The following is a 288,358-nucleotide window of genomic DNA, read 5'->3' as shown; positions in this document are numbered from 1 at the left end:
CACACTTTTTCTTTATACTGCCCTTTTTCCTTCTTGCCTAATATTTTGCCCTTTGTCTATAGTTTTTCATTTATGATAATTATTTTAATTCTGAAGCTGGCTTGGGGGTAGGCAATCTTATTGAATATAAATCAAGCTCCTGACCACTTGAGGTCATTAGAGACTCCATGGTAAGAAAATGTTTTTTGAACAAGAAAGCTGTATTCTCCCTGCCTACAAAAGGCCTGCTATTGGAATTTCACACAGTATCTTTTTCCCTTAAAGCCATTCCTGGAAGAATTCTGGGAAATAAAAGCTAATGATGAAAGCAAAAAGATCCTCAACACCTCCTTGTCCCTAAGGATTAGGCTGGATAATATAAGATGATGCACCACACATAGAAAAAATACTGTTATTTTTCAGTTAAGAAGAACAAGGAACAGTTGGATCCCCTTAAGACAAAACATGAAAATTCAGCTATAAGAGCATGGAAAAAAGGTTCAGCTGAGAGAAAGAGAGGTTTGTGTTTCTATTGCTTCTGAAACACCAAGTGCTCCGAGTTGTTCATCCACAGGATGGATAGGATGAATGCCTCTCCAAGGCAGAGCACCGTTCACTGTTGCTCCCCCACTTTAGTGTAATAATTTGTGCTTATTTCTTTCTGAATGGAACCACCCACTAACAAGCTAATCATTTTGTTTTAATGGGAACCATCAGCCAGAGGTGCTCATCCTACCATAAAATATCTTTATTGATTCCTCATCCTTATAGGAACTGAAACTTCTGAAGAGAGCTTATAAGAGAAGTTGCCAGTTCAGATATTCCCCTTCATAACAACTACTCTTGTAAAATTCACTTGTTTCAGAAATGAGACTAGTAGTAAAAGTAGTAATCATACAGGTTTAGCATGATAGCCATACTATGGAGACTTAGGTCAGCAATATTAGTTTTTTTTCCTTCTCAGTGAGTTATCAACTCTCAAGTCCATAGCGTCTTTTTAAATAGACCCACAGCTTTTTTGGAAAGTCTGACAGGGCCCAGCCTGCCATTCCGCTAGACAAGATCTGTGCACACAGTTGTAGGAAGGCGCAATAGAAAACAACACTGGGCCACTCAAGGAGCTAAACTTCCTGTCAGTTGTTTGGCATTAATTTGTCTGACTAAATGAAAGGTATCTGGGCTATTCTCTCGAACAGAAGCAGAATATGTTACAAAGAGGGTTGAATCCTTGATGTTTTTTGTGCAACTATAAGAATTATTTTAGCCCTTCTTGTTCTACATAGTGAACCTCATTCCAGCATAGTCCCAGCATTCTTTAAAACATAATGGAACTTCACCAGTTCTTCTGTAAATGAGCAAATGAGCCCATATTGCTTTCTAACAAACTCCATTCTTACTCTTAATGTCTGTTTTCTGGTTTTATAATTGTGCGCAATTTGTGTTTGTTGTTCTGCTGATCACGAGTGCAATCAGAACAAACAAGGAATCTATTCCCTGGCATTCTTCTGTACCAAATCTCTCTTACTTCAAATGGGAGTTGCAAACTCCTCTTCTTTTATACAATTTCCCCTCACACCCCTACAGCCATCTGCAGCTTTACTTATAGATAGCTTCCATCCATCCACAGGTAGTGAGGCATTTTAATTATGAAAGCACCTAGTCTGAACTAATTTAAATCATTTATGAGAAAATTTTTAAAAAATCTGTCTCAAACCCTTTACCAAATGCAGAATTAAACCTGGAGTTTACAACTGACTAAATAAAAAGTTCTACCAACATGCTGTGAAAGGCCATTCGCAGACATCCTGAGAGACCTCAGCACAACAGTGTCAGACAGGTTCAGCATGAGCAATGGTTCTGCAAATCCACTGGGTTTAATTGGGGAGCACAAGTTTTCCCAGTGCTGCACTGTCACTGAAGTGCTGTTAGCAGTAGGCAGTGCAGCATGCGATCAGGAAGATGTATACCAAATTGCACAGCTCCTTCCTGCATCTTTTATATTTCCATTTTCCCTTCCACTGCAAACTTCTTTGTTCTGTATTCACTCCCCCCCTTTACTTGCATCTAAACCTGCTCCTTGCCCCAGCCACTGATCTGCTGGAAATCTCTTTTCCAGTAACAGTGGCACTTGTTCCCCATAGCTCATTCAGTATCTGAGATCTTGGAAAATGAAGCTTCTTAAGAAAACATGAGACAATGTCATTGTGCTGAAAGGACACTAATGATTGGTAGGGGACAGACTACTCCCTATAATGAAAGGGAAAGTGGAACAGGCTTCAGTGTTTGCTGCTCTTTGGGGAGGTGTTGTTGTTTTCCTTCTTTAAATAAATTGTGAAAAGAAGACAGGTGAACTCTTACTGCAACTCCCTCTGTTGACAATAAAGCATCTGATGGAATCACTGCACATCTGTGAGAGAGGTGATACGGATTAATCAACATACATCATCATCTATACAGAAAGCATTAAAACTTCCCTTGGATTGCTCTGCAAGAACATCCTCTTGACATTATTTTCATATTCATACCTCAGCCTTTTTATTTGTTCCTTATCTTTTGGAGAGAGGAAGGTTAAAAAAAAAAAAAACAAATCTCAGTGAAGAATATTTACTTTGGAAACTACTTGTCCTAAGCTTGCACACTGTATATATAAGGATAGATAGGACCATATTAATTTTCTCCATCGGTTTTCATTCATGTGACATGAGGGAGAACTGGCTGGCAATGTTTTGATGTTATTTTTCCCTCAATGGAAAATGAAAAATTGATATTTTTCAGAGAAAAAGGGGTTGATTTAAGCAAACTCTCCGGTTAGAGTTTTGTAATTATTAGAAACACCCTATTTTTAACATAAAGTAGAAGATCCTCAAAGGTGTCATTTCACATTAGCTTTGATGATATAAAAATGCAAAAATGAGATACTTTACAATTTGAAGTGACTGAAATTAACAAAACAGTACTTTTCAATCTCCATTTGAGGAAGAAAAAAATCAGCAAAGACCAATTTTTGATTTGTAAGTTTAAAGATTTATAATTTTTGGCTGTTAGAATACACCTAAAAAATCTTATTAATTCTCTTGAGATAAACATTACTTCCTTTGAAGTTTCAACCCAAACATCATTTGATTAAATTAAAGCATGCACCAGGAGATATCACTGCTGATGTCTTCAGGTCTCTGGACAGATTTTATTTCAAATTTTGGGTTGAACGGCACCTTCCACTGATTTCTGAAATAATCCTGCGAGTTTCTCAGAGGGCTTACTCAAAAGAACAGCAGCCACAGCAAGGTCACAGACCCCTGTCAGTGACCTTCCATGTGCCACATGAGCATCTTGTACCAAATTGGATTAATTTAGGCGATCTTTCTCTAAAACACTGTTTTGTCAGAAAAAACTGCTAAACTAAAAGCCTCTCTTTTACCATGTTTTTTAAAAAAAGTCTTCCGATTCAAATGCAAATTTATCCAGAGCCAGTTTATAACTTATTTAGTTTTGTGCCAGTGTTATCCTCTAGTCAGGACAACTGTCCTCTGTTGTTTTTCCCTTGCTTTTGTAGTTCCTTCCTCCTGATGAGTCTTCTGCACCTTAAAACTGGTTTTCAGTCTAGCTGGCTCACCAAGTAGGCTTATTTGTCAGTTTATCCCCTGAAATGTTCCTAATTCGGAAGGCGGTTCAAACACCAATTCAAGACTTTCCAAATAAATCTACTCATAAACCTTTGTAAGTAAAAATCTGTCATACACCTAACTAAATTGAAAGGAAGGGAAGATTCATGTCCAGTTACTTGCTTTACTCGATTTCTCTTTACTGGTTCATCTCCATGGTTGCCTACAGCTTGGCAAAGACAGAATTTGTTGCAGCCAGCTCCCACTGCATTTGGAAAGGTTTGCTAACTGACCTTTTCATTCCTGCCTGAGGACACAGAACAAAGCCTCTGGGGAGACGGAGCCTTCAAGACGGAGACCGGTCGTGCATCATCAATACAACTAGCACCAGGAAATATTTGATAACAAGGGTATGTGGGTGAGAAGAATGCTCAAGTCTGAATAGCAAAGATTAGAGCAACTAAAAGAACTGGAAAAGATATTTAGGCCTGTTGCAGAACGCAGGCCAACCTCTAACAACAGGGTTCAGAGAGAAACTTAACTTCTGCAGTCATACCATTACTGCAAGGGCTGCAGGTACCAAAGCAGCTGGTACTACCAATGAGGGAGTAAATGGTAAACTGATTTAATTCTTACGTACCTTCCTCAGCTGACTAATTCTCACATGTACTTCTCTGTTTAAATCAATGGGATGATTAGGAATGACTCACTTGAGGCAGGACTGCAGGAGTTTATTAATATCACATAACAGAAAAGAAGAAATCAAAAGGGCACTAGGGAATCTTAGAGGCCACCAGAAGCAGGCTGCTCCACCTTAGGGGCTTGTTTCCATTATACTGATAAATTACGTCTATATTGTTTGTCAGCTACAGGATAAAACAGGGTGTCTTTATTAGCAACAATGTGCTCTAATTAGAATTTTACAAGAAATTACTTGCTTAAGAGTGTGCTCAACACTATTAAGAATATGCATCACTTTTTGTGTTATAGAATGGAAGGGAATGTTTTTAGTAATAACAGCTTATTTTGACTAAATCCATCTCTGTACCCTGACAGGGTAATGTTGCTTTAGTACCATGCCTGTCAGTTATCTTAGAATGATAATTCTGTCTCCCAGCAGAGGAATGAAGCTCTAATAAAAGATATTTATGGAACAATGTGATTTTGCTTAATGATGCCCATGCTGGACAGACTCAACTTACTCTTACTGTAACTAAGCAAAATACCACCCAAAACAATTACAGCTAATTTTTTCAATCTATTGGCAATTAGACTTAAAACATTAACAAGTAACAAAAAGTTGGTTTCGTGACGTATTAGTTATTCTCCAAATAAAAGACCACGCAATCGTGATTCTTTTCTTCTTTGTGTTTGTATAAACTTGGAGCACTTAGGGCAAAGTCACCAGAGTTAAAGCAGTGTAAGCAAAGAGACATCCTTGTTCTGAAAGGCCTGTGCTGCAACTGCTTGGACTATGCAGCCCTATTATCTTACACTATTCCAGTCATATCTTTTGGTCTTTAATGCTCAAAAAGTCACTGCTTTACAATACCAAGAAAGTGACATTTAAAAAGAGTGGTCAGGGAAAATAAAGTAAAAACAACAGACAAGATTCAGCAAAGAAACTATCACTCTTTCACAAACGAGCAGGTGGAGAAATCAATACAGAATTACAGAAACAGACAAAAGAACCACCAAATGAGCAAACAAAGAACATACGGTCCAGAGACACCACTGCACCATCTGCCTCTATTTGCAATGGAAATGACAGAGCTGGAAATAAATCTATCCTTTGAGCAGTGACTGGCCAGCTCCTTATCCCATACGGAATACTACTCTTTGAAATGATTCCTTCTAGGAAGAACCATCCTCGTTTACCTAAAGATAAAGCTTATGTTCTAACTTTTGGCTGCTCTCATCTAAAGCATCTCTACTTTGCTTCCAGATAAACCAGATGTCTCATAAAACAGATCCGGCAGCCCCAAGCCAGGAATACCTTGCTGTGCTCTGAACATGATGTCAGCTGAGTTTTTGTGCATTTTTGTGGTATCACAGGACATTTATGTGCTTGCACAACTGCTCAAGTCATAAAACAGCAGAGCTGCTACTGATTTGGTGACACAGGCTGGTCAAAGGAGGAAGAAACAACTTGTGTGCATCCCTCAGCATCACCCAGCATTAATTCTGCCTCTTCAGGAGCACATGGGACAAAACACGCTGCACAGGCTGACATAAAGCTAATCTTTAGCTCTAGACAACTGGTTTGCCTGGTATTTTCCAAGCATTCAGGTATGAGTTCTAAAAACAATAGCAGGGAAGATACTCAATGGCACAAACACCAGTGAGGTGCCTGACTGCCCTGTCTCTTTATCAGTTGTGTTTGTGAGCTCTCCTGAAGATCCTACAAAGGGAGCTTATTGAATTAACTCCTCAGTGTTTTTTTTTTTTTTTTTAAGAGAACAAAGGAGTTTTTAATGTCCCAGGATTGGGGCATCATGCTAAATCCTATGCTAGAGGCTGCTACCCAGATTCAAACCTAATTTTGAGTTGGTTACTCTGCTGATGAAGAGAAGAGAACTGACGTTCCAATTGTGCTTGGCAGAAATGGCGACAGGTTTCATCCTCTTTCTCTCAGACAGGAAATGCTCTAGCAGGAGATATAATTATGCCATGATCTTCAGAGTCATCACCGCTGAACCAGCTGACATTGGCTGTATCACAACAGAGAGCAACAAGCATGTGTGACAGTTTGATGAAGGTCTTAAGAGTTGTTCATTCCCCTAAACTGCTGGGATTTTATAAGTTTGCTTCACCCACTTTAAACCACTCTTAGTAAGTGCAAGAGAATTTGGGGCAAACCTTCAACTGGTTAAGGCAGCTGTTTGTTTTGCCAGCATCATTTTAAGCAGGCTATAATCCAGTTTAACTACAAGTATACAGTGTTAAGGCAGATGGAGAAATCCCCAAGTGGCTATTACTGACTTTTCATCTCAGTAGCAACCACAGGCTCCAAGGGAGACAGAGACGTTTTTGTGGTAGTCACTGTCCTGAACTTTTCATGATTTAAGAAAAAAGGAAGATGGAAGGGGAAATAGAGGTACAGAGAAAGACCGTGATCATGGTCACATTGTGCATCAGGATAAGAGTTTAAGATTCCTTATTTCTAGTTGCTTCCTTATTCCTGGAAACATGATTCCAAAAATCTGCTGTGCTCTGTCTGAGAGCAACACACTATAAGGAAACATTCACTATAGGATGCATCAAGCTAATCTATCCTGTGCTAAGCCCCATTGATACTTCTGTCTACTCCTTGGGATATCAGTTTTCACTGAAGATCTGGTTCATTGGATATTTGACTGATATGGTTAGTCAATATTCTTCAGCTAAGACAGATTGAGTCATATCAAAAGAATCATTTGTTTGGTAAATTAATATTTTTCTGATGAGTTATTTAACTCTTTCTTCCCCTGTGCTAGTGATTTGTGCTAACATTGCTTACATATTTGCAGGTAAATGTTTCATGAAATTGTTCATGTATCAGCAAATAGTCTTTACTTCATATCAGTTCTTTAACTCTTTATGAATAAAGCATGCCTTCAAAGTGCAACGATCAATAAGTATAACATGTAGATGCATGACATTATACCTTTCAGCTTTATCATCAAGAATCCCATTTTGTGATACCTGGGGAAACTACTGGCGTCACAAACAATAGATCATTAGTCATATTTTAATTTCTCTCGAAGCCCTCTCTCTTACTAAGGTGTGGGTTTATAGCACATCAGGAATTTCACCAGCAAGAATAACTGACAGTTCAAGACTTCTTCCAAATACCAGACTTAGCACACAGACTACAAGCGGTGCAAACTCTTCTAACACTGAGGTGAGGACACTAGAAATATGTTAGACTGCAGAGCACAAGTGAAGAGGACCCAGACTTAGCTGCTGGTAGACAGAGTAGGGTATAAAGATAAGGTATTGCTCCCGTTACTGCTAGTAGAACTGCCTACTGAGAGCTCTGGGCAACAGGAGATTGGGGGTGGGAGAAGAAGGGAGGAGCTAGAAGAAAAGGTGTCATGGCTCTCTAAGAAGGTGGCCACTGCAGGTCATTGCTGTTGCATTGCATTTTGAGCATGTGAGAGAACATGCCAGAGAGCTCAGACAGTTTATAATTCCCCCCAAATGCCAGCGCAGTGAGAGTTACGCGAGTGCGTAGCAATTGTTTCATTCTCCAGAAAATGACAACCACGCATTATATCTGGTTGGCTGACAGTCAACAGCTAGAGGTACCAGATCCACCAAGTGTCAGTTGAAAAAAAAAAAAAAAAAAATCAGTTTCATCAGCAGTAGCCTGTTTGCAAGTTAAATGAAAGTTTATATTTATCTATGAAATAGTAAGAACAACAACAGGAAAAGTGTATGGAACCAGCTACAATTTTGAGGATGAAGTGAACGCTGTCCCCCAGGATGGAAGCCACTTTAAGAGGTAGATTATCTCTGTAAATTTCTCCATAGGAAAGGCTAGAGTTTATAGCCAAGCATGCTTCCATAGTCTCCTTTTGTGAAATATAAATACTCATCAAAAGCTTTGAAAAGAGAACAGCTTTTATTAACAGCTAATCAATCCAGGACTATTGTTTATCTCTAAAAATGACCAATCCATTGGTGCAGGGTCAGCTTTTATTCGAGGGATACACAATACATAATCCATCAATGCAGATGTGCAGGCATGCAAAGTTTTCTATCTGACACTGTTACCTTCTTTTATTCTTTTTTTTCTTTATTCTTTTCTTCCCTCCCTCAATCTTCTTGTCTCAACCTGATGAAAGGTTGTAATGCATTCTAAAATCCCACAGGCATCTTGTGCCACAGACATCCTTGCATCTTGTTGAGACAAAAGAAAACTTGATATAGTCCCTGGCAAAAAAGGATTGCAGCCTGTCTCAAGTAGATCTATGACCTGGTACAATCAGTATGCAATGGCACCGCAACAGCTTGAAGAGCAAGAAGGGAGTGCACACACATGCACAAATGTAGCCCAGAAATCTGTTTATGTGCACTTGTAAGCAGCACTGCTAAAGCAGTACTGTCAAAATTGATATTTAGAATTCCTATTGGGCTGTTTCCTTGCCTCCCTTTCCTCCAGCAACCAAGATTCTGCAAATCTTACCCAGGGATGTGAAAAAGAGTAGCAGTGGTTCTATTGGTACCTTCCTTATTCTAAAAAGCATATGAAAACTAAGCTCTGTGATGCAACAGGAGCATTCATGGACTGAAAGAAGAGACCAAGCAGCTATTATAATACTGAGTTTAACTAATCCCAGAGATTCCTGTGAGAAACCCACTGGGAGCTGACATTTGTTGAAACAATATTAATCCATTTTCAATCACACAGTAATCAGCCAAGAGACTTGTACTATTGGCAAGGGACAGTCAGTCCACCTGTCTTCTGAAACAGCAGTTGATTCAGAGAATAGGAGTTTTTAATTTTTTCAGGGGACATATTTGTTTGGATATAGTCCAAGGCACTTTCTTTGAAGAGAGAAACAGGATCGGTTTGATATTCAGATAAGTGTCTGCCATTAAGAGAAAAGCATGCACTTCCTGTATATTGAGTTCACTGTTATTGATAGTGGCTTTGAAGGGCCTCCATAGCAAGGTAGTTTGGATTTTAGTTCTGCCCAGATAATGCAGTTCATGTGCATTTTGTGTTGTAACCTGACCACACAAATCATAGGCTTTGAGGAAGCATAGAGTTGGAAGAAGCGGTGTTAGTTCTTAAAAAAAAAAGTTGTTACAGGTATAACCTAGAAAGCTTGCTGCATAAATATCCATCAGTGTCAGTGGGACAACTGTGATATTCTGAAGTGTCTCAAATCCCTAAACACAGGAAGTTCCAACCCTTTAAGGAGCATTTAATTTTCTCTTCCCTTCACAGTAGAATTAAATACTCTGTTTAAGAACAGATTATTACTTTCCCAGTTTCTTCAGATTCAATCTTCATTATAATGTGATTAATACATTACCCTTGTCTTCTCGCAATCAACTTTACCAATACTTCCTGTTGAGTGATCAGTGCCTGTCTTTCTTAAGCCTTCAACACTTTGCTGTTAGTTACACTGCTTAGCACATCAGGTCACCTACTGATACAATCAGACTTCATGCATATTTGTCCCTAGTGGACTCCAATTTTCCTTGGGAAAGAAGACATTGTAATTGAGAAATTCTTCAAAATACTTCATGAACCTCATACTGTAAAAGCAAGGAGGACAAAGTGCTCCAGGCTGATTTTAGCTCGTAATTAAATCACTTGGCAAATGTGGACTGATGCCACCAGATACATAAGGTGTGCATAAAGTAAGGTTTAATGAACAAAAGAAGTGAAGGAGGAAGGTGTTTCTATTAAGATTTTGAAAGTTTACAAGTCAAAATTATGGGGACATGTCTAAATGTTTCTGAACTCTGGTTTGGTTTGAATATTAAATAATAATAGCTTAATGAGATGACTGTGGTATGTGCAAGAGACAAGAAATGAATTCTCTAAAGACTCTCAGCCAGCTATTATTTTTCTTATTATTTTTGCTTCTTGACCCCTTGCTTTAATTCTTCTGTTTTCAATGCAATTAAGTACTGCTTTTGTCTTCCTATATCTCTGTTCTACTTTCAGAACAATTTTATTTTCCCTTTTTCTAAAACATCATTTCATTTCTAATAACTGTTTTCTGTTCCATTTCATTTCCATTACCTTTTTTAAGAATAGGAAAAAGATTAACTTTTTTTGACTCTTATGTATGAGGAGATAAGGTTGACCATGCAGAGACAGCTCATATGTATTTCACTCATGGGAATATGTTATTGGACATCTGTTTCACTGTGTTGTCATCTAATGAGCTAGTTTATTTTCTTCATGCTCAGATATTTGTGTGTTCTTTTTACACAAGGGATTCAGAATTCTGTATTTAAAATAATTAAGCAAAAGCCTGGGCCAAATTCAGCCATGGGAGAATAAGATGCAGCTCCTTCAGGATCAATTTTCAGGGAAGCTTTCAGGGTAAAGAAGAATTTAGTCACATTAAGAATGAAGTTATTGAAACAAGCTGAAATTCAGTTCATTGTGGGCTAAAGACTGGGCAATCCTTGTCAAGAGGCAGTTTGAATCCCACAGACCAAAACTTGTCCTCCGATAACTATGTGAAGCTTGGAAATATTGTCAGTGTGTGTGTGTGTGTGTGTGTGTGTGTGTGTGTGTGTGTGTGGCCCAACTGGTTTGCCATAATTGATTCATTATTCTATCTTTTTTTGCAGTCCCTTACAGTTTTCTTTTTCTTATATGTATTTTAAACAACATGTCTCTATATAGTTTGTGTTGAAGTATGAGACTGTCAGAGAATACAAAAAGTCAGCTTTTTGTTCAGGTACACAATGTGACAAAACAGTCCCTGTGACCAATGCGAGCACTGTTTCTACCCTCTGATTCTAAAACTGCTGGTATCCTATTTAAGAAATAGATGTGCCTTCTATTCTATAGTTGGCAGAGTTAATAGGAAAGCTGTCTTGTGAAGTTGCTACACCCGTCAGAGTAGGAGTTACTAGGAAATGCTAGTAAAGTGGTTAGATTTCTGGCCCTGCCACCCCTATCTTCAGGAAATGCAGCTGCATAGTTACCCAGCAGGGCTAGACATCCTGCAAGGTGAGGGCTGGCACAATGTTCAACCTACTGCTTCCCCCAGAACAGCTCCCCTCACATTTACTCCTTACTGTTGAATCATGATTTGCTTCTTAAGCTGCTCCTGGGGCAACCTGCTACTCCATATGTGGGTCCTTCAGCAAAGCCCCCTTCCACAAAACAATGCGGTTTGCTGGAAGAACACAACAGTACTGCACAAACTGGCTCTGAATAAATCAGCTTAGGGCAGGGAAGTATCATGTCTGCATTAGCACAGCGTTACACCTAGGCCCAATAACTGCACTACAAGATGTCTCAGTATTGTCAAGAGTAGTACGTTAATGCAGCTATGCTGCTTTTGAGATCCAAAATAATACTCACATCCCTCTGAGCAACACAGTGCTGAGCCAGGTAGAACTACAGCAATACAGAAGAATTCTGACTTTCACTTGTGCTTTCTAGAGAGATAATAATAGCTCAAGTATGCAATTAAGCAGATTAGCCATTGTTTTGGACCAGAACTACACCAGAAATACTGAAGAGATTTTGAGTCTGCATGCTAATTAGAGTCATTCTCTACACTTTCATATGTTTTCTTGGTCACCAGGAAGCTGTAGTCACTCTGCTTTGAGTATCACTTTTCAGTACTTATAATGTACACACTGCCCACTACTTATGCTTGAAGTTACAAGCTTTTACAGGAGTGAGTACTCTCTGCCTCCATTTACTACCCTTTTCAGACCAGGAAAACCCAACCATAAATTGACCTCTTCTTAGTTAAAGAAATTTTTCTGCTTTATAGTTACCACAGACAGCAACATTTAATCACCTGCTTAAATTTATTCATATTTGTTGAGGCACACTGCACCTCCATCATGCTGTAACAGATGTGATCCAGGAAGTCATTTGCTGTAAATAGGGGTAAGTGTCCTTGGCATTTGTAAACTGATCATTATCATCAGGTACTTTTAGTGAAACCGCAGGACAAACTGCTCATTACAACTGCAATTCATATCAAGCTTAATTTCCAACATCATGTAAATGGAATGTATCACGTTGGGCCATAGAACAAGACATTCACCTGCCTGGTTTCAAGGTTCATCTTCATTAGAACTTGTTTTCCAAGATTAGCTACAATAAATCAGCTCTACCAGAAAGACTTCAATAGCAGTTTTCCAGTCTTTGTTTCAACTACCTGTAATTAATGCTTCATCATTGTCCTTGAGGGAGAACATCTGTTTTCACAGATCACGCTAATGTTCAGTAAGATATAACTGCTTTTACTATTTCCAAAAACACATTTGGCAGATCCTAAACATATTTTATTAGATTCCTTTCAGAATACAAAGGTTTTCCTAGCCTCCTTCCCCCTCCCTTTGCAGATCCCATGCAACAATTTTTTTCATTAACTGACAAGGAATTATCATCCTACTTCCACTGCCTAGAAACATCAGAGCTGCAGCACAATATTATCATTATTGTATTCTCATTATTCTCAATTACACCAAGCTACAGCCAAAAATAATGCATGATATCACCATTAACATCATTGCCTATTATTACTGAGGAAAGTAAAGCGCAAAGATAATTAAGAAAGGGATACTAAGACTTGCAACAAGTATACTTTTCTCAATGTAAGAGTCTGTTCTTAAAGTCAGGCATTTCCTTATAGATACAATATTGAAAGAATCCAACCAGAAGAAAGGGTAGTCAACTTTGCGCTCCGTTTGCTTACCTGTTTCCTTTCTAAATAGCACCTCCCTCCAGCATTTGGTCTTTTACACTGGGGAGCGGTGCCTCACAGGATGCCAGGACTGTGTTTCTCCATGGAGAGCGCCAACAATTCCAGTTTGCAGAGCTGATGATTTCGCTGAAAGTGATAGAGATTTCACTGATGAGCTTCAGCAGAGACCAAAACTAACCTAGCTGAGCATACAGGGAAACAGCCAAACAGTTCTCCCATAAACCATAATTTCCAGCTGAGAGATAATAACAAACAGCCAGAGACAGCAGCTTCCCAAATCACTCAAGTTAAATCATCATGAGCATGTTTTTATCTGCCTGGAGTTCAGACTATGTAAATGACAAAACACAACTTCAGTGACATTGGTGCTAAGGTCATTGTGAAACATTCACTGCAGAACAGGCAGTAATACTTGAAGATGTGAAGTCTTTCCACTCCAGAAGAGTTTGGTTTTTGCATTGACACGGATTAGGAGCATGGTGGTTATCAGCCTAGCTTAGCTCTAGAGATAGAACCCATAGTCAAACACACGTAAACATGATTGTTTTTCCTGATTAGACTTGAATCTTCTTTCTTTCTTTTTGTCTTGCTTTTCTCCCCTTACTATAAAATTCTGATGCTTTCCCTGATCCCTATCGTTTCACCAGAAAGCATGAAAGACATCTGAAATCACAAGACACACCATGATCTAACAGGGTGACCCATGCAATAACAAGGAAAAAAAAAACCACCCGCCCCGACTCATTTCCCACTTCTGTGCTGGACTACAGCAGCTGTGATACTCCAAAGTTATAGCACCTGGCTAAGCACTCACATACCAGAGGGTGGAGCACAAATGGCAGGTCAGACTAATTTAGCTCCTTCAGTAACAGCCATCTGGGTTTCATTGGCTCACTTCACCTTCCTGCTTGCCCCACATGGCAGGTAGGAGAAGGCCGAACAATAGGAATGTAACAGATGCACTGGAAGCAACGTCCTGAATCAAGTCCAACCCTATGCTGTTGTTGCAAAAGCATCATAAAAACGTCATGCATTAACACAGCTTACTTTCTAGCTTACCACTACTTAGGTTGCTTGTCCGCACTGAAATTATAAGGCTGTTTTAGATCCTGACTCCTCAGATGGTTAAAAACTGATTATGTCTTACTAACAGGGACACTGAGAACCAGTGAATGGATGTACATGTGCCATACTGATAGCTACTATGCTACAAGCCTGTTAAAACAATAGAAGAGAGGAAATTATCAACCAATAGCCCACATTTCTGGGAGGTATTTTTCATTCATTCCCCATCATCCCACTCGACTAGTTACTGTTACTTTCAGGTAATGTCACAGCACTAACATCTTCAGAAAACCCCAGTCTAAAAAAGTTATAGGAACATATGATACTTGAGATATGTTTCATTCTCATATATAACAAGAAAAGAGCATATGCTCAAGGCATTGTTAGTTAGGATATTCTGGGCTAAGCCAACACATATCCATTGTCGAGATTAAAACTATATTTTAACTGTGCAAAGTGAAAGCAACTGACAAGAGGAGAAGATAATTGTAATGATCAGAGACTGCAAAGGTGACAGTCTTAGAATCGAATAATCATATCACCAGTGAAACCATTCTAAAGGAGGTATAGCTCATGGTAGTTTGATAAATAGCATCTCATTAACTGAAATCCAAAGAGCCAAAGGTTAGCGAGAGTTAGAGCCCAGCCAGATTTGTAACAAGGTTTTCAAATTAAGCCCTTCAGTTGGAATCCCAGACAAAGCAGAAGCAGAGTTCTACAGCTCCTGTACATTTGTTACCCTAATCAGGTATCAGTCATCATTTTCTCTCCAGTTAAAAAAAAATAAAAATAAAAAATCCCCTTTTTCCCCTTTATAGGCATACAATTGTGTGGCATTTTCAGGTAAAATCTTTAATTGTTAGCATGTGGCAAGCATAACAATGGGATGATTTGCACATCTGATGTTTCTTAAACAGGGAACAAGTCTTGCAATCCAATTAGCTGCCTTTGATGGTAACCTTAATTTCTAACCTTGAGTAAAGCTCTTTCAAATAAGTCACTTTGCTCAGAGCTCTAACTGTGCCTAGTATTTATTTGTCACTGTCAAAAATGCCAGCAACCAGCACAGTTTAATTCTGAAAATTAAAGAGTATTATAGATGTAACTAATAATTGTGGAACTGTTCACAATCCATTCCAAACTTCTGTTCTGCATTAGTCACTGTAGACTTCGTACAGACAAGTATAATTGATCAATCACACAACAGGGATTTTTGTTCAGGAAGAATTTGTTCGTAAACATGCCTGAATTCAAACACCAAAGTAAGAACGGAAGCAAGCTAAGAAAGTTTTGAATTGTCCAAAAAAAAGGGAGCAGAAAAGTACAACGTGGACCGCCCCCCCAAAAAAAAAACAAAAAAAAACCCAAACAAAAACAAAAAAACAGCAGTCCACCTCTAGCAGCGAGCCAATAGCTAGATTATAGAGTTCATGTGCTGGAGTTTCAAGCTGCTTTGTCCAAGCCGTTTTGCAGGAAGTTACAACATGTCACCAGAGAAGTATAAAGGAAGGAAGGGAGATATCGGGCTAATTGTTCTAACAAGGAAGTTAGGCTGGCTGTTGTTTTAGAAATATGGAAACCAATCTCTGTTGCAATCAGATCTGACTCCTCTCTTAGGTACACCAACCTACAGGCCAGCTCTTCTGAAGTCAGGAAGGTAGCAGAAGTAAGAAGCTATACAAAGCACTGATACTGGAATCTGCAGTGTTTCCTACTGTTTTTTTTCCCCCTCAGAAAATGGTTCCAAGTAGGAATGATCACGTATAACATTCATGCATCAAAAACAGTCTGTCACAACCATGCATAACTCCTGGAGCATATTATAGTGCTCGAATGCAGTATACCCCCCACCCATACCTTAACTTTGACCTGAAGCTCTGAACTCAGATCAGAAATTACATAGTATTTTGATTCAAACAAAGCTGTAAGAGCATCTGAATTTTGTTATCATCACACAGGATAGTCTTCAGCCCTCTATCAAACCAGATTTTTTTTTAACATTAGACTTAATGATGGTTAGAGAATAGATCAATTTTTTAATCAAATATTTACACAGAGCTACTCCACAGACAAACACACCAAATTAATATCTGATATAGAATCAGGTCCTAACAATATGAATAAAAGAGTAGGCAGCACAATTAAGAGTAAAAATACAATGGTTATAACACGTAAGAACTGGTTTATTGGTACATAGTTTTCCTGTATTAGCACTATAATTCACCACTTTAACTAGCTAGCAAACCTCTCTCAAAAGCAGCCAGTCACCATCAACTTTTTCATTCTAAGAAGTACCTCATAGTACACTATTTCACTTCTGTAAGACAAAGTCAGGAGAGCACTCAAGAAAAATTAGAGCTCAACAAAAATAAATTATCTCCCCCTATAACTTCAGGCTCCTAATAGTCCTGGGAAACAGGCCTGCTACCACCTCGTTTTGTATGGCTAAGGACACCTGCTTACCAAGTGCTAATTGAAGATAATTAGCCATCAATTATGAGAAGATACATTTTCAACTGTTCCACTTCAAAATCCTCAGTAGTTGTAGCTTGTCCAATTACCCTATTCTAAACAGCAAAGAAGTTGACCTTCTGTTTGAAGTTAACTCCTGCCTTACTGATTTATTAGATTCATGACAAAGTATTTGCTATGTGCACTTATAGACTTGTCTACATAGAATTTTTTATAAACTCTTCCTGGTTAATACTTTAGAAGTGGAATAAATGTATTTTTGATGCAAAACACTTATTCTAAAACATGTTTGCTAAAATATTTTGTTAAATCATAACTAGTTGTTCTAATTAAAAATGCCTTCTTATTAAGGACTAATTCCTCTTCATAGGCAAGCCTTTTTATTCTTTTTAACCATTAAAAAAGAATTCTTAAAGGATTGTATGATTTGATAAGGCATCTTATTTTTTTTCTCGAATTTTTAGCAATGTTCTGGTCATCTACAGTTCACTTGTTTGCATTTGATTAAAACTGAAGTGGAAGCTGACTGCTGCTATGATCTATCTATGTCCAAGATCACTTTCTTCTTGTCCAAAGCATTTTGGCCTTTTCTTAGGGGAAAATAAAACCAAATAAAGTAGGAAGTTAATTTTTCTGAAGCCACCCAAGTTTTTAATTTTCAGTCTCCACAAATAAAAGACATCCAGTTCTGGAATAGATGAAAAATAGCTCAATTATTATGAAGTTAAATTAACTGTAAGTGAATAATGTTGATACCAGGGGTACCTGATTTGCAATAATTTACTCACTGAAGAACTATAAGCCAGTCAATTTGCATTAGAATGGTTAAGTGCTTTAATTCAATTACGGAATTACTATTGGGTGTTTAAAGACCTAGAACAAATAACAAATAAGTCTGAGTTCATTTTATTTATCTACTAGCTACTAACTACATGACTTAGTGAGATTGTCAATTTAATTAAATTTGTCCCTTATGGGAATTTATTTAGTGTTGGTAAATGCAACAAATATGCACATGAAGTCACTGTGGAGCAACCTTGCCTTTCTAGGAATGTTTTGAGATTGGGAAAGGAGACCTTCTACAAGTATTAAGACACAAATCTTTCATGAAATCAGGTTGTAAAACCAAGAAGAAATAGCCCCATACTCTCAGCTTGGGCTGTTATAAACAAATTCATACAAAATTGAATAAAACATAGAACAAAATAAAAAATGGAACATAAATCTGTGGCTGGCTTCTCATTCAACGTGAGATCCCAAATGAGGAACTGATGTCTTGTTCACATGCAAGGATTTATATCAAAGTGAAAAGTCTTCAGGTAACTGCTTTGTGCTATCTATTGTGAACCTGCCTTAGCCAAATAAGCATTTAGCACTATTTGATTACTCTGTGTGTGTGGGGGGGTGGCACAAAAAGATTTCCTTATAGTTAGACACCTAGCATTGTGAGGAAGCCTCTCATGCTCCTTTGGGCTCCTCCCAGGCCCTAGGCATTACTTTACTGTGCTCCTTCTAGAGGAAAATACAGTTTGGAAGTTACTATATTCTTCATTCAGAAGGCCAAATGGTAAATATCCCATTATTTCTTCTTATTGTCCTGTGATTTGTCCCCGGTAGCACTACAAGGGGATTATTAATGAAAACCTCAGTTCTGCAAAGCATTTAAGTACATTATTATATCTGGCTAATGAATAACTTACATTAAATTTATATGCGTACTAGGAGCACCCTTAAAAATCCTCCAGCACCACTAAGTTATCTTTCAAATCTTGGAATCTTTCAAACAAATTACAGTTCCTCCTTTTGGCACACTGAAGACCACCTGGCAATGGTTAGGATGCTAGAATGTTTTGATCACTAATTACAACTCTGCCTTAATCACATTTAGTGGACCATTGGCTTCTCCCTCATCCCATCTCTTTAACTGACTCTGTCATTACATCCCTTCCTTACAAATTTTTTGGGCAGCTGCCTTTCTGTAAAAGCTCTGTCCAGCACAAGCTACAATGGACCCAAGCCTTCTAGGCATGCTGCAGACCAAATAATAAACAAGAAGAAATATTAATAACAGCAATCATACAGCATGAATCCACTGCACAAGGGTAAAGCATAGGATGGTGTACTTGTCCATTCAAACCTGGCAATAACAGTATTTTCCATTAAAAGATATTGGCAATTTAAATATTTCTGGTCATTTGCTCTTATTGTACTGAACGCATTTCCCATTTCTCACAGGCTCTTCCAAGAAAATGATTTAACATGCAGTGCAGATCTTCCATGTAAAAGGACCAGCATTTTTAATTATAGCCATTTCAGAGGATCTAATAGCAGTAAGGTTCCCATAAATGTTCAGAATCTAACAAGCTTCGCAGCACTTTGTAAAGCGTAGCCATCATTCAGCAGAAATGTTAGAATGCCCTTTATTCCCTTCCTCCATTTCCCAGCAAGCATCCCAGGAGGATCATGAGTTTTAAATTTGCTCAAGCATGAAGGGATTGTGTGCCCCTTGAGCCTTTGTATTATGATAATGCATAGATAAAGGTAAGTTTTATTAATTGGAGCTCTATCCACAGGGGTTATTGCAGCGAAGGAGGTAGGGGAAAGGGAACTGATTGGAAAAAGCAGTGACCCTGCTGAGTAGTGATTCCAGGATCCAAAGTTCAATCCTGATAAACTCCCCCTTGAACCTGCCCTCTTTACCTGAGCACTGATTTAACATGAACTGTTCCAGGCAGCACTAATTTTTAACAACTCACTCCAATTTATTGTCTTAAAAAAATCAATACTCCAAACTCTCCTTTGTACTTATCTTAAAAATTGCTCTCAGGCAAGACTGGAATTCATTACTGTAGCCTTTGCATAAAAGTACTTTGAGTTCACGCTCTGTGCCTTCCTAACAGCTCTCTCTGCCTTGCTAACACCAGGAGCATAGATGTGATAGATTTTTCAGCGTTTTCCTCATTGCTGTAAAATTACACTATATTTCACTGCTTCTTATTTGCTTCCTTTATATCTGCAACTCCTACGATTATTGCCTTCTTCTTTATCTTCCTCCATTTTAATAGTTGAGGGATGTACAAGGATGTTTTGATGGTCCCAGATCTCTTCTTCCAGTCTTGCTACAAGAGCAAGCATGTCTCATCCATGACTAGACTGCTGCAGAGACTTTCCCCATCCCTACCTCCTCAAAGGTTTTGAGTGGGTAGAGAGGTGAACATCTGCACTTTGGGAGATAAATGCCTACATCACAAATGACCTCTTGGCTTTCCTTGTCAGCTATCAGGTTTTTGAAGGAAAGAAGAAAAAAAAAAGTGATGGCAGGCTATCCTCCTGCTTCATTGCTTATTTGCTCAGGAAGCCAGCAAACATATGCTTTGAAGACAATTTGTAAGCTCTGGTTTAACAGAGGGAACCCCTCAGGACAGAGTCCTGTCCAAAGACAATAAATACTAGAAAGAGCCGCATCAGGTATTTTTAGAGAGTGAAGGAGAAGAGAAGGCAAGAATTGGCCTAGGCTGGGGAAATACAAAGAAGTCTTCACACACACCATGGGTTAGGAACTCAATACAAGCACAAAGAATTCAGAGATGTAATTGTAGACTCCCACCCTCCCTCCACTGATCACCAGGAGAATTTTTTTTTCTTCTCTCTTGTCACTGAAAACAGAAATACCACAAAATTTGGGGCAAGTTAAAGTTACTTGTTAAGTAGCAGGAAAATTTTTCAGTTTAAGGAAAAATAAGCAGGTTTTGAAATTTTTAATAACCTTGTTTGGTGTTACATTTAGATATCAGAGCAACAATAAAATTCCTTCAAAACCAAGAGTATTTTTCTCCAGCTCCATTTTGTTATGAAAAACTGAAAATCTGGCATTCAGACAAATCTGAAGTGAAGTTTGTTTCCAATTTCAGCCACCAAAATTTAAAAAGTTATTTGCACAGGCCCACTGCTGTACGAAGGCAAACATGACATTAAATATACTACAAAAATCTCTTTATACCTTCTTTGAGATTAATTCAATGCCATAACAAAGATCAGGGTCTGAACCAACAAAAAAGGGACACTTCGAACAACTGCAGCTTTTTGGGTTGCTGCTTCTATCTCCAGTGCTCAAACAGAGCCTTTTCATGGTTAAAAATGAAAACACCTAAGAGGCTTTTACCCCCTCTTTCTGCTGGAGACTTATTCCCTTTTGAGCTAAAGGGCACCGTGCACAAGCAGAGAATAGCTAAAATAAACCTCTTTGGATCTGATGGCTGTCAGTTGTAGTTTTTAAGATGTGATTTGACAGGGATAGGGAAAAGCATACAGTGACTTCAGAAAATTCAAGCAAAATTAGAGAAGGCATGAAATGGGCCTCTGTCCCCCATCCTACTGCATGGTTGACCCACATGTTCTGGGTATCCCCAAAGCTGGCTCTGAGCAAAGAATGATCTGAGCAACCAACAATTTTTGTGCAGCAAGCAACACAGAAAAGAGAGTTGGCTCGTCTTCAGAGCTCCGTGTTTTGCAAGAGTTGAGCAAAGTTGGTCCCTTCTCTTCATTAGGGTCTTCGGGCACTATTTGCCTTGGAAACAGACTTTATGTTCTACAGCATATGAAGGCTAGTAAATAAATCTGACAGCACCAAAGTAGACCTTAACTCAGGCATGTCTGTCTCATTGCACTAGTATTTCTGACAAAGATATCATTTCTGCATATCATGCTCACACATATATAGTCTGAATAGTATCTAAGCATCCCAGTCTTTTGTATAGTCTCTTGCCCCACATCCCTGAGCAATCATGCCCCTCTCACAGGCAGGAGGAGGCTGTGACCCAGAGGGACTAAGAATCAACCCGCTAAAGACTGCCTGACTCAAAAATTACAATCTTCAAAATGCTACTCAGAGACATCCTGATCTCTGTAAGGACCTCACTTGATTTTGAAGCACCAGGTGCTTAAACATCTTCTCTGAGTCTACCATCAATAACCCAGCCATATGAGCTGGACCTCCACAGAAAGGCAGAAAACTAAAGCCATGCTTTTCAAGACATCATTGCAACCTTTAACCTTCTCTGGGAAGTGCCATAGAATCACATTAAGAAGGGACAAGACCTTCCTCATCTGACAGACCACTGCAGGAGGAGCTACCCTGAGTAACTGTTTTACCTTCCTGTTCACTTCCCAGCTGCCACATTGATGCAACCCAATGTAGTCACAAAGTCTCAGTATTTAACCCTATGACCCCATCTAGCAAACATTCCAGCGATCCAGTTGGAATGTGAGTGTTCAGAAGCTGTCACTGAGTCTCCCCACACCTGCCACATATTAGAAAAAGAAAAATTCATAAAAAATGGCTTGCAGAGTTGCTGTCTCCTCAGGCAGCCAGTCCTGCCAGCCCTCCTAGCTACCTTGTTCCTCTGACAGAGAGCAATAAACAAAATTCTATTTCCTAATCTGACAAGTAAGGGCAAATTGACTTAGAGAGTTTAATTACTTAAAAAAAAAAATACTAATGCCATTGGTTGCCATGGCAATACATTCTCATTAGATGGAACAGCATTGGCAGTATTGGAGAAACAGTCTGTCTTTGTAAGGGCTAGTCTTATAATAAAATTCAATTATTAGCTATAAATGCTTCTTGCTGTTTAGAACCACAAATACTATGGCTGATACAATAGTCAAGGACTACTTTTGAGGTACTGCTACAGAAATCTGTGTGCAAATGATCCAATGTGCTGCTGCAATGATTGTGGGAAAGGATCAGGCCCAAACACTCCTATTTGAATAGCATATGACAACAACAAAGCGTGAGTTCAGAGAACTGAGAACAGTTCTCCATTGCAACAAGTGTGCAAAGCTTGATTACTCAGAGAAATAACCATACCATCTTGGTCTTAGTCTTCTCTAAACACTTGCTTAAAACAATTCAAACAAATAAAATAGTGGCTGTAAATGCTTTATTGAGGGAAGTAGTAAATAAAACCAACCAGTCACTAACTGTGCAGTTTGGAGCTTAACCAGATATTGCCAAAGGTGAAGGTGAGGTCCAATCTTTTGCTCTTTTGATTGTGGAATCTTCACTTGCTTCTCCCAAGTTTTTCTCTGATCACTTCTGGCTCTTCCCATTTCTTCTCTCTTTTTCTCTAAGCACTAGAGCTTAGGCAGTCCTGGCTCTTCTTGCCAAAGACCATTCTCACCAGCAAAGCTCAATATAATGCAAACCTGACAAATTTAAAAAATATGCCCTGCAAGAAACACCTTGGGAATGACTGAAGAAGCAACAGACTGTCAGAATATAGCCACGCTCATGTGCTTTGTTTAAATACAATATAAATATTTCATTTAATTAATGCAGATCTTTACAGTGGAAAAATCCTAGGGCTCTCCCTCCACCACCTCAGCTCTGCCCTTCAACAAAACATTGGCAGATATACATGAAGCATAAATTAATTTATTACCTCTTTCTTCAGAGTGACACTGAGAGCAGAGGATGTACAACTGGTGTATTTCTATTGGCTTAAAGTAGGTCTTGATTTACACCCTTTAATGTCTGCCTGCTCCAGAAACATTTGTTATAAGGAAACAGAAGAACATTTCAGGGGTAATATTCTCTGCATTTCTTTGGTTAGTTTTAAATTAATATCAAAGACATCCAAAGCCACAACTTTAAGAATCTCTTCTCAAAATAAGGTGCACAAATAGCATGCCAGGAAAATATTGAAGACTCTGAAGTTACAGACAAATTCTTACTTAATAATTGGGTTCTCTGTCTCTCACGCATCTTGTACATCAAGTGATTATTAGAAATTTAGATTTTGGCAAGGCACTACATGACAGTCATTAGTTGAATTAATTTAAAATTAAATAATCCAATTTTTCTCCTCAAGAAAATTTCACAATGAATTGTGCCTTTGGCAAGACTTCTACCTCGCAAGCATTTTATAAGGCAGATTTATTCTAGAATTTACTGGATATCAGAAGGACTGCAAAGAAAATGCCATCAGACTTTCAAGTACCCCAAAAAGAAACACTCAAACAAAAATCCAAGAATTCTTTCAGGCAGACCCTCACACTTTAATGTTTATAAAAGTAATAATTAAAATTAGAAAACAAAAACAACAACAATCAGAGCTACAAAAAACAGAACAAAGCTGCTTTTCCAGTAATGCTATACTCTGCAAAACAATTTCAAGAAAAAGGAAATATTTATGTTAAGTGAAATCAAATTTATTTTAAATCTCAATTATGTATTTTTTCATGACAAAGGAAAGCACAACATCTTCTGTCTTGTAAATTCTTGACAAAGTAGAAAGCTGCAACTAATCCAAGATTAATATCGCAACCCACTATTTCTCCTTCAACTAACAGTACTCAAAGTGTTATTTTACTGTTAAAAATTCATCTGGTAATGCTGAGTCCTTGTTCCGACCAAACAATACATTGGGATTCAGCACAGCTGAATATTATCCTTTGCCCTTGTCTCTGGATATTTGTATCCTAATTACCGAATGAAAGAACATACATATAATGAATATATGTTATAAGTTCCCCGCCCATCCCCCAGCCTCCAGAAGCACACAGCACAGCATTTTAAGTGGATTTTTTTTTTAGCTTTTACATTTTTATTCCCAAGTTTAAAGCAGCTTTACAACTATATACATTTTCCCCACTTTACAGTTGACACCTACTGGGGAAAAACTAGCATGACAATGGTTACAGAGTAGTTCTCAGCCTGACCTCACGCTAGATCCACTAAGTTGAACTCCAGTCTAGTGGCATAAACAAAAGACTGGTGAATGGACGTGAAATTACAGCACAGTGTGCAGGTGCCATAAAATGCATCAGCTATACCAGTGTAATGCATACTTAGCTTCCATAAGCTGCTGTATTTCATGAAAAAAGAACTGCTGCCACAGAAGCAATAAATCATACTACCTCCAAAGCAGCCAATTTATAACAGTGGGGAAAGAGGCTCTGAATATTTCTATTTTATTACAATTCTGTTATAATGAGCTGCATAATGGAAGATTGAGGCATCAAATTCACTTTGGGCTCCTTTCTCCTGAGGCTGATTAGCAAGAAATAAATCAAATCTCATCAGCTGGATGCACCAGTCCAAACAGACCATGGTGCAGTAGAGTGGGATCTAGGTGAATAACTGCTTGCCATATGTGAATCTGAACAGTATCACCCCCCCACAACTCCTGGCAAGCCTTTCTCCAACACCTATTTCACAGTATTTAGATACTCTTTAAGTATTTGTGTGGGGTTTGATCGTTTACATGCATCACTTTCGTCTCTCACAGGGAAGAGAGAGAAGAGTGATCACGTGAGCTCTCTCCGCAGAAACACTGTATTGCCATCGTATTCTTTCCGCACCTCTCTTGTGACAGTCTTGTTACTCACCTGAGCTAACCAGCAAGCGGAAAAGTGCTGGATCACAGTGACATAAGGAGCAAGTCTGACATTTATTTCCTAGAAATCAATATGCATGGTGTTAAGGACCTAGCCAGAATGGCATAATACCATGTAGTGCAACGAAGGAGAAGGAATATTTAAAGGAAAATATATGTGGGTCACAGCTGGGTATCAAAGCAGGGCCACCCAGCGGTCGGACAAGTCCCCTGTCCAAAGGAGCCCACTAGAGAAAATTTACAAGCGCAGTTCAAATGCAACGTAATAAGCAGTGAAACTGAGATGGTGGGTTTGAACAAAGACCTGGCAGTGCCCTATTTCTTCTCAGCTTCAAGCTGTGGAAATAATTGGAGGAATGTAATGGTATACTGTTAGAGTATAAAATTTGTACTGTTTATACAGACCTGTGGAATTATAGAGGGGTTTCTGGAAGAGAGAGATACTTGGTTTAAGGGCAAGTAGCTGGCCTGTGTTCTGGGAGGGAGGGGGAAGAGGCGGAAACCTTTAATTGTATTGATTTTGTTTGTGGAGATCATCAGGACTCTTCTAATGGGGAAAAAAATTGCTTCAAGCTAGGAACTGGGGTTTGGAAGTTTGAGTCTTGCTTTTCTTCTGTCAATACGTTTCTGAAAAAGCTCTAGGAGAGCATGTCTGCAGGTAAGGATTTTGCAGCTTTGCTTTTGCAAACCAGGAAGCAGACAAAATAAACATTTCCAAGTCTTCATAGTTTACATTTATCAGGGGCTGGCCTGTGGATCCTAATGGTAGGGAGATGTGCTAGGTATACAATTCTGCCCTACATTAATGGCTTTGAAAGGTTCTCTGCTATCAAATTAAAAAACAAATCATCGCAGTATATACAACAGCCAAACACAAGAGATTTCCTGTAGAAGGCATTATTCTGTGTTTTTTTTTTTTTTTTTTTTTGTCATCTAGTGTTCAGAAGAAACCTCTCTGGATTTCGCATTTTATGGAGACTAGAAAAGAGCTTGTCATACTGGCACACTGTTGAAAACCGAAATGGATATTGGATTGTTCCTTTAATTCAAAGGATGAGCAGATAGTCATGCAATATTTATTACTGAAGGGCAGAGAAAGCAATCGATAATGTTTTCCCATGTTGGCCATTTTTCTCATTACTTTATTGGACAAGTCCAGGACTCCAAATGTGTGAAGCATGGATGAAATTCACCCCTGCACACAAGGCCAGGTGTTAAGACCCATCTTCCTCTAATGTCCTGCTTTGAAGGTCTGAACTTTGGCACTAATTCGTATGCACAGGAGTGAGTTTCATCCAACAGATATTGCTTACCCCTAAGCAAAAGAGTACAGGATTCTCAACTTCACTGCAAAGGCTACTTTTATAGGAAAAGATAACACTGTTCAACAGCTAGTGTTAAAAAAACAAAACTAAACAAAAAAGAATCCAAACCATGACTTGTGAGTTAGGGAAAAAAATCAGTCCTTCTTAGATACACGAACCTGCTTGCCTTCTTTTTTCATTCTTTTCCCACTTCCCTTCTTCCTCAAATCCCAACAGATTTATTCTTGGTGCAAACAAAACTCAACAGCTTCAGCCAAATACTGCAGATTAAAATAGGGGGAAGGAGGATCTAGGAAAGGGGAAGAAAACATGTAAACAGAGGGCACAAGACATAAATATGGTGATTCTTCACCTTCAATTAATAATGCATGGAATCCTTAAAGAACTAGAATTAATTTGTATGAGTTTCATAGCATGCACTGTGCTTTTCAAAAGAAATCAAACAAACAAGTTGTGTCAGAATTTGAATTTACTAATGAGAATGCCATGCCAGCACCAGTTCATTATTTGAGAATGCACAGAGCTTCCAAATAGCTACAGGAAAGGAGAACTATGTCCAAGCTGCGTGCAGTTAAAAACAAACAAAAACCTTGCCTCCTCCCCCCACCAAGGACTGTACCAAACCAAACCTGTGGGTTTCAGAGTTTAGCAAAACCTCTAGGTTTCCTTTGCTCATGAAAAGTAACATTTGCTGAAGCATCATAACCTTGCTTGATGCAGCTGCTTTGAGGATAGTAACAATATAGGTATTTTTTTTGAAGTGTCAATTTAATTAATTTCACAGTTCTTGTCATACTTTCTCTTTTTGCCAGCAACCCTGCCTCGTACTTAGGCAAAACACACACAGAACTTCTAGAATGGAAGCACTTTTGTTTTTTTCTACCTGTAAAAAGAAGCAAGCAAACAAACCCTCATTTCAAATGCTTAGTGCACCAAAAAAAAAAAAAGCTGATATAGAGGAAAAACTAGTTTCTGCACTCCAGTACAGCTAGCTGTGCTGCTTATACCACAGTCCCCCTCTCTCTCACTTCCATGATTCTGATGCATTTCAATCTTTGTCTTTAAGATGGAAGAGAAATAGATCACAAACAAAGCCCAAACAAGTTCATCTACCTCTTAGTATCCTGTATAGTATTCCATGTAGAGGGGCTCCTTACTTTGAAAACCATAAGAAAGACGAGAGACAGACATTATTCCTATCTCTGTGTAAGGACAAAGCGGGGCAGAGAAAAGGTAAGCATGTGCAACCCTAGGAGATCCAAGGGCAGTACAGTTGAAGGTTAAAGCCAGGGAAAGCAGCCTCCCAGTGCAAGTTGGGAACCCTACCCTGGCTCAGGCCCCACTGAGAATCACAAATGATAGATGATATATTAGAGACCTGGCATGAGCAATCACATAGCACCGAATTCTTCAGTCAGTTATAGGACTACATTTACACTAATTGCAAAACAAAACCAACCAAATAATCCCCTAATGCAATATTTCTTCAGCTGATATTATTCCACTTACCACTTCAGTTAACTTCAGCTAAAAGTAGCATTAAGACATTATTAAAGGGATTTATGAGCAGTAACAACACAGACTTCCTTTTCCCCCATGTTCTGAAATGAGAACACTTGCTAGTCCACTCTTCCAAATATCTTTATATACCAGTGGGAAAATATATGAATAAATATGCACATAGCCACTTTAAAAGACCATGACTTTACATACTTTTTAAACACAAAAAGCAGTATGTCTCATTGTAGCTAGAAATCAGAAAGAACACACACACATATGCATCATAAACAACAATTCTTTGCATAACTATATGGGAGAAGCTGTCAGAAATAACATGGAATCGGAAAAGAAAAGACTAATCAAAAACCTCAGGGGTCTTTTGCAATCCCATCACAGGACAAGTTCCTCTTGTTATGAGAAAAGAAAAAATGAAGCACTGAAGTCTTAAATCTTAAAGCAATGGTATTATTCTATTAATTAAACCAATAAGAAAAAGTTATTTTGATGAGTGGCTATTCTACTCAGTTCAGTGTGGAGAAACACTATACTTTGATGTTGGAATAAGGAGACTAGATTGTCATGCAAGAGATGGAGGCCATTTAGTTTCTTCCTGTACTCATACCTGCACAGCTAAGGCAACAGAATTCTTGCTTGCATGAACTATCCTACAGAAATAACTATTCCAGGTAAGGCCACAGACTTACCAATGGATTAATCCATGGAAACCTGAGCTTTCCAGGTGAAGAACAGAAGCATAATGTGATGCAAGCACTCTAAGTGATGCATTTTGCCTCTGTGGGAACATTTTACTTCTGGACAAACTAAAGGCATCCTCTCAATTTTCAGGCGCCAGCTAAACACAATCTATTCATTTAGGCACAGCGGTCACAACGTGATGTGCTTGAGGTTTATGCCCTCAAGTTCACTTCTGACAGCTTATCTGTCTCCTGTGTTGGAGCATAAGAACTGCTAAAAACGAGAAGAAGGTAGTCACATCTTGCCCTTTGCTCAGATAAAAGGCAAAAAAGAATGTACTTCAAGTCTCTTTGGTTCATTCCTTGCTTATCTCCCACAGAAGGATAGGCACCCAAAATTAAAGATGCACATTCTCATGCAGTCCTTGCCTACCAGCAGCTTTGATTATAGCTTGCTGGTACATACAAATGCAGTGAAATTTCACTTGTCATTAACATTCTTCTTCTTAATGTCAGGTAAAGATGCACATCCCAGCTGAAATATTAATTGTATATATTTTTCCTCAAATTTGCTATCTTTGGATGTATGCCATCATGTATAAGATTCTGACTCTGATGTAAAGGGACCTACTCCAACAGGAGTCAAAGGCCATAATCACTGAAGGTCACCAATAATACTTACATTGCCAATACAGACTGTTCCGCTGAACTTTAAAATTAAAGTCACAGAAAGGCACTGGGCAGCACAGCATGAACCAAAAACACTGTAGGTCTGGTGTAAAATGTTTGTTCAAAGTGCAGGTAGTAACTTATTCACGCGTCAAACCTTTCAGTCATTGAAGTTTCAAGTTCAAATATAAAGCCTCTATCTACACAAATAGAAACCCATTTTCCAGAAATATTGCCAAGATCATTCTGTTCAAGAAAAAAGATCTCTACATACCTGTAACAACAAATTAAGTGAAAAGTCTAATTACTTTTTCCTCCTAGATAAAAGCTGATTCAAAGATACAAAAACATTTTTAGATGTGCGCCATTTTTGTTGGACATTCCAGTCTGATATTTTTGCATAGTACTGAAAGATTTAAGTGATTTTTTTACCCTTTTTTTCCCCAAAGCATTTCATTTTTCCATTAGCTTCAGACATTTAGCTTATCCTCGATTTTTTTTTAAATTAAGAGCTCATAAGTTTTTCAATTTAGAAAAGCTTTAATCCAGATCTATTTTTACTGACTTACTAAAGATTTAGACTAGCTGTTATAAATTCAAATCAGAACAACATTAAAAAAAATTTCAACATCCATCCACACTTGCAACAACATAGCTACCTATATCCACTCCTTCTCAAACTCTTTGTAAACAAGTCTCCATTTAAAGTTAGAGTGAGAGACTAAAATGCATCTCACTTGAGACATCTCAATTATTTAATCAAAATCATCTTTGGACATTCTAATCCTGGCTTAGGTTTAGTTTTCAGTCTCTGAGGAAGGAAGCGATTACTAATGCAAGCAAATCAATATTTTGTGGCAATGTGGCACATGAAGTGTATCTATAAACAGGAAGGTATTAAAAAACAAGGAGCTCCCCAAGCTCAGCGTCTGCAATTAGAGTTGATTATGAAATTCTGTCATCATCATAAACTCACCAATAGAGGTTGCTGAGTCAGTACAGAGTCCTCAGGAACAAAGGGCTAATGATGCTGTCCCCTTCCTGCAGGCCTCCAAGAATAAGGCTTGCTGCTCAAACGGCAAAGGCTCAGAATTAATTTCATGTGGGCCCACACATCCATTCTGGGATTTAACTTTTGTCTTTGGGTGGTGGAAGGTGTTAGCTAATGAGATCTGCCTCAGGGTTAGACGTGGGAGCACGGGAGGGGTAGCACAGCTTGTTAATGCAACAGGGATAAGTAAGCAAGGAATCCAAACTGTGCTCCTCTCTCTCCACTGTGCAAACGTGGCAGCACCTCTCCGAAGACTTTGCTACTTCCTCGGCACCGAGAACTGACTTCATTTGGTGGAGAAGAATTACCATTCAGGCTATTAAAAAAATTGCAACAGCAATATCAGTGATTGTCAGCTAGCTTCACAAGGGAAGAACTTTTTATTCCTTCTTGCTATTATTGCAACATATAACTAAGGCTATGAGAGATGCTAGTGGTGCAGGTAGTTAAAACTGGGCACACTTGAAGGATACAGGGTCAAAACCTCTTCTCTGTAAAGAAAGCCTTTTGGAGCCAGAACATCTGGATTTATTTCTTTACAGTTCATTGCTCTAACGTGGCTTGAGGGATAAATCAATACATTTTAAAACATTTTCTGGCATTATTTTTCAATCACATGGATTAGCACAAACTAGTTTGGTACCTCTAGACTATAGCTCTAGAAATTTACAGCTCTGCACAGCACTTCCACAGCCTGGGCTCAAAAAGGGCCTTGTCACCACATTCCTCAGTTTGCAAAGCAGGCTGGGGGATAAAGCCCGCTTCGCTGAAACTTTCTCTCTTTGGCTTTCCTGTAATTAGATGCAATGCCAAACAGTAAGAAAGAGAAGTGGAGTAGAAAAAAAAATAAGAAAGCAACTGTATTGAAGGAAAACACCGAGAAGCGGCATTTACAACATGCAAAAAGAAAAGATTATACTCTGCAAATCAGCCGCCTGAACTTCCCATTAGCTGTTTATCCAGGGCTGCCCCACTTCTAAACACAGCCATAAATTACCTCTTCCCACGCCGGAGTTCGGGACCAAAGTGCGACCTCCCAGGGCGCCATGCGGCAGCTCGCCAGGTCCTCTCAGCTGCGCGGCCTGCTGACAGATCTCCCTAAGAGGTCTCTCCGCCACGTTCGGGTCTCCGACCTTGGCAGCAGGGATCTGGCCCCGCTTCCTCATGCGGCGCTTTGGGGTGTGAGGAAGGGGCCAGCAGACTCAGCCGCTCCGGCTCTGCCGCCGGCCCCCCAGAGGCAGCAGGCCTCACGGCCCCCGAGTCACCGCTTCCGAACAAAAACGCTGCTAATCGTTGCGCCTTGAACACATCGTCGGAAAAACTGCAGCCTGCAAACTTGTTACAACTGGAATTATCTTTAGCACAGTAAGCTGAAGTCGTTAGTTATTTATTCTCTGGCAGCGTAGGTGGATAATTAGTGCATAATTTGAGGTTTTCTAGGCATGACAGCCTGCTCCGATAGCTGCCCCTAGTCCTGATTAAATCCCTGCCTCCGATCGCACAGCGGAGCCTCCTGCGAGAAAATTCCAGGAGCTGCCGATGCCAGGTTGCCGTCTCTCAGCTTGAAACCATCACGAATATTTTTTTTTTAAGCAAGATTTTTTTTCTTCCCCCTGAAGCTTTGACTAAACATTGCTTTGCATCTAAAGCACCTGTGAGAACATGGAGGCTACTGCAGGGGAATGAAACGGATGCTACACGGAAGGCATAACGCGGCGTTATGAACCGAGACGTGCGCAGGCTTCGGAAAAGCAAATAAATACACACGCGTGTTAGGAAAGGAAAAGTGAATTGTATTAAGACCCCTCTGTCCCACGCACCATGGAGAAGATGCAGGCGACGCTGTAATGCCTCAAACCTGTGTGCCCAAATTTTCTGCCTCCTCCACCCTAGCAGCCTGCGCCTCGCAGGAAAGCATCTCCGACTGTTTGAAAGCAGCTTCCCGGCCTTGCTGTGCCGGCTCGGTATCCCAGGGGAGGAAAAGGCTGCAGGAGCTTTCCCCAGCGCCCCGGGGGGCAGCGGGGGGAGCCGGGGGTCCCTGCTGTGCGGCTTCACCTCACACGGCTGCTGCCGCTGTGGTGCCTCACAACGCCGCCACATCCCTGAACAACGGGCTCGGAAACGCTGTCCCTCTGGAGGGGGGAGCCCCCACTTCCAGCCCTCCAGGACACTCTCCTGTCCCTTAACGCGGAGGCCTGAGGGCAGCCTGGAGTCAGCCCTCCCCCCGGCCACCCTCCTTCTAGAAGCTTCCGTGGCGGCGCCTCACCGAGGGCCACCGCCGTCGCCTCCAGCTGCCCCTTGCTGGAGGCCGCGTTTTGGGGCGCCCGCTGTGCCCCCGAGCGGGGTTGAGCCCTGGGCGCCCCCCCTGGAGGCACAGCCCTGTTTCTTGGTCCCTCCAGAGCCCCAGCCAAGCGGGCAGCAGCGGCCGCCGCGCTGGTGAGTGGTATCGATTCTGCAGGTGGCGGCTGCCGGTTGCTGCCTGCGGCGCCCAGATACAGTTGCACGTCGTCGGCGAGACGGGCGGATTTTGTGCGCCGTGCTTGGAAAGGTCACGGCTCTCTGAAGTCCGCCAGCGTCGCTGTCGTCTCCTTCATCCCTTGGTTCGCTAAATGTCAAGTCAGCTGAATGGCCTCCGGCAACAAATTAAAACCAGTGGGATAAAATGGACCATCATCTCCAACTCACAAGGTGGGGATTCTGTATGGATATTTATGTAAGAAGGATTTTCTGCCCCCACAAAATACCTGAATCCTAACCAATTCATGCACAGCTCCCCGTTTGGCCGCGCACGTGGGTCTCGGAGCCAGGCAAGGCCCTGCGCCCGGCGCAACCAGCGCTCCAAGGGGAGCAACACAGGAGGGAGCCCCGGACCCCGTCTCACATCCTGAATGGGAGAGAAAGGGAGCACTCGGCTGCCGCTTGTGTTGCTAGGCTCCTTCGGGGATCTGTTGTGTTTTTCTAAATTCAAGATCCGCTCACGCTGTCTTTTTTGGGGCACGTCTGGGAGTCGCAGTGGAAAGTAGCTTGGTTATTAATCTGAAAGCTGCTAGGGCCCCCGCACAGGCCTGTCCTGCGCCCACGCCACCCGAGCGCCTCAGCTGGCGGGCACCCTCACAGCACGCGTGATGCCCGACAGCCGCTCTGCGCCTCCTTCCGCAAGGCCCAGCTTGCTCGCGCCCAGACTGACGAACCCACCTTGGGTCCCACCACGCGGGCAGCGGGACTCGGGCAATCACGTTACCTATAAATCCCTTTGTGGATATAGAACTGATAAACTGGCTTCCGGAGCCCAATCCAACACCTTAATTCCCTAACGTTAAATAGATGTCCCCCCCAGCTCCCATCACAAAATACCACCTCTCAGCATCTTGATAAGACACTTCTTTCTCACCTAGGACTGATCCCTTATTGCATTTCGGGGGTTAGCTTGCAGAGGACAGGTTCATTTGCTAATACATGAATCATTATTGCTTTGAGCCTCTGAGCTAGCATTTTTATGAGCACGTTTCAAAATGTATTTGATTGCTGTTAGAAATCATTTTGGTTCACACTCGACAACCGGGCCAACCTAAGCCAATATGCTCTGCCTGGCACTGTGAAAGGATGTTGTGAGAATTTAATTACTAACTGCAAGTTACTGTGCATATGGTGAATTTTAAATACACTATTCTTTTTTTTTTTTTTGATTTTTTTGCCTCCAAGATAAAAACCAGCCAGTTAACTCCAGCTTATTAAGATTTCTATCTAGCAGTTCTGATAAAATTGTTTCAAATTGTATATCCTACAGAGAACAGCACACTGCATCTACCGATCCATGAGCTGCTTGCAGACCATAAATGCCATCCAAGCCAAAGAAAGTCCTCTTTGCCCTTCTGTAAGTCTAGGTTACTCATTTGAGATTAGAGTTACTTCATGGCCTTCAAGTAAGAAAGGGTCTGGAAAAAACATTTGTTTTTGTGATAAGGTACAACTAAACATCACTAGAATGGAAGTTCTTAGTTCTGGCTGTAAGATTCTCATCTTGGGGAAGGGAGGAGGGATGATGGAGGTATAGAATATAAAAAAGTATAAGAAATAGTTTAAAATCCACTCACCCTTTACTCCTCTTCTCCTTTTCCCCTATTATAATGGTGCTGTTGCTCCTTTATGATTTGGCTCCTTTATACTCTTGTGGCTCCATGGCATACATCACACCGACATGCACACAGGATAAATCAGAACCTCAAACAGGAATCAGATTTCATTAGCATGTTAATAGGAGGAGGTTTTTTTCAGAGGGTCTCTTAATTAATAATACATATGCTACAACATAAAGCCTATGGAAAATTCAGCCCCTGTATGCCTCTAGTTCTATAGTGTGCTCATGTCCAGTTTTCTTTCCTATGTCCTTCCAATATCATTGAATAAAATATCTGGGGTCCTGAGTCTAGGTGTATATTCCCTTGAGCTTTTCGCCTCTGGAATACAGTATGCCTCACACTTCCCACCATCCCCCAGACCACTTTCACTAAAAGTGTTAGCAAGAACAGCTAGCAAGACTAGGAAAGCTAGCAAGACTTTTCTGTGATGCACTCTGGGTTGCCCTTGGTTAGGAATCCTGCACCGTACGTTTTGTTACAACTTGACTGCCAGACTCACAAAGAGGCAGGATACTAGTTCAGCCTAAGTTCAGCAAGCAGTAGAAAAGGGAGAGTGCAGAGAGAAAGGAGAGGGAGAAATTGAGAGGGAAAAAAAAGACATTCTTTAGACTGTAAAATAACACACTACAACAAATTTTCTCCACATTCAGTAGCATGGATTGCTTTAGATACATCTTACCTGTAAGTGCTGAATGCTTACAGGGACACGGAAAAAAAAGGATCATTAAGTAGGTCTGGAAACCTCCTTCCTTCTGGTGGATTTTTTTTTCTTTTGTTTAAATTCCAGTGCTAATCTGCTTTCCTGTGAGATTTTTTTTTTTTTATCTCAAGCAATTCAGTTCAGAGGGCTGGATATAAAGAGTGTGATTTGAATTTATTGCAGAAGAGAAATTGCTGTGGACGCTGAAAAGCAAGACTGGAAATCTGGAGTAATGATGCCAGAAATAGAATCATAAAACCTGATTTAGAACCAGCAATCAAAGAAGCATCTGCTGACTTCCACCTCATGATAAAACCGAAGCTGCTCCTGAAAAACCCACTCTCCCTAGATGGTACTTCTCTTGGAGGAGGATTTGAAGGGATTTGATAATGTGCTGCTCAAGGAAAACAGAAGCACTGACATAGAATTGAACTGAAATACACTCTGTAAACATGGACTAGCCTTTCTGGAGGCCAGCAAGTCATGATTATGTTTAAGTGTAGGTGTGAGGAGACACGTTCTCACCTGCTATGACTCACTGTTGATTTCAATTGCATTTAATTTCCCCATGATTTAAACTTATCTGCTCAGCTCTAAATACAACAACTCCACTCACTGAACATCACGATCCACTTTTACCTGAGTGCATGAATATAGGATGAAGCATGTCTTGTCACTCAAGAAACAAGATGTTCAAACCCCTGTTTTGTCACAGACTTCCTCCAGTGATCCACTTCAGCCAGGCCCTTCTGCCTCAGCAGCTTTAGTCCATGAACTCAAATTTTGGGGTGAAAAGTGGGAGGAAAGAGGAAAAAGAAAAGAGCTTTCTGTGGGTGGGGCCCTCTTTTCCCCTCTGGAGAGGGCCATGTGTGATAACTGCTTGTGCTCCTCAATTAAGAGTTTAAAAAGAGCTAGGATAAATCCTGTCCTTATCCTGCTTCCACCTCAGTTCATCCTCTTTGTGAGGGGGAAGACACCTTACAAAGATATTGCAAGGACAGATTCATTAGTGTTTATGAAGTATGCAGAGATATAACAATGAGAGTCATATCAGTGCTTAGAAATATTTGCAGATTATGTGATACACTTCTCATAATACTACTTTTTTGCTTCTCTCTTTGAGCACTTTATAATGAAAATTAGAATCTAAAGAAACTTGAGAGTACATTTCAAAACAGAATTGTGATCACCAGCTACTTTCTATGCTTGCCCCTTCAGTAATTCTTTGATTCTCATGGTTACAAAAACAAAAACTCCCAAACCTATGTTTTTCCTTTTTCTCAGAGCTGTGAGTTGTCAAGTTTACTTGATGCCTGCTGGTCCTTGTGTGCCCAACAAGCACATGTTCAACCTCCAAATAAGCATGAAGTCCTCAGACCTGGCACAAATTAACTAATTAGGAGCTTTGTTTTCCTAAGCAACAAGCATTTTTCTACTTGTTTGGGGTGAATCCTCTGCTGGTGTAAGAAAGAACAATTCTGTGAGACATGATGAAGCTGTGAATATTTACCTCAGACTAAATTTATGGCTGGTGTAAACATGCCATATTTATCAATGCATTTTGAAAGGAAAAGAAAAAAACAAGACCATTATTTTGCCTTCTGCTCAGGAGAAGAAGTTAAGAAAGGGCTTCATAAGCCTTGGAATTGTAAGGATTTAAATAGGTTTAATAGTTACACAGAGTCCCCTTCTACTAAACCCAGAGAATGCTGTTATCAAGAACAGCATTATGTCACTCTGCCCTAATGAATAGAAAAAAGGGTCTCTCTAACTGTTTCAGACTTAAGAAAGGAACTTTGGCTCCAGGATCAAAGCACAAACCTGGTTCCTAAGAGATTAAAATTGTTCTGACTTTTTTATGCTAAAGCTGTACACAGCGTAAATCCCTCAGTACCCCTCATGAGCTCCACTGAAGCTTTGAACTTCATTTCTGATCAGGAAAAGAAGGCAGTGAAATGCAGTATCCTGGATGTCAGTATTATGGTAGCTTGCGACTGTAAGTGAGGGGAAACACTCTACTGACATGGACATCCTCGGATGTATTCCGAGTGCTTAAAAAAACCTCCAACAGGATCATTCCAAAGGCACCTTTCCAAGGAACGAGAAATAATATTTTCAAAACACCTCTGCCACTTAGGAGCCTATACTCTGCTCTCAAAAGTGACTCAAGATGATCTATATCACATAAAAAGATGAAAACTGGATCCAAAGTCAGTTAGGCTGAGATTTGAAAAAGTTGCACCTCAGCAGGTCTGGTTGATTCCACTGGCTTACACTTTGCACCACTGATGCAGACCATACTTCAAAACTTTCTGCCCTTTTGGTCCTACACCTCCTCTTGCAGCATGAGAGTGTCCAGCCAGGGCAGCATCTCATTTTCCCAGAGCCATCCTGAACAGGCCAAACAATCTTCCTAATTTTTAAGTGCAAATCCATCATCCTTCCTACGAAAATAGTAGTTTTTCAGAGTTTAAATAAATTACTTTGCTGTTTAATTTCCTCCTTCTTGCTGATAGGTGGCACCATTTTCTGCACAGAATGCCAACACTTGAAGTACATTGAGAATTTCAGCAACTTTTGGCAAATGCTTCACTGCTAACACACCTCAGCACCAACCATATGTGTTCTGGAGCTCTGTCAATAGATTAGAGAGAATTCACTGTAATAAAGTGCAAAAGCAGAAAAACCTTTCCTGAATTCTGATTCAAATCTCTTTATTACAGCTCAGTTATTCATGCAAAAAAAAACAGGACCTGATCATGCAGGGAACTGCTGTATACCAATTCATCCTTTCTAGATTGGACAGTTCAGCTCAGTCACACCCTATTCTCTTATTCAGGACTTCACAGGAAACTTGCTAAAACTAAAAATATTCCAAAACCAAATCCCTGGTTTGGGTTGTAAAGACTTGTGAGAATCACCTCACAAGTAAAAGATTTTACACTGACCAAACTCAGCAGAACTGGAACTATAAGGTGAACAACAACCCCCTCTTCCCCTCCCGCCCTGCAATCTCATGTTTAATTCCCATTTTCCCTGTTCAAGGAAATACCAGCCTGCTTTGCCCTGCCCTCATCATCCCATTTCCAGAATTCCAAGTTACAACACTAAAACACAATCTTTTCCTCAAGGACTTCCTCAGCCAAGAGGGCCCACCTGAGGGGTCATGCTAAAGCCTCCTTTGTCAGCAAGATAAGAGCCACTGTGAAGTTCTGCTCAGCTTTTCTACAACAAATAGACTTTTAAAATGTGTACACATGGTCTAATGAATGTTACGTCACTTCAGTGATCTCACCTTTGCATCTTAGTTCTATAAATGGCAAAATAATTTTTGTAAATTAGAAAAGCTCCTTTTTCCAATGCAGACTTTTTTCCAAAATAGAGGTCATCTACATTATTAACCCCCCCTCCAAACAGACAAACAAACAAACATATTACAGTTACAGTAAGGAAATGAAATGATAGAAAAAGGTGGGAATAAGCTGAAGGGAAAGTTAGAGAATATAGTTAAGCAATAAAGGTGGGCTACTGACAACAAGAACATAGCTCAGAAAAATGTTAGCACTGTGTTTGCATGAAAGCAGCCAAGTTTGGTTTGCTGGTGCTTAGGATCATGCTTCTTGTTTTTTGGATACTGAAATAAGCTTTTGGATTTGTTCACAGGTTATGAATGTTTCATGAGTTTTAGCATAAAGGGTTTGCTTTCACCTCAGCATTTAGAGGGGATATTACTTCAGTCATTATTTTCTTGCTTTCTGTGTTCCAGATAACCAGTCAGGATGCAAAAGCAGTTCCAGCTATATTAGATGCAGCTATATATAACATGAACATACTAGGACGTATTCTGAATGTTTGAAAAAAATTCCAGCAGAATCATTCCAAATGCACCTTTCCATAGAACATGGAATAACAAATGGCATTTCCAAAGAACAAATGTATTTATCTAGCTATATGTAACAGGTGCTTAATTGCATTACATGAGCAACAGATAGATGAAACAGACAAACACAAAAAAGGCCAAGCAATGTATATGCTGAAAAATCATTATCCAAACTACTCAGTGCTCAGTTATAGGCACATATACATGATTCACTGTTGATTCATGAATGATTTATTGATCAAGAAAGAAAAGGAGTGTCTACATTCACAGTATACATTCTTCACAGTGAGTAATTTGAGACTTTGATAACTGCTGTAATACAAATATTGTCAGATGCAGAACTGCATACAGAATATTGACATGAATCTAATTTTGCTTGATATTATTTACAGACCATTCATTCTAAGCAGCACAATGGAACCTTTTAAAGGTGACATTTTTCCTTCGAAGAAATGCTGAATTGATTATAATAGGAAATTAAATCCACAGAATAGTCTGGCTAGCAACAGAGCAGTCTTTCCCACAGAGTCCTCAGTGCGAGCTTATGAAAAATATCTCCTCCCCAAAAAGGCTGGTCTCAGAGACATAGGAGCTAAGTAGGTTTGCCCAGTCTGAGCAAGGCTGTTCCTTCTGAGACTGCCCGTAATATCGCCCACCTGAAGACTATAGCCAGCTGTACTTCCTCTGGATAAATCAGGGAATCACTTAACAGCTGCTCTTTGACTTGTGCAGGCAGATGTCCTTGTAGAAATCAGAAGAGGGAAAGCTTGTGCACTCAGGTCTTACCCAGTTAGTTAGACTGAAGCAGAGGCATGCATTTGAGTCAGGAACATGGAAACATTTCCCCAACCCAAGCACAAATATAACCCACGGCTGGGCCCTGGCAGCAGCAGCGGGAGGAGCAGGGCAGGGAATTCTTTCTCTCATTTCTAGCAGAATGGAAGAAGGTATCAGAGCTGCTCTGTGTGCTTCAGTCTGCTCATCACAAATTGCAGACTTTGGGCATAGAGTAGAAGCAGTCTGTCTGAGATCCAAAATCAATGTTAAAACAAGTAATGCATGTCTTCTAGTGCTGAGGAGTTCAAGAATCTGATCAGTTGTTACTGTGCTATCACCCAATCCAGTATATGACACAGAGTATCTGCTTGCACTTTTACAAACTTGTTTGCTAGTGATACAAAATAAGTGTGACACCCAACCAATTCTTAAATATATTTAGGAGGGGATGGCAGAGATCAAACTAAGAATGGTGTGAAAAAAATTAGTTGGCAGCAATTATTCAGTTTTTCACCATACAAGAACAACAGGACAGCCTATGGAATGAATTGGCAGTAGATTTAAAAGTAGAGATACTGTCTTACACAGCAATTGTGGTATTTATTACGACAGGATGTTTTGACATCCAGAAATGTAAGTGGATACATACAGGCTAGGCCCACAGTAGTTATTAAATCTAGTGGTTGGTGCACAGACTCTGGCCTGGGAAGTCCTTACCTGCTGGAAATTAGGGGGAGGTACGTGATGAAAAGATCATTCTACATTTTCCCTGTTTCCTATTCCATTCTTCTAAACATTAATTACTGACTGTTGTCAGAGACAAGGTGCTGGGCTACACAGACTTCTGTCAAAAGTATGACAGTATGGCAGGGAGTTCATAAGCACTTCATATCCTCTTTCTATTCCCTTTGGGCAGATGAAAATGACTTCTGAAGCAGGAAAAAAATCAAGTCAATAGCGCTATTATTGAAACAGACCAGCTCTCTAGATGGCAGAAATTACTAAAGTTCCTGCAACTTTCATTGGCTTCAGCAGAACAATGTCATTTTATATCATCTGCAAATCTGGCCTCTATCTTGCTATAGGTCAGGTCACAGGATGTGGGATCAAGCCTTTTCTTTGTGCTAAACTATGCAATTCAGGAAGTATAAGCTGTTCTGTTTCTTTGGTTTGGGGAGTGTTCTTTAGACTAGTAAAACATCAATGACAGATCAATTGTACTCTTACACATTTCAATTACTAAAATATAGCTCCAGTGCAAGACTCCTACAAAGGGAACATTTTCATCATGAGCTTCCTGTCCTATTCTGTGGTTCAACAGCATATTTTTCCCCTGGGTTCAATGATTCCAGGAATGTTGATTGCAAGGTCAGAAATTTTTTATGGGGATTTTTAAAATCTGTGTTTGAATGCTTCTTGTGGAGCACTTGTCCCAAGGGACCATGCAAGATCTTAGCTTGTATTGCTGTGTGGACTGGCACCTGCAAGCATTATGTAAGTATGCCTTTGTACTAGGGTTGCAAGACAAGTCTTCTCTGAGGTCTAACAGTTACAATGCAATCGTAGTCTGTACTGCTGTCAGCCTAGCTTTGGATGTGCACTTTCCAGGGCCAAGTCTCTAGTGAGTGTGTGGTGATGCATCACCTTGACGTGCTCAGAGCTTGTCCCCTTTAGAACAGCTTGGAATCTGGTGTGAAGTGTGCAGTGCTCATCTCAAAAATGGGCTGACTACCTTTCAGAATTCATTACATGCAATTTATATTTTAAAATATATACATAGAATGTGATTTTAAATATACAGTTTGCTTTTCTAGTTTTTCTTTTGTGTGCCAACTTTGAATTTAATATAAGGTGTCCAAATGTACAATAATAAAAAATACAGCTCATGTCAGCAGTAAAATGCATAGTAATTTATTAACTTTTCAAGTGTAAATACAAACTGATTTAATGATGTGACACATAATGAAAAATGATTTGCAGTCACAACTTGCCTTGCAGTTGCTGTGTTAATTTTTTTAAATCAAACTTATTACAAAGAGTCTAAAAATCAGGTGATACTTTTTGTTGGCCAATAGAAAACGGTAACCCTATGAAAAGCAGTAAGTGCTTCTACAAGTCTGAAGAAAACTCTAGATACAGAAATTCTCTTCTTCAAAACTGGGTTGGCATATATTGCTTCAATGGGATATTTATAAGTAAATATTCCCGGGCAAACGTATTGTTTTGACTTAGGGCAACCCACAAGCGCAATACCTATAGTTCTGTATTATTAACACTTTTGTAATGTAAGTCAATATATTTTGTGAAACCGTTCTAAAATCCATTACAATGTGCTAAGTAGGTCATTGTTAATCTCTTTTCTAATGCCACTGATGGCTGGCACATTGCAGAGACAGCTAAAATCTTCACACAGCATAAGCATTCCAGTCCTTTGTAAGGACAAGATATTTTCAACAGTTACCAGAGTAAAATCGGGTGACTATTAAGATAGAACCTGAAGCTAATCCATTACATTTTCTAGAATATTTCTAGGTGACGTAAATATTAATGTGCTTTATGCCAAATTCACTGTTATTAGCTATATAGTTACAGTGTCCACTCCTCGAGTTCCCTTACTTCACTAGGTAGGTAGACTCCATTTCTAGGAGGATGCACACACCGCATTAGTATTTCATGAATCTCCTTGTTACCACACAAGAAGCTATAAATGCATGATGCACATACTTCATTAGATCATGGTGCCAATTAATATATTTTCCATGCATCCAGTAATTACAGCTCTCACCTTATGTCCACTAATGTCACTGGGAAAAAAAAAATGGTGTCAGCAAACTAAGATTTAGAGGTACACGTTATGATAGTCTCTCAAATTTGTATTCCTAATGAAGCAATACAAGAATGCATAAAATTCATGATTCCTTCCAGAGAGAACGTAATATTAAGTCTACTTTGGTGGCATACAGATGTGCAGACATGTGAAGACCTGAGCCTTCCTTGCTTTCTATCCAGATTGTTAGCTAGTTTTTCTAAATTGCAATACCACCTTTTATCTGTACCACTACCTCAGGATTGGCTTTTATTAGCAGTAAGTAGCAGTTAGTCAAAATAGCAGCAATCAAAAATGGAACATCGTCGTTGCTAGAAACATTTTTGGTTGAGGGAATTCTGATACTTTTTCTTTCTCGCAAAACCATTCACAAAAACCCAAAGATATTTGTGTCCTAACTGAATAATAATATGTTAAACTCCCTCTGGACTCCAGCTTCTATTGAAATTCTTCTTACAACCCAATTCATTGGGACCAGAAACAGGCCATAATGTGCTTTAGTATGGCTGTTAATGAACCATTTCAAATGAATACTGGATACTGAAGGAATTACATGCTGTGTAATTGATCTAAAGAACAGATTAGGACTGGTGCTATTTCATTAAACCTTATTAGTTGTGGCTTAAGTACTTAAAATTTCAGCTGCCCTGTGTCAGATAGATTATGCCCTTTGTCACATGGCAAGTGAAGTTTTCATCTACTAGAACACAGTTTCTATAAAGGAGCAGGCTGATAAGAAGAATACAGATGTAAACAGTTTGCAAAGGGTTGCAAAGGACTGATTTTCAGACATGCCAAGCCCCAAATCATTCACTGAAATGAGATAGTTCAGCACTTTCAGAGTATGTAGGAAGAACTGCTTTTGTCTTTGTCTTGGGTCAGTCCTGTGGAGCTGCAGGTCTTCAGCTTTTTGGATGTGGGACAGTCCTGAAGAGTTTTCATGCCACATGGATGGGCACAATACAGATCGTTATGGAATTCCAGTGGAACTCATAGGGTCCTTCATCTACATGTTTATTAGCTCTTCCCTCTCTTAGTTGCTTTCCATTGGAGGCAAGCGTGCCTCAGGAACCAGTGAGCCAATATAGCTAGAGGAGAATTTTGGCTCAGGAGCAAATGGTTTTAATCAAGCCAAAAATAAATGCAGCTTGGAAAATAGTTTCTAGCCCTCAGAGGAGATAGGTCTTTTACCCACAGCACTCAAACTAATTTTAAAGGGATCTTGATATGATTACAAAGGTATTATCAGACATGTTTGTCTATGACAGCAGCTTGATGTTCCTTCTAGCCTTCTGCTCTTCTGTCCTAGGATCTAGCATTTAACTCTGAAATCTCTTAAATCAAACAAAATGGCAATTGAAAATTCTGTTCTCAGCTGAATTTCCTCTACAAGGCATATTACATTACATTACTTTTCAGAGTATCTGGACTGCAGTACTGTTGGAAACAAGAATGAAAATGTGAAACACTATTAAGCAGGACTTTAGATTATACTAAGGGGTGAAATACTGACAAGAGACCAGCAGACTTTGGTTAAAATAGATCATACTCAAGGCTTTTTAAATTATTATTCCTTTTATGAGAGAATATTTAAGATCCTCTCACATGCAGAGCCATCATGTTAATAACCATAGCCAATGCAGTGGTTCAGACAGATAAAGATTAAAGTAAAAAGAATCCTACAGATGTATTTCCCAAATGCAAGAAATTGTTTCAATAACTCTTAGAAAAATGACAAGCACAGAAAATACCAACCCCACCTTTAAGAGATATTCTGAATTCTTTTATATTATTCTGTAACTCTTAGATCCTTTTAACTATCACAGATATTTACTTTCCCTCTTATGCTGAAAGTCTTGTTCTTACAAGCCTTCTGCAGAGGTCAGCCACGGTACTCGAAATCTGCCAGAACTGACCCTCAGTTAGACTGCGTGGACACATTTGAATTCTTTGCCCTGGACATTGAAAACATGCAGTAATGAAATTCCAAGGGCAACCAATTCACATTCATTATGGTGGTGTCATAGTGAAGGGCTGTCCTTTCCTGCTTGAAATCTTTGCCAGTAAAAGCTCCTCACCTTCAAAGCTCCTAAATGGCAAATGCAACATTCTTTATAGGATACTAAATTGTAAACCTGGTATTCCTCCAAATATTCAGCCCTTCCTTTTTATTTGCCCAAGATCTGAAAGGCTTGCTGCCCCATTGCTAACCCAGGATCAAGTGTAGATTGACAATTTGAAACTAGGGAGGAAAAAAAACCCAAAACACATGTGGCGTATTAGCTTCTGATAAATACAGTAACTTTATACTCTAATGGTTAGGCATATTGTAGTTATATTGATATATAATTACTTTCAACTTCCAGCCATCTTCATACAAAATAGCTATCACTTATTAATTGGGAAGACTACAGAGAGTGTGAATGATTTGTGGCTTTACTCCCCAATAACTCACCAGGTAAATACTGACTTTCCCTTCTTTTGCCTTCCCCACCTCCCTCAGCCAAATATTTCAAGGAGGAAGAACTCCAACAGAGTAAACAAAAAAACACAGTTTTCATATAATCTCTCCCTTTTAAACTGTATCCGGAGAGAAGATGAAAGTCACTTACAAATAGAAATCCTGTACAAAGCACTCAACACCTGCTCCATAGATGGTAACTATCCTTTTAAATTGTCTAATAGATTAACATAATGAGGTTAAATGCAGGGCAACTGTTCCCAATCTATATTTAGACTGAAGCTTCGTACCTCTGTTTTAGACCTGCAGGAAGGCTTGAGTACAAAGCTTGTCCAAGATTTTTTACTGAATTGCTTGATTTAATAAAGATGTTACCTCTTCCTGCAAGTCTGGCTATGCTGCTGAAGAGATCATGTACAACCAACTGAAACACAGAGCTTTAAGTACCAATTTTTATATTTGGAATCTCACCCATAATTATTCTCTTGTATATATCCAGGCATAACCTCATCCATTTGACATAAAAAAGATCAGATATTAGCCACGAAAAAAATCCAGGAGAACTGGCTTTGTGTTACATCTTGCACATTCTGTTTCAAGAATAAAATTGGGGCAAAAATATAGTGATATGCTCTCTGGATAACAACCAAGAGTTGACAAGAACTGATGGAGCTTGCATGTTAAAAGTAAATACTTTATTAGATATCATGCCCTGGATAAAATTAACTTTGTTTCCATTTTACTTTGTTCAGCATGCCTTGACATAGAAATGGCAAAAGCTCTTCAAAAACCAGATCATCTAGATTCGTTGTACTATAGTGTCTGCAATTACCTATTTTCCTGGGTCAGTAAAACAAAACAAAACCTTTGATTTAAATTATTATGAAAATATTGAGCAGTGAAGTTAACAGGTACTGTCTCTGTCTCTCCTTCAGTATGACTGAATCTTCTGCAAAGAAAAGCCATTTGCCATGAACCCATATCCAAAGCCTGCTGACATTGACAGCGGTCATCAACTTCGATAGCCTTTGGATAAGGCCTTGTCATTGTTTCAGCTACCTGCTCATAGACACTGCATGAACCACTGGATACATTATTAAATTCAGGTTCACAAACATGCTCTCGCCAGATAATCTACAGTAAAACATTTAGATTTCAGAATAACAGTACATATATCTGCTGTCTAGTTCTCTCTTGGTCTTATTTGTCTTCTTATCACTGGGTTTTTGTTTCTTTCAAATACTGAAATGACTTTGTTGGTTTGTTTAGAAAGTGCTCGCAAAGCATATTTGCTCACATTTGACATTTTCACAGGATGGGTAACAAAATGGAAGCTTCAAGTTAAGTTTCTAAATTCCACAGATGGCAACTAAATAAGTGGCCTTATTTTCAGAAGTGATGAGTATTCAGCATCTCCCACTGGTTTCTAGGCAGTTGCTGGTAAATGCAACAGTGCATCTGCATGTACAACACTGCAGGATAGGAGCCTTGCATTTATGCACTCAGGGCTTGTGTGCCAAACAAGTCCTCTAGAAATCATCTACTAGGACATCTACTGCCTCGAAAGAGTTAAATATGCAAGTGCTGTGTTGTGATGCCTTTACAGCCAAGAAATGTAAAATGTGGCAATATAATGGAGCATGTGGCAATTTTACCTATTCAACATTTACCTGTTTCCTAACTAGAAGAGGTCTCTAAAATGCTGCTTTTTAGCAACCTGAAGGTTGAGAACCACCTGTAAACATTTGCAGAACAGTCTCTTTCTAGAAATAGAGACTCCTAGACAATGGCCCTTGAAATTTATCTTATATTTTCCAGTGTTATTTACAGGTCTTCTTGTTTAGTACAATGAACCAGACATGCTGAAAAGGTAGGATTTTTCCAGTTCCCTTGTATACGAAGTACAATAAAAAAGGCACATGATTATTCACCATAGGAGTTGTGCACCAGTCAATAACTTAAAGCTAAAAAGCTAACCATCAGAGAACTCTCTTTATGAGGCAGTATTGGGATCTCTCCTTTCAACTCATCACAGAACCATCTGCCTATTAATTCCTCTAGGAAGCTCTAGGAGAGCTTAAAGAACCCACTTCTCTGTTGTGTTCTGACCATCCCAAGATTTCCAAATCAACAGAAAACTCTTTTTAAGCTTCCCAGGTCATCCTCAGGAGCAACGAAGAGTCAAATAGGGCATGTATGTGTTTGCTTTTTTTTTTTTTTCCCCCTCTCTTTAAATGCCCAGCTATGGAGGACTGTTGAGAGCCAAGTCCTGTTCAAATTAATTTGCTTTTAGGACAAATGCCTTGCAAGGTGTGGCACACTGAGCAATGGACAACAGCAGGAGAGGCAGCTTGTCACCCCCAGCAGTCAATGTCGGCCATGTTTTATCCAGTTTCTAATCATCCATTTTTGCCCCGAGCACCTTTGTACGACTAATCTGAGCCCAAAATTTGCATCCTTTGACATTTCCACTTCTAGACAACGGCCGGTGTCTCTGCTGATGATTGGACCATTCTGAAAGAAAGAAAAGAAGAATTAGAAGAAGGAACAGAAAAAACAGAAAGACTAGAAGAAAAAAGTATTAGATGTATAATTCTTTGGAAAACACTAAAAAGCAATTGAAAGCTCTAGATTTAAAAATTCCTAGGAAGATGCTAGAAAAATCCCAAAGCAGCTCTAGAACCAAGAATTCTCAGACAGCACTAAAAATTTACATGTATGTTCTTGAAAATTACTAGAGAAATCTAGAAAAGTCATAAAAACACAAATTCTGAAAAAGCATCAGACATTTCCTAGAATGCACTGGAAACTTCCAAGAAAAGGTCCAGGGACAACTTCCTAGAAAGACCTGGAAGATCCCATGGACAGTGATGCAATAGTCATAGAAAGAGTATAGATTCATGACTTCCTAGAAATCATCAGGCAAATTCCTAGATGAAAGAAATCCTAAAACGAACCAACAAATTCCTAGAAAGCAAATCAGAAAGTCCTTGAAAGCATACGGAGAATTCAAGGAAACTGTGTGGGAAATTTCATAGAAAGCGTAAGGGGGGTGAGATCTAGAAATAGTGTCAGAAAATTCCTAAAAAGCATGAGGTGGAGAGAAGGATTCCTAGAAAGTATATTGCAAGGGGTGGGGGGTGTAGTCCAAAAAAGCATAAGGCTGGATTCCTGGAAAGCCTATTGGAAAATTCCTAGAAAGCATGGGGGGGGGGGGGGGTCTTCCTAGAAAGCAAAAAAGGTGTGTGTAGGAGGACATCCTGGAAAGCCTATTGGAAAATTTCTAGAAAGCCTAAGGGGATTCCTAGAGAGCAGAAGGGGAGGATTCCTAGAAAGCATATGGGCTGGGCAGGAGGGCTGTTCTCAGGAAGCTAAAGAGAAAATTCCTAGAAAACATAAGTGAGGGGATTTCTGGAAAGCATATTGGAAAATTCCTAGAAAGCACATCAGAAAATTTCTAGAAAACATAAGGGGGGATTCCTAGAACAGTCCTCTGGAGGTCTACAGATCATTTGTCTTTTTCTTTCTTTTTTTTAAATAGCCTCTAGAACAGTATTTGTCTTAGACTTATCTCTGCATGGTTCCAAAGAGCTCTTCTGTACCTGCGTGAAATCCCAGAACCTCTGTGCTGGCCTCAGGACGTCTTCGCACTTCTTCAGAGTGGGTGTCCTGCCCTTCCCATCATCCACGAGGCATTTCGAGTCTGGCAGAAAGGCTGTGGAGCCCAGGGGCCCCAGCTGCAGGACGCCTTCAGAGCTGTAGCGGACCAGCTGGGGACAAGAACAGAGGGAAGACTTTAACTGCAGCCCAGGGACCCTGGCAACAAGCTGGAGCATCAACCATGGCGTGCTCTGGTGCACCTCAGGCAGAGGTGAGAAATGCCAGCACAGAGAGGGGAGATCACCACCACCAGCCAGGCCTACAGAATAGTTTGCAAACACCTGAAACAGAGCCAACCTGCAGCTCCCCTTCCCTGACCACTTCAGCCCCAAACACCAGGTTGAGTCCTCCATCCGTTCCAGCACACACTGCTCATGGTGGTCTGGAAAGAGGTCTGGAAACTTGCTTTATCCTCCTGGGGTGTCTTCTAGGACACAACATTCCCTTCTTTCACACATGTGCTCCCCACCATTCCCTACCCAATATCTCCTAGCAAAAGGGCAATCAAGAAAATGAAGTAATCAATATGTAAATCATATCCACTCAGTGGGAATTGATTTAACAAGGACACAATGTCAATTTGCTATGCAGTTTGTTCTTTAGAGCACTATCAGAGGCTATTGAGAGCAACAACTCTAATGCATTTTTGTAAATAAATGTTACTGAAAAAATCTAACAGTGCAGCCAGTATCCAAAAATAAAAGAGGAAAAAAAAAGAAATCATGAGGGACATAATAGCAAATTTGCTAACATATGCTTCAGGCCTACATAATAAAAAAATCACACTCTGATACTTGAGTTTTGTAGAAGGCTTAACTATTCTGAAATTTAGTGATGTGGTAAATGCTACTGGCTGCAATTAGAGGTTTCAGGTAAGTGCATGTATTATTTTTGGACTTTCAATTTTTTCTTAAATAAGGAAAAAAGTGTAAACAGTGTTAGCATTATAACATATACAACACAATTATTCACATTAATTTTTTCCAGGAGTTTAATTTTTTTTTAACCTTTCTTCTGTTTTAAGTGATGATTTCATTTGCCTCAAGTCATTCACAGCAAAAGGGCCCTCAACAAAAAAAATTCTGTATCTAGAAGGAGAGGTGAAAAATTGGTCTCTTGGAACCTCACTGTGCCAGAATGCATTTTATTACGTTAAGATTGGACCAAGGGAAATTCTGTATCAACAAAGAAAATACCTGCAGATGACTCTTGTCCATCAGGACTAATTGTCAAGAACTTGTTCACAGCAGCCCTTTTCTATAGGCAGAGAGTGGCTGCCCGTTTTCCTTCTCACGGCTGCTATGTTTTGGGTCAGATGAAAGGGACATTGCCCCTTCCCCGAGCACTACGGACTTGCTAGGACAGCAAAACCTCCCGAGCGTGGGAGGGGACACCGCCAGCGTGGAGCCTGTGGCACAGGACAGGCAACGCCTGGGAAAGCACGCAGCAGACATAAAGCCACCTCTCAGAGGCACCGGCAAAACGAAGCTTTTCCTAGGGATGCACAGGGAACCTTGGCAAGTTCATTGCAATCTGAGAAGCTGCCAAATGACCGCTGGAGGATAGCAGGCCTGACAAACACAGTCTTGAAGAAGCAAGGTTTTCAAACCTTTCACTCTCTCTTTTAGATCTGACTTTTCTCTACTACAAAGTTTTGTTTCAATCTGTATTCTAATAAAACCTCACTGCAAGGTTCTAAGCCCTTCGGGGGGGGTGGGGGTGGTTTAGGATGCTCATTTAGAGGGAACGGTACTAGCAGGTAGCCACCCTGAGGCCCTGTCAACTCACACTCTATCACCTTGCATTGAGATAACTGTGACAGCAATTGAATCTTCATTTATAAATTGCAAGAATAAATAAATAACCCCCTTAATTACTGTTACTTTCTGCATAGTTGCAAAATAGCCTACTGAGGGAGATTTCAAAGCACACAAAAGAGAAAAGGTATGATGTTTATTCAACAGCAGGCCAAACGGAGGCTCAGTGGCTGGCCTTCCTTGACATGGCTCCTTTCTTAGGCTGTGCTCTGAAAGCCAAATACCAATTTCCATTCTCCAGCTCACATGGCACATGAGAAATACGGCCAGAAATAGAACACATCTCTTTACGCTCCTGCTCTCTTTTCTAACCTCTGGAGTTTTCCATAAATGTTCAGAATGACTCTGTTTAGTGTGGGTGTACTACAACAGAATGATCCTTCAATAAATCTAAGGTATCTACTTGTCGTTTCTCTTGTGTTTAAATCCAGAGTCATTCACCAGCACAATATTTTGTCCTTCTTCTACTAGAAGTAGTCACATGCAGCAACTAGATGCCAAAAGACTGCAAAATGGAGGCTGCCACATGGCTTGTATGTTATGAGACAGGATCCTGAAGGCGAAGACTTCAGCCACTGAAAAAAATGCAGTTATCACCCAGGAAATTCACTGCCTATCTGGTCGTATTGCCGTTATATGACTGAAATTACTTAACAAAAAAGGGAAGGAAGATCAGAAATGCCTGCTATTTATCGGTTGCTACTGACCAGCGCATGAGATATCATTAAGAGTCAATCAAAAAATCTTGAATTAGAGTCTAGCTTTCTACAGCCATCCTTTCTGACTTCAGAAGAATCATGCTGTGAATAATCACATCTTTCTGGTGGTAAAAAGAGCACGGTCTATTCGTTCCAGACCAGATGCCCTTTGGCAGAGCATGTGTTCGTTTTCCCGCCTGCCACTTCTATTCAGAGCAACCACGCAAAGCATGGAGTTAGGACAGAGCCTACATCAGCAACAGCAGAGGAATAACCACATCGGGATTCTTCTTGGGATGAACAATGACACCAGCCAAAGCACTCTCTGTATGCACGAAATCGTGACACTTTTTTTGCCTTTCACTGTAGCAGTATTGGGGAAGTACATAAAAGAAGCTGAAACAGGCAAAGCAATTCAAAATATGAACAGATCATCAGCTCAGACAAGTGAAGTTACCCTTCTCCCACACAAGGGTAAGAGCCTTCCTCTTTTTAAGAAAAACCTGCCTGTGCATTTCGCACTTCTAATACCCAATGAATACACAGCAGAGTTTGAAGGAACTGAAGGCATAGCTGAAAATTGCACTCACAGGGAAATGTGTTAGTCTTGCTGTCTTCTTTGCCCTTCCCCAGGTCCTAAAATACCACATGGCTACCTGGTGGACATTGCCTTGTCTAGATAATCAGAACCACTATTTACAGTGGACTGCCTGCTCTGTAGTATTGGATCAATTTTCTCTGTGGTTTAAAATGACCAAAATTTGCTTTACATAGATAAGCTTTATACAGATATATTTTTTAGATATGAAAATGGTCTAAAATATTCCTTGTCTCTAGAATCTCAATAGCCTGGAGTTGTATATGCTCTGTATCACAGAAACCATGTACTTGGGGAAGATATGTTATAAAGAAGCCTATCAAAGTGGAAACTACTGTTTCTGTTTAGGCCTTAGAAAAAGAAGGTATGCTACCTCTATTAAAGTATCTCTAATATTGAAAGTGGTAGTTGTGTGACAGCTCAACAGAGTCAGAGATATCTCAGTACAGGAAACTGGTATCTGTACAATGATGAGACAAATGGAATAGCATGGGCTTAATTTTCCCGAATCTGTATTTTCTGCCAAGAGTTCCAGCAGTCATAGAAATATAGGCTCATACTAAAAAAAATTTTTAATTTAGGTTAATTCAAAAAAAAATCTCAATTCAAACCACATTAAGTAGTAAAGTTTTAGTGCCTGCTTCTGCAAAATCAGACCTGAAATTAAGGTTCAGGAAACTACTATATGATTAATAACGTCTCCCTCCAAGACTTCATCACTTCCTAGAGACAACATAAACTATGCAAATAAAACACACGTTAAAATAATTTTCTTATTACTGTAGACTGAAAAACAGGAATTTGGGATAAAGAAACAATGAAATATTGAAAATTATAGCCACTGTATTCAAACTCCAGCTTGGATGCCATTGCAATACTGAAAAAGAAATAATAACCTCTGCATTTGCAGCAGTCGTGAGCATGATACATCATGCCAAATCCATTCCTAGTGCCAGTCAGCCAAAGTCAAACAGCAAAGTCCCCTTTATAAAGGGATTTTCTATCCCATCCATAAAAAAACCCAGAGAAGCCTGTGCAGGTATTGATGGGCTGACAACCTGACATATCTACCTACTTTCATTGCAAACTCCAGAACACAGACACAGTTTTATCCCTTACATGAGGCTGGACCTTAGTTCAATTTTTCATGTTTACCTGAGAAGAGCTAAAAGAGCCACATAAATGACATTGAAGCTAAGTGCTGTATTAAATACTCTAAGATCTAATCCTGATACTATCTGTTGTACTTACAATAACACAGAATATTTTCCCCTTCAACAGTCTGAAGTCTGAGCAGAATGGGAGAGATATCAGAGGTTATTTATCAAAGTGACTGTAGCTGATTCAAAAACAGTAAGCAGTGCTACCGTGGAAGGTGAACCTCCAGGAACATTACCCTAGTAAGTAAAAGCCAGCTTTTATTTCAAGAATTTGACTTCAGAGAATCTATTCCTGCTGATTTCCAGTCAAGTAAAAAAAGCACAAAATAACAACAGGTAACTTTTTGTAAGAAACAGTCTCACGGATGGGTCCCATCCTAAATTTAATCCCTAAATTTAATACTAAATTTAACCCTCCTCTCTCTCCCCTCTCCTGCAACCAGAAGGAAATCTTCAATGATCTGTCAGCCCTGCATGTTAAGGTGAGCTGTAAGCTCACACGGTAATTGAAGCAGAGCCATACAGGAGTCTGAAGTATTTAATGTCTCCAGAATACTTGTCATCACAGAGAAACAGATACCAAATATCCAGCTTTGCTACAGAATCTCATCCACCCCGTTGCCTGCAAGTTAAAAAACTGCCTTTTCATCCGTCCAGCTCAAAGCTATCAGATGTGCTATCCAGTGGGCAACTCCGGAACGCCAGAGCTCTGTCAAGTACAGTGTTAAATATCTGCCCGCGAGCAGCAGTTTAAGTGCGGCCTTTCATCTCCTTTTATTCCGCCTGTTTGTGTAGCTGCGAGCTCCAGGAATCCGAGTGCCGAGAGCTCCCTTCTCCCGCTTGATCTAGATGCTGCGGGAGTCCTTGCTCGCGCGGCGGCAGAGCCTCCCCTTTCTCGCGGCGTCAAAGGGAGGAGAGGAGGGCAGAGAGGGAGGCTGCTCGCCGCGGCCTTCCCATCCCAGGCTGCCATTTTATTGAGTTCTCTTCTTCTATCGCATACAGTTAATCAGCTCCACATCACAGCAGTCAAGACAGTGAGTATCTGCCACTGAGGCTGTATGATCAGTCCGAGATGGTTCAAAACTGTGGGCCCTGCAACCAGTGTAAGAGGCTTCCAGGCCAACACCTTCCACTTCTGGGGTGGGTTTTTTTTGGAAGCTGTTCTACAATAATAGGTTGTCCAGTGATGTAAAACCAATGGGCACTACAGGTGACTGCACAGGATGGCCCACATGCAGAGGCAAGGCACTTCAAGACTCCTAATATATTCGTTTCTGAATGTTCCTCTAGCCCTAGACTATGTTTCCCATTGCTGTCACCACAATATCTGCAGATCTTTTTAACTGAAAGGGATCAGACTAACTTCGGAGCTAGTGAACATATATAAAAACAGCAGTACTTCTCTGTAAAGTGAGTTTTGAAATAAACGTCATTAAACTTAATTTAAAAGATGCAGAAACTTGTTTGGATAATCCTAACTGCTGACTTACACTGATTTAACTTGAGTCAAATGCCTTTTTACCTAAAGCAAAATTGATACATGCTCAAGTGAAATGCTTTCAAGAGGGTCCATAAAAGAGGTTGTTCCGGTTTGAATACATGAATTTAAAAACTGATTTCAAATGAAGAGATGTGATTTATGGAGGTAAAAACCTGATCTTGAGACTACACATAGGGAAAGGCATTTTGTTCATGGAGTAGTAATGGTGGAATAGTTTTGTTATTCACTAGCAATGCAGGATAACAACACTCAGATGTGGAACATGCAGTGGAAATAGAAGGGTAAGAAGTAGAAGAAAAGAACATCATCTCGCAGAATGAAGAGTAATCTTCTGCCTAACTCAGCTTTCTTTAAACACATGACTGACTTCTGTCAGTTGCAGTGGAACCACGTGCATACTAAAATCACTGGTTATTTGCTTGTCAGAATTAAAGAGTATGAAAAGCAAACAGACTGTAGCTGATCTGGTGAGAGGTTTTCACACCAGGAGGATGCATCAAGCACCAGTGATAACCTGGTGATAACTGGTGAAAATTAGTGCTTTGTTTACATGAGATGGTTTATATTCAATAGGCACATACAACTAACTCAATTCTCAACTCAGCAGGGGTATTTTATGCCCTATCCTTGAGATGGAAAATGTCAGAAACTGAAAGCTAAACATAACAGACAGCTATGCTCACCCAGGCTGATTATAAGAGGGGCTTTAAAAATGTTTATTTAATATATTAAAATGCTTGCTGTCAACACCTTTCATGCTATCTGCTTGAATATCCTTGATTAGGGTTTGTGCAGCTGTGGTTCTCATACTGAATTAATTTTGTAAATTGTGGTGAGATGATAGAAGTTTTCCAGCTGTGTAATCATTAATTAACTTGGCTGCATTTGAGTGGCTCCAACCCACGCTTGTCTGTGAAACACTCAACCTAGATAAAACATCACCTCTGCCTTCTGCTTGGCGTTTCTTACAGAGTGAAAACTTTTTCCTTTTTTAAAAAAGAAAAGGCAAAGTGCTGCAGGATGATTTGGTAGATTAACTTCTTGCCTTTCCCATACTTTTATAATTCTCACACAGAGGGGATGCTTTGGATTTTAAGGATTTGGGAAGAGTGACTTTCTCTTCCTATGCATTTATACAATGCCTGGTACAACAGAGCCTCAGCTTGCAGCTGTAATATAAAGTCTAAAAACAGCATTTCAGGCTCTTTCTCTGATTGTGATCAGAAAGGACACTGGAGACCTGTAGCATAAGCGAGTAGGAAGAGATTTAGTTGGTCACTACCCAACTTCAACATCTTGGGCAGTGAATACTTTGCGTACTGTTATTTGCACCTGATAAGAGCTGCCCAGCAGCTACTCTAGGGCCCAGAATTCAAAAGACATTGTCTACCGGACAACATATTTGCATTGTAAAAAAGGAAAATGACCTTCTCCTTAAATTTCTCCTGAAGCGAGCTGAAAGCTGGCTTGAAAGGTATGGAAGAAAATGCTTAGAGCTGATTGTTATCTGAGATGTGAGCTACTTTAGGTCCCAAAATCTTAAGAGTTAGTTAGTTAGTTGGGCAAATCCTACCTGCTTTCAAATAAATTCACAGTAACTTTTATGCCCTCCTCTACTTTCTTCTTCTGAAAGTCAAAGCATATTCTACAGAACAAGAGTCAGGGAGGCAAACAAGTAGGTTAAGAACTTAAACTGCAAAATAAATTACAGTCAGAACCATTTACTTCATTATTCCTCTCAATGCTAGCACAAAGGTAGAGATTAGATGTTGCAAAGGACTTTCTCTAAGGACCTAAATTTGCCATCTGGTCAGAATTAAAATGGAACAAGCGCCTGAACTCTCTGTGTGCCTTGACATCTCTAACTAACTAGAGTCTTCTTGGAAAACTCATTTGCATCTAATTAAGTAGCACTATTTTGTTATCTTACTCAAAGGCTATTCCTTCTGTCTTTTCTATGAAAGTGTCAGTCAAGAGTTCCCATAATATCCTGCTAAAGGTGGATATACTGCCTACCCACTTTGCTCTAATTAGGTATGACTCTTCATCAGCTTGCCATTAAGCACGATAGGCAATATTTATATTTTGCAAATCTTGTTATGCCTCCATGGTAATGTATCAGTCAGGACTCCAAATCAATATACATATGGCTGAACTTCAGATAATGGTTAAGTCCATGATAAGGTCAGAATTTATTTATGCATGATTGAGTGTTCATTAATGCAGTTCTGATTTAGACGGTACTTCAAAAGAAACAAAATGCCACAATTTGCTTGCCTGCTTCTCCAGGAAGAAAAAGCTACTGTCACTAAATTACTGAAAAAATATGAGTGCCATTTTTGTGACTTCAGTGGCTTTGGATCAGGCCTGACATCAATCTCACTGAGATCAGCATAGATATTTCACGGCTCTACTTTCACAAAAGGAACTACTGAAAGGCTCCCTGTACAAGATATGTACTGCTTGGTAACTATGATTTTAAATACGCCAACTTCCCCAAATTAAAGCTGGCCTGCTATGAAGTTGCACAACTCAAAGATGCTTTTAAAATAATGAAGTAATGTGGTAGAAAAGGCTCTCTGATGTCACTAATTTTTGTTTAAGACACGTTTGTAATTTAAACGAACTGAGAGAATTTTTTGAAGGTAAATTGAAGTGAGACATTTGAATGATGTTAAATGTGCTTATCCAGGAGTTCATATCAATCAAACTAAATTGGCAATATATGAATTTCTTTTAAATCTTGTACAAGTTTAGCTTGCACTAAAGCAAACAAAAGCAGTATGAACAAATTTGTCTCCAGCAGTTTCAGTGTAAGTAGGTTGGATTTAAGCATGTTCATGCTGACCTAGTACTAGTTCTGTGTTTCGATAAGACCTGGCTGTCTCTGCTGTCATTCCATGTCTGCTACCAGAGAAAAAAAGATCTCTGGTTATTTAAGAGCCAGACTAACAGTGATATACCGCAAAATTCAACTCAAATATACCAAATTACTTTTTGGGGGTTTTTTTTGAATAAGGTAAAAGTTTCCTATTAATTAAGCGATTTTAACCACTGACCTGAGAGGACATTCCATGGCACGGGTAAAGGATTGCTTTGTCATCCTCTTCAGCTCCCTGGTCCAGACAGTAGCCGCTCGCTTTGCTGTTACGGACCTATCACCAGATAAGAAAGAAAACAATTGTATTAGAAATTAATCTGTAAAATGCAAGTCCAGTCTAGCTGAAGCTTAACTGCACTACAACTACTGAAACAAATAGTGTGCAAAGATGTTCAGCACTTCCCTGAGAAACACATTTTTATTCTCCAGCTATGACAGGCTGTTAAAACTTCCCATGGACTTCAGTAGTGAATTTGCTTCGTGAAAAGACAGTTGCATTATTTGAACACCTTGCTGTCTTTACAGAATTATTAACTTTGGTCAGAGATTTATTTTCAGCAATTACCCAAGGACCAAACCCCCAGGTTGGTCTAAAAAAACAGGCCAAATTTTGCTCCAAATTACCCTTGCATAAATATAGATAATGACCCAATATGTTGAGAATGTGACTTCACCAAATAGCACAGGGGCTACGCAAGAGTGGTGTTGGCTTTGGCACACTTTTATTTGCTCCTGTTATGTATATAAAAACAAAAAGCACATATAACAGAGTTTTATTTGAACTGAAAATACAATATATAGTCATGTACAGAAGTGATGTGAAGCACATTACTGTGAAAGGACATAGCAATGATAAGCAACGCTGTAGGGCTTTCAAAATATTTAAAGATTGGGTTCAGAGAACCAACCCAATCAAAAGTTCATATCCCTCCCGAGATGAGGGGAATTTACAAGTCTATAAAACCAGGCTGCAGCTCTTGTGAATTTTCAGGCCTTTCTTTCTCTTCAGGCTAAAAGTATTACACACGTTATTTAGACAGAAAAAATTTACAGGTGTTTTAAACAAGAAGTTATTTAGATAGACATTTTGAAACCATCAGCAGGTCAGTTTTGGTTTAGACTATCTACAAATAGTCTGGCCACCCCCATAATATAGAAATAGCTGCTGCACAAAGTATCAGAAAGTCAGTAAATAGTTCTAACCTTTATATAGTAAGAGTATGAGCATAACAGGCAATCTGATGGGATATGAATGTTCACCAACAGTTAAATTTCAGGAGGTTTATTTTATGACTCAGGTACTATAAAGGCTAAAGAAGATGAAGACGACTTTATGACATGGCTTTAAAAAATGTGAATTGAGTCACTAAGAAATATATTTTTACTACTGTTTCAATCTGTTTTACGTCTACTCGATATATTTATTTTCCTTAAACTCACTAAAATCCAGACCTCTTTTCCTCCAGGAAAATAACCAGAAGGGAAGATATTTAGTAACAAGTTTAATGTCATTTGAGATGAAGCCTCTAGTACTTTCGTTATGGGCATGTAAGACTGAAATGGAACCATGCCAGTTTATACTAGCTAAATAGCTTGTGTGGCTCCATTTTACTATAAATTTTAATGAATTAGATGCTTACATCACTGAAGTTCCTGTTTGACTCAAGAACCTTCTGTGTGACCACTCAAAGAACCTTCTTAATAGAGGCCAGCTTACTAACTGTCTGGTATAATTGACACAACATGGGCTCTACTGCCAATGTTCTTCTCAGTTAACAGCCTTCTCAGAGCTGACAGTTACTAATAGCTCATGTTGAATTTACTAAATGTCTTTCCTCGGTTACTGCCAGGGATAGTTATGTTGGGATGCAAAGTGATATTATACAATAAAACTTGCACTTTGTATCAATATCTAAGTGCCTAACTTATTTTTATATGAACTCAATCAAATGGAACAGAAAAGAAGAACGTCCATTTACTTGTCTTGCAGGAAAATTTATTGCATTTGGACTTAATTGTAGTTCAAGTAGACAAATAAAACAGCATCTTAAAAATATTATGAAACAGGAGCGCTCTCAGAGCTTTACTCCAACTCACAGTCCTAGCTATAGCAGTCCAGCATTACAGGCACATGATATAGTGTTAGTAAAAAGAATCCTATGAAGAATCCTATTTGGGAAAAAGATAACATCAAATTTATGTTCTCAAGGATGCTCTATTTTTACATGAAAACCAAGGAGGTTGCATTTCATTGTTTGTGAGAGTGATTTAGTCCAATATACTCCAATGGGAGGGACAATGCTTCTCAAAACCACACTTTCCAGAGCTGATTAAAAGTAGGAAAGAACATTTCTGTCGCTACTACTGTGCTGACTTTAAATTGCTCTGTATGTCCTGATACCCACCCACTAAGATGAAAGGACTGCTCTACTGCAGTCGTGATGTATTTTCAAAGACATACAGTACCTCTCCATAAGTGACTGTATTATTATAAACCCTCATTTCAGGATAGACGTTTTCCAAGTACCACTTAAAACTCCGGCACTGCAGTCGCTGTCGTAGAGCTATTCTTTCAGAAACGTCTCCAAAGTCAACTCCGGGGTTCTACAAAGCAAAAATAGAATAGAGAAATCTCACAGCATTGACTTTACAGTTGTTTTCTTTACTGAAACCAAACTGGAGTATACCAAACTATATTTCCCTCTCTGTTTCTTTTGTAAGTAGCAGCTCATCAAACAGCTGCTGCTGAGAGCAGACAATAAATATTAATGAAAGTCAGTAGAAAAAGAAGGATAACAAACAAGCAAAAAACAAGTATAAAACAAAATAAAAAGAAAACAATAAGAATATTATTACTTACAGCAATTCTGAATGTTTGCAATCAAACTTGAACTCCTTTGCTTTCAGATTCATTAGGAATTTAGGCTCTAATTCTTATCTAAGATATGGCAGCTTGATTGTGGTTAACTCTAGTAACATCCTTACGTATCCACTGATGCAAATGAGATCAGAATAGAGCTTCTGAACTTCAAAGCAGAGCTGTCCAAAAGTTCATTAAGCTCCGTTAAGCATTTGCATAGGCCAGCATTCAGTTTTCACTGGAACTGGAGCTCATTTACAGACTTGAGCCATAAAATGTAGCGAAACTCAAAACCTTCTTTACAGTTCTCCTTCAGGATTTCATTCATGTTGGAATACAAATTCCATGCAAAACACAGACTGGCATAGTCAACTCAATATGATAAAAACAAACTCTTTCAAAAAGGCCAGGTCCTGAGTTAGTGTCTGTTGATTTAAATCAGTCTAAATCATCATTGCTCAACAGACAATAAGAGCTACCTCAACACTGTATGAATCAAATGGACTGAAACAGGGAAGTTTTGCATGAATCTAGCTCAAGTACCTTGTATATCTCCTCCAGAAAAATTGCTGTATGTTTTACAAATGCTGTCCAATGCAGGGTTACATGACAGCAGGAAATCTTAGCTCAGGGTTTATGAGACTCCCCAACGGACGCATAGCTTTCAGGAGAGAATACAATTGTAATACTGAACAGGTTCTTCTGTTTGCCACGCTGGGAGTTTGCGGTGCTCACTGCTGCTTGCTGATGCACACTTTGTCACGAGCTCTCTATGCAGCATCCATTCAAATGAATGTTAATTTACGTTCTACTTCAGGCTACATGGAAGGAGAGCAATTCTCAGAGGCACTCAGTACAATAAATCATTCAATATAAGGTTCCTTTCTCACTAAAATTGTCAAGGAAGATATCATAAGCAAGGGCATACCAAACATTTGGTTAACTAAAATAAGGCTATGTTGACCTGCTGATGAAGGTTATGGGGTTTATGGGAATATGCTTTTTCAGTTATGTCCAAAGATCATCCATTCATCAGGATACATTCTATGTATCCTGATCCTGATCCTTAATAACCTGGAAGGGAGCCAAATGTGGAAAACATGGTATGAGTTATGAAAGGTTAATTTGGATGAGTTCTGGTATGCCAGAACACACGTATTTTATTTGCCTCCCTTCTTCCCTACTCTATAACGAGGCAACACAATGCCTTGTCTGCAGTGCCATTTCCACAGAACACAAGACCAGCAAATTAGGCAGCTGTGAAAAATGCTGGGCTCACTGCTGTATTAACTGCAGTCATCCTGTGAGGTTTACAGCACGATGGTACGGGAATGAGGCGCTCACAGGGTTTAGCAGGAGGACAAGAAAAGCAGAACTTTCTTTTTAATTATGCAGTAAGGCTTCTAGTCCTCTTGCAGAAGGTTCTTATGGTTTATAACAGGAGAGTACTTTTGAGTCCTCACATTGAATACTACAGAGGAATAAGTCTGTGAACACTAACACGCTAACTCTCTTTTCTTGAGAGATAATGGGGTTATTTTTATGATGTACAGTTTATCAATCAATTTATTTTATAGAAAGTATATTTTAATGTTCAGTACTTCTGCTGATTTTATGTCTTTTAACGTAGATGTGCCTTTTTTTTTTTTAAGCGCTATATAGCTGTATTGCTCAGTGCAGAAAACTACATCAATAAGTAATTTTGAAGAGATTAAAGAAAATCATGCCTTGGTGTAAATGCTTATTTAAATGTCCTTTCTATTCTCAGAATTCATTTGCAGAAACCATCAAGTAAACAATTTTACCAAGGTTACTTCTTTTTCATCTTCCTATTGGAAACTAACCGTTGTTTCAAATGGGTGTGGACAGGGCCAAATGCCCCTAAAAGTTTAGATGCAGGCTAGCTTGTCTGCCTCCTAGTATTACTGAAATCTCACGTGCAAAAGGAGTTACACACTAGTGCCTTGTTAAGCCAAAAGCATTCTCTACAATTACCCCTTCGTACCAAAAGAAGTGACTAGAATACACCTTAGTAGAGACCTAATTCTCAACATTGCACAAAATGTCCGACTCTGAATAGTAGTAAGTAAAACGAGGACATGTGCGGACATCAGACATATTTAGACACCCCATGGAGAAAAACCAAACACTGCTCCTCCAGATATTGGCATTTTGGAAAATACAATTGGAATGAATGAAAAGGAGTTTTGATGTATTATCTAGGTACCAAAGTTCAAGCTGATATTTAGGAAATAGAGTAAACCCAGTGAAGTCTTCGCCGAGACTCCCATGACTTTATGGACTCTAAGTCATAACTGTGAACATCCACAAAGACACAGCGGGGTTGACATTTTTTCCTACTCAGATAGGACTATTCCTGTTTCCATTTACTTCAAGCAGCTTTGGACAGAAACCTCATATAAGGATTAACTAACCCTTCACTACTTAAAGAACTGAGTATGATTCCCCTCAGCTGCTCTCCCTGTGCCCCTTCACATGAATAATTTGAATGTGAATACCACTAAAAGACACAACAGCAGTTCAGCTTCCACCTGACTGGGATGTAACCTATATCTCTTCCCCTGAAGAATTATGCTCAACAGAGCTATATCATGTGATAGACTTATCAAATAAGGTAATAAATTAAACCTACAGTTGATCTAATATTTATATTACATTGATTCCTAGAGGCCCCCATGTACCACCTACAATTTGTAGTCACAGGAAGAAACGGAATGTGCCCACATCGCAGCTCTCAGCCTGGAGACAATAAAGCTAGTTAATGTGCAATTCTTTTATTGCGTACTTTGTTTTTATGCTGGTAAGGTCTACTGAGTGTCATGATGAATGATGATGTTTATTTATGGACATTTCTGTAGTCCTCACCACTGTAGCATATGAACACCTCAAAGTTTAATGGCTTCCTAAATTAACGATTTCTTCTGAGGAAGAGCATAAACCTGAAACATCGTGCTCTAGTTAAATTATAAATCTGTGCTACCCTCCTGAGCATGCAACTAAACTTACACTGAGGAAGCATGTTTATATGATAGATCTCTCTGTATTGAATATTCACCACCATGAAAGCACTCTTCTTCGTAATCTTAGCCCACCTTATACAAATTTACTAATATCCTCCACCTTGAAGAGCTAACTAGGAACAGCTATCTGCACGTTTCTGCCTCTGCTTAGGAGATAATGTAGCCCACACTTACTGCCATCGGGATGTTCCAGGCCATGTAAACATGCGACTTGAAGTCATCCATCCAGACCTCTGCAGCCCGCAGAGCGTTGCGCTTTGCATAGTAATCAATGTCGTTGTTGTAGGGTTTCTTTGTGCGTTCGATATGCGCCACGCGAGAACAGGGCAACACCTCCATGCTTCCTCCACACTGCCACACCTGGGAGATTTTGAGGAAAAATAAGGAAATTAATTTTTTTTTCTTTTTGAGGTGATATGACTGCTTCTGTCCAGATGCTGTAGGTAGAGTGTTTCCAAGGTTGGCTGAAGTACTGCAGGACGATTCAGCCCGATTGCCCGATTTAGCTGCTCAGAGGGTGAAACCCCTCTCCCTCTGCCCTGACTGCCAGCACAGCCGAGACAGCGGTGCTGGCTGTGGCAGGCACATAAGCTCGCGTGCCGTTACTATCCTTGTCCTTCCCCGTAGCGTCACTGTTCTTGGAATCATTAGGCAGAAGACAAGTTACAAGACGGTGATCCATAGGGACTAATATAATTTGGCGTTTGTTACCGAAGCTTCAATAAAATCAAACTAGCTGTGTTTGCTACTGTATACGTGGGGATTACTGTCAGACCTCCGCATCAGCTAACAACCTTTCACTAGGGTAAGTATGACTGTTTGTCAAAAAAATCTGATGATATGTGTCTACTGTACATAAGCATCTCAGGTGACCTATTCCACACCAGAGCCTTTTATGTAGGGATTTGAACATTACCTTTGGGAAAGAGAAGGAACAAATTACCCACACGTGCAATACCAACAGAAAAAAGCATGGAAAACGCATTTACTTTCTCATTATAGGAACTTAGGCTTTGAGCGAGAGTCAAGTATTTTTTTCTTTTTCTAATCTGGCCCCTACAGGCTCCGCTGGCTGAGTGCAGCAATTCTCCCTTCCCAAACAGGCTTTGCCCTGAGTTCTTCCACGAGACGCCAGCACCAGCTTTGCCTGGTCAGAGCAGAGCTTCCCTCGGATGTCCTCCCTGAGACTTGGACACTAGTCTCGGCACAGTAATCTGCAAATCTGGCCATTAAGCAAAACGCGTTCATTTAGCAATGGTGGTTGCTGCTGCACTCAGCAGTTCGCGCCCAGCAAACCCGTTTCCTACCCAGCGCTCACAGGCTTCATGACGTGCACAGAAACGTGGCAGTCGCCTCTCAGCTTTGAAGAGGAGTGTGCAAGGTCTAGGCCCCCCCACGCTCTCCTTCCACAGCTAACGACCGCGGGACCTACCTGCCCGGTAACGAAGAAAGGAGCAGACTCCTTTGGCGCACCTGTTCAGTACACCTACAGCTGAAGTCGGGTTATGCAACCGCTTCTCCCTCTATCCCTGACTTGGCAAGGATGGAAAAAAGCGGCCGAGTCTGGACTGTACCACCCAGCCTTTCCAGACACCGCACTACCCAAACTGTGCCATTTTTTCTTAATCATTAGCTGCCTGGACTGCACGGTGGGAACCAGAGCAGCTGTCTCCCTGGATCAGTGAGAGCTGGAGTCACGCGGGGTCAGGGAAGCTGAAGTGTCTCAGTTCCCTCAGGTCTGCACCTGGTATTATAATCTAGCTGAAATAAATAAAAGATATTAAAATATAAGCGATAATCCATTGCTTTCCAAGGTTGCCTTTTCCTGGGAATAAGGGCTCATTTCCAAGCAAGGTGTACCCACAGCAATACCAGGGCAGTACTCTGCATAACCTTTGCTGGGACTAAGATAAATTGCTTGGGAAGTGGCAGATAAAATCCTATTTCCCAGTTTCTTTGGTTGTTTTTTTTAATACTTTGTTAGATAATATTTATTTGTTGCCTTCTAAACAGTTCTGTAGTAAATCACTGGCCACAGGAATTTGCATTTGATATATGAAATGCACTGAAAACCACACTGCTCATAAATTTGGACTGACGTATGCCGAGGGTTTCCAGTGCAAAGGGGAAGTGCTATGAAAAAGAAAGGAATTAATTAATTTTCATGCTCAGAAGGGGAAATGAACAGTACACTTTGGTATACTGCTATTTGCCCAACCTGTCCTGGGAGTCAGCTATTTAATGCACAGCACATTATTCTTTCTCTCGATATGGTTAATGACCTTGTAATTTTTATTTATATATTTTGGTACCAAGGGCAAATACATTATCCGAGCAACAGATTTATTTCCTTCAAATGCCAGTGCTTATGCAAGCCTGAAAAGGAAAAGATACTAAACTGCAACATTAAAGGAAACAGTTTAGCTCATCTATAAATTCAACACAAATAGTTATTTATCAGTGATAAACTCTCCCCAGATTAAATCCACAGGGAACTCAGACACCCAGCTGTGAAGAAAACAGGACAAAAAAGGCAGCGGCAGCAGCCGCCTCAGGGCAGATAATGCGGATCTTTGGGGCTCAGCAGTCAGCGCGGATTCGCCCCACCTGCAAGTCCAGACTGCTGCACGCTGACGTCCAGCCACTTCTTTCCCCTGCTCCCACCCTCATCTTGCTCTTCAAGATGACAAAATCTGCTGAAGAGAGGGAAGAAACCTGCTCTGGGCAAGGAAACAGCCAGAAAATAGTCAAGGAAGCTCTGCTTCCTCTGAAGATGCCCGTTCACCCCAGGTGACACACGGCTGGGGGGAAATGGCTTTCCCTGGGACGCAAACGGGAGACGTTTCCCGGGGCGAGGTGGGATTTCTACTCCCAGGGGACCTGACGTACAGCGGCACGGGGCGAGGTGGCAGGCAGATGCCCCCGCAGAGCCTGGCGAACACCGCTGCACTACCCCTCCTTGCATCCCAAGTACGTGCCTCCTGGATCGCCAGTCGTCCCTCAGGCCAAGCAAGGCCTCTCCTGTTTCGCTCCATAAAAATCAGCGGCTGTTCAATGGAGCGTGGACACGATGCTGGCTCCCCACCTTGTCTCAGCGCGCTGCTACGCACAGACTGAAGCCTCCTCCTCTCCAGCCCAATGAATACTTAATCTTACACAAAAATCGAACGGTTTCAGTAGTGACAACCAAGGATGTGCACCCAAAACCGGCCAAGAACCCAGCAGTTCACAGTAATCACACGAGACTCAGGTCTTGTATCTGAATCAGGCAGCAGCGGTGTTTACCAGCACCTTTTCCTGCACAGCACAGAAAGACACATGTGATTCAGAAAACCACTGTCTCTCTGCCCTTAACTACAGGAAGCCTCTAAAATATGAGGAAGGTTTTACTGCACAAAACAGATGAGAAAGAGGTGAGTCAGTGGCTGCCCCCAAAACTGGCGTATTCTCCTCCTCTTTTCATCCCCATTATGTATTTAATAACCCATTTTTAACTGTATTGAATAACCCATTTCTTTCCATATCTAATTATGAAATTATGTAAGAAAAATAACTGCAATGCATTTATATAGCAATTTATCAAGCAGAATTCTTTAAGTGCCTTACTATGGGAAGCAAAGCTACGGACAATTCAAACCCACATCTTCTGAGTGGTTTTGAATTCTGAGAATTCACACCCACTAATTCTCAGAGCAATGCTCAGCTTAAAGACAAATAGGATCTCATTTTCACAGCTGCCAAGAAGTCTTAGTCTGATGCCCCTGACACCTGACGCAGACCTGAGTTTTCCTTATTGAGTTTATTGATGGGAAAAACCAAACCATGCATCATCTTTGAGACCACTGAGCCTATCCCTCCTATTTTTAATGGAGATTAACACAGTTTCAATGAGGTACAAAAAATACGAACAGGAAAGAGCTTTTATCAATTGAGTTCATGGATGCTGATGTTCTTTTAAAAGTCTGGCCCTCAAATCACCATTCTTGAAACAAAATCATCTATGGAAAGACAGTGATGCATGAGAGCTCCAGACTTCCTACCAGACTGGTGGTGAGAGGGCCATGTAAAGCAGCAAAGGGGATTTATATCTACTGTGAGCATAAAATGATGCTCAAGTCCCTCCAAACTGACATGTTTCAGGTAATCTGTGGAGACCGGCTTCTGTACCTATGGCTCATCATCTGAGACAACACCACATTTCCAACATGATTTATTCCTCTCGCACTGAGGGACCAACAGCAAATGTGTGCATTGCGTTTCAAGGCCCATTTACCAAGAAGTGGGAGTCACACGGTCTTGCCGAGCCGCCCTTGGCCCGGCTGCACACCGACGAGCGGGCTCAGCCTTCTGCACCCCGGGGAGAAGCATGTCCCCAACCTCAAACTCTCGGCAGCATCACAGCGTGCGCCCCACCAACCTGCGTCGTAGGGCAACGCCTGGGGCAATGGCACAGGTGGCATCGAGGGTAGGTAGATACAGGCTCAAAACGCCCCGGGCAGGGCTCAGAAGTAGCTCTGGTGGACAAGCGGCAGCAGCAGCAGAGAAACAAGGAGGTTTCTGCTTCGTGTGCTCCTCCACTCAGCACAGCTGCCATGGCCCAGGGACTCTGCTTCGCCTCCATGAGTGTCCCACTGTGCAACGTTTTAAGATGTGATCAAGTAATTCCAAGAAACACTCAATTTATTTGCTAATTGTAGTTAATTTCTAATTTCAGTATTGCTCTTTAGGCTGCTATAAACAAAACTGATAGCAATATAAATGTAACCATAGCTGTGTTACCTTAGCATTTTTACTGCTAATTATCTCAATCAACTTTTCTATAAACAGACATATTAAGTATTAAGAACAAGTACCCACATCAGGGATAAATTACACACTGACTGATAATGTTTGTGATTTGTGCTACAATGATTTACCGGTGCTAATTGTTAGCTATTCCTGTACACCTGAGGTACGGCTGTCCTACGATAAAAAGTATTTACTGTATATCACACAACAGTCAATCAGACAGCATAGTCTATTCGTCAAAGCAAAACTGAGGCAAGATGATGTCTTGTTTACCGTGACCTATGCCATGCATCACTGAAGTTCTCTGAATTTGAAGATAGGGTACATGATTTAAGAGCTAATAAATCTCTATGCTTTAAATATTGCAAAGCAAAAAAAAAAAAACCTCCTGAGGAAGTACATTTTTCCATAATTATATGTTGTTGAATGATGCTTTCAATCTTTCTCTGAAGTAATGGTTACAAGAAAGAGTTGACAAAACCTATCATTTCTGAGGAATTTTTTAGAATACTGGTTTCCCCCAAAATCCAAAAAAACTCTTAAAACAACTGCCAGACAATTCTTCTTTCAAAAAAGTATTTTGGATGAAATTATCAATATCCCAAAAAGGAAATACAGTTTCAGAAAGAACCCTTTTGACCAAAACCCAGACATTTTGGGAATGAGGAAAGTAAAATGCCAAAGTCCATCAAAACCCTTGGTTGGCTCTTTTGGTCACAAAACAATTTCTCATCCAAAAACGTCAAATGAGAGCACTGGTCACTGTTGAAGCGGGATGAAGAGCTGGTTGGACTGCTGGGCTAATCAATTCTGAAGTCATGGCAATATATAGTGAGAACATTGCTGACGTGGTCTCCAGCTCGGCAGGCAGACCTATTTCCAATAGTGTCATGCCCTGCTGTGCGAATGTCGGAGCTCAAGAACATCATGGGATTTAATACTCAGGTGAGCCATTTGCAACAGGGTAGTTGCACTGTTCAAGGCTCTCGCACCGATTACAGGAGGGCTCTCTACGCTCCAGGGATTTAGTCCTCTGTAAATTGAAAAGCACCCCATGTTACATTCAGCCCTTCTGGTCTTTAACAGAAAAAGCTAGTGAGTGAAATGATTCATGTTACTTCCAAAAATGGCAATGAAATTGCAAAATTTTGTGGCCTTATGATGCTTTTTAGCATACAGCTTTAGAAGTGTTATATATGACATTATTTTGTACCGCTGAGCCTAATGTACAGAGTTATTTAATTTGGCACACATGATCTCAGTAAAAGCAAAATCAGTGAGTATAAATGAAAATTGCATTGGTATGAATGCACAACTGAGGAGAAGGTTAACTCTCTTAACTTACAAAACTTAGACTGGAAAGAAAGATCACGGTCTTTAAGAACTTCATACCCGGCTATGAATTTGCAGTTTAAATACTTTGCTGCTCAGTGAGAAAGAAAAATAAATGCTTCAGACTCTCATGTAGCTGTTTTTTTTCCATCAAATATAGCCTCCTTCCAAGCAGCTGGAGAGCAGAGGTATCCAGAACACTTACTGGTAGAAAGAGGACCTAACTGCATGGGGGATTTGCTTTCAAATAATTGCCCTTTTAAGAATTTCACAGCATCCTTTAATGGATGCACCAGTTCTGTCCATCAGTCAAAATAATCAAAGACTGCAGATGCAACATAAAGTGACAACCAAGCAATTTTCACACATTGGTCTCCATCTCCTTTAAAACTAATTGAGTAAAAATTAGCTCATTTTTCCAAAAGAGACCTGGGGTTAGACCAGTCTGGGGGGTAATAGTTAGGATTAGACCTGATTCATCTTTGGTCTCCTTCTGCAGTCCAAAGTGCCCTTCATCTTTTGCTCCTATTTTCCTTTTCTCGTTCCCCTCTTAGTTTTATCTAAAATTTAGAGAAATTGCTTTTGTAACACAGTTAAAGTCAGAAGGGAATTCGCAGAAACTGGTAATACCACCAAGAACATTAAGCTATGAGATCTCCTTGCTCTGTGCTGTTGGAGGAGTGTCAGGCGGTTGCAGAGCCCTCTCCGCCTTCGCCTTTTAACCCTTTGGTTCCATTCTGTCATCTTCCTTTTCCCACCAACTGACACGTAAATACCGACTGATTCATTGTCCCTCTGCCCTCCTGACATTTCCCTTGGTTAGTCACTGTGGTTATAAGACAGCTTTGTATTTTTCCTTGTTCAATAAAACCACAATATAATGTGGAAAATTAAGGAATTACTGAAATTTGCAATAATCGGAGACTTCAAGCCCATTTTTCATAGTTAGCATGCTCTCTGGAGATGGTGCTACGAGGAACTGCACAATTTGTAATTGTGTCCTAGCAGCTCTGGGTTTTATCCATTTCCAAGAACTCATGGCTCTTTCAGCGGTCCTTTGCTGAAAGGAAAAATGACTCTCTACATCTTCTCGCAGTAAGCAAGCGGGGAAAATCAGCTTCACAACATGTGGTAACAGGATCCCCTCTTTTCTAACTCGCCCAGCTGAGTGTAGTACTCTGCATTTCTGCAACGGTTTCTGCCAGAGGCAGCCCTGCACAAAGGTGAATGTTCGGCGCATCTTAAAACTATGTCCTTAAGCTAGAACTAGACTCTGATGTTTTATAAAGCAGTTCTGAACTCCACCTGAGCAGCTCTACATAGAAGTAGCCCTTCAGGTTTCAGACTTTTTTTTCTACACAGCACATGAAGCCAACAGATGGGATGGAAGGAGTTGTCCAGCTCCAATATCCCTGTTTTATGATATCCAAGCACAGGAATTCTTAGAAGTCCGCAATATCAAATTTTCTCCAGTTTTCAAAGCAAAGACTACCAAAGACCTAGTGTTTCCTACCTGAGGTGCTTTGAATCCAGTCTGTCAAAACTATTTCAAAAGAAATTCAGGAAGACAACAGAAAAACAAGGTCCCCAGATTGGTCACCAAGAGGAGCCTATCACAACGAAAAACTAAACAGAAGCAGCCTGGAAACAATTGGAGGAGGTTGAAAATCAAGTTGGTGTTTTTGTTAGAAGGCAACTTTTCATATTTATGTAGTTACTTAGGCTGTAGAAATGACTTAATCTCTTTGTTTGTTCAAGACCATTTAGGTGATCGGGAAAATGTGAGCTAGTTTTTTAATCTGGCTTCATTAGTATATGCCAGCAGCAGATGTCTTCTAGACTTCCCACACACGTCTATGGCTGGACCAGAAATTATTTTCCTATCATGAAAAAATTTTCAAGTATTCCAGAAATTTTTCTGACCTAAATTGTCAAGAATAATGCAAATCTTAAATGTTTTCATCAGTTGATACACAGGTCCCTTGCCATCAGCCCCTCTGCCCCAACTAGCCCTACCCCAAAATGTTTTGCTTAAATCGAACCATCAATGATTTTGAGTATTTTTTTTTGTCTGTGTTAATAGTTTTCTTAATATAAACACATTTTAAACTGAAAGATCAGTTTGAACGGAAAACCCAAACTTTTGTTACAAAAATAGCAAAACACAATGTTTTTACAATATTAAAAAAATGCATTTATAGTGACTTGGAAATTTTGTCAAAACACAGCCTGTTCCACAAAAGTATTTTGTTTTAATTTATTAGCTGGAAAAGCCTCAAGAACCTGCCCATCAAATCTTGAGGAGGCCAGCAGGCTCACACCCCTTCTCAGAGTGCAGATGGCATGGACAGAGAGACACCTTAAATCACTGCGACAGACCATCCAGATGAGGACATCTGACAGAGTCATTAAATAGTGGTTCCTCAAGGTGAGAAAAGCCTACGTACTTTTTGGCAAAAGCTGCAATACCCGAAGGGCAGGAAGACACACAGCCCAGGTAGTAAATTCGCAACCACATGTACCCCTGGGCCCTGCTCATCTCCTTTGACAACACTGGGTAAAACACAATATCCATGTGTACAGCAAAGCTACAGGAAAATGCCTACTTTGGCAAAGGCAAACAGAAAGATAACTTCTAACATTAAAAACAGGCATAGGGAGATGACACAGTTTCTGCCTCTCTCTAGTCAGCCATGGACCAACAAGGTCAAAGTCAGAAGGGATTCCTCAGAATAAGCTGGAAGCACGACAGTAAGAGTTTTTTTCTACCTGAAGCACAGGCGCTCTCCAGTGCAACTCCAGTCCTTAATGGATGTGGTAACTCTTCTAATGCCCACACTCGAAACAGAAAAATTAGCATGAATATAGCACACTTAGGACTGCTGCATCTCTCATATTGAAATATCAGTTTTCAGCAAACTATGGAAACCGTCAAAGTGATTTATACCCTGATATTTTCCTTTTTCTAATGGAGTTTAACGGATATTTGGATATCTGAATGATATAGGCTGACTACAGAGTCGCCTATTTAAGCTGCTGTGCTAGATAAAGTGCCCCCTCTCTCCCTGTTTTTTTACTTCAAATACGAAGCCGTTTGAAACTAGGGAGCTGCCATAATCAAACACATCAAATGGACAAATTAATCACATGGTCTCGTTTTGTTCATGGACTACATTTTTATGATCATCTTTAAAGGCAGCCATAATTACGGTTTAAAAAAGTCCCAACTCTCGGCTCTCAAAATAGGCCATGCTATTTAATGGTGTACTTACAAGGCAAAATCTTTCCACACTGGGACAAAACTTACATCAGAGAGACTTTCAGCTGCCAAAGAAAGGGCAGGAAAAAAGAAGAAATCACAACTGAAGATCCAAAGATCATATGTTTTGTCAAAAATGACCGGACAAACTTCTCACCAACGCTTGCAAATTAAAGGACCCAAACCGGCCCTTGCTCAACTGGTCACGGCACCGTCTCCACTACAACCGCTCCCTTCACTGTTTCAGCGCCTGCTAGCAGCAGTGCAGGTGAACTGCTAACAGCAGCCACAGAGGGAGCGTGACCAGGCTCCTGCGCGAGAGCCTTTGCGCCGCCAGGACAGCCTGCCTCGGCAAATACCGAGCCGAGAGCAGCGTGGCCGCCCCGCGCAGCTGAGAACCTGCAGCGGCGTTGCAGGCTGCCGCCTGGGCAGGGGCCTTCCCCGTGGAGCTCTCCTCGCCCTGGCAACTTCTACAGCACGAGCTTAACTCGAACAGAGACGCGCAGGCACAGAGGACAGAGCAGACCCTGTCACATGAATCGCTAGTACGTCTTTGGCGCTAGTATTTATTTTTACTTCAGTTGCCCAAATGCTGAATAACTGGAAGCTGGCTGCTTCTTCTGAAACTCTTCTGAGAGGTTTCAAGGGCATGTTGTTAGATCCTCTTGCAGAGTCATCTAACGTGAGGCTTCGTGGTGGATTCAAAAATGAAACTTTTTCTTTGTACGAAAGTCAAAAATTCAGTTCATAGGTACTCGACTAGCCTTTAAAACTTGTTAGAATTGATTGGGACTTGACCTCTTAGTTTTGTTCCCTCAGGCTTTTTGAATATTTACAGATGAGTTGCTTTCTGAGGAAAAGGGCAATGGGACTGCCATGTTCTTGCAATGAGGCACTCAAGCGACGCACGGTTTTTTTGAAACTTCTACAGTGGCTCTTCAGCAGCAAATTTAGAGGTTGTCCTTCACATATTCCTTAAGGGTTACACAGAACCTCAAACCAGCTGAGATCTCAGATGTGACAACAGCGAGAGGAAAAAACCCTTCTGTTAACCCTCTTACAGAAGAAAATAGATAAGAGTGAAGAAATTGAAACACGTTCTGAGAAACTTGCACTCAGCAGTTGCTATCTTGCTGTAGCGATAAACTTTATGAGTAAAGAAATAAATCAGATAAACTAACAGACTGGCTGCTATGGGAGGGAAAAGATAGGATTTAAAGCGATATTAAAAATGCCCCATATACTTAAAAATGCTAATCCAATCTCCATAAACCCATATTTTGTATAATTTTACAAAGGATATTATGCTTTTGACACAAGCATGTCTAGGGAAGAAAGCGAGGAATGAGAATTCCCGGCTGTGAAGAAACTGCAGCCTCTCTGCACCAGCGTGGGGCCGGGGACAGACACTGCAAAATCTTTACAGAAGCCACACCAGCCTGACACTGCACAGCCAGGCGCGTATGAAGGGCCACAGCGGGGAATTTTCCAATTTTCCCCGGACCCCTGATGCCGATGGCTCCAGCTGTGGCAGCGCGTCCCCAAGGGACGCGGGCTCTCCTCTCCGCGGAGGGCTCCGACCTCCACCAGTGCTTCGGGAGCTCGGCATGGGAGACGGCAACCTAATGGGGAACATGGAGCGGGCGACCTCGCGGCCCGCCATGAGGAAACGCCGGCACGCTCCGCGCTGCCGACCTGAGGCGTGCGTATGCATGGTTTAGCTACCCTCAATCTCCGTAATGCAACTGCTTGGAAATGACAGTAGGGCGTGAGGGGAGAGGAGGAATTGAGGGATGGGAACAGGCTGTCCAAGGGCAAGTTTTTAATTTTCAAAGACTTGTTTTCCTTAGCAAATGAATGAATGTTGGCAGCCTCCAAATGCTCCAGGAGGAGTTAACAGCTCCCATCATGTAAATGACAGGCATAGAAAAGAGATCGCTTTGAGACATGCCCTTAAACTTCACAGACTACAGTTAATAACTCCGCTTCCTCCCCATTCTCCTGAAGTCTGAAAGAGGCTGCAGATGTCCCTTCCTGGTCTAGTACTAGATATGCTGTTTTTTGCAGGCCCTAAACATTTTTCCTTGCATAATGTAAATGCAATTTGGTATCTCTAATTTAGTTAGGTAATTGTCCTCACCAGATGCTATTCGTAACATATGCTTTAAGAACACATTTGATGAGAATAATTTTCTGTCTTTTCACAAATTTACTCAACTTTTTCCCAGATCAATAGAACCACTGTCAGTCATTTCTGCACATCTGTCACTGCAGACACTGTTTGTACTGTAACTGTTAAAATTCAACAAATAGGCCTTAGAAAAATGCAATCCACAAGGGACACATGAAATGGCATTAAAGATCAGCCAGACATCCTTGTTCTTCACTTCTCATTCATGTGATTGCTTTATGTTGTTTCTTCTCACTTATCCCAAAAGACCACAGAGAAAAATCTCCCTCTAAATTCAGATCTCAGTAAGGGATAAAGCCATCCATACAATAAGCTTACACCAGAAAATCTGCAGCTGAGCTCCTGCAGCATTTCAGTCCTCAAGAAATACCTGTTCCACCAGCCTCTGCACTTTACTAATCTGCAGCCAAACCCCCAAGAAATGCTGACTAGTCAAGTCAGAAACTTTTTATGAAACACAAGAACAGACTGCCACAATCCAGAGCTCACTTGGGCGCTGCTCAGAGGGAACTCCAGGATGGATCGGCTGAGCACAGCAGCAGCCCAAGCCGGGCTGAAGCACACGGCCAGCTGCCCCAGGAGCAGGTTGACCTTGATCACCCCTACTAGGGGCGCCTTGCTTGACATGTGTGGGCACTCACACATTATGTCCATGATGACTAAAACTCTTGCAGAGTATAAAACTAACTCACAGAGATCAGAAGAGGGGCACTTTCTAAAAAACATTGCTCATAAAATCACTGCACTGACCACATTTGTCATCACTTTCTACATTGCCACTAATATACGTCAAGATCAGCACAGTCCTCAATCAGTCAGCTACTCCATCACTGCCTGAAAAAAACACCAGAGGAATTCAATCTATTAACCATGCTGATATTTGTAATACAGCTTTCTAAACCTTTGATTTCCTATTGGAAAGCCCTATCTAAAAATAGTGACTGACACTTAATCATTGTATGTCCTTGAGCCATTAGTAGTTTCGTTACACTGAGGTTTACAAGACTCCGTATTGAGAAAACCAGACCTTCGGTTAATGCAGCAGGGCACAGCTGACATAGGTCAATCTGATCCATGCCCTAGCCGAGGCTTCTACTGTACGTACACTGCGAGTGAGAGCTCCTTCAAAAATCAATCTTCCTTCATGAAGCTCATCTCTCCAGTGGGAAAAGAAATGGTGAGTGAGAAGGACCAAGCTTGGTTAAATCCCATCACATAACTAGATTAAACACATCTCTGAGACAGAGCTCAAGCCATAGATGTCATACTTAGATTTGGGTTGTATTGAGGAAATATTTTGTATGCACCTAGTTCAGGTTCAGGTTTGGGCTTTGTATCTGTGGTCAAATGGGGACTGGCTCCAGCCTTTGGGTTTTTGAGGGCAAGAGTTGCATTACATTTCAAACCCCTTCCCATTTTAATTCAGTATTTCAGGTGAGCAGGGACTGTTTCTTCTGACTGAACTAGAGCAGAAATCAGACCTCCAACTCAGAACCAAATTAAAGGCCTATATCAAATCCAGGTCCTAGTATTAAAACACCCACATTTGAAATTTCTGATGTTGGTGTATTTGTAACATCAGATTTCAAATTTAAACATTTTGAACTCAGGGAGAAAGGAAGAGAAGAATTTATACTACAAGGTTGGAGTCAGTCACATCAGTGCATGAGGCAGCTCAATTCCATCTCAACAGTCCCATTTCAATTAGCTTTCTTCAAAATGGCAAATGAGGTGGGTTTCCACACTGTTTTGGGTGCCTATCCTACTATGTCCAGGCGGTAAACCACTTCTGTCCTTGCAGAAAGGGCAGACAACAACAGTGTGATTCAAAGGGTGCCTTTTCCGACTGGCAGGCAAACACATTAGCCTAGAACTAGCCAGAACCTCTAACAGCAGCTCTCTTCCATCGTCACCCCGGCTGAAAGGAACAGACGAAGTTGTTGTTGTTCACCTTTTATTCTACAGTGAGTTCTCAGCTTTCTTGTGTAATACCATTAGTTCACACCTTCATCCTCGCTAAAGGAATAACACTTACTGCATATTCAACCTCCACTAAGAAGTCTGAGAAATGATAAAATGCTTCCTGGCGTTTTAGCTGAGACCCCAGGGAGGAAAAAAAAAAGAGTGGAATTTATTGATGCTTCCATTACAATAAAGTCATTCTTGAATAAAAAAAATATTGAAACAGACTGTCTAATGAAGTGATCACAAAGGGTCCTTTCAAAGGACTCTAAGTGGAGTCGTCATTTGTTTTCTCCTTCCACAACAGTCCCTTAAATGATCTTTGCATATTGTCTGCACTAAATCCTGCAGGGTTACTACTTTATTTTAAAGAAAAAAGCTTTTAGGCTGCTAGGGATTCATTCAGTGAGACCTATTATGCTTATTGTGACTCCACTGCAGAGCCAAGGGATTTACTATATGCTCATTAGATCCTGCTTTGTTCCAAAACAATCTTTTACAATGCAAATTTTAGCATGCTGATCTACTTAGAATAATACATTCAAACAAAGGCTATTAAAGTAAAAGCCTCCTCTAATGCAGAAACACTACAAACTCCGATTAATTACTAATATTTTAGACCATGAAAACATCTGCGGTCTCAGCTTGAATTCAGCTTTGAACGTGGCTACGAGAAGTCACAGTGATTCAGTGTTACTAAAGGGCACAAAATAATACTGCCAGAAAGTCACAGAGCTCAGCAGTCCTGGAGAAGGTGTCATATCTAAGGCACTTTTGCAGCTGGCCCCTCAGTGGATGGCGGACCTACGGGTGGATTTGTTCAGGTGCAGGCGCCTGACACATCCAACCAGCAGATGAGCGTAGCCAGCAGAGATGCTTGTTTAGGATGGCTGACGGAGCTCCAGGAGATCTGAGGTGCAAGATCCCCGCAGCTCTGCTACATCACCTTCGGCAGTGCAGTGTCAGCGAGGAAAACAGAAAGAAAAAAGTAGCTGGAAGAAAAATGGCCGAATGGGGCAAAAGCAACTCGCCGAGTTCTGACGCTGGATTTTCAGCGTTCGGGGAGCTGGCCCAGCTCCCATCTCTTGGGAGCATACTCTTTAAATTGAAGTTTGGCAGCTGTGACCTGCAGATGTACTGATGGTGTGGGGGACACTCTTGTTTTTCAAAGCATTTAATCCTTCCTCATTCCTCCTCTATGACCTTCCCAAAGGAGCACTTGTAGGAACTATGAATATTATCATCCAGGAGACATATCTGATTGCTCATTCTTAATAGTTCTATAAATCTCACTAAGTCTTAGTACTTTAAGTGTGCAACACAGATAATACAGCTGTAACGAACAGTGCGAACCCATCTCTTTTAAGTATAGAAAACAGCCAGCCTGGTCACACTACATTAGAGCATTCGCTCTTGTACTCTTACAGCAGAACTCAAGCTGGAGGTATAATGTACTCCACAAACTGCTCTCTGGGAGTTAAACTGTCAGAGGTGAGCAATGAAAAAAAGAGTTAGCTAGCAGAAGTCACAGCAAATCATTACTGCAGTTCCAGACATCCTTTCCCACCTACCCATCCCAAATCAGCTCAGCAAACTAAACATGTAATTCATATTAAAAAAAAAAAAAAAGTCACCTGCTTATATCAGGCAAGATCATCTGGCTGGAAGAGACAAGTGCTTCCCAAATTAATAAATGATTATTGCATTCAAATGAAGTCCTGTTTCACACAGATAAGTGCCAGATCCTTAATAGATGTAAGAGGCAGATGTAAGCAAGCTTGACTTCCACTGGGTACGCTTATTTACTTAGCTGACAAACTCATGCTTATGAGCATCTTCCTGGGGAAGACACAAACCTCCCAGCACTTTGGGAAGTCTCCTGAAGAGGCACAAATGACTGGAACAAGCTACCTGGTAAGGAGAAAATGAGAACTGACCCAGCCTGACTCTGGCACTAAATCACGTCTTTGAAGGCTGAAAACCATGCTACTAATTTACACCAACCTTTTGCCCAGGCACAGCTACCCTTGGCAGCCACCTGTGCAGCAGGTAGAATTTGAAGAAAAATGCCAAAAAGCCAGGTTTCACCACACTTCTTGACCTCACCGGTCTGACTAAAGGACAATGCACATCTGGAACAACTGCTGGACACCTTGGAGGAAAGGGACAAAGGCAGCGAAAATGAACTTCGACAGCAGACACTGCTGTTATGCCCTGCTCATTCACTCCGCTTAAATGCTCCACTGCTGCTATTAATGGACAGATAACAACATTATTCACAGGCTGTGAAGTGCCTGACTAACTAAGCTATTTCATGTGAACAGAGAGCTTAACATGTCACCTAATGAGCTTGTAAGGGGATGAGATTTGGGTAAAATGCAAAAGAAGAACAAAGCCATTTGTGCTTTTGCTAGGCAATTCCCTAGAGACTCTCCAAATCCTACGACTGCAAAGTAGGCTGGCACATTTGTAGCTTTATTTGTTGCATCTCCAGGGAAATTTGAACTTAGGTGTATCACCAGACAGAGGTTTGTAGTGGCTCTTCTCATTTCAGTTCTTCAGGACCAGCTACATTCCCAGTTACTGAGATTTAGACTAAGGCTTGCTTTAGTTCACAAACTCTTTTGTATGGAAGCTTTTTTGTTTAGTCTTGCTTTTTTTGGTTCTGTTGTATAATGTCACCAACAGGAATGTATTGATGGTGACATATAAAGGAGTTTGTTAGGCATGTTTTTATTCCCTAAACTAAATAGGACACATTCCATTTAGCAAAAGAATGTGGAAACACACATGCACATTTGGCAGTATTTTTCCCAGGAGCTAAAAATGTCCTCAAAATTGAACACTGTAAATATTAGCTTCAGCTTATCGGGAAGATAGTGTCCTATGTTATTAAAGTGCTGAGCAAATAAGAGATGTTCTTTGTTTGCAAGAGATTTCTAAAAGTTAAATACATATATATAGATACAGATATAATTTCAAATTGAACCAAAAATGTGCTTGGCATTTCAAGGTATTTGGCAACTCAAAACACAGAAAGAAATTTCACTTCAGGTCAAGCAAAATATTTGGTTTCAACAAAATTGGAAAATATGATATTTTTGTGGAGAATGTGTCATTTTTTAAGAAAAGTTTCATGGATTCTCCTTCTCTCAACAGATGACTTCACATACAGAATACTCTTTTTATATTATTTTTCAGAAAGTTATTTGGAAAATTACTGTCCCATTATGGAATAAAAGATTATTACTTGATTACAAAGAAAACACTGATATTTACCCTTTGCCATTTTTATAACTTCTTTAATTAAGTCATTAACCATAATTCTCAAGCCTTATGCTGGGAACCTTCACACCAAACTTCTGCTCTGAGCAGATTTTTAAAAACCCTTCAAGTCAGAGATAGTCGTGAAAACAACTGAGGTATGAGAAAGCCCATGCTTTGAACCAAGTCCATGTTCTCCACCTTGGACTTACCACTTCTTGCTAAACCTAAGAGATGGGTAATCTACAGCTGAAAGCATTTCACCCAAACTCGCCTCCTGGGTCAGACTGCCCCTGTGGTGGACCACATGGCGACATCTAGCACCCAGGGCATCGGCAGAAGCTCCGTCCCTGCCCTCGGACACAACTGCACAGTAGAGCTCAGCACAGGTTAGAAATGTTGCGCATCACCCACCACTCCTTGCTCTTACGCAGGGACTTTCATCCCAACACCCAAAACTGATTTACAGACATCCACTGCGGGCAGGGAGAACGGCATCCCAATTTCGTAAGTTAGGAACTGGAAGTTAATTGTGCCACCTCTTGATGACTCCGCTCTTATGAAACTCAATTGCCTCCGTGAGCTTTGTAGCCTGGAAAGGGCTGGAAGAGCTGGAACATCTCTGCACTTTGCCTGAACTCCCCACAGGCAGTCGGGGGAGGACTTCAGAGCATGAACATCCCTCAGTCCCATTCCTATTCACCCTTCCCTGGCCCTGCAAAGAGTTTGTCCCTGTGCGTTCTACGTAGCGCTAGGCATTAAAAAGGATTATTTCGAAAGCAGCACAAACGGGCACTCACGAGCACGGCACTGCTTGACTTTGGTATCTAACAGAGCAAGCCAGAGCCAGCTTTCTATAACACAGTCAAATACAGGCACCAGCACAAAACTGAATGCAAAAGGATGTCAGATACGACCAGAAAAATATTGTGTTAGAATAAATACAGTTTACTTAATGACCTATGGCAGTTTATGTTCCTGGATAGCTGCTATAGTTTTATTCCAACTTCAACTACAGCCTGAGACAAAACAAAAAAAACAAGAACAAAAACCCACACCTCTGTTACTCCAGTAATTTTTGATTTCTGGAGAACAGTAGAAGTCATTAAATACTACTTTGCTTCATTAAAGCCTGAATTTCCAAGAACTGAAAGAGTCAGTGCCAAAGGATTAAGTCTTTCATCGCATGGCTGATGTGTTTTATCCCTGCTGGGTCAAAAAATGCTCATTTATAGAGCTCCGGGTTTTATCTGACTATTTATTTGTGGAGCCTTTGTTGTAAACATTTTGGGCTGCCAAAGAAATAATCAAGAGTTTTTCCTATTCTTCTTTTTCAACCTAGAGACAATTCTCTCTTAAAAAACCTTTTCTGATAAAGTAGAATGGATGGTAAAAAGCAATTACTGGGGTTGCACTGCTTTGCCTATCATCTGTACACGAATCTGAAAAACATATAGCTCTACATCATTTTTATGAAGGCACTTTTCTGGACTTTCAGTTCATTTAATTTTGCCCTGGAGCATCTTTGCTGTGAGTAACACGGATTACAATCCACTTGTCTGTCCTGTTGCCTCTAAATAATCTCTTTCCATCTTTTGTTAGAGCCAGGCTGTCACAGGCAGGTAATACCTCTACAGAGATGAAGTAAGACAAAAGCAATAACCGCAGTCCAGGCCCTCTGGGATCTCTCCGCTAGCTCTAACAGCAGTGTCCACTGTATCAAAACCCTGCCTTGTTGCCCTGCGTCAGTGTTTACATGCTCTGCTGCTGTTACCGCTTGCATTTTCCGAGGAACTCCAGCCCTATCAGCCGCTTTGCCAGGCGGCGGCAACAACTCCTTCCTTCTCCCGTGCTGCCCGTCGCTGCCGCCTTCGGCTGACTGCTTTGGGTCACAGCCCCCGCGCCAGGACCGGGCGATGCCGAGCGATGGCGTCACCGCAGGACGGATGCTGCGCTTCAAGGGCGATTCGAGCCCCCGTCACACTGCAGCGCAACGGGCTTTGCGGCAGCACGTGCCCCGCTGCCGAGCCCCCGCGGCAGGTTACGGGGCTCGTTCAGGCCGGGAAGGGGGAAGAGCTTCCCTGGGGCTGTTGTGTCAGCCCTGGCTCTTTCCTTCTGCCTCCTGCACTCCCCGTCCCCGGAGATCATCGCTGCCTGCACTCGCCCAGCTGAGCTGCTCACACAAACGCTCTATAATCTGGGCAGCTCGAAATGATGCAGTCTGCTTTAAACACTTTTAATAATAGCGGTTGCAACCCTGCATCATTTTGACAGATGTGGGAATACTAAGTATGCAGCTGGGATCCAAGGGAATGGTATTCTCTGTTTTGGGATGAAGGCAAAGAGGAGGTGATATTTTTCTACCTGGCTTTGCTGGAACAAAATGTCTGGCTGTAATTTATGTTGCCACGGACCTGTTAAAGGCTGGATTTCAATTTTACAATGCAGATTACTGTGGCTTTTAATGTGACAGCAGTTTTGGAAGCTTCAACCACAGCCAGGTGCTACACATGTACATATTAAAATACCAGAAGCACTTTTGAGGTTCTCTGAAAAGATGGATATTGGCAGAAGGAAATATAATCTCCCATATGCCATAGAACAAAATTGAATATAGAGAAATAAAATGTCTTATTCAAAGTCCCATCAGAACCTATAGCAGAGCCAGAAGTGAACTCAGGGTTTCTAATTTTCAGGCCAGTGTCTTAGCCAAATGATTATCCCAATGCAACCCATGTTTGGTCACTTGATGGGCTTTTAGTGAAAGCTTCTGCCCACTATAGGCAGAGAGTTTTTGCTCATCAGCAGATCTCTGCAGGGTTTCTGGACAGGAAGAATTAGTTCTGCTCACCATTTCAAAATTCGTGTTCAATCCATTTTTTCCTCATCGTTACAACTTCAAAAGGAAAATTCTGCTTGGGGGTCTGATAGGAATCAGGAGCTGAGAAACTCTGGCAGCTCCAGGTGAACCAGGACAGGGACAAGACCGGTGCTCCCGAGGATCCACTGGCCCTTCCCAGCTCCCGGGGAGCCCCTGCATGGGGGCCTCCCCGGAGCTGCGCACGGGCAGGCTGCTCAGGACCGAGCAAGTCATCTAGCAGGAGCCCAGGCAAACTCAGAGAAGCCAAATCAGACAAACAGTCTGTGTGGGATAGGATGAACGTAATGAATCGTTGCCTTCCGATTAAGAACTTATTCCCTCTTATTCCCGCCCCTGCCTCCCCAGTGTAGTTTAACTGGGATCCTCCTTCCTGATTAGAGTCAGTGATTACTGATGGCCCCTAGAAAACACACCAATACATTCACATGTTGACAGATTAGTACAAATTATGGGAGTATAAAAACACTGTTCCTAAAAATCTCTAAACACTGTCTCTAAAGGTATGCAATGATTCCTGTCAAATGACAGAGTTCTCCGTGTGAAGCCCTTGGGCAGGGTTCGGAGGCACCATCTACATCCTTGAGAGAATACGTCATATATAAATTCATGTCCACCTGCATTCATGCTCTTAGACGTGCGACACGACTAATGGAGCCTCTGAAGACGGTAGCCAGCCATCACTAGACAACTCTGCAGGTAAACCTTCCCCACACCTGCACCTGTGAAAGTGTTTAAATTTCAGGTGGAAGGAAGTTTCCCCAAGTGGAACCAAGCAAATGTGTTCCTCTTCTGTGACAAATTAACAAGATTTCACTAATGTTCCCTCTAATAGCAGAAGTGTCTTTTTAAATCTAAAAACTATGCCACACAGTGAAACTTAAGCCGCCCAATTTTTTGTCTGAGAGAAGTCCAAGTGACAATTTGATAGCAGTCTCTAAGTAGCTATATGGAAAGAAATTCCTGATCCTAGATCTTTAATGTAGCGGAAAAAGACATAATGAAATCTAATGATTGGTAACTAATGCTCAGTGAATTCAAATTTCAAAATAAGTTGCTTTTTTAAGCAATAAAGATAATTAACCATTGAACAGCTTAGTGGCTTACTGTGGCAAGCCCTCTATTACTTTTTGTAGTGAGGCCAGGCATTCTCTAAAAGCTACCAAAAAACCCAAATAGAAATTATGGGAATATCTGCATAAACTGCTGGGTGAGGATCTTGGTCCTCCATTAGCCAGGTTAATTGAAGAGGCCTGCTAGAAGTGGGAGGATTTAACCTCACATATTAAATTTACAAAGTATTGTGGAGCAATAAAATACCATGCCTCAGAAGAAAGTGTGACAATCAGCAAATTCTATTTTTCTAATTTTTTTAAGAAAGGTTAATCAGAAAAGCTTCCTGGACCGGGTCCTAATCCAACACAATGACCCTTTGACGCAGAATTAGAATTTCCCCAAAGAATTTTTTTTTCCTTTGACTTCTCAAGCTGTTATTATTATTATAACTACAGGGCAGAAAACATGGATGGAGATGAACACCTGCCTCACAAGGGGAAAAATACTGTACATGAATGCATCGTGCATCCCTCTCCAGTAATCCAAGACACAATAGAGCAACATCTTCCTCTGCTTGTAATCACCAAGGACATGCAGTAAACCAAAGTTATCCAGCAGAACAAACTTAATGCACTTGAGAGCAGTATAGTCATGGGTTTGTATTAATAAACTCAAGAGTAGGCAAGAAGCAACAGCTACTCCTAAACAGACATCATGGTCAGAACAGAGCACACTTTGTGACAACACCTAGGGAGGAAATGTTCTGCAAACATCTTTCTTCCTCAAACAGAAACCGGAAACTTTATTTTAAGCTAACCCATGAGGACACTCACCATATGATGCTAAGGAGAGAAAAAAACCACCTCACTGATACTGGGAAAAGGCCAGCTGAAGCAAAATGTTCTCAAGTCTACTTCCTCTAAGAAGCAGAGCAAAGCCACCACTCAGTCCCTCTGAGCGTACTCGGAGATACACTAGAGGTCTCTGGGGGTGGTCCCCAGGTCTCCCCATACACGTGCCTCATGCACGCTGCTGACCTCCATGTGCAGTTTCCAGTGCAGCTGGAGGGCAACCTCCCGGGCATACGGGGCCCTCAGGACCCCGGCGGATCACCAGAGCCCTGCTATAACGGCTCCCAGGCATGCCCAGGCTGAGAGGCAGCCCTAGGGAGATTCCTTATACCCCTGGGCAGATTGTCCCCATTTGAACCTTACTTCCAAACTATTTGCAATTTTTCAAAGTTAGATCCTGTTTTGCCTTTGCCTGCTGAGATAAAGAGAACTCTGCTACTGGAAATCTTCTCCTTTTGTATACATTTGGAGATCATTAGCAAGTGACTTCTTCACTGGTGATGCAGAACAACGTAACTGAGGGCAAAAATGCAATTTGTAATTGCCTTTAGTTCCAAATGCAGCCAAGCACTTGACTGCTTGCTTAACTATGAAGCTGTGTGTAATGCCACTGATGATAGCAGGACCACTCACATGGCTAAAGTTAAGTGCCTATATAAGTGCCTTGTAGGTTTTTGGCTTGTTAACAATTCACTGCCACTACCCTGACCAGGTTAGACTATCACTCTTTCTAACTTGCAGTGGATCTCCAGTGTTAACACGAGTTAAAACCCCTTTTATCTTGAAGTCAAACAAGTAAGTGCGCTTCTGAACACACCCATGAAATGATCTACTGAAGAACCTGCTATCTTTCCTACTTAAGCTATTTTTATAACAGAACTGTACACCACAGTTATCTCATTAGCAGTTGTCACCTCAGGCAGTACATACAATGTGGGTGGGTTCTCTTTTTTTCTGATTACTTAGGGAAGTCTTGCTGTCTCGAATTCTCTATGAATCTCATGAATTGCCACTGAAATCTTTATAGCTACAGTAGTCTAGAAGGTAATGCTCTAAACCAATTTAATACCCAATAAAACAATTTAATACCTAATAAACTTTATGAAGAAAGAGGCACATTTGCAAGCAGTGCCTCTTGTTAATGAAATCAGGCCAAAGACGATCTGTTGGTTGGAGGATAAAAGCTTCATGTCTGTGAGTAGGATGCGCCTTGGGCAGGTGCTGACACCTGGAGTGGACAACTGCAGTCTCACAAAAACAGCTAGAGGTTGCCCAGCTGGCACAGCTGTAGCGACGTGTCCATCAATAAAGAATTACTAATCCTTTTCATAAAAGACTTAACTCACAGAAGAATCCCAATATAGATAAGAAAAGTAAGTTGAAATACTTTGAACTAAAGTGAAGAGGCAAACAGAGTTCCTATAATTGTCTGACTTTGGCTTGGTTTGGACGGATTTCCAAAGACACAGATTGCTCTTCCTCAGAACAGTGAGGATGGAAAAAGTGTGAAACAACCTTTCACCTTTTGATTCTGCTGAAGCTTGAAAATGCAGCTGTATGAAAATGGAAGTGTGTTTTGCAAGAATTTTTTGGAGCACTTAGATGTTAATTTCTGAACTTCTGGAAAAAAAACTTTTTTTGGATTTCATTTAATCAAAAATATTGTAACCCACCCCTAAGATGAAAGCAGCATTCTTGAAAAAAAATAACTTCAGCTTGGAGAACATATAGTCTCATTGTTCACTCCTCAGAGCACCTTGTAACAGTTCTAATCAACTAATTATAATATCCTTTAGCTAGAAAGGTATGGTAGAAAAAACAGTACATGTGGATGACAAGAGGATGAGTCACAATAGTAGCAATGACTTACGAAGGTTATTTCTCATATCCGAAAGCTCAGTAACTCACAAGTACGCCATAAGTGAATTATAGGAGTCTTTTGCGCAGGTAAAAATTTCCATTCTGCACCTAGTTTGATACACTGTAACAATTTGTCTCTCTTCACAAAATCATAGGAAATGTTTCCAAGCAAACTTCAAGAGCCACAAAGGGTAAAAGACTTCCTTGCCTGAGAAAATGTCCTTGCTTCCGTCATCAATGCTCCTCCACATTTAAAGCTGCCCAAGTGCCTAATGCTCCCCTTCTGATGCTTTGTGGGAAGCGTGCCCTACAATGCATTGCTGGCATAGTCAGCAGTGTCCCCCCTTTTCTTCTTTTTCTCTGATACATTTCACACAACAAAAGACTAAACAGCACTTTCAGCTTGACTGTCGTAAATTTACAATAAAGTCATTGACTTGAGTGAAGTTAGTCTGAAACTATACAAGCCTAACCCAGCAGCAGTTGGCCACAAGAACACTTTTGTGTTTTAAAAACAGTGCTCCTCTTCTCTCACCTTTCTGTCTCTTGCTATTTATTGAACAAAGTGGGACCGAATATCTGAATTACACCCGGAGAGCTCTGCTGATTTCCATGGAGTTGGTGGATCTATTTGTTATCAGAACTGGACCCACTAAACCTCAGTGTTTTCAGCATATGCAAAAATGAGCATATTGCTAATAAAACTAATAGTATATTTCTGCAGTTTCTGTTAAGGACCTCTTAGAATAATTTAGACTATCTCCTCAGCTTTGTAGTGAGATGCTTCACATTTCAAAAATTATCTTAAATAAAATTAACTTCAAAATGAAATTTTACACTACTTTTTTCATACAGAGAAGTTAAATTGCAGGGGATGATCCTGTACTGTCAGGAAACAGTACGGCTAAGTCCATCTCTTGGTTTCTCAACTTAACGGATACCTTCAGGTGCTGGAGTAAAAATCCTCATTGGTATGATGACTGGTTAGAAGGAGGTGCCTCCGCGTGACCTCATTCTGGGTTGAAACAGGCTTCAACTATAATCTCTGACCAATTTCACAAGGAAAAAACAAACACCTGTTTATATTTGTATGAGATATGTGAAGTTAACAGAGTGGAGGATACCAGGCCTGGGTCTCCACTCCAGCTTCAGACAGCATAGCTGCAAGGAGCCAAATGCATTTTCCATAACCTGTGAGATACTCGGTCTCCACCGAGTATCAGAAGTCTGCTCTGTTTTATACTATGGTAACATAGCTTCCACAGGTTTCTCCTTCTGTCCACACTCTACTCTGTCACCTCTCTCTCCAGCTGCAAAAAGAAGATGGAGCAAAAGACACAGGAACTGTGGCACAGTCTTGCTACCCATGAAAACTGCATGTGCTAAGGATAATCTTCTTCATTCTATTCATTGTAGGGCTATTGCGCATATTGTCATGAACGTGCAGCATGCAAAATCACGCTCACTATGACTGTGGTATGACAAAGTTGGGCAAGTAAATCATATACCTATGGCCCTATGACCGAAATGGGAAATTCTGTCTCAGCACAAAAGACCTGTCTGCCTGCCCGGTTCTTCCAGCAGCATGGGGACTGTGGGTGCTTCTTCAGGCTGAGAGTCAACAAATTGAAACATCCTTAAACACATACTCAGTTTTAAGCATTTTCCCCAATTTGGTTTCTTTGACATGAGCAGAAACTTAAAAACTGTGCTTAAGAACTTTGTCTGCGCTTAACTTGGATGCTGTTGTATCTTTGAGTGATGGGTATCTCTAATCATCTTCTACTTAATCAAAACAGAACTCAGCATAACTATGATTAAACAATTTCAAATGAAGACTAAAAGTCTTCATCCCTTGTTTTGGTGAATTCTGATTTCTCTATGTAGATAACATGGTTAATTAGTATTGAAAGCTGGCATTTAATCAATAAAGTACATTCTGAATCTGACCAGAAAAAAAAAAAAAACCCAAAAAGAAGAATCAAAGCAACAATATATGATAAATGTAATGTTATGAACAATTTTCTCCAAAGTATTGAGCTTAGCAAAAGTAGGCTAACTTAGCAAAAACTATACCAATCAACAAAATGAAAAAACACATTGTTTCACTTCTTTGATATTTCACAATTTTTACAAGTTGCTACACAAGAAACACTTTTTGAAAGAATTTACAGTTATTTTGTATTCAGAAGAAATTCACTTTCTCAGCAAGAATAATGACATTAAACTGCTGCCAAAATATACAAAGGAGAGCTGGTGTCAGATATTCATGCCTCACACTGTGTCAAAAGCACTGCAAACATTAATATCAAACCGTGACTACTTCTAATAGGAACTATGAGAAAAGTCAAAATAGAATGCATTTTCTAAAGCAAGAAGCTGAAAAAATGCATCTCAGGATGATAAAGAGACTGTGGAAAATTCAGGTACTGATTTCATGGGTATTAACTATGCATAATATACACACGTAAGGCGACAGCATAACCTTGTGGGTAGGGCATTTTTATTAAGTCTGAGAAGGAGACCTAGGTTGAATTCCTGCTTCTGCCAAGAGTCTTTGAGTGGCTGAACAAGTTACTCCACACCACGCTTGTACTTACATGTAAAAGGTAGATAATAATACTGCCCTCTGTTACAAACACATTAACCAGAAGAGGAAGAAGATATACAGAAATTAAACACCTTGCTTTTTTTGTTTTTAAAACAGCAGCACAATTGTTTTAAAATACCCACAATTTACTTCCAGACAGGTAGGCAGAAGCTGTGTTGACTCAGACTAAGGTCTTCCAGACATCACTGATTTTTGGGTGCCTCAGTTTGCAGATCGCCAATTTGGGACACCTTAAAAAGGGAGGGATCAATGAATACATCTCTTTTTAGCCACCTGCAATCACTTCCCAGTTGAGAACGGCAGGTAGCTGATGGCCAGGTGTGGGTCGACAACTTTTTGCTACTGCACATTTCACCATGCTATGCAGCATGTTGTACTGTAACCACTGCCTTTTGTTGGATGGATCGTCACAAGCATAAGGGTACATGTCATCAAATATAATTCTGCCCTAACTGAAGTGCCATTCTATGAAAGAGTTACTACTCCCAGCAATTTCAACAAAACACATTATTAGGGCAAACCAGTATTTTATGTCAGTGATGGATGACATCTACGCCAAGGATGAAGTAGATTGTATTTTTTTAAGCTTCCAGTCACCAAGGACTGCAATTTATACTTTTTTTATAAGAGCAAACATTACAGCTTCTATGGCTATCACCATTTTCAGCCATCCTCAGTCACAGAACAGGCCATACCTGCACCAAGGTAGGAATGGGGCCATTCTAAAAAATCAGTTCTTCCTTGAACTTCCCCCCTAGGTAATGTGGTTCTACAGCACTGTTTTCTCAGTGTTTCCTTACATCAAAATGAAAGGTGGCATCAAGTTTTGTGAGAGCAGGATTTGAGTCTAAAATAGGTACGAAGGAGGAGATTCACCAAAGGTCAGAGGAGCAATCATTTAGTTATTAGCTTCTCTTGCCTCTTTGCAACCCCGGAGAGAACTAAGTCATTTGGCTCTCCAGCTGCCAGGTGGTCCCCTGAGGAACATCAGCACCTGGGGTAGGCTAGAGCACTCACAGCTTGCTCCAAGGTATATTATACTGCTCCATCTGTTGGTATGAGAAAGATGTACCTACAATCATAGACGCACTCGAAGTGCTCGGCTGTCCCATTAGTGAGGTGATGAGTAGCACTGGCAGATTTTCAGGTAACTATTGCACTCAGATGGAAAAGAAACAAAATACATTTTCATCAGCTGAAACACAGAAACTGAATCTATAAGCATAAAGCATCTGCTTCCTGAAAGTGAAAGGGGGGGGGGAAGAGAAACACCAGGGCTTTAAAATGATAAAAGCCCTTCTAAGAACAATATACTGTAGTTGCTGAAAATGTCTGCAGCATCATTTGTCAGTTAGTTATGAAACTTTAAAGCGAGGATCAGAGGGTACTGAAGATGGAGTACTTACATGACATTGCTCTATTTCTCTTTTTCTGAAAGCCTTACAGTGCGTTTATCACAAGGAAACTTCAGTGTGGCAATCATATTTCTGCGAAACAAATTTTCAGCACTGACAGGTGGTGGTTAGAGAGCCTGTTGAGTGGAATTAGTTGCAGGGAGAACAGCACTGGACGTGGCACCATATGTTACTGCTTCATGCTGAGAACGAAAAACACCTCCAGGAAGCCACTGTGGCAGGGACATCACCTGCTTACCTTCTCCTTTGGCCACCACGTTCTGTGCTTCCATCACGCCGCACCATGGTACTAGTGTTCCTACAAGCTGTTCTTCAAAACTCAAACGAATATGAAATACGTTCAGAAAAACAAGGTCTGGTATTTCTACTTACATTCTTTAAAAACAACCCTAGGCTGTAAAATTTCATAGACAATGTCCTTTTCATTTTCCTTAGCTGGATTATATAAATTAAGTTCCAGCTGTGCTACAAAATTATGCAGTAGTGATGATGTAGCTATGATGTTTTAGGGATTTAAAACTAGAAGAAAGGTCTCCAAGCTCAAAAATGTCCTATTTTTTCTATCTATGTATGTCAACTAAAAGATACTCTCTTGCTGTGGCTTCAGCTATCGAGGAGGTGACTCCTTATCTGTTTTACTACTACTATTTCCTTCTTCCATAATAGCGCTTAGGAAATCCAGTCATGGACCCTCATGCTTTTGTACCAGGCACTTACAAACACAGAACAAAGAGCCTGGCAGGTACCTTCTCTTTTCAACCAGTTGCACATCTCCGTGTAACTTTGCACTGCAAACGCAGACTTAAGAAATGCAGATGAAAAGGCAGTCTTCTGGCTCTGTTGAGTGCAGAATGAAGATAACACATAGCAATTTAAAAGAGAAATTGTGGCTAAAAAAGTTAGGAACAAAACAAAAATTTTACTGTTCTGTTCTAACTTGTAGATTGCTTCAAAAGAGAAGAGCGGCAAACTCCACTGCTGTAGCAATGCGGGTGAAGTACTTTGGTGCCTCAGAAACCAGCCTCATCTTTTTAAGAAAACAGAGCAAGATAATGCTGCTTAGAGATAAGTGCCACAAAATGACAAGAGTTTTGCCTGACAGAAATCCTCAGCCTACCTTTACTAAAAGATAAAGTTATATTAAAAAGAAAGGTTCCAGCTGTTGTGCAGTGAAAATCTTCAGAAGACAGTTCTGGCCGACTGGGCAGCATCCTCCTTATTGTTCTGCAGTTTCAGCTGTGTAAGATGTGAACCTCAAATATTAATAACCACATTTCTCCGGCATGCTTCTGTAAGTTGATGGGATACCTTTGGTGAATCTGTTCCTTAAAATGACTGTGACCTTCCTGATTTCAGATGAGCTCTTCAAGAAAGTCAGCACCACTGAGTTAGAGGATGGGTGGAACAACCTACCCAACATAATAAGGTCCATGGTATTTGGACAGGGCTCTTCTTCTTCCAGTAATTCACAGGGAACAAACAGGAGGCAGTGTTTGGTGACTAGATTCATCTTCTGCTTGAGAAACACAAGCTGGAACTGCTCTGCTTCTCCGAAGGTGTATGGCTGATTCATACCATCCCTCCTGGTAGTACCACATCATGCGAGGGCATCTTTGCACTGTAAACGCACCAAAGGAAAACCAGCACCTGCCTCAAAGTACTCCCTGTCCTCGCAGATGAATGAAGCAAAAGAAGTGAATCAGAGGGAGGAACTTCCCTGAAAGCTTAATTTTCATTTAAGGAAAGAAACAGCAGTGGGGCTGGTGTTCCTGTTTAATACTGCTTCTTAATTTGGAGAAGAGATTTGGTATTTACTCCTCCCTCCCAAGCAGGATCCCTTTCTTTTCTTTTACCCCTTCCTAGTTGCTGTACCCTTCATTTTCAATGGAAGACCATGTTGGCTTGAACACTTCCCTGCTGTTTTCTCACAAGCTGCTTTGTGGTGCCTTTGTGCAGAATAATGCTACATTTTTCAAATGTGTTGCTTCCTATTTCTTTTTAGGCATTCATTTTGTGAGCTAAGACAGGATGCCTCACAGCATGCATGCATTCATCTCCAGGCAGCAAAGCCCTTAAGCACGTGCTTAATTTTAACCAGGCACTCAATTCCCGTTGACATCAAGGGGACGTAAACGAGTGCTTCACACTAAGAAGGTACTCCAGAGCCTTGCCGAATTGGGACCTGAATTTTGATTGAAGTCTTTGATGGCAGGAGCTTCAAATTACATTTTCTGTTGTTTTTATAATCTCATTTATCTTCCTAAAGATGGTAATACCTGCTTGCTTTTTCATCCCAGGTAATCATACACCATCTAAGTTATCATCTCTAAGGACTGAATTCAACCTACACAGTAAGTTGCACTGATGGCAAAGCCCCAAAGATTCAGCAAACACTTGCATCTGCTAGAGTTTCTGGCTGACATCAAGGGTATACGGCTCAGTGTTTTCCAAAGCTTCTCTGAGGTACTGAAAGAACGAACAATGTACGCACAAAGCACTGTGTTGTCTTCTACTGTTTCGGAACTCACTGGAAATCTGGATAGGAAGTTTTAATATAAAGCTTTTCTTATAACTTATTTTCTATTGTAATTTCCAGTCCAGATTCTGTATGTGAATATCAGCATATCAATATAATCAAAAGGGAAAGCAGGCTGTAGGTGTTGTGACAAACCATTTAAATTTTAGGAGCATGTTTCACTGTCACTCATTTTAGAATACAGTTTGCCTATATGTACTGAGATAATTATATACACATATATATAATTTTAGGGTATATTTCTATACAAGCAACTCTCAGCATCCTTCCACAGAGCTTGATTTGAGGGGAAATCCCACAATACTGCTTCCCAGATTATTCCAATTTAACAAACACCTCACCAAAAGCAATAACACAAATATGCAATCAAATCTGAGGTGTGCTGCAGTACTGCAAACTCCCTGCAGGGAGGACACGGCAGAACTGCGGCCAAAGTTGTACTAGGGAAATTTTCAAGACAAAATCCAATGGGACTTAGACTTCTAGGTCACCGAGCATCATCTGGAAAATCTCACCCTCTGCATTGCTCTTTCTTTAAATCAGGTGCCTCTCTAGTATGACAGAGAAACAGATGTTATGACTGTGCATGTGCTTGGGAGGAGGTATAAGACAGAAAAGCAGAGGGACTAAACTGCAGGCCAGGATGGCATCTAACACATTAATAAAATTACTTTATTGTTTCTACTCCACTTGCTTTCTTGGGCTAGTGATCAAGCCAGACGGCTTTACATTATCAGAGAACCTGGCCTTTACTTTTTTCCTGAATTGTCTCTACTGGCTACACGTCAAAGTAAGTCTTGGGCTTTCTGTAGGGCAGAGATCCAAGACTGAAGGTTCTTCTTTTTTTTTTTTCTTTTTTTCTTTTTTAAAAAGCTCCTTTGGAAGGGTTTAGTGGTATTTATCATCTACTGCATGCAAGTGGGCACGACTTACAAGGGAAGCTTTGTTCGGCAGGCTTTGGTGTCAGGCAGGCATGCTGACTTATTTGAGTACCTCTTTTTTGTGTGAGGGACTTGTTATTGTTTGTTGTCAAGATGCCTCTGGGTATTAGCCCCCACTTCTTATAAAGAGATTATTTTTCTATTATTTCTCATGCTGTTCCCCTCCAACACATTCAGCCATAGTAATACTTGAGGATGTTCCAAAAAGCAGAGGGATAATGCAGGGACACTGAAAATTTCATGTTGTGGCTTTGTATTCTCTTTCATGGAGTCACTTTCCTTAGAAATGGCTTCTCACTCTCCACATACCAACTCCTCTTTCCTTGTCCTCTCTGAAGTCCTTATCAATATCTACTTTAATATAAGCTTTTTTACTGCCATGGCTTTGGTTGGGTCTGCATGGTCCCATACCACTCTAGCTGCAAGTTGCTATCCTGCGCTTCGGGGACCAAAAGCTCCTTGGTGCATGGATTATCCAAGGAGCTCCCTGTCCTCTGTTCTGGGTGATGGGCACCCGTGCATGGCAGGAAGGTGCAGTGCTGTTAGGGTGGCAGCTCTAAGCAGTCAAGCACCAGGACCTGGACATCTTGAATGTTTAATACTGCCTTCTAGCTCAGGGCCGTTAGGATGAGGGTCAGTTTGTTTCATTTTCTCTCTCCTATCCTAACGCCTAGAGACATATTTAAAAACAAAACAACTGAAAAGGGTAAAAAACAAACAAACCCTAGCGTATGTGAAATAAAGCTGGCTCAGCAAGCCTGGTCCTTTTGGCCAAGTTGATCCTTGAAAACAGACAGCGTCTTGGCATCTTGATGAAAATCATCACAATTTTATTTCTGTTTGCTTCACAACAGGTCATTTTCTCCTTTCTTAAGCACAGACCTGGCGACTGACCAATTTTTAGCACTGTGGGGACAAGTAGCTCAGCCCTGATTCCTGCACTGGGTCACACAACCCTTGACAAAATCCAGCATGTATGTGGTCTTTAAGAAAAGGAAAGAGTGGTCACACGGAACAGCAGGTTTAATCTGAAAATAAAAACTGTAGGTCAACAACATGGAAGATGCTAATCAGGCCACTCTCAGGGCAAGAGTACAAGGAAGAGTAGGCAGACTGAGGGAAAAAAACAACCAAAAACCACCTCCCCCCCAAACAAAAGCCATTGTAAGGCCCTATTTCTCACCTCACAGTGGCACAGGGTACAGGTTAGATGATTTTGTCCCCTGAGCAGGCGAAGGAGCGAGATGCACACACATGAAGCATGAGCTCCAAAGGCACGAGGCATTTCCAAGCTGTCGGAAAACCCAGCACCAAATTCAAGCTGTTCTGATTCACTAGTACATGAATACAGAAATAGCTAGTCTGGCACCTTTCAGCTTTCTTCAGAATTACAGTTCTAAAAGGACCATGTCTGGAAAAACATCAACAGCTTTCAACTTGCTAAGGCAGAAACATTTGACACAACTGTTTTTAACACATCTGAAGACTAAATAAAAATGCAAGCAGAACATGAATCTGGACCAAGTACAGCTTCTTGGTTTATACCTTCGGCTGGTGTGTATTGGCATCTCATTACTGATTTCAAGGAAACCATCCCGATCTCTCAGCTGAAAATCAGCCACAACCCCTTTATCATTGGCCATAACTGAGTTTTAGGACATCATATCTCAGCAGTAGAAAGACAAGGTGTCAGCAGGTTTACATTGGGCAGATAAATAAAAGTCTAATGGGAGAGATGTGTAATAACTTACACTATGGGATAGTTGAGGTGCATGAGAAAGAAACATCAGATTGCTTCACAAAAGCACACAGTAGTGCTGTTCAAAAAACATGGAGTTAGCTTGAGATACTGCACTAAATCTTGTGAGGAATGTACTGATAACTCAGTACTTAGTTTTGTGTCACCACTGTAAATCAGAGGTCATTTTTCAAAATTCTGAATGTTATTCTTTCTTGGTCCATCTTCAGCTGAGGGTTCTCAGCTCTAACAGCAAGAATAAAATTTATAGTCCAGAACTTTGTGCTGACTATCATGCTAGATGGAAGCTTGTCTCCAGAGGCTAGGCTAACATATTTCTTACTCTCACCACATGCTTGAAGGTTTTTAATGAAGACTGAGGTTGCCAAAAAGCAGAACCAGAAGAAATAACCCAGGAGATGGGAAAGAAACAGAAAAGAATCAAATTTTCAAGGAAATCATCTTGCAAAACCTTGAAGGGAGTATGCAACACATGGACCTACAAGCATCTACATGTGGATCATGCCCACACCTTACCACTATGGCTTCACATTTTGGAGACACAAATGAAAACAGGGACCAGGATGGTCATATGGGAAGTCCAGAAAGCCTGGGCTCGCTGATAATCCCAGCTCCATCCCCATTGCCTTGCAGATGACCTTTGGCAGGGGACATTCCCATCCCCCTTTCCCTCCAATCTTTTGCCTCTCTCGTCAACCTGACAAAATGATCATTGGAGCACAGAATTCTCTTACCTGCACCAAATACAATGGGGGAACGAGCTGGGTCAGAATCTCTCAGTGCTCCTTTAGCACTGATAATCTGACCTGTTAATGCATCTGTTTTGCAATGGCTTTTAGAAGTATGCAACCTTTGTAATGTAAACTCTTCATTCAGAAAAACACCTCTCCCATTCTGTTCTACCAGACTGATGCTCTAGAGCCGTCAGATCTCCTTATGATGTCTGGTACAACAACTTATTGATGGACAAAGTCACTGAGCCTAACTCACTTCCATCAGCCCAGTGCACAGCCCTAACACAACAGAAGATCCGCTTAAGGGTTTTAGTGGTGCAGGACACCTAATCTAACACTCACTTTTCTTTTTGACCCTGATAATTTAGGGTTTGTTAATGCAGGGATGAACACGATTAAACAATTAAAAGGTATCAAAGTAAATGTATGCAATTTAAATAAACATAGGAGACATCTGTGAAAGCTCCAATTCAGGTGTACAGTGGCCTTACATTGAAGATCACAGTTTAGCGATCTAAGGCCACTTTGCACACGCATGCTTGCTTTGCACTTCGAACTGATTCATTTTTTCTGAGTTACATCATCAGACATTAGTTTCTTTAACGGCCTCTTCTGAAGGGATTTGCTAAATTCTAGAAGCACTTTGAAATTTGTCACAGACATGTAACTGATAGAAATGATTTGCTCCTTAGTGTTGACATGAGTAAATAGTTTGCTGCTACCTCTTTGAAACACTGAAGCGAAACACACTGTGAACAGTAAAATGCATTTACGCTGGTTGGAAAAAGCAATCTAAAAAGAGTAGTTAAATACAACCAGGCAAAAGACAAAAAGGAAAAACCTGTCACCAAGTAGGTATAAGGACACTTAAAACAAATGTGTATAAAACTCCTTCGCACTCTGCCAAGCTACTGCATCTCATCCAGTATGTGTGGAAGGAGCTCTGCAAACGTGACTGCAACAGAGCCGGTGGCTGCTACAGGTCCAGGCTTTAGCCCGGCACCCGGCCAGGCCAGCCTGGAGTTAGCGTCCAGGACACCTGCTTACAAGAGCTATACGCAATGTGTTAATGAAAATATAACCTGTAGGCTAAAACACCATTACATTTCTGAATTAGATCTCCTTATTGAAACCAATGTCATAGATTTAATAAGCTCATCACATGTATAGCTGTCTTCTCCCATTTGCACATGACAAAGAAGTGCAAGACACTCATGATTACCAGATCCGTTCACGTATCTGAAGTATTCTAATTAATTTTTTCACTAGGTGAAAAAGAGCACATACTTAGAAAAATCAGCTAATGGCTTCACAGGTATCTCACACGATGAGACAATGGATTGCGCCCAACATTTATATTCTGCACTAATACTGCAGTTCTGAACAGCCTTTTCACACTTGCACACAGCCTTACTAACCCCTCTAAACTGGCTGAATTAAGGTAACAAAGGCTGCCACTGTGTGGTCAGTTTTGCTTCACTATTCAGGTAAACACGGGGTTTTTTCCTCCCTTTATTCCCTCGCTTCAAATGGAAAACTGAAAAGCAAATTGCTTCATCTTGTTCCAGGGCTGATCTGGATGCAAGAGCAAATCAAGGCCTCATGCATACGGTAGAACAAAATAAACAAACAGTGCTAAACAGTACCTTGTGCCAAATGCTGTCCGTCCTTACATCGCTGCAACCTTGCTGCCATCAGTTGAAACAGACTTTAAGGAAATGAGATGCATTTTGCTGCTGCCAGGGAGCAAAGGGAGCTGGGAGCCAAGAGGCAGGCAGGGACCCTGCTGCTGCTTCCTCCACTTTCAGCCTCGAGATGCCCGCTGCATCCTGTGGGCACTATTTTGGAAATGTTTGGGGACCGATTATTAATACTATGCAGTTCTTTTTCTGGTCATTTATGCTGGGTTACATACCCTTTCACTTCAGCCTTGAACTCCATTCATCCTGTGTATGCTATGGCTCCGGGTTGGCTTGCTTTGCAAGGCAGAGAAATCCTTCCAGTAAAAGCCTGACCTTCCTGTCTGTCCTACCAGCTGGGAGTGAAACCCTGGCGACATGGAGCCAGCCGATGCATAAAACACATACTGAAGGCTGCTGACCGGTTTATTATTTTGATTTATATAAAGCTTTGTTATAGGCCCTCCTGTCTCACACAACAGTTTGCCTACGGTGCCAGTGCGTTTCCTGCAAGACGAGCGTATGCCACGCTACCTTCGAGCGTTGCTCCCGAACAACCTGCCTACCCGAGCCAGGGCATGCCAGAAGCATGGAGGGAGAAGGAGAAACTCACTTCTTTTCTAGCGATTCCTGAAGTGCCCTTCCCAGTAGAGAAAACGCAAAGAAAGAATCAATGATTCAAATCTGTCCCATTTCAGAAGAAAACAAATGCATATATTAAATTACACTGACAATGTTTTCTTCCTTCCAGTCAAATCAATTCACATGGTATTAAAATATCCAATTAAAATGTGGCCATTAAATTGTTTCTCACTGGTATCTCTCAGTAGAGAGGAAAAGAAAACTTCTTACCAACCTAAAAAAGAAGATGGACATGTGCTGTCACTCAGGCCTGGATAGCAAGAAAATTTCAGTTGCAAGAAGAGGTTATTAAGATACTTTTTTCTGATGTTGAGTTACTGACACTGGATTATCAAATACAAGTCAGTTATTTGAAGTGTGAGGAAGGGAAGGGATATAGCAGAAATACAGAGATAGCACATGACAAGGCTATCAAGAGTGGCTGTCCAAAGCTACTGCTCCTGTGAGCCAAGTGCAATGTAAGCCAAGACACTTAAGATGAATCCAATCAGGTAGCAGGAAAAATTCATCTGTAATCACTCAGCAGTGCTCTTTGTCCTTACGTTTCCCATTACACAACAATTCCAGATTTTATGTTACATTCTGGTACCATGGAATTTAGTTTTAAAAAAAGGAGCTTTTGTGCAAAATCATTCTGCAAGAATAGTACTGATGGTCTGAGCTCTTGCCAGAATAAGATCCTCTCCCTGCACCTGTAGTGAAAATAGCAGCACCTGCCACAGTTCATTGTTAACATGAACAATTTGCTTCTACAGTGGCAAGAAATAGGGTCAAATACATTTAAAACAACAACAACAAAGGCCAAAAACATGGAGAGAGGGGCTGTACCGAGATCTCTCTGCGAGCTGGGGTGCGAATCAGCTGGAGCAACCTGAGGGCAGAACTGGGTCGCAGATAGCTACTGCGCCTCACATCTGCATCTGGTCTTGATCCAGACTAACTCTCATGGTGAGAATAATTGCAATGGTCTGCCACAGAGGGGGCAGTTCAGATTTGCCCACCTGGGTTTCTTCATGTAATTTATCTTCTGGTCCAAGTCCCAAGGCCAACAGCCCCAGTGCAATAAACAAATGTTAATGTGGCTCATTCTTGCCAGTTAACTAATAGTTCTTCTCAGAAACCATTTAGTAAATTATTTGGATGATGAATAGTGCTTTGAAAGGGTTTTGCAGTTGCTAATAACACCATTCTGTCTTCCTGCTCCACAGCTGGTTTTATTAATAGAATCTTTTCAGAGATGAGGGCTGGTCTACAAGAACATTCATTAAAATAACATCCTGCAAAAATAATACATGCAAGTTCTCCTGAATCACCAACCCCTCAGAAGTACAGCTCTGTTTTTAGGAAGATGTTGGTTGAAACTAAAGGAGATGGAGTGCCTTCAGGAACATGAGTCTGGTACTCTTTTATGAGAGTGTGGATTTTCCAACTTTCCATAAAACACTGGAGTTTCTAACAAGGAAAAATTCACCTGCTTTATTTCTTGTTGAACTTTATCAAGTCTAACGGGCTCTACCAATTCATTTTCACTTAATTGGCTCTAAGATGTTACCTTGTTATTAGTTCAGCTGCAGGCATTCACACTGCCTTGGAAAGGTAAATTGGCCCTAAAACCAGGGAATTACTCCTTTAATTATGTTGGATTGATCAGAAAGGCTACACAGATCACCTGCATTAACTACAATCCCTACATGTACCCGCCTAGAGTCAGGGAGCGACAACTTATCACAGAGGCCTTGTCCTGTAGCACCCACTAGCGTGAGACCAAGTTATGAGATGCTCCAGCAAGCCCATCACTCGAACAGGCACAGACTGCAACCATGATTAGTTGAAATTTGTTATTGTAATGAACTGAACCTTCTCAACATAACAGATGCCAGGAGAGAGGGATGTTATATGGATTTCCAATACCAGCCAAACGGCCTGAAGCTTGGAGCCAAAATTCTGTCACTCTGCTGCTCCGCTGAGTGTCTTGTTTATGGACTTTCATTACTTACCCGGCTTTGTAAACCACTCATTCCAGAAGTCCCACTGGTATATGCAACTTATCATCACTTGCCATCAGCTGTTGTATATTATGCACATTAGTAAGGTTCCCCGTGGAAACATAGCATAATAGAAGCAGTTTGTTTTATTTTCCCCAGTAAGAGCAGTATGTGTGTGTGTGGGGGGGAAAATCAAAAAAAAAGCAGTATTTCTGCTGAAATATGCTTCTGAATATGTAAAAATTAATAACAAGGTACTGGATGTTTCCATGCCAAGTGACAGAGCAGGGCAATGAAAACCTGGGCTAATGCTGGTGCTGGGCTAGCTTAATACATGTTCTGGGAGAGATTCTCAAAACTTGCCTAAGTGCTCTCTCAAGGCTCTCTTGTTTTCAGTGGCATCTGGGCTTCAAAGTTACTCAGGTGATCTTGAAGATTTCCCTCTTCAACACCCCGTCTAGGCCACTGGATAGCTCTCACAGAGAGCTGAAACACTTGTCCCGGTGTACATAGAAGACACTGTCATTTGGACGGTGCCAAACTGTATTTAACAAAGTTTCCTGCTGCTTTATTCATTTTCAATTCCATTGAAAAACAGTCCTTAGTTAGAATACAGATACTCCTGCCTGCAAAAACCCATAAAACAATCCTGCTTATATGCAAAACATCTGTACTCTGTGTTCTGTTAAGGCTATAAATCTGTATTATGCACCTCCGTACACCAGTATTTATCTTTGCTGTTTAGTGCACCTCTGCACACTGGAGAATTCATTAGGAAAATGACATAGTCATGCAGTGTGGCTATAAATTAGCATTCTGCCTGGAGAAATGCTGTTGATTTTGCATGGCACTCCTGGCTTGGCATGCTTGCCAGTTAGTTTAACCATAATACTATACTGTACATCAAAGAGCCTCTTAAGACTTTCTTGAGTTTGCAGCCCAAGGCTGCCTTTTTGGCAGTGTGTTAAAATGTCACAGAGCACTGGTGAGAAAAAAAGCCCCCAGGCCAATTGGTTAGGTGGCACAGATTTAACGAAGCATAAAAGCTGTAAGGGTAAATTTTGTACTCTCCCATGTTTAACGCTTAAGTATAACAACAATGCGGAGCGAACTCTTTAGCGGACATATTAGGTCTTATGCTTAACTGAGTGCTTTTTCCCTTTCCAGTTCTTTGAGTGATGATTTTGGCTTGTTACATCCAACCAGCCCACAATCTCAGAGAGTGCTCCCTACAAAAAGGCAAACAAAATGGAGTAAACAAGTCGATGCTATCAAGTAGCAGACTTAAAGGAAAGGGAAAAGGCTGCTGCAAACACATTCCAGCAGGACTACCGCCATTCAGACTGTCTTATCCATTTTCACAATAGTTTGAAAAATGCAGATTCCTTGAAGAAAGGAAGGAAGGGAGGTGAGCAAATACACAGGCCCTGGCTCGGGCAGAATGAGAACACGCGGGATGTCATGGGTGTCCTGGTACGTGAACGGGGGACGAGCACTTCTGCTGGGGAGAATCTTCAGGACCTGGAATGAGGGATGAGACTCAGAGGGAGCCAGGAAAATGTTACAGCAGGAGAGGGAAGACAGTAAAATACAACTTGCAATCCTTGACACCCGGATCCGTGAGCTGCAGAGAGCCTTGGCAGTTACAAGTCTGCTTTTGACAGGGATGCCACGTCTTTCGCCGCTCAGCTATAAAAGCCCAAAACTGTGAGTTGGCTATAACTTACCAGCAATCAGTTATTGCAGGAGAGTCAATCGATCACGTATCATGCTTAGCCATATAGTCTGCTTCATATTTCCACTAGGGAGCCCAATGGGCATGATTAATTGTCACAGGGGGTAAAATTTCAGTATGGCTGGTGGGGAACTTGCTTTGTAATACTGTGAATCTCATTAGTGTTAATGGAAATTTAACAGCCAAATCCCCCGTGGATTACTTAGAAAAAATTACCCCTTAAGGTTAAAGGGGATTTCATTAATAGTGTTCCAGGATGCTCTGATTTAGAAGTACTGAAAGCCTCCAGTGTCACGCAGAAATATGCGTCCTACTGGTTTTTGTATATCCCTTGTTATTACATCCATCGCATTGCCCTTCTCAAATGTAATTTCAAAACGCAGTTCAGCCTATTGAAATGTAAGGCACATTAAGGGTAAATTTTCCAAAAGTTATTCATGGAGATTTATCTACTAAATTCCTATTAATATTAATGGGAATTGCCCAGCTATGTTGCCAGACGCTACTCTGAAAATGTATCCCCAACAGCGATTTATCAGGCTCCGTGATTCCTGATGCCCACATATAGCAGAATGCGTACTACATGCAGGTCTGAAATGTGGGCTGGAACTGTAGATACTCTGTTGTCATCATTAAAGACGTTTAACACTTCATCTTCCACTAGTGTTAGATGTAGACAGAGACTAACAAGTGAGCTTCTGGAGCGTTTGGCACTAAACCATAATGCATGAATATCACCAGAGTTTAGTTACAGGATATGTAGAAAAATATTAAATTGTCACTGGAAAGTGCCTTATTGGCTATGCCAATTTATTGCCAAATTCCCCTAAAAGTGCAAGGCTCACATTTTCTGGAAACCAAGATCCATTAAGATAGACATCCAAAATGAAGAACCATCTTTGAAATTTTAATCCTGGTACACAGAGAGTATCATACCACACTGCAGGGTTTGAGTTCCCTGAATCTGGAATTCCCCAGTGCCAGAGAGCAAAAAGGAGGACATGCAGGAGAGGCTGACACAGCTACTACAGAAATTTTTTCCCTCTTGCCTAGCCCATGGAAGGATGCTCTGACTGATCTGTTGCCTGCCTCGTTGACAAAGGGGAGGCTGGGTGCTAACAGTAGAAAAAGTGAATACACACGAAACAAAAGGAGAGTTGTAAATATTAGATAGTGGGTTTCAGACTCATGACACCAATCATTTAGAATAAATTATTTGGCTATTTTCCAATAAACATAATTCAAGATTTAAGCAGCATTTTCACAAATTTGTGCATTGCTGATAATTATCTTGTAAACAAGATTTCTGGCCATGTATTGTTAACCTGTGACTATGACAAATTATTAGTTGGTTTGAGACTGGCCAAAGTCATACAGAAGTATATCTACTCCTTGATCAGCTGGACGAAGCTTTTCACACAGGAAAATGAGAACTATTGAACCTCAGTAGTGTCATGGTGTGTGGATGGACTCAGGCATTTAACCACGAGCAACACCATTCGTTCAGAGCACACCTATCCTGAAAGCCCTGCAGGCAGGGGAATCATTCTATCCATATCTATTCATTAAGCGTTCAGGTGCATTACAATGAACACCCACAGGGACAGGTCACCAAGAGGCTCTTCTGTAGCATTTGACTGATGCAAATCAATAACAACTCATAAGTGATATTAACAAAGGAAAAAAAAGCCTAAGATACTCTGATACTTCATTTCAAAGTTAGACAAAAGACTGACTGGATCAAGGAACATAAGAGGACACAGCTGATGTCAGCCACAGCTTGATGCTACCACAAAGCCAGGGTCTTACAAAACCCCCCGACTGGTTTGGGAATACTGATGCACATAAGCTTAGACAGCCACATTAATCAACCAATCTATCAAATAATGCTGTCAACAATAATATTAAGCAGTGTAAGCATTAAGACCATTCCTAAAGAATTTGGCTCTAACGAATACAAAGATGGACCCATCCAGCACGTCTTTGACAACACCCATGATACATGGATATATATATGGGCACTGTAAGAATTTTAAATATTGTTTTCTGTTTCACCTTTGCACGCCACAATTGTTTTTAGAGTAGAACTGTGTCCACACTAGGCAGTCTGAATGCTGCACAGTGTGGTGCCTCAACGTTTATTTTAATCAGGTTGGCAACGTGGGATTATTCGCTTGAGATCATTTCTGGCAACTTTGTCCAGTACTTAGGGGATGGATGGATGGATGAAAAGAAAGAAGGCAGGGTTGAAAACAAGTGACCACACAGAGCAAAAGAGGCCAAAGAAGCAGAAGATGCAATCAGACAAGAGAAAACAGAGAGAGGAAAAAGGGATACAGCAAACCTGGACAAAGGTGTTTTTCTTGAGACACTGGGAATTTCACAGATTTCTCCAGATGCATCCGAGTCTGTTCCTCCTTTGACCCATTAATCTGGTTTTAACTGCATCCATCTCTGGATTCACTTCCTGAGGTCACTGCTGCTTCCTTCAAATGCTTCTCCCAAATGCCTAGGATCCCTAGCAGTCTTCACCCTATCATTTTTCCATAGTCAGAGATGAAGTCAGAAGAAACCTCTGTGATTAACCAAGGCTGATTTTCATATGTAAGAGAAGCCTGTTACACGTTTTCTCTGAATTAATTTCTGCTTAGACTAAAGCATTTCCTTTACAATATCATCTCATGTCATAGGTGGGTACCCTAGTTAATTGTTCTTGCTATTAAAAAGGCATTTTCTTCACCCAGGGCTACCGGCTTTCTCCTTCTCATCTAGTCAAAGCTTCTCTTAAGCAACAAACTCCTTAAGCCTCTAACGCTTCCCTTACTTTGAACATCCATCGTGAAAGACATTTATGAGCTTTCCTGGGAGTTGCTTAGGTACTTAAGAGGTCTGATGTCCACAGAAGCACTGAGCTCGTAAGTCACTGGGCACAGCTAGATATGTGCGGCACATTAAGGCCTGGTGGAGCTGAGCCAGGAAAGGTGGAGGGTAGGAGAGTGAAGAAAGAATTCAAGCATATTGGCAAGAGCAGGAAATGGAAGGTGGGGAGAAGGTCTGAGACTCAGCGGGTGGGGGGTGGGAAGGAGTGGAAGAAAAGCTGAAACAGACTGGGGAATTTATCATCCGAATTTTCAAGCTTCCCCTGTGAAACTCAGAAGGAAGATTCAGCCCTCTGGTTTTCTCTCACATACTCTTCTCCCCTGACCTCAAAAAACACTTCCTCTGCTGCCTGCTGCACAAACAGAAAGTAAAAGGAGATGTCCACACCCCACAGACTGCCCTACAAAGATGCAAAGGGTGCTGCCAAACTACCACACAGACCTTCCAGACTTGAAAACTGGGCAACAAAATCTTGCATTCACCTCTCCCTGCATTTTGCTTTTGTGGGTCTCAACCTGGGGCCTAAAGCGCAATCAGTGTGGTAACATTTGCACCTTATCTACTGCTGGTTTGGTTCTGTACACTGGATCACTGTACTTTAGATCCACTGTACGTTGGACCACTGAAGGCAGAACTGACAGCAGACCTGTTCTTTACCCAAGAGGCTGTTGTCAAAGTGCCTGGAGATAAACAGGGATGTTGGTAATGGTCAGACATTCATATCTAGACTCTGCACACCCTTTGCTACATGTTTTGAGCAGGGGACACCAGCACCAAAGGCAAAGAACTAGGACACAAACGGTCTTTATTGAAGACCTAACGATTAGTGTCTGCACTTGGTAAAAGCGAAATATTGCATCAAGCCCTCACTGTGCAGAAACAGTGCAGAAATTAAGGCATCAAACAGAGAGGGTTAGTGGGTCAGATCTTTATTAATGCGATAACAAGTGCAAAAGAGCACTGCATTTACTAGAGGTATTTTGAAAACAAATGCTATTTGGATCTATGTTAAATTAAATCAATGGCTGCTTGGGCTCTGCACTGGGATGTAATTCCTGCACTCCCCAGAGGAAGGTGTAGAGGTTTTTTAGAATGGGTTAGATACTCCATTTGGTTGTATCTCACAATTCAAGGAGGTCAGATGCAGCAAGGTGAAAGATTTATCATGCAATCTCTAACAAGCTCATGGATTCGAGTTAGTTATTTAAAGTTTCCTGTTTTACTAAGTTATAGCACTTCCTTTATATATAAGACGCAGGTTGTGAACATCCAGCTAATGCCACTGAAGGAGAGCTTTTCCCCTGTCTTTCCTTAACAAAGGACTAAGCAAGAAGTTTTTAAATCTTTAAACTACCCTTCAAGATGCAATTCACCCAGGTCACTGCATTATCACTATTTCCTTTCTTTTGCTGTCACATTCATCTCACAGTTTCTTCCTTTATCTGTGTCTTGACCTATTGCTAAATTTTAAAATTATAATGCTAGATTGCACAGGTCTTTTTTCCTTCCTTATCTGTTTTCTTTGACAAAAAAGGGACCAATGCCCTGCAAGGCATTCAGACTGAGAAAGCCTTGTGTGAAGGTCTAAGGAATATCTTAATAATTACAAGAATTTGCTATTTCTTCATATAGAAGCTACCATTGACATTTGACATGACAGGAAACATTGCTTCAGTAAGATGGACAACAAGCTATGCTTAATTAAAACAGGCAGAGGGAGTGAGAGTAAAGGGAGAGAGAGTAACTTATACTGCATTTACACATTACTATACCCTCCTGAGAAGATCAGGAATCAGGATTAATGAGGAACAAGAAAAATGAACCGTGTTTTCCTTCACAATTATTCTCATTTTGCTTCCTCCTGAAGACAACCAAGAGTAACCTGAGTAAATGAAAGGCCACACAACGTGAAGAGCTGCTGCTGAGCACAGGATGCTGGAAACTTGTGTTTAAATTTGGCTTTCTAATGCTCAGGTCCTACTTACGTTGCAAGCCAGAGAAAAATATCTCAGCATGACTCCAGAAATAAAACACATCGACACCCCCCCAAGTCAAAAATGTCCTAGGGAGGAGCTGGGAAGGAGGAGGCCAGAATGCCCCTATTGCTTACATGGCTAGGTAGAAAAATTAATGGCCTGATTCAGGTTACACCCCGTCTCACTCTATACTTCAGGTGTCAGTACAAAATATTTGGGGCTTGGTTCTCTGATCCATTATCAGTGCTTCATCCCTGATCCAGGGATAGGTCAGGTTTATCTGAAGCATCTGGTACAACCACAGCAGGTTCAGAATTGGCTCTAGCAAGACCTGTCCTTCTCTCTCAGGAGACCCCTGTCAAAGCTTAGTTTGGCATGGTTTTTCTTCCCATGAGAACTGTTAATTACAGTGCCTCTTGCCTGGGCGTCATTAGTTTGTCTTCTGGTCCTTTGTGCAATGCTTACATTTCACTTGTTCTCAGTCTACAACTGCCTGCATTAATCACTACCCTCCAAGTGTTTGCTTGCCTTAACTCACTCCCCTCTCCTGTGGTCTCTCATCCAGAGCTTTTTGGAAGATCTCTATCATTCATTTTCTTTTTTCTTTTCTATAGGTTAAGCCTGACTATGTTTTTTTTCCATAATTCATGTGTCTCAGACATCAAGGAAGGCAACACAACAGAAAGCAGCATACACAGTGAAATGAATAATCACCTAACAGAATTCCTAGGAGGAGGAAGGTAGTTCAAGTAATATTGAACCAGTAGTTCAATACACAATAGCTTAATACAGTTGGCTAAGGAAATAAATGCATTATTGGCAAGGTGCCGGACATACCAAACACCAAAGACAGAGCTCCAAGCTCCACAAAGGATTTCATTCTGACAGACAAAAGACATTGAAGATGCGCAGCCTATTCCCAAAGGGATGGCTTTGGAGGTGGGTGATATATCCAGTTCTAAACACAGCAGATATTAAAGCTACTGCACATCTTTGCAAACAAACATGCATTCATGCTTCATCTTAAGGCAGTGATGCTTTGAATGAGTAGGTAGGTACAAGATGACCTCATTTACTTCCTTAAATTCCCATATGTTGTTTTCAAGGGACATCATCCCTACCTAAGGACACTTTGCCTTGGGAATTTGGAATCTAATTTTAAATAAGATCTTTAAGATGGATACTATATGATAACTGATTTCTAACTGATAGATCAAATAGATCTATTAAGAATGAACAGCCAGCAGAGATATTGTATGTGTCTATGTGTCTACAAAGCTGACAACTGACTGCATAAAAGATATTAAATAACTGATACAAGCAGACCCAGGTCTTTGGAGGGAATTATTTACTGAAGATGGTATTTTAATAAAGGGCCACTGAAGATCATCACCAACCCAGCAGATATGCATGAATTGCTAATGTCTATGTTGTATGGGAAGATAATGTTTCAGCGATCAAGTTTCTGTACTAGGCAGATAACATGCAAGTCAAAAGAAAGGAATTCAGTCACCTTGTCTGGTCTGGTTGTAACCTGAAGTGTTTTCATTTGATGGAGACTGGTGTTCCTTCTTTGGAGTAATAAATTCGGATCCCTTTATATTTACTATAAAGTGATACCAAAAAAAAAGAAACCCCAAAGTGTATCAGCAAGGAAGATAAGGATATATGCTTTTGTGGATGCTTTAAAGAATTTCTCACATTGACAGAAGTGTGAGTTACTTGTTTTGGATCGTAATAAAGTTTGCAACACCTCCCAGCCTCCTCCCAGGGCCACAGGGCAGCAACTGACAAAATGTTTTAGCAGGCAGAAATTAAAAGCAAGTGAAACTTAAATTTACTGAGGAACTGGCACATTGGTTGAACAGGTGGATTACTGGGGAGGGAACAGAAAAGAAGTCGGAGCAGTGTAATATATGCAAAGCACACAGCTGTAATTTATCATGTGGATCCACTTTCGCAATAGTGTATTTGTATGGCATAAAATAAAGTCTTTGGAGTCCCCAAGGGTTCATCTTCCGGCTTACTCTGAAGCTTTAAGGGTTTACCAATTGAGAATTAATGCTTACAAGATCTGTAAACAAGGAACACTGAGTGGAAATACTGAGACGCATTTTTGCAGGCATGAGAAAAAAAAAACAACTTAAAAATCTGTGCAGCCACTTTGACTGAAGATGCTCTAACCCTTATGTGCAAATCCCTCCCCGTTTCATCCCACGTCTGCTCAAGAAGCCCCAGGTCTAAAAACCTAATGCCTTTCTCTTATCTATTTACTTTAACAGCTTCTTTGCCTGATTCCTAAGTCTAGCACAATACTTCCTTGGCCCTCAGAAAACAATCTTCATCCTCCTCCTGACTGCTTTGTAAACATTTTTTTTTCCGCCCATAATACCAGTAATCAGAAAAGTACACATTTTGAGGCTTGCAGGCACCTGCCTGCAAGGGCTAATCTTTCAGGAGCTTCTACGCAGTTCTCAAAATCCTTCTTATTAGGCAATTTGCTTCTAACAACTCAGCACTGCGGCTGCCCCCTTTTTCCTTCAACGTGACCCCATTTTGCCTTCTTTTTCCTGTGACCATACTTAACACCCTGACCACGTGCTCAGTGCATGATGAATGCCATCTCGTCTGGTGAAGCTCCTGCGGTAGGAAGGACCCTTTCTCTTTCCCAGCCTTCACTTTCTCAACCTCTGGCTACATTACTCCATTGCATTTCTAAATAAAGAAGCTTTTTGTAATCCCTTCCATCATATCCTACTGCTCCACATAGACTGAGGGCTTATCAGCTCATCACAGCACAGAAACAGTTTGGCACATACACCACAGATTTATAAGAGTCCCTACTGCGTACATATACCATTGATTATGCCTATTAATGGGGTGATCCACGTGTCAATGGGATACTTGCATATTTGCAGCTAAGACAACTGGAGCTATGCAAAACATGAACTTTCAAAATGTAAAATCTAAAGAGACTGTTTTGCTTTCATTTTACAAAACTGGTCCAAGCCAAAACAGAGTTTCTTCCTTTAATTCTTTCGCTACAACATACAGCACTTACGTATATTCCTGCTTTTGAAGAAAAAAAAGTTTCTGTATTTGAAATTGTGCATTTCTGATTAACAATACTGTGAAGTTTAATATTTCAGCACAAACCCAACTATTCCACAGAACCCCTGGGAAGAGGAATGGCCCAGAATGAGCACTATTCCATGACCTCCAGGACTGTTCCATCACACACACACACACACAAGTTATCAAGACACACGGAGAGAGAATGTGCGTATGATGTTGCAGAAAGAGGACATAATTTATGGGATTAACAGTACAACTCCACATGTCTGTGATGGAAAAAAATAACTAGCTTTCTGAAATATCTTATATTGGAGATTACTGTAATATTTTGATTCTAGATCATTTTTTCCCAGAATTTAGAAAACCTGAAAATGCTTTGATGGAGAGATGCAGATAAATTAGTATCAGGAAGAAAAACCCTTTCTCAAATTCTTTTCACATGCTCATTTAACTATCATCAAAAGGTAACATTTTTTCTAAATGAAACAATGATTAATATTGCTAGTATTAAAACTATGCATAGGATGGAAATGAAGAATCTCCACATTATGTACTACAGGAGATCACAGAAAAGAGAGAATATATTATAAGTTACGTTGTTCAGGAATATCTGCTGATTTCCCAGTAAACTGTCGCTCCACAGCAGAGCTCGGAGATGTAAACCAGTCGTGGCTTGGCAGCGCACAGTGTTGTTACAGCACGTGAAGATGCCAGGAGCCACCTCCAGCGCTCTCTGCTTCAGTACTATTTTGTTGGAGACACGGACTGCCGACCATCACTCTTGGGAGCAGGAGGACCCAGGACCAAGCGGTTTGCAAAGCCTCCTCGGAGGGGTGGCCTTGGCGAGGGCAGCCGGAGCTCCCACTCCGTCGTGCTCGGCGCAGCCTCTCGCATGAACAAAAGGCCTTTTCCTGCCCGTCCATCGCTCCCAGCACTGCATCTAAACCACCTCATTTAATACAAGCATCTGCAGAGGGTATTTTCCTCTCCGTGCCTGCCGTGCCCTTCTTTAACATTTGCTGTTTGAGATCAGTAGTCTATACAATTTATCGTACCTGTCAAGGCTAATTTATTCATGGGATCTGGCAGTAATCAAAAAGACTGAGATCGATGCGCCAGCAAACCCTGACATTTATTCATATTTTAAAGTCCCATTTGACCTTGAACTGCAGCTAACTGGAGCCGAACTCACCAGCAGCTCCACGAGGGCCAGCAGACCGGCCGCTGCGGGGCTAATGGTGCGACGGCAGGGAAACCCACCCAGAAAAAAGGTTGAGCAAAAGGAGCAGGGAAGGGATAGGACATCTGTCTGCCAGTGGCAGCGGGACAGGCTGGGTCTTCTGCAGCAAACCTCACAAGGCCATGTGGGGGGTGTCACCAGGAAGCAAAGGAGAAGAGAGAAAATAGCCCCTGTAAACGCACGCCAGCTCTGTACGCCGCAATAATCCCTCCAGGCTTTGCATTCAGAGTGACTGGTAGCGAAAAAGGCAATGAAGTCCATTTGAGAGAGTTCCAGCCCAGGATTTGTCACTGAAGGCCCCTCGAACGACCTCTGTGCACATTTTTAGCCTTCTGCCTCAGTTTCTCCTGTGGTTGAACAGAGCCACCGCTCATCTACCTGCTCCCCCAGAACGTGCTAGGAACCGAGGCGTATGACATACTTTAAAGCTACCAATTGTTTGTTTTTCTGCTGCTAGTAAGATATTTGCATAAATGACATGCTATTAGAGATGCACAGAAAAATCTAAGTGGCGTTTTAGGTACAAATATGCAGCTACAGTTTAACTGAGACATACAAATGTATCATTTTATTATATTCCAAACATATATTATGCAGTTGCATCTATCATAGAAATCACAGACGTATTTTGAGGCTTCTCCGGTTTCTCCTTGGCTGCAGCTCTCATGCTATAAATTCTGTATGTCATATTAAATCATTTTTTTAGTGAGGTCTGCATTTTCTAAATCTAAAATACAAATAGAAAGGACGATATGCCATTTTGCATTTATTTTTTTCTTTAAGTAGCTAACACCTTTCCATTATGTTGGAAGAAAGTTACTCAGGGAAAGGAATTGTGCTTTCTGACCAATACATTTGTGCATGTCTGTATGTGTCTAACACTGCCACGCAATCTAGTCTGATGTTAATAGATGAGAAACAATGACATAGGAGGACGCTAAGGTTGTTTTTCTGTATGGATCTAGACCAGCTGCGTTACAAGAGCAGTGAAACAAATTATGAACTATGCAAGTTATACTAAACATGCTAATAATAAAGCCTTTCGGCCACCCCATTTCCCTGCTTTTTCTACGTAGAAAATATAAGATTTAAGAGAGATGTTTTGGGGACTGTTTGAAGGCGACTTTAAATATTTTATTGGGATTTTTTGTTCATTTCCTTCCTTCCATGCTGAAGTGGAAAAGAAAGTACGGAGCAAATGTGGCAAGTGGGGGTCACCAATTCCCAACTCCCAGCAGTCAGTATGATCTGAAGGTACATCATTGCACATATCATATCCCAAAACATTGCTGTGAAGTATTCCCACAAAGCTTTTAAAGGACAACGAATTGTAGGAAATGATACACCTTCACAGGACCGAACAGTAATTTTGGTTTGGCAACTGATGGCTGGTGTCATTGTAAGTGACCACAGCCAAATGCTCCTGCCATCAGCATCGGAAGGAACAGAACATAAAACCGAGGGCAAGTTTGGGAAAACACTTTGGGATGCACTTGCAGGATAAAGATTAGGTGGTGACAGCCGAACTTTTCACGTGCTTGCTTTTTGACTCTGCGCTGGGGACTGCCCCCATGCCCGCAGACCCTACGCCCACGTATTTTCCATCTGTGCTCAGCTGAACCAGGATCTGCCCCCAGAAAAGGATATAAAGTCAGTATAGAAAGGGTACGCACTAGAATTAGAAAAATTAAACATTTTGTACACTGAGACCAGGCCTGACACCCTTACCGTTCCCTGTGCTAAAGGGCTGATTTCACCAGTACGTGGTGAATTTTACCACGGCCATTTGCAGACGGGCAATCCGGGGCGGCAGGACAGGAGACGGACTCCTCAAAACCATTCGGCTGGCGAGCATTGCCTGGACAAGAGCTCGACATTCGCTGCAAATACTACCACTGCACTACGCGGGCCGTTTAATAAGATTTCCAGAAGCCTCACATTAAAAGCTCCCATTGGTGGCTAATCCTCTGCTGCCTTCAACAGAAAATAGCTTGTCTATGCAGGGCGCTAGTGGCTTTTCTTCTGTGGGATTACACACAACACAGATAATGCTGTAATTTTTTGATACCGAGGAGCGAACCTTTACTCAAAGGCACAGGTACACGCCTCACCCCCTCCCTCCTCCCGCTCGGAGGCGCCTGTCACGCAGGTCAGCTTAACGCGCTTTGCTCTACTCGGGCAGCGCTATCGCAAGGGTCATTATTAGTCGGTTTGACACTTCTTTAAGAGACTACACAAAATACAGTAAAAAAAAAAAAAAAAAAAAAAAAAAAAGGCACATTACCTCATAGAGTTTTCCAGGCAGAATTAAAAGAGAAAACAACCAGAAAACCCACAATCTGCCCTAAAACCCATCAGTGGTCGGTTCTGTTTCCCTTGCACACCCACGTGACGAGAAAGCTTGCCAGTGGGGAGGATTTATAGGCCTCTGCTGAACACCATAAATAACGGTGACTTGAGATTTCCTACAAGGGTGACACCTCCTCAACAGATGAAAATTTATACACTTCAACCCTTACAATCAGCTCTCCAGACCGGGGACGAGGATGCCATAAATCCGATAGTCTACCTCTGAGATGGGGGTACGCCTTCCCGACAGAGCCCGGTCCGGAGGACGGCGCTGCAGGGAGCCCCCCATGCGACAAGGCCCCTGAGCCCGGGGGCCTCGCGGCCTCCTGGCGTCCCCCTGGCCCAGGACTCGCCTCGGCTGGGGACCTCCACATGGGGCACTGGCCCAAACCACGGCTTTCATCCAACTGCTGGAGTCCAGGCTGGGAAGATCTGCACCAGTCAGAGGATCCTCATGCTGCTCAGGGGTTCGGATCGAGCCTGTTATCCCGAGAGCAATAAGAATCACCTGGGGAGCTAATCACAGGGTCAGTTAGAAATGGGGAACCTCCAGCTCTGGGAGCAGCTGATATCCTGAAACACTTTCACATTTCATTTTGGAATGGAAACAAGCCATTTTCCACAGCGTTGATTTATTTATTTTTTTTGGAAGGGTTCTGAGAAAGATTCAAAATAGTTCCAAAATTTTCAAAGAAACCGTTTGCATGGTGCTCTGGGCACTTGGGTAAGGGCACCTCCGGCTATGCAACAGCAAAACCAGGCTTTTGGTGATCATCAACTAACAGAGTCCTGCAGAACATTTGGAGTGTTGGATGAGTCGTTATTTTGCAAAAGAAACTATGTTGCATCACAAAGTTTCTGACCAGGTGTAGATTGTTTCCAGGCTTTTGGTTCAGTCTCATCATTAGGCAACTGAAAGCTATTTAAACCGCAGTGCAATCAGCACACTCAACTCTGCATTTCTTCTGTCTCGCTCTTTCAGTTCCCGCTTGCCACTGCAGGGGAACCAGCATGAGATTAAATCTGCCGGAAAAGGGCTGAGAAGAAAGCAACAAAGACTAAGGAAGCATTCTCCTTCCTCACCTCTTTTGCTGTTGATCTGTTTCTGAAATTTCCAGCCTTGTGCTTTTATAACGCTCTAGTACATGAAAGCGTTTGAAACATAAAATGTTACACTCCATGGAGCATGATGCGATATTGAAGCCAAATGGCCAGATGCTCTTTGCTGAGCTATTTCCAATGCTCCCACTTTAGAGAGTGTTTTTAACAGTATTCCTAAGCTCTAGTCCCATAGCTTGCCGGCAATTTCATGCTAGAACACCACTGTGCTAGCTTCTGATGAAAACATTGTTTTCCATTCAAGGTTACAGTTATCTTCAATTTAAAAAAGATCACAATCTGGTTCAAATAAACCGCAGGCAGGTAGAGAGCTGGATTCTCTCCCCAGAAACAAGACTGTGAATCCCATTTAGAGTACAATTAAGAATATATAAATGATATGGTAGGAAAAAAAATGTATTCTCGCTTAGGAGCAATGGGCCAAGCACCATCCTCCAGCTGTCTGGCTTTGCGATGCACTGCTTACACATTCCTCTCCTTCATGTGTGGGAAGACCCTTTACAAGGGGAAAACCTCTGGTTTCCAATGCCATTACGTCAGACATTTGAAACCTGGCACCAGAAGCTGGCTGTCAGGCTGGAATTCCGTCTGTCCTTTTCATCTGCTTTTTCACGGTTTTCTTGTTTGCTGACAACGCTGGATCTCTCTGGTTCACTGCACTGAGGTGAGAACACCAGTTACTGGGTGGATAAAGCAGCAGAACCAGAGCAATCAGAGTTGCTAACGACTCCTCAAAACACGGGCTGTAATCGTTGCATGCCACGTGTCTTTGGGACTGGATGTAATGCCTGCAAGCGTCTCTCCACCTGCAGTGAACTCTGGCTCCTTTTCCAGACAAGGATGCACTATTGCTTTATACAAATCATGAGCCTAATTGCAGCCTGCTGGAATCAATGCAACTCCATTGAAATTAAAAGACGCTGAAAATTTAGACTAGCGGAGAACTTGGCTCATCATATATGCATATCATCATAGAATAAAAGCCTATTCCAATCTCTATTTTAAAGAGGGGAAGGAGCTGCACATTAATGTAACCCAGGCACCAGGAATTCAATCCTTTCATGATTTTCTTAGTGCTTGACTTTACAACCTTAACCTTCTTTAACCCTAGGAAATGCCTATAAAAATGCTAAATTAAACCGCAGACATGACACCTTTACTTATACAGCTTATCTGGAGAATGAGACCTAGCAGATTTATCACACAGGTCTTTACTACTTCTACAACTGGGTAACTTTGAGTAGATTACATCCCTTGTTAGGATTTTGCTCTGGCTATTCAGAGCTCAGTGCAGAAACATTCAAATAGCATTTAATTGCATGCTGAAGATGGTAATTTATTGCACTTCCATGTGAATAGTCATATGCATGCACTACATTTTCAGATTACCAGAAACTGTGAATTTTTGTTAATGTCATTTAAGTGATTCTCCATTTAAGTGATTAAATGCCTTGATACTGAAAAGCTTTCTTTTAAAACTTTTCATTTGAAACTGAGTTAATTTATACTAAAAATTACAGCTTGGGAAAAATCAAAGTAAAAATGAAGTATTTTGGAATTACTGAAATAAGACATTTTGATAAACCTGTATTTTTGTTAAATTTTCACTTTTTGTTTTACCACAGCATGTGATAAAAACCATGAAATTTTGAAAAATGACATTCCTACTTATTTCTCAGCTCTAACACTAGGGGCCTGGCCTCATGAATCATACAAGGTAAAAAGCATGGTCCAGAATTTAGAATTAAAATTTGCCATACATAAACCTTGTGACATTTTTATCATAGCATACCAGCCCAGAATCTGCGTTTAAAACACTGACTGCTCAAAGGAATCTAAATCTCCTTAGCTGAAGGTAATAAAAGCAGGTCAAGAATTCAGTGCTCAACAACCCACCATTAGCATTTTAGCTCAGAGAAAATAGAGCTCGTCTGCTTTTAAAGAAAGCAAAGCTGGGCCACATAGCATAAGTTTGCAAAGTATAATAACTTGCTTGTGTATGAAAGCGTATTAGGCAATGAGTTTTATTTCCTGGGAGAGCGATTCCAGTGAATCTGCACCATGAGTTTCTAACACACAGTATTTCTGCAAACGCAGAGATGGGGCTGCGTGTCCATGCACATAACCTGTGCTTGCTTTCAGCTAGCCAGCCTGGCTGCTGTTAGCATGTCACCACAACAGCAAAGAGAGCAATGACCTGAAATTTTATCCCGTTTTCAAGCAATCTTTTCCAGTCCTGATGAACTATATGTTCCCAGAGTCAGCAACCAAAACTGGCCAAAGCTACTGGCGACACATCTTCACAAGCTTAGGTCACAACTAACCATAAGCATCCAACTAGGCACCACTGGAGAACTAAAGACAACAGGATCATCACTTGAGTCCACCACAGAATTGATTTATTGCAGTGGTATCTAAGGACGCCTCTAATTAATTTCTCTGGTCAGACCTTCAAAAACACTAGGCTTCTTTAAGATGTCTAAAACTGGGTAAGTCATTAGACAGCACCTGAAAGAAATCATCAACTAGTGCAGATCCCCTCCTTTGAGATATATCATGGTGCTATTAAAGAAAAAGTAAACTGGTTTATCCTGGTCATAATAAGAGAGAACAAGTTTTGCTTTCAGCTGTCATTGTGGCAACAAATTTATTTTTTATTTTGTTTGGATGGAAACAGAATTTCATTTGTACTAGAGCATTCTTTAAAATAAATGCTTGATCTCTTCCCACCTACCATTACTGTAGATGTGGATAAAATAAAAAGAGCAACAATTCATTCACCTTATTGCCAGCATTCCAGAGGAACAGGACAGAGCCTTGCTGTAATGATTAATGACTCTGCTATAAAAAGATGGATCATAAATTCCTTGTATTAGGTCAAATCATAAAGCAGGCTTTTAATGTTTCTATGATCCCTTTCTAAACAATTAAGGGTATCTGTAGCTCCCACTAACAAGGGATCTTACACGAGGCTTGTAAACCACACAGTTTCTTACTTAGTTGTTGAGTAAATAGTATGTAGCCTATTAAAACTACTAATTTCTGTTTCCCAACCCCTCCAAGGTATCCCTGGATAATTTCTTAATTTGGCATTCTCTTCTGAAGGAAACCCTGCCTTCCTCTACATTTCAAATGCACATTTGAACAAGGACCAAGCATGCTGGCATTCCACTTACCATTGGGACATCTCACTACACTACAGGTCAGATGGACCATTTGGAGTCCAGGAGTGGCAAAGACCAGCACGATCCACCCTGAATCTAGCGGATCTCCTTAAGGCACAGACACATTCACTGCTTCATTGCAGAAGAAAGTACCATCACTTTCCCTTATCTCTGCTTCCAGATTGGCAAAAAGACAGCTGAACCACAGACGAAATGAAAATCGGGCTACCTACTGTTCACTGGATGCACAAGGACACAAGGTGGCAGAGCAGTGAAGCAGCACCAGGCACTGATGCAGCAAACAAGCCAAGTTGCCTGTGTTTGTCAAGGGCACCTCATCCACGCAGGAGTCAGCCGTAATTCAACCTTGTAAATGCCTGGCAAAAATCGGCTTTCAGATCCTCGCAGACGATTCCCATCAGCTTTAGCGACTGCAGGTTTGCGAACACTAGCAGAATAGCACCATTTCTCCATAACAGAATTCAACCCTATATTTATCCATCTTGCAATGAAACTGTCACCTTTGAAAAACACAGTACAAGATGACATTATGTAAGGGTCCATCTATTTCCCTGCTACTGCAAGCCTGCAATCATGTCCATCTCCCTTTTATTTCCTAGAATGGCTGGCCCTCTTTCTCACCCAAGCCAGAACCTTTCTAGCCTGGCAAACAGATGTTGGCCTCACTGCAAAGCTACCCCATTAGGAGAATGTTGCAGCTCTACCAACAAGAAGTTTACACAGAAAAGGCAATATAAATAAAAAAGAGAATTGCAGACCCATAAATATTTTCAACAGATGTGGTAGCACCAGTCAGGTAGCCAGTTTATGCACTGTTTACTCAAAGCAGCAAATCACTTAAGTTAATTATTTAAATACCCCCATTTACGGAATTTAGAAAAGAAAAAAGCCACTAGTGGAATACCCAAGTGATGATATTTTTAATAAACAATAGATTTAAGGGGGATTAGCTGGGTTATCAAACAGTATCCTCCCAAATCAGCTCATTAGCTGCACTGCCTTTCCCAATTTCACTTTATTAAAACAATTTAAATGAAGGTTCATTAGATGCAATGTAATCTAATTCAGACACTCCAAGCCTAATCCCTTTTCTTTTAGCAGTAACATGACAATAGTCTGCATAGAAGTTTAAAGGATTACTGCTTTAGTTTTTTTTAAATAGGGACTGTTTTCAGCAGAATGTATCCCACTGTTTTCCCCAGCTTTATTTCCTGCTCTTCCCCATTACTTGTTCATTCATGTATTCCTACCCTTTTCTTTCTTTCATTGCTCCACACAGATCAAGCCACACAGGGGCAACGGTCTCCCTCCATGCAGATGCAGGGGACAAGCCAAACCCTCGGCCTCTCCTCCCTGCTCAGCTTGCCTAGGTGCAGACTCTACTACACTGAAGGGCCGAGGACAGACCTTGGTGTCTGGGTGTAACTTCATAATATCCCACCCAACCTCCTGCCCTGGTGGCCCCAAGTCCTGGTTTGCTGTCAGCTGAGCGCTGGCTCCTGCTCTGGACATTGACCCCTGCATAGCTCAATCTACCAGGCCTTTGGAAGGGATTGATCTTTTGCAACTTACTTCTAGATTCTGGAATTTAAAAAAAAAAACAAAAAAAAAACACTTTGTAAATTCATAGTGATTTTATAAATATCCTGTGGGGAAGGGAGGAGATTCTTGTGCGCTTTCATATTGCTAGTTTCTGACAGTGCTGAAAGACACACTGGGAGGGATCACATGGAGGACTTGCACATTAAGAGGCACACGCTGTGCATTACCACACTAGATCCAGGCTGAAAACGTAGATTAACAGATCTATGGTCAGACTATGGACAAACAATGCATTATATGGCTTATTTTAGAATGAACTCATTCAAACTCTCATACTTTTCAAAAGCCCTTTTCAAACATTACAATAGGATAAATTATTCTTTCTGGGGGAAAAAAAAGAAAATAAAAGAACGAGAGCTGGCTCCTGGGTTCCTACAGACTTTAACAGGTTTCCATATCCTTGAAACCTGTCCTCACTCACTTCAAATCCTGGGCTCTTCAAGCAAGTGCCATTTTATAATCCTATTAAAACCTTTGCCTCTGTTTACCAGGAGCCCTAATCATACTCAGGAAGTTCTTCTCGTCTAAGCAAGAGCGACAGCTTTCAGACTTCTTAGGAGGCTTATTCATCAGCTACGCCAGACTTTCACCAGAGCGTTCAATCTATTCTGGGAGCAGCCATGTGGAAAAAGTTTCAAACAGCTCAAAGCCCTGCACAATGATAAAGGAAAGCTCACACGATCCTGGTAATAGTCTGACCCTCTTAAGGAAAATTGGATGATTTGTGGTAGCAGTTTTTCTATCCCCAATGTGAATTCTAAACCTCAAAGTATAAGCAGTATAGTCGCACAGTCCCATTAAAAACCCTATCCCTCCTGGGATGCTGGAATAATAAATACAAACTTGCACGCGAAAACAAACTCCTGCCACAATGACCTTCTTCAGCCCACTGGTGTGAAGGAGTTTGTAGCCATTTTAGAAAAAAGAGACAGATAAAGGATGGACTAATTTGATGTTCAGTGCTTCAGCACGAGCAGAATATATGCTTTAATGAGCACACTACATGCACCAGGGATGTGTTACTGTGAGACAGGGAATAAAGAGTAAGGGAAAAATAATTAAACAGCCAGCTTTATAATGAGGAAACTTGTGTTCATGCAACATTAAGTGGCCTAATTTCCAAGTGCTAAGCAATGGGAGGTTCCTTGGACTCCAGAAAAAACTTGTTGACAAACAGCACCGTGAAAACAAGTGCAAAGGATCACAAGCAGCAAACCTCTTCCAGGCCCAGGGTTGACTAAAGCTGTCCTGAAGTTGTCTAGCTACACTTTGTAATGACCTAAGAACCAGGCAAAATCCAGCTCTCCTTTGCATGTCTTTGCGGCTTTTCTAAGGTGCTGCTTTATGTGAGATCATCTCCCCATATAGCTCTCTACCCTGAGCTCAGTTTGAGCTCCTGAATTCCTGGAGAGAGCAAGATATTCAGCCTACAGTACTGCATCTGGGCTGAAGGGAAGCAGAAAAGGTGTTGCCCAACAGGTAGGAGGACAGATGGACAGACAGACTCCAAAGTCACTCAAATTGATATCCTTTTCAAAGATTGCTGTAGAGAGAGGTCCTGCTAATCTTAGCTCTCCCAGACATGCAGCATCCTTCCTCAAAACTTCTACTTTGCAACTTCTCTAATATTCTCATGTAAGTCTTTGGGGCCAGCAGAATCAGATACTTGTACCCTTTACTTCTTATTCTTTAAAGATGACCCCTGGAGTTTTAAAATACCATAGCATTCATCGTGTGTGGTGTGTAGAATATTACAGCTGACTGCTCCTACCAGCCTGGTCTTAGTTTTCCATCGGTACTGCATCTGCCAGACCATGCACCCAGAACATCACCTAGGCACAATGAGCAAATGAAGTACTATTAGCGTAGCTCTGTTTACATCAGTAGAGCGACTGGGAAAGGGGGAAATCTGTCTCCTTAGTTCAAACACTGACAGAACAAACCAACGAACCATATTTCTGACTTTCATCAATTGTCTCAAGGCCAGTAAGACCAGGAATATTCATTTACTGGGATTGTTAGTTCCAGATAGCACTGCAGTATCAATTATTTCAGTGTAATAGCCTATCGGTCAGACAGCAATTCTGTTGGGCCACAGGCTCCCCGTCTTTCTTTGCAAACAGACATTACAAAGTCTCTTCTTTGTTACTCACCCTCATGCCTAATTCAATGTTTTCTCCTCCATAGACCTCCATACCAGGATCGAGCAAGCCAATCTCACCGAAGTATTCTCGGTCCACTACAAACGAGCATCCAATCATGGCTGGTGTTCTACACAGAAAGAGCGGAAAAGAAAAGTGAAGGCGTTTACTAGATACCACAGAACCCATTTCATAACAAATTTAGACAGATGAAACACTTTTTAGCCTTCAAGTCTACGTTTACAACTAGATTTATTTACTAGCCTGCACTCACATCGTACTACATCCCCCAAAGGACAGGGGATCTCACGCAACCAGATCCAGCTAAATATTTAGCACACTGCGAGACTCACTTGGACCAGTTTTCTGAGGCAGACACAAGATGGGAGGTCAAGTACACTGTGCATGTAAGCAAAACCTCAAGCTGTTTTTCCTTTGTTTGACAGATACAGCCACTGTGCTGGAAGTGAAGTTCACTGCCATACAGAGGGTAGCACAAGAACTAGACAGCACTTTATTAGAAGAGTAGCACACAAAAAAACCAAAAGCTTTTTCAGAAATGAGGACTCTCCCTACCTACATATTGAAATTACGTGCATGCTGACATCTTTGGATAAATCATGGCGTTAAGCAGGGCACATGTCTTCTTGGTGTCAACTGTAGCAGACAAATTTCAGCCCTGGTGATGTTGTTCCATGATCAACACTTGTGTGTGCTGAGGTCAGTCTTTAGAAGAGGAAAATCTTTCAGATGAAGAGATTCTACACTCAGATCTGCTACTGGGTGACTTGGGACAAATCACTGCCCTTCCATAAGCATCAGTTTCTGTATGTGTAAAAACATGGTTCTGCTCCCTGTTATAAAGTGTTCTGAAACTTGTCACTGAGCAGCATTACATTAGAACAAGACAATAAATTTTGAGATCATTTACCACATGAACATTATTTTAATGAAACGCAAGCAAGTTACATTTGCTTGTTTCATTTGCCAACACTTTCTCTACATCAGTCACAACACCTGCCCCCTCAAAAAGCAAAGTAGGAACTAGGTTTTGTTACTATTGCTCAAAATTTCAAAATTTAAACTTGACTAAATCTAACATGGAGAAACAGCATGAGCCCGCAGCACCATGTTTGACTTGCAGTTCAACTGCAGGTTGCACAGTGCCTCCTGCAAGATCCCACATAGTCATCCCACAGTCTGATCTATAGGATGGGCCCAGATCCAGGGCCTGTGGACAGAGCCACCCATTTCAGTGGGATCCCAGCAGACCAGTCTGCAAAATCAGGGAAACTGTAGCCTGTAAAATCATTTCAGAAACTGAGCACTTTTGGAGGTGACCTAGAAGAATGAGCTGTGCTCCCTCTTCCATTGAAAGGGAGGCAATTCTGGACCATCTGGCAGACACAACATCATTTCTAACAGTGCTATTGTAAAAAGACATCAGGAAGGGTCTGGTGTTTGCCAGTTTTCTATTTTCTAATAGAACGGAGAATGTTCTACCTATGGCCTGAGTTTATATAAATACACCATGAGAATGGCGTATAGAAACAAAGATGATGGAAAATCTCTAAAACCTATTTTAAAAAGTCTCCTTTGTAATGGACTTGTGTTATACTATCACTATGACTTCTCCTTTACCCATGATACCTGCACATTTCTTCAATTTATACAGAAAGCCATTCACAAGGTATTTACCAGTGACATCTGAGAGACATATTCACAAGGCAGTTTCATACACACATGAAAAACTGCCCTAGCTGGGAAAGCAAACACATTTTGTGCCAATGTATTGGTGGATCTCACTGGTAGCAGCAGGTGGCTGCTGGAATGGTGTTATCACATCAGGTCCTTTTTCTCATCAGGAGTTCACCATCTCTATGGCAGGAGGTTAAAAAGGCTTCAAACAAATGGCCAAGTATATGGTTAGATAAAACAGTTCTTTGCTCCTGGGCCTAATACATATCCCAACACTGCAGCACACAGTCCAACCTGTGACAGGAACTATTTGGTACCCTTGAAAAGGTTCATTTGCTGAAGCACTGCTATTACTTATCTATAATGGACTCTGCTGTAGCACTCGCATTACTGGTACTGCTTCAGCGTCTCTTCCTTGCACTTTTTCTCCCTTTGAAAGCCATTGCAACCTCTCAGATCATTACAAGCCTATGCTGCACTGCACTCATGTTTTCTCTGCATAATTGAAAAAGGCAGCTGTTGATAGAAACACATTTGATCAGCACCGTTTCTGACAAAGAAACTGAAATAGCTTGATTAACTCTCACATTGCACCCTACAGAGTGAGACACATTCCTTGGGCCGTGGGCTGGGAAGGGTTAGATTCAATGATGCTTACAAAGGCAAGCATTTTGTTTTCACAAATGACTTTGGACTGCAGTGAAGGCTCTCATCTGGCCCCCCAGCCCCTATTCATTCAAAAGGGCTGGAGGAAACTGAGGCCAGAAGCCCCAAACCCTACTAAGAACCCTATTGGTACCACCAGCAGCCTCAGTACTTGGACCTCTCCCATTCCCCACGGATCCCTTTTTGTAAGTGGAAGAAATGCCAGCACTTCTCTGTTTGGCGCTGTTATTTGTGAAGACTCTGTTGAATCAATCTGCCATGAGAAGTGATCTGAGCACTCTACAGAAACTATGCACGGTCCGGGTACTCCTGGCTGGACACATCCATTTTCTAGTGATGCACATGCTTCATCAGATGGCACCAGTGCTTACACCAGGATCTTTGTGAGATGGATGTTCTTTATAAATTCAAACTATTTGCTAAAAATGTGTCTTCATGTTTATAGTTCCTGAAGCTATGCCTGAAGACAGACTTGCCTAAAGAGGCTGAGAAATCTCCTGTAGAGAGGACTAGATTTACCCTACATACATGCCACTGTCACATCCTGTATCACTGAAAAATGATTTTTAGGCTATAAAGGAGTGAATTTGGTCTAGAAACTGAAATAAAAGAGAGGCATGACCAAGGAAAGCGAATTTAGTAGCTCTGAAATATGCCTTTGAGGGAACATTTAGGCATTTCTTAACTTTAACCAGGATAAAAAGGGAAGGAGGGAAAAGAAACATCAGTCACTTTCTTCATTTGCCTTTTCATGTATTTAAAGGCAAGCACAGGCTTCATTGGAAAAAGGCCAGAGCGCCACTGCTTTGCAAACCTGAGCTGCTAGTTTGTGATTAGACCTCCTCTCCTTCCAGACCCCTAAAAAACCTGCTGGAGGCAGCTCCTTAAAGCAGTATGATGCTCCCATGAGGATGTGTTTCTCCTTCCTTCCTAATGAGGAATGGTACCTCTAGGCTTTGTAGGCTGCTCTCAGGTGCTGGAAGCTCTCTCCCTGGAGGATGGATTTTTGCAGCTGGCATCTCTGCCCATTAAAACATTGACTTGTTAATTGAATGGGGGTGGGAAATACATTTTGGATGTAACTACATAATCATCACTTGCAGATGAATGCCTCTGAGAAGGACTGCCTTTTCACTTCTCTCTATGTTTTATTTCTTCTAATTTGATATATTCAAATGCAGGCAGACCCCACAAGCCTTCATGGCATATTCAGAACCAAAAAAAATGATTTCAGGAAGGCAACAATAGCAGGACAATGGCAGAGGGAACCACATCCAGCTCACCACTGAAGCCAAGCAAAAACTGCTAGTGTCAGTGCCTTTCTCTACCTGAATTTGGCTACCCACAGCCGCTGTGCATCTGCATGGCAGCAGTCCCAGAAGGTGAACGAGAGTGTGGTCAGTGTGGGAACAGCTGGAATTCAGCAGCCTCTGGTTCTGCCCCTGGCCACATCCTGACTTGGGGGAAGAACTTGCCTAGGATGCCCTATGCCGAATTTTCTGAATATTGCATGTCAATACTTCCACTGTTCAACCAGAGTTTTGGGCATTTAGTCCTCATGAAATCCAGGCTCTTAACTTTCCTGTGCTTTGACTGACCCAACTGTAAACTAAGTATAGTGCTATTGCACAGCCCAGTGAGCTGGTGACAGTGCTGTGAGTCGGGAGACCTTGACTCTATTCCCAGCTCTGTCATTCATCTGGTCTTCAGTGAGTCACCTCCCTCTGCCTCTGTTTCTCCATCTGTGAAGCACAAATAATAATACTGGACAAAAGTTTCAGAACTGCCTCAGCAGCTTAAGAGCCCTTTTAAAAGTGTTTTAAACATATGGTAGGGTAGTTTTATACTGGACTGCAGTGTAACACTGACACGTTGCAAACGCTTTTAAAGAAAACTGCCTCTAAGAAAGCATATGACCCTCACTTGGCTGCCATGGCTGGGTTTTTCCAGTACCTGAACAAACTCCAATGTATCTACCACTTTTCATACAGTGCAAAGACTCCCCTTGAACATCAGAAATGGATATATGAGCGAAAGCAACTGTGTTAGCACGTCTTAAACACTGCTCACTAGCCAAGGGGCAGTAAGTGTGAAGGTGCATGACCTTAGCACTTCACAGCTGCAAAGTAAAATATATTAACTTAAAGCACACCTGTTTTATGCAAATGGACCTTTTCCCTTGAGTCATGGACTTTTTCTTGTAAAGCAGTGACATTTTTAGAAGGAAGGTATCACAAAATAGTCTATTTATTACCAACACCTCAAAGGTGTTGGGAGACTTAATCGATCTGTGGAGTATTCTTTGACACTGCTGAGGACACTATAAGCATGAATTATTATTAACAGCAGCAGTCAAAGGATACTGTGGGAAAAACAGTAGAATGGCTTTTGCAGCTAAAACGTAAAACGCAGCACAGAACAGTATTGATTCTGCACTGGAGAAAGACAGAGCATAGTCAATTTGTGGAAATTACCTGATGGCAGACCTTGCTCTGGGGATCACCCTGGGGAAAGGGAGGAAGCGGAGATAACGGCACTTCCCCATGGTAGATCCGCCCTCCCTCCCCACTCGCTGCTGCGGCAGGCACGGCGGTGGCAGCTACGGTGAAGAGAGGCACTGTACAGCGAGGGCCAGCACCTGGGGTGTGATGGGTACCAGGAGCAGGGCACACGAGCCAGAAATGTAAGGTCTGGGTTAAGACAATTTTCTTTTAGCAAAAGCAGCTGGAAACGCTCTCTGTGTCTACCCACGGTACCAGTCTCAACACCAGCAGCAGCAGAGCTGCACTAAATCAGGTGCCAGATCTCCAAGAGCCTGGCTGCGTCTTCGCAACTTTGCAGATGAAGCCGGGTGGCTTCATCAAGAACAAGGGAAGGAGAAAGTGAGGAGCGCGAGGCCGCGTGCGAAACGATAGGGCTTCCTCTCCGCTCCACATCTCTGCCCCTCTGCCTTAAGGTCACCACGCATGCAGTCAAGTTACATTTGAAACAGTTTTCAGAGCACACAGCGAGTTCCGTTTCCAGGACAACTGACCTACAAATGCATATATACATGCATATATATGTATATACGCATATAGAGAAAGATGGAGAGATTCCTGAATGACAGATCACACACCATATCTTTGAGTTTTACATTTTTATTGGCAGGACGTTTCTTTGATTTAGGTTCCTAAGCAGTACGTCACCCCTGGCCTGACAGGTAAGTGGAGAAACCTGCATGGTACCTCTGTCAGCATTTTTTTTTTCTTACAAATCGTGTCCTCCACAATAAAGAGTCACATCAGGCTGTGAGAACAGAACTCAAGGACAGATTTGCTGTTCAGGAGCTACAGGAAAAAAATGACAAGCTTAATGATGGGCAGGCTTGTCAACCCCTTTGGAGAGCTACAGCAAGGGAAAAAAAGCCACTGAGACTGCTTGGCTAGGAAAGCAGGAAAGCAGGGATGAAGAATAACTTTCTGATGCCCCACAGAAGCGCATTTTTCGGAACAGGCAGGATACCCATCAGAATCTGGACAAATAAAGAAGAAATAGCTCTGTTGTAGGCTCCTATAAGCCAGCAACTAAAAAGATGGCCATCAATAAACCAGTTTTATTACTGCATGACAGCATGGTTCCTCCCCCAGGACATTTCAGATGAGACCCTTCCTAAGCTCAGGTACACAGATGGATTTCTTCCCGGAGTGGCACAGATCAGCATGAGGCCTAACTCGCATTCGAGACGGTCACACACACTCTCAGCTAAAGCAGGCAGCACAAACAAAACCACTTTTGCTTGGGCATGCCAGACCCTCATTTTTATAAATGAGTGAGAGACACGTGCTTTCAGGAGTTGCTGACTCTGTGTGTGCGTATACACATTGCTACCAGTGCCACGCTATAGCGTATTAAAGCAGTAAGTGGGAACATATGCAACAATGTAATGCACCACTGCTGCTGGAGGAAGATAAAACGAAAGCTGTGCTCTGCGTGGCTGAGCAAGGCTGACTAATGAATCTAACGTTAGTGGCTGCTGATCATGAAATCAAACACAGAGCAGTCCATCAAATCGTGGAAGGCGAGGGAAGAGGGCCAGAGACAGAGCTCAGGGTATCAGATGCCTCCCTTGCTGTTCCAAAAACTATAGTATCTTCTGCATACAGAAAAAAAATGAGCTTGTTTCAATGCGTAGTCAAATTAATTAGAAAGCCTCTGAAACAGTATTCTTGGTTACGCAGTTTGTGGCCAGATGATAAGGATGTTTTTGGGCAGTGTGTTCTCAGAAATGCAAATGGAAAACAACATGATGGACACAGTATGTCAAAATAACAATCCTTATTTAAATCTTCACGTTAGAGACATCTTGCATCTCAAATGTCAAACATGCAAAATGGATTACCTGTGGAAGGTGATTTGGGGAACATCAATTGTCCTGAATTTTAGAATATTATCATGGAATAAAATAAGAGCCAACCTTAAACTGTATCAGAAATCTTTACCAAGTCTGACACTTTATTCTTGTTATTTCTTTACCTTTGTTTACACTTTACGGCCCTTTGTCACTTGGACAACAACAGCTGAACTGATGTTTTATGGTGTGTGCTTGGCATGACTGTCTATACTGTGTCCCCCTGACTTGAGAGACAATTCCTGTTCCCTCACCGCAAGGCTCTGTGCAGGATCACAGGGCTATTAGTGTTCAAGAAGGTAGAGGATCAGGCTTCAAACATCAGCACACGTCTAACAAAAGGAGAAGTAAGCACATCTGTTGTGCAATCCAAGATGAAAAAAGAAATTGGCCTCTACTTTCTAAATGTCTCACCCAATTCTGCAGATGGAGGATATTTATTCATACAATCCAAACATCTCAAATGACAGGGCTCTGATCCGCACCGATACTGGGGCACACATTTTCCACTGAAAATCTTAAATCCCTTTGGAGATCTGGGAGTAAGTACTCTGCTACATCAGCCGCAAAACCAGTCATGGGGTTATTAGTTATTAGCCTTTTCTTTTATAAAATGCACAAACCGACACAAAACAAAACCCTACGTGCTGAAGACCCTGTCAGTAGAAACCTTAGAAAGGACAGTGTCAGCAAGGATTAAACGAACTTGGAGTTTTCATTCTGATAAACAGTCTTGCAATTTTATGAATGGGCCAAACAGGCACAAACAGCTTCAATGTGGACCACTCTGCACGCCTTGCAAACCAGACTGAAATGGAAATCACAGTTGCTGTACAGAGCGCAGAAAGCTCATTACAAAATTAAAGTCTGTGCCAGACTAATAGAGATTTTTGCAAAAGTCTGCTCACTCCTTTGATTTCCCCTGCCTTTTGAAAATACACCTGAAAATTTTTATAGTTAGTAAGCTCCCATCATGGGTGATTGTATTTCAAACCCCAGTTCTAAAGCCAGACTTCTTGACCCTTTTCATCAGCAACACTCGCGCTTTCTCTCTTTCCATTACCGTAATTACGCTGACATATCACTTAAAGGCCACAAAATTGCATTGTATTTCTATAGCCAGGCATAACAAAGCAGCACAGCCAAATGCTTTAGCAAATCCATCCAGGTGCTCCTGCTCGGGATGCCCATCAGAAATCAGTGCCGTGTAGCTATAAAGTGGATGCTCCACTCTCTTAGATCACTGCCTCCCAAGCACATGTTCCCAGGGAGATGTGTACGTGTTCACGGTTCGACACTGAGGTCTCTGCATTTTAGGGCATGTAATTCATGATTTGCAGGAGAGACACTTATGTAATCAGAACATCTCAGCACTCCTGGTATTTGTCAGCAAGAGTTGGTCGCTCTACTCTAGCTCCGCTTGTCTCATCTCTCTCTCTCTGGGCAGCATATGCATTGTCAAGTTGGAGAGTTTCTTCATTCAGGTTCTGCTCAGAATAAAATTGCTGCTCTTGGGAGCCAGCCACTTACGTGCATCAGATTTCTACACTACTCTGCCTGATTTTTTGGACCTGATTCAGTCCAACTCTGTGCCAGTATAACTCTAGCAAACACCTGAACATAAACATGAGAAAAGCCCATCTTCGCAGGCCTATACTGCTGAAAGAAAACTAACTCCTCTCCCAGTGTCACAGGGGTGAGATTCCTTATTCCTTATTAAAAAGGTCTGTGGTTGAATTGCTGGAAGTGCTTTGCAGATGCAACTCCCATACTTTATGGAGTGTGCTAGTTACCTCCACTGAAAATCATATCTGAGGAATTTGCTGAGGTTTATGTGAACATTGTCTCCAGAACAGAAGACATTCAAATACTAAAACGACTCATGTGAAAATTAATACAGTGATTCCATGTATAAACTGGAAGTAATGAAGTGTGCAAAACCTCTTGGGAATAAAAAAACCTGAAACCCTGATTTCAGAAATGAAAGCTTTACCTGATTAATTTTTCTTCATCAATAAACTATTTCTCAGGGCTGAGTGGAAACAGATATAAAACACCTGCACTTTTAAAACAATTTGAGGAGAGCAGGGCATGTTATCCAGGAAAACTGATTTCCTAAGTAATTACTTCCCTGCTTATTGAGGTTTCAAGCTGAGCAAAGGGTCAGTGATGAAGGTCAGTGCTGTTCTTTGATAAATAAGGTTAATGCTACTGTATAGCTCTGTTCTGCAATCACAGGGCATGCGAATGAACCTAAGAGCAACTTGCAAAACTTGCTCAAATACAGATTGAAATATTACTCTCTGTATGAGGGCTGGATCCTGCAAGATGGCCCAATCCAACCAAACACTTAGAAATGTGAGCAGTCCATCTACATCCTTTTACTTCCATAAGGCCACTTGGATGCTTTCAGTTGGGTATGTTGTTTGAAGTGATGGATTGGAAATGGACTACTCGGGACTTGACAGGTCAAGCTCTGTGATGGAAGGAAAGGAAAGCTGAGCATCAGCTCTGCCAGAGCCTCCGCTGGGACGACACAGGAGAGTTTCAGCTCACTTTAGGATGAGACTGATGTACATCAAGATGAAGATGACCCTAAGGTGGTAATTTGAATTCTTCCTAAGAAACATCAAAAATAGGGCAAAGAAGCCACAAGTGCATGTTCAGGCTTCATATTTTTATAGCATTTATTTCAACAGTTACTAAAAATAGTAACCTTCATCCAGCATGGTACATCTCAGAGGAGCTGCGAGACAGCCATCTGCACCAGAGAGGAAGGGCTAGCAGACATGAATTTCAAACAAAGTGGAAAAAAACCTCCTTTCTCCTCTGTTCCTGTTTTTCTACTGTGACAGTAACAATTCAAAAACACCATCACTATTCCTGAAAAAGTATTTCCTTAAAAAAAACCACTTTTGTCAGGTAAAATGTTACCTCACAGAAAAAAATAGAATGACACTCACTACATGGTCCAGTTTCTTTTTGAAATTCATCCAATGGAAAAATTCAGAAAAACATGCAAGGCTCTCCAAGAAAAGAGCAACTCTTCAACAAGGCAAGGCTAACACATCTCCTACTAGTGCTGCTGGGAAGCTCTGGTTTGGGCTGATGTCCAAGAATGCTGCCTACAGCCCCAAAGTGAAGCTAGCTTCTTTGAAATCACATACAAAATAGCTACATTTCTCATACACACAACATTTAGCTGGCTCAATATTCATGCTAGGGTCCACTGGGGGGGAAAAAAAAAAAAGATAAAAATATAGATCCTGCTAAACACTAAGGGCCACAATGTGAGCCCGAAACACAGTTTCACAACAAGAGCACCTGCATTTCTGCATACACAGTGCTGTGGCACAGCCCTGAGATGTGACACACGCATCCACGACTTTGCAGAGCCATCTGTTTTGCACAGTTTCATTTTACTATCCCTGCACAAAACCTACAGCTTTACTTCGCTTAAATCCCCCCTCGGCAGGCAGCTGAGACGGAAACATTGTTAGCACCAAAGTGACAGCGCATGGGAGATTTACCTGATGGGAGCTGACTCATCCCCTTTATCGAGCCAGTCCTGCGGTGGGATTATGTACATGCACCAGAGCCCCCAGTTGTAGCCGTGGGCCGCATTGGCGTATTGCTGCACTTCAAAAGTGTTGTACTTGATATTGTCAATTGCTGGTAAGATGATCCGCTTCCGATCTTCTTTGATCCGCGTAAGCGCAGGTTCCACCCTGAAAACAATAAAAATAGCAAAATGTTTTAGAGCCACGCAGTAATCCCAGTACCCCTTCACAAGCCAGTGAAGTGAAGTTCTCTAACACAGCAAGCAACAACCCAGAGAGATGGCGGCCTGTAACGCAGCCTAGGGCGATTGAAGGTGTTGTACCCTGAACAAGCTGGGGGCTTGGTGGGGGATAACTCACACAGCAACAGCACATGAATTACTGCCTCCATGGAGCTGTACTGTGATACAGTCCTTCATCTTCAAGGTCACTAGTCCACATTGCACCCTACCAGGGTTTAACAACACAAAGTTTTCCCAAACACTTATTCTGAGGTCTGGAGATCGTCATTTCAACATGCACTGGGCACGTGTTGAGAGACACCGTCACCAACTGGAAGTAAATGATCTCCTGCTGGCTACACCACAAGGACGCCTGCTAGCGATTAACATCAGTCTGCTCTTGCTGACAAGGCCTGAAGAACACCACCACCCACACCCGGGACTGAATGAGCCTGAAGGTTACTCAGAGGCTTTAATCTTGTTTTCTAAGAACTGACCCCATCGGATCTAGTTTGAATGACAAGCGTGGCCACGTTACGCCTTCTAAAACCTCTTTGGTGATGAGAGGGTTTCAATTGCCAGATGGTGCAAAGGCAGCAAGCTGCAGGAAATGCGCTATCATTTCAAAAGGCTTTAAAACATCAATGTGCTTTCAACGGAAGCTACATCCCAAAGCGTCTCAGGAAAGGATAAAGCCTCAGTGCAAACATTCATTTGCCGCCAAGGTAGTCTGAAGTTGCTATGAATTTACAGAGAAACCAATCCAAAGAGGTAGCAGGCTTACATAAGGGCAGAAAGCTCTTCTCAGCTGCATCAGAAAGAGCCACTGGTTCACTCTTTTGTAACTGTTTCTCCTTGAAATAAGCTTTGAAGATTTTACAGAGCGCTCTCACATCTATCTCTTCTGAGGGAATAGTGGTTTGCTGGGATTCACAGAGGTAGTCAGGGTTTGAACACTGATTTTTTTCTCATTATTCTTTTGCTGTTGGTTAAAAGGCAATTGTTCCTTTGTAGTTTCAGTTCTGCTACTTTATGTTTTGTTTGTTACCATATATTTTCTTGTGTAGGCTAACAGAAAGGGATAAGTTAGGAAATTAATTCAACCTCCATTTTCATCCTCCACTATCTAAAACTGAAGTATCGCAACATTTCTGATTTCTTCTGTAAGGAAACAGCATTTTCTCTGTACTTGAATATAACCAATGTGTTCCTATTTTGCATACATGGACTCCATTTCACTTAAATGAGGTCTTGTTACCACTTCCTTCTTTCCTACCTGCCCCTCCATCAGTACAAAGAGACAGATTCAGTGATGCCCTTGATTATTGGTGATGAGCTACTGCAAATAAAACACCACAAAACAATGTAAAACAAGGGCATATCTGACAAAAAGACAAGGTGTTGCAGTATTTCATCTGGAAAGAAGTCAAAGAGAATTAAACTGGTTTTATTTGGATTCCTCCAGAAAAATGACATTTGAATTTAATCAACTGGATGCTAGAAATATTGAATATGGAAGCTTGAAAAAAAAGATGACCACAAGAAAGGTGGGAAGAGAAGAACCACTGTGCAAGTTGCAGGAACTCCTTTGCCTTCTCCCTGAAAGCCTGGCCAGGAAGGTTACGAACAAGAAGCTGTTCATACTGTATGCAACATGCTGTTTTGTTACTCTACTCCATCTATTCTGGGAATAAGTCAATGCATCCCTCGTGACTGGAATGGCCTGAGGTCTGTCTTACTACTGCCTGCCCATTGGCAATTTTTGGTGCAGCACTTCTATTGCCTAAGCCCAGTCCTGCAAGATACCAAAGGCCTCCACAGAAACATGAAAATGCATCATTGCCAGGGGAGGTACAGTGACCTCTGTTCCCTTACAGGATGTTAAATACCTTTTTGCCTTTAAAATATTTCCTTAATCAGCAGGATCATGTGCCATTTTTTTTCTTTTTTGTTGCACGGCATTTAAAGAACAGCACCCCAGACAAAAAGTAAAAAAAAAATTTTTTTTTTCTGTTGGAGAGACAAGAAACCTGTGAGAAATTCAGGACAGTGCAGTACATTATTCAGAATGCCAATTCATGAGATCTTTAGGCTACACTCACGCACACCCAGAATGAGCCAATGTGACCTACCAAAACAGGATAAGCAGCTTCTGTTATTTACACAAGATTATAGTTATGAGATTAACTGCTTTAAAGAACAGCGGGTGTCCAACAGAAAAATTCTTGTTACTCCAAGAAAGCAGGGAAGAATGAGGAAAAGATGAATCTACTTTGTTCTCCTCATATTATATCTGCACTCATCAGCTTAGAGACAGCAGAAGAAATTACAGCAGAATAACTGAGACGTCAGCCAGGCACTCTTCTCCCATCACAAAGCATGTGCCTCCATCCGTGGCTGTGGTAATTGCTGTGTATATTACCAGCAAGAGGCTTGCCCCCTCCCTTCTGGCCTCAGAAACTAAAGCTTTCAAAATACCAAACAGGTATAGATGTCACTAATGACAGGCCACTAACTGCTTGTCTGGAAGAGGAACCTCCTCTTCTTTGTGGTTGTGGGAAAAACACATCACCTTGGAGCAGGTCGCTCTCAAGGGGGAAGAACCTGCAGCAGGAGCCCAGAGGACAGGGGGTCCCTGTCCCTGCTCTGAGCGATAGGCAACAGGGCAGAGGACCCTGCTGCTCTTTCACCTTGGGGGCTGTCTCCTATCTGCGTTTATTTAATAATCATGGAGGAATGAGAGAGAGAGGCCCAGCTAGTCAGTACTGCAGTCATTCGGGGCAGTTTGCTGACCCTCCCTTACTTTTGGCACAGTCAATTTGCAATAATTAACAATAACCATTAACAGGGTCCTCATTCCAGAATTGACTCTAGTGCCCTTGCAAACCAAATGACATCTCAGAAGATGGTGCACTCCTGCATCCCTTGGGCATTGCTTGGACAGATTTGGTGCAGAAGGGAAGACACAGAGCAGAGGGACTGGATCCTCTAGCCAGATCTTGTGCATATCACAGGACACAGAGCTGCATGCAGTCACTCCCATAATCTGCAAGAACATATTATTTTTGAGCCTAGTCTCTCCAGATCTGCTCTGCAAATGCAAGAAAACTGACTGCATGCTTTTTGAAGCAAAAATCTGTAAATGTGCTCCCTCTATAAGAATCAAATTCTGTCATTCCTATTCATACCTGTTACAGCAAACAGGTCTTTGAAAAGCAAGGAAAGACTGGGAGATTTTAAACCTACTTTACCTTTCTTCATTAGTGTTCTTTGGTCACCAAATTTTAAGGTCCTCAATTTCATGGACATTTATGTTCATACAAAACAGGGCCCTTTAACCATACGGTCCATCATGCTTAAAGTTATTCTGAAATTTCTACATGTACTCCTAGACTTCTTCCTTGTGCACTTATTTTGTCAAGTATCTTACTTTGAAGGGTAGATTGAGATCATGTAAAGATAAAAGCCAAAAGAGATGCAGAATTCTTCTCCCTTAATGTCAGATGTCTACAACACAGACCTCTACATCCAAGGTAATTGCCTGAACTTCCTTCGTACTCAGCAGACAGAGGCAGACACAGGCACTTTTATAGTAAGATTCTTCTCATAATAAGGTAGACACTGAAAATAGGTGAGATGAATAATGTTCCAAAGGAGTCTATTTTGACTGTAAGGGGAATTTAGGCTGCTACTTTGCAAGACATTTAAAATTGTGCTGTTTAAATCCATCCCCAATAATGGTGAGAGAAAGGACATGAAGAAAATATTAACATACACTCTGATTTTCAGCCCTCAATCATGTTGTGATTATCATGTTCATCTGATACTTGTGCCTTGGAAATACTAAGCAAGGTCCTCATCATTTTCTTCATAACAGAAAAAAACAATCCATTCCCAACTCTGGTACTGCTATCATATTAGACATGACAAACTACATCCTTGGTTCAGTAGCTGACTGAAGTCCCCTGTTTATCAAGGTGTATGGCCTGAGTTTTATTACCACCTGACTCAATGCTTTGTAGCAGAATGACACACAAGGGGATCTCTGGAGTCTGATACAAGAGTCTGACCAAACTGTATGATGAAATTTCATGAATGTTTATCAATCTACCAATCAGATGTTTCAGATTCTGAACTTGCATGAACTCTGAGGTACCTGAGACCTGCCCATGTGATGGCTGAAGTTCTACTTCAGGCTCTTGCACACAAGAAATGTAAATGTTGAAGATATTACTACAGTGTTGGTATCCCTACCCTTACATTACAGATGAAGTACAATACCATGCCAAGCATACAGAATGAATCAGCATGAAAGCAACTGCTGAAACTGCATTTTATCAACTTCCCATCCCATTGAGGTGACTGGGAGAGGGATATTCAGACACCAAGTCCTAGTTCATCTCAATGAGATCTACAGGAATATTTGAACCTCAGATTCTGCCAATGCCCTCACACCACTGAAACTGCTTGCGCTCTGCTTTTCTACCTGCCAAGATGCCTAGGTAATTGGATAGCCAGAAGAAGTGCAGTAAGCTTCAACAGGACTGGATAATGCACTGCATTTACATTGCTTATCTTAAGTAATCCATGAAACGTGAGTCATTTTTTATTGCTAGGCATTGCTAGCAAAGTCCAGCCTTTGCATAATTCTATTGGACTCAATGGACTTATCCAATCACCTGTTTCTGTGGACTGAGTAGCACTGTCCCTTGTCAACTTAGCTGGTAATTCTGGCTTTGACTAATTGGTTAGGGTTTTTGAAAGGATTAAGACGAAATCTTTCCTAGTAATTTCTATTTTCCCCCCAAATTTAAGTTTCTAAATTATTATGTGGATTTACTCATCCTCTTTATAGACATTAATGTTCTTTTCCTGATTTTTTTCCCTCTTGTCTTGTCTTCTCCACTATGCATTTGGAGAAGTCAGGTGCTCCTGGCAGCTCCTAGGACAAAAAGGAAAGAGTGAAAGAGAGCGGTGAAGTCCAAGAGAGCAATGTGCTGTGCTGATGAGCTGCAGTATGGTCCTGGAGTGTTTTCTTTCCACAGACATTACTGAACCCTAATTACTTCCATCAGCATTTCCAGTGTTGAACTCTTGTCAGAACTGCTAGTGGTGGCAGTGAGGCAGGATTCAGTCCTGACTGATTAGGTACATGAGCCAGATGTGAATTTTGAGATTCATCCCTATTTTTCACAGATGCAGAAATATTAGGTTCCTAGCCTGTATCTAAGTCAGCATACTTTATAGGCACTTAGTAGCACATACTGTTGACAAATTATTAATCGGAACAAGAGAAAAAACTCTCCAAGGCATATTCACAGACATGATGGATTTCTGTAACCTAAACATAATCGCAACATTCAGCTTTAAAGGTAGTGCTTGGCCCTGTCCAGGTTTTTTACATCTAATAAAAACCTAGCAGACTATTCTGGCTGGAATTTGTGTGACAAAAACGTTCTTCCCTTTCGTCCCCTCTAAAAATATGTATTTGTCAGCATTCTCCTCTCTTTCTGAATAGACTGCTACTGGATGGCTATAACCAGAAGAGAGAGAACAGTAAATTTAGTTCTCTTATAGACTCCACTGGGCTAATGGGTATTTTTAATTGGGATTTATTTCCAGTTTCAGAAATTTAGTTGCACACTGCTGAAGTCTCATTCCCAGGCCTCAGCCCTGCGGCTGACAGTGCATGGTTGAAACTCTATAAAGCATATAGCTTTCCCATGATTTCAGCAGGCTCCCCACAGGTACAAGGACGTGCTGGCAGGCACATCCACAACGGGTGCTTTGCTAAGCAACTCCTTCTTGCAGAAACTCTCATGGGGAATTTGTGGAAGGAATCCTTGATCAGGAGCAGAATCACAACAAAAGGTTGTCTTGATTTGTCAAAGACTGTGGAGTATATCACGGAAAACAGCACATACATTTCATGCATTTAATGCTTTTGCCTACTGGTGGGTCTGGATTTTCCAAGGTGCTGAGCACCCACGTTGACTTCGGAAGAAGCTCTAGCACAGCCAGTACTGTGGGCCTCAAACAATAAGCACTCCCAAGAGAAACACGAGAGTTGGTAAAAGAATTGGAAGGCAGAATTTAACCCAGAGTATAAAGTAAGCCAGTAAGGAGACCGAGAGCAATGGCAGGGGTCATACTGTGCTCAGACTGACTTCTCTAATCCCGTTGTAAGTCCACCTCTGAACATACATGCATTCTGTGTTTAACACTGGGCCAACTCAGAGCAGCTCAAACGCCAGAGGAAATCACAGCAAACAAAAATTGTATGCCATCTTACATCCTAAACAGATTGTCAGAGTGTCTATGCCAATGGGAAAGTCTGTTTTTTCACAAAGCTAAAAAGAACAGCTTCTTCCCAAGCACAGATGAAACTAGTTAGTAATGAGCTCCTCAGCACACATGATTATATAATTCTCCCTTTAAATATGTAAAGCCACCTGCTGACTTCAAGTAGACTTTTTAAAAGGCAAAACACAAGAATAAACACGTGATCTAAGAGCAATCATATGCATTCTGCAGGCCAGAGCCTCAGCTGTACAACTCTCTCGCTTCAATGGACTTCACAACATCCATGAAGCTTTGCCAACATGCATCGACCAAGGAGCTCGCCCCGAATACCTAGAGCTCCTGTCAGTTCTTAGGTAGATCGATTATATTATGCATCTGTCAATATCCCCTTCTGTTTCTAAATGACATTTCTTCTGAATATGTCCAAAACCCAACCCCTTCCTAAGTGACAGGGATTGTGTTGGGAAAGTTTTCTCCTAAATTCTGTCCCTGTCACAAGTGATCACCCTACTATCCTAGACTTTGGGTTGTTCTGAGATAAGTGTATGTCTTTTCTTCCTATCATCACCATTCTAATTTTTACTCCAATAAAAAATGAAGAACTAATATTAAAAACATCCCCCCTCCTTTTTTTGCTTTTTACTTTTCACAAAACAGAATTCCTTTTTCTTCTAGTAAGCGCTCTTCCATATATGACATAAATGAAAGACAACGTGGTCTCACCTGTTAGATTTTATTGCTCAGTGGGTTTAACACTGTACTTTGGCTGCACCACTGCTTGCTATCATGAAGCAAAAACTTAACACAGAAATTGAAGAAAAAATTCTGTGTAAATTGAAAGCTTATTTTGCATGTGATTTTATATGCTGCCTCAGATTTCACTGACAATATACATTTATCAGATGCAGACAAGCAAATCTACCGACATATATAATTTTTCACTGAGGCCAAGTGAGGAATATTTCATGCGGAATATCTTTCCCGTAAATAAGTGTTCAGAGCACTGAAAAAAAAAAAGAAAATCATACTCCCTTCCTCGCTCTCTGAGAGAGCAAATTCCCCATCTGTTGCACCTGACATCTCTATCAGCGTTCCTCTAGGCCCGGCGAGCTTCCAGACCTGCAACCCCCAGCCAGAACGGGGTGAACGCTGCAGAAATGCCTGCTGGAAAGTTAAAGATCAGCCATTTGGCTGCCAAATCTGAATAGCTCTTTTCTGCACCACTGAAAAGCAATGAGGATGCTTCAATGAACGGTCTAGGTTGTTTAGGTAGATGAATAGTTGAAGCTGCTTTTCTGGCATGTCCTCTGAATGCAAGCTGGCACTTCCCCGTACATCCAAAAAGCCCACATGGCCTCTTGCATGCTTCCCTCTTTACTCAGCTAATATTAGGACACTTGCTATCTGAAACATGTATTCCATTAAGTTACCAGATTCATCCTAAGTGAGTAGTAAAGGCTTTGGAAATGGAGAAGCTCCCTCAATAATCATGTCCTCTCCTTTGCATCTGCATAAGCACCTAAATAAAACTTCCCAGGTCCAACTCAGCACGATACCAGGGATGATGTAATAAACTGCATCCTGAGCAGGAGTGATACCTGTGAACCCTCAGCAGGGGAGGAACTGCACAGGACAAGGACTAGGAACTACTACCCTCACCTTCAGCACTCTCTTATTAGAAGGGATGATCCATGAGGACCTTGGAGGTGCTCCAAAGAGCCATGTGAGCTCAACTGGAAAAGCAACATGGAGAGTTTACCTGCTGGTAGAGTCCAGCTTATAATATATTGCCTGAAAACATTAACAGGGGAACTTTCAGTGGGGAGAAAAGCACTTGTGGCTTTGCCCTACCAAAGCGTAACCGTGTCTCCGTTACAGAGTAGTTGGGATGAACAAAGACAGTTGAAGTTTAGGAGGAAATCAGATCCCTCTTTGCTTCACATACTTTTTTGAGAATCCGTTACTTAGAGCCACTACAACAAACCGCACTACACATTACAGTATAAAATAGCACCTATAAAGTATTATCCACAGACCTGGGGATCTTGATCTTTAGCTCTTCCTCTTAGTTCATTAAAATCCCCATTTTCTATCTTTTTAAAGCACTGCCAACTTCAGGGATAATCTATAATAATGGTCTGTGTGTGGCACAGACTGAAGGACACTAGATGTGTAATTCAGGTCCTTTCTCATGTCAGGTTCTCCCTGTCTCTCTGGTATATTGAAATTTTTTGATGAAATTCTTGTATTCCACCGTTTCCTCATCGATACTTCCCCTTTGTCTGGCAAAATTTTAATTACTACAGTACTGCATAACTCCATTCAGTGCTCCAATATTACCTCTGTGATATGTGCAAGAGTAATTCCTAAGATAGGAAGCAAGTATAATACTCAATCATTATGTCTCTTTTATGCCTCCTAGCACTCTCTTTATGGCTGCCAATATATTGTTGTCTCTGTCTTTCACTTACCGATTTCTGCCCTCCTTCACTCAACGTGTCCTCTTTCTCACCCAGAGAATTAACACCCCATTCTCTGCCATCTTTTCTCTTCTGATCCCCAACATCATGTGTTCCAGTTCTCTTCTTGTCACATTCTCTCCCATCTTTCAAAGGCAGGAGGCTATATAATGCTCTACGTCTCCAGCAACACAGTTAGCAGCTAGGATGAGATGCTCCGTACCCAGTGTTACTGCGTACTGCTTAATGCACAATGGGTGGACTTAATACAAAACTCGCAGAGCAAGACTGCTGAAATCTTGAGTGGCATGAAGGGAAAACTGAACTTTACAGACTTAAATATACCCACAAACAGGAATGTATGACCTTCTGCAAAGGTACATTTTTAAAGACAGAAATAGCTGCCTTTCCAGTAAACTGTCAAATATGGACCTCCTCCTATATTCCCGTTCACTGGAGCCTTTTAGTAATGCTTTTCCAGTATCACAACATAGACATTCTCCCATCGTTCATCTTTCCAGAACCATCTGTTTCCATTTACTCTTCTCATTAAATTTTATTCAAATTCCACCGTACTCCTGGCCTTTTCCTGCTCTAAAAGGGTATTGCCTATAAAATACAGGACACAAAATTAGGAAGCATCAGAGATGATTGGTGAATAACGGACTTTATGAGGTCTGGCACACTGCAACCATCTCTCTCCTTGGGTAGATCATATGGCTGATCAGGTGCAAACTTTCACCCACATTTCCCTCATATTTGGGGTGCTTTTAACAGCTATCTCCACTATGAATTCATGCTGCAGCCTCTCAGTAGCAGTACTGATTTGGAGCACTATTCAATTGCCTGCTTCCACAGCTCCTCTAGGAATGTAATCTCTCCGAGACCTTTCGCCTTCTGTCAGATCTGGCTGAAACTGGAGACTGACAGACAGATGCATTTCCATCCCAGCACAACCGCGTAACATGGCTTTCTCTGGAAACCATAGTTAAAAATACAGGCAGAGGGAAAGTAGCTACTTTTCCCCATCATAGCCGTACAATACATAGAAAACTAACTGGGACTGAGGACCACAGAACAGCAATTTCCAAGAGTACTGGAAAAAGAAAAAAAAAAAGTCCTTTTGTCTTTTCTGAGCTAACACGACAGTGGGAGAGCAGATCCTGCTTTATGCTAAGACTGAAATGAGTGCACTTGACAAGTGCCAGGGGTTTTAAGCATGTCCATGTGCCACTGTCCTTGCTGAGCCCTGCCAGGAGCAAGAATAAAATGTAGCTGCAATATGATCCTGCTGCCTTCACAGGGGGCCACCTTCCACCTTGTTCCTGTTCACCTCTTGGCCATTAGTATTTCCCCTTGCAATCGTGCAACCCCAGGACACTTGTCCCACTGCCTTTCCGACTGCAGAGAGCAGCAGCCAGGAAGAGAGGAAGGCCGTCTCCAGCAGTGAATATTCATGGGTGTATTTTGAGAGCTCAGAGCATTACATTGCTATCGGTTCTGCCGGGATGCTGCTCTAGACACTGACTTCTGTTGACAGTGAGTAGCCATTAAAAACAGAAGTGGTGCTACTGCAGGACAGGCAGAATTTTACATACAAACTGTACAGGGAAATTTTTACATACTTTTCATTTAAAATTCCATTTGAGAATTAATAGTAATGGCTGCCCTTTTACCTAGTCCTCTCTACTCTTACTGTCTGAGCAGTAGAATTAGCTCACACTACCAGATGTCTTAAGGGGAACAGATCAGTAGAAAATCTCTGCTCTGCACTAATCTGTTTCAACACCTGAGAGGCAAAAAAGCAGCAATTAAGCACAGTAAAATAAATAATTCAATAGTTAATTTGACCTGCCAGGTTGTAGAGTTTTTTTTTTTTTAATATATCCTACCAGACTGTATTTTAGTTTAGAAGTGGTGCTCCTGGAGAGTTTTGCTATGAAAGTCTGTAAAATTCTCTAGTGCAATATAAGGCAAAAGTTCATCCTTAAATGAGGCAACAATTGTTTAACGGAAAGTTTTTTTGTTGTCACAGTCCTGCATGTTTCATAAGAAAGTGATAAAGACCTCCTCTGATTCTTTACGAATTAATCTTCCAACTGATTAAGCAGATAAAGCAGCCATTGAGTGGAAAACTAAAATTGCACTATAGATACTTGACTTTCAGATGGAACATAAACCAAACAAAAAGCTAATGTTCTTTTCTGCAGGAAAAAGAATTGGCTTCTTTTTAATTAACTCACAAATAATCCATAGACAGCTCTGAGGGGGAGCAATCCACGTGGCCTCTGAATACATGAATATACACTTAAAATGGGGGGAAATGTTCACCCAAAAGGAGAGACTAAATAGGAGAAAAGAACAGCAGTGCTTTAACAAGATATGCATGACTACCAAGTTTATACTGTTATGTGATAGGGGTAATGCTAACCTGGTGGGAAAAGTTAAAGCTGCCCAGAAGGAAGCTGTCCTTCCAGTCCCTCCTAAGTGGAAGGTGATGAGATGAAACTCAAGATGACAGGCCATCACATGAGCACTTGTAGAGGGACAGAATTAAAACTAGGAGGAAACAGATAGAAGAAGGATGGAGATGGTTGCCTGTGGGCCCAAAGGCGGAGGGGAAGAATTGTGGGAATACTAAAAGGGAACACTGTTAGCCTTCACGGGTTACTCTGAAAGAAAGAGGTATTACGCTTCTGATGCATGTTTGCTATTCTCATTCATCTTCTGTAGCTACTCCAGAAGCAAAGCTGTCTCAAAGCAGCTGCAGAGATAGGTTCAACAGTATTACTGAAACTTAAAATGCATTTGTTGAGGGGAGCATATACTGAAAAGGATGCAGTAACCACAAATACCTTTTTTCTTGGATACACACACACTTTCATTTACTGCTGTGACCAACCAATAAACCCGAATAGCGGAAGAAGGCTCAGAGGAGATGGGCAAGGCAATGTGCCCATAAAGCTCAGGGAAGAATGTAGTGAGGGACTGACCATCCCTGTTGCAAAGACAGCTGAATTTATCTCAGCACAAAGCGGACCAGAGGGTGGCCTTTGTTTTAGAAAAACAGCTATATCAGTTGAGTGGATCAACAGATTCTGTAAATGTGTTTTCCTGAGTGTGCCCAGGAGAGCACCCAGAGCATGCTCTCACCACTGCCAGGTTTCAGTCCCAGATTCTGTCCAGTAGCTGATACTACTCTACGTTCACATTTGCAATGACTTGAAAGATACAGTTGCTTAAAAGTAAATAAATAAATTAAACTCAGCTCTTAAGCTTACAGAAAATTACTACAACTGCTGTTATAGTGCTTGATGGGAAAAAAGAAAGGATGAATATAAACCAGGTGCACTACAACAAGACTTATTTTATTGCAGCTTCCATTTGATAAAGATATTCATGAACATATAAAAATAAACACTTCATTCCTTTGCAACTAAATTTCTCTCTGTTTTTAAGTGCAGCTATTTTTAAGTTTTAAATTCGGGATATCTCCCAGAACCGCAGAGCACAATCAGCTCCACTGTAATCCTGCATCATCATTATCAAATAGCAGCCCCACTTTCAAAAATATACATTTCACATACTGCAGGTCCCCAAAGCCCTTTTTCAGCTGACTGTACATATCAGTTCCTTCAGACCTCACTTCCAGTAATGCCAAATATTGGCCACTGAGTGGTGCTGCAAAGATTTACTCCAGCTGAAGATCTGGCCCATTAAGCTGAAAACTGCTTACCAGAGTTAATATTGCTCCCTTGCAAAACAAAGGGGATGAGGAAAGGTGTGCTAATTTCAAGCCCCATTAAAAACACAGGAGATAATTCAATGTTTCCCTCAAATGTAAATGCAAGAAAATTTATGAGGAAATCAGGTTTGTATTCAAGTTTCTAAGAAGAAATGATAGAAAATGACAAGGAGATGAAATACAAGTACTTGAAAGCATCCATCTGCCTTGAGCTCAGAACCTCCTTAAAGGTGTTTCCCCATTTGCCTGCTTTGGAGGCCTCTGGTTCACGGCAGTTTAAACTGCTTCCCTTTCTAGCAAGTTGTGCTAGAGCCGGGACAGCAGCTTTTAATGGATCTTGCAGCCCTTGCAGAAGACCGTCAGTGATGTTGCAACAATCAAGAATAATATTCAAATGTAATTGCTAATGTGATAACACCAGCCTACAGCCATCTCATCCTTGCAGTTCTGCAGCTCCCCTGTGGCTGAGCCAATCTCTTTTCCAGCCTTTGAGAGGCAGGGCACAGGGTAATGGTACTGCTCTTCCTGCGGGAATACAGAATGTAAGACAAGAACATTACCATCAAAACTTCTTACCAGCCAATGTTGAACTCAACATGAGCGTCGAAGAAACCAACGATAGGAGAGGTTGCTGCTTTCCAGCCCTGGATTCTGGCTCGAATCAGTCCTTCGCGTTTGTTATTGCGCACTATTTTCACCAGGCCTGGGTATCGCTTATTGACGTACTGGTCCAGATTAAATTTTAGCTCAACTGTAGGGCAAAGAAACACAAAAATATTCAGAATTAAAAAAAAACATAGCCTTATGATATTACATTTGAATCTGATTTATTCAGGGAAAGAAATTCTTAAATATTCCCAAATCTTTAGTCACCTTCACGAATACAAACCAAGTACTGCAACTGTGGCAAGGATCAGTTCCAGGGATATCAGCTAGGAGAAACCCTATACACATCAGAGCAGTTACTGTAGACTCACACAGGTATAATATGGCCTCAAGGATGTGCATATTGTTTTAGAGAGGTAGTTTGTCTAAATGTTTTTAAAAATAATTACTGTTCTAACACTCTGATCATTTCCAGCAGGCTGCAAGTGGCCTCTACAGGAGCAATTCTGACCCTACGGCAGTATAACATGGAAGACTGGTGGATTTATGCTGATCAGTAAGAGTTTGACAAGCAACTTCAATGGATTTTGCATTAAGACCTTATTCAGATCAGAATCAATTTCCCTTAATTTTAAGGCTTTCCCCTTAAATATAATTAAGACTCCTCAACACCAGGCTTCTTACTCTTTAAGCTAAACAAACATTGAATATTTCAAACAGACTCCTTTTTCTCTGTTCAGTTTCAGGCATTCAGCCACAGGTAGGGCAGAACTCCTTCACTCCTTTATTCAGCTTCATTTCAATAGGCTTATAAACAGGCAAATTACTAAAATGGTCTACATATTTTAAAAAAATCAGTCTAGTTTAGTAATCCATTTATGCTACAACTTATTTGCAATGAGACTTTTACTCATATATATTTATTAAGAAAACCAGTAGAAGCTTCCAAGACATGAGAAACTTCATTTTTCTGATCCATATAACACAGCAGAACCATCAGCATCCAAATCAAAGACCTGATAAATCTCCACTTACCTAGAAGAACGATGGAGAAAAGTCCCATAAGAGCTCACTGAGAAACCATGAGTCCAATTCTCTGTATTACACTGACTGAAACACTTTGCAGTCTTAGATATCTACTCCACAGGTTACACTGCTGTGACTGAAAGCAGAATTGGACAAGAGGTTTCTTGAACCTATCTATTTTGGGGCTTACTTGTATTTTAATGGTTTGTTTCAATCCTCTGTTCTCTTTGGGGTTCTTGAAAAAGAACAGCAACTAAAAACTGAAAGTTTTAAAGCTCTTGAGTAGTGGAGGAAATGCTAAACCTGAAGCCTTATTTTAACAAATATGATTTGAGAAGCTGCAACAGTTCTAGGAGTCTAAGCTCTAACAACTTGAAACACAACAACTCCATCAGCCACCTGCCTCCTATAGGCACTTCTTGCCCTAGTGTCCTACAAAACACGCGGATCACTAGCAGCCTACACATGCTCATGCGTGTTTTCACTTTGATGGCTGTTAATAGAAGTGCTATTTTTACATTAATGAATTACATGACCTGCAAGTTGCAGGTGCTGTGTGTCCATTTTGTTGTTTCATTCTCAGATCTAATTTATTTCCTACATCAAAAAAAAAAAAAGCAAAAGCAAAAGCAAAATCCAGTATTATTAACACCCAGATAAATCAAGCAAAAGCAGGGTGTGCTTCCATGTAAGAGCTGAAACTATCTTTAAGGAGAATCTGCAGCCTTACTTTTCTTTGGAAGCAGAATTTAAACTTTTGGTCTGTTAATGATGATATTCTTCTGGACCTGAAAACTTGGAGAAAAGGGTTGTTTCTATATTAAGATTGCCTGTACAAATGCCATTCATCCCACGGGGAATTCCAATGAAATCAGCAGGGTTTATCCACATAACGTTTATTTGTTATATAAATAATAAATATTTATTCATAGCTTTGTAAAACTGGCCAATTGACCACCTCATCAAAGAAACAAACTCTTGCAAATTCTACTGACTTCAAAGGAGGTAAGTTAATTTATATCAACTTATTATTGGGCCATAAATCAGTGGTTGCACATACGACCTTCCTCCCCAGCTGTTTAAATGCAGACTGACTCAATACTGTTTCAGTCCAACATTAGAAAAATGCACTCAAGCCTGAAGTAACCTTTTGATTTGCATTTCACGTCCATTAGGGACACAGGACACAGTACTTAGAGGAAAAGTTACGTGTGTTCACCATTGTCACTGTTGTCATCCACCAGAATGATCTCTTTGAGCAAGTGCGACGGGGTATGATTCACAACGCTGTGCACGGAGCGCAGGATGACGGACAGCGCCTCGTTGACAAATATAAAGACCACGGAGATCTGGGGCAGGTCATCGGGGTAAGTCATCTGTTTGCACCTAGAGGGAACAAAGGAAGAATTGAAGCCCCAGCAAAACACTGAAAACAAATTGTCCCCCCATCCTCCTTCGCTCTCCAGCACACGTGGATTTGCCACCTTGTTCCTTCTAACCTACCTGGATAAATGGCAGCTCCGAAGCAAAGCTTCATTTGAGTGCAAATGAAGACCCGGCAAAAGCTGAAGAGAAGCGGCATAGCTGGGGGCAGCTAATTTTTCATCAGCTTGGTGAAAACACAAGCATATCTGCATGCATACAGATTTGTAGGGGAACGCAGTTTCTGGAGGGTTAAAAGCTTCTCATGAAAACCACGGGAGTATCAACGACTCTGCTCAAAAACACCCTGGAAAACCCCACCATGCTGTGGCTTGCCCGTGCTCCCGAGGAAACCTCTGAAGTTCTGCCATTAGCCCCGAGTTAGATCTCATACTCATAAAACCAGGACCTACTCAAGCAAACTTTGGATTTGCCCAGACAAAGAGCATTTGCTTCCATTTCTGAATTGTTGCTTGCGCAGCAGTAACAAACATATGATGCTTGTTTGTTGTACAGACTTGCCTACAGTGGGACATTTATAAAACTGATTTGCCCTGTCTGAGACATCACCTCGGTATCCAGCTAATTGCTGAGATTCCCAGTTCCCTCGTGTGCTTGCTCACTGATGCATACAAGTCACCATAGACCATTCTGAGAAGAAAAACTGAGGCCCGGAGGAGGGAGCTGCAAAGTCACGCAGCACAGAGCAGAAGCGCTGCTTCCCCCAAGCACCATCCGTGCCCCTCTGCAGCACCCTGCTGCTTTGTTTTAATGAAATTCTCTCCCACTAGCAAAGATGCTAACTTTAAAAAATTACCTACATGTTCTCACAGTCAAAAGCCATTCAGAATTACCATAGCAATTACTAAACCTGCTCTCTAAAATACTGCTAATGATATCACAGAAAATGACTTCTCCTGCTCTTATCAAACTTTCTGACCTCTTTGCTCATTACTTTGGCATAATGATCACTTTTCTCCCCACTATCCACAGTTATTGGATGTAGGGGGAGAGCAACCGCTTGACTGTTGGGTAACCTCTGGAAATCAGTTATGAATTCTAGAAAAGAGCAATTATTCATAATTCCTACTCATCCCAGCACTTTTTGCTGAGAGACCTGGAGTACTCGGCATTGATTACGGTGTTACTATGGCTACGTCCTGGCTGCTTGCTAGTGACCTGCACCATAAAGACCACCACTGGGTCGAACTTCTACATAGGATTGGTATACAACCTAAAAATAAAGCCAGAACAAAGACAGAGATTTACAGGAGCTGTGACTGCTCTGATATAGCCTCCTTTTTGAATTTCTCTTTGAATGTGATTTTCCTCTTGACCACACCAAAGTATCAAAGAAATCCATCAGGAATATTTCTGTAACACAAAACAGCCATCAGCTAAAAGCACGGACCTTGCAAGATTTCCCTTGATTAGGGACATCTTTGATCTGGCAGCAATTTGCCTCCGTGCCTCACTTGTATCAGCAGGGCACAGCAAATTGCATTTCAGTAAATCAGACAGGTACCAACTAGTGGGTGCATCGCCAGGGAGAGTGAGGCAGAGGGAGCCCACCCAGGGCCACGTCTCCCGCATCAGCACTTGGAGGAGTAGGGAAGAAGTGAAGGAAAAAAAAGCATGGCCAAAGCCTGGGGAGATGAAGGGATGCTGTGGCAGAGGAGGAGGAGGAACAGGGAGGATGAGAGGGCAGCAAAAACAGCATTTGCAATGCAGAGGGGCAAGCAAGGGCAAGGAAAGATGGGCACAGGCATTGGAGGTAGAGTGGTAGCTGTAGAAGGAGCAAAGTATCTTGGCTAGAAAATAATTGCAAACTGCTGAAATAGTGCAAGACCACAGTGGTTTAGGCTGGGCTTCCTTTGCCTTCTGATCAAGAAATTTTGCTGAGTTTTTCTGAAGGAAGAAGTATTTGTTTTTCCTGGTAAGTGGACTGGAACGCCTGGGGACCAAGACCTACTTTTCTGTCCAGATTGACAGGTTAGGTAGGGCTAATCTCCAGCCCTGTTTCTCCATCCTCCCACATATGTTCTGAGAAGATCAGTATTTCCAACTCAACATCTAAATCATAACCTCCACTTTTGATCTATCCGTTCTTCCTCATATTAAATCAATGCATTATTATCCTAAGAGCGATTCTAAGTGCTCTCCTGTTTACAAGGCTCTATTCCTGCCTTGGGGCTCAACAACTACCCACATTACAGGGCACCACTGGGCTGCTTTTGATAACGGGCTGTTCTGAATTCATTATCCCTCCTGGGTTAAGTCACTCTTGTCACTTCAGACTGTAACTTCCTTCTGTGAATTCTCCCCCTTCTCTGTCAGCAGGACATAGCTGAAAAACTGCATTATGTCTGTATTTGGAAAGAGTGCTCCAATCATCACATATTAGAATATCTAGGGTAACCCAATTACAACAGGAATACCTAGATGAACAAAAGCAGATCTCAGAATTTGGCAGAGGTTAAAAAGGTGTCGTAATTTTATCTATTACAGCAAGGCTGAAGAACAGCAAGAAAAGCTGTCCAGCTGAGTAAACTTTTCAAAGTATATTAATGATTTAGGAGTTTACTTCCTGCAGATTTCCAGTCAACCTTGGACTCTCACCTCCTTCAGTCACTTCCGAAAATGAGATGGATGTGCTGAGGTAGTCAGGGAAAAGTACTGGTCCACTAACAAACACTTCAGAGGATGTCTGAGAACACCAGCAATCCCAGGCAATGGGCCTTCTCTGAAAAATCAGTGGGTGCTTAAGTGCTTTGTTGGATTGGCGCCCAAATGTTTCCCAATGTATTCTGTAACTAGATCCCAGCCGCAGCAATTTACAGTTAATACTTCCTTCATTCCAAGAAACCCTAACCAGCAATTGACGCTCCAAGCCAAACAGTGACAGTAGCAATAGTCGCACGCAATTATGCTCCACCATCAAAGAACAACTATGCCCACCATACCGTTACAATGTCTTAACAACTTCACTCCTGCCGGGATGCTGACAACAGACGGAGTGCATTGCAATGGATAACCCAGTCACTTGTGCCATGGCAAGCACAGCACAGACTCTTAGAAACAACTTCAGTAATACCTGATCAGAGCCATTCAATCTTAGGGCATAAATATTATGGAATAACTTGTAAAAAAATGCAACAAATGGTTTGTTACTGATTAATTGCTCTTTGCTGGCAACACAAAGCCACTCCAAGATCCAAAAGCTTTGTTTTTCCTCATTTGAAGGGGCAGGTTATTGCTGCAAGCTGAACATGAGGCCTTTCAGCCACAAAAGAGGGACACAGGAGCCTAGATTTGCTACATGGGGATGACAATTACACTTGCCACTAGGCACCTTGGGGCTTGCACCACTGGAATATGTGCTCATGGTAGCTGCCATGACCTTGCCAGTTGGTTATAGCTTCTCACCTGTGACGGACTGTGACGCCCAATTAACTACACCACCTGCCTTTGCTGACATTCAAGATTCCTGATGTCTCTGGGCCACAAACAAAATTGTGTATTCGTCTGGAAAGCCAACATGAAAGAGAAAGGATGAAAGTGAAGTTCTGCTCTTTCTGACTTCTAGGGCGTATCAGACTAACTTGATTCGTCTTTCAGTGAAAAACAGAGCAGCAGCCTCCCCTCCCACAGCAATGTGCTCTTCCCTGCATGAAATGTCGAGAAGTCAGAGTGTCAGGAGGACATGTGAAGTCCTCAGGGCAGCCCTTGACTTTGGTCTTGAGGAATGGCGGCAGATAAGAGATCACTCTAGAGATGTCTCAGGAAAAAAGTACGGCCATAACAAGTCTAATTAGTTTTAATAAGCCATAAAGCATCCTCTCAGAAAACAGTTGGAGCAGCTGTCTGGAGGTGGAGCGAAATCATTAGGCAGGAAACCTATGAGCTACAGATGGAGAAGCTTAACATCAAACTCAAACTTTAACCATTTTGAGATGAAAAGTAACCAGAAGATGAAGACCTCAAACTGCATGAAGGTGTCCCAGCAAATAGACCCTGACATGCTTCAACCTGATCACCAAAAGGACTTAGTTAAGAATGTAAGAAATCATCCATTTCTGGCAGCACCGATAACGTGCAGTAAAGTGCATTGGTGTTTAAGGCAGCCCTTCGCTGGGCGCAGAGGCTCACTGCCATGCTCGGAGAGTGCACAGCACGTGCACTAAGTCCAGCACTCAGCCAGGGAAGAGGGAGTCCTGCCAAGCTCTCCACACTTTCCTGCTGTAGGTCTGATCACTTACGAACTGCAGCTACCGGGTGAGCAAGGACAATTACAATAATTGAAAGTCAAACCCTAACCTCATTAACATCTGTCTAACACTACCGAGTTCAGAAGAACTTATCAAAGAGCAGAGATTTGAGCTATGTGGCAGTTAGCGACGGTCTAGCTGGCCAGGCATCGCTCACATTTGCTATTACTCTGATCCTACATTAGTACTGCAAGCTGTCATCAGCTTTTACAGTGCACAACTGGCAACTGAATTCAGGTCTGCACAAGGAGCAATGCCTCTCTCCAGGGCAGATGTGTGCGCTGCAGAGAGAAGCATGCCGCTGGATGCATTTAGGACTAGCGATTCCAAGCAAAGGCTGATGATGCCACAGCTAATCATTTCCATGGGCCAGCTGAGAATGGATTTGACCTGATATGCGAAACAGCCCTTCAGGCACCTTTCATACAACACACCAAGCCTCAAGCCTGAGGCATTCTGCTGCTGTCTTGGGAAGACTCTTTGAGGGTTTTTGCTCTGTATTGGCTACCGCAGAGCCTGGCTGGCAACCCAGAGGTATTTCCTTTGTACATGACAGAGCGCTGGATGTCAGATCCTTTTTCTCTACTCTGGAGATGATTTTCACTCATGGTCTCCCTTGCATAGAACTGGTTTCTCAGATTAACATTTCCCAGCCCCTTAAGACCAACTGTGAGCACTGCCTACACAGGCATAAAGAAACCAGAAAGACTCTCCAGCTGACAGACCAGAACCTTGTAAAAAACAATCATGAACTACCAAAGAAAAGGTTGCAGATTAGAAACTGGGGCATTGAGAAAACAAAAGCTTCTCAGCTGCACATCAACCAGTTCATGGCAGCCCTGTGGGCTTGTAGGCAGAAGAGAGAAGGAAACCTTTTGTCTAAACCTTCATTCATTCCTTGATTGTTTTTGCTCTATTTGTATCTGCTCCAACAGAAATGCATGAAGTCCCCTCTTTATCCAAGCTGGTCTTCCATTCTGTTGGAGTTGCACTATTTTTTGTGAAGGGCTGGCACTACAGCAGTGCTGGTAGTTCAGTGGATTACCAGGGAAAGAAAATTTTTCCTAGTCCCCTTCTCCTGCCTCCTCTCCTGTCTGTAAACTTACTAACATCAAAAATGAGTTTTGCTTGCAGACCTTAATATACTTAGTTTGGAAATGGAGTTGGCAATACATTTAGAGACTTCTGACAGCTTTACCCTTCAGGAAGAAATGCAAACAAAACTAAAGCTGCTTCATGAATCTTTAAAGTATATAATACAGGATATGTTTTTCCAATGAACCACTGGGATGGAGATGACAGTGAGTTTCTCTCCTTCACAAACTTTTAGGGCCTGCAGCAACCTCCTTTGCAGTTCTAGCACAAAAGCAAACCCAACGTGCTCCATCCTGGGAAGACTGCACGTTAGTCTGCGTTCATGTTTTATAACCACAGCAGGAGAAAGAAGAGGAACAAGCCCTTTGGTGGGCATACGGTCAATGAAAGGAGGAAAATAAATATTAAAAAAGATGATTGAATCCTTGCTCATTACTGCTAGCAAATACTACTTTTAACCACCAGATCAATGCATATTGTGACCCCAGTTGAACCCAAGGCTCAGATTAATCGCACACTCATGCTTACCTTTTAGTACCTAAATGTTGCTGTGACTTCAGGGGGAACAGCAGAAGACTTACGACAGCTAACTCGCTAAATTTAGAGGCCAGCTCAATGCCTGATTTTTTTCTCCAGAAGGCTACTGAGGCTTTACAGCTATTGCTAGATTTAATAGTAACTTTTCAGATGCAGAAATAAACTGGCATTACTCTCTTGTTCTGCACTGGCACAACAGTGAAAATGTGACAAGTGTAAACACGTCCTTTGCCAGCACGGGACTCAACTGCTGACCAGTCAGCGGCAAAAGCAATGACAGGCTACAAAACTGATGAGCTTCATGGATCCTGAATCCATCAGGCAGAGGATTCCAGCTCCTTACTAATTCTTCTTCTCAACAGAGGGTATTAACTGTATTACTCCATAACATTCTCTTTCTGTTGAGGATGGATTTTTCTCCCCTATCCAAAAGGAAAAAAAACAGGAAACTTTGGAGTTCAAGACTTGCTCCAACTTTCTCCCCATTTTCAGCTCAAGGATGGCGCTCTGTACGAATCACATAAGTACTCACACATGTGAAGAAAGGAGCACTGGTACAGAAAACTGATGCTCTAAGTACGTTGAAAGAAGCAGCTCTTATATTTACAACTAATCTAAAAAGAAGCCACAGCTGCTTTCATAAAAAGTCTATAAAATCTGGTAAGGGGTGTCTTCACCATGGCTACTCCTTCCCAGACCTGTGCTGCCCAGTGGAACAGCTTTCATTTTGATTTATCATTACAAAAGAAAATCAACACATTCTCCTTTTTCCTCACCTGAATTTATTTGGGGATGTGCAGATACAAGATAAGGTGCAATCCTGGTTGGTGCTGCAAGCTTGCTAGGCAGCTCCATAAAGCCATCAACACTGATGAACAGTTTTGGGGGCAACTGCTTTACCTCCCCCTAAGTGACAGCAAAATAAATTGGGATAGTTTTTCCTCTACCTCTGCAAGCACTATGACACTCCTGTCAGTATTTGGACATTCGGCATTAATACTGACTTCCTCCATTCATTCATTTTTGGGTCCTCAGCAAAGCAAGGGTTTGCCAAAGCAACTAAAGCCAATTTTGAGCCCTAATGCCTGAATCTTTTCAAAAGAGCAAACAGAATGACAGTGCTGCAAGAACGAAATGTAATGCCAAAGAAACGACTGCCTTTTCTACTGCTCCTGTAGGTATGAGAGATCATCGTCATTGTATGCATTGTTTAAAAAACTCCTATGTCAGGACTTTACAGTCTGCAAATGGTCAACTTAGCCAACTAACTTTGATCTGACTTCAGTTGCTCCCTTGGCTACACTACTTGCTCCCAGTCCTCAGCAGTTAGCCTTGAAGAAGAAGAAATTCATTAAAATAAAGACACGCCCCTAACTGTTCCTGTGTGCATAATGCATCTGCTCCTTATCCCATGGTGCTTCAGTGCTTCATATTAAAGGGGAACCAAGGGAAGTCAACTAGTACTATCCATCCTCTGCTTTTCTGGCACACAGTGATGTCCATGGTCATTTTCAGGGTTATAATAAACAGCGATATTAAATCTACCCCATACTGTTGGAATTCTCAGCAGCTCTTTTCTCATACCTGCTTGCCTTTTTCTCTTATTTTGCACTCAAAAATCTAAGAAAGAAATCACACATATTCCTCAGAAAGAGATCAGGCCAAATCCTTGTTCCTGTGCTAATCTCGAATACTTCCTGTATCAGTGAAAAAATGTCCTTTAATATCGATCAGAAACATAACATGGGAAAAAGGTAACATCTTGTTTTCTGTAACTTTTATGTGAGTTCCTCCCAATCCTTCTTAGAAGCTCCTTGTATTTGCTGTGGCGGGAACTGATTTGTTCAGATCAATTGCAGCTTTACACTGACGTGCTGTGTACAACTTTAACAAAAGGTGTTTCAACAGATACCAGGTTCCTAAATGCACCCTGACAGAGGAATTAGGAGAATGACAGTCTGCACAGGCTGATTAACCTGTGCTACGTGAAATCAACCCCCCAAATAACTCCTGTGCCCTAACCATCACATTAATTCCCCTTGCAACAGAGGCATGCGTTTCCCAGCATCCTTCTGCTCCTAGGAATTTCCCACATTCTCAGACTGAACAATTGGACTTCATGCCTGTATGATTTGCAGAATGAGGAACAGCAGCAGCTTTTTTTTTAAAATAAAAGCCTTCTAAGCCTTAGAACTCTCTCTTCTCCATCCCATTTCCTGAGGAAAAAAAAAAATCCAAATTTATAGGAATTTCTGTCCTGTAATACAGAGAACCATTTCAAGCCAGGACAGAGGCAGATCCTCAGACAGGATAAAGCTCTCCATGAAGTTACACTGGGAACCATGGGACAGGGGTTTTCTGAGAGTTAGATAATCATTTTTGTCCTTTTTTGTTTCTTTTTAAATTCCAAGCCTCTGCAACTGGGATTAATTTATGCGCACAGTGCAGTCAGTTTGGATAGAAAAAAACACAGAACACACACATGGATCTCTTGTTTTCTTACACCATTACTGCTCTACCAGGCTTGACTCCTCCCTCCTCTCAGACAAATTATTTGATTTGTATTGTAGAAAGCCTTAAGAACTGGCAATCAGGGACTGATGGCCCAATACATATGTGTGGTTAACATATGAAGGTGGTCCCCACTCGCAAACAGTATTAACCCCTTAGATTTCAGATTACTAGACTCCTCAAAAGCAGCTGCTACACATATAAAGTAAGAGGCCCTATATCTCAGGGAGCTATTTCTGATTTTCTCAGGTAAATATCATCAGAAATACATCATCATGGTCTAATATTTGTATCTATTTAGACAGATAAAAAATGCTAGAACTAGTTCCACTCACTTTTAAAACAAGCCCTTTCATTAACATGAAAAACGGCTAAAAACTCACACTCAGATCTTTCTATAGTCGAAAGTATTTGTCTTTTTTTGGTAACTTAACTTGAATCACCAATATGTTTTGAAATACCATCTGCAAGAAATTTCCACTCTATCCCCTAGTGTGCCCATTCAGATCTGCCTGTGGCTGTATGCACGCTGCATCACAAAGCATTACGCTGATTAGAAATTAGCAGAGAAGCCGAAGTCTGCTTTCAAATGTTCTTCAAAAATCCCCAAAGAACCTACAGCCCCCATGCATGTGACTCTATTCTTATTTTTAATGGTACCACACTTAAATTTAAAAAAGACCCCAACTAAATTCCAGATGACATGTATTCTGCCTAATTTTATGTGATTTATTGGACACTAAAGATCATCATTCTCAAGATTTCTGGGAGATCCTGGTCCTTGTTCTAACTGGACTTTTAGCTTGCATCCTTTATGAGTGAAAACTTGACAGAGTTGCCTTAAAAAATAAATACAAACTTGGTCTTGCAAAGTTCTGCTTTGAGATTTGGGATCTCTTTGCACTTGAAACTAAGTAGAATATAAACATCAGTGAAAAATCAATGAAGTGATACTAAATAAAGGACAAAACTAGAGGAATTTTACCTATTGACACTAGCAGGGCTTTGATTCCAAGTTCCTGCCAGCAAAATATATTCAGAAAACATTACCTTTTGTGCAATTTTTTTGAAACTTAATTCAGGGAACTACAATCTCTGTAGAGGACAGAGACTACAATCTCATCTCAGTGCTTCACCAAAACTAAGGCCTCATATTTTGAATAGGGAAGGTTCACAAGGAGTTATTCAAGAAGCCAGAAAATCTTTCCTAGAATGCATTCACAGAATGGGCTGCCACCCTGTGGCACCACTTCCTGCTATTGCCACCAGTGGTGGTTACTCACCAGCTGGCAATGTGGAGTCAGCTCTTCGGTTACATTTCCACCAGTGATTTCCAGCACATCTTCCCATTGAGAAATGCTCTGCCACCCAAGGGGATGCATCAAGATCCCCCAAAAGGATCTTTATGGCAAAGTATCAATGAATCCCAGCATGTTTGCAGCAAGTGAGAAGATAACAGCCCAGATATCCAGAAGTAGACGACCCATCTTAAGATACCACCTTCTCTGGCAATATCTCAAATCTTTGCACTTGAAGTTCATGCCAGACATAATTAAAAAAAAAGTGGAGTGGACAAAATCACAGGAATAATTTTCAATAAATAATGTATAAGAGTAATCTTACCATTTTCCATTTGCACAGAATAGGTTGCTGTATCCTTGAAGCTATTTGTTATTCTGATAATAATATGTAAACACAGAAAGTTACCCTTGACTATTTAAAATTTTGCTGCAAGTATTTAATATTAAAAATTCAAGGTACCTTTGTTTGATGTTGACTATCTCAATCCCTCAGCTGGCACTGTTAATGCTGGACAGAGGCAGAACATCACATTGTTATCTAGAAATGTAGGGCAATAAAAAAGTTTTCAAGGTAACTACTGTAGAGCTCTTCACAGATTTCATTAAGGGCTTGCGGTCACGTTGCATGTGGCGGCGAGGAGGAGGATAGAGGAATGCAATCATTTCCCACTATTACTTCAGCTAACAATGTTTTTTATGGTCTCGGGAGGACATACAACAATGTTTGGCAAACAATCCTTTCTTTAATGGGCTCCAGTGTGTTTCACAGGAGACCTGCTTTAATCTCTGGTCAAATCCAGTCATGTAGCAGAACGTTTCTTTCTACCCATGTACAAATACAGGGCGGTTGGAGGAGTAAACATGCAAACAGGAGGTCAGTCATGAACCGAGTAAACCCCCCTGAGCTTGCTCTGCTGATGCCACAGCAAGAAGCTGTTAATACCCTGCTGTCCCAGTGATTAGGAGGCTGGTTTTGGGTTGAAGCCCAAAAAGGGAGTGTGACCCCGCTAATCAGAGTGCTTGGTGTCTGGAACTGATGCAGAAGCCAACTGAGCTAACGAGCAATGGCCTTGAAAAGTTTAAACAGTAGTCACAGGGTTTTTCTCTTGCTTTAAATAGATTGGTTTCTGTCAGAGTGAAAACAGACCAGGTTTATGGTATGCGGGAGGAATTATGGTTCAAATAGTCCGGTGTTCCAAGAACAAATGCATAAAGAACATTGATTTAGCACTGAAAATGGGAGTATTAAATCCACGATGTTGAGATGCTTTCTATGGCATGGAGCAGAGAAAGTGGCAGCAGCAGCTGTATGTTTCTAAAAAGGCATGTCCCTCAGAGGTGGGCAGAGAGGACAAATGAAGGTGCACGTGCTGCATGGACTTCGCTCAGAAGACGGCGGGGGAAGTTGCCTGAGCACCTAAGCTTCTGTATAGCTGGTGGTGGAGCACATCCAAAGGTCTCAATGGACTTTGGAGCAAGACCCTGTAGAATAAATCACTGGGCAAAACCAGCTCTGTCAAAATCTGCAAACAGTCAGATGCTGAAGTGCTGCTCAGACAATACTGCGCTTTACATCTTTCCCAGTGATACTTGCAGGATTCTTCTTAGCGTATTCTGTTTTGTGAAGTGTCCTATTCAAGCACGCCTTACCTTCATTAGGGTTACTCACACACTTAAAACTAGAAACATATTTAAGTGCTTCATTGGACTGGAGCCTAACTGCACTTTCACAGCTTTTGTTTAAATTAAAGGCTAGCTAGAGGTGAACAGCACAGTATTAAACAATTTCATGCATTTAGAAGTTAAATGTTAACAACACTTTCTTACCTTCTAATTATTTCAGGCACTTCAGAAAACTGCATTTTAATTTACTTTTGGCTACCTTTAGAAATAAAAACAATTTTAAAAAGTCCAGGCACGCTTGCTGTCTACTACAAAGTTAATACTAGGGCACTCATTTCACAGCAGCAAAACACTTCAACGTATGGGGAGTTTTTATATTTACAAGCTCTTACCTTACTTCACAAAAACAGGTCAGCATATGCTTACCTCTCACTCAGGTTGACAGAAATTAGGCATGTCATAAGCCAAGCAGGGTACTTCAGTATAATTATAAATATGGATGGGCCAGGGACATAGGCTGGTATTTTCCTGAATTCATGTATCTATGGCTATTGTACTTGAACACTCATGCACTGCTCCTGCCCATGCTCTCCTTAGACAGCGTTCCTTTTTCTGCTCTATGTTCTCTGGCGCTTTTTCCTACTTTCCCATAGAAATTTTGAAGTCACATCCTCAGTGTTTGGAGACTGAAAATAATTTGCAAGCAGAAAGAAATCTAGAACTGTGTGGTCTGCAGTGGGGGAACAGATTATTCCCACTAACCGTCTGCCCAGCAGACTGAAGCTGTGGCCACAATGATGCCCTTCTTCATGTCTCACCTACAGATGGATACATTCATCCTGTTCCATCCTGAGTATTTGCTTCAAACGTTTGTTTTGAGAAACTTTCCCCCTCTGCTTCCAGAGATTCCCAAATCTGTCAGGCAAAGGAGTTGAGTGCTCCTCAATGAACAAACAGAATACAAATTCCCCATCTCTTGGGCACACTTGGCTTAATAACGCTGAGGCAATAAGCCAATAAACTAGCTGTAGGTCATGTATATATTTTCAGGCAGCGTACAAAATCCAGGAGCAAAGCTTCAGTGTCATTTTTATCTTGAGTTTAATGTAAACTGCACCGTGACCCTCTGGGAGAACTGTGTCCTAATGAAACATCCACGGAGGGGATGCAAGCTCACTCCAGCTGCTGCAGGAGACAAGTGTTTCCTTTTTGGATAGACAGAACTGAAATTTATGCCCTTCCTCTGGAATTTTAGGGTACAGTCTAAATTCACAGCAGAACCCAAGGGTATTTTAGTGCACTTTTATTTAATTATTATTGCTGCTGTTAATATTCTTCTACCATTAGTCAAGTCTGAACTACTGTCTCTGCCAGAAAGGTATGTTTCATACTACCCTAGAGGCTAGCCCACTGTTAGGTCATTTTGAAGACAAAATACATAAATGCAGACTAACAAAAGCCTGGGAGCTTAGAATAAATAATATACTCATCCCTTGGAGCAAAGAAGAAAATAAACTAATTAAGGAACTATTTGACAATCTGAAGGCATCTTACACAGGTAAAATGCAACTCCACAGGGCTTAGTTTCTAGAAGCTGAGAAGCAGGCAGCCTTTGCATAAGCAATGCACAATTAGACATGAAATCTCCTACAGTTTAAAGCTGACTCATGCCTGGCTGATAAATCCCCTTGCACTCCCCAAAAAATTTGTGGGTGCACTGCTCAGATCAAGGGATTTGTATTTTGTCTGGCAGTTCTCATTATATCTGTTTAATTCAGATATATAAGGAGAGATGCATCTTTGTGCTGGGTGGCCAGTTCTGCTGTTCTCCATTGGATGGCTTCTCGTCATTGCTCAAGTGATCCCCTACCCAATATATTGATTATACTACAATTCTCCACAAAAAAGAGAGAATAATGTTGCCTCCTCTTCCGTCACTACTGTTAACCTTCTGCAGAGCCAGGGCCTCCCAGCTTTCCTCCTGGGGAGGGGAGATAAGTAACCCTGATTTGGAGCATATTCCAAGCGTTATTTTCATGTCTATATTAATGTATACTCTAAAGGTGGTCAAAGTAACATACAGAGGAGTCTCACCTTAAGAAACTGCAGCCCATACCAGTGGCTTCTTCACAAGGAGCAACTTTGCCTCAAACACAGATTAGTTACGAACTTAGCCATCTTTCTAAGATGGCGCATTTACTTGAGCACTGAATGAAAAAGAAAGACTACACCAGGAACACGGGGCCTGCCGTGCTTTCCCCAGCGACCCGGCCATAACAGTACCTTAACTAGTTAGAGGCTCCATCACAAGCTGCGTGGGCAAAATGGAGTCTCCCAGCTGGACCTCCCCAGAGCTAACAAGACTGTTCCTCCAAACTCTCAGGAACGCCAAGACCTACAGGATGGGGAAACTCACTGTACACCACAGCTCACGCTCTGAGCTCTTTCTCCTGCACAACAGGATGGGGTTTTGCACCACCTGGGATTTCTGAGGCTTACCAACACATACCACGGATCATTTGTAGGTGTGTGTAGAGCCCTGAGCCTCGGTGGCAGGGACTGGCCTGGTGCTGGCTGCCCGAAGGAGGGCCTCAGGGCCCCCCACACTCCAGAAGACTTCTCTGGGAAGGGACGTTCAGCTGCTGCAGGATTTCCTGTAGGATGCAGGCCAACACTGCCCTTGTTTCTGTTTCACAGCGATTTCTTGCTAGGACAGCCAGCTGGTTTTGTAGGAATTTAGGGAAAGGAATGAACGCCACAGACAGCGTGGGAAGAGACCCAACCCTGCAATTCCCAGACCTCCCTTGGAGATGCACCTGACATGGCAACTGGGTTTGGCTCTGGCTTGTTTTTGAGATCATAGCAGAAGGCTTAGAGGCAATGCAATAGAAGCCAAGAATTTTTCAGAAAAAAATAGAGAAGCAGCAAATACAGAGGCCCCATATTTCAACACCATAAAACTATCAAGCAGCTTAACTGGCAGGTGCTGCTTCAGAGAAACAAAAACTTGGAAAGCATCTTGATCAAGCTGACCAAGACAGGGAGCTTACATTTGCTGGCCTGCGACAGTAATGTTCTGGCTCTGGCTAACTTGAAGAGCTGCTCACTTTTATGAGCACTAAATTCACTCAAAACAAGAGACATGGGCAAAACAAGCAAGAACTGACACTATTAAAATGAAACACTGCCCCAACTTGGAGTCCACAATTCAGTTTTATTTCAGACAGAAGAGTAAATTGTCTGACATTTTGACCTGTTCATGTTTTTATCACAAGGACACAAACAACTACAACAACTAAAACCCCTTTATATTATTTGACCTGAAACCTTGACTTGCTTATACTGTGTGACCCACTGAAATAAAATGGGCTTTTCTCTACATAGGCACTAAAATTAGGTAATTAAGTTACTTCAGGAAGGCATTTGGAGATAATACACGCCTCCCATAGTGAGCTGAATCAAATTAGCATGCTCATTTTAAGCAAGAAAAGGGGAAAATCTTAATCTAAAAGCATTACAAGGAACTCCTTTAAAGCCCGAAGACAGGACATAAGGTATAGTTTAACTGAAACACATGTAGGAAAACTTTAAAGAAAAAAAAACAACCCAAATTCACTGCCTGACTTGTCCTGTTACCTCTTTTCATCCTCTCATGTAATATCATGGAGTGTAACATAACATGACAGTTGAGATATTTACAGGAATACCCTTTTCTCCCCGGAGCTGATAGCAGGCAACAATCAGCAACAGGCCCAGGGGAGGGAGATGAAAGGAGCTTTAAAATGCCAGCGCACAGCACAGACAACGAGCTGCACATCACTGCTGGAGCTTGGGTAGCGCTTCTGCAGCATTAGACTCAGTGAGACACATTTTACAGACATATGCTTTCTTGGGAAAGAATAATATATGCAACTTGAGAACAACACCCCCAAATAGCTGTTCTTATGGAGAAAACACTCCTTTTGCTATGAAAATATTGCAGCTCTCCATTTTCAAGTTCAGAAAATAACTATACTCAGAAAATCATACTTCAATTTTATTTCTATTTTTTAAAGAAAATCAATCATGTGATTAAGGCACCTGTACAGTAGCAGGTCACAACGAGCTACCCTTGCGCTCTGTAAGAAAAACTGAGGGATGCAAAGCAGCTATTTCATCCCCTGGTCTGTTCTCCCACCTGAAAACAGTGCTGCCTCCAGCCTCATGACCCAGTTTCCCCACGGTGCAGATCAGTCTTCAACACATGTTGCTAACACAGAAAATTCCCTCTTCTTTATTCATGTCTCAGGGGATTTAAGACATTGGATAGGATTCACCTGAAATCCCATTTAAGCTAGTTGCCCCAGGTTCCTGAGGGAAGAGACCTCCAGAGAGCATTACACACCACATGTCTTCAGCAATTCTACCACATCTTCTCCTTCTCCAATGACCATAAAGGCAGCCTAGCTGATCACCTTCAATTAGATGTCTAATTTTTAGTCCCTGTTATATAATATGCAACCCAGTTTAGGTAAGCTATTTATGTATTCAAACATACTTTCTGGTACAGGCAAATTGTAGGGAATGGCTTTAACTCTCAACTGCGTTTAAATAAAATGTTCAATCATGCTCCATAGGTAATCAAATTCAACCTCCACTAAATATACATTTATTAGTGCTGACAGTCACGAAGAACTTGTCTTCAACAATTAATATACAGAAAAACACTGCAAAAATGTAACAAGACGGAAATTACAGCATCTGAATGTAAGGTGGGTTTTTGGAAAAGGTCTTTCATTTTTATTATTCTGTTTCACTTGAACTTGCTGATCCTCCTTTCATTATCCCATGGGCCAGTGTTAATAATCAAGATCTACGCTATACACTTCGTGGTATAATTAAAGTCACTACTTAATTAGAAAGCCTAGCTAGCACTAACCAAAAGGGAATCAATAACTTATCTAATGGGGAAAGGCAGAGAGAACTGCTGTACAATACCAGAAATAACTGCGAGATGTTGCTGTCCAGCGCTACTGCTGTGAAGACACTCTAGCAGCATGGAGCCCAGCTCACCGGCAGTCTCTGCCTGTGAGCCAGGTCTTGCAGTAGACTTTGGCACTGTCCACCCAAATGCTACAGGGTCACCGATCCCTATGCAGAGTATTACTGTAGTGCAACCTGGGCATTTTCATGGTCCTAGAATGACTCGTGCTGTACCTCTGCTGATCAAGAAAAAGCATTCAGAGTAGCCAGAAGAACCTACCTAATTATCAACTGGCCTCAAAAACTATTTGGCAACTTTCTCAGTAATTTTTTACTGTTACTGGAAAATGTGATCACAGTGTTAATCTCTGCCTCAGTCAGCCTTCTCATTGGAGCAATTCTACATTGCATAGCTAATTAAAGATTCAAAGACCTAACAGTTACCTGGGATTTTGGAGACAAAGGTTTGAGTCCACGTTCCAGTTAACACACCATTATTTCTTCAAGATAGCGGTATGAACAAGTTTAGGCTGCCAACTAATATCCCAAATGAGCAGAGCCAGAATTGCAACCCTAAACACCGTGTGCCGCAGCAGGAGAGAGCCCAGCTCTCACAGAGAAAGCGGCATAGGAACTGACTCAGCCCAGACTGGCCCCATCTGTTCCCAGGCAAGACGGAAGGTCAGCTCAAAGCCAGGTACGTCTCCGCACGCCAACGGTGCGCGCAGTGCCACATGTGTGCAAATGCACCTGGGCTAATTGTAGGGGATTCCCAGCCTGAGGAAAACGGCCGGTCTGTAACTTGGCCAGGCTGGCTGAGATGCGTACAAAGCCCCAGAGCATGTGTGCACGCGTGCCCCCGTTGTCACTGCTCGAACCCCATGTCTGGACATTCATTTGGGATCTAATTAAAACACTTCAGTTAGTTTAATCTCTTACTCAGTTCCCCTCCAATAAACAATCCCAATCTGTTACCCAGAGGTAATTCTCTCTGCTCCATTTTCTGCCTCTGCTTTTCCCTTTCTGTTTTAACTTTGTTTTTGCAACTAGCATTGCCAAAATGTTTTTTTCAGAATTTTAGCAGCATTTTTTAGACTTTTTGAGAGTGGATGCAAAAAAAGGGAAAAAAAAGTTTAAAAGTTTTCTATTAAAAAAGAAACCTCACTGAAATCAAAGTGTGCATGCCCCTGTACTGTCATTGCGAAACTCCATCAGCTGAAAAAATAGAAATGTTTAATTTCAACTAATGTTTCACTTCCTTTTGACCTAATATTAATCTGAAAGTTTTGGTATCGGCTATTGATAAAAAATTCATTATTTTGAAACGAAATTTTTCATGGGAAACTAATGATTGTTCTAAACAACTTTTTTAAATAACTATTTTACAGCAGATTTCAAAATGTCCCTTTTCAGCCTGACACAGAACGCTTTAATTATTTTTTTTTCAGTTGGCATTTTCTGCTCAGCAGCATTTCTGGTTCTTGACCCGCTCTCGCTCTGCTCCAGCTCAGGGGCTTCCTGCGATGGGGAACATCAGTCGGGCTCTGCGTCATCAGGGGAGAATCCTAAGCACTGGCTTTAATTTGGAGATTTGTGCATCGTTTTCCTAAGCACTGGGAAGAACACCCGGGGTCCCCAGGGGATTTAAAAAGTGGGCCACAAGGCAGAGAAAGATAATAACACCCAGTCTAGCCATCCCCAGTGCACCGACCCCAAACCTGATGCTCTTCAAAAGCCATCTGCCTTCCTCCTCCGTGCTCCTGCCGTGACGGCTCACAGAGGGCCAGAGGAGCTGCCTGCAGAGGCCGTGGCACCAGGCCACTACCCTCTCGACAGAGAACTTGCAAATTCATGTCAGAGCTGCTGACTAATGCTCCCCAAACCACAGCGAGTCCACAAAGCTCTACAGCCACCGGAAAGGGTCAAAATTAAAGGTGAGCTTCCTGTGTCCTCAAAAGGCTTGAGCTCACCAGGCCCTGAAGGACAATCTCTTATAGAAAGGCTTTTCTAGCTACTGGCCTCATACTAGCTGCTCTTATTAAACCCTTGAATGAACAAATCAGAGGTCTATTTACCAAGTCTGCCCCCCTGATAGCACTATTTGATCAATTCCAGAATCCTTTCTGATAGGTAATTAAAAAGCTTTTCCTTAGGTATAGTGTGGAGTGAACCATTAATTACACTTCAGAGTCCCAGAGATGCAATTCCTTTACTATTGTGAAATGTCTATAGCAAGCAACAAAAACGCTCGCCTCTATAAAAGAGCTGAATAAATGAAAGTAATTTCCTCAAGACCTAGATTCCTCTGCTTTTTATGGCTAAAGACTTGACTTCCCTCAGCATTAATAAGTTTGTTCTTTAGGGCTGAATTTTCTCAATACAAACATCCATGACCATAACACAAAGAAATATATTCTTTGTGTGATAGAGCCAGCAGACTGAATCCATGTATTAGTATTTTTGTTACCGCCAAACTGCCACAACGCAGTCGGCATCAAGTTGCACAAAGAAGATCGGTTAAATTAAAGATCCTCACCAAGCAGCCACAATTTCTTGTAAAAGTCAATTTAGCTCTTATGGAAGCTGCAGGATCATATTAACTTTACTCAAAAGTATGCATAATGCATCACAGCAAGTGGTTTTGACAAGTGCATGCGTGCGTATGTGTGGACGTGTCCTGCATGAAAAGAATCCCCCAAAGTTATTTAAGTTGCAAAATCAAGTGTTAGAAAGTTAGAAAATGCCAAATTTACAGGTGTTCAACCTGTTCAATTCAACTCCTTGCGATCCAGCCTGTGCACCAAAAAGAACAGGGGAATTGGTATTATCCTGAGGGACGATGCGTATGTTCGAAAGCATCTGCTTAGCTAACACTTCCCGGTTTTCCAGAATGACAAAGTATAAAATAAACAGCTTTTGTTAGTTTTGGGGCCATCCCCCTCTCCTCCTCTCCTGAATGAAATTCTCTAAGGTTCTGAGTTTTTCTGCATTTTTAAGAACATACAGTCAAGTTGTTACATAGGGCTGTAGCACCTCTGTCCTCAGGCACGATGGGGAGGGTGTGAGCACCATCCTTGTTAGCGTAGCCCAGACTGCCACCTTTCGTGCTACGGCTGGCAGCAGCAAAGGCTGCTACCCCAGAAAAGGACGGATGGATGGTGGCGGCCATTTCTGGAGCCTCTCGCAGTGATTTAGCACGCCTCGGCTAAACCTCTTCTCTTTCTCTACTCCTCAGCACCCCGACAAATCAAGCCACTTGAAGGCAAATGACTAAGCAGGGATTTAGGTGGGTGGCTCTGGGCGCTTCTGTTCAAAACTGCGAGATCTCTGTGAAAATTTCAGCTTTGGTGCTCCAGATCTATTTTTGACTATTCAATCAAACACTGGCACTTGGACACTGCGGCAAGAAGAGCATGCGCATGGGCAAGCACATTTCCAAGCAATTCTGTGAGCAGGCTTCAAGGCTGCTCCATGGCTACATGTAGGGTCAACTGATACAAACACATGTGCTTATGCTTTCCCATGCCTATGTATAAGGGTCACTGGCCGACCCTGGATTCATCTCTGCTCAGTACTCGGGTTGGTACCATCGCAGCCCATGCTTTGAGTAAGGAAGAACACAAACAGAATGAATCTAATAACTTTGGACCATTAAATAACATTTTCCCTAGAGAGCCAAAGAATAAGTCCTAGCTCAGCCGTGTGCTTCCAGAAGAAAAATAACCAAGAGAAGCTTCTCTTTGTCCCATTACACGGAGGAAATGGGGTATGTTAGTGAGGCCTAGAAGTCCTGCTCATACTTTACTGCCGGGAAGAGGGATCAGAAGGTTAAACATCCTCACTCTGCTCCTGAGCAGTCTGCAACATGTTTTCCATGATAGAAACAAAAGCAACCAATTGTAGAGCAAATGTTATGTATTCCGCACGCTGCAGACAAACTTCTGCAAGGAATGCAAAAGAGGAGGAAGAGGGCAAAAGAGTAGCTAGGAAATGGCATTATCCAGCAATTCAGACGGGGCTGCAGCAAGGAGATGCGGAGACCAGTACTCCCTTCCTTGTCTGTCCTCTCCCGCTTCTGGCTTGCCCTTAACTTGACAAATGTTTTGAAAGCTTGGTATGTGCTTGTATGACAGAGGATCAAAATAATTCCATCACAAGCATTATTAATTCGCTTGTAACAAAAATAATCCTGCTAAAGTCTTTTGGCATTAAGGTAGATTTCCTAAGTACTTCTATAAAATTTATGCTGGAGTTTAGATAGTTAGTGGCAGTCACTACTAACCAGGCCTCTGTTTTCGAATTATTTTTGTGTATTTTAATTAATCAACAAGACACAGAGCACTTTCCACTGAACATGCGAAGAAAAATCCCAGGTCAGTCCAATACCAGAACAGTTAGCTGAATGTTTGTAAATATTCATCCGTCAACCGTAATCAGTCCTGAGTATTCTGCTACATGTTGTACTCAGAAATATTTCATTCCTGCTACTTGGTCCTTCTGTCTTCTCAGAGCACTCAGTTGTACAGTACTCAGCTGCTTCAAGGCAAATATTCACCATAAAATCTTACATAATTCGCTAAGGGAAGATCAGCAGCACAACTTTAGAATCAGCACATTTGGTTTAGGTGAAATCCAACATGAAACGAAGACAGTGTTCAAGGTCACACTGAATAAACTCACAAACTGCTGGGGAAGCTTTGCATTGTTTTGTAAAACAAAATTGCAGCTTCTCTTTATTACATGTCTCTTGAAACTAAACATAGCTTGAAATATCAATTCACAGTGTGTTCCTGAACAGTTTCCCCAGGGTTGTCTACTTTCTATGCAGAGACAGGGCAAGCATTCAAGCTGTGGGAGGTGCAATATCAGAGAAGAAAAAGCTGAGACATATTTATTACACCATGTTCAGATCAAACTATAATTTTGTAATTATTGTGTGAATTGTAATCGCCAGCAAGCTATTTACTGTCATAGCCTCAATTCAGCACACAGAAACAACATGCATAAAAACTGCTGTTGTCTCCTGCACTTAGTGATTTCTATCTTAAAAAAAGGCTTTGGAGTTCAAAGGAATATCTGCAAAGGCAGCCGGTAGGAAGGCAGAGCACAAGGCAAGCGTATGGGAAAAGCATCTTGAAAGCAGGATTACACAGGCTTGCAGATTCTACTGCAGTGAAAGGACATGGAGGTGACTCCAATTTAGGAGCCTTCATGGTCATGCTGCCTGACTGTACATCTCTTTAGTGTAACATATTTTTTTAATTTACTGCGTGAGGATGAAAATACAGCCTGGAAAGCAATTATATTGCTGAACATTCACTGAAAGTATGCTAGTAGATGGGACAAAAGGCTTATTCCTCCCAAATATGACACTGGACAAAGATAAGGGAAGAGTTCAATGATAAAATGCACCAAAAGCTAATGTTTCTGATCTAATTTCTTTTTGAAGAATTTATAATATACAAGTTCCATATAAGAGTATGCCTGGAATATGACAAGTCCCATAATTGCACAACCAAATCACATTTACTTTCATAAATTGTGTCTATGCAATGGAGACTTGACCATAAATTTTCTTGTTTTATCTCTTTAATACCTACTGGTGTATGTAAATATGGAGGTTTGAACATTTTAAATGGAAGCCAGAATGGGCAGAAAGCATGGTTTAATACATACGACATTGGGAACGGGAATCAAGAGCGGTGGCTTTCTTCCTTGACAGGTCACAGACTTCATGCATGTCCCTGGACACTAATTCTACCTTGTTTCTCATTTAAAAAAAGAGAAGAGTCCTCTCTACAATGCTGGGAATGACATGAATGTAAATCACTAGCAGACTGAGAAGGGCTCAATGATAAAAGCTGTATCAAGAGACACAGAAATATGGGGCCACTGGGCAAGTCAGCGTACAGAGCTGGACAAAACAAGAATTGATTATACTATTTCCCAAAGCCTCTCTTCAAGATCTGGTGACCTGGTTCTCACCAAGGTCTAATGAGAGCAGTGTCTACACCAAAGTCAAGCTCAGCTTTGCCTTATGACATGACGCACACTCAGCACCTGCTAAGCATTCAGACGCTGTGCGAAATGGGGGAGCCAAAGAGACTGATTGCGCTGCCATGTTAGCACACGGCACTAGAGTGACTGAAAACTGCCCATCACCATTAACGCGAGAGCTCCCAAGAGAGCCTGCATTTGAGTGTCTGTGCATTTGAAGGTGTCAGAGACAAAAAATGCAGCTCATGAGAATGACAGCAGAAATATCTAATAGAATATGGCAACCAAACGACAGCTAAACCCATTGATACAAATGGATAAAACTCTTCATATAAGAGCTTCTACCTTCTCTGAACTTTCAGTCATTTTTCATAGCAAATTCAATCTGAAGAGTTTTCCTGTGACTCTTAAGAATCTGGAGACAAGTGTTTCACTTCTGGCACCTAGATCTAACTAGAACCATCTCAAAAGTGTCAAAATACCACAAGGAAGGCAGTTCTCCCAGTAATTCAGACAGTTAATCAAGCAGCATAACCTTTCAAGATTCCCAAAATGAGCATGTCAAAAAGCTTATCTGAATCAATCATCAAAGCTTCCAAGTAAAACTGTGGAAGAGCATCATCTGAAATGAAATGCCGCTGCATTTCAAACTCGCTCAAGCCTCTGAGAGCTACCGGCCTAGACTGAAGCTTTGGAACCTTTGCTTTCGTATTTCCTGGCAGACCTCTCTTATTCATTATCCACCTGACCGCAGCAGCTAACAACAGGCCTGGTCAAATCTCTCTGACTTTCACTTAAAAATTTTCACACTGATTTTAAGGGACTTTGGACCAGACCTGATGTGCAACTCCAATAGCTGCATGACAGCTACTGGCTACCTTTTCCCCAGGATAGTTCCATGATGGATTTTTACAACACATCGATCCAAATGTGACATTAAAGCAGTATTTTTTTTTTGTCACCTATTTAATCTAGGCTTTCTTTGTGATAGCAAGTGTCTAAGAATACAAACGTTGAGTCAATACTTCTGAGATTAGATTAGTATGTAACACAGCTAATGAAATTTGTAGTTAAGCTGAAGTTGTGTTTTGCTGGATTTTGTTTTTGGCAGCTTGAACTGCCTAAAATCTTAATTCAATTGTGATCTACTCACAGAACACAGCTGTTTTGCTTGGCTAAACTTTCTCTCCACTTAATAAGATACTTTTTACTTAACTTTCAGTTCTGCCTAGGAGCCCCAGTGAGGTTTTTAAAACAGAATATTATTATTAGAAATTAATTAAGTATTCTTTTCAATTCTGTCTCCTGAGAGTAACTAGGCATTGCTGCTTGTCTCCTCTGCATTAAGACATTACTGATTGTCATTCGCAGGATGACAGAGAGGATGTCTCATCTAGAAGACACATAACGACATAAATACGAAAAATGTGAAAGGCACTTAATACAAAATATAATAAATCAGTACAAATATTAAACATATAATTGCAATGTCAAACACAGCACAGGCATGTGAAGACTACGACACTAGCATACAAATACACACGCATTCCAAAGACAAAAAATCTTGTTGCAATTACAGGACCCTGATGGATTACACTTAGTCCATGTTTCAGCACGTTACAGACCCTGACCACACAATTCTCTTATAGGAACACCGAATGCAATTAGAGAAAAGGCACATGATTTGACCTTTTTTTCCTTTTTTTTTTTTTTATCTTAAGCAACCTGTGCCTACGCAGTGTGTGTTGTCATTGCCAAACATTCCATTGCACATGACTTCACCAAGCACAGACTAAAGTTCCCACCTCTAACAGTGGACTCGGCTGGCCTTACTTGGCCTTTTCTAAGTGAAACAAACCCAATCAACACCAATATCCTAAAGTAATTTTTGATCTGAGGTTCTGAATGTGCATATCGATGCATTATTCATGGAATTAGCTATGCATTTGACACAGCTCTTCATGCTTGAGATTGCAGTTGGTCTTTTTAATTTTCCTTAAACTCAGGGGTATATGTACGACTAACTGTTGTCACACTCTAACCAGTAAGGGATGTGGAGAGAAGAATGCCACTGTGGGTCAAAGAACAACAGTCAATCACTTGCTCTAATAATATTGTGGAATTCAACTTACTTTTTTGGTCTGTAGTCAGGAATAGACCTGTCCAGTGATATCCTGTCACTGAGTTGGGCATTGTAACCATATTCTTCATATTTAGTCTCCGATTCATGGCTATCATCTCTCAGGGTAGCAGCCATTCCCCCTTGGCCCAAGCCTCCCGGACCTTCAACTAATCCCATGGGTTTTGCCAGACCTAAATGGAAGAAAAAAAATCAATCAAATGATTAATGTAAAAGGAGATAGATCCAACCTGTTCTGTGATCACAGAAGAAAAACAAGATCTGAACTCCCATAAAACTCTGTTTTCAAGTCCTCATGGCTCTGCAGTAATTAGCCTCAGCTTTTCAAAACAGAGTATATATCAACACATCGTGTGTTATCAGTGCATAATTATTAATGAGCAGACTATAAAGAATCAATTAGCAGCTTTGGCCATTTTCCCTTTTTCCAGTATAACTCCCTGGAAAGAGGAGTCTTGTTTGCAAACATTCCAAAATGCCTAATCGCCCTGAAACTAAGAGTTTTCACTTCATCTCACTATATCTGCATTTGAAATGTAGAAAACAGGTCTTAGGGAACTGCTAGCGGTCTGTTCTGTAGGTTAGTCATCCTCACCGCTAAGTGTGTTGAAATTAAAGATACCATCACCAAACACTGTACCTACCAGATCCCTTCATGAAGTCCAACAGAAACTCAAATAATCAGGAGAGATGGAAAAGGAACACAGGGAGAACAGGTAAACTTTCCCCATAAGAACTGGGGACCAGACCCTTACCCATTATAGCCCAATATAGCTCCATTAATTTTAAATGAGGTATGTTGAATTTTTACCACTTGAAGATCTGTCAGTTCAACTCCTTATTAACTTCAAGTCTGGAACAAGCTCTGAGCAGGGGCAGCCGCTCTGTGGCTCTGAGACCACCTGCAGCTCCTGAGTGGTTCACGTTTGGTTCCCATGCGGGGAATGGGTCTGCATGACTGGAGACAGACAGCTGCTGGGGTGGGAACTACAGATAAATCTAACCTCAACACATGAGGCAATAGATGGGTCATTCAGACTCAACTGCACACCTTGCCCTTTTCCTACAACGGAGCACTGGCACCATCTCTCACCTAGGAATTACTTCAGATTTCTTCTGTCCTTCAGACTGCTGACAAATAAATTATGCATCTCTAATATACCCAGCTGTATAAAGCTTAGAGGATCAGGAAGTTTGGACACACTGGTGCTAAAACGATTAGCCTTGCATTGCTTGGTGCTGAGATATTAGCCAGGCAACAGTGTGTTTGATATGTTTTTTTTTCACTAATATATTACCACCTGATTAAAAGAAAAAATTTTAAAGAAAACAAAACAGACAAAAAACCCTGCCCATACAACCACATCACCAAGAACCTCTACCATAGCAACAGGTATCTAACCTAACACTGAGTTCTGATAAATAAGCTCCTCAGATATCCAGGGTTTCATGTTAAAGCTTTCCTTTCCAAAAGACTGACTATCAGCAAATCATTAAAAGCAAAAAAGTTCTTTATAGTCATCTTGGGGATACCATACAGAAATGTGTAAATATCGTCCAAATCATTTACAACACAGAGCAAAACAATTAGAGTTTGACCAGTTCAACATTTTTCAAATTAAAAGTTTTTCAAGAGGAAAATGCCAATATTTCAACTAAACAATTAAAGACAAAGAAAGAAAAACTGTCAACATTTTCTAGCAGCAGACATGCAAGGCAGTACAAAGCTGTGACTGGCTTCAAGGCACAGTAAGGTCTGTGACGATTTAGTCCCTCGTGTAGGGATTTCTCTGGCACCTCATTGCTAAACTCTATCCTCATTTATTACAGCTCCATCACTGTCTCTGCTTAATTACAGAAGGGCAGAGTGGAGAAACAGTAGTTCGTTAGTGGTCTGAAACAGTAAAGTTAGCGTTTTCTACTGTTGGTGCTTAGGAGAAAATCCTAAGCTAAGGTTAGGTGAGACACTACAAACGGTCTGCCTGAGCGCAAAAGGGCCGAGTACCTGCAGTCACGTGCCTCTCCAGGAATTTCAGGGCTGAATCTCAGGCGTTCCCTGCTAAAATACATATCTCACACTGCAGTCAGTGATCTCAAGTCAGGACAGACCTTCCTTGTATCTGAGTCTTTGATGTCTTCCCCAATAACTTAAAAGTTCATTGCTTCATGTTCCTCATCATCATGCACTGAAACGCTCAAGCGTCTTCGTGAATCATGAATCTTAGTGGGATGGTGGGGGGGAGGAAGGAAGTCCTGCAGAAAAACATTCTTGGCATGGCCAAGCTTTAAAAAAATACAGACAGGTCTGAGCATTCAAGCCTAGTGAATTGTTGAAATGAAAGGAAAACAAGAGGATCATGCAGCCACGGTCTCATTACGGTTGCGTGCGGGAAGTAAGCTCAAGGTCTCACTAGCAACCAAGATCACACAGAGAAGCAAAGGCAGAAGAGGAAAGACCAAGTAACACAGAAGACAAGCAGCAAAATGCTCATGTCCTGCCTAAAAATGTACAAGGAGAACTAGAAATAAGTTGAGCCAGACTGAGTTGAGCTACAGCAGGCTGACCAATGCCTGTGCCAGCTAATCACCTTTCTGCTAGGGAACATCACATGGAGTTACTAGCACAAGCTACTAAAGCCCAAAGAATTTGCATCTAATGCAAGAACTGAAATAAAGTAAGCTCTAAAGGTTCCCAAAGAGTATTAGAATTGTCCCAAATATGCACGTTCCATTCATGTCTCTGTTATTCTTGAATTTATGAAATCATCTTAAGTGAGATCCAGCTACATTGTGGGGACATTTTGTTTCTCTCTTCAGGTGTCTGCAGAAGCATTTGGAAAAGCTTTGCATGCTTGGCCCAGCCATGTTCCTTCTCTGTGCAAAATCAGAGCGGTAAGAGTCTTTCTTGTGACTTTGGGTCGGCCACATGAATCTCTGTCCATCTGAAAACCCGATTTCTCCTTCTTCCAGTAAGTAGAAAATGGAAAAAATAGTGACCTGATAAAATCCTCTCTCTGTGATCCAAATTTCTGACCAGTAGACACTCAGTTCATGAGTCAAAATATGTTGCTGGCTTACACTAGTTGCAATTCACTTTCAGAGGCACATCCAAATTATAGTATTGTGTTGGGCTGCTACTTACTAGGAGTCACAGGTGAGCACGCTGAGACTGGACATGACCTACAACACTGGTTGTAATCCTCTACCGCAGCCCTGATAGGTTCCGTTCAAACCATTATAAATACTACGGTGCCTACAGTTTGCTAGCAATGTGCAAACACACACAGAGTTCCTACTTCGAATGATAAATATTACCCCAATGCGATCTCTTGAAAAACAGTATTTTTCCCCTTAAAAATAGAACAGATTTACTTCATACATCACAAACTGCTCTTCTTTATTGCTCACTTTTCTTCATAGAAATGTACCTTATGAATCTTTCTTCTACTAAAACTGGTTTGAAAATTTCTGAGAAGCTTCAGCTGTTGCTTGCAGCAATCATCATCAAACAACTGGGCTTGCACTAGAGCTCAACCTGGAGCTGGTCCTGCATTTCAGCACTCTGCGAGGACAGAGAGAAACAAGTGCACGGGAGGCTTGCGGTTAGGAACTGGTACTGTCGTGCCTCCAATCCGGGGACAAGCAAGGAGGAAGCTGTAAGCAGAAAGTGGGATGCTGCGGTTTTTGGGGTATTTAAGAGCACTGTTTCAATTTTTTCTAATGAAACAATTTTCTGTCAGCAGAGAGGAGAGAGTTATAGGATGTGTTGAAACACAATTAAAACTGTTCAAAAGTTGTGCTGCAGTTAATTTCAAATAACAGTTGTTCTTCAACCTTACTAAACGAAGCACTTCAAGACTTGTTAAATATTTCTGAAAATATTTTAGGGAGCTTTGTTCTGAGGGAAATATAACACTTCTCCCTTTTGTTCCAGTTTAGGATGAGGTCATTTGCCATTTTGACCAGCTTTAGTGTTTAACTTTACTCCCTTTGGAAAGATTAGAAGAGAAGGGCCCAAGCCTGCCATCCCTAGCCTGACAACTAGTCCTCGCTCAAGTTAATTACAAAGTGATCTGCGACTCTAAATCCACTCCCCCTGGCCCCCTCAGAAAGGAAAAACACACCAGCCTAATCTTCCTGCATGACACAGCCTTAGACCAAGACACTAATAGCGATTAGTGATGCTGCATGCCTCTGGTTTATGTGCCCAACATATGGCATCTTAAAGGGGGCTCTGTTTCAGAGAAAAGGCTCAACACTACCAAAAAAATAAAATAAATAAATAAATAAAAGGCAAACAGGCCTTAAGAGAGAATCAAATTAGGCACTTTAAAAGTTAAAGAATCCAGAAAACTAGACATGTCATAAAGTCTGTGTCCTTGAAAGACCGCAATGTGGAAATTTATTTGCTGATCATTTAGAATCATCTGGGCTGGGCTCTGATGTTACATCAAAGCAAACTGAAGATGACTTCATTAAAGTTAACTGACCTGCTTTGATGAAAGGGCCTCTGAGATGTGGTGTGCTCATTTTACTTTAAGCAACAATTCCAGTAGCTGAAAACTTTATTCCTCGTATTGTATGTTCTTGCAGTTTACAGAACAAAACCCTTGCATCTTTAAGGCACAAGTAACAGAGGAATGAAACTTTCAATACACATGGAGCATCAAGCAGTGTGTTTGCTATTTTTCTTATGAGAGAATGAGTTAGCCTTCCAGAACCATGCATAATGACAATTATTTCATATACTTTGCTCCTAAATCTCATATTCTAGCTCTTCATGCTGCTAATCTGATCTTGTAGGAAACAGCCATCATCTATTTGACTTGTTCTCCAAACGTATTGCTGGGTTTTCTTCTCCCATTCATTAGCCAGATTTTAGTCTAGTCTGATTGGCAATCATTACAACAATGACCGATATACAGCAGCAACCATATAAATGCTATCACATTGCTGCATTCTGCAAGAATAGCACAAAAGCAGGTCTAGAAGCCATAAACTCCAAATTCACAGTTATCTGCAGTGGTCAGCCTTTTGTGGGGAGAAAAAAGAAAAAGGTGAGGGCACCTGTCAGCTCAGCAGCAGCTTCTCAAGGAACGGCCTGAAGGGACACAACAAGGAAGCAAGCAGTGGGAGACAGCAAACCCAAGTCTGGCCGCGGCAGAGGCTGCCAGCAGACGAGACATCCTCCAGCACAGACACTGAGCTCTCGCCCGAGGGGTGCCATGCCGTCCGGCCCTGGCACGCGGCCCTGGTGAGGCCTTCTAGCAGGCAGAACGTGGGAAGAGCACCAGGGAGGACCTGAGGAGCAGCATACTCCAAGGTGCTCCTGAAGGACATGCAGGCGGTTGCCAAGGGCAGAAAGCCAGTAAAGAGCAAGGTGTCCGTGCCTTGGGGCTTTTCTGCTCGGAGAAAGCCCAGACGGCCTTGAGGAACAGCCCCCTGGGAGAACACCTTCCCTCTGGTCTCACTGAGGGAGCGATACAGAAAGGAATACATATCCGGAAATACTGCTACTCGGCAGAGAGACAATTGCTATTGATTTTATATGCTGGGTGTTCAAGTCCTACAATGACAGGCAGCAGTATAAAACCTAAAAAAGACAGATGGAGAAGTGCCTCTGGTTCAATTTCCAACATATATCCGGGTTTTAACCCAGGCATATCAGATGGGAGAGCTTCTCCATTTTCTTCTTCTTCTTTTTAAAAAAAAAACAAAAAACTTACTGCAGACTTCCAGATCCTCCTCTTAGATTTGACTTGCCTCTCTCTGGCTCTAATTAGCACTCATTTTTCCATGGTTTTGGGAAGAAATTGTAGGCAGGGTACAGCACCGATGCTGATAGTGCAGCTCTGGCTTGTGTCAGCAAATAACTGGCAGAGAAATCACGCTGCCAGCTGACTCGGCCCTAAACTGGTGATGGGCAGAGAGGGGGGACAGGGAACAACAGTGGCAATGCCCAACGAGCTGCTATTTTTAAAAATGCCTTTTCCTTAAATTTTTAGACTAAAAAGCACAGCCCATAAGCTGGGATCAGTCATACCCAGTTCAACATTGTAGATGACAATGAGGTCACAAATAATTAGTGTCTGTCATTCATTTCAAATTTATTGCTCTCACTGCAGAGATTTCTGTAGAAGAGAGGAATTGCTGGGAGAATGGGGAGCAGAACGAACCAGTCTCAGTTTCTTAACCAGATTAATTACTCTGCAGGATGCATAATTTTCTAGGAAGAAAAGAGACCTCCTATTTTTCACCATAAATCCCATCACAATAGGAAAATTACTGAAAAGATTTATGTGAGAAACCATGGTAAAAGCAAGATCAAACTACATCTGTGATTATTTTAGTGTTGGGTTTTTATTTGCAACACAATTACAGGCAGCTGTAAATCAGGTTCAGCCAGGGTTCTCAGACATCATTAACCTTTTGTCAATTTGAAATAAAAACAAGCAATTGAGAATAATTATTTACCTGTATTCAGAGCAGCACAGGTCTGTTCTTAGCCTTTTCCTGGCCTTCCTGACAACTCTGGGCAGCCTCCCGTCCTTGCTGGCAGCTTCGGCTCTGCTCCCACCCCTCGCACCCCCTTCCACTCCAGGCTATCGCAGAGGGATCGGGGACGTCCAGGCACAGCCCTAGCAGGGGCAGCTCCACCACCAGCTTGGGAAGGCCACTGACTTTCCTGTTGCAAAACCACTGAAATGCCTCTGCCTCCATGTCTCAATCCCAGTCTCACCCCTTCAGCTCGAGAGGGCTCCAAAGCCAACCCCTTGAGCCTCATCTACCCTTTACTGAAAGCATCTGTGCTCTAGAATAGCTCCACAAAAGTCTTCTGGTTCCTAGCATCTCAAAAAGGAGGAATCAAATGTTTCTCTTAAAAAAACAACGGCATAGTCATCCAGCAGTTTTACCTGTAACTCCTGAAACACTTCTCACTCTTTTAAACAGGAAGGGTAAAACTCAGCAGTTTAACAGTTGTCTTCCTTCCTTTCCCCATTCAGACTTTTCAGTTGCAAACGTGCTTGCCTATCTTACATGTGAATAAAACCTTTAGGTGCTGGTTTAACCCAGAATAAAGAAAGAATTCAGGGACAATATCACCTCTTCATGGACTGACAAAGCTGACTTCTAGCATTTCCATTTACAATTTTTAAATGAAAAGACGGTTCATAGACTCTAGAAGGGGTTCAGTAACACAGCTAAAACAAGTTGCCATTTACAGGGATTTTTTATTTTAGTTCTGTATAAAACCAGAATGGAAGACAAAAACGTAAACCACTGCTTCTGGAAGCAGGCACTAAATTACTTGCATCAATGAATCAGTCCAAACACTTCTATCCTGCATGACCGTATCATGCTAATTTTGTAATCTTGCACTGTTGCAACCAGAAACTCCAAATGAAGGCAACAGTCTCACCGAATAGTGTCTATATAGACATGTAGGGAAAAGGTAGCCTTCTTCCTTTGAGAAGTGACCACACAAGTCAGAGTGAAGCATATGCAAAAGGGAAGCAGCTGGTCGGAGTAGGAGGAAGAAAGAGCAATATAAGCAAGCTGTTCAACATTAAGCAAAAGGTCTCAGCTCACCAGTTGTCTTACTGTTTATAGTTCCATTTTGGTAATCCCTAAAAATAACTAAGAGGAGAAAACTTTTCCAAAATAACATCTGTTTAAATTAGAGAAAGGCTCATCCATATCAGCAACGCCTTGCCTCTCGCACACACCTCTGACAGCCGGGGACATTCTGATCGGTTGTTCAGTTCAGTACTTGTCCCAGACTCAACACTAGAGGGGAGAGACACCCGGAGGAGGCAAAGCAAGGCCTTATGGGGTACAGCTGCTACAGATGAGAGACACGCCATGAGTTTCGGCTCCCTTCCAACTTTTACTGCTGACATGCCCCACCACGCAGAAGGTTTAACAGGAGACTGGGTGTACAAAGGGTTACCAAATGGCAGCAGGAATTCCTCCTACATAATGCTTTGAGATCTCTGGATAAAAAGGGCCCTAGTTATTCCCTAGATTCCAACAGAATCTACTAAACTTGAGATCCGGTATCAGAAAGAAATCTGTTTTCAGAAATGAACAAAACACTTCCATCTTGGATGCTTCCGCCCTTGAGGTGCTCCAGGACAATAGTTTTGCACTAATTTGCATTGGTTCACACGTCCTTTCACAGTGCTACTGAATGCAAAGCAGCCCACCAAAACACAGAGAGTTACGGTACTCGGAGCTCCTTCTGCAACTATCACTGACATATCGCAGTGCCTCGCAAACAGCAGGGAGGCTGCATTGACAACGCCCTTGAGGCCGGAAGGAGTCACCATCCTGCAAATGAGGTGCTGAAAGGTTAAGGAGCTCCCTCGGATTGTGCAAGATATGGTGGCAGAGCCAGAAATCAAAAATGGTGACTGCCTGAATCCTTGCCCTGGCAATTAAAAAGCATCCTCCCTCTTTTTCTAATACAGGCCTACTCTGGCAAAGGCTGAAGCATCTTCCGTGCAGTGATTCCCTGCAAGGTCAGCAGGAACTAATGGTATGGGGTATCATACGAGATCACGCCTACAGTGGTATTTCTCTCTTCTCCATCCTGCTATACCACCCTAACTTTGACAAAATGCCAAACAGGTTTCACAGCCTGTGCTTTCTTTTCCCTCTGCCTCCCATGCTGGATACTTCATTTTTGCCAAAGGATCCCCTGCAGAAGTTTGACAAGAACAGATACTTGCCTCTCTCATTGACTCCCATAAATCCTACACAAACTATGGTTAATGAAGAAAGGACCATAGCTAAAGAGTGGCTCTCTGAAATTATTGCCTTAGAGAATGTCCAAAAATTGTTTTGTCACACAGATATAAAGAAGTTACTGAATGCATTATCAGCTAAGCGCACCAAAATTAAACCTGAAAAAGTAAAAGCATTTTGCAGTTGCAAGACCAAGGATTAACAATATACAGGAGAAAGTCTTATCTGGAACTTATATTTCAGCCAACTTTGTAAACAGTAGTAAGCAGTATGAGAAGACAGTAGCATGTCTGGCTTATGATTCAATCTAAAAGTTAAACAGGGACAGGCCCTTCTGCATACCCCAACTTTCCATATTCAAAACCTGTTTCTCCCACCACCCCCTGCAATAAGCCTATATAACATACCAGATTTGCTGCCCAGAGAATTGATCTGAATTTTGTCCATAGAGAATGTGTTATCTTCTGAGCTAGAGAGAATGCTGTATGTAGATGAAGTTTAGTTTCACATACAGCAACATTCACCAAATCACACTCCACAGGGACACAGCCTCCAACTTTCTGCAAAGAAGAGAGTAAAGAACAAAAGCCTGTCCAATTTAAATGACTGCAGCACTTCCATCTATCTGAAATCCAAAGTACAGTCCCATTTTTTATAGTTGTAATCAAGTTTGCTGCATCCTTGCTCGAAAGATTTATGTTCCTTACTATCCAGTATCAGAGCCAAGTATCTCTGAAGATATACCACAGGAAAGACAAACAGTATGCTGTGGCTGACAGTTTGAAAAGGAAAAGTACAATAACTTCTCTAAAGTCAAAGCACTTAATGCGCAACTTTTTGGCTCTAGGCACTAGGGGGTGGACCTTGACCTTTTGTCTCCAGACCCTTCTGTCTGTTAAGCTGAAAGCCTAAAACAGTGTTACTCAGCCTTCATCCACAGACAACTGACAATCCCCTGACTGCTGAATGGAGGTGAAGGAATGAAGTGATTTGGCAGGTCTTCTGCAGGAGGGTTGTTCCACTTCCACCTACAGAAGCTAGTCAGAGACAGTGCAGAATGAGGAGCCCTGGAAATTATATAGATTGGGACACATTATCTGGCAAGAGGACTAATACCCAATCCGTTATGTGCTTTACCCTACATTTCTTCTTCTTAAGATGGTTTCCTGGTTGCAGTGAGTGCTCTGAGGCACAGCCTATGAGCATCTGTCAAGTGTTCAAAGTACCTCAGATGGAAAATGCCACAAAAATGCCAAGGGCTATTATCGGCATCTGGGCTGGAAGCCGACCCTTATTCCATCCTACATACTCTGCTCCTACTATACTGATGCATTAATCCTCAAATCCTTTATAGTAAACTTTCCTAGGACAGGATTCAACCAGAACAGCTTTTTTCTTAGTGTTCTCACAGCACTTAGTCTAGGATCAGGACACCATTGTTGCAGGTGCTAAATGAGCCCAGAAAGACATTTTCTACCCCAAAGAGCTCACTATCAATGTCAAAGACAAGAAACTGAGGCAGAAAGACAATCAGGGAAGAAGATAATGAGACAACACAGATCAGCAGGAGAGGCAGAGGTCTCAGTACAACAATATCTATGGATTTCATCCTTGACATAGACAGCAAGGTAACAGATTGTTTCATAGCCCACTGGACGGTCTTCTCTTCTACGCCATTGAGTGAATTCTATCCCAGTGAGCTCCCCTTTCATCACAGACAGCATCCTGTGGAGGAAAAGGACAGGACTTCTACAAGGAGGCAACCTAGGGACATGATTTATAGTCTTTTCTCCAAAACTAACATGAAGATGTTTCTGAAATAATTCCTTCTGTGGAAAAGCTTGTGATATAAGCTCCCTGCTCATTCAGGTTATTTTGAGATGATGAAAGATGGCAGTTCTGATATACCTAAGACAGGTTTCCAGCCGAGAAGACTCAGCACAACTCCTCCTGCATCTCCAAGGGGAAGGAGTCCATGGAGATCTCTGCTAAAGTTGCTCCATGCCAAACATAAGGTTCTCAGAGCATGACTTGGCTAAATGATGTTTCCAAGGCACATACACCCACACACTCAAGCCACTGTGAGGGCTGTGTTTTAACATTGCAGCAATCTCTTCCAAAGGCACTGGTGTTAGAGAGACTATGCCAGTTGTGACCAAACCTTCTGACAGCTGAATTTGGAGTCATTTAGTGTTTGAGACTTTGAGGAAGAGGAGAGGAATATCTGAGGAAATACGGAGAAGAATGTGTAATGGAGAGCTAGCTGTAGGAGATAAGTGTTGTAGGGAAAACTGCAATAGTCATCTTGGCACAATGTGGGGAATGACCTACTCAACCAATGCATATAAGAGGTCTCCTGGGGAAAAAAGAACACACATCCTTACATGGCCACCTTGCCTCCCTGACCTGCCCTGACAACGCGTGTGGCACACGTCACTGCTGACTTCACCAGCCCTCATACAGGTCTGATTTTTTGTTCATTGATTTAGCAGACACTGTAGCATTGTGTAGTCTACTCCTTCTCTGGGCACAAAATTCATTAGGGCTTTTTAATTGGAAGAAATACTAAGTTTTTGTGTACAGATCTCTAATATCAGAAGTAATTGCTTTTATAGAATACTCATTTGAAGCTGCTTTCCCCTTGAGATGAGAAAATGTATTCTAATTACAACAGATAATTCAAAAGGAAATAAATAGATTGATGACTGTAAGGACCAACAAATAGGAACTACACAGACCACAGAAGATGGGCATAAAGGCTCACTGGTGAAGTAAGATCCTGATCCCATGCCTATAGATAATAGGAGAGATTACAGAGGTTTTTTTTTAAGCCTCAATATAAGCAAAATCAATTTTCATCAGAGCAGGAATCCTTAAACTCCCTTTAAATTACAGCGGAGAGCTATGTGATGTATTTTTAAACTTAAATTTTGAGTAACAAAAAAAAGACATACCCCTCTATATGCACAATTCTAAATTATATATTGGGGATCCTGATTTTTTTTTTTATTTTCATTTCAATGATCAAGATGACCATTCACAAAGATCTGTTTGTTTTCTTTAATTAAATAACTAATACCAAGATTCTTCTAGAAGTTTTAAAATCCCAGCTAACTTGTGCTGGTGAAACATGTAACATGGATTGTTCTCTTCAGGGGTATGGAGGAAAGGAGGAAAACGTCTTCAGGCTCCTCTAGTGATGGCATAAATCTGGAGTTAGGCAGGTGGGAGCTGAAACTTCGGTGTCGCTGCTCAACAGTCCACTGATATTAAAAGGAGACAAAATCTGAGTGTCATCACTTTGGTATTTGGCCTCTGGCAGCAGCCAATACCTGGGGCTTCAGAGGAACCGAAACACAAATCATAAAGCACTGGGCCAATTACACACTGCACAGTCCATGGAAGCAGAGTTCCTTTCTGAACCCCACAGGCATGCAACTAAAGCCCTGAAGCACAATATTTGATTACCCTCATTATCTTAACTCAGACAGGTAGAAATAGGGCTTAAAACTGCCTAGTTCCCTTTAAAAGCCCAGACAATAATACTGGATTCAATTGCATCCCACAGGAATAAATTCTGTTATTGTCACGGTCAGAGTGTCACTGACTCACAAGGAATGGATCATTCGTATCAATATATTAGACTTTCGTTAATTTTCCCAGGGAAACAGAGGTGAGAAGCCCCGGGGAAAGTGATCATTAACATGACAACAGAACCATTCTGGAGAAAGTACGTGTCAGACACAGAGAAAGGTGGTTTCTCCTTGAAAAGCTCCAAGGGATAATAGCTAAAACTTTGGGGCTGTTTAATTAGCTTCAGGAAGAAGCTGCTCCTAGCCAAGTTAAAGGGTTTTCACTTCCTAAATGAGCAGAAGATCTTTAGAGATGTCAGGAGTTTGCTTATGTGAAGTGGAGGAAGGGAACTGAAATGCCTGATCATTGCAGAAAGGGGATTCTGAACCTAAATCTGACAGGACTAGAGACGGAGCCCAAAACTTAAAAGCTGCCATTGGATGCAATGACATTTTCTAACACTTACAGAGCTGATTGCATATCTCTAACCATTAAAAATATTCCTTTGGTTTCTGACTTAATTCTGGATGAGAATCCCTGGAGTGGCTTATTCTCAGACCAGCTCCTTGGTGGCAGTACCCTGTACATCCATCCTGCTCGTAGCAGGAAGTCTGACAGGGCTAGGTTCCTTAGGAAAGAAAATATTTTTAAACACAAGGAATCTAAAAAATCACATCTATCTTACTTCAGGTCCTGTCAAGGCCTTGTACCCCTCTAGACTCCTTGTTTTTGATATTAAGTCTAATCCAACCAAAAGCTGTATCACATCTGACATTGCCAAGCCTTCCAAATCACTTTGTTTCAGCCCAGTTTTTTTTGCCACCTTTGTGGGGACTGTGTCCAAGACTGAGCAAGACTCTGCTCTTCACATCCCCTACTCAAGCTTACCTGGTGAGCTCTCCACAAAGGCCACACAAGCCCATCTCCTGCAGCATCCTTGTGCAATCATCTTCCGCATTATTTGCAGACATTGACTTGCCTCCCTGCTCACTTATCTAAACAGCCTGCTATTAAACTAACATAATCACACAGGCAGCTTTCCCAGTAACGAAGATGCATACAACATTTGCCATTTATATGACTGAAAAGCTCCCTGTTCTTCAAACCATTTTACACAATGAAGGATGATAGCATTCAATCCAGCTGCAGCAGCGGCTGCAGCTCAAAATCGCACCGTGCTTGAAAGCAGGGTCTTGATTTTCCACAGCTGTGAAAGTAGTTGCTAAATTCATCTCTGGCAATGCAACTACATTAAAGAGACAATCTAATACCCACAGCTAGCTGTGTATTCTAGTCACTATTCTCCCTTCCACACACCGAAAATGACAGTCTGCGTCTTTCTTGACCATGAGAGGATCAAACGATCTGAAACAGGTCCCAGTTGCATGAGAACAGTGTTGGGCCAGGCATATCTCCTTGGACATAGATGGTGGAAAAGCTCAGCTGCCCCGAGGACGTGACATTTTGAACACTTCCAACAGATCTCCTCAAGGGCCTGCTCCTGCTCTTGCAAAAATCAGTTAATTTGGACATTGGTTTCAACAGGAGCTGCAAGGAGCTTCAACTCTTCCATTTGCCTTTTACTGTGACATTGCCTTTTAGGTTCTTCATGGATGACGTACTTTGCTTTTGCATCATTACACAACAATATTGAAGGCTGGCTCCAAAGCACTCTCACTTCCTTGACAGACTACCTATTTTATCTCTGTATGGAAGGCATATCTTTCTTGAACTATGTATGTGTGCCTCTTTCAGGTGCATCTTTGACACCTCTCAGGGAGTTTGGCTCAGAAATCTGGTTTGAGATAGAACGTACATCTCTGCTTTTCTTTCTTTCTCCTTTCTTGGCTTTTATTTTCCTATTTCATGTCAACAGCACCACAGCTCTGCCTTGCTTGTCAGTGCCAGGCTGTAATGTCACCTCCCATCAACCTCTTAATTCGCCTATGATTTAATTTTCTACCAGTGGGACAGGTCAGTCCACAAACAAACATGGTACATATTAGTAACAGCAAAACTACAGCCCAGAATCCACGATCTAAACTAAAATGCTGACAAACCAACAAGTCATGACAGTTTTCAAGCCACAATGGATGAAGACAGTTACTGTGCAGAAAGTCCTCACTGCTGATGCAGATTGGGAGCCCTGTTTCTAACAGATTTTTTGGAGCATGTGCCAGGACCAGAGGCCCAACGTCCCCCTACTTGGGGAGGATCGCACGCAAAGGGACAGGCAGGCAGGCTGGCTCAGAGAGCACTGCCTGGGTTGCTCGGACACGCACATTGGGGTTTTCTCAAAATCCACTCCTCCTGCTGCCGAGCGCTAGCGACAGCAACCAGTCAGCGAGAGCGCTCCTCAGGGCCCTCCACTTAGGTGCGCAGCGCTTGTCCCAGCCTTGCCCGAGCCCCAGTGCTCCTCGCGGCCCACAGGTAGGCAAGGGGACCGCGAGTAATGCAGCACTGATGAACCAAGAAGGCAAATCTGCTGTTACCACAATTCCCAATCTGGAGAAGAGGGTGAAAAAAACATTGCTCATCACATTAAAGAAAAAAAAAAAAAAAAGCAATGGAAATTTGGGAAAAAAAAAACAAGTCAATGAATTCTGTCCTAGTCCCTGCAAACAAGAACAAGCTGAGCCCTCTCAGTCCCTCCTGCCACCACTTATAATTTAATCCTCAAATGGTTTCCTTAACACAACTGGGGAAAAAAGCAATGTCCCCATACTTGGATTTGGAATTCCTTGCTATTGCTTAAGGAAATGTTGAGCCAGGTTTTGGTTTTGTTTCTAAAGAGAAAAAGTGTTCCCTCTTGAAATTCATAAAAGATCTGTCTAGAAACAAAAGGCACAATGTCCTACAGACAGTTTATAACATGTAAATAATCAGGGGTTTGTTAGGTAAATATAAAAAGAATTAGGTAACATTTTCTCAGGAAAGTAAATCAGAGGATGAGATAGCTTGCAAAAGGAGAAACAAGGATAAATAGCAATTGTCAATGCATTTGAGAAAATAAAGATGTAATAGGAAAAACTATTGGCACAATGTTTTATTTAAAAGCAGTAATAAAAGCATTGAGCACTTTGATTTCTGCCCTTTCTGGTTTATTGTTGATATAAAGATAAATTGACTCAGACTTCCAGGAGTGGAAAAGCTATGATCCACTGTTACAAGCACTTTAAAAAAACAGCACTGCTATAATGCCTGATCCATTATTAACAAGATCGGCTTCACTGCGTGTTGGGATTTTTAAGAACTGACTGTGAACTGCAGCTAGCTGAAGCTCTGACAAACTCACGCCAAGACAAAGTGGGCTTTGTTTGGCAAAGGGGGTACATCTGTTAACCACACACTTATTTGATCCACTTGGAGAGAGTTTTTCAACGCCATCTCATATATACAGAATTCAGACCATATATAAAGGCAATAGCTGAGCATTAGAAACTCTGGATCAGTCTTCTCCAATTCACCTTCCACTGACTGCAATAGTGCTTATCCGGTTTACACCAAGGTAATGTAAAAAGAAATTCAAATTTTCTGAGATTCATTTTTTTTCTTCAAGCTTTCCTTTACTTTACTAAGGAATTCCATAAAAGAATGAATGTTCCTATCCCCTCATGTGTCTCAGGTTTGTACTTAAGGCTACACTGTGAGATGTTAAATTACACAGTAAAAAGAGAGGCGAGGGCAGTGACAGAAGGTGCCTTTATATGGCAGAAGATGATGCTTCGGTGAAGAGGCAGGTATGAATCAAAACACTGTATCTGAATTTCAGGGCACTGAGGTCTGAGCTTACAGCTCAGACTCATCCTCCTCAAGGACACAGAGCAGACATGCCATCCAGTTCTGCATGAACTTCAGGGCACAACCAGGCTTCCTCACAAGCAGAAGGAGCTTTCCAGCAACAAATGGTCCCAGTGAAAGCCAACATGGAGCCCCTGGGCCGTGAAAGCTGTTTGACGACATGAGCAGCTGAGCACGCTTCACTCCGCCTAGCACTGAGCAGCGCAGAAGTGTTTTCTCTGGTCCTTGCGTAATTTATTCAGTCACTACTGAAGGGCAATGAGACAAGCTGGTGGGACCCGACTGCCATTTTAGGAAGCTGCAAATAAAGGAGGCTGTCCTGCAGTACTGGTGTGGTCCCAGGGAAGTGTCATGCTGCTACAGTTATTAACTCAAGTAAAGACAAAAGCAGAGAAAATCTGCTCAAGTTAGCGTTTCTCACCAATCAACAAAGCAAGCAGAGGAATCAGTGTGAAGATCTGAGTCTGGTTCCCTTAAAAGCTAAGGACTTCACTTTCATCTTTGTGTGTGAATGAATAAAAATCTCATTTGTCATTGATAGGATTTTTAGCCTGGTTTCCTAAGGAAAAGCAGTTTGTGGGATCATGCTGTCTGTATTTGCCTGTCAGTCTGCTTCCCTCTCACAAACCCTCCCCTCACCTCTGCTCATTGCATTTTGAGGCCGGTGTCTAATTTCAGCCAAAGCTTGGCAGACAGAGGTCTCCAAAAATTACATTTCTGCAAGTGTCACAAAAGTTGACATCTGGAATACAGTGGCATTAAAATATTCCTACTGAGAGAAGAAGTTGAGTGAAACCTCAAATATGAGAGAACCATCAGAGCTATCGGGGACCCCCAAGAATTCACCTCTAAGACACTGATTTGTAAGAAAGCAGGCTTTCTCGCTTTTGCTGCTCATGGAAATAAACACTTATTTTTAGAGTTAATTGTTGTAATTACTGGGCAACTAGGTTTGTGATGTTACTTACGTCATTGATTACAATAGCACCAGGACAAACTCTGCACAGATGAGCCTGGAGTCAGACCTTCTTGGTCAAATAGAGGACATGTGTGGGGAGGGGCAGGAGAAGCACAGAGAGGTGACCGGGCACTGCAGATAGGGAGCACAGCAAAGGCACACCTGGAAATGAAACCATGCCTCCTAAGCCCCAGTCCTGTATTTCATCAGCTCTAAATATTTTCCCCAAAGCTAGCCCTGGAACTGCTCCTTTAGCCCCAGGTCCCTGTTTTCTGTGAGCTTACATACACTTCTTGTCAGGTGCTATAGGCAACGATGAGAACCAGGTGAGGTGATAAAACAGCATGCTTTTAGGTCACAGATTAGGGGACTCCTTAAAGAAATAATGAGGTATGTCTGTGACCCCATTTAAAAACACTTTCCCTGTACAGATACCATGTTAAGAAAATTCACATGGAAATGCCCAACTCACTAAATTAGCGTTTCTCACCTTAGGAAACAACAGAGACAGACTTAGAGGTGAGGCACTATAATGACAGCAGGAGACACCTCTCCATAGAATTCTGCCTGCTTGTCCTGGCATTTATTAAGAAACTAATCCCTCCTCTAGTTATTTAATGGGAGGGGCTCTTCCCCCCTGCCACCTTTGAAAAGAATGTAAAGCAAGGTGTGCTCCCAAAGTCCACATTTAGCAGCATATCAAACACATTTTTAAATGGAATTTGTCAGTTCAGGATATGTCAAAACTGTTTTGAAAATAATCAGCCTCTAGTGTCACGGTCTCATAGTGACACTCACACCTAGCACAGAGAAGCCATATGCATGCAATATCATCTATCAAACAGATTAGAGGTACCTTCTCCCAGTTCAACAACAAAAACAAAAGATCACGTGATGACTTCTTTTTCTGAAATAAATTACTTCCCAGGAATATCCAATTTTGCTTTCTGACCGTACAAAAACAGTGTACAGAGGACATCTCAGCATTCACAGAGCATCTCCTAGTCACATAGGGCATCTCCTAGTCACATCCAGTTGATGTTGATCCTGCATTAGCTGTCCTGCCCTTTGGGCCTGATTTTGATCTTACTCCTACTGCCATAAATAGACTATGATGCATTAAAAGAGAGCTTTCATCACTTGAAATTCTGGTTCAGAATGGTTATCAATAATCTACATTAACATGTATTATCAGTCCCTGTTGTGGACTCTACCAGAATTAGCCTGTTGCACGCCATACTGTAGAGGAGAACTCAACCTCTCCTTTGGGCTAGGGCAGTCCCAGGGTGACTCATGCACAGACCCCCAACTGCAGTTCTCTAATTCCATGCTTACTTCATCAACTATAAGCAATTTCAATAATAAGAACTTCACCAGTCTCATTCTTCCACAGCCTCCATTGTGTCTCTAAGACAGCAGTATTTGTTTTCCAACTCTTTGTCAGCATGATGAAAAGCTGAGATATGCCTCAACACCAACTATTGTAACATAGGCAGAAATGTCCTCTGCAATGAGCAGCACCTTCCTTGAGGGTTGCATCATTCAGCCCGGGTCCCTTGGCATGCTGGCAGCACAGCAGGCTGCACCATTCCAGCTCCAGAGTCAGGCCTCATCTGCGCCCTCTCGTAAACTTTTCTCCTCTATTTCTGCATACCCTCTGTTTGCTCTTCTAATCGCACAAGGAACACTTTAAAAATCTCACTTTGTGAACTTTTTAACATGTGGCAGAAAGAGGGAGACAAAGAATCCACTTATTAGGCAAGCCAGGTTCAGAAGGAATCGAAGAAGAAATTCTTAATTCCCTGAACCCATCAAAGAGAGCTCTCCGCAGTCTGGCTTGGGGTTTTGCAGGCCTGAAATGGGAATACAGCTGTGACTGTGGGAACCGTACCAGGGTGACACTTCCAGAAAACAGAGGGCTTTACAGGTAACCACATTGGACATTAGCATTATGAAAGCCACCTCTGTTCTGGAATTAATCTTCTGTTGAATGAAAGTGCATTGAGCCAGATGGATCTGTTTCAGGAGGAAGATCAGACTGGCACAGGTCTGAAATCGAAGACCATTGCTATTGCCAGCCTAAAGCTGGAGCAGCCGAGAGCACAGTGCTCTGGGCAGCTCCTGACATGTTCAGACCTACGCCTAAAGAAGCATCCCAGGCAGTACATATCGAATGAGTTTGCCAAATATTACATCGAAGTAAGATGAGAAATTTCTAATGAACACCACAAATCTTTTCACTGCTCCCTACAACAGTAGTATTAAACAAACAAAAGACATTCTGCAGGCATTGAGAGATGCAAACTCTAGCAGGTTTTTCATTTTAGATACAGAAGATCATTTACACATGGGAGAAAAGGTTGGTCACCAAGAAGAAATACACGAGCAGGCTCCAGTTCAGCTGCCAAGTCCCTGCGACTGCATTTCAAGTCAGAAGCCTGAATTCACAGATCCGGGTTCTGGGAATCACCCATGTGATGCAGAAATTAAAACACAGAACTATGAAATAAACGTGGTTCCCAACCCCCCAGTTAACACAGGCTAACACCTGAATCATTCAAGTGCCCCTTTTCCCAAGTCATACCCACTCATTGCTGTATGTGCTTTATGTGTCAGCTAACTCAACAGTTGGGCAGCTTAGTAGTCGGTTGTTTAACAGCTCAAACATGACCAGCTCCCTCTTACCTTATACTCCTCTCCCATCTGTTACATGGAGCCACCTGCAATCTATCATCATGCGTTAGGATTAACAGCTCCTTGTGGCAAAGTCTGTTTTTCCTATTAGAGGTGTGAACAGTACCTAGTCCGTGCTCAGCACCTCTAATACAGCACTTGTAATACAAACACCGTCATGGGAATACGTAAACCGCGTCTGCTAGCTGACATCAGCACAACGGGTATCCAAATCTTTACAATCAGCAGGTTTGTGTCTGTGGTAAAGTAGTCACCGATGGGATTGAAAATCGTGCAGCTACCAGTAGCCTCATTTTACACATGGCTAGATGACTAGAAATCTCCCTGACAAGGAATCTATAAAGCAACTGCAAATTTTAATCCCAAGGAAGACTAACCTTTGGGTTATACAATGCTGTTTCAACTGGGGATATTTTTAGTCTTATCACTGCCTTCAGTTCAGCATGCACAGGAAAGAACACCACCAATCTTTCCTACCACATGAAGCTTGCTTGAAATTAGTTAATATATTTTTATTTACAAAACCTTCACATCCTAGAGGCATCAGAGAGCTGTAGAAAAAATAAATTCAATTTCAAAAAGGGCAGTGAGGCCCCATTGCTGAATAAAACAAAACCAGCATAAAGAATCCAAATGAAAAACAACCAATTAACCCCATCACCCCACCAAAAATGCCACAGAGACAAAATGAGCAGCAAACTTCTCCAGCCTTGCAGGAGAGGGCTTTCAGCTGTCATGGTGGACACCTTCCAAGAAAACTGAGCTTCTGTGCAACAAAGCCCCTTTTGCTGTGGGGATGGTACGGCACTGCCTTGGCCAGGATGCTGGTCTGAGCTGTGGGAAACGGATACTGGGGATGCTGTGTGTGACCCTGTGCACGTTGCATTTTTTGCTGTAGCCCAAAGCGCTGCAGGGCAGCAAGTGCTGCAAGGCGAACTCCTACGTGTCAGCCTCTGGGGTGAGAGCTGAAGGCTTGCACTGAGGACCTACTGTCCCTCCAGGGAGGGTCAATCCCTTGACTGAGCCTCCAGAGGCAGCTCTTCAGAGCTAGTCAGTAGAGGATGCTGAAAAGGTGGCAGCCAAAAATCCCATCCTTCCTTTGAAGTCTGCAAATACCTGCCCCCTTAAGACTCACAGGTTTAAAGGATGCAGAAAGGGTCTTATTCTTCACCCGAAGGAAAGTTACAAGGCCCTCCTTTTGTTTTTAATTTTTAAACAACAGACTAGTGGTTAAAGCATTCAGCTAGGATGCAGCTAACCCATATGCATTTAATTGCACATGCACACTTAAAATACCCATTGGATCAAATCTTTTTAGTCAAAGTCTAGTTTTGGATCCCAGTTAGATTCAGTGCAAGTTAGGCACCGGTCTGCCCATCACTGTCAAACTGAGACACATACAATCATAGACAGAAGCAGATCTCTAAGGTCAAAGTGAAAAGCTTTCTGCAACACAGGCCTTAACTGAGGGACAGGGGACCTGTGTCCACAGGAGTGCAGGGTCTGGCCGAGGGATGGGGGGTTGTGACCACTGGAGAACCTAATGGGTGGGATGCAAGAAGGGCATTCCAGTTCACCCCACAGGAGGGACATAGTACTGTGCAGTGCTGTGGAAACAGATAAATCAGTCTCTAAACAAAGCCTTCTCGGATAGGCACAATAACGCTGCTAATTTGACCTCCTGGTCTGTGCACTTCATTTTGCAAAACGCAAACTGGAGCCAAACAGCACAAACACAGAAACAATCAAAGACTCAGATGCAGAAACACAAAGCTCATTGGTTCTATACTAAAAAGGAGAATCACTCCAAAACCTTCAAGGAGAGAAAATTCCATTCTCAACCATAATAAAATAGTGCACAGACTCAGCATGAGTTCATCTTTATACTACATATATATCATCATAACTAGCCAATATACTGTTCATTCTGTGGCAGAAGTAGCCTCATTTGGCCATGTTAACCACTGGAGTTACTATGCTGATAACTCCTGGCTGTGCTGATCCTTCTGGATCAACAGCAGGGATGCATTCAGGCAATGGACTTCAACAGCACTAACTGCATGGGTGAGCTGGAGTGGAGGAGAATCTGGATCACTGCTGCGTGCATAAAAACAAGCAGACAAATCCACTCGAGCCTATCTGAGCAAGACAGCTGGGTACCCCATCCAACCAGTGCAACATGTTACTGCCCACACAAAATTCTGATGACAACAGAACATGGGTCAGCAGGATCTACGGTTTGCTTAAAAAAGTGGTGGGTTTATACCTTACTTGGATTCCTGACTAAACACAACTATTGCCTGCATCACAGACATGCTTTTTAACAGTTCTCCTCAGGAACAAAGATGAGTAACACACTGGTAACCCCAAAGAGACCAGCTCTGCGCTACCTGAGCCTATGAAGTCATGAATGTCTCACCATGGCAAAGAATACCCCTCACAGATAACACTGCCTAGTCTAACATAGCCCTACATGAGCCTCTGTAGGTAATACCTGTATTTCATATTATCTGAATATTTGAAGGACCTCAAGTACGAGAGAGACCTGGCAGGATCCATTTCTTCCCTGATCAGTTTATCCACATTAAAGCCTAGTTGGGAGAGCTCTTGTGCTGCTTGTACCAGGCAGTGATTCAAGCGCCAGGCTCTAGCAAACCTGAGTTGAATCACCCCTTAGAAAGTGTTTGTGACTCTTCCGTTAGTGAGCACTTCCTGTCATGAGTACTCCAGCGAAGGCAAGTGGACTGTGGGTATAAGCAGCTCTGCAACATAGGTAGAAGGTAGAGAACCAAGTTCCCCAGCTGCCTCTTGCCTACACAGACTCAGATTTTCTCCTCTCCCTCCTGCTGCAGTTAATTGCCTGAACAAGTGGGGAAAGTGGTGGACTGTACAGGCAAAAAATTGTCCTTCTGGAGCAGAATTCAGTGGCATACAGATACCAAAGGCCTTTACATCAACAGCTTCTTTCCACATGCATGTCTTAGCCTTGCAGAGAGGAAGGAGGTACCATGGCTCTGCTGGGGAACAGGGTGGCTTTTGCCAAAGCTATGCCATTTTACAGTGGGTATTCAACCCGAGAGAAAAACTGGCATTATAGCAACCTCTTAGATATTTGCTCTAACATTTAACCAGGAGGTTAAGACTGAAGCAAATACACTGAAGAATCCCAGAATCTCAACGTGTTCCTTTACACTTCAGGCATATTTCAGCCAGGGAGGAATCCACTGAGTTTTGGTTATTTAGATGCGATTTCCAAACCGTTCTGTGAAATAGGTAACTCTCCTGCAGCCTTCTGGCACCAAACACCTCCGCCTGACAGAACCACAGTAGCACTGTTTACAGAAGCTGTTTCAAAGACCTTTTCCTTGTTTTAGTTTCCTTAATCATTGCCCACTCTCCCAGGATGACATGCAAATTACAGCTCAAGTATTAAAAGTATAAATCAGATCATGGTGGCAAATGAAAGGACTTCTACAGAACAGATCTGTAGGAGGTGGTACAAAGCTTAAAATATTCAGAAGTCTATATTCTCACCTTTTCTAAAAACGCTTTGCTCATTTTTTAGACATCTTTTCTGTTCCAAAGAAAACTGTGTGTCCACATTGCTCATAATGACAAAGCAGAATCAAGTCTTTTCTATCTTTTACTATTCATCCTGCAGCTGCCCTTGGACTCACCTCCAAAGTTGGTAATCAAGGACATACTTAAAAAAATAATAATAAAAAATAATAGGCCTTTCTCCATTTGCCAGAGATTCCCAGAACTGGGTCTTTTTTACTGAAGTGTTTCACTAAGAAGGATTCTCCCTCACTGAGGCTACAAAACCATTCATAGTCCCAGGTTCATCCTTGGCTTGACAGCAAAGATCCCTCAGAACTAGTCATCCAAGCAAAACAAAGGGAGAGGGCAAGCGGCCACATCTGCTTCACAAGACAACTCCGCAAGGCTGCGCAGAACATACACTGAGTAGCTTAGGCTGATGGCAAACAGCAAGCAGGTTTACTTTACTTTGAGGACATTCATTTCTTCCTCTTACTACAAAGCCCAACTGACCTGTCTATAGTCATAAGAGCAGGCCCTCTCAATACACATTTCAGCAAGATGACCTAAGAGGTGTTTAAAAACAAACAAACAAAAAAAACCCAGAAACCAGAAAACCCCTAAAGCATACAGAAATGAAAAGGCCTGAGAAATATAATAATAAGGATAGGGAACTGCTATGAAAGGCCTTCCGGATGGCTCTACCAGATTTTGCACAAAGTGCTGCTGCACTGTCTTCTCATGCATTACAATGAGTCTAGGTTAGCTAAACCAGGTGAAATAAAAAGCTAGTGCAAAGAACCACAAAATAACAAGCCCATGCTCCCTCACAGTGGGAAGCGACTGTCAAATAGAGGGAGGAGAAAGCAGAACTCAGCCCCAAAATACCCATTCCTTGGACATCTGGAGGTTTGCATATACACACATGGCTCACTTCATTTAGATCTATACCAGATGAGAGGTTCCAAAAGACATCATTTCAGCAAGCCAGTTGGTGAGGCTCAATTTGAAAAAAGGATCATTTTCCCACAAATGGCAACTCCATCCTTGATTCACTGTTTTAGAGGACTTTCGGTTGATGCAACTGAAGGCCCTTTTCCTACTGCTTCAGAGTTCAAAAACACAAAGCCATAGAAGAAATATGGATTATCTTTATCTTTGCTGCACTCTTGAAAGCTACCAATATGGGTATTGTGGGCAATGAGAGAAGAGTGAACAGAAATCATCAGCAAGACAGCATTAACAAGATGAAGCCTATCAAGCTTTGAAGGGATCTTCTCCAGGTGAAGCTCCATATTGCTTCAGCTGTACCGGAGAGTTTGCAGCATAAGCACAAGAAAGTTTAGCAGATTACACTGAGAAGTAAATTACAGAACCAAGATTCTCACCTTCACCCCTAACACTACTACCATGCATTTAAACTCTAACTCCAACTAAATGACGGGATCTGAGACAAGGTGCATCACACTGCTCCCTGATGGCTCCTTTCTTTTCTGCAAGTTGCACAAATCTTGATTCAAGAAACATCCTTACTACACGTTCATGCTTCTACTGTCCTACAGGACTTGCTGGGTAACCAGTTGAACTGTAGCATGTCTCCAAAACTTTTTGGGAAATGTCCGTATTAGAGAACACCCAAAAAGGTAAAAACTATAGGGCAGAAAGACAACTTTCAATCTACTGGCATCTGCCATGCGGTCTTTAAAAGGGGGGTTGCCTCCACCTATAAGGCTTTCATATACACACAGCCATTTCCACGGCGCCATACCTACGGGTTTTAGGAAAGGCAGACACAAGTCATCGACACAAGTCATCAACACATCCAATTAAGACTTTGCTGCTTTAGCTCTGTGCTCCCAGGAAAAGATGACTTTAGGTCAGTGGGAGGATCTCTATCTGGTTTTCATTCTCAGAAGCTGAAGTTCTCTATTTCAGAAGACGGTTTTGATCAACAGGACTACAACAATGTTGGAAGCTGCTTTGCTGCTATTGGCTTTCTTCCTTCCTGCTATCCAGACCATCACAGGTTCTTTTTCTTTTTTTCCCCCTCTTCAGTTTATTAATTTAAAATAAGTGATGGAAACGACTAGTAAGTGAAACCCCACAAATAATAACAATAATAAAAAAGTATGCCAAATGTAGTGAGAAAGAAAGAGAGACTGAGTACCCATTAGTAAGGTTAGAGAGGGGCATTAATAAAAGAGAGATTTGTTAAACATGACTCATTTCTGTTCCTTCCTTTCATAAATCTTATTATTTCCTTGGAGAACAGCCATGCACTGAGTGCCTGGAACTGCATTTTTAAATGATGCTGTTGGTTTATCTACAACTTGCCTTAATTTACTGAAAAATCAAACACACAAAAAAATCCAAACTCAAAACCAACTCACCCAACCACCCACCCTCAAGACTTTAAAGTTAAAGCCAGTTTTTTTAATCCTCAAAGCCTGTCTGTTGGTCACAGATGTGCACGGACCACAGTGTAGCTCTTCACTAAAGGAGGGCAGCATCACATTTGCTTTTCCAATTCTAACATCTACAAAAAAATGGAAAGAAACTGAACTGGGATATCTTCAAAAAGGCAATAAAAACAACATCAGTCGAAGATTTTCTTCCCACCTCTGTAAAAATTGCATTTAATCCTATATAGTACAAATGATTCAAGTTCTACACAAATGAGTCAATGATAAAACTACCACATGATTTTTCTGTCAAAATGAGCTTTCTTACCAGCTAATAAAAGCAAAAAGCAGAAACTTTACATAGGAAATGGTTAGCAGTACATGAAACAAAGAGCACAGGGAGAGACTTTAAAATCACTGATGTGCTACTGGAATGGAGATATATTTTTCATATTTGTCACTATTTAGAAGTGTTGAATGCAGTTTTGCCCATTTTAAACAAGAATTTTACCTACTCTTTATACCATATGTTTAGCCATTTTCTTCCTAATGTGATTGAAGAGAGGAAGATTGTTTAGGATATTACATTATAGTTTTATAGGGCCAGTCCAAATATCCACTCGTCATATCTTCTTCCTTCATTTTGGGGGAATAAAATCTTGGCCTTCCTGAAATCACTGATTATGATTTATGGCTGCTGTCAAGTTTCATTGGGTGAAAACTTTGCCTTGTACTAGGCTTTACGTTTGGCTTCAAGCCCCCATCACCAGCAGCAGCTACAAAAGCAATCTCCCAGGCTTCGCTTCACGCCCAAATAGTATAGGAGTAGAACTGGACTGCAGAAATTGCAAATCAATGGACCTTTACAGCTAAAGTTCTTGCAAACACTAGAGCGTTCTGCAGACCCAGCCCTTCCCTCAATTACATACATCAAGATTAATGCAGCTAAAGCCAACGTCAAGTTGAGATCAGGCCTTTTGGACGACTTCACTTTGCAATATGGAAGGTCAGGCCTGTAACAATGTTGAGTTACCTCAGCGGGAGCAACTGATCCAGAACAAGTGAGAACACTTGCTCTGTGCCATGTGGCGAACAGAGAAACTGCAGTCTAACTTGAAAAAAAAACTCTAGTTAATATTTTTCACTCCTGCCTTCACTCGGCCCCACCTTGCATCTCTTAAAAACTCAAAGTGAGACTACATGAAGAAGCCTCTCATTAGTATAACGAAAACACATGGCAAAGAGCAGTCCCCACAAGTGAGTTGCTGCTTCTTGGGAATAATTACTTGCTAATGTTGTCAGACGCATCACACCATAATCAAATTAAATAGTTATAACATGAGAATCTGTATGTGGGTATGAGAAAGTGCAGTTTCATTAATGCAAGGCTGGCAGCCACACTTCATCTTCCCCCATGCGCACATGGCTTTACCTCTCTTTTCTGCAAAGGAATTACTCTTCAGCTGAAAGTTGCCAACTCTAAAAGCTTCTTTTTGACAAATCTGATATGGACGTTCACATGATTCATTTGCAGCCTGTTCCCAACCCTTTTTCGATATGGAAATTTGGAACCATTTCTTCAGGCCCCTAGCCTATGAAGAATAAACTGTCCTTTTAAAAATACTACTGTACCTTTTAAGTATGCAGATTGCCAGGCTGAATTTTAAATGCAATCACTTTGCTTCCAGTACACTCTAAAAATCAGGAGTCACAGTCTGCATGAATCAGTCCTTGCACCTAGGACCTGCTATTTCCATCATTTTAAGCCTGTGTGCTGCAATTACATGAATTGTCCACTTTTTTCCCAGCCTTCTCCATGAAATGCATATGCAGTATAAAACCCATTTATCAAAACGGAAATTGCTGTTGTATTTAATCTTCCCAAAGAGAGCAAAATCAAATTACGATTCGTAAAGAATGATAATTTGCCAAATTCAAGGGAATATTCCAAACTTATTCCTCCACGTCTGCAGTAGAATGGGTCAAAGAGGTCTAATGCAGAAGACATGGGTAGGAAGACATGATGTGAGCATACATAATGAGAAGATGAAAACTCTCTTAATCTTTGCAGATTGAATGAAATCTAATTACATGCTGTATTGATTGTTGTGTATTACTGGAAAGAGACAGTGAAAAGGGAAAAAGGCAATTACAGTGAAATTGTAGTCTGACCCTTCAATTGCTTTTGTCATGAAAGGTTATGCTCCAGTTGGGGCATCAAAAACTCTTTATTCTCTATGGTAAATCATTAGCAATAGACTCAGATACAAAACTGATTAGGGGAAAAAAATCCAGTCAGTTAGATCTTGTTGATTTTTTTCCTTTATTAAAAAAAAAAAAAAAAAAAAAAAAAAAAAAAAAAAGCAAAGGAACAAAATACCATGGTATTTTGTTATGGCATATCATTATGCCATTTCATGAATTGCTATGAAGTCTACCTGGCCTTACCTTTATGTTAACTGATAATAAGAAATACTCTTCAATAGTAAAATCATAGCAAAAATGGAAAAATATACAGATTGATGAACTTGATCTGGAATAACTCAGTTGTTCAAAATAAATATTATATTTGAAATCAAACATTGACAAGTTACATAAGGGGCTTCACCAAGGAAACTCCACAGCCATGTTTCATTCCTCTCCTTTCCCTTTGTACGCTCCGCCCACATACTTCCACCAAAAAAGAGCAGCAGCTGGGCATAAAGGCGGCTTTCAAAAATATGATTTTTCTGAGTTGATCAGAAACCAAAGCACAAGTCAACTGAAAACTATTGTTTGGGTGTATGCCTGCACATCCCCACACAGATCTGTGGCAATTCTCATTCACTCCATTCTAAAAATTCTTGTTTTGCCAGAGATAATTGCAAGGACCAGCTTTCTACTGGCTTTCATATATGGTCTTCTACGCTCTACACGTAATTCCACAGGCATTGTATGCACAGTTTTTATTCAGTTTATTCAGACTGAAAAGTTAATGAGGTGTCTAGTGATCAGTTTTAGGTTGCCTCCGGATAGACTTGTAACCTTACTGCTTGTATTTATATCTCCTTACAGAAGGTGTGCTTTAAGATAACATTTCTTTGATTACATGAAAACAAATAGGGGTGACAGAAACCAAATTCTGCATGGTTGCAGCTGCAGGACTGGTTTCTCACAGAAGCGTCTATTACCCTGGATCTTCAACAGAGTCCCTGGAAAATACAGGTGAAGTCTTTCTAGTTTAAGAATAATCCAAATAGAAGAGAAAAACAGACTAAAAGAACACAGACTTTACGACCAACAATATAAGGTACTTAATAGGTGGCTCTAAATTTGCTGATCCCAAACTAGAAAGAACCAAGAGCAGAAAATTAAAATACTGATCTGGACAGATCTATAACATTAACATTGGGCTGGACTCAGTCTCTTTTGGGCGCTTGCAGGAGGTCTGGGTGTGCAAGGAATTCATATCCCCTAAAAATAAAATCTGTCTACCAACATGATTCTCTTCCTCTAAGTGATTTTGACCCACCTCATTAAAAAGCTGACGTCCAAGAAGGTCTCAGATGGCTCTCTACCCTTATGATAGAGCACTAGATAGGATAATGTCTGAGAAACCTGCTGGACACTAGGATGAAACAGCAGCTCTGAAGCTGGCTAAGTGTTTACCTAATACCAGTCTCTCCGTTAGACACCGTACAACATTGTCACAGCCGGGCTCCCTTGAATCTAAATGCTGCCAGAGGAGCACTATGCCCATTAAGTAATGAGTCATGATATTAAAAAGGAATGCCATTGAGCTAAACCCAAACACAGATGCTTGATCCTGATTTCACTTACAGTGATGCAGCTCCGATCACTTCAGTGGCTCCTCCTAATTTTTTTTAAGGACTTTTTGGTTTTGTTGCCACAGGATTTAAAAAAAAAAAAAGAGAGAGAGAGAGAGAGAAACTGCCTGATAGCAAAATAATTAATCCGTATTAATGTACTATTGTGTAATAAAAAGAACAACTATGTCAGAGAGAAACTGAAGGGAAAACTAACAGGGAATTTGAATGGCTCAGCTTGAAAAAGTTTCTGTATTTCCCCATTTAAGAACTTTCAAGAAGAAAAAACTGCCCAGAGTGCTTATTATCCCCCTTAGGAGCAACACAGCATTTTAATTAAATAGTAATGTTGCTGTGAATTTCCATATCCATAAAAACAGATTAAAGAAGAAGAAGGAAAAAAAAAAAACCCAAACAGAGATGGACATTACAGAGAACTTCCTGTTTCATGTTAAGCCACAGTCATTATGTGCAATGGTGCCTGCCTCATACGCTAAGGACTCCCGCTGATTTCTCCAGTGGATACTATGCTGAGATGAACCCAGAGCCGGTAAAATAATTCTACCCAAAGTCTCACCTATGAACACTACCAAGGACAAATCAATTTGGGCCAAAAAGATCTATCCAATTCAGCTGGGATGGACACAGCCTAGGGACTGAGCTATTTTGCTTTGGGCGCTCTATGGCTGCACTGAATTTGGGAGGAGGATTTCCCTCTTAAATCCTGCATTCTTCAAAACTTCTACAAAACGTCATTAGGAAACACAGATGTAGACATTTTCCAGTTCACACGTATGTATTTATGTGACTATCACCCACAACTTCACATTCCTCTTCTCTTTTCCCCATTTATACACACGTGTGTGCATGTGATTGCATGTAAGGGGATGTCTATTCTATAATACTTGCTGGCACAGACTGCATAGTACCATAACAGTCTAAGCTGCTTAGATTTATACAGTCATTCAGAAAGTAGTAACAGGGAATATACTTTATACGAACCCTCCTATTTGTCTGCATTTTGAGACTGCAGTAGCCTTTGTTAAATCAACATTACGAGTAAGAAGATTTTCACAGCCATCCTAGAAGCATATTTGGTATACTTAAACATACTTACATGGGAAATTTTATGACGTGCTAGATGCTAAATGTTACATTTATATTATAACATCATGTAAAAGTTTACTTGTTTGACCTCTTCTTGTCCAAAGCTCTGATGTATTTAATCACATACTTAAGCCTCTAATGTTTTGCATTCAGAACTTTATGAATCTATGCAAATATAACTGCACTTGTTTTGAAAAATTAGTTTCTATATGAAAGGTTAGCTGTTCTATAACAACTTTTATGGCTTAGCCTGTTCTAATTACCATAGAAGGGGCTCTTTGCTTACTTACCAAGATTTTTCAAGGCTAGTAAATTAGAATTGAAGATGATAATAAGAAAGCGGTGGTCACTTCCCCTCCTCACTGAAGATAATACAAAATTTAAATGGCAAAGTCATTAAAGAAACACGTGGGTGCTGTATTTAACTAGACTATTAAAAGCACACAGTGTAAGAACTGAGCAGAGTGTTTTTAAAGTAATTCTAAGACCAAGTAATATGACTTCCAGCTATAAACTAACAATGCATCTGCTATATAAACGCATATATACCCAGGCACAGTTAATACATCCAGGCAAACTGTAAAACCTAGGTACTGTTCACAGGGACTTCAATCAATTCTTACATCTTCCTCAACTCTGCAGTCTCCTTAACTTTGTCTCTATTTAGGAAGCCCTGACTTTGGACTGAGTTTGGGGGTGGGAGGTGTCCCCCACAAGTCCTCCAGCAATATCCTGCAGCTACCAATTCCCTCTTTTCCTCTCCAGCAGGCACAGGGTGCATGCACCCATGGTACAGAGGTCTCCCTCCCCCGTGTGTGTGCACTCCAGATGCTCTTCCCCATCCCACGGCACCCTGCTCAGGACATGGCACGCAGCAGGACCGGCACTGCGAGGTGCTCTGTGCCTGCCCCCCCCAGCCGTCCGTACCATTTAGCTGGTTGTACACCACTTCCTCCAGGTGGTCCAGGCGCTGCAGGATGGACTCCCTCTCTGCCAGGCTGCCCACTTTGGCGCCCCGGCTCCTGGCCCGGCGGTCCGCACTCCTGACGATCTGCACCAGCTCCTGCGAGCGGTCCTGGATCCTGCAGTACACGGAGAAGAGGATGATCCCCACGAAGACCAAGATGTTCACCGTCAACAAAGTTTTGATTTTCCGTGCCACCGCCATGGGAGCCGCCGCCGTGCTGGAGGGGGCACGTCAAGGCATGGTGGCGGGCGGCGCGGGAAGGGGCGCGCAGGGGCGCGCAGAGCAGCGCAGCGCAGCGCAGCGCAGCGCAGCGCAGCGGAGCTGTCCTTCAGCACCGCGCCGCCGCCGCTGCCCGCCCGGCGGCCGCGCTGGCCCCGCGGCGGCAGCGCCCGGGCGGGCTGCGCGGCATCGGGGGCGGCGCGGGAGGGCGGCGGGCGCTGCCGGCGCCGTGCCGCCGCCGCCGCCTCTCCTCCGCCCTCGCTCTCAGCCGCCCCAAACGCAGAGCGCCGGTGCGGAGTGACGTGCTCCGGGGGAGCTCATCTACATGCACACGGCGGAGCCGCCGCGCCGCGCCGCGCCGCGCCGCGCCGCCCCGCCGGAGCCGCCCCTCCGCGCCCCGGCCTGCCGAGCGGCGGGTCCGCGAGCCAGCCCGTGCGCCCCCCGCTCGGGGGCCGGAGTGGCCATGTTTTGCTCCTATTGACCCTGGAGACAATGGGCCAGCCGCAGCCCTGCGGCGCCGGGGCAGGGCGCACGGTCCTTCTCCGCCGGTGCAAGCCCGGGAGGCGAAAAGACGACGCCCCAGCCGCCTCCCGGCTGAAAACGGGCTGAAGCCAACTCACAAGCTCCCAGCAGCAGGAGAGCTACTAATGCGCTCAGCTCGGGGGCCTTCCCAGCAGCCTCAAGCACAACACTGGCCAGTGATGCACACCTGGCACTGACATGACTGGGAGCACTTCCTCACACTAGGGAAGTTCTTGCCAAGCACACACAGGTGGAGAAAAGCAGCCTAGGTCCTTACTGTCAAACATACATCCAGCAACTGCTGAAGAGCTAACAACAGCTCTAAGCTATTCACCTACGGACACAAGGTAGACTAAGCCCTTTCTGCTGGCAGGTTCCACATTCGTACTTAAGGTGGTCCTCCTTTGCTTCTCACTTTAGAGGGCTGCATACCATAATATAATCCTGGATGTGGGATTTTTTCCCCTTTGTCCCTCCTCCTTCTTGATTCTCAGGAGCGGCTGAGCTCAAACCCCAGCAAAAATCAGAGCCTCCCTGAGTTTACTCTACCCTGGAGAGGCCTACTCAGGTTTACCTGGGGACAGACTCCCCGCTGCTGTCCTGCCTCTGACCTGCCTGTTGTTCAGCCTCTGCAAGGCCCTTGAGGCTGCAGTTTGTGCTTCTGTCTCAGAGGAATTCTGCCCTTGTCCCTTGGGGACCACCTGCAAACCCTGGGCACTGTGGGGATCAGCAGGGCAGCACAAGCCTGGATCAGAATTTCATCATAATCTATTCTCATCTCTGGCAAGAGAGGCCCATAGGTTTCTGCAGCTTCATCTCTTGCAGAGAGGTACTTCTCTAGACATCTGCATAAGATTTGGTTACTTTCAGCAGTACTGTTTACTCTTAAATACACTAAATTGTCAAATAATACATAAATGCAAGGTCAGATGATCTTTCACTGAAGCAGTAGTAAAGCTCTCAGTTATTTCAGCAGAAGCAGCTCTGAACTCGCAATTTTCCTGTGTTTTGAATGTTTTAGTAGTACTCTTATGGCAAGTCTGTCACAGCATTACATTTTCCTAGAAAATATCAATTTGATTTAAGAAAATGTATTGAACTAATACTCAAGTGTAGCTTATTAGACGTCTCCATAGCATTTAATATATTATAGCAACACCTGCTGGTCTTGATATGGTTAAGAGCCTGTTGGATCAGGATTTCCATTGTAAACTCAAGTTTACAAGCTGTTTGCAAGAATTCAGTTTGGATTCTGACACGCTGGCATGCAATTTATCCCAAGAGTTGAAAAAACACCATGGACTATCGCAGAGAGTTTACCGAGGTTTGATGATTTTTCCTATCACCTCAGCTTTAAACAGGTTCTTTTAAAGACACAATTTCATCCATGATGTGATTTAGGTGAAACAGTTATTTACTTTTGCTAAGTAAATGTTCTTAAATGGTCAGCTTAAGATAGTCTACAGTGTGTACAGGAAAATAGGAGAATATGCTTATACAGCTGCAATCTTACCTCCCTAACTCCATTCAAACAATAGGTAGCTCTTAAACATCGTTGCTCATTGAAAGATCTCAAAGCAATTTACAAAGGACATACTATTAGAGCTGACTGAAGGATGGCAGTAGTGTTTTAGGAGAACTTTCAAGGTCAGAAAATGTATTTTCATTTTGCATCGGAACAAAACCAAAAAGCTTTGAATTATTTTCACATAAACAGGATTGAGTTGAAACCACTGCTTCCTGCCCCAAAGGGTCAGGTTCCCATTCTTCTTCTCTCAGAAAGGCCTGCATTGCCAGAAGAAAACTTGACCAAAATCAGTACATGCAACATTTGGATTCCAACGAATATGCTTTGCTGAAAACATACCAACCAGCTCTGATTGCTGACCTGCCCTACAAATGGGGAACACACAAGGCATTGGCAACTTGCCCCAAATCAACTGAACAAGCCAGAGGCAATGCCAGGACCCCATCCCAAATTCATGTCTCTCTCTCTCGCTCTCTCCATTAGGCTATTACACTCTCTCTCTCTCTCTCTCACTGATTTTTATTCCTACTAGTCTCCACATGGCTCATGTTTTCACTCATATGATCCAAGATGGACAGGAAGCTGCTACAAAAAAACACAAAGATACCATGTGTTCAAATTCTGTGGTTGATCATACTCTTGACATCTCTCTGCTATTGCTGTGCTCAGTCAGATGAAGAACTGCTGGCTGAAGATGAAGATGATGTTAAGTAGCCAGAGGTAAAAAAAAAAACTTAAAAAAAACTAGTCAGCGCTCTAAAATAGCCATCTGTCAGAGGTGTCTCTCCTAATGTAGTAAAGATGGTTTGTTGCCTTGGGGCACTTCTGGGATGCTACTGCATTCTCAAATAGCTAAGGTTGCAATGATAACAACAACATAAAAAACCCAGCCTTGCTTTTGTCTGGGGCTCTCCTGGAAACTGTGGTTGGTCCTGCGCAGCGCTGACCTTGCAAAAGTTATCTTTGCTGCTGTTGACTCTTGAGTACTGGGCACACTCCATCTTGGCACAAAGATGTTGACATAGAAGAAAGTTTCAGTTGCTCCTGCATTTACAGTCCTGCCCTCTTAGCTACTCATGTCAGAGACAATACATTTCACTTGAAACAACACTAAACTAAGAGATTTTGAATTGAACCTTCATTAAAGCATCGATCTTACAGCCACATTCTTATCTGCAAAGCCCATCACAGAACCAGTCATGACAAAAGACCTCAAGTCTACCTGACCCCAGGTCTTCTGGAGCTAGGGATGACCTTAACCTCAACTAGCACAGAGGAACTAGAACTTTTACCAGATAGTGGAAACTGTAGACTGTGCAGCAACTGAATATGACCAAGATACTCATCATCATCTGGATACTTCCCAAGTTCAAGTTTTCCCCAAAAGTGGGTGGAAAAAGTTATGAAAGACGGCCATGGCAGACTCTCCCTACGAAGTACCATCTCTGTTGAGGCTACAGCAGCATCCTTGGAATCACCACACCTTCTGTTGTGCAGCCCCCAGTATGGTGGGCAGATACTTACAGAATCAAGTTCTAAATTTAAATTTTTTATGAGATGCTTTTCCCATTGAATTTCATTTTTATAGTCCCTTTAAAGGAGATGAGGGATTTGACTTGCTGATGAAATAAAATAAGTAGGATTTTATTGTTGGAGGGTGGCAAGAGAAGTAGAGGGTGACCGAAAAGTTGTTTGAAATTTTTTGAATCTTAAAAACCTTAGGTTGAAAAACAAGAAAATACTGAATTCAAATTAATAATCACAAAAATCATTCCCAACTACCTCTTTAAAAGGAAGCAACAAGATTGATTTACCATATCTAAATAGACATACCTTTCTGATCACTGTGTTGCATGATACGAGAGATCTGCAAGAATGAATAATGTGTAGAAGGGAAGACTTTGATGTTTAAAGTATTTGAACACTAGTGTTAAAGGAAAAAATACACGCAGGAGAAATATTATGTCAGTGATCTTTTGTAACTGTAGATAACAGTTGTAGTTACTCATTTACATTAACATCACTTACTATTTCATAATGAAACTCCAACTGCATTTACTAGCCCATTTAGGAGATTTAATACATCCTAGTATTTTCTATTTTAAATAGTACTTACTTAGAAGAAAACAGCAACAAAAATAGACCAAAGTCTAAGATCTCTCTTAAATCACCCAGATGTACAGAACTGAGGCCCTCATCCTGTAGCAAAGAGGTATTGCAGCACATCAAATAATTGCAATCTAGTATTTGTGCAGCCCCCTTCTTAGCAGATTTCCAACAGACTCCTCAAGAAGATATTTGAACAAACCCGTTTGCAAGAGTTTTTTTGCACAATTAGCTAGTGAGCTGGGAGAGAAATAAATAAGGCAGCCTCAACTCTTTCACACTTGAGATGTTTCCAAACAGCCTCTCACCTTTTCTGCTGCAGCTTTAGAGAAGATGGCACACTACAGTGGCATAAGAAGGCCAAGAGTCAATCAATTCCTCCTGGAGACATTGCCAGGTCCCTAAGGCTGCAAGTGCCCCTCTGCCCACGTTGGTGCAGAGGCTTTGGAGCACATCCCCAACCGACCAAATGCTTCTTATTGTTACCACAAAAGCGCTGCAGCCTGGTGTCTCATAAGGAAGGGAGAGCAATCCCCAACTTGGCATTCGTCTCACTGCGTTAAAAAGGCTGAAAGCCCCAAAGCCATGAAATACTGCCATGTGGTGATACCATGCTGAGAACACTCAGTGCTGGCTCAGAAAGTAAAGGTGTACGACGACTGAACAGCCCTCCCCGCAACATCCCTGCAGCTCTGCCACTCTGACAATAATATAATCTATGTCGGCTTTACTTTCAGCAGAATGACAACACAATGTGCTATGGTTTCAAGCAAGATGAATGTATTTACTGAGACAACCTCTCTGCTACACTAATTAGAGCTTTTATTATGGGGGGGGGTCACAATTACAGTGTGCAAAGACTCTCATCCGTAGCCAGTGGCCCTACCAAAGCATTATGCACAACACCAGGGATTAAGTATTCACAAGATTAGCTTGAGGTGTCAAATTTCAACTTCATCTTGAGGATGTTGAGTTGCCTTAACATCTCAGCATACATTTCAGAAATTACATATATATATATATCCTTTTAATTTTGGCAGTATTAAGTTTCATCACTATTTCCACTCTCTTTCTCTAATGCATTATTAAGATTACACAGAAGTTTCCAAAACTGAATTCTGGGACCCTTCCCCTGCAGCAATTCTCACTGGTACATGGGGTCATTTCTTCAAACATACAGACTGTGCTGAGCTCTAGCGCCTGTGGCTGTGATACAAAGATGCGCTACCCATATATTCCTCACGTTGTATTAAAACTACAGGCTGACTCTGCAGAGAGGATTTATAATACACAGCACAACCGCATACAGATCTGTTGCTTTCATGTTTGTGATACTGTGCTGATGACCACACTGTAGAGATAACATACAGATAAAACACAACAATTATCCAAATAAGCATTAAAAAAACCAATAAACCTGTTATTGTAAAAAAAGAATATGAATAACTGCCAAGACTAAAATATTCAACCCACATGCTTACATTTTACAAGGCTCTAATTTATAAACATTACAGCTCTCACCAATTTTAATGAGCACAGCTCCTACCTTTTTAAAATCCAACAGCATAGTCCTCTATCCATTTTCTACTATCATTTCCTACTATAGTTTCAAAAAAGGTGCTCGTCTGGTAGGAGAGGATCATCACCATTCACTATGATGAAAGATCATTTGTATGGTCTTAGATTTATTTTTTCATATGTGAACTCCATGAACTCCAACAGAAAAAATGTCTTAGGACTCCATCACCCACAAATGGCAGCAAGCCCCAACTTTGCCCTTGCCACAGAAAGGGAAGTTGGTAAGAACCTGCCTGACAGCAGCTGCACTGGCATCCTAGGTTCAGACTAATGTCTTTGATAACCATCATAACTTAACTGTAAGGCATTTCACAGAGATATTGTGATAAGACAGAGAAGACACTGAAAATAAATCTGGGAAGTTTTCAAAGACAGATTCTATGTTTATAGGAGTTCTAGCAAAGAAAATAAATGTGCAAGAGATATATAAATGTAATTTAATATCCAGCTATTACAGAAACAGAAATTACTTCATTATCCTCCTTGAAATCCATCTTTACTTATCCCTGTCGCCAGAAGTCTTACAAAAAACTAAACAACGGCTAGGTTATTTGTATGCCGAGACTTCTGCTTGCCATACTGACCAATATTCTCTTCTGGTTCCCTGCGTTCCCTCTTCTGCTGCAGCTATTATCTTTGCTCTCATATTTTGTATAGCCTTTAGAGCAGAGATCGCCGTTTTAGTAGCACTGTTTTACAAAGATGGTGTGTGGTTCATGAATGGGGTTCCTAATCCCAGGAACAAATCAATCTTCAGCTCTGTTTGTCAACTGACATCTATGGGCTATGACTTCAAGCTCTTTAGAATCCATTTGTCCTATTTCCGTCTTTACTCTTAAACAGCAAACCTTACAGTAACAGAATTTTCAGTCAGCTCTTGTATCCAATACTAACTTAGGCAGAAACTACTGTCCACATCAAGTTTTATATTGAGGCATGTTTTTAATATAGCTGTCCTTTTAGGTAGGAGTCTATTTTCTGAAAGGACTAGTAGGAAAAAGCTGGTTTTCTCAGGTAAATGTTGAACATAACCATTCTCCACTGGCACTTGAATAGCTAGTGGACTGCTTTGCACCTCATGGAGGAAAAAATACAGTGGGAAAGGTGTAACCCCTCTCCTATCCAGCTGAAAGCCTATGGAAAAGCTGAACATTATCACTAGGCTAGAAAAGCTCAAAAGATTTGCTGCTGGAGGCAGAAAGGGAGTGACTTGCCACCGAACGCAGTAGCATATGTTCATGTCCAGCTGTCATCGCTACAGTCCTGATTCTGCCATGATGCCCAGGCTTATGGACTTTTGTGGATATTTGCTTGGGCTGATCCAATTGTAGGAAGAGAGTCTCATACAATATTCATTTACTTACTTGTCTGTGCCTCAATGCACATTATTAAGAGATGCATGGCCGTCTAGCAAAATCTTCACAATAAAATTAAGAAACCCAGCCAGTCATCATGTCAAAGTCATAAGAGATTAAATATTCTAAGTGCAGCAGCACAGGGGTAAATTAGTATTGTTACCTTCTGACCCCCAGAGCTGCACCCAATGCTGACTTTAAACAATAAAAATAATGAGATTTTTAGATTCCATTTATTTTGAAACAACAACTGGCAGCTTGAAAGAAGAAAACATGTTTCAGCAAATAAAGTTGACATTGACATTTTTAGCAAAGACTAGCTATACGGTAGCTTGTCACTGGGCAAATTTGAAGAATCACTGCTGCCTCTGATGTACAATGTTTTTCACAGGGACAGTGCATGTGTGAGTAATAAAGAACATTTAGTACAGCTTGTATCTGCCTTTAACAGAGTTGTTCATAAAGTTTAAATAGAAACCAAACCATCTCTAGCATTAAAGACTTCAATGTTTCTTAAAAATATCATCGTTAAAAAAAAAAAAAAAAAAGAAATTGATGTATGGTGAAATTCCATCCTGGAAACTATGCCAGTGAGAAGTCTTAACAGATGGAAGTAGGATGACAAAACCAAACTCATCTAGTAGAGTTGAAATCCCAAATATTCCTAATAAAGGACAAAGTCAAAACAGTTTTGGAGGTTGTTTTTTTTTTTTTTCAATGCACTTGAAAACGAGCCAGTGGGTAGGAAAGAAACACTTAAGACTATATTGGACTATCCAAATGCTTGAAGAACTGCTATGCTGTCTCTTGTTCGAAGCCACACAACTTCTCTAGTCTTCGATTTCTCCATCTGAAAAATGGGGAAAGCTCGCCATAAAGAAAGTGGCAGAATTTGCTCTTATTAACCTTTATCTCAAATGATTTAGGAATCACATGCAGCTTCAAACCAACTAAAAAACAATCCAAAATGAGAAAAATATGGAAAACTAACAGATCTGTAATCAGGCACCAAGAGGGCAGCACGGGGAGGAGGATGGCAGGCAGGCCATACACACGTATTTCAGAACTCTTTTAGCGGCTGATGCTGGGAAGACATTCTCTATTATTCATTAATTCTGTGGCGAGCAGATAGAGTGAGCATTTTTCCCTCTTAATTAATCTTGGTCTGGGCTATGAGGTTGAAGAGCTACATTTGTTTATATATTTATTTATTTTAAGGGAAAAGTATTTCTCACCAAAACCCACTACAGTTAAATTGCAGCCTCACAGCCTCTGGCCAAGCTCACAAACATTTCAGGGTATGTCTTTGCTCACTGCATTATGATATTTTGTCCCAGATACAGATCACTTACTGTGCTTATATTAAACACAGGGACATATTTTATGTCTGTGGTCTGATTCTCCCAAGTACAGACATTAACACCAGCCATAAAGGTCTGATCACATTCCACTGGTATAAAGACAACATGAAATGCAAAGAATCAGGTCTGTAGTTTTCTTTATGCTATTCATTATTATATATCACCCCCAGTGTGTGTCCAATTGTATCAGCTCACATAAATTCCATGACATTAAATTCTTTAATATCTGTGGAGTTGCTTTTGATTGACATAAACCAAAGATCAGCATCAAGCACTGCACAGGCTGCCCAGCGCTGAGCAATGGTTTTGTTGGTGCTAGTTATTTCCTTCCATCCCTCAAGTGGGACCTCTGGGAGGACAAGTGTTGACAGAGGTTAGCGTGTGACCTATATTGGCTTAAAATATAGGGGGTTCAATGGCTATTTAACAAAGACAATGTTACACTAAGCAAGCATTGCTGCTTGTTAGCATGCATTGTTCAATATAATTAGTATGATATCCTGCCAGAGTAAATACTAAAGGATATCTGGGCGATAGACTAAGGTTATTAAACTTTTGACAAAAGGTTAGGGGAATTCTCTTGAAACAGTAATTGTCTGTCACATGAAATACTTTAACTTCTTGAACACAGAAAAGAGGAAACTGTAGCATGAATTGGATTAGGGCAAGACGAAACTAGAGGTGGGCAGGTTAATTCAGAGGAGTCTAATGGACTTAACAATACAATCTACAGTAGACTGAATAGAAAATAAAGGATAAAAGCAAGTGAATAAAAACCTCAAATTAATCTCTGATGTGTCTGTAGCTAAAATATCCGAGGCTGTCATCCTCCTAAATCTTACGATTTTTTCCAGTCAGTACTTGGACAGGGAATTTCTAAGGTACCCCAGAGACAGGTGAGATTTGGTAGAGAAGAGGAGGATTTGGGATAGGATGCTTTCCCACGTAAGCCAAAACAAATGACCGAATAGGGTAAAAGAATAACATATTGCCAGAGGTGACAACATTCGTTACACTATAAAAGCACAACCACAACTAATGTATTTTCTTAAACATTCAGCCCAACACAGAAATAATGCTATTGTTCCCTAGCTAACTGGTGGCAACTGAAGTTAATTGCCTGTGCAGGCAAATGTTCTGCAAGCTCAGTTTGAGGAAATAGTATTTAGGAAGCCTTCAGAATGGACATACCTGTGGCAAAGGTATAATTTCAAACACGTATGTGTACAAATGGGTTTTGGAGCTGAGATTAAAAAAAAAGAAAAAAAAAAAAAAGGACTTAAAGCATAAACCTGTAAATTAATCCAGTAGTAGGAGTCAGAGGTAAGACTCACCGAACAGGAGCCTCACCACTGGATTTAGCTGGTCATGGGCCCAGCTACTGACTACTATCAAATTCTTTCTGTTTTTATCTTTGTCTGTTCCTTTCAATCCCCCTTTTTCTCTGTGGCTCTTGCCCAAACCTTTTGTTCTCAATATTTGAATGGAGCATTTGTCTAGAATGGGACCCTGATTTTGACTGGAACAATGAGATGCTTCCATACGACACACACGATGTAGTTAAGACAAATAATAATGAGCAGCAGTGATAAGGATAGTGGATCTTTATAACATTCACTCCATGTATGACATAAAGAAATCTATCAGATTACTCTTAAAATAGCCTACTCTAAAATTAGATAAGCGAACACTGCCTTGAAACGCTATAATGCTAACGTAACTGGAAGAATTGGATAGAAAGACCAGATTTAGTGCTGAGAAAATCCTCTGCACTGAAAATGTAAATTCAGGTAATTGCCACTAATTGTGCACAGCACCAGTATAAATTCAGACATGAAAACTGAACAAGCAGTACTGAGTCTGACCTTCTAGCACGCAAAACTTCATTTTAGGGAAGATCTGTACCAGAATCAGTGAACCTATGCTATTTTACACCCACCTAGCTTTTGAAAGCATACCGTATGCAACTGCAATGACGATACTAAGACAAACATACCCCAAAGTCATCTCAAATAAAGCGCAATTTCAGAGGCAAACACAACATGCACCACATTTCCAACACTTTGCCCCTTGGTTGCACAGCTGTCTGAACTTGCAGTTTAGAGGGCCACAAGAAGAAGGATTATTCTTTAAATGCAGCTGACAGAAAGGCAGCTGTGCAGAAGGTGCTCACGTGGTGGTCATCATGGCTGGCATGAGTGATAGCAGTGTGTACTTCCAGGGATTACAGTAGGACGAAATTATTTAACTTGGAGTAGTAATAGACCCATATTTCTGTAGGCAAAACTGAAATGCTGTGTAATGAGCTTTCAATTAGGAAATGCCTGGCCTCTTGGCCAACAGATTATACAGTTTCCGGGACAATATACCTGGACTCTTGCTGCTGAAGACGAAAAGTCAGGTTAGATGTGGCCTGCGATAGCTTCACATTTTTGCAGGCTTAGCAAAGATGGGCGTGCAGAGCAGACAAAAACCAGCTGGACGACACGTGCCTGGGCTGCTGTCTGTGGATTTTGTGCTATTACAGTGAAGCCTCAGGAACAAGATTTTGGGTGATTTTTTTTCCCATCCATTTCCTGCTTGATATTTACCAGAAGGAATCATCTCATTTACCCACTACGATGGGCAATTTCTTTGAGCAAGAAGGTCTTGGTTGACTCAAGCATTCACAAAAAAAGGAGATATTACCAAAAATTGTATAGCTGTAGCTGTAAGTCCTTAATGCTTTGCAGCTTTAGGAACATCACCCTCAGGTAAGAAGAAAAGGCAGGACGTTGTTAATATGCCATCTGCTGCTACCAGTATATTCTAAGCCACTGGAGAACTGTGCACCATAAGAACAACGCCTGAAGTATAATGCAATACCAGCATTAAATCTCAGCCCAAGAACTAGTGATGCTATTGAATAACACCAAAAGGCCAGGGTTCCACCTTGGGAAATCTCCTTACCAAAGAAAGTATTAAAGTCCCATAGCTGTAGGATAAGGTGGTCTTAAGAACTTGCAGCAATTTACAATTGGCAAGAGTAAACCTTTTATTCGCTTTTTGTCCTTTGAAATCACTCTCTCTCTCTCTGAGTCATGCAACATGGTAGCAAATCTGATACTGTCTTAAAATGATAAGAGAAGTAACTGAATCCCTTGCTATCCACTCCTCTAAATCACAGTAAATCCTGCAATAGACAATCCAGCATTATATGAATTCTTAACTGAATGCGAATTTGGGGGTTTGAGGCTGCAGCACAGAGAAGAGAAAAGACAAGACTCCTTTGTTTTTAGGGGGAAAAAAAAATCTACAGCTAATAGCCAAGACACTAAACACTGCCATGATGGACATACTTTGGTATGTTAGAGGGAAATTACTTATTCTTTTGGGAATATACTGTCACAATCCAGCTGCTTATAGTGGATTAGAAAAGGGAATTAGAAAATACACAACCCAATTAAAAAGTAATGTTTTGTTTGTTTCTTGCAGTTCTTTTGCTCTTTCATGCTAATTTCCTCACTTTTTCATTTTCACTTAATTTAATATTAATATTGATATTCACAAATAACTCCCAAGGTTCATGTCTTTTTAAAATGCCTCTAGCATTTGTTTTCATACTATGGCCTGATCCTACAACTGTAAATGGAGCTGTGCCAGTTTCCAGCAGCTCAGGATATAGCCCTAAATGTTCTCTGGCTGACTTCAGTGGGAGAACAACCTCCGAATGCAGTAAACTTTCCATATCATCACAGCAAAATGAAAAGATGTTCCGGTCTTTCATGCAAGGAGACCCAAAGGAACCTACATCTCTTTTACATAGATTTACAGAAAAACTGAAAGAAGGATCACGCTGGAGGCATGACAGAACAGGAATCTTTCTCTTGCTATGGGTTCTTCTTCCAGCACAGGTTAGGAGTGGAACTGGCACCTTATCGAAATACCAGTAAGTAACTTTACTACAGTCTCAAATGGACTATCAAAATAATAAGGACAGTATTGCGTGATATTTTAAGGCGGCACTGGAATTATAGAAAACAAATAGTAAACCTGGATGCAAAAATCTATGCAGACTTCACAAAATACAGATCCAGACTTTCCAGATTTGAGGGCATATCTCCATTTTCTAAAGTAAAAATAAGAAAAAAATCCAATTGTAACTTCTGACAACCCTGCAGACCTCTAAATCTTCTATCACTCTTAGAAATAAGAAGGATATAAAAAAATGCAAAGCCTCAACTCTTCCTTGTTGAAGAGAAGAAATAAATACAGTATGTTTTTATTAGTTTCCTTTAACAACTGTGAAAAATTTTCAGACAAAAAGTTTGAGGCACTCCATTTATTCTTGCTTTCTTGAAGCAACTCATATGATTAGAAGAGAAACAAAAATTTCCTGAATCTGATTGAAAGAAAAGACTACAATCAGAGAAAAAGAAACGGGGGGGGAAAAAAGAAAAGACCCAAACTATGATCTTGCACATTTAGTAAATTCCTTTAGTCTTCAGATGAATAAATGTGTCCCATTGTCACATCTATGATACCCTGAATAGTTTCAGTCCCTATAATTTCTCATTTTGAGAAATAAAACTTGTGAGGAGCAAGGAAGCATTTAACACTTGCAAGTCCATTTTTGTTGCACATTGCTGGTCAGTCTCCCCTGGCCAACACAGCTGTACGACCCTGGGCGGGCTACCGGCCTCACAAAACGGGCTCTCGGCATGTCAGGCACCAACAGGACCCTGAACGATGGTCTGGTGAACTTTGCAAGTGCAATGCATTTGAATTTTAGATTGCAGAACTCTTGCCATGTTTCAAGTGCTTCTTGTTTGATGTGCAAAGTCAGGAAAGTCAATTGAAACTTAATTCTTTTCTTCTTTGATTTATAGCAGCTGTGGATTAAGTACCTGATATGGGACATATTCAATTGTTTCCTCAATGAAAACAAACCAAGAGTTTTTCTTAAGGTTTGCACCTTGAATAATGGTTCTGTACAACTTATCACATTATACCACTATATTTTATTAGAAAGTGTTAAGTCATTCCTATTTTGTGGAGATTCTCCAGTGGTGCATTCACATGTCAGAACATGGCAACAACTCACTGACACTCTTTGCTCAAGACACAGAGGGACAACGGTCTCAGCTAACCTGGGGGATGATTTCATCCATTGAAAAATATAATTTAGACAACCAAAACTACCTTGGAGTGTGTATTGCAATTGTGGATAGTTTAGTTCAAAATAAACTTTAAAAAAGTTTCAGTATTTTGTTTCAGTATTTCATATGTTTCCACTCTTTTGATTTTACATTTCTGAATGACAGCCTCATATGAAGTGCATTCAGTTCTGCCATTAAAAAACTTGGAGTGTTTTTCATTTCAGTGAAAAAGCCAAAAGAATTCCTTTTGGGTCTGGATGCTTCTCTTTGCAAGTGTTTTATTTTAGTCAACAAACCAAAAGATCTGTTATTTATATATCTCCAGTCTCCTTATTAAAGTCTTTCTTTTTTAGAGGGAACAGGAGCCAGATTATTCCAAAATATGGCACTCTGATTTCTTAGGGCTTAGTAAGAAAGAAGCTTAGTTCATATAAATCAATCTTCAGTGAAGGACAAGAAGCTGTGTGCTTTCATGCCAGCCTAGGAACTGACCCATTTTTATTATCTCATTAGAATGATAACTTCTTTTATTGCATATGTATGTAATATATGTAAGTGCCTTTCCTTACTCAAAAATATCTAGAACAAAACAGTATAATTGCAGAAAGCATTAATGTAGTAGTTCCCTAAAAAAGGTGCACCGAAATGCACAAAATATTAGAAAACAGGGACATTATGCCATATAAAAATAGGAACCCTTAACAAAAGCGAAATGCTTTGAAGAGATAAAGGGAAGATCAATATGTTCCATCTTTATAGACTCTCATCTTGCATTCTCCTGTAGTCTCAACTCAAAGCCGACTTTTGTCTGTAGTCTAACAAAGGGTATCAGTGCGACAAAATGTACAGTAGTTTCTGCTTTATGTTCCCTGATAACATGTCATTTATAATCAGCTTGAAATTCAAAACAGCTTTTTCTTTACCTGCCCGACTCCCTTTGCAGAACAGCTCACAACTGGCCACAGTAGGGGTACAGTGTTTCCTTGCGTTTAAAAGGTTGCTCCCTTTGTTCGGTTCCTCCCTGTGAAGCTGCCAACAACGGCCAGAGCAGAAAGCCGGGTGAGGAATACGTACGCCTGTTTAGCTGATGTACCAGGTACTGCCATATTTCACTGCACAGCAAACTTAAAGCTGCATTACACATTGCACAGAAAAATACACCTCAAACATACCCAGAAGCTCAGGCAGCATGTGGCAAATCAGCCCCCACTCCCCTTCTCTCAATATTTCACTTTTGAGCAACATGTCTTTTCAATTAGAATTTCTATTGAAAAGGTATCTTAGCATTTCTGGAGAGAGCAAACCTGACTTTCAGAAAGAATATAAAAAGCAATGTTAAACTTAGTTTCAACATTCGATAATCAAAGCTTTTTGCTTGATCAAGTTTAGAGGGGGTGGAGAGTAAGGAGAATGTGAAATTCGCATAAAAGTTCTCATTTCATTTCTGAGCCCCCAAATCCATCATTGCAACACCTGGGATTTCCAGGAATCAGGAAATCCTTCCCATGCTGCCTCTGAAATAACTGCATCCACGTGTGTGTGTGATGGCAGATAAAGAAGCTGCCCCAGAACCACAGAGTTGATATCCGCAACCAGCCTTCAACTTCCAACACAAAAAAAAAAAAAGCACCTGCTTTGGAAACTTGCAAATCTACTAGAGTAAATCTCAAGTTCTTGATAAAGAGGCAGATGAATACTTGGAAAAAATGCTACCAAGACAAAATGCTTTTGCCGCAGACAATGAACTGCTCTGAGGACTGAAGGCCATTTCTTATCTTCCAGTGAGTTTCTGTCTGGGTGCTATTAGCACGGCATTCCTCTGATCATTCGTAACTGTCACGTAAAAATCCTTGCACAATCGTTCTCCACAGAATATATTACAGGGTCCTGCTGTCCTTCCTTCAGACCGCAGAGCACGCGCTGTGTTTAATACGGATGTTGCATACTGTGTTTTTGCAGTCTGTGCTTCAATGACTACGACCCATGCAGCACTACAATGAACCAGAAACTCCATCAATTCCAATAAATTGCTGAACATGTGAAATGCAATCAAAAGGCGAAATGCAGATGATCACATTCTCAGTTTTAAAACTTGCACTGTTTTTTTACGGAGCTTTCTTAAAGTCATCACTGACTTTGACCGGATTGGCAAAGTGCACTGATCGGCACAGAGACCCAGGTACATGAACTTCCAATGCCCTGGTCAAAAGCAGCACAGAAAGAGCAGGCTCCTGACAGATTCTGCATCAGCCATTTACATGGGGCTCATACATGCTTGTTCTATTTTAAAATTCGACTGTCAAAAAGATGCACTGGATGCACCTGAGAACTTCAGAATGAGAAATAAGACAGGACTATCCTATTTCTTTGTATGGAAACTCTGACCAAAAGAAGCAGTTGTTGCATGTTTACTTCTACCTGGAGCCTTAAGGTACGCTTGTTTCTAGATATTTTAGGAGGCAATGTCCACTTCTGAAAAGCTGCTTGCTTTTTAATAATTTCTAAGGAGAAAACAGAAGTCTCTCTGTAGAATTAATTAATTTCTCTCAATTCATGCAACACATCATCTTCTTCACAGCTTGCGATCAAAGAATGTCTTCAATAAAGTTAAAAATGCTTTAGATTTTACTTTGTGCTATCTGCTAGATTGCTTTTCATCTCCTTACAGCAAAACTTGTGTTTTATAATCACATCCCACCAGGCATGTAGCAAGAAAAGAGAGAGGAGACTGAGTCCAATGCAGAAATCGAACAAAAACCACTTGATACCTTATTATTGCCAGGCCTTAGGTGAAACAACAGTAAATGTCCTGGAAACTACTCACTACAGCTTCCTCTTCAAAACACACCAATGAACCAAACAACTTCAGTGCTGGTACCGCTACCATTTTTCCAAGAAATTCAATTCAAGTCAATTGGAGAAGCAGGACCCGGCCCTGCATTCGGCAGGCGATGCGCGGACTGCATCCAGCGCTGCGGCACGCCAAGCTCCTGGCTAGCTGCGCGCTCACCATCACCGCATGCTGCAACAGCTCCAACCTGCTGCAACCTCACCGTCAACAAGAGCACGCTCTCGGTGCAGCTAACTCTGGCCCAAAGCAGAGAATTATGCCGCATTTGCCAAAATATTAATGTGTATTATTATGCTCTGGTGTTAACTAAAAACATTTCTTGAGCTATTGCCTCATCCAAACAAACAAATTAGTATAATTGGGGAGCTGTGTTTACGAATACAAAGCATAAAGAGAGGCAACACATATTGTCTTGTTGTCATTCCTATCAGGCAGCAATGTTCTCTTAGTGCTGCTTCTTGCAGGCTGAGCATACTGGTATAATTGATGGCAACATTTATCATAACAGCAGTGCAAAAGCATCAATTGCTTGATGAATTTATTTGCTCCTGCCCAGAAGTGAAGTTTTGATTGGACCACTTTATAAACATCAAACTGCCGTAGACCTGGTCTGTTGTTGATTATACTTTAAAAAACAACAACAACAACAACAAAAAAAACACCATGGGGGAAGCATGATTGGGAGGCTGGAAGTTGAGTGAAAAGACAAATTGTTTTGATTAGAGGACGACAATCATTACTTTATCTACTAAAAAATTCAGACGTTCCTAACATATCCCTGATCAACAGCTTCAACAGGACTTCTTAGTTTAGTCCTTTCTCTGGCAGTTTTTTTTTTTCTTTCCAAAACCACAATATTCCTGGAGGGAGAGAGCTGTAAAGAAAGTATCAATCTCCCAAACCAACATGACAAGGCCCCTGGGCTTGGCAAGGCAAAAACATGAACCACATCAAATTCCTATTTTGTGAACTACTTGTCTTCCATAGAGAGATGCGGGGCCATATTCTTTTCTCCCTGGCAATCCGCAATCATTTAAACCTAGGCAAAACTCTGCTATTCTTTCTTCGTGGATTCTGCACTTTTTGCACACAGATGGAAGCAAATCCAAAGGGAAATAGGCCCAATGGCTCTAAATGTGGTAGGTTTCCAGACTCACCCTAGCTCTGAACAGGCCTGAAAATCATTGCTTGAGATGGAAGTGGTCTATGTGCTATTACAGCATGGTTGTTTTTCAAATATCAGCAACTAAAAAAAAAAGAAAAATAGTATTTTTCCTGGTTGGTTCCTTCCACTGCCCTCTGAGGAGAGCAGGGTTCAGCCAGGTCAGGAAATGCAAGTTTTGAATAGCTAGTTGCTATTTGGAGCAGTTTCTACCCAGTTTACATCAAAGCCAGCACTAACATCACTGAGTGATTCGCAGGCTGACTGAGAAACAACATGAATACCATTATGGGCTTCAGAGGATTAAGAGTTCATCCTTAATGAGATCTTCTTAAAGCATCATAACCCACTGGATAGCATAATATCATAAACTAGATTTTAAGAAAAGCATAATATCATAAACTAGATTTTAAGAAACCAAAGTCTGCAGTCAGACCTGATACAGCCAGGCTCCTAACTCGATAGTTACGGTTCCTAAATAAGCATTCCCAAACTGCTGAGCACCTAATAGCTCCTATTGAGCCGTTCCCTTGTCCAGTAACTTTCGGAAGAGGTGACAGAAACCCCAGAATGAGAAAAAAAATACTCAACAACAACTTCTTTTGGCCAGGGATCGTACTCGGGGTACAACGTGGAAGAGCGATGTACTTAGGCTCCTCGTTCCACCAGCTCGGAGCAGGAGCTGGGGCTCATGAGTCTAACGCACCAGGTTTCACATAGTCAGACACTCACAGACAGCCTAAGGCTGCAGATGCGATGGGTCTGCAATGCTTCTCATCCCTGCCCAGGGGAGAGCAGGCAACGGACAGCTCTTGTGTATGAGACTCTTGGTTTCAGGGCAGTCAATGGAATACATTAGCATTGCTTTTAAAAATATAGGCTTCTCTGCAGAAGCAGGCAATGAGCATGTCCTACTACCTGCAGAGATACATTATGGACATTCTAATAAGCTTGGCGGCTGAAATGACATACTTGATGGGGCTTTCATTCAAGGCCTTCAGCGCCTGCCACACGACACGGGTTTCACCTGCGAGCTCCCTGACCAGGCGAGGGCACTTGCTTTCCCTGCCAGTGACTAGGTGAACAACCCGAGGAGGTTTTTTGTTGTTCTTTCAAATAAAGGCTTGTGTGCTCAGAGAAGGCATAAGAGACAGCACCAGGACAAGGAATTGCAAACTTGGGTTGCAACAGGGAGAAGACTTAAAGGCACCCTGTGGTTTGTCCCAAGGAGCACGGGCTGGTGAAACTATGCTCCCATGCAAGGTTAAATGAGAAGTGTAGCACAAAAGGCACCGTATTTCTTTGGTACTTACACTCCTTAATGACTCGAGAGCTTTAGAAAATTCCTGCTGAAACCTTTTAAATCCCCTCCTAATTACGCTCTATCTACCTTCAAAGGCCCATATCCATGGCATTTTGTTATAGAAAACTAGTACAAACAACGCCGACTCCTGAGAACAACCTGCAAAGGTGAATGGGAACAAGTACACCACCACCCGAGCGCCTGCAGGATCACAATCATTATAATCTAAAGCTTGATTTTATGAGTGGGACTTATGTCTATTCACGCAGCCCTTCGAACTCATGGTCAGTGCCACACAAACAAAGAACAGTAAGACAGTCATAGTAACAAAAAGCTATTCTATCCTATTAACCTGCGCCTGGAAAATTGCAGCAGAGCTGCAATAAAAATGAAGGGAGGCCTGAGAAAAGGGCAAATTAGACAGATTTTCAGCACAAGGAAATAACCCACCAAATCCTGCTGCATCCAGTTACTAACGTTATACACCCCATGGAAAACTGGATGACAGCAGCAAGTACTGCTTGTGGCACAGTTTCCATCCTGTTAGTCTGCTGAGCACACAAATTAAGTGAGTCAACAATGATTAGTCCAGCAGCCCAGCCAGGGAAAGGGACGGCTATTAATGTAAAAGAAAAGCCTGCAAAAGCAGGGCTAAGCAATTCTTACCATTCTCATTGCTGTTCAATGAAAGGCTCAGCTGCACCTTTCTCTGAGTTATTAAGGATTATTTCAAATGCCTGAAGAATGCCTTTCACAGCCAGATACGTCCCATCCTCTCCCTGTTATTCTGTTCTGTAATGCTGTGGCACATGATACGCTCCCTTCAGCATAAGCCTCCTGGCCAAAATATTGCTCTCCAGATTAAACTGCTGCTTACAGATAGCCTGCCACTGCCATGACCTTAGTGAAGTCTGTCCTACAGAGGCTGTGCTCCCTCTGCCAGCGAAATGAAGGGGAGATGGTCTTCCCGCAGCTGTAGATTTCTCTTGCAAGTCCAAGCTAAAATCTCTGGCGAATGCCTTGGTGGAAGAGCCAGGACAGCCCTTCTTCACTGGTGCCAGCAGGCGCTGCTGAGCTGGGCTCTATGGCTGGTTCACAACCACACAACTGCTCTGGATGCAGGAACTGGCGCAGGGCGAGGGGACCATGGAGCTGCTGCCAGTGGTTCCCATTTCAACAAGAATCTCTTTGGTTTCTTCAAAAATTCTTTGTTCAGGAAGGAAGGCGGCCTCTAGTGACTTTCCAAATTCAAAGGCTTTCAACTGAAAGGAACAATTTTCTATCAAAAAGACTTACATTGCTTTTAGTCTAAGTAGGCAAGCTTAGCTCCAAAAAATCACACCAGTTGAGGACTTGGCTCCCCTAACAGCAACTTGTCTTTACTTTTCTTCCATTTTGCAACAGGGTTCAATGACAGAAAGAGTTATACCTTCATGGAAAATCTGAGCAGCTCTTCAAACCCCAAGGGAGGTTGGTTTCAAAGGGAAGTTTAGGGGCAAGGGAGCTGAGATGTGCAGATGGCCAGCTGGCTGGTCATGCACAACACAAAGGCTAGGGAGACAGATGGCTGATGTTAGAAAGAGCAGGAAAGATCAGCTTGATTGAACGCACTGGCATCATTTACAGTCATTTCAGGACAGACACGAGGGCACCATCGTTGAGAGCCTCTGTGAGATGTTGCATTTTATGCGCACACTCTTGCATAGAAAACAAAATCTCATTCTCATTTACAAAAAGTCCTGAAAGCCATCAAAGCAAATCCTTCCTTACTCTCCAAATATCCTTTTTGGAGAAACTTTATAGCCCTTACCACCCTGTAATAAATACTATTTAACTATTCCACAAGCATGCTGCAAAAGCCTAGCTAATTAACAGGAAATCCTCTATTAATTGCAGAAATACCTCTCAGATATGCCTTGGGCTCCAGTGAGATTACTCACATGAGCGAGACTGGGATATTCAGCTGAGACTCACGTCAGGACCACTCAAGAGAGGCAGTCCTAAAGCTCAAAACTGCCACTTGCACCTCCTTAGCCTGTTTCTGCTGAGCAGGACTAGAGCAACCAAGGCACAGCGGCTCCTTCCCCTGCAGGGGCGGCGGCTTTCCCTGGAAGAACACAACACTATCAACCATACTATAGGAGCACAGGAGTTTAGCTGTTCAGTTTCCACTAATTTCCCTTCTCTGCTATCTCCTTCTAAATGATCTCCTCCTTTACAGATCAAAAGGATAACCAAGAGCCATTCACCATCCAGTCTGCAGAGACAAAGGGCGGAAATGCTTTGAGGAAATCAGCAGGCAGAGCTACTGCACAGTCTCCGAGGAGACTTGGAGGAGGCTTGGGTGCTGGGTCCCGTCTGGCCAATGCTGCACTGATCTCTGGGAGAGAGAAGCTTCCCAGTGCTCACCTTGCTTTTCAGGTAAGTTTTGCATCCCACCTTGAGCTCCAGGTTGATGGAACCAGACCACAATCCGGAGCAACTTTAAAACCAGCCTGAGGATGCTGGGGGCCAAATCTGCAGGTGATGTAAATCAGCACTAACATCAAGGCAGATTTTCACCAGATGAGGATTTGACTTCGTCTCCAGCCCACCCAGCAAGAACGAAGCATTTTCTTTCTTCAGGGGTTCCTTTCTTTCAGCAGTGTTTGCAAGGCTCCATCTCTGCCTCCCTCCAGAACCGGGCCTGCCTCCTGAGGAGTGAGTCAGTCTCACCCAGGCTGTTTGGTCTTTTAATTCAATTTCCTTAAACCAACAGAAGCGTCTAGGCTCTTTTCCCTTCCGTTCTGATTAGCAGACCAAATATGTTCTACATGAATTGCATAATTACATCAGCAAATCCATTTTCTTTTGCCTTTTTTCTTCCAGTTTTCCAAAACGTAGGGCTTTTTCCCCTGCAGAACTCCCCAAAGAGATGCCACAAAGCAAAGCAATCATGCAAAAAGATTTATGACAGTCATTTGTATACATGAGTATGCTCACAGACATTCGAGTTCCCTCTTCTGTCTTCTCATTTTATTTAGTGTGAAAGCGCAAGCTGTTCCCAAGTCACATTTATACATTTTTCATAAATCAGATACTACTGATACCATTTTAGAGATGGACAGAGTTTTCTGTTGGGTTTTTTTTTGTTTTCGTTTTTTTTTTTGTTTTTCCAGGATCATAGCATATTTCATGCTTTGCCTGAAGTCTTTAGCAAGCATCAGATTTAACGAAAAGGGACACTTACCTCGTGGTTAATCCTGACCTGGACTGAGCCTTTGCTCAGTGCCCTGTTTAAGAATTGGCACTGAGGTGCCTGGGGAAGGAAGTGTGACTCAGCCCCAGCTCCTGCCTTGCAACTCTGCTCTTCCCTACCGCAGCTCTTAACTAGGTACAGCCCGCTGGTGGGTAGTAGGCAACTTCCTGCACCTTCCCTGTTATACATCTGCTCAGGAGAGAGTGTGGGGTGGAGAGAGAGGCAGTAATGCACCAACATAAAGAGCGCAACAGGCCTTACTGCAGGCTGTTCTGCAGGACTCGGTCACAGCCTGGCCATTCATTAGCAATAAAACAGCAAGAGCTGGTTAAAGCACATGATTCAGGAAAATTAACACTGGTTCCTGCATCTGCCATGGGCTTGCAGAATGATCATAGGTGCCTCTCAGAGTTTCTCCCCGTCTCAGTTTCCTATTTGCAAATGCCTGCCTTATTTTACAACACCACACAGAAAATTTAGAACAACACATCTCTACTAAAAACAACAACTTTATCCTCAGGTTCTTGTCTTGAACCCATCTCATTCCCCTGAAGAATAATGAAAACTGCCCAGGCTGGGAACAAATCTACATTTTTGCCCTTAAGAAACTGGTACTATGCACAGAACATCTTCCCATCTCCTGCTGAAAGAGCAGAGCTGAGCCAAACCAGCTCCATCAGTTACAAACCTTCACAGCCACGGGCAGATCTCCAGCTTGCCGTCTGATTATCATGTGCATGTCTCTTGCAGCCCTTTATTTCAGCCTGTGCAAGGTGAATGTAAAAAGGCTCAAAATCAAAAAAGGACAGGCTCAGGAATTTGGGGCCCTGGTGGCCTGCGATGCGGCTCTACCCGCCCTGTAATGGAGGGCGGGCTATCACATTCTCGCGGGCTCCCCCAGGGCCGCAAGCCAGGAAGGTCCATGGTTGCATTTACAGACCCACTGGCAGCCCGCAACATTCAAAAGACTGAGAACAGCAGGCACTCGCCTTGCCCCCGCTGGGGAAATTCTCCCTTCATCCTATTCATAGCAATGTATACAAAACGAGGGCAAGAGGCTGAATCCCTCTACACTGTTTTATGCCCATTCCACACAGACGTAAACCACCACCTGCAGTGCATGGCAGGGGAGAATCAAACCACAGAACAGCATCTGTCCCGAATAGCGGGCTAGTAACTCATTTCATTATAGTATGAAGCAGAAACACAAAAGCAGAATAAATGAGCTCCTGAGTAGAATATCTACCTTATTACTCAGCTGAATGCTTCCAAAGTTAGCAGAAATGATTAATCTTCTATATTCTTGGGGACACGGCGATGCAGCACAGAGTTAAGGACCAGAGAAGATTTCAGCCTCCCAAAAGTATTGCAGCCAACCAGCAGCTTAGCTGCTCTGATCAACTGATGTCAACCCAGGGCCAGCCTTCACTTCCAGAGAGAGCTGTTGTAAAAGGAGGTTGTGTGCTGTGGTATAAATTTGGGGTAAAAAGAGTTTCATCCGCCGCTCCTCCCCCATAAAAGACAAAATATTGCTAGACAAAAACAGATACTTTTTGAAAACATTTCATTTAACTTAACAGAGCTAGTTTTTATGGTGATGATGTTTACCCAACACACAGAACTACTGAAGCTTCATTCGGAAGGGCTTTGAAATTGCACTGAAAGATGCCATTTCTGTACAAGAGCACTATCAGAAAATGTTCTAAATATTAGCAGTCCAGAGTAGTGAAAGTGCTCAGCACTAGATGGGGGGGAAAGAAAGAGGCATCCAGCTCATTAAAACCAGCTGCGGATCTGTCCAGATTAAAGAGAACTGTGAACAAAAATCTCTTCATTTTCAAATATTATGTTATTCAAAGCCTAGCATGACCAAATTATACTGAAATTGCTGATATGCATTGAAAAAATAAAGATGAATGTGACAGGAAGAAGAGAAAAACAACAGCTAATGTATTAGAGAAAAGAGTTTCTAACAGATGGAAATTAAATCTTGGTACAGAGTTTAGCCTCCTGACGTGGTTTTATTTCTAATCACTGTAGAAGTTCATATGCGATGCTGGAAACCTAGTCAAAATGTGTCTATTTCAAGATGCATGGGTTGTGTAGCCGGTAGAATATTTCTTACAGAAACATTATCTAGCCAGCACCGCAATTGCTGGTTTAAATAATCCTGTAAAAATAACATGTAATGTCCTAATTAAAAACACTTTTCCATTAAGTATATCATTTTAAAGATATCTGGGGCTGATATGATGGACATTACAAATGCTGGTAGCACTCATCTGGGCCCATGCCAGCAGCACGCTAGTATATAATTTTATCTAATTGATCAATTAAATTAAAATAATCTTTGAAACAAGCTATAATAAGACTAGTAGAATTCCAGTGCTACCTATTATTTTTGCCTTGCCACTTTGTCTACTCTGTCTCATTAAACTATTCTTCGAGGTCCTGGCTGAGTAATAAAATGGCAGCCCTCATGGTTTCATGACAGAACAGCACATGAGCTATGGCCAAAAAATTCAGTCAACTCCAGTCTCTCCCAGCATTAATCATTTCTTGCCTTTACAATAAAGTATTGAACGAGATCCTCATTAATGTTCCAGTCACTTCTTGGCTTACAGCAGCTCTTAGCCTTTAAGACTACCATAACCAACATAAATACTCCTCTTTGTTGAGGTACTGCCTTTCTGCTAGGTGCAGAGAGGACCTTCTCCAGAGACGTGCTGATTGGAGCCTCCAGACCTCACCACCACAGAGGTGTTACAACTTTGGTACCTCACACTAACTTACACCAGGTTTGGGGTCCCTTTGTGTCAGCTGGTGCCTTCTTTCTCAGAATCCATATATCCTCAATTTTCTCACTTAACAAAGCTATGGCCTTGGAGGGGGAAGCAGATGCTGGCTGAGATATGGAGCCTTCAGGAAAAAAAAGCTTTTTTTTACGGAAAATAAATGACTTCGTGTGATTAAGCTAACAGCTAAAAGAGTAAATGCCAATATGTATTGAAATGCATGGCAGCTGGTCCCCAAGTTGATCAGTCACTCAGCACTCTGCAGATCCCTGGCAAAGCCTGTATTTGTCTGTAGGGATTGTTTAAGGAAAACCATGAAGACACTATGAAATTCATTACTTTTTGTTCTAAAGAAGAGATTCCACATTCAAGCAGGGAGGATGATATGCTCACCCAGGACCTTCTGTCCCAAAGGACTTCAAAACAACTGGAAATCAGTTCCCCTTTACAGTGCTTTTGCTGCCAAACACTCAGCTGAAGACTCTGTGGGCTAGAGTACAAGCGCTTGGAAAAACTCGAGGAGGGTTTTTTCCCCTAAAAAGAAACTCCTCAAATGAAAAATGCTACATGATCCAGTTCTACTCAAACGGCAGCAGAAAGCTATGCTGAGTACTGCTGTGCTGTGACACAGCTTTCTTTGCTACAGGGAATCTCTCTAAATCTTAGGGAGTCACAGGGAGACAGAGCATCCAACCAGATAGCAAGAACTCCAGTTATATCCATCTGTCCCAATCTTTCAATACTTACTGAAGGTGCTTAATTCACTAGATTCTCAAATTAGTGTTCAAATGTTCTACCATGTGACTTTGAAAAACCAAAACTCGTTTGGCTTCCTCTTCTGCAGAACAGCTCTTGCATTGCAGCTCTTTGCAAAGCTCAAATGAGAATTGAAGAAAGGAATCCAAAATCTCAGTCTCACTTTGGAGTCAGAAAGCTGGAAGAGAGATGATGCCCTGCCCAGAAGATGACAGCCTTTTTTGGCATGCTGATCATAGGAGGGTGAAATTTCCCACTTTTTCAAAACTCAGTATATTGAGAACTAAATCTATTGGCTCAGGCAGACAGAATGGGAAATTCTATTTCAGTCAACCAAGATCGATGAGCAGACTACTGACCGGTAAAAGGAGTCAAGAATTAGCAAAGCAAAGGCCTTTTTAATGGAACTTTATATTGTCGATCTCCATCTGCCATCAAGAGTCTTCAGTCAAGGCATGAAATTTATTCAGACATTATAACCACCTAGCCTTACTCTGACATTGGGACTTAACATGCCTCCTCTTGTTAATATCATTCAGCAACAGCTGCATTATATTACCTGTCAAAAATTATTAATCCAATTCTGTTTTCATGTATATTTATCATTTCACTGCCAACCACACTCAAATGATTCTGTAAGACATATTGATTTCCTGAATGAATTAAATGAAAAGTATCTGTCATAAGTTTTACAGACAGTGGAATGATTTTCAGAAACTCTTGGGTTTTGCTCTCTTTTATTCCCAATAACTTGCAGATAACACTCAGGGAATGGAGATGCACAACTAACTATGGGGAGTTTTTTGCTTCCTTCTGTTTTACTTGCTTATTAGAATTGTGGCATAGAGCCAAATATCCTCACCTTCCTCATACACTGATTCCACTTAATTTTAGGAGAGCTCCTTATACAAAATACCACTTCACTACAACTGCTGATCTCAGTAGTTCCTAGAATCAGAGCTAACCGAATTCTTTCTAACAAAACCATTATGTGCTCATGCCACTGCATTCACATCATGAGACCTAACACGCAGCAAGTTACTTCTCTAGCACCTGACCCATCTCCCATCAAATTTGACGGAAAGCTTCCACCGACTTCCAAGGAGGGATCTGAGCTTCTTACCCCATGTAAACAACTCCCCATTTACAACACCTTGGCCAGGTCATGCAATGGGCCATATGCTGAGGGAACCCTGCACTCCACCTTCCACAACTGAGTCGCTACATGGCGAGAGATGCAACACAGCTCCCCTGAGTTAATGAATATTTACCATTCACATCTAGTATCCACAAAGGGAATTCAATACATGGCAAGAACCAAGAAGGGCTTGTTCAAGGACAACTGGAAGTCTCGGTCATTGAACCTGGCACTTCTGAGGAAGCATGACACTTCTCAGGCAAGCCCATTTCTTCAAATGGGATGATAATGAAATTCACCAAACCTAAAGCAAAAATCAAAGTTCACAGAAACTTCAAAAGTGACAAAAGGACAAGAGATATATTAATATGAAGAGAGAGCCCCCTTCAATCCAGAGTGGGAGGTGCCAGTCACCTGGAGATAAAAGACAGTTCCTCTCACTGACATTCAAGTGGAAGTTGAAGAAAAGTAACATGTCTCAAACCAATCTCTTTGTCTTCCCAACTCCCTTTGGGCACTGACAAACTGAATTAATGCCTTTAAATGCTTCCCTGTCCCTCCTCTAGCCCATCTCTGAGAACATCTGGTGGATGCCCCAGTGTTTGGAAAAATGCTGCATTACAGAGGTTCAGCTCTTGCATGGGAGCACCACTGAATGGTGAGGCAGAGTGAATCTGATTAATCTCTACTTGATAATAATGCCAGGGAGAACACCCAAATGACCCCAGAGTTGTTCATCTCTCAAGCTCATTGCCTCCATTCCATTCCCTAGGTTGCAAGTTCACCTATCATCATTATTTGCAGGTTGTAAATCTTCCCCATCTTCCAAAGGCCAGAAATACAAAATGAAGCTTGTTTTCAAAGATCACACTGCCAGTGGCTAAGACAGATGTTTCTCAGAATGATACCAAATGAGCTGTGGAACGCAGGCCGTTATGAGTTGGACCTTGCATGCAATATATCAAGCTTTAATAGTCAAGACACAGTGCTGTTCAGGTGAGGTTTATTACAAGGTTTGTAGAACAGGTGTGAGATGTTGCTGAGCTGGGTAAAACAATAGCTGAGCAAAACATTTGCTGCATGTGCCTTGGGCTCTGAACTTGCAAAAAGCACAGCAGCTGTGCCCCACACTCACGATGACCCTATCTGGAAAAAGACACAACATTTTCCAAACAAGTGATACTACATCAGATGTTTTCTTAGCATCAGCCTGGTTACCAAAGGTGCCTGTCCAATTCATCTAGTCACATTTTCAACATCAATATCTAGTTTGTCTCCTGTTATTTACTCATGCTTCCAAATAAATTCAGGAGATGATTAATGGGGACAAAAAAAGGACAACTCTACCCACCCCCCCCCAGCCTCCCCCCGCCCCCACTGGTCAACTTAACCTGACCTAAGTCATTTCTTAGAGGCAGCATGGAAAAGAAAGATGTCAAGAAGGGACTGAAAGGAGCAGGTAAATCAGTTCTGAGATGGGGTTTCACACATAAGGAACCGAGGTTCCTTGGTTTCCTGCAGAAAGAGGTATGGGAGAAATTGGCAAAAATATCTGGATTTGCAAAGGTGATGCTATGCAGCAGAGACTTGAGAAATGGTGGGCCACACCTGATGGAGCTCCCAGGAGAACAGGCAGGATGAGAGTCATGAGAGATGATTTCAGCATTTGTAATTGTGTCTGGGCCAGGGAGACCCATGTGGATTTTAGGAACAGTAAGAGAGAGAAGGCTACAGTGTTTTTGAATCAAAGGAGTGACAGTCTAGATAGGAAGCCTGATGGGGGACACAAAAAGGCATTTCTTAGAAATGATACAGAAAACATAGTCTGTCCACTGACTGAAGGAGGAAAGGGAATTTGGGGTCAGACAGGGATGAGATGATACCTAGGTAACAGGCCTAGGTCAAACTGAGCATATTTCCTATATGTTGTCATTGATGCTTTATTATTAAGGTAAGAGGCAATGATTTCATTTCACTTCATTTCAGGCAGGGCAGCTTGGTAATTTCTCTAAGATGGTCTTGATTTTGTTCTCCTTTTTGACCTGCAGCTCTCCGCATTTGATATTTCCTCAGCAAATTTTTCTGTAACCACTGTGAATAACAAAATGATGTCACTTCTGCTCTCGGTATTCCCAATTCTGCTGCTGCTATTTGCTCTAGAACCTGAGCTCTTTGCTTTGGCCATATTGACTCAGGGCTCCCATAGCCCAAGACCGTACATTAGCTCCATTTTATAAAGCTGAACAGTTACTGAAATACGTCCCTTCTCACACACGGGCCACACTTTACAGTCAGCTCCCTGTGAAACGACTAGAAAACATTCCTGAGGAAAGGGGCAATATGAGCCTTTTTCTTTTGGTTTCTCCCCTCATCTGACAAAATGGGACACAGGAACTCCTTGTGTAGAAAGAGCAGTACCTTAGGTCAGGCTCGACTCCAGCCTTTGAAAGGTTTCCTCTCTTTACCAGCCTATAGGACAAATAACATCTTTACAAGTACGTGAAAAATGGCACGAGCATCCCCTCACCTTAAATGCACCGTAACGAGTATGTACGCATGATAACCTCATTTCTTTTCCCCCTACCTTCTCCTCCATATCACCAGAGGGACTCAGGTGGCCAGCTTGGCAAATAAAGCGCAGTTAGCTCACCAGAGATGATGGTCTCACCGCTGCAGGCTGGCTCCCCCGTGCTGGGCAGGGAGGAGAAGGTCAGCCTCCTGCTCCCAGACAGCTCTTGCTCTCTGCTGTCAGCCAAACCCCCAGGTCAGCTTGGCCGCCCCTGGGAAGCGTCATCAAAGGATACCAATTGGTAGCAAATTACTCCCCTGGCCCTCCCCGGGAACAGGAGTGACTCGTTAGAGGACATTTTTGAGCCACGGTGTGGCAGGGTCACAAGCAGCCTCCCTGCTGCCAAGGCCATCGCTAGCCCTAAGAAGCTCTCCAGGGAGCATGCTAGTTTGCTGGGGCTTTTGTCCCCAAATAACTATCTGAAGCTTCAGCTGGAAGAGGAAACAACACAGAAAGCGTACATATTAAAACAGCTACAACAGAGGAGGAAATCGCCTTTCATTAATTTTCCATAAGTGGATTACACCAAGCAGAGTGTAAACAGTCCCACGGGCACCAATTACCAGACTTATTCTATAACTGAATTGTCCTAAACAAGCACCATTTTAATTTGAATATCAAATACTTTACACAGCAGGAAAGAGAAGGAATAAACCAACCTAACAATGCATTTGTTATGGATTTCTACAAAATTGCTGTGGAAACCTCAGTGTCCCCAGTGGATTGTGTGTATTCTCTTTGCATATGCTCATGCTGAACACCCCACTCAATCATATGAGAGACAGCATGGGCCCATGCCAGCTATTGTACCATTAACAAAATTGCTCCAGAATTTAAGGAGGGGTCACACTAAAAAACAAACAAACAAAAAACCCCATTTAATTAGATTTAGCATGATTCTCTTTCTTTTGTTTTGAAGAGAACTTAAGAGACTAACCTACTAGGCCCCTTTCTGCTTCTAAACATCTTGATGAAACTGGTCTTTGGACATGATTTTTCTCTAGCTTGTTACTGAAACATCATTTCAATTCCTAACCCAGTCATAAAAGAGTATGTCACCCTCATATGATGAGCTGCTAGATGCAGAGATGCTTGCTTGACGTTCTGCACTAGGGATAAAACAATTCATCACAAACACAGAACATAATGTTGAGACCAGGTAGTTTGAGAAACTATTTAATAGAGAATCCCAGTTCTCACCAGTGGAAATAGCAGAGCCTGTGTAGGAAGCTCTTGGCCTCCATAAGCCCTGAGCCAAAGCAAAACAGAATCAGACAAACAAAAAGAATAGCTCATGATACGACCTTTGAGTATAGCTTAGTTTTAAATAGTCTGCTGGCAAGTTTGGCATGATATGGTGAGTTCAGTCCTGCAACTACCAGTTTCAGCAAACAGTCAAGGATTAAATAGATTAAAGTAGAAACAGAATAATCAAATCATCTACTATGTCCAACTGAAAGTGCAGCACTTTAGGGGACACCCTACAACCTTTCTAATCTCAGAAAAACATGAAGTTTTGTTCTCATATATGTATGCAATGCAGTTGTGACTGTTATAGATTAGCCTTGGTAAGTCCTGGTTTCACTCAAAGACATTAAACCCACATAATTCCTGCCTGTGCAGCTGAGAACCTGTAAACTATTCAGGCTGGAGAACAGATCTAAAAGAGAGAGAAGGGGTTAACCCAATTTAAAAAGTGAAAATTGAGGCATGCATGAAGCAGATTCCTCACTGAAGTTCACCTATGAAGTTTGAAGGACAGCTTAAATCAAAGGGCTCTTAGCTCTTGATCTTCTCTCTCATAATATCCATCCTCCTGAAACAATAACAATACTGGGAAAAGGCATCAGTGAGCATGTCTCCTGATCTAAATCTCTATCACATCAACTGACAAAGTAGATTCACAAGACGACATTCAGAGCCTTTATTGGTAAAAATTCAGCATTCCTACCACAAGATTCTCACCACGGCAATATGTTCCAACAGACCACGCTGTAAATTGAAAGCAAAGTGTTCTCTGTACAGTTCTTGAAGAAATAATTTGGTTCCTAGGTGAAGACAATGTTGTTAAATGTCTCTGAAGCTCTGAATACTAAACAGCACTTTTTCCCTGCCAGTATATTTTGGTTTTCTTTTATACAGCACATAGATGAATGGGCAGGAAAGAGCAGCCTTCTGGAAACCCAGCTTGGTCTCTGCCCAAAACCATTATTCATTTCCATGTGGCAACAGCAAGCACTGCATGTTCTCCACTTATACCTCCAAGATTAAAAGGAAAGGTCCCCAAAGAGAAATGTGGGGGGAAATGACTATGTGTAAAGCAGAAACTGTGAAGTTTCCTCCTCTTCCATTTCATTAAGCAGAAGAAACCTTAGCAACCTAGCAACAGCCTAGAGTGCATCCAGCCATCTTATTCAATAGCCAGTCTCCAAAAAGGCCAAGTCTTGTTGCCCTTCCGCTAATGGCTACCTCTAAGAGGGTAGGCTCAAGCAAGGTAAAGCAAACAAGAGTAATTCTGTAGATGTCTCTTGGTCCAAACAAGCATCTCATTAGGACTCCATCTCCATAAACTAGCCCCAAACAATGTTAATGCTAGGCTCCACCTTTTAACATTGTCACCACTAGACCACAAATTTTAAAAATCAGGGTATGCCTCTGTGCTTGAAAATGAGTGGACCAACAAGATCCTAAAAGAAGGAGTTTGATGTCTTCTAGCAGCTACTGCATCACGAGCCCACTGCGCTAAGGCTCAGCCTGGCTGCTCCTGCATGGGAACAGAAGTGAACATCTTTCCACTTACACGCTCTTCTGCTTCATACCACCAGATTAAAGGTCATCAGTCAGAGGGTTTGATGTCCAGGTGCAAAGTGCCTGGAAATCTTACCTCCATCTGTAATCCCTTGTGTGCCAACCTACATACATCTTTTCGAAGTTCCTCCCAGCCCCCAGGAGTGACTTCAGCCAGCCCCCCAACAAGGACAGTGCCTCCAGGCACTGACACTGGTGTGAAGCACTATTGCATTGGCCTCTCCCCTTCATCGCTGGCTTCTAAGGTTAATGGATATCATGTGTTTCACAGAAGGGCTGAAGATTGCCAGTATCACCAAGCCAGCTTCAGGTACCATTAATGTCCAGATTTTGCCACCACTTTACAAATGGGAAGGGCAGACACAGGACAGAATTGCCAGCCCTTCCTGCGGCTGTCAGGAGCTCAACTGACTCTGTTATTCATTACACATGTGCTATAGTCTGCTTGCTGCCTGGACGTGACAAGAGCACTGACTTCTCATCCAGTCCCATCCATTATTACCTATCACATGGAAAACCAAGTTCAGATCCCTGCTCTGCCACAGACTTCTCATGTGACCTTGACCAAGTCACCTCACCTCAGTTCTTCATCTTGGAAACATCAGAGAGCTCTTATTTCAATAGAGCACTGGAAAGATAAAATACAATTCCCTAGAACAGATAAGATACCAAACACTGGGATAGCGATTAAAAGATAGCCTTACATTTTCCAGCTAACTGGTTGTGCATGCCACGTTTTACTAAGATCTCACAATATTTTGTCCTTGTACTTACACAATCTGTCTCCTGCCCCAGCAACCACCACTGTATCCAGGCAGCTTGTATATCATTGCATTAGGTTCCAAGCCACATCCAAAAGTCTCTAGTTCAACCTGTGCAATGAGATATACTGGATGAAAAATAGGAGCAACAATTTCAGGCTCAGTGGAGAGGCTTCCTGTGTATTTATGAGACTAAGTCCAACCTTTAAAAACTCTTTTCCCCAGTCAGTTTTGTTCAACAGGAAGTGGTGGATAAAACACAGAGAAGCTGCTAGTAATAAAATGGTCAGGCAGAAAGGATAGCTTTGGATTTTTTTTTCACAGCACTACTAGCAGTGTGAAATAGCAAGAAGTACCAATATTTTATTTACTGGTCTTCAGTACTTCACATTCTGCTGTTTTTCTACCCCCAAAACAAGACCCTGTGGGTTTAATTAAGTTTTCAGGGGAGGCTTGGGAGATATGATTTCGCTCACTCTATATCATTTATTCCACGTTTTCTACAGATGCATGGGGAAAAAGCCACACTGCACAATAAATCAAATATGGTGCTGGTGAGGAATACACTAGATAGGACAAAACCCTTGGTCCAATCCTGCAAGGGGTGGAAAGTTCCCCTGCAACTGAGGGAAGCCCAGAAGACCTCTCCCTGCACAGGGCAAGGCAGCTTTCGAGAATTAAATTGTCATGGGTCTCATTCTTCACCAAGAAATGGAAGCTGTGAACAGGTCCCTGCATGTTCCTTTCCTCCCTACCCTCCCACATATACATGCACTAGCTTATCCCCGGGCATTCCTAGTCTGACAGATGGGACACCCACAGGCAAAAAACTAATGCCATGGTCTGGGCAGATCACTCAGGAACAGGTTCAGAGCAGTTTTCAGATTTCTAAAGATGTAGATGAACACCTGCAATTGGGAGTCAAGCACTGACAAAACCACCAACAAACAGACTAGGATCCACCTGCATCTTGAGACAAGTTAACAGCTTCAAGTATTTGGTCCTTGGACTTTATGCCTCAGTACGTCACCTGCATTACAGGAAAAACAGGAGTATCTAACCTCTGAGGAACAGTGTGAAAGACTAGGAAGTGCCCATATCCTATGGGCAAATGCATATGTGCCTCAGAGCTTGCAGAAATAGACTTCCATGAAGCCATGAAGCTGTAAATCTTCTCCGGCTCTCTTTCCTGTCCAGGACACAGAGCAGGTCTGCATGTTCTGACACGTTTGGACTTCCAATATTACTATAACAAAAAAGGATTTTTTTTGCCCTTCTAATGAAAGCGTAGACTTGCTAATGATCCCCTTTGAAGTCCAGAAGCTCATGCTTCTGTTTCATAAAATGTTGTGTTCATGTTGAACACAAACTACCCTGCAGTAAGATTAAGTCATGCCTTTAAGGTCACCTCTGCCAGAATTGGTATCAATGTAATCTAAACCTTCTAGCTCCACTATTTTTCTCTGCCACAGTGAACACTTTCTGTCCCCATGATCTGCATGCTGAAATACATCTTACGTTCCTCCAAAGGGATCACCTCTTCCCTAACTCATCCAATCTGCCCATAGGTGAAGAGGGGACTGGACCTAGAGTCCGTACTCCTCCAGATCCTTCTGGGACAGACAACCCAGGAGGAACGTTGTTGCACTCAAGCTTATCTAACACAAAAGGAGCCACCACTCAGCTCATCCTCCTAAAAGTTAATATTATATTCAGAGCATCCAAATTCCTAAGTGTTTTTGCTTTGGCTTTTTAGACGTCCACATGTGAATAACCACTGTCTGCAAGCTACCTTAAACAAAGGGCAGAGACTTAATCCAATCTATGCAATACTCTAGCAGAAGGTTACAAAAACACCAAGGGGTTCAGGCATCATGCTTTCTGACAGATAAACATCAATACATATTTGAGTAACATGACTAGAGCTCCAGAATAATAACTGAAAATGGTTATCTGCCCTAGGCTCTCTGTCTGCTTCTGCAGGCAAAAAAACCACTTAAGCTTGGAGGCCACTGTCAGTGTATTTTTCCTGATTTTAAAAAATGACTGGCTTTATTTTTGCTCCCTGTTGTTTTTAAGCCAACACCTTAGAAGCCTGAAAGCGAAATATATTTCTTTATCCAATTTCTTATTTTTCTCCCCCTCTGTCACCCATGCACAGTGGTTTGCTTATTGAGGTTCATTCATGTGTAGGGGCTGCTGGCATTGATGTATTTTGTTAGCAGGGTGGAGGGGGTTTTGCCTTTTTCTTTTTTTTAGAGCAGACTGGTGCACTTATGTAGGCAGGTGGAAGAAGCAGATGAAGATGACGTGAATTTTGCAAGCAGAAACAAGTAGGGACAGAAATGCCAGGCTTCCCGTATCTGAAACATCATGGTAGGCTACCATTCAAACAAGCTCAGGATTTCCAGACTGTAACCTAAGCCAGCCTTATTCTGACTGCATTGTAACTAGGGACCCATAGGTAAAAGGTTTCACTCCCTTTTGATAGAATACTTTTTTTCAACCGTTTCTATTCTGACTCAGACAAAAATTAGATTTTGACATTGCGTGCAGGGAGAGAGTTCCTCCCCTTGTTGCTTTCACAAGCATTCCTACAATCTTGCTTGCCATCCTTTCAACTTGCTGTCCAAATCTGAACCTTACAACATCACACAACTTAATGTCCTTAAAGAAATATGAGAAAGTTCTCTGGAATGACATTGTGGTATCTCTCAGACAGGGAGGATGAGAAATACTCTGAGCACCCGTTCCAGCAAGAGAGACAGCTGACAGGCTTAATCAAATCAGTACAAACATCTCCCTCCCATCCGTGTCTGAAATTAAGGCAATCACTAAAGAAACTAATTAAGGACAAATTTCAGTACAAGTTAAACAGTTACTCACACAGGTGCAACTCTACTTTTAGACCTGCACAAGTCATCTGCTGTTTCCAACCCAAACTCAAATGTGAAACTTAGGTGCACATTCAAGTACATGGTTGCGCTCTGGCGCATCTGAAGGTGCCTGTTCTCCACCTTCTTTATAACCATCTATATGAAGAGATTAGGAAGTAAACTATAATTACTGATATTTTCACCAGCTAGGCATAATCCTTTGATCAGGAGCTTAACTGCTCTAAGAGCTGAGAAAAAACAGATGGACAATATGCATTTCAGCAGACAGAAGGCAAACTGTGCCATATGTACAAGTGTATGTTATGATGTCCCTTCGAACTGTCTCGTCTCCTAGGGCTCAGAAGAGGCAGAAGGCTATGAATTCCACTCCATTCCTCCAAAGTCCTGGCTGGGCTGGAGCCACTAACATCCTGAATTCCCAGTGGGAAGCACTAACAATCCTACATTATGGATTGTGAGGCTGCATTGCCTAGGTTTATAACAGCCAAGGTCAATGGGCATCCAAATTGCAGCTGGTCAAACATCTTTTTTGCTGAAGCATTCAGCTCATCCAGTGATTCTGCACTGTGCAACCCCAAGCCAGCAGGTCATTTGCCATACGACTGTCATTGCTGCTGCTGTATCTGCCTTGCCAGGCTCCCTAAAAAATAGCTTTGATTTGGTTTTTTGAGGGTTTCTGCCTATTCCAGAGAGATGGAAAGCTCTTCACACTGTAGACAGATGGGGTTCTGCTCCAGCAGTAGTACGGTGGATTTATCATCCTCGGCACCCAGCTGGAAGAGAACTTCCAAACGCGAATTTGAACAGAAACGAAAGCTGTTCAGAAGATGAACCTCTCCCATCGGTGGTGATTTTTATCATATCATGCATCCAACAAGTACTATCTTAATAAATATCAACAATGTTAACGATGGGCTCTAAGTAGAAAGTTAAGACAATCCCAGGCACAGATGGGATAGGTCTTGGTAAGTATACTTATATTGTTGCAAACGTAAAGCACTGTCTTCACCGAGTTTTACTTCGGGACAGTTTGATGGGCGAGTGAAGAGTTAACAGGACTGAAGTTTGTCAATTGATATGCAGAAGAACTGATAGCACAAGAGCTCACGTGCACAAAGCTGCTGAACAGAGGACTTAACAGGACTAAAGAAGTCTACCAACCGATATGCGCAAGGACTGATATGCGCAAGGCTGCGGAATGATTAACAAGACTGGAGAAGTGAAGTCTGCCACCTGGAATCTGCACGGACCCCCGGGGAGGGAAGAAACAATACGGAGGTGTTGTGGTCTTGCCTCGCTAGCAGGGTCCCCCCAAGCAGACAAACAGACAGTCCTGTGATTGCGAAACTCGCAAAAGTCAGCAAAAGCAGTGTTTGCCCAGAGCCCCAGCCGTATAAAAAGAGACTTGGGAGCTAGGAGAGTTTGAGCAGGGACGGGAACGTGACCTGACCATCCTCTCCGGCTGGACCGTGAGTATTCCCCCCCCTCCCCTTTTCCTGGGACGCTGGGTTAAGGTAACTCCTCGAGGTTGAGAGTCCTCTCACTAGGAGAGTGAACAAGAAAGCTTTCAAGTAGGGATAAGCAGTCCTTCCAATTAATAACGCAGTAATCGACGGTTTCAGGTTATCCTTTCTAAATTAGTAACTGATGGTTTTGTGTTATCCTTCCTAAATTAGTAATCGCATTATTTTAATGGATGTTACTAATCCAAGAACTTGTGTGAGGAAATAAACATCTTTTTTATTATTATTATATTACTGTCTCAGTCGCTGCTATCGAACCTTCATAGCATGACAGCATGACACAGTTTTTACATGCTAGTCACTCTGGATGTACACCAGTTCACCCGCTCCCCTTTCAACAATTTATCAGTTCATTAACACTACTTAATGCCTCACTCAAAGCACTCTTTTATTCTTAAAAAAAAAAAAAAAAAAAAAAAAAGGAACAGTGATTTGTTTATAAATGTTCCTGCAATGGCATCATTTCACAGGCGCACTAACCTCCGAGTGAACTGGTATTGCCTTCATGGGCTGCAGGAACATGCAGCTCAAATGTGTCTACAGGCAAATATACCACATGCAAATTAGCTCCTGAATAAAACCAGCTCTTGGGTCTGCTTCGCAGGTAACAGCATCTCCCAAGCCTTTTAGCTAAGATCACTCACAGCACCACATCTGTAAAGGATACATCTTCTCCCTTGAGGTTATATCCTGTTTTTTGCAGGGAAATGTAATGATCTAATAGTTCTCTTCCATCACTATCATTACTGAGTAGGATTTGAATAATTTAGACAAAATTTAATTGTGGTAAGAATCAGTCTGTTTAATTAGATGCCAGCTCTTTGGAGAGAAGAGGGAGGGCTTGTTTTCACTTAAAAAGAAAAAAAACCTGCAATATTTACCTCAGGGAGCTACCATACACCAGAGATGGTGCAGCAGAAACTCGAGGCAAGGCACGTCACTGCGAGGCAGAACGAGCAAGGCAAACGCAAGGAGATCCGGGGTTGATCTTGGTCACTTTACCTCCCGGTAATACTTGGTACAACTGCCTTCCTATTTGCACTTGTAGCCAGCATTAACTAGTCGGAGGTAAAACACAACTCTTTCAGTGAAGGCAAGGCTGTGGTGGGATGGGAGGCAAGCCTGAATTCTGACCGTTTGGAGCAGGGTGTCCACCCACCCCAGCCAGAGCACCGGGCAGGACTCGCGGGGCATTGCCAGCTGGGCTGTGACTGGCCAGGTCAGCGAGTGCTAGGGCAAGTAAGACAAAATACTAAACTTAAAGATCTTTCCTAACACCACGTTTTGAAAAATCATCCGTTTAACAGGGGTCGTTCCCCATGCACGCGCCTGGTCCCTGCCCTCCCAACGGGCAACGGAGCACAGGCTCCCTCTTCTCTCACCACGCTCAGGATGCTGGGCTGCCACCCAGCTCTGGCAACACCAGAACCAGCACCGTCTGCAGCCGAGAGCTAGAATCCATCTTTTAATTCTAGTATATCTCACGGCAATCTCGGCTAGCTCACGCACATCTTTGTGAGCGCTTTTGCTTGTGCGTTAAACCGTATCGCGCTGTTTGCATTTACAAACGCAAAGTAGATGTTTCAGACTGCCCCCCAATGCGTGCACACACTTGCACCTAAGCAAAGTTTGCATGTGTAAAATCTATCATCTGCCTGTGAAAGGGGCAGCATGCTAAATATCCTGCACTCAGATGGAGGCTGCCTGGAAACATTCATCAGCAGCTGAGGATTTGCTCAGACATATGCCAGTATTTCCACTGAACAAAAGTACTCCAACAACAACAACAACAAGAATAATAAAACATAAGAAATCAGAGAATGCAGAGAATTTCGGGCATTGCTTAAGGTCTCTTGTAATATCGCAGATTATTATCCCTCCATATTTGTTAGGTGAGTTTGGGAGAAAGAGGAAGGATTGCTGAAAATTGGCTTTTAAATCTGGCTTCCCCTGAGAAAGATGGTCATGCTCTGAGGTTTGTGGTATTACTTGATAAGCAGTGATTAAAACAGTAATCCCGAATTGCAATCAAAAAGCAGTCAAGGCTCTGAAATTACTTTTCACTAAGCTTTTTCCCCTTTCAAAGACAGCCCTGTATGGCAAAAGATAATACAACCACAGATGCTGTTCCAATTTCATTTAGAAATATTTGAGCCATTAATTTATAGTTTGGAAAGGTTTTTCCTCTTTTATTTGTCTTTAAATCCACATTAAAAGTGAGTCTACAGACTAGAAGGATGGAAGAAATTCTTTTTTGCTGTAGCTGTTCTCTCTGGAAGAATACCCGGTATATTTATATGTCAGTACAGTCTGAAGTAGTGAAAAGGTTTCCCTTACCCAGCGAAGTACTAGCTAAAGCCAGCCTTACTCATGCTTTCCCAGGCAATAAAATGTCAGGCTCATCCACGGCAGTGTTAGCAGCGTAAAGCCTTTTCTAATAAGAAATGCTTTTCAGGTTTGGAGAAATGAAACTCACTGTGGTTTGATTTCCTGAGTAAAGTTTACTGCTGCGACTTCAAGGCGATCTCTGCTGGATCACTGGACAAAGACACCATACAGTACGGCTGTATTCAGTGACTTCTACTGCAGCCCACTCAGCCAGAGCAACTGGTGTGCGTTCATATTTCACTCATCAGATGAAAAGCACAGGCAATAGCTCATGACAGTTTGATTTTCCACAGTGCAAATGGTCAAGCCACCAATAGGTTTGTCTCCAACAACGTTGTTTCTGGAGAAAAATGATTAGCAATGGGATGTCCAGAATACATGCTTTTGCAGATTTCAGAGAGGCAAGTATAAAACTCTCATTAAGTTTGAAAATTTTCCCTAGTTCTGTGCAATGATTTGCGATTCCCTCCCTTTATGCTGATTTGGCAGGAAAGCAGAAACAAAATTCATCAAGCTGTAAAAACCAATAAGAGTTTTATCCTGTGTATCAGAAAAACTGTAGAAGTTTCTCCAGCTGAACTGCAAAAGGACGGCAGATGATATTGGGCCATGGCAAAGAACTCAAACCGCTGTTTGTACATTACGATCTAGCTCCATACCCAAGTCCCTGTCTTTATTAACGACACAGTAAGGACACTACACAGTGCTGCCTTTCCCCACACTTGCTCTTACGGCTCTAGCACCACAATTGCTTAGATTAGGGACAATGCAGAGACCAGCTCAGTAAGTTGTACTCCTGGCCTGCCCTGGAAAGACGGTCGCACATTGCTATCTACTCATGCCATTCCAGGTTTCACATTTCCTCAAAAGATCAATTAAGCACATTTCTGATTGTACCTCTCCCTGGTAGATGCTTCTGGTGTGGCAGCTCCACACTTTAGGTTTCCTAAGGCCGGTGCCACAGCTGTCAGAGACATGATGGGGACACGCATTACACGGAGGGAGCCTAAGCAACTGCGGGCAAATTGAAAAGCCACAAGGCATCTCCCCATACTGAAACCCTTTGGGAACACCGGACTTTGGAATAAAGATGGAGAGTGACTAAAGCTTTCTGTGTGTTGATTAACCAGGCAAACTAGTGAAAAGGTCCACTAATGAAACTTATATATCCTTGATTTACAGAACTTGATAAAAGCAAGGCTATAACATGAACTGATTTTTCCAGTGATAAATGTTTCCCTTCTGTTCCACTTAACAGCTGGGTAGTGAAGATTAGGACAAAGCACGTGTTTTATCCATAGATTAAATTAAACTCTGGATTACAGATTGTAATTGAGCATAATTATTCTAATAGTTCAAAAATTTAAGGTTGCCCTCATGAGGCAGAATTAACCCCCCAGAGTAGCGTTAACATGATTGAAATGGTTATATGCTACTAATACACATTCAGGCATTCTATTTTCAAGCAGCTAGAAAAACATCATCTTCTATTTCTCGTAGAGGAACAAAAATCCCAAGATACTTTTATGTTTTATGCTAGTCTATAAAACTAGCAAACTGTAAACTCTATAAAATGGCTTTTAATCTAGCACAAGTTTACTTTGTATTGCATGATACAATCATCTAGAACAAATGATGTGGGTTAAATTCGGAAAACAGAAGATGAAACCTAAGAAAATTGTCTCTAATGTATGGAGAACAAACTCCATAATCAAAAGTCTTGAAATGAACAGAACAGATTATTAGCAATGCTGGTCAGGTTAACATTTTTCTCCAGAGAAGGAAAATTCCTACTATTTGTTCACATGAGCGCTTACTACTCATGTCAGTAGGGCAAACAAGATTTGACTTACAGAAAAATTCTTATATACAGAATCTATGATAAATACAAAATCCCTGTTTATTACTTTATCACTCAATCTTTATACTTATGTAATTTTATTGAAATAAGAGTAGTGCAAAAATGAAATAAAGCAATGAATTGGATGCTAAGATAGAAATAATGAAAATCAGGACTATATCAACATGGAGGAAATTTATTTTTGAGCATCAAGTTCCTGTCCTTTAGAGACAAAAATGTGTTCTGGACAACGGAGAAAAGCTGCTAAGCAGACTTCACATGTACTATGAGGACATCAAACTCCCTGATGTTGTCTGAAGGCCCCAGCTCCCAAAATATGGAAAACGGCCACTGAGCAAACATACTCAAAAAACCATCAACTACTTGTTAAATCATGATTCCCCAGACAAAAGCCTACATTTTGCTGCACAGCTCGTTCAGGTTGCATGCAATAGCTGAGACAGCACATTTGTAGCTGTGCTCATGTACAAGCCTCAGCCACCATAAACAGCACAGTGTACATCACACACAAAAAGCACACGCTTGTGTCGTTCAGGCTATGCTGTGAACATGTGCGTGGAAACATTACTTAGATATTTTATTCCCAGGAAGCAGCTGGCATATTCTAAAGCCAGCCAGTGTTGCTGGTCATACCTGATCAGCCTGCTGGGAGAGACACCGTCCAATCTGCATCAGCACTATTACACGTAGCCTGGAACATTTAATCACACTGCTTGGACCAGTGAAAAAATAAGCCATTCTGAGCAGCAGGTGTCACACAAAATGATTAGATTTTTAAACAGAAGCATGACAGGTGAAAATGCCAGTGTATTGTGTGTGATATGATAAAGGTGAAACATTTCAAAGGCAAAATTAACTCAATGGCATTTATCTTGACAATAGCAAAAAGGATCTTACCCATCAGAAGGGAATTTCCTCCACTGTCCCCAGGAAGATGGATATGAGCATAATCAGGTACTGCTCAGTACGATTTGGGATGCTGTGGAAGCACTGAAGGCCCCAGAGAGGGATCAAGACCCATTACGCTAGGCAGCTATAGACACAAGACTTAGGGAAGCATACGAATGATTACAGATAGAGAGAGACAGGGGAGAGAGGAGACCCAGTTTAGCACTGATATGTTTGCAGTCTTTAGAGTAACAGTGGTCAAGTACCCCAGCTCCCCTGGGTGAAGTGGAAATAAACGGTGATTCAGGAGTAGGAGAGAGAGGTCAGCAGGACAGGGATAAAATATTACAGTGGAGGGGCTTGGTTTGATGGACTGGAGAAGAGAAAGCCCTCCTTAATGTGGGATGCAGTCAGAATTATGAACTATGATAAGTCCATTCAAAACATGAAGATGAACAAGAGTGTCTCTAGGACAGAAAAGAAGAACACAAAAGGAAGAGGGAAATGTGGCAATTGGGAAGGCCTAGATGAAGACTGTGTTGTGTAGGCAGAGAATAAAACTACATCTTAGACATACTGGATAGGAAGACGATGAACCGAAAGGGGAGGCTGCAACATAGACCAAAGAAATGTCACAAAACCTACTGCTCTCAGACTACACAACACTGATAAAGAACATTCCTGGCTTCATCATCTTTTTCTTTGTGGGATTTTTTGGATTATTGCTTATATTGTTTCCTTTTCAATAAATACAACATGCACAATGAACGTTCCTGTCTGACTTCTCTAAAACACAGGCATTTCCAGATGTGGACAGAGACCATATGTACATACATATATACACCCCACCCCAGCTGGATGAAGGTTGGATTATGTCATTAAATTGTGCCTAGGATCCTTCGTCACACACCAGAATCTTACTGCACTCGAGGCTTACAAACACAAACCGAAGCAAGAACCTTGCTTCACATGCCTCAGAAGACGAATAGATGGCGGATCACAAGGAGAAGGCAAGGCAACACTGGCTGACAAAAAGGTGGTCTAAGCACGTATGCACCCTGGCTGTAGTTGGTTTTTCTTGGCACAACAGCAAAGGGCAGTTTGAAAAGTATGATTTGAAAGAAACTAACAGTAAAGCTTTATGCACATTTAACAGAAAGCTGCTCTGATTTATCTCAGAAATCACAGGTCCTACTTGCCTCTACGGATACTTCAGACCTGCTATAACAGCAGCTCTGTGTATAAGGCAGAACACTGCCATGTGTCCAATTCTGCCTCTCCCTGTAAACAAGGGAATTGGGGTCATGATATGCAAAACCGGGGAATTCTCACTCTACATTCAAAAGGTAAATAATGAATCTGACCTACTGTTCTGACCCTGGACGGTGCAGGCCATCCCTTATCCATCACTTGCATAGCATACAGAGCAGGAGAAACTAGAGAGTAAATTAATCATTTTCTCATTCTGCAGCGTACAGAAAATGGACTGCTCCAGTGAGTGACTGCTTCTTTATAAGATAAGGTTAATCAATAAAGATAATTAGACACTTCTGGTTAATATGTCTATGTCACTGAACAGAGCAGGTAAATCCTGCCACCCCCTATTGAAATACAAACAAACGCTGGAACAAATTCAACTGGTATAAAATGAGTGCAGCTGCATGCAAGCTGTTAAAATCTCAAGTTACAAATATCTTATGATTCACTCCAATCTAAACAATCCTGAATCTCAGAGACAAGCACATACTAGCTTAGCTCCCACAGTCCGAGCCACACAGTTAAACCTCTGTGTTCACCTGGAACTGTCCTGATTTTAGTGGATAGTTGAATAATTTGACAGTGTTTCATTAAAAAGTGCCTGTTTGTCAAACCCTTAAAACCAGCAAGTGGCATCTTGGCAAAACCAACCAAGATAACAACCAGCCCTGTCTAGGGCATGAGGGTTCAACCACCAGCAAACCCTCGTGAGACAGGAGCCTTCCCACAACCTCAGTCCGCTCAGGTTCCCTCCCTTTGATGCAAAGGCAGGTTGAAGCAGGGTCAGTTTATCCAGAGCACAAACGGGTTCAAAGTTCCCTGCATGCTCCCGCTTTCCCAGTGCACCTATTTTATTTTTAATTCCTATGAGCCACACAGTTCATCTCAGATCACTTCTCAGCTCTGAGCAGGGAGGGCAAGATAAACCTCTCCAGCTAACAACAAGAAATCTATAGTGATGGACAACCAGCAGATCATCTAGCTAATCTCCACTTGTCCCACTTTAACTGAAGCTTTTTGCAAACAAGTATCGATCTATTGTTCCACAGTCACAAATCCTCAAGTAATTCTCTGTGGAAAAAAAAGCACTTCTTTTTGTGAGGGGAAGAAAGCTTTCTTTTTAACCATGAGAGAGCAAAAAAATCTCTCTCCAACATCAGCAGCTGCTCAGACACTTTGCTCCTGCCCACAGGCCAGGAGCTCGCCCTCCTGAAGTCACACGCACATATCTTTTGTTTCCACTTCCCCCAGTCAACCTTTCGTCTCAAAATGGGCTTTCGACACACTGAAGCATTCTTGTGGGCTCTGAATATCAGTTTTGCTTCTCTGACAGTTGTGCTACTGGGGACTTGAGTGTATTCCGGTCTCCTTGCTCATACAAGTGCCTTTTCTCTGGGACTTTCCTATAAACCTTTTCTGACCTTCTTTCACTTCTGTATAAAATTTCTCTCTCTTGATGTCAAAAATGAAGGTAACAGTCAGTGCCAATGACTCCATTTGAGTTGTCATCCTCTTATTTTTGCAAGTCCCAACATGCAAGCACATGCAGCAATGGCTGCTCAGTGTTCCAAGGATGATTCATTATTGCCTAGTAAAATAACTAGGTTTAGCTTTTCATAAATAAGAGCTAGTACCAGTTTTGATGAAAGAAAAAAAAAGAAAAAAAAAACAACCAAAACCAGTGGGAGCCCTTGTAAAGCAAAGCTTTTACAGGGAACAACTATTTTGCTTTTCCCCTTTACCACTTGAGCCATAAAACTGTTTTTTGGGTTTTTTTTCTATCATCACATCTCAGCACGCCCAGGCTTTTATTTTCACAAAAGTTGCTGAATTCTAAAAAATCTGCTAAAAAAAGAGTAAGTGTTCAGGCTGGGGGTGGAGTTGGACAACATCGTGAGATGCCATCACAGTCCAGGGGAAACATTCAAAGAGGCAAGGGGAAGAAAACAAGCACAACCGGGCCACCAAGCCTTTGTGATGGAAACCAGGCTGAGGTGTTGCACATCATTAGAGGGTCTCACAGATTTGGACCAGAAAGATGCTCCTGTTCAATGGGAAAAGGGCTGAAGAAGCCCATGCAGGACAGTGCCTAGATTTTATCATAACAACCTAGTATGGATGGGAGAAAAGGGAGGGGGGGAAATGGGACCACCTTCCCCCCCTCCTTTTTTTTTTAAAACTACTCCCAAAAGAAACTTTTGACTTCTAACAAAAATCATACATTTCAATTTTCTTGCAGAAAGCTTTGGAAGGAAACATTATTTAATGACTGGTCCCTGCTGGGAGGAACTCAGACAATCTATGTTGCCTTATGAAATTTAACTTTGCAATAGACAAATAACAGGACACCTTCAGAAACGTGCCCAAAAAAGGTTTAATTTTATAAACACGCTTTATGATTAGATACATTTAGCTACAGAGGTCTCAGACTAGCTTAGAAACACATAATCAACACAAACAACTGAAAATATCCAGTAGATCACTTGGCCTTCCTACCTCCAAGTGCAGCCTCTTTGGAAGAGAAAAAAGGTCCCGACTGCTTTTTCCAGACATGATGTTCTGTGTTAGCAGGTGGATTTCCCACCAGAAATCACAGCTTGTAAAATAGGGTCATGTGTGAAACTACTGCCTGTGTCATGAAAGGGGAAAGCAGATGATCACAAGCTGATCCTGAAGACAATGAACACAATGAAGTATTTTTTCAGATGATCAGACATTTACAGTCCAGAGGACTAAGAGGAGAAATATTCAATTCACATCATTTTTAGTATTCCCTTTTTTTGTTCTTATTCTACTCTAAAGTATGAGGTCAGAATCAATTTCACTAGAATCAAAATGCCAGATCCACAGAAAGATTATTCCATATCCTCATGTCACCCAGAAAAGTGATTTGTTTTCATTATCTTTGGAGTTTTATTATTCTAATTATCCGTGATGTTTTGTTATCCTAAATATTGATCTTTCCTTCTAATGAAGGCTATAATTAACATTGGAAGATGTTGAGTCTGTTTGTAACGAATGGCAACAAAAAAAGTAAAAAGCAAACTAAACCCTTAGTGCCATGGAGGGAAAAGGAATGGAATATTTGGAAAACTTCTAGTCTTCTGAATTTTATTTTAGCACCTGAGAACCTGAATTTTATTTTAGTGGCAACTTCCACCCACAACCAAGGACCAATCCATTGACAACTGACTGACATATGTAATGGGATTGCAAGGTCTTTGAAGGGAAGAGACTTCTTATTCTGTACCTGAGCTGAACTCTGCAGTGTGCTCCTGACCCAGGACTTGATGTTTGTGTTACTGCAGTACAAAGAATCAGCACATGAATTACTGATTCTTCTGTGTCTTGTTGCATTCTTTTACTTCAGTGCTGAAGAAACTGTCATGGCACATATTTTATTTGAAAAAGCTATTTTGTGTGCTGTTTTCTTCTGCAATTTCCATGCGCTTGCTTGCATTTCACAGCATTTCACAGGTAGTAGGTGTTTGTAGTAAAGTAAGAACGCACATAGAAACAAATATCATTCAGTGACACCTAGCAGAGGTGTCTTTCTGTTCAAATTTGGTCTTCTTCCCACTGAGGCAAGTAAGACTTTCTTTTTGATGCTAATTACCAGTGGAAGTAATGCTGAACTTTTGGGCTTTAATGTATATTGTAATCCTTTAGAAACAAAGGAGGGGGACATATAAACATAGGATATTAATACTTTATGTGGTAAATGCATGATTAGTTTTCTTTGTGATGTACAGTAATATTCTCTCTTGTATTTTCTCCACAAAAAGGCCACTGTTAAATCTTTGTGCAATCACAAAGCATAAAAAGATAAATGTTATGATGCTACAGAGCAAGCAATTAGGCTTTCTTAAATTCTCTGAATTAAATAAATCATAGGTTCCTGGATTTTGAAATCTTTCTCCTTCATATAAATATTTGAAGTTATTTTCAAGGACGGCATCTGGCATTCGGCATATTGTTTTGAAAGGGATTATGTAGACAGAACTGAAGATAGAATTCAGGATAATGATCCTTATCCTAGAGTGGGTAGAGAAATACTGGAAACAGTTTAAACCAACATACGAGCTCCTGTCTCATCTTCTAATGGACATCTGTGGTTTTGAGCCATGCTGTATGAGCCAACAGCAGAAAGGAGAAGTACTATTCAAGTATCTGCCATCCTGGGGAGGGGGGGGACAAAAGATACTTCTTCTGTAGCCATCTAGCAAGCACTGGTAGAGTGAGGCATCACACCAAACGAAGTAAGGCCATTGGTACAGACAGCAGAACCTGGTAATTATTTTAACCAATACTCTTCATGCTTTCTGATTAGTAAGAAGCAGCACTGTTACAATTTCTGCAGCAGGAGGGACTTTGCTGGCTTCTGTAAGGTATCTTTGGAGTGGCAGAATACCGCTGAGAGCAGGATGTACTGCAAAGTCCTGTTAATGACACAGTATATAAAATTCTGGACAGTTCCAAGGGCTTCATTCCTAATGTATGCAAAATCCTTTAGGCAGAGATGGGGATGCATGCAGGATTAAGCTGAGTTCTGGTGACAAAACATTACCATGATAACTGAAGAACTACAACTGGTCATTTCATTTCTGAAGAGGTATATTCCCAAGCAACTCTGCAAGAGCTAATGAGATTTTTGAGCTTAAATCTAGGGCTCGTCTCAGAGAATGGTGTCCTGACCAGACTCTACACACTTTGCATCTTCCAGTTCCAATTTGGATTCATCTGACTGCACACAAATTGTATGCCTGGAAATTCAAAGGAGCCCTCTGCATTGCAACTGCATTATCAAGTGCTTGAGTAGCTCAGTGCAGCCCCTCTGACATGACTGTCAATTCATTTTTAAGTCTGATCCTAAAAGCAAATGTACAAGTCAAAAACCTCCTGGACCATCACATACAGAGATACCATGTGATTTGTTGCTGTTCCAGTATGACCCAGTCACTCAGCTCTTTCCTCCAAGGCCTACCGAATGACAAGATGAAATGAACTTGGTGATGGAGGAGGTTCAGATTTGCCTTTCATTTTGCCAAGACAAACAGGATGAATAGGTAATAAATGCTCACTCTTAAGTACCACATAAAATTGAGAGGCATACAGAGTGTGTTTAAAAAAAAAAAAATCCAAAAAAACAAGTGTAGCTGAATGGATGAATCACTCAAAGAACGGTAACCAGTGTGTTCCTTTATTTTTCATTAAGGAGCCTGAAGTGCCTACTCTTTCCTGCGGCCATCTGTGCACAGCCGACGATTCTCCAGAAAGGAGATGAGCATGTTTACTTGCCATTCTGGTTTCTTTCTTCAGCTTTGCTTTGCATCAGAGTTGGGCAAGTAAATGAAAGTAGCCTGCTGAAACATTCTACCCATCCAGCTAAATAAAGCAGTCAACTTTTAGAACCAGCTTTGGATTATGCAGCCAGAATGCGCATATGGAAAAAGCAGGCACATGTTTTCAAGCATAATGAATTGGGGAAACATGATTTAGACATGGAGCAATTACTTTAACTGACACAGAAAAACCTTGTGAATAAAGGTGCAACGTCCCTAGGAGGAAGAAAAAAAAAAAAAATCTAGAGGGTGCTTTAAAACTCGGTATTTAGCTACCCACTAGATTCAGAAGGATGTTAGTCATTTACCTCACTTTCATCCTACAATCAGGCCCAGCCACAAACAAAACTGTGGTAAGCATATTTCTCACACTAATTCTGGACTCAGTGTGCCTATCGTCACCAAATAGCCATCAAGAATGAGTCAAAAAAGCTCTCCCAAAGCAAAGAAGGAGGAAAGTCTTGTAGAGGAGATCCTAAATCAAGATCCTGGAGATCACAAGTCAATCAGCAGCTTCAGCATGCAGTTATTGTGTGATCTAGCCTTCTCCCTGCATCAGCATCACACTTCCTCAGTCATGCACAGGTAATGCTCCCTTCACCCATTCCTGACCTATCTCATCTGTCAGGACGCCAAGTTTTCAGAGATGAGACTATGTTGCTAACTGGTCCTATGGCTCCCAGAACATGAATGGCAACCTGCAATTGTTACTGAAAGATAAATAAGAGGAAGTATAAAATGATCATGAGGGGACAAGCAAAAGAATATTACTCAGATAACTTTAGGCCATTGCCTTAAATCTGTAATAGCTTTAAAGCTCATATAGGTCTTTATATTGGCAAATCTTTACTCTGGATAAAGATGTCAAGATAGAAGTAGTATATTTAGACCTATCTATATACTTGTTACAGTATGTGCCAAGTTCCACATCTTTGATACAACATGTACAAGGCCTCTGAAATTAATCCAGTCTAGATAAGTATAAAAGCGTTTGTCACAGCTGTAAGCCATTCATATGAGCAAATGGTCATAACCTGACACGGCTTCCCAGATGGTGAAATGAAGTCTTAACAACAAACCTAAGATTTAAGTCCAACGATAAACCGAAGGATAACACAAAAGCCATACTGCTGCTGTCAAAGCTGCTCTGCTAAAAGAAACCTCCAGTGCTAAAGCACAAGTCACGCTGGCTTCCCCCTTACAAAAACCATCCAATGTGATTCAGAAACCACTAAAATTGTTAATCATCTTTAAGGCATGGTGCTGCTGGTACTCCAGGAAAGGAATTCAAAGGGAACTCTACATCTACAGGGTTGGAAGGTATTTCTCTTCTCTTTTGTATCATTAATCCATACAGTTTAGACCACAACAATCTATTAAACCATCTACTCTGCATAAACAAGCTTCTTCCATTACACTGACATGCTCCCATGCTGCACTAAGAACTTCTATTTGCCTGAAAACTATCCTTAGAAAACTATTTTTTGCATAATTTCACTACTAAGAAAAAATTATTCACTCAAAATGACCAGACTGCATATAGCACATGTCACTTGAAGATATTAATAACCACCTCTGCGGAGAATTTGCAGACTTCCCAGGAAATCAGCTTTAGTGCCAAGCACCTCTTAAAAAATTCACAGACACACAAAAATAAAATGCACAGAGAAGAAACCCACTTTTGCCCAAGAACTCCTTACTCCAATATTCCTAATAAACATACAAGCCTACTGTTAGTGTTGGTTGGAATTATCCAGTGGAACATTTGCACATCAGAATGTGCAGATTTGTCAAAACCAAAAAAACCAACACAAAAACGTGTCAGTTTCCAGCACTGTAAATAAAAGGAGCCTGGCAGTATCTGAGAATGCCATAACAGAGAGGTTTCACTGAACTACTGCTTGATTGACCAACATATTTACTTAACCCTGTTGTAAGACTGGAGGCCATGGGATGATTCTATCTAAAGAGCGAAAAAAAAAGCTGATGAGCTCCTGGCACAACCATATGGAAGAAGTTGCTTACAGGACTCCAAACGAGCCCAATGGGCTCGTAGTGAAATTCTGGACCACTCCATCAGGCTGTATAAAGTACAACAATGATGTATGGTTGTATTTTAACTAACTTATGCCTTTTAAAGATCTTTTTTTAAAGGTGGGTGCAACAGAATGACTATTTTAGTATCAAGACAAATCATTACACCTTTTGGTGCAGTTGAGAATCATGACTTTGTAGTACTTTCCTAGTGAGCTGTACATCAAACAAGGAGTGTCTCCTATATTACTGCAAAAACGACAAAAAAAGTGATCCTATTTTGAGGGAAAAATGAGCCCCGCAACTTGGCTATTGCTAATAGCTAGAAGCCACATTTCCAGCAAGCTTAAGGGCACAGAGTATTTCAACAACTTAATTACTACGCTCAGTGAAACCCTGGGTCTTTACTCTGTGCAGCAATGCTGCCTCATGAAATATTATGTAATTAAACAGACAAACCTATACTTTCTTTTGTCCATGGAACACATGGGGCCCTTTTCAATGCTCCCAAACATGCACATCATCCTAAGGGACCGTGACCATCCTGTCTGTATTGCTTTAGTTCCCACTATACTTGCCATGGAAGAAACCACCTTTATATAGGACAGCTAAGGTTAGGTCACACCAGTATAAAGCATACAAAATAGTCGCCTTTTTCTTGGATTATTCCCCTAACATGCTGAAAGAGGAAATACTAGTTGAGAACACTGGTTACTAACCAGCACAGAGCTTATTGATGACAAGAAACTGGCAGTTTGTTAGCCTGGACACCCAAAGACACATCAAAGTCTCAACAAGGAACTCTAATTGTAGCATGATTAATACCAGCCGGTTTCTCTTTGCCAATCCCTACACATCCTTCCAAGGACGGCATTTTTCTGCACTGGCATCCATAATATAGTTAATGCTGTCTGGCTAAAAGACAGAAGCACAAATGAAAGAATGCATGCATAATGCCAGATGGAAATGGAAGAACATAGGCTAAGTTGCCTATGAAATGATTATAGGCAGTGCAATTAGCAATCTGCCTATCTGTTGTTCTGTGACTCCCAGGTTCAGAACACACTCATATTACTGCAGTGCTGAAGAAAGCATTTCTTTTGCTATTGCAGGATATGAAGCAAAAAAATTGCAAATAATCCTTCCCTCCAAAGAGGCATCAATTAACGGCAGACACAGGAGGATCCCACTACAGTGTAGGTGCTACTACAGTAAAGACAACAGCAAGAAAACTGTCCCCCATACCTACATTCAATACAAATATTTTTCCTTTCATAGTTAAAGATGCATGAATGCTGTGCTCACCTGCAGTGAAAGAGACTCCCTTAATTCAAACTGAAGGCAGGGAGTTATAACACGGCACATTTGTTCCACTTCTTTGCTCAGTTAAATCCATTCCCACCATTTTCCTCGTGGCCAGTAGCTACTCTCTCTGCAAACAACCCTACTGAAATCAATAGGCAGATTCTCTCACCTTTACCAAGCAAGAATGCATTAGGATACTTGAACCAAAGCAACTGTACAAATAAAGATATGGTTTTCAGGACTGATACACCAAGTTGATTTTCACACCACTCTGAGAGCATCAGCTTGGGCCTGGCTTTTCATGAAGACCTTGGTCCAGCAAGTCCATGATCAAAAGCTTTAATAAGATGGGATTACTGACATCTCTGAAGTCAAGCCAGTGCTCTTCTGAATTGGCAAAAACACACAAAAAAGCATTGGGGCACCTAGGACAGGAGAGGCAATAAGATCCTCTGTATTATCATTCGGTGCTTTCTTTTTTTAATCTTCAGGTTTTAAATGCACTAGAATCTCCCAGGAATGCTACTCATTTTCTCTATCTATTCCTTCTGAGTGTGGCTATGTGTTTCTTTTTTTTAAAACAATCTGATATATTCTTAACATGAAACATTTAATGCCTGTTGCACAAATGTGTAATAAAATTCAGCCCCGTGGCTCTTTTACTGTCAAGCTAAATAGGATCTATTTGAAACAAAAGTGGAGCTTTAAAATTTCTTCATCTGAATGTTCCTGTCTTTGAAGGGAGCAATTCTCTTCTCCTGTCCCCCACAGATGAACAGGGATTTAGAAGAACAGTAGGAGGGCATATTTCAGCTTTAGTTTTGTTTTGCTAACCCAGGGTTTTGGATGGCAGAGCTGTACCATACTACATAGAAGAAAACAAATTCTTTCTCAGAGGCATTGATTTTAAAAGGTATTAAAAGTATACACAAACAGAAGCAGCCACAGCCATTTTCAAAGGAAGAAAACAAAAGGGATTGAGGAATGGTACAAGGGATAACTACCACTAAGAGAAGTCTATTCCTAACCTAGATCACATGTGACTCAGGGCCACTTCATTGCCATTTACAGAGATAAAGGAATTACTTGTGGTTGAAGAGGATCCTCAATACCCTCACTAAGATCTTAGCTTTCTTCTCTCCCTACAAGAAACAGCCTTTTGGTGGGCAAATCATGCTTCTAAGGTTAAATAACGGAGCTGCACCTGAACCATTCAAAGGAAGAGAATCCATGCTACAAGGCTGAATCCGAGACATGCCTTCTAGCAGTGGAAGAGATCCTCATTCACCCAAGAACTTCAGTTTCACTCTTATGACACTGAGCTTGCAAATAAAGCTTATATCTAATTGATTTTGGAACTGCATTGAGTAAAAGGAGACAAAACCACAGCCAGAATATATATTCTTTAAAAGCATTCATGATATAAAAGCACTAATTTATGTTTTTAACTAATTTTCTAAAACAATAATCAAATTTCATACGCAAGTACATATGAGCTGCCTCATTCTTATGCAGCACGAAAATAAAAGCCAAAAAGTAAAAAGTCAGTAAGACCAAAAAGCCCTCAGTGCTGCAAAACACAGAGTGAAAAGGACAATGCTAACTTTCCAGTGGTGTGTGAAGCCCTACGGGGCTTCTGAGTTTTAATTGGGTAGCATTAAGGATTTCTACAATACCAGATATCATCAGTTAGGCAACGTACTCACGTCCATCCTTGATCCGTGGCCCTTTCTGCGACGTTCCTACACACCGAGGCTGTTTCCGAGCTCTTAGCGAGGGGTTTGTTGTACCTCTCTGGTGATGACGCAGCGGGAACCCGGCGACCCTGGCACAGTTCCGATGCACATCCTGCTGCAGGAAAGATCTTTGCTCAGATGTGAAGTAAAAACAGCTAACATCATAAACACACGTTATTAATCCAAGGTACCTTTGGTACATATCACCCAGAGTGCTTGTACTATAAGACATAAGAAGTTCTAAAGCTCTGGGCAAAACTATTCCATGGAGCAACACAGCTGTTGCAATGGAGAATTGTACACAACCCTACTCCCTCCATTCACACATTCTTCAAATGGACTTGAAATACTAGGCAGTGCTATTTATTTGCATTTCTGCAGCACCAGGTGTCTCAGATGAGGTGCTAGTAAAAATACAGCTGCTGTAAAAGAAGAGTGGAAGAAGCTAATGCCTTTTTAAAAAGCTCACAAGATAGGTCCAATTCAGTACTACTAGTCTGGTACTGAAGACCAAAACACAAACGCTGATCTGCTATGAAGTCTCGATAATGTAGGACCCCACCTTTCATCTCTGTAATACACACTCTGCTAAAGCCTTATAAGCCTGGTATGATTCAGCTGACTGGAGAGGAGTTACCTTATAGCACTTCCAGTATCAGAATGGGTTTTTCTCATTCTGCTTGGCTTACATGTCATTGCACAATAATTCCCTCACAATCAGTATTTTAAAATGTCTCACTTTAGCCAGGAGGCTGTACTGAAGGTAGAGTTCAGCTGTGACCAACACAGAACTGCAAAAACAGTCCCTTGCAGCAAGTCCATAACATTGCATTTACATCAACAAAACACTAATATCCATTGAGAGATAGTATGGTCTAAGAGATCTAGCAGACCACAATTATTACAGAGACCTTATTTCATCCTCTTCTGGCCCTTTTCCAGCTGCACAAGGTTCCTGAGCCAGACACTTGCCATCTGAGCATTTGACTGCTTTCACGCAGCCCTGTCCAGTGTTTCCTCTGCCCTTTATGAGAACCAGGTACCACGAGCGCTCATGGTGTTTCACACAGTGAGATCCCCTTACATGCAGGCATTTTGAAACTGCTCAAGCTCTGAAGTAGCCAAACATATCTGTATGCAATCACAACATTGCTACCACATGTCTTCTTAATTTAGGGCCTTGGGTGGAAGGGTCCATCACGTCATCCTTTGTCTTCAGTGCTTTACACATTCCTAATGCAGAAAAACATCAAACTTCAAAGCCTGCCCCTCAAATTTTGTCTGCTTAACATCCTGATGTTTTGTCTATCCACGCTTTTTCTTTTTTTTTCTTTTCTTTTTCTTTTCTTTTTTTTTTTTTTTAAGTAGGAAAGTGTTTAAATAGCTCTTGCATGTATTGATTAGGCCACTACTAGAAGAAGCAAAGATGTGATTGATGGATCTACCTGTTCATTTAAAATAAGTCTGAGGCAGCAGTGAAATTAGTTGCTGACTTAAGTTATTTAGTCACAAAAAAATGCTCATGTAAGTAGCAAAGAGCGTATTTCTGCTGTGCAGTCAGAAAGGCAACTTTTGATGCTCTCAAAAAAAAGAAGAAATTCTGCTTGTGACTTGCTACAGCAATTTGGACAGTTCAATGGCCATCTGGTGGATTTATGCAGGAAACTATAGAACTAAGGGTTGGAAAACCACTGCTTTTTAGCCAGTGATAAATCATCCCATGTAGAATTTTTGAAGCTGTTATGTATAGACTGCGGAAATTATGCTTTTTCCTTTTCAAGTATACATCACTGCTAGAAAGAATTACAGTGCTATGTACACACAGTGAGACCTGTTTAGAGCACCTTGACACATGGGTGAGACAGAAGTTGCCTCTGAAGGACTTATAAAATCTCTGGCTCGCTTGTGCTGAGGTCCTAGTGGAGGTGAAGGAGAAATGCTTTCATGGCTTTGGTAATAGTTTTAGGCAGGCAGCTGCTTAAACAAACTCAGATGTCTTAAAAGGCCAGAAAGGTAGTAACGCTGCCCAACTCCACGGAAAGCAAGGCGGCCCCGATGTTTACAGTGCACCCTTTCTTCCCAAGGGCAGTAGACTGCTAAGGTGAAGCGCTTATTCCCCTTGATGGGACAGGCATGCCATGCTGCTGAGGGTGCCAATGCCCCTTTCGGCATTCCCGAAGAGCCTGCATCTGCACTGCAGTTCTTTGTACCACCACAATATCAAGGCACCGTTGTCAAGTATCCTTAAGCTAGGTCTCACATAAACATGGAGCAACCCCCCTCTGCATACCCCAGGGCCTGCGGCCAAGGTGCAGGTTCACCAGGCACCGAGGGACGCTTCAGTGAGACTTTGCTCTGCTGCTGCCGCGGCTTCGCTTGAGTTGAGCTGCGGCAGAGCAGCCGCCGGGCTCCTCTGCTCCTCCCTCACAACGCGCATCCTGCTACCACCATTCTCTGGATTTCAGACAGCTGATTTACACCAGCAAAAGCCTTAGTACAGAGCAGTTACAGCAGCAGAAAAGCTTTTATCAGTGCCCTCTATTTTGCTAGAGGAACTGGAGTTAGCTTCATGGGTACTCAGAGGTTTCTATAAGCCCTCTTAGCAGAGAAGCTGTTTGTGTCAATAAGGCACTTTGGCTGGTACATCTTGTACCACTTACTAAGCGTAGCCACACCAGTAAAGCCTCTCTAGCATATGAAGACACCCCAAAACAGAGGCCACAGATAGAGTGGGGAGCACAAGGAAACCAAGTTAGCATAATTTGTTCTTAGCACTCTCAGAAATGCTGTACTGGAACAAACAGCCCCGACACCCTTCGCAATGAGGACAAAGCGGTTGCCTCTTCCGCACACAACGCATGGGTTTCACCAGGTTTTGGGGACGTTTCATTTAAGCAGTTTTAAACAGGCTGTTTTCTTTAAGGGGCAATAAATACAAGAATTTAATATCATTAGGAAAGAATACTTAGAAAAACTGTTACAGGAGAAACCTGGTGACAGAGTGGGTCTCACCTCTCAGCTCTAGGCACTTGGATTCTAAGTCTGATTAATTTACTCTCAGGTAGAAGAAAGTCAAATGCAACAGCACAAAAACCACCTGACAGTGGGTATATCCTCACTGCTAAATTGGCTGAGGCAATCAGTGCCTTACCTGGCTTAATCCATGCCAGAGCAGTGCCCATTGCAAAGCTGCACTGATGTCGCCGGGGTGCACCTTCCAGATCCTGCAGCCCCATCACTCAGTGACTGCTGGGTAGAGCGGGCCAAAAGGTTGTTCTGTCACAAGAAATTCTGAAAAAATCTGCAAGAGAAGACAACGCATTGCTTTTCAAAATGAAAATGATTTTTATGTTTTCTGGAAAGTCAAGAACAAGTTCATTTTTGAATCTCGCCACCGGGGCCACTCCCCAAACACACAGACATTTATGAAATCAAAGGCGAGGGAAGCATTACTGGAGGCATTACTGGAGCGTGACTATCACATTCCAGATTCTGACAAAAGCTGGCAGTTCTGGGGAAGGCATTTAAGCTACAGCTCATCCTCTAGGACTGAAAAAGCCCTGCTCTCTGGGAGCCTTACTGCCCCTTAGTGCCAACGGTTGAATTCCTCGGAGCGTCTGGCACCAGCCACTGCCAGAGAGGAGGCAAGATGGGACCAGGTCTGTGAACCAAAAGAGCAGCTTTTACATTCTCCACAAGATAATATATGCTATAGGAATAAAATAACCAATGATTATAACCTGCACACTACTTCTCTGCTTCCATATCACTGAGTGTTTGGGGTCTCTTTTCCCCAGAGCAGAAGCAAGCATCTGGCACACATCTAGAATACTTAAACCACCAACGCAAACACAACCCTCCTCTTATTTTTTTTGCCTATCTCAGTAGTCTCCGGCACTGCCAACAGGTCTGCTGGCTACAGAGTGCTGGCAAAGCCTGATGAGGGAGGCACCTACCGTCAGAAAAATGTGGGGAAAGTAAGGAGCTGATACCCTTGAGATCAGATGATTCCCCAAAACGTTCGATCCCTCAGATCAAATGTGCTGTTTTTCCTTCCACTGTGTGCGTGCATCTGCACCAGTTTACCGGCAGAATAAGCCAGGTACCAAGAGTCCGCCAAGTTCCTGATCACAGTCGCACAGGAAATCACAGCAGAAAGGAACAAACACTGTCCATTAAAAGACAGTCTTAAGTTGTTTTTTTGCCAGTTTTTCTTGCTTTGGGCTGATACTCTCATGTTCATTCAAACCACTGAAGTCTCTTATCAGGGACAGCACAGCAGAGAACTTGAAATGGAAAAAACACAGGCAGTCTGAGTTTCCTTAGAGAACACTAGAAAGCAAACTTTGAAATGTCTTCTTTTTAAACTGCTTTCTCTTCACAATTATCTCTCCCTAAAAGCAAAGAGATAACAGAGGAATGACCAAAAAAAGGAAAGGAAAAGAAAGATATAAAGGGGGAGGGAGAAGAAGCGGAGAAAAACCTGGGAAGAAAAGATTATCTCTCCAGGGTTTCTACTTTGCCTTTTCATATATATCATCTTTCCAGCCACAGCACAGGAAAATGATCTTCTATTAATCACATTAAACTTAACCATCCATTAAAAAGTATTTTATTATAACCTGTCTCATGTAAAAGAAAAATCTCAAAGACAGTCATATCCTTTCCTGATTCACCCACCTTCCTTGATGAAATACACTTTATAGCAAGGGGAAATCTTGGAATAAATGAGGGTCTGTGTCACCCTACCATCAAACTTCAATAACTTGGACTTGTTAATGACAGAACAAAAATTTCCACCGGAGCACTCTGTTTTTTTCCCATTCCCTCTATCCATAGGGGCTCAGGTCTGCCGTGGCGAGAAGCAGAGCTCAGGAAGGGCACGACGTGGCGGCCAAGGACCCCTCCTGGGGCTGGGGGCCTTTCCTGCTCTGCCAGGTGACCTTGCAGGGGTCCTTGCTGGCTAAAACAGTGCTACGGAGCAAGTGCCCTCATACATTTGTCTGTCACCCAACAGAGCTCATGACACATCACAGCCCAGCATGCGACTAATTCAAAAGACTGGAAGAGATGGAGAAATCCAAGTCCCCCTCATTATTTAATAGGCTTTGAGGTGCAAAATTATTGGATCGACTTGCCAGAAGAATCTCATCTTTTAAACTCTTATTTTGAACCCATTTGGATTTTCAGGTAACCAAGAAACTCATCTTTATTCGCAGGCAATTTCTTTTACAGCTGCCTGTAATCTCCCAACTTCCAGACTGAAAATCATTTAAAAACAAATGAGCTTCCTTGCAGATAAAATTCAGAATCTTTCTGAGCTTTCAAGATAATAAAACTAAAAGGCAATGTTAAGTGGAAAGGGGAGATGAAAAACAGAGGAAACCAGAAAGTCCCATAAAGTTCATAATTTAACCTTAAGGCTAAAAGAAAGGGGAAGAGAGTAAATCCTTCATTTCCATATGCCATTTTATGGAATTGGGATGAGAATAGCAGCTGAGCACAATATCTATATCTTGTTAGCACTGTTCATATTCTCATGTGTTTTTATATGTGTGTGTTCATATTCCATCTGGGCCTGGTGCCATCACATATTATATATTCACAGCTTCAGACTTTACAGCCAAGATTTTCAAAAAGCACTAGAAGCTTGAGGTGCCTCCAACACTGAAACATCCTAAGGCGAGCAGCCTGGCAGCATTTTCGGTAACAGAGGCCTTTTTAAGGTTGTTCAAATTGGATGCTCAAATAGAGTGGTGCCCCATAATCACCCAATAATTGTCAATTTGTGACAAAACCTAGCAGTAGCATGAGGCACGTTTCCATATATATAAATGGCTGACAGAGCTGGTAGGCAGTTTTGGGTGGACATTTCAATCAAAATGTCTGATACCAAGTATAGGATTATTGCAGTCCTGCCTCTCTTTTCTCCAGTATTTTAGTGTTTTAATGAACTGCTTCAGAAAGCTTGTAGGAACACTCTGTGTATCGTGGGCTGTCACGGATGAAACGCTAACGTCATGGGCTGGTAACACAAAACCCTCGGTGCGCAGCGGAGATGGCTCCTCTGTGACTGCCGCCAGCTACTACATGGTATATAACACAGCTTTCCCTCCTACTTACATATGACCCAAGCCCACGTGAACCAGTTCAGAGATATGATCTAGGAAACCTGGGTGAGGCACAGCCTAGGATCCAACTCCTCTCCTGACAGGCGATCTCTTCCACCAAAAATGGGACCACGTTCTTTGGTCTGCCTGCAGAATTTACCATTCTCCAACTGAAGTAAATGGTAACACTTCCCTTTCCCTTTGCATTAGACTTTGATCTCATCTCTGTTGCCTCAACTTCTCATCTTTGTTTCAGTTCACACAGATGCTTAAAGCCCATTTAAAGAGCATGAAGCAACTGCATGTCTCATTTGTCCAATGCTAAGTATTAGCATAAAGAAATTATTCAATTTTCCACTATTTTTTACAGACTTACAGATTTGCAAGTCTTCCGGCATATCTCTGATAATTGTAATTATACCCAGAACATGATTTTGCCACTTTTATACATCTTCCCTCTGAACGTGAACAAGTCCCTTGAAAACAGTTAAAGAGCAAACATCCTTCATCCCATTCGCTTTTCTTTCTTCTATCAAAATTCATTCCTGTTTAGGCCCACAACACTCTTCACCCCTTCCTTTCTCTAAAACTGGTCCACAAAATACCTGCTGCCAATGCCCCTCTCCATGACCGTTCAACTGCACTGTCCATCATCTTGGGGAGGGAAAGAGCAGTGGTGGCTGCATGGCAACTGCTTGCTCTCTCTTATTCTGCAACCTGCCACACAGGTAACAGAGAGACTCGTGTCATCTCTTCTGATGAATACACTGGATAACAAGCTGCCACTGCTGTGAAAAAATAGCTATTTTATTGGAGAAATGAAAGGTGCTTTCGACATAATAAACAGGGAGGACAGTATAGAGGAAGACTGTTAGGCTAGGAAATGAAAAGGGCTTGGCCAAGGAGAGAGTGCACCTCTCGGCACATTTGGTAAGGCTGGGGTTATATGTAAATGCCCCCCTGTACTTTTGCCCAGCAGCACGACGTGAAAGACGAGTCTGTAGGGAAGAGAAAAAAAAATGAAGGCCAGCAAAGGAACTAACGTAAACACAACTGTTCTAAAGAAATTAGAAAGAAAAACGCAGAAAGAGAAAGCAGGCAGCACAATCATTCTTGTGGACTGATTGCAGATCTCATACCCAGGCGTTTCAGACAAGGCGGGCTGGGAAAGCCAGCTGCATAACAAAAGAGCTGGATACTGATACGGCTGCTGTTCGAGGAGCACACGGAATAGGAGACACTCGTTTTTCACAACAAAGCCATGTCCTTTGAAATCCCCTTCTTCTCCCACATCCTACTGTTAAGAGAGGTGAAAGACAAATATGAAGACGGTACTCAAACATTAAGAACAGTGGCACCATGCCTCTCTAGATCATTTGTGCAAAGCAAATGGGGTTGCTTTTTTTCTGTCCCCCCAACTGGGGGACAGTGCTGCAGGGCCACCGTGGTCCTGCTTCGATTACCTTTCCCCAGGACCCAGTGTCTCCAGCACTCCACTTATTTTTATTAGGCTACAGCAAAAAGAATTCCCACAGCCAAAGATGTTCCTAAACTGGAGAGAAGCAGGAATTTTCTCTTTAGCATTGTGCTTTTCAGATCTTTGCAGGACAGATTGCAAGCCCATTCTTTCTTCTGGAGGTCCAAAGGCATGACATAGCCAGCTAGCATAACTTGAAGACCTCTAGAGTTAATTGTCCATAATTAGCCTAAAAAATTTGGTTCCCTGGTTGGAAAATGTCAGTTCTGTGAAATCAGCTTTTGAAACCTCACTTTACATGTACATTTGATCGGAATAGTTTCCCCCTTTCCACACAAAATTGAGAGAGAGAAATCAGAAGTGTACCACACCAGACTAGCAGACTACCCAAGGATGACAGCACTTACTGAGGATATGGAAGACAGATTTAACCTCCTGCACCAAACCAGACACAGCTAGGCCTGGCTCTCCAGCATCTCTACTGAATGCCACATCAACAGATGTTTCTACTCCAGAATAGATTGCCTCCTGCTTTGCATTAGTCCCAGAACAAAATGGTTAAAAAGAAAACAACAGTAAAAAACTTGTCTAGGAACATATTCCATCCATCTAATAATCTGAGCATCAGAGATGTGACAAAAACATCATATTAATCAGTCCACAAGAAGGCAAATTCTAAAAGAGAAAATAGATGCTATAGATTTGGATATGAAAATCCAGGCCCTGCAACAGGCAAAAGCTGATTTTTGGATCCACAGAAAAGCTATAGACCTAATCCTGCTTTTAGGCTTCACTGTGAATATTTCACATAACTCTATCTAACCTGTTTCCTTTCAAACACCATTTTTAATAACATTTACTAAAATAGCTTGTACTTCAATAACTCCTACGCAACATATTCCACGAAGAACAAGAATAGCCAAAGACATGCTCTGTTATAGAATTACAGCTTTACATGCGTGGCAGTTTTATTAAAGTGCTGAAAATTTGGGGGGCGGGGAGGGGGATGTCATAAGAGATGATCAGTTGTGATTACCAGGGGACAAAACTATTAAAATAACCGATTGAAATTCTAGCCAGAGCCACCATCAGTCCCCCAGTCGGCCAGAGCCACGAGAAACCTGTTCCTCTATTTCCCGCTGCTGTCTGAGCCAGGGTCAGGTCCTGCACGAGTAACTCAACAGGACGGCGTTTCCAGCGCGCGTCGCCGGCTGCGAGGAGGACGGGGCCCAGGAGGACGCTGCCACGGCTTTGCAGACTGTCAGATTAGCGCCAGCGCAGGACGCACCAGCTCGGGCCGCAAGAGCGGGTGGACCGAAAGGCTCAGCACCCGCAGGGCTCGTGGGGAAATCCTCTGCCACGCAGCTGAACCCCTGCTTCTCTTCCTCCTCAAGACCCCAAGCAAGGGAGCGGGTACCCGGTACCCTTCTCCTGAGCAGAGGCCCACAAAAGCCTCAGGAAGCCTAGACGGCGCGGCGTGGACAGGGTCTCGCCGGACCAGGACCGGAGGCAGCGGCAGCCCCGCGCCGTTCCAGGTGGGCTACCAGGGCGCGGATCTCGGCGCGCAGCCTCGGCCCCGCGGTGAGGCGCGACGGCTTTGTCACCGCGCTCCTCTGCGAGAGCGGCGTCAAAGCGCCCTGGGAGCTGGCTCCTTGCCTCTCTGCCAACAGCAGCAGTAATTCAGCCTATGAAAAGTAATAATCCAAGAGAGCTTAGAACAATCATGAAAATAAAGAATCTGAGATCAGCCAAGGAGCAAATATGTTTTTACACAATTCCAGGCTGCTGTTTTTAAGTGCAGACGCAGTGACACAAATTCATGCCAAACAATTTCTGCGCTCCAGTAGCCGAGCAATGCCTTCAATGTCACACGTTGCAAAGGTGTTAACCCATAAAGGGCAGAAGTCCCTTGCAGCAGCTCAATATTAAAACACTGAAATAAGCATTATGTGTTTTCTTTTACAAGGAGAAGGCAAGAATATTGCTCAGTCCTCAACACACTGTAGCCTTTTCTGCATCTGCCACAATCCTAAGGCTGAAAAACATACCCCCGTTCTCAAAAGGAAGGGGAAGATCAATATCTAGAAAACTGACAGATCGAATGAATCACCATTTGTAGAGAAGTGGTACCAACACGCATGTGACTGTGTGGGGTATATGATCCTGTTTGCAACATCAGTGCAGCAGTGAAGCTTCACCAGAAAGATTCCATTAAATTTATTTTACAGCAGAACCTCAAAGCTGCCCTAAAGGCACTATGTATCCACACACAAATGTTTCTTAGCAAGATCCAGGCATCTCTCTCTCTAGCTTGTAAGGTATCACCACTGTCAAGCCACAGACTTCACTTTTATTTTTCCATTTTAAACCGAATGAATGAAGATAAAAAGCTGAATTAAATTATCCTTAGTTCACCAGTCCACACCAGCAGATGTCTGGCTCTCACCCTCACCCTATTGCTGTCCAGAAGAATTCATAGCATGATGCTCTCGGATGGGTCTCAGCCTGCTAAACCCATATCGTTTCATTGCAAAATATATGGCTTTGTACTTGCATTTTGAGCCTCGTAAATATTTGCAACCATATTTAAAAGATCAAAGTAAACGAACAATGCATGTTTTGAGCTACTTTGTCTTCATTTTTTTAATTAAACGCATCTTCTCGGTAGTATGATAACAATAGTTATTTGTATTGGATCAGGCAATTCAGCTTGCCAGTACTGGAGTATCTAATCTTTCTCTTAAAACAAACAAAAAAACCCACCCAGAAGAAAATAACACAGCAGAATTCCCAAAATTCCAGAATTGTGAGGGGAGTCAGAGAAAGCCTTACGATAAAGTGCTGCCACATCATCCAGGAGAGCAGAACTGCAGGATTTACTGTCTGCAGCCACTTTCAGGACCGACAGAGACAGCACCTCCACCTTATCAACGCGAGCCAGAAAGCAGCCAGTCTAAGGAAGCTCTTTACATTATTTTTCTCCTACTCCTGGAGAATAAGATGAACCCTAATCAACAAGGCATGAAATTGAGATCACTTCTAAGGGATGCCGGAAAAGGTCAACTTCCTCTAAACTTTGCAGAAAAGTCCTGCACCAGTTTTGAGCAGGATGGTGAGTCACATGCTGAGTTAAAGATATTCAATGGTTTGGGCTGCTGGCTTTAATTTTTAAATTGCATCTGAAAACAACCCCCCCGCCAAACAGCCTGATGCTATGCTATGTAGAACCCAGCATTACCTAATCTCACTGTAAGAAATTCAGTAGTTTTAAATACAGACATGTCAGCTAGAGTTTAACTTCTCTCTCCCCTGTGGATTCCAAATGCCTTTTCAAAGCTTTTTGGCATCAAAAAGCAGCGCCAGAAAAAGCAGAATTTATAGTAGGACTTCTGTATCTCCCATACATCTTTATACCAGTAAATATTTCTTTTGATCAGAAAGAGGTGAGTGTTGAGATAGGGTCACCTCCTCCAACATAAACAGCACCTCAAACCAAAGGCTTGCTCGTTTTTTCAGCAAGAAACTGGAAATTATAAACTAGTTCTTCTTTAGGAGTGGTCATTATGTAGGAGAGATGAGCAGGAGGTCATTTTTTCATCCTGTGAATTTTGAGATTTACACTGCTAACTTTTCTCTGCTTCTTTTTGAGAAAGAAACAGAACAAAATTAAATCATCTAGAACTGCAACCACTCATGCGGGATGTGGGAGAGAAGACTTCAAATCCTAGTTCCAAATCAGTTCAAATGAAACTTTGAATACAAACCTCCCAAGAGCAGCCTAAGCACTGTCATTTTCCCACCTTACAATTATTTAAATTTACAGCTCCAAGAAATAACACACACACACCAAAAAAAAGCAACAGAATGGCACTTAGGATTGTGGGTGACAAATCCATTGAAATACCCTTTCAGAGATTACTGTTCTGACTGGCAAGATAACTGCAAAGTTTTCTTGAAAAGCTTGTCTCTTCCTAAAACCAAAGCCACACGTGGATGAGAGATTTAAAGCATGGAACTAGAAAGCGCGAGCTTTTCCAGCCTTACGTGGACAACACAACAGACCACATTTGAAAAAATGATGGAATCCAGCAAAGATGGATTTTCAGCAATGCGCTTAAATTCCACAGTTTTAGAGTTAGCCTGTGCCCTGATGAAATGCAGGCCTGAAAGACAAAAACTTTTATCTTTCATACTTTACCCAAGGATGAAACTTGCATCTTCACATACCATTTCAGGCAGTCTCAAGGAAAGTATGGTCACTAATAAAGCAAAGTTCAAATAAAAAGTAAGCACGCTCCTACAGTCTGCTATATTTGGGCTTAACACTGCAAACTCTTTCAGCATGAGCTACCTGTATACAGGCTGGTGCACATTTTCAAGTTTAAAGAACACGTTGGTTATAAAAGATTCATTGCTTAAACTGTTGCCCCTATTCAAATCAATGGCAAAACAGCCACTGAATGCAATTGGACCAGAAACTCATCTTTCCATTTTTAAAGCTATCTAGTCTAACCTCCTGTACAGTCTAAAAACTCAGGACAAAGAGTTTCCACCAGTAATTCATGCACCCAAACTCCCATTTTATAAAATTATGAATCTTAAATAATCAGTGTTTATTATATCCTTTAAACTCCTTTAATAAGAAAAGGCTTCATGAAAGCACAAAGGAACACAATTTATGTTTTCTTTTAAAATTACCTCCCTCCCACCCTGGCTAATAATTTACATTACAGCACACAGGCTGAGCTCAAGCAATTAAGCATTAAATTTGGAAGTGGTGTGTGAGGTTTTACTCCTATCCTCAACTCTGAAGACATGTTCTAATTCAGCATGAATCCATCTTAAAAACATACTTGTGACCCTCGCGTTGCTGGATTTCTGGTGTTGCTGCTGCTGTACTAAGAAATGTAAATCGTATTTCATTTCCATCAGAGTAAGTTCAGTGAATTTTTTGTTTCTCCAAGCATGGATGGAATTACAGCACCATGTTTCCTTTTGCACATACTGTGTTTCCTCTCACCTTTTGACGGCTGTTGATTAGTTCAGAGAGCAGGCACTGGAAGTAAAAGATGCTGAAATAGAGAAGACTAAGCCAAGCACTTTGAGCTGTAAGATACAACAGATGTTCTGAAAATGTGGCATCAACTCTCTAATGCGTATCATGCTGGTAATCTAGATTTACTGTGATTATTAAGGAAATCACAGCTTAAGGTACATAAAATAATTTGCTAAAATCTACACTACCTTGTGAGGATGCAGGCATTTTCAGTTTTCTACAGATGCTTCTTATGAATAGAATAAGTATTAATTTTACCAGAAAAAAATATTAAGAACTCAACCCTAAACAATACATCACAGTCCAAGAAATTAATACAGGCAAATTCAGGTCACCTACTCATGTGCCTGTGACACTGTGAAGTACATGAATCTCTCACCCAAAACAGCACAGACTAAGAAACTGCAGAGAGATATTTGGAAAAAGAGGAAGGGTGCCACATTTGAAACAAATGCTTGGGTTCTTAGCACTATGGAAGAGAGTTAATTGCTGCTTAATGGGGAGAGTACTGAAGCATGAAAACAATCTGCAATTCTGAGAACTCTTCTCTGTCCGCAAGTTGAGATTTTATTACCAATGCATTTTTTTTTCCAAACCTCACTGCACTAAATTCCTACTATTGCTTGTCTGCCCGCATTAGTTCTCTTTAAACGTTAGCAGATTCCAGTTCCAGTCCAGACGTGCTGGAAGCAGACAACTCAAAACAACTGTTTATGGGGACAAAATCGCTCGATAAAGCAAGGCAATAAAACACCCCTGTATCTGCAATTGGGACAAGCACTAGGCTTTCAGCTAAAAAATAAAAAAACAAACTTCGGGAGCTTTTCAAAGACAAAATTAGGAGCAGCCGCTGCCAGTTAAAAAACAAACAAAGACCAAAAATTCTCCCCCCCTCCCCCCAAAATCACCGGTTTCGTGCAGGCAATGTTTTGTGGATTAATAGAGAACAGAGAAAGTTAGCTATAAAACATACTCTACAGCATCCTAAAATCCTACTGAAACCCTGGCCCCGTTATGTGACATCCTCCAGATGTCCCTAGAGGAGTCAGGCCAGCCCCCACCAAGTTTACGCTTTGAATATATAAGGCCTGCAATCCAAAACACTCCCAGGCTGGTCCCTGGCGGTCTCCTCGCGCCTTGAGGGACACAGCCTCAATCTGCCACCCGAGGAGCTCCAGGAGATTGCACCTCTCAACCAGGACATCCCCGCCATCCCTGCCACACGGGTGCCCTAACGCTTGGCCGCCTCCAGCATCGAGCGGAGCAAGACGAGCCGCTCACACCCACGCTACGGTCCCAGCACCCAGCAGCTCACGCTGCTCTTACTGCCCTTTTACACCACGGGCACTTTGGAAATGGTTCACTGCACAGAACATATCCGTTCAGAGAATAACGCATCCTAGCCCTTACTGGTTTTGAGTAAACACCATCAGTTGCTCTGTCCATCAGCAAACCTCAGTTAATTCAAATTTCATCACTAGAGACAAATGATTTAAAGTGTTCCCCCCCCCAACACCCCATGTTTGGCTAGCTAAAATCTAACTCGGATGGATTCAGTTTGATTGTTTCAAAGGCATATATTAACTCAAAGTTTCCTTTAAAATATCATTTGCAACCCCTGACACTTTTTTTTTTTTTTTTAAACTTATCAGAGTCAACTGAGACAGTTTCCATGTTTCCCTCAAATGAACCCATGGTGCAGCGTTGAGCTGGTTTAAACGCTGCCTGCCTCCAGTGGGACCTGCCGGCTGCGCATCGGTTCAACTCTTAATACATCTCCAGACCAGCCCTCAGCTCCAATGAGAGCAGACTCTAACCTCAGCACGTATTCTCACTGCACTGACTGCATTGGCCTTACAGACCCCAATCACTGGGAAATTTTGCTAAACTAATGGAAAATGACTGGTCTGCCTCTGAGAAAGTGTGAGCTAATTTATATGTAAACCCGTGTAACACAATGTTTCATTTCTTCGGGCCTGACTCACACTGATAAGCTGTTAAGTCCAAATAAGGAAAAGTCTGGTTTTGAACGTGGAATCAGCTGTTGAGCATCCTGCTTGTCCACTCTGTGCCTAATCTGAGTTCTCTCATCTGATGATACGGAAAACAGCAGGACCGAAAACGAGCCCCGCTGCACCTCCGGGCAATTTGCTGCACCCATTACCGGGGAGAACATTGCACAGCCAGGGCGAAGGGAACCGCGCTGCCTATGCACAGGACCCTTCGCCTTTTCCTAGGGGCTCATCTGGTTTAGCGAATCCCAAACACGACCCACGTTTTTCCCGGTGGGAGAGAGCAGACGCTGGAGCATCGCCATGCTGGGGCCGCCGGGGAGCACCGCTCCCTCCGGAGCCTGCTGACACCACTTCTGAACCCCGAAAATGGCAAACATTTTACTGCTTATGATCCGTATTTACCAACATTGGTTCCCTAATGGACTTGAACAAAGTACGAGCAGTTACCCTGGCCACTAACTAGTCCTCAGTTACTGCTAACACGAGATGGCTTTGCCGGCAATCTGTCGGCTAGTCGTGTTTAGGGACAGCCTAGAAAAGCATCATCTGCGACAAAGCTCGTGCGGTTTCTTTGTTTCATTTCTCCTCCTTTTCCTCCTTTCCATCAGGCTTCAGTTCTGGATGAGCAGCCTATTTTTTGTTTTTAATTGCTGCTGCTGGAAGTGTCACACTTCACTTGTAACTGTACATCTCATGTGGAATTAATCTATCCCAACTCACGCTGGCAACAGCGTTGTGCGAACAACTGATCAGCCCTATCCGCAGGGAGCCTGAAAAACACGGTGCAAAGCTGCTTCAGATGGATCCCAAGCCAAACGTGTTTGTTTTTTTCCCCAACAAAACCCCCAAACAAATCCTGCTTAACTTCAAATTGATTTAAGTCAATTGCTAATTGCTTTCACTTAAAAGTAATTTTTTTTCTGTTTGAGGCTATTGCTTTTACCATTTCAAAAAATAAATTAGTTGAAAGTTTTTTGGGAAAAAAAAATGTCAATATTGAAAGCTGAACTATACATCTATTTTAAATATTACCCTAAAAATACCAGAGGCAGAAGGTGAGGATGAGCGGAAGTACTCTCCCAGAAGTTTTGTCCAGTGGTTTTTTAACACACTTTTCTGTTAGGACTGTAACTGCCCCTCAGATAAATTAATTAAGCCCAAACAATACAAAACAAAATCCTGTGTCGTGTTCAAGGAACCTGCTGGGACCTATCTGAGCTACTATAAGATCGTTTAATGAGTACTCGTTAAATTAACATCTACCCCCACAGCAAGTTCCGCAGTAAAAGATATAAGCAGAAGAGCTTTAAATGGCTTTTGCTGCTCTCAGGGCTCCCGCTGTCTCATTTGGTTCAGGCAGCTCGAAATCTGTGCTCTGCTCTCCCGGGAAGCTGCCGTTGGCTGCAGAACAGGCTCGCCAGGCTTCACTTTTACTGTAAATTTCCAGCAGTAAGAGGAAAAGGGGACGACTTTGCCGCAAGCGCAGCTGCCTCTGGAGTTAGGAAAGAGGCTTCCCCAGGAGGCGGCAGGCACAGAGCCCCACGGGCCCGCAGACGGCAGCGTGGGGTAGCACCCCATCCCTTCAGTTCGAGACCTCTCGGGTTGGGGCCCGTCCACAGACACCCTCGGCGCCTCCCTTCTGCCACTTCCCGCGAGGCGAGACGGTGCCTCCCCGACTCTGCAAGCTTCCGCGTGTCCTTTCTAATCCTTGACTTTCTCAAAAGCAGGAGGCTTGTGGGGGCTGGGGAAGCTGGCTCTGGAGCGGGCATACTCCTTGCTGGCTTGTAAGAGCACTTCCTTGCAAAGTAACTTCTCTAAATACAGCCAAACTTTGTAAGCTATGAGATGCATAAGGGACAGAGATGCAATTGAACCTTACAGTATGTTTCAAATGCTCGTCCATTAATTAAAAAAAAAAGTTTTTCCTCTTGTAGGTGATTTAGATGTGCTAGTAGAGTACTATGGAGACCAATATGAACATATCACTGTTTTATTGCAATACTTAAATGAGCATAAAGAAATCTGTTAGGTTTCATGCTGACTCATATGCCCAGGGTAAAATACAGATTCGTTGATTTGAACTCAGAATGGCTTTCTTTTTAAAGAGACTGCCATGCTGTTTGCTGACTGCATAGTGCACTTGGTTCAAGAGGCATCTAAATGCACACAGCACTTGGAAAACTAGCTGATACATTTTTAATACTAAGGTATTGCAAAATAAGTTACTATGTGCCCAGGATCATCCAGCTAGTATATACTGTCAGCAGGACCTGTAAGGAAAACGATGGCCTATTAGGACAGCCTATCACTGTATTACAAACACCACTTTTGGTTGGCTTACAAAACCATTTCTAATACTTCCTCTGAGCTATAGCAGACCTCAGCATCAGTTAAAGCAGCATCAAAAGCAAAATTTGTGTGCAATGTTTTTGTATGATGTTGAACTGCCCAAAGAAAATGCATTTATCAAACATATCCCTTACACATGAAGGGGAAGGGAGAACTGACTGATGGGTGGAAAGCAGCTGCAAAGTGTTCTACAGCTTCTTGGCTTTCAGAGAGCTCAATTCCTGCATGCAGCCCCTTAGTCTGAAGGTATGCCTGCCTAGTCCTCAAAGCAGTTTGAAAGGAATTACCACTGCTAGTATCGACAGCTCTGCTATGGTCAAGGAACACTGTGCTAGGTGCTGTACAGGCAGAGTAACCAAACAGCCTCTTAAGGCACTTACAAACTATATGGGGGGAAAAAAACAGGTCAAAGAACCTTATTTAATCTTTCCTTGTGCCTGAAAAGAATTCAAGGGAAGAAGCTAGAAGGAGTTAGTTACCAAGAACTAGACCCTCACCTCTAGGTCTACTCACCAGATTTCTGCATTCAAAGTGCAACAGCTCCAAGCCATGCTGCACCTTTCCAAGAACGTGCTTCAACCTCTCAGGGAACTGTGCCGGGGAAAAAGGAAGCATTCTGGAGATGCGGTCACTGGACACTTAAGAGCCCTTTACAGTCAAGCCCCTCACAGAGCCAGGATCCGCAGCCCTTCCTCAAATACTTTTTCAGAAGCCATGTTGGAATCATTTGGGAAATAACACCTGGGGCAATCTTGCTAAGAACAAACAGATCCTCTAAGCACAACTGGGACACAACAAACTGGCACAGGGAAATCAAGAAACGAAGATCTGCAGTGAAATTGTGTAGACATTGCTTATTAAAGTCCTGACAGCACTCAGTCCTACTGCAAGCAGCAGGCAACAGCAATGACTTCCTGAATGATTCTGTTAAAGAACAGAGACTGAGGAATTTTTACGCTGTTTTGGGGTAGAGTTTTCTCCAGATGTTAAAGAATACTGTATCTCTAGTACAGGTTCCAGGAGAAAAAAAAGCCGCGGGCATGTATGACAGAAGAGTAGGAAGGGGTTGCATACAAAACCTTTATAGGTAGAAGTCTTTGTTCCCCACAAAAGTTGTTGTTTGGGTTGGTTTTTTTTTTAATGTTCTAATCTTATGTTTGTCCTTGGGTCATTCTTCACTGGTTGCCTCTTGGCATAGCAGACAACATGAAACGTGCTGCATGGACGAACTGCTTTATACAATGGAAAAGAAGATAGGGCTCAGCATGTAGATATGGATTTGTTATGATAGGGATTACTAGTGGAATGATTTCTAGTAGAACCAACAGTTAAAGATTTTCCATCTGCCTGGAGTTTTGTTTTTTTCCTTGGCTATTTTATTGTATTTTAAGGAAGGAAGAATTTAACGAGGCACATGCACACTCGCTTCCTCTGTCTGCTGTTCCCTGAACCTGTAAGCCCATCTTTCTCTCTGGCTGCAGCTGAACCGCAATAATGAAACTTCCTTTTGTTCTTGAAGCTGACTGTTGGGAGTAATGGAGGAGCACTGAGGTCAGCAGAGAAACCAACTAATGCAGAAAAGACCGAGTGCACAAGTTTTTTCCAGATAAACTAAGGTGATGTAGCATAAGGAAGCCTGAACTGAGCTTCTGTGTCTTGCAGAGCCCTGCAGAGAATTTTACCCAGATGAAATCACTGTTAAACTACATTTGAATCTGAGCCAAATTTGGAGCCACTCTGCATTTACCCCGGTGGCTTGCAGGTTGTTGTCTAGCCACACTTCTTAAGAGGCTGTTGAGGCAATCACTCTGGAGCCAGGATTGCTTTGCAAAAATGCTGCAACATCTAGGTCTAGGTCTCTGCTACTGTTAAATCTGCTTTCATGAGTGGGTCATAAAGCTTGATGTGGTGGAGCAGAAATCAACCCTGTGGCCTGCAGTAGTGCCTGTAAGTCTGGAAGGGAAGAAACAGAAACCATAGCCTCAAGCACAGCTTACAGTAAAAAGCAAGTCACACAGCTTAAATAAAACTTACTGTGATATGGAAACACTCTTCTGTGACCAATCCTTCCCAACTACCTTTTGTTCTAGAAAGCTGAATTACTGTAGCCCTTGGGGAAGCTTACTTTATCGATTTCTACCTGACAGCTAGTTTTACCAAAGCTCCCATTTCATACCTTACCTCCTCAACTACCTATTATAAAACCTATTCTACATGATAGATCTTCTGAGAAGCCCCAAATATTTTCAGTCCCAGATTTAATATAGCAAGAAAACCCCAAAAGGCATCAACTAGTCTAGCCTAAATGCTCCTTTGAAACCTTGAAACCTTTTGAAAATATAGATTAACAGATTAGATGCCCCTAACCCATGTTCACTGGGCTTCCATCAGGGTGTCCTGAAAATCCTGTCTAAAGGTAATCCTAGACCAAGTTCTCATCAGCTTTATCCTAACCTCGCCATCCCCATTGCCCCGGCAGTCCAAACCCCAGGCCAATGTCAGTACAGCTGGTAGCCCCAGGACAAAATCTGCTCAACACATGGTAGCCCCAGGACAAAACCTGACCATATCATCATACCAGTCAGCCCCAGTCACCGTCACCCCATGCCATCAGGCACTACACATTTCACACTAAGGTTTGGGGCATTTTTGGCATCTTCTGACCTTTATGTTAATCATAACTTTTACCTACCAACTTCCTAGTCCTAAACCGAAACCTTGTCTAACTCTAGCAGGAAATCTAGCTCAAATCAATGTCTGCAATACAAAAACCTCACCTTTAATCACATCCCCAGATCCTCCTGAAACCAAACAAATCCTACCTGCCCAACACCAAAGCTAAGCTGGTTGCCTACGTCGTAGTGTCTGTCACAGTTGCACTGGTGCTGATTCTTTATCTCGGTGTTTCTCCTCATGCCTCAGGACGTCAGCAACACAGAGGAGTTCATTGCCATTGCCAGCTGTGAGGGAACATGAATTACTTCCGAACAAGAGAAAGGCGTGGGAGGAACAGTAAGGAAGCATCCTGTACTGTAACGGTTATTTCCATTCAGCTGCTGAATCAGGGAACAGTTTCAGATTAGTGCTGTCACTGTTCAGAACACACATCTTAAATGCTATTGATTTTTAAGATGATGAGTTAATTTGTGCAATCCTTTGCCATTTACAATCTTTTGGATTCCTGTGGCATTTGGAAAGCCATGTTCTGGAGAAATAAGCTCTCCAGGAATGTATGAACGCTGGGCCTCTCCCCCTTTTTCTGATCATTCTTTAGCTACAGCTAAGGAACATTTAGTCATTAATTCATCTTCATATCATTTTTTACTGAGCTATACACAGTCAGATGAATTCTCTCAATTACTCTCTGTGAAGTACTTAACATAATACCCAGCATACATCACCCTTAGAGGTCTATGGATGTTACAGACCAGGTGAGCGTACGTTCTCTTGTCTTGCAAGGGAGGAACCTGAAGCACACACATTGCTTGTTGTCAGGGTAATCTGCAAGCACCACTAGCATAGGGTTAGGAAACATGCACTGCAATGCAATGCTGCCTCATCAGCAAACAAGTATTTTGCAGCTTCAAGTATTTGTGCACTTCTGCCTGTCCTAGATAAGAGGAGACGGACAAGAAGAGGAGACACTTGAGTTCCCTTGGATTAAGAATGATAGTTCTAGCAGAGCCCTGACTCTAAAATGTGTGATATAAACCTCCCAAATCTGATCTGCATTTCAACAGAAATAACTGCTCTGGGGAATCAGCTAAAGCAAGATACAATTACAAGGCTAGTGGCAGCCTTAACCACAGCAGTTCTTCACACGGCTTGACGGACGCAGTGCTGTAATTCTAGATGTGTCAGCGCTGCGGTCTTGAGATGATTGTATTGCTACCTGCATAAAGAACATGGCCTGTGCCCCAGCACGCGCTCAAGCATCAGGGGGAGTCCAGCAGGAGGAATTACTGTTTGTAAGTTTACTTGCAACTTAACCTGGCTCATGATAAGCAGAGCTCAGCTTATTTTTTAATTAGCCACCCTACACATTGATATGCCAAGCCAATATAGCTGCTCATGGCAGCACACATCAGCAGATCTGATTATTTTAACCTACCTGGAAACGTGAAAGAGTCTGACAAGGAACTGTGCCTTCAGAGAAGCAACCCACGAGGCAGCTACCTCTCTAGGCTCTGGGTAAGATGACACTTTGAACAGGAGAAGCTTGTTAAGAAAAAAATATTTCCAAGTGACCTATAATGAAAACATGATCACTTCTCAGATCAAGGCACCGTCAGAGCATGCAGGGCAGTTTGCAGCACAGATACAGCTTTCCAGCTAGCTAGATCTAAAGCTCCTGGGGTGGTAGGTTTTACACATCCTAACTAAAAAGTTTGACTGGCAGAATTTGATTTGAAATGTGCTCAGACACGGCTCTTCTTCTGAATTTACCAAAAATCCATATAACATAAATTTTAACCTAGTATGAAGGGATTATGGAGAACCAGAAGCTAGGTTTTTATTTATACATGCATACATGGACACACAAGCACACACTGTGGATGTTCACATGTACACCACTGTAAAACAGTCTCTCCCAGAGCCCAAATCGGAAGATTAGTTCAGGCTTTCTTTAATATGGCACTGACTCCCGACATCTCCTTTGCAAGTTCTTACCATACACTCAGGATTTGCTGCCAGCAGGAGCTACCAAAACCCTTATTCACAAACCGTCGGCATTATTCCCTTTTGCAATTGCTGCCAATCCCTCTTTCACAGGGCATCTGAACACCTCTCCCTAGACCCACCTGCAGGACCTCTTCAGCCACCTCCTCAACCATCAAGCAAAGAGCCAAGAGGAAAGGGTCTTGCAGGAAGGGTAACAGATCAAACAGAGAAGAATGAATTCCACATATAAGTTACCTCCCACTTCTATTAAGAAACATCTTGCTTGTGTCAGCTTGGAAAGAGATGATCGGCCTGGTATCTAGACTGTACGCTGTGCTGAACTTTTTGGATGCTTAGCTTTCTAAAAGTATCTCTTTCAGAGCAGACTTGATTTATGGCTTCATTGACATTGCATTACAGCATTACAACAGTGCACGACAACAAGGCAGAACCACCGCTAGGTCCCTGCCGGCAGGATGAGTCACACGCAGAGTGCAAAAGAAAGAAAGGGCTCCCACGCACAACGGCGTACGAGCATGCAGGGCGCAGGAAAATGCTGCAAATGAGTATCGGCATTGCCAGTGGCACCTGCATTCTCGTGTTCAAGGTTGTGTCCAACTGCACCTTAGTGGCACAGGAACTGATATCAGTGGGATACTCCTTTATGGCAATTTTTTGAAACTTCATAGTAATTTTTGGCAATGAACCAGTAACACTCCACAGAAATATCAGTGGCCTTAGAGTGGAAAATTGGGGAAAACAAACAAACAAAAAGATCAAATTACATAGCTATCAGACATATGAAGGTAAAGGCCCAAACTCTGGAAATATTTTGTACAAATAACTAGGGTAACTCCCATCCAATTAGTCCCACTAACATCCCTAAGCTTACTCAAATACTCCAGAGTTCAATACCCAAGTTGTTTGCTGAAGTGGTACCAATATTAACTGCTACACTATATTCACATACAAATGATAATTCAATTATAAATATCAAACTACATACTGCCTCACTAGATTTGATGAGCACCAGCAATAACATAGATCTGAAATCTGTTTGGCTCAGCCTTCAGCATAATTTGGAGTCCTCAGAAAATTGTGTAGTAAAACTTCTGCTATTTTGGCCTAAAGTCTGCAGTAGTTCGTAACTTTCTCACTGCAATAGACATGTCAGCATTATTTCCCCTAACATTCTTTTTTCCTATCAAGTGTAGTTGGCCAACAAGAACTATAAACTGATCTGTGCTTATCATCTTCTGATTATTGCAAATACCAGGTCCTTCTGAAACAGTGTCATCTTCAGTCTGCAATAGGAAATTAAACTTAAACCACTAGGCCTAATCATATTACTTTGAATGGAGTATTGATTGCGGTTAATTTTATCGCACGTTTTGAGAGGCTGGCTTGCTTGCTGGCTGTCATTTTGATAAATGGGAGCCCGTGGATATTTGAAGGGGGACTGATATTTCTATTTAAGAAAGCACCACCAGTAAATTCACATAGAGAAAGAGTCCATCCTCTTTACTAAATAAGCACAGGTGCTATTAGGATGGTCGCAATCATGTTGCGCCCCAAGTGGACGGTCAGTTCAGAGACTGGCTACCGCAGATTCCATTTTCCAGCAACTGCTGAAGCTCACGTAGGTTTGGCCTTTGCATGAGTAGCAGCTGCCATTTTGAGTTTCAGACACACTTGACTGCAAAAACCCTAGGGACAGTCACACTGGGAGCACCAGGATAGTGATCATCCAAGCGCTGAGGTATGGACGCTGAGTAAAGATGGTCTTGAGAAGCAAACTACCAAGCTGGATTTCAACATCAGGGAGATGCTGAGGCCACCTGCCTCCCTCGCTGTAATGCTGGCAGCGACCTGCAGCAGCTGGAACCACATTTAATTTCAGATTTTGTACACTGGCAGCACAGTCAGACCCATGTTTCCGGTTTGGGCTGCCTCCTCCTATTACAGCTGCTTTCTGGTGAAGGGAATACTGGTGGGAGAGATCGAAGCACATAGGCTTGGACTGGCAGGCAGTGCAGGGAGGAAAGGGGAGTCACAAGCGGTACAGCCTTCGTTCTTCCTACTTCTATATCTGATTTCTATCAAATCGCCTGAGATCTGGTCGTCATGACGACTTTATTTTAATGGCAGAAGATAAGAGAGAGAAGACTCAATACTGTTTATCTTGTATTTAATGAAAATTAACACGTGACAATATTTAAGGCAAAAGTTACGAGGAGTTTGCTTACTCAAACTTGCCCTGTTATGAATTTACTGTCTGAACAGTTCTCTCTATTTGGTTTGCTATTTAAGAACATACTAAATAGATTTTAAAGGATTAAACAGCAAATATTTTAGGCAGCTACCTAAAATCAAGATATCTTTGAAACAAAGCTAAGGAAAAAAGCTTATCAGGGATTTTTAAACAAAGTCCAGTCTCATCAAAAATCTGTCACTCTGGGTTATAGAAATAGTCCATTGTCTACTTGTTTAATATTTCAGAGTCAGTTATCCAATTCAGATTCTCCTTCAGATGGAGATGAGAGCCAAAACACCCACATGTATAGATATAAAACTGCTATCTATATTTTGAAACATGCAGCAGATTACAGTACATATAAATGCAAAAATCTGTTTACAAAATATATGGCCTTGATTATTCCTTGGACACTTCTCAGATGTGCTGTCCCTGATAATACTATCTGGTATTACAGTATATTTTTCAATCTCAATTACAGGGCTACGGTTTCCTTCTAAAGCATGCATCTCATTCCTCTTTAAAGCATGTTCTTATTTTCACAAGTTCAAATCCTTTTCTTTTTTTCTTCTCTCTCTGCTCTTCCCATTCCCCCAATGCACAGCAGAAATTCTAACAAGATCTTATTTAGCTTTTGGAAACAGAATTGAAAGAACATAATCCTTTCTGGTTGAGTGACATCAGCCTGTAGAAGGCAGTCCACTTTGTGAGCCTGTTAAGTCTAGAGCTATTTCACATGCATTCTTTCACCTCATGTCCATTACCAGGGTTGCTTACATGTCCACATGCGTAATTCCTGTGTACGACAAATTTAGAAGACATCACTCAGGTATGCCTGGTACTTGGGACAGATCTGCATTACCCTGACTTCTATGTTTACTACCATGGAAAATATCAGTATGAAAACCAGATGAGTCTTCACCATCAACGAAAACTCATCTTACAGTTCAAGCCAATGAATAGCTTATCGTAGTGTACAACTAATTGCACTCCATCCACAGTAAAAAGTGGGCCTTTGCTATGCTTCTATCTCTTTTCTCTCTCTCTCTCAAAAAAAAAAAAAAAAAAAAAAAGGCACTGCCGAAGTCCAATATTTTATCTGTATAAAGAATTATCATCTTTACAAACAATCAGGCTGATTCATCAGAATCCTGAATTCACTAAGCAGGACTTTAAAACGAGGCAATGAACTATTATTTTCTCCATTTCAGAGACAAGCAAAGAGACTCAGAGAGGCCTAATTCAGGAGGAGTCTGAAGCACAAATTTAGAAGATGAGCTGTACTTAAGCCTCATGAAAGAGATCTAAAAACACTTAAATGACCACTATAGCCAGAAGGTCCATCCCAGTCCTCTACTCTGCAAGAATCCCAAAGTCTGAGTCTTAAACCTATTCTCCATTATCTGGCTCTACTTTTTCCTTCCTTCATCCTACATGATACTCTTGATGGTCAAAATTCATCTCAGGCAATACAATATTGAGATATTGCAATAAGGTAACAAATTTCACCAGTTTTAAAGCCAGAAAGAATGGCAGATGTAATTTACTATATAATACAGGCCCGAAAACACTACCCTCTCATTCTACCACAGAAGTAAAAGTATTATTGGAAAGAAACAAATGCCATTTCCTCACTTCCTGGGTTTTATATGAGATGAAAATAAAATAATACATAAGAATGGATTGTGTCTATCATCATAGTAACATATGCCTTTTTTTGTTTATTGCCTGACTCTGCAATGTCACAGCTTATCCAATGTTGTGAATTAGTGCTATTTTTTATATTGTTACACCTGGAAGTGATGTTTCTATGACTATGAGGGATCAATACCATGAAAAGCATTTGCTAAAGCATTTTACTCCATTATACAAACCCAGTAAAAGCATTCCAATCATAAGAAACATTTCAGGCCCTATATTCATTTAGGGCCACAAAATCCTCAGTGACACAAGACTGTCCTAAATTTGATCCAATTCTGTTATTTCAACTCCAATATATTCAGCTCATTTCTGCTCATGAAGTCCACCTAATAACGGCTGACAGCTGGTTCTGACAATAGTGATAGTGTTCTCTCTCTGATTGACACAATACCCAGACTTCACTGGCTCAAGTTTCTTACCTGGCTTTTATGCAGACCACCAGCATCATCTTGGGAAATGCCTTTCAATCCCTCAGTCTGGTTCAACATTCATAAAAACCCATGAAAAGATTTGCACTGGCCTTGACTGGTGTTAGATCAGATCAACCACCTGCCTTGCCTACTTTAACTACCATGACAAGGACTACCCAAAGTACATGTATATGCACTACAGGTAGCTCAATAGCACCCCACAGCACATAGGCAGTGGCATAATTATGCTAGAAAAAAGTAACAACCTGATTAGCAGCAACAACCTAGTTTTGAAAAGTTTATTGATAGGTGCAACCATTGCCATTGCAAATATCACAAGAATTACAACTCTGTTCTTGAGTTTCTTTTAGCTCAGTCACAAGAAAAGGTTGAAGATACATAGCAAAGGAGCCTGATTTTGTCCATCTCCTCTGATGTTCTTGATTCCTATGAGCAGGCTGACCGACCTCTTTTTCTACAGCTGCCCTTACAGCAGCTTTGCAACATAGAAGCAACGTCAGTAATAAACTGTAACTGCAAAGAGTTACTTCCAGACTAAAAGGAAAGCTGTGCAACTAGTTAAAAGAGCAAAAATACTAGCTTATGCATTCCCAAATTACTTAGTAGCTGGAACATTTCTTGACTGCACAGCTATCTCAGAGAGAGGTGGGTGGCCACAGCGCGTTGGATAACGCCAGGCAGCTGCAGTGGTCCCACCAGAGCAGCAGCCTTCTCAGCAGGCAGCCCTCAGACAAGGGCAAGCAGCAGCCCCACCACAGATCTCCCTCCACGGCCACTGTGGTCAGAGACAGAGATGACAGCAAAAGGCACCGAGTTACAGCAGAGAATACGAAGCAGAACGGAGGCTTAAAGCAGGGAGGAGGCAGAGAGGAGGAGAACAGTCATGAGACTCAGAAGAATGAGGGAGAAGCGGGGAAAAAGTTCACTAAATGCAGAAAGTTGAAGTGGGGAGAAGAAAAGGTGAAAATAGAGGAAAACAGTGGGGAAATGAATATCAGAAAATAGAAAAGAAAAACGGAGGAGAAGAAATGAGTAAAAGAAAGACTTAAGGGGCTTAGTGTGATAGCTTTATTATTCTCTGAGAGCCCCTTTAGCACTAATAACAGGAGAGATTAAAGAGATTTCTTTCAGCCATCGAATTTTTACAGATATATTTCCTCCTACTGTATCTCATTCAGAATGCAATTTCTGCTAACATTAAATCAGAACCAGGGGAGAATTTGGATGGAACTAAAACTGGGATAAGGTCTGGAATAGGCATCAAACAGCCGCACACTGAGCAAGGCATCATGGCATGTTAGGAGGTTTTGTTTTCTTATTTGCTTTTTAATATCAGACTGAGTCAAGAAAAATATGGTATATCCCATCTCTATAGCATTTCTCCCCTTTCCAAGAATATTGGCTAAATGCTCGTTTCTATGATGTGCAAAATTCTGACGTGTAAATATATTTTTTCAAATTGTCAAAAGGATTTTCAGAATAACAATAGGAAAAAAGATTACTGTGCATCAAAATACAGTTACTGCCTAAACATTTGTGAAGGAAATGGAGCCTCAAGAGTCCTGGACATAAACTGCTGAATCAGCTGAAGTTCCTGGGACTTCAGAGTACTTTGTGAGCTTGAAAAGAATCTTGAGAAGCAGCACTGAAAATCCCAACACAAGTCTTGGGGACAGTTCTCAGGATTTCTAGTACCTTGCAGTGCCTCCAAGAGCCAGGGCTTGGCCAAGAAACAGAATCCTTCCATATTTTGGCTAGAGCCCTGATATGGAACCAAAATCTAGATCTGCAGCTTGTGGCTTTCAAAACAGTGTTTTTCATTACAGTCTCCTCATTCACATCCTTACCTTTCTGGGTCACTGCCCAAGTCAAACAGAGTTCACTGCGTAATGCTAAAAAGTGATTACAGCTCTGCCAGAAGAAAACCACTCACATGAAAAAGCGCTCAGTGCCCAGGCTCCACGCAACGTACCGTGCTACGAGCTGGCCTGCTGTCAGTTCATATGGGCTTTGCACCCATCTTTCTCCAATGTCAGCCACTTTAATCTTGCTGGCCTTAAACAAAAATCCTAGAGTTGAAAGGGTCACCAGTCCAGATATTTATTTTTAAACCTTCTCTCTGAACTTGTCTATGCAGTAAATTAGTTAACTTCTTGGCTATGTTAGAAGTCTCTGGTCTATGACCACTGGGTTTCAGGCAGCCTCAAAGTCTCCCAAAAAGCAATACATAGTAACAGCAAGGAGGATTTTTTTTTTTTTTTGTGGGGGGGGGGGGGGGAAGAGGGTTGAACTGGAAGAGCACAGAGGGAAATTGTAGCTCTTTGTTACCGTAAGAGGAATCAAAGTTAAGCTATAAAGCACGGCGTGCAGTGAAATTCCTCCCAGGTGGGTCCTTGGTGCTGTTGGGGATGAGCAGTCTCAGTCACTCATCAAGCAAAGCACTCCCCAGGAAGCAGTCAACCGTTTGCCAAAGGCACCAGGATTGGTGACTCGGAAGGGATGGAAGGAGGCAAGATAGTCATGATAAAACTCCACTGAAAGTCCCAGAGGTAACCACAAAAGCTATTAAAGACACACATACAAATTCCCCCTTTCTCTAATGTACATCGTATATTTGTAAAAGGAGAACAAAGCCATCACTCTGCACCGAATGCTCCTAAGATCTGCCTCCCTTTATTTTTCTGAAGTTTTCAAGTACATCATTTGGGGTGTTTTCTAAAAATTTTTCTTCTGAACTGCCAATAGTGTGTCTTAATCTTTATTAGACGATGAACCACTCTTCCAGGCTCTAAGGCAACCCACTGACCACCAACTGGCTGATACCAGCAACACTTTGCAAAAGACTCCTGTGTCAAAATGGTCATTGCATACTGTGGTCCACATACAGCCATAAGACACAGGACTTCAGAGAGGAAAAGCCCAGAGTGCCAGTAACATACCAGTGAAACGCACAGTAATTTGACTCTTATTCATTTTCTTAGATTGCTACACTACTTAGAGAAAATCATTTTAGAAGACAAATTCCTTTGAAGCAATATAAAGCATTTCTATAGCTGGAGAATATAGGCCAGTCATGTATTTATTAAAACAAATGTCAGACCCTCACACACTTATCATGTAGCCATGCTCAAATTCATGAATAGAAACTAGTCGATTCCCTAAAGTACACACTGGGGTAACAGAACAAATGCACTTGTACTGACAGTCATTGGTAAATGGGTAATCAATGCCTCAGTGCTCCTTAGATAGCGGCTGCAGGAGACCCTTTTAATCGGCATCTGATACTTGATTCGAACAGACAACTAAACTGACATTCAGCCTTTGATTAGCCATCAACTTTTTTTCCTCTTAACTCTACTGTGGCTCCTGAAGAACATTTCTGAAGACCGGACTAAATTACCAGCTCCCTGCCATAGTCTAGCTTGACACCCTGAAGTATTTTATCATGTTTTCAGTGCTGATGTTGCATTGAAACACTGCATATGCTCTACTGACTGCTCAATATGGTTTATATTAATACAAGTTGTAGGCTGTCACTGTTCAGAG

The 288,358-nt window shown here is 41.7% G+C and overlaps 1 protein-coding gene across 1 annotated transcript; it reads right to left on the bottom strand.

The window, feature by feature from the left end:
- Positions 1-47,318: 47,318 nt before the first annotated feature.
- GALNT9 (polypeptide N-acetylgalactosaminyltransferase 9) lies at positions 47,319-204,539 on the bottom strand. The gene is made up of 11 exons (XM_067307006.1): positions 204,299-204,539; positions 172,735-172,915; positions 148,106-148,272; positions 145,831-146,005; positions 132,497-132,694; positions 122,225-122,342; positions 63,342-63,527; positions 59,733-59,870; positions 57,445-57,540; positions 48,554-48,721; positions 47,319-47,465 (listed from the first exon to the last, which is right to left on the bottom strand). Exons 1-11 carry the CDS (start codon positions 204,537-204,539, stop codon positions 47,319-47,321), a joined length of 1,815 nt encoding a protein of 604 aa, XP_067163107.1.
- Between the last annotated feature and the right edge of the window lie 83,819 nt (positions 204,540-288,358).

Source organism: Apteryx mantelli, chromosome 17, assembly GCF_036417845.1.
Source record: "Apteryx mantelli isolate bAptMan1 chromosome 17, bAptMan1.hap1, whole genome shotgun sequence".
In the NCBI taxonomy this organism is placed as follows: domain Eukaryota; kingdom Metazoa; phylum Chordata; class Aves; order Apterygiformes; family Apterygidae; genus Apteryx; species Apteryx mantelli.
Note: the sequence above shows the minus strand (reverse complement) of the source record. Positions and strands in the feature narration are given on the sequence as shown.

What these genes read in the sequence shown, in the direction of transcription:
- GALNT9 (XM_067307006.1), bottom strand. Translation starts at nt 204,539, where the DNA reads ATGGCGGTGGCACGGAAAATCAAAACTTTGTTGACGGTGAACATCTTG. An exon ending in GGTGTACAACCAGCTAAATG is followed by an intron (nt 172,916 to 204,298) that starts GTACGGACGGCT and finishes TCTTCCATTTAG; the next exon opens with GTCTGGCAAAACCCATGGGA. An exon ending in GGTTCTGGGATTTCACGCAG is followed by an intron (nt 47,466 to 48,553) that starts GTACAGAAGAGC and finishes TCTTTCTTTCAG; the next exon opens with AATGGTCCAATCATCAGCAG.